Source organism: Micropterus salmoides, unplaced genomic scaffold (assembly GCF_014851395.1).
Source record: "Micropterus salmoides isolate LMB-PRFRI ecotype aquatic unplaced genomic scaffold, ASM1485139v1 Ms_hic_scaffold_13, whole genome shotgun sequence".
Lineage (NCBI taxonomy): Eukaryota > Metazoa > Chordata > Actinopteri > Centrarchiformes > Centrarchidae > Micropterus > Micropterus salmoides.
In genome coordinates, this window is record NW_024040374.1 from 3,054,167 (window position 1) to 3,342,524 (window position 288,358).

General features: G+C 40.5%; 5 protein-coding genes across 7 annotated transcripts; 3 read left to right on the forward strand and 2 right to left on the reverse strand.

The window, feature by feature from the left end:
- The first annotated feature begins 35,365 nt into the window (after positions 1-35,365).
- foxq1b (forkhead box Q1b) lies at positions 35,366-37,021 on the forward strand. The gene has a single exon (XM_038715075.1). The coding sequence runs from the start codon at positions 35,568-35,570 to the stop codon at positions 36,447-36,449; it is 882 nt and encodes a 293-aa protein (XP_038571003.1). The 5' UTR covers positions 35,366-35,567; the 3' UTR covers positions 36,450-37,021.
- A 4,386-nt stretch (positions 37,022-41,407) lies between these two features.
- foxf2b (forkhead box F2b) lies at positions 41,408-45,501 on the forward strand. The gene is made up of 2 exons (XM_038715076.1): positions 41,408-42,903; positions 44,793-45,501. The coding sequence occupies exons 1-2, from the start codon at positions 41,928-41,930 to the stop codon at positions 44,963-44,965; spliced, it is 1,149 nt and encodes a 382-aa protein (XP_038571004.1). The 5' UTR covers positions 41,408-41,927; the 3' UTR covers positions 44,966-45,501.
- Positions 45,502-51,953: 6,452 nt separating this feature from the next.
- Positions 51,954-60,584, forward strand: LOC119900281 (forkhead box C1-A-like). The gene is made up of 2 exons (XM_038715077.1): positions 51,954-52,031; positions 58,364-60,584. Exon 2 carries the CDS (start codon positions 58,712-58,714, stop codon positions 60,125-60,127), a length of 1,416 nt encoding a protein of 471 aa, XP_038571005.1. The 5' UTR covers positions 51,954-52,031; positions 58,364-58,711; the 3' UTR covers positions 60,128-60,584.
- A 5,268-nt stretch (positions 60,585-65,852) lies between these two features.
- gmds (GDP-mannose 4,6-dehydratase) lies at positions 65,853-238,340 on the reverse strand. The gene is made up of 11 exons (XM_038715078.1): positions 238,121-238,340; positions 225,538-225,582; positions 223,960-224,047; positions 223,183-223,292; positions 177,633-177,825; positions 176,433-176,537; positions 166,419-166,546; positions 104,758-104,876; positions 103,708-103,804; positions 67,332-67,400; positions 65,853-66,400 (listed from the first exon to the last, which is right to left on the reverse strand). The coding sequence occupies exons 1-11, from the start codon at positions 238,217-238,219 to the stop codon at positions 66,338-66,340; spliced, it is 1,116 nt and encodes a 371-aa protein (XP_038571006.1). The 5' UTR covers positions 238,220-238,340; the 3' UTR covers positions 65,853-66,337.
- A 4,588-nt stretch (positions 238,341-242,928) lies between these two features.
- Positions 242,929-281,519, reverse strand: mylk4b (myosin light chain kinase family, member 4b). 3 transcript variants are annotated; one of them, XM_038715080.1, is made up of 14 exons: positions 281,276-281,519; positions 272,789-273,041; positions 251,206-251,287; positions 250,367-250,772; positions 250,047-250,276; positions 249,380-249,485; positions 248,494-248,587; positions 247,177-247,286; positions 246,922-247,063; positions 246,516-246,586; positions 246,283-246,411; positions 245,971-246,202; positions 245,495-245,543; positions 242,929-244,397 (listed from the first exon to the last, which is right to left on the reverse strand). In XM_038715080.1, the coding sequence occupies exons 1-14, from the start codon at positions 281,338-281,340 to the stop codon at positions 244,387-244,389; spliced, it is 1,980 nt and encodes a 659-aa protein (XP_038571008.1). In that variant the 5' UTR covers positions 281,341-281,519; the 3' UTR covers positions 242,929-244,386. The 3 variants fall into 3 exon arrangements, with proteins under 3 accessions (XP_038571008.1, XP_038571007.1, XP_038571010.1); XM_038715079.1 differs by lacking the exons at positions 272,789-273,041; positions 281,276-281,519 and adding an exon at positions 252,644-253,376; XM_038715082.1 differs by lacking the exons at positions 272,789-273,041; positions 281,276-281,519 and adding an exon at positions 267,184-267,607 and having other exon boundaries at positions 242,930-244,397.
- Positions 281,520-288,358: the final 6,839 nt, after the last annotated feature.

Consider the following 288,358-nt stretch of genomic DNA (forward strand, 5'->3'; position numbering starts at 1 on the left):
AATGAAGGAAAATGTCACCCAGTGCAACAGTGTGGTTCATTTTTACGTTTGTAATAGTTTCCAGACAAAAGACAATACTTGTTAGTAGAATCAGTTCATGGTTGGTTTAGGTCTTTTTGTGGGATTTGTTGACAGTAAGAAAAATATCCAATGTTGTCAGCCTTATCCTTGGTATTACTGTAGAGTATTAGAAATACACCAACATGTAACATTTACTGTATACTGCCTAAACATGTTTACAGACAATTCTAGCCCACATTTACCAAATTGAATAAAACTATGCACAAAAGTCTAAGCCGGGTCATGCATTAGGGGTGGGCAACATGGCCAAAATCATCTCTCAAGGTATATGTAATTTTATATCACATGATCACTGATTTGCACCAGTGCTTGAAACCACTATTTGAAGAGAAAAAGAAGACATACTTTATTAATCCCTCAAGGGGAAATTCAATATTTTTTCACTCTGTTGTTAATGTTAGTATATTATACACACACAGGTCTGAAATACACGCACATGGAGAGATGTCAGAACGAGGGGGCTGGCACTCCCCGAGTGGTTGGGGGTTCGGGGGCTTGCTCAGGCTACCTTCGGCAGTGCCCAGGAGGAGCACTGCCAGCTACCAGTCCACACTTTGTATCTGTCGTCCGAGCTGGACTTTTCAGTGACCTTTCAGTTCCCAGCCAAGTCCTTACGGACTGAGCTCCTACTACCCTACATACTGGCTTTTAATGGCATGACAGGATGCAAGTAAACAACATAAATAGTCCTTGTTCAGCCATCTGAACTTGGTAAAATCCTAATTTTATGTGTAAAATTAAATGTGGAGTTAAGTGAAGGCAAGTATGAACAATATGTCAAGTCCGTGACTCAAATAAGCTCAACACAAACTCACACTGGTAATGTGTAACCTGTGTTGCACAGGTGTGCTGTACAAACATCACAGTGGTTTAATCCTCCCACACGCTGTGACGGGGAGATGGAGGGAGAGATTTCTGAAGATAAATGAACGGACAATCTACAGCGCAGGCACTTATCAGATATAATCAGATGGAAGCAGTGTGTAATAGTCTCTAATGAATCGAACTAAATCAAATTAACCGCAGGGCTCTTACAGATCAGCCCTCGCAACAATGAAACCGGTTTGTTTAAGTGTAATGTGGGAGGTGATAACTCCAGGGCTGCTGCCTTGGAAACAAAATAATTTAAACTCTGTGTTGTGCAATGCTTTGATTCTGCATCGGGATCTATGATTCAAACTGAAGGTTAAACTATGCCAAAATCATCAAACAATTTTATGACTAAAAATGGAGCTGGGATGAGGAGAGAACCTGCTTATGCACACAGAAACTCTGCATCTTGTACAAATACACCTGGAACACGCCCAGTATACATGGCAACTGGGCCCAACAACCACTTAAAACACAACCACAGAAAAGATTTGCAAGCTGCTGGGATTCACTACACCCGGGTCAAGTCTGTCGACAATAACTGAACAGCAAAACATGAACCCACAATGTTAGTCTGTTTGATGTTCCCCGACTCTTTTTTCTCCTTCTTTTTTTCAATCTTTCCTTCAATAGAGCGGAGTCTGAAAGGCAGAGTAGAGATGTTTAAGAACACGGTTTGCGGCGGTAAAACCCACCGATAACAATAAGCGTTTTACACTGAACAGGAATTCAAAGAACTTGAGGAGAGAAACACAGAGACAATACTTGGCTGTGAAAGAGTGACGATCACTCTAACATGCTAAATCTCTGCCTTTGTGCCCCGATGCTTTGATCCCAAACTTCCAGCGAGCCTCTTGTTGAGTCTGTTTGCTCTTATTCAGATACATTAAGACTTTCTATTATGTGCAGACTTCAGAAACAGCCTGCGGTATTTGCTCAAAGATTAGTTTACTTAAAAGCCAAAAAAAAGGTCCTAAAATCAGAGGGGATAACCTTCCATTGACAGAGATGAGAGGTAATCTGTGCACGGGTGAGTCATTTCGAGGCTCTCACAGTGTGTGTATACAGATTGTCTGCGTGCGTGTGTGTGTTTTTGTGTGTTTCTCAGTGTCTTTTGCTGTTAGATAAATATGTATTGAAAGTGTTGGGCTTAAAAGAACAAGCGACAGGAGCATAAACTTCTTCTTTCATATTCTCAGTTCAAAACACTGTTTACTGAGACACAGAGGTTGGAGCCAAACAACCTTTGAGGAGCTGACGCAGACCTGTCAAGCTTTTGTGTGTGTGTGTGTGTGTCTGTATTTGTGTGTGGGCGTGTGTGTCTGTATTTGTGTGTGGGTGTGTGCACTTTTAAGGGCATGTGTCTGAGAGCTTGTTCGGGTGATTTGTGTGTCTGAATGTTGCCTACCGCTGGTGCCGTTCATCCACTGAGCAGTCTTAGTTTATTTGGGTCACTCTGGGTCCCTGAGGAAACTGACTGTGCCTGCGGCGGGTCAGGCCAAAGAACATCACTGACCTTTGACCTTTACCCTTGTCACATGGCTGACCCCGCCAGATGATTGACTATAGCCTGGAAGGTATCGGAGGCACCCATGAGCTTCAACAATGTCAACAGATAGCCTCAAAAATATCAGAGCATTCACACCGAGCTTGGAGGAGGACACAACAGGAATTACGTTTACATCAGACGATTCAGTTTAAAGACTTATGTCCAAAGCCAATGTTCAGTGGCGATGAAAGAAGAAGTATATAAAAGTTACTGATGTGTAGGTCAGGGTATTGGATGGGCGTGTAACTTGTGAGTTTCATGCTGGTAACTGGGATTTGGACATCTGCTAAGACCATAATTACATACTGTCGCTTCTTAAACCATGACCATGATCTTTCCCTAACCCATGTGTCAATGTTTTGGATTAATTAAATGACTTTTAGAAACTATTTTTAATGGAAAAGGTGTCACTCTCAGTGACCCACAGAGAATTACAGTATCACCAAGCTTCTTTAACTAACTTGTTTTAATTTTACGGCACATTTATTGTATGATTCAGTCTTAACGCGCTTATCAACCACATTTCCAGCAGCTGTTTTCAGCAAAGAAACTTTGATGAACCCACTGTTGACTACCAGGCCAGCAACAAATGGCTAACAGACAAAGTTAGTGACTAGCTGGTGAATAAAGTGGAGCAGTTAGCTACTAAGAATTTCTCAGGAGTTGTTGAAGACCAAACCACAGCTAAAAGGAGAGTTAATATTTTAGTTATATTCATCAGGTGAACAGAAATATCCCTCCAAATGAACGCTAATTTTGCTCCCTGCCTTCTGAATGTGTGAATGCACAAATGTTTGCCAACACATTAGTTAACAACATAATACAATGATAATTTGTCAGGCTTTGTATTTGTCAGCTTGTTTTGGAGTTCAAAAAAGCGTTCAATGCAGTTTTAAAGCTGTTAAAATGTTCTCAGTGTCTGTCATGTGCATGGTTAAGTGTTGTTAGAAACTTGGACTTGCTGCTTGAATCAATATTAAGGCATATTCCTGTGGGTGGCAGCTAGCTACTTTTCTGGCTGATGTCATTCAAAGAAAATAAAATAAATCCAGAGCTGTAGTACACACAGTAATGCAAAATGTAAGTGAAAGTTGCCATCATAAGGTAACTACACCATCTACACAATCCCATGCTACTTAAGTGCGCAATTTCATCACTTTATAAATTGACCAAACAATGAAAAAAAATTATTTACAATATTAACTAATCAGTAGAGTACATTCAAATTTAGCAAAACACATGGTGAGACAATATAACAAGTGCTATTCTAGATACTCTGCTATTTATATTATAATTCAAACCTCATTTCAGTCACTTCTCACCAAAAAATGTGCAGAAGATTATGGGTTCAAGCTTTAACCATCATACTGTAGATGCCATGCTCAGTTATTGTAGAAATAAGTAATTTTCAAATAACATTGCAGTTCACATACACTCAAACATGCGCACACACATAAACATACACATATTCTCAAATCAGACACAGCCTGAGTCATGTGTTAATTCCAAACTAACGCGCCTGTGTGCATTTGAGGAGCTGATTGAGCAACATAAGTGTGAATGTTTGTGTTTGATGGTTTGCATATGGACAGACACATACATATACCACAGCCATACTCACCTGTGTCATTAACCCCCTCCCATCAGAGGCCCCTTTGGAAGGAATGCAAGGCAATCAGTGACGTCTGTCTCTCAGGACCCGACAGACTGTAAATACAGCAGGCAGGTTGGAGGGTTTCTGGCTATCATAGGAATGTAAGTTCAAACGCACTTTTTTTCTTAGCTTTGTTTTGCTCTTCACCAACTCCTTCATGGAAATATCTAGCTCTCTTGCTGCTCAATGCTCCACTTAGCGAGCTAGTTGCTAACTTTGTCTGTCTACCTTTTATATTTATATATATATATATATATATATATATATATATATATATATATATATATATATATATATATATATATATATATATATATATTCTTCAAATACAAGATTTTAAACTGCTTTTACTTCTAATTGGATTTTAAGAAGGGGACTAACATTAGGCAACAACTACATCTAGATTATGAACGTTTACTTAGGCTGTTAAAGTTTGGTTTACATAAGTGATGCTTGTATAAAGAGCTAACATATTCAATTGTCAAATGAGAAACTCTGAGTTCCCATCAATAACTAAAACTCTTCAGTATGTAAATAGAATAAATTATGTTATTTCTCAGACATTTTTGGGTAACAGGGCACTCAGCGGTTACTTTCTCTACCAGCAATCATTGTCAGCTTTAAAGGTCCCAGTGATGCTAATCTCCTCTCTCTCGCTATTACCATGTCAGTAACATTGCTTTTCTAACTGCTATCAGATTGACTGCTGACCTCTGACCTGAAGATGACCTGTGATGACCCCTGACTCTTGTGCCTTTTTGCTCTCTATTGCCCTGATCATTCTGTTAAACAGTCAAGACAAGCAGGAGGGGAAAGAGAAAACCAAGAAGGGCAGGAAATAATAAGAAAAAGAGTGATAGACAATGTGTATGTTTATGTTATATGTTTAGGCTTTGGGTGAAGAATGGAGAATGCTTTGTGGCTTTTATGTCTTTAAATAGAGTCCTACATTTTAATATTCTAAACAACACAACTTAACATTTTAAATAGCTTTGTTGTTGCTGCTGACCACTTGAGGATGCTTTTTTTCATTTGGAAGCATGTGCCTTTAATGCCTGCTTCCTTTTTTCTCAAATTTTTTTAGCCCTTCCTTTTCTTTTGCAGAATGTGAACACACATTCTCTCTGGGCTTAGCAGGTGCACCAGAGACTTGTAACTTCTGGTTTAGCCCAATGCTTTCTTAAATTTAGGATAAAATAATTCAATTGCTCTGCTCTTCTAGAAATTCCAAATGTTGTCGGAGCAATAAAATCTAATTTTGATTCGACGTTCAAAACTATTTATTAACTATTAACTATAATTATTAAAATTAGAAGAAAAATGTATATGTAACTGGTGTGCATTAACAGGCACATAATGGGCCAGATGCATACTTTATCATCCAATAAAGTTGTTTCTGATATGTTACAAATTTGTACCAATTTTGCTTAAAATAAAGGTACAGTTAAGGATGTGGTAAGAAAAAAACACTGCAGAGACCAGATCCAGCAGAGTGCTTCAAATTTGATCCTAATGAACACAATAAGCAGTGTTTGGTGGGAAGTGAGGGATCATCTCCAAGTTTGAATTTATAAGGAGTAACATGCTGAATTTGAAACCCACAGAGCATAATCCTAAATTACATACCGGTATTTACCTCCTACATGTGGTGCCCCTGTTGTCTGACGAGTGTACACATGACTTCCCAGATGTTGTAGTGGTAACAGGATTGCAAAGCAACTTCACTTAATTGATAATTTTGCGTATGGTGGAGATTATTAGTTCCTAAACATGTTTTAACTATGGCACCCCTTCACAGTGATTGTTTTCATGTACACCAGGGATGAGAAAGCCCACTCAGACAGACATTATGGAAATGGTATTATTAGTGTGTCGCAGCACCATCCATGGGAACCATTGGTGCAGAGCCCAAAATAATAAGGTAATAGTGCATTTTCCTTGTACTCCCTGGTGGAGTACAAGGAAAAGTGATGTCAAACCTCATGTTGAGCTTGTATTAGACTCTTAATGGGAATTTAAATGGGAACGGGTCATTATGGATGAAATATTTCATTTTCTTTCATGTTCAAACTATTGTTTTGATTTTAAATAAAAAGTGACAGCCCTGTTTTTTTCTGATGACACAATTAACAGGATTAAGGACTGCCGTGCAGGTGCACAGGTAAAAAGAATTTATTGAAAACTTGATTTTCTAAATATTTTGTAATTTAGTATATTCCATCTAGAGGTACATTTTTGTCACCTGGAGTATAAACCTTATATTGAACAAAAATCCAAAAATAGAAATAAAAGAAAGAATATTTTGATGTAGTTGTACTGTTTAATTTCTTTCAATAGTTCAATAGGGTCTGAATCATTTTGGGTATGTGTACAAGTCCACGGGCACGGGAGTGTCCGTGTGTGCAAAGTGCAAATGAGAAGATAAGCCATCCAGTTGGACACCGAGCCAGGGCTTCATCCTGTGATGTAACAGCTAATGACAGTAAATGAGTTGAGTTCTATGCTCGGGCAGATCAGTGGCTCCCAGAGGAAAAGAGCCCGCGGTTCACTCTAAGTGCTCTGTTGTTATTTCTGAAGTGAATGGAGTTTGTTATCACAGCTTGGCCCCCCTCGCTCCCCCCTCCGTCACTCTGCAGAGCGAGAGCGACAGAGCAAAACCCCTGCTGAGTTTCTCATGCTAAACACCACATGCCTGCGGACACGCACACACATTTATACACTTATGTGAATGTGTACATACAGTACATGCATATTTCAGTAGATAATGGAGGCATGAAGAAGAGTAACTTAAGGTAAAGGAGATGTGTCTGAGTTTAGAGGAGCTCATGGCGTGCGACTCGCCTGCTACCGCTATGACTCTGCTTACATGTTACTTATCTTATCTGCTTATCACGTTGGCAACAAAACACACATATGTGCACACACACTCTTTTTGGTATGTACCAAAGTAACCAGTATTTTGGCAGGTGTTCCCTAGTTTTTTTAATCAGGATTAGATAATCTTCCCTTTGAGTACACACACACATGACCAGAGGCAAAAAGTATGTAAATGCAATTTTGAATGTACTTACAAACAGGCCTAGGTACTTTACTTGAATATTTCCATTATATTTATCCTGCAAAAAACAGCTGTAGTTACATGTCACTGTGCAGATAATGATTTTATATTTAAAAATTTATAATATATTTTGTTATCAGACCCATAATGTTTCTATGTTTACACATCTCAGTCATTCAACAGTTTGAAAGAGACCATTCCTCATGAACACTTTTACTTTCAATGCTTACAGACGCTGGCTGAAGCATGTCCAACCCTCCTTACTTGGCTGGCTGTGAAACATGTTCTGCCCTAAAAGAAAACAATAACATCAACCAGCGGAGCAGGTGAGTGTCTGTGTCATGCGTCACTCTGCAGCTCTGCTTCGCTGCAGCGTCAGACGCGGGCCGTCAGTCGACAGGACAGAGGAATGTCTGGCTCTGCATACCAGGCTGAACCATGTATACGTCAGGAGGAAACTGGCTGGAGCAACTGTTGGTGTTAATGATGTGCATGTGTGTGTGGGACACAACTGTGGGGTATATGGTCTGTTATCTGGCCAGTGGCATGAAACACCAGATTAGACTATCAGAGGGAACATCATAATGACTACTGCAAAGTGAACGTATGATGTGATTGATCGAAGCAGAGCTGTGTGAGACAGGTTCTAACACATCTCATTCATGTAGTTACTAGATGTCTTACTCATTAAATATGTTGGCACCTCTACTATAAAACTGTGATGAGTCATCATATAATTTATTAAGTTGGACTTTTATATTAATTCAATACGCACATATTTTTAAATCTCCGGAACTCAGAAAAGCTTTCTTCATGTGTAGCCTTCAGATGAAAATGTATCTGACACACTTTGAAAGGTCAGAGGTGAACAGGGTTAAAGTTTGAACTTTAACTGCAGCAGTGTAGGTTTAAGAAAAATAAGTTTTTAATAGTCTTTACTAAAGGTGGATAACAGAAGTATTTACAAGGCAAAAGTATTTAAAAAACAACAGAAGTACAAAGACATTAATACACGAATAAACAAAACAAAACAAATGTGTTAAGCAAGCATTTTATGGGGTTTTACTGTTATTTGGACCTGTAATTTTGAGGAAATATTTCAGTGAATGAAGCGGTGGACAGAGTAATTAGCTCTGGATGAACTGCAGGAAAGGAGACAATGTCTTTTGGAATGGGATTAGATTGTCCTTTGGAGTTACTGGAGTTTACTGATCATTTTGTCCTGTTTTTTCAGCTGGTGGATTTCTTGGCCACAGTTAATGGAATTAAGCTGAAAGTTTGGAGATGGTGTGGTATCGTACGTGAAGAGAGATCACCTAAAAGAGAGATGACACTGAGGCTTTCAGACAGCTTTCCCGTGACCGCAACTCATGTGCCACATCACATGGCAGTGTTTGCCTTTTGTGAGTTGTGAAGTGCACTCTCTGCAGGACAGGGATGTATTCAGCCTGGGACTTTGAGACGGAGAGACCTTGTTAATGCGAGTGCCCTATAGAAAGATGTTTTACATTCATTAATTTATCATCCAATGATGATAAATAGGGGTTAAGTGTCTAGCTCAGGGACATATTGGTGGATGTGTCATAGTAGGGAATTGAACCTGGGTCCCTCACACCAAAGGAATGTGTCTTATCCATTGCGCGACTGCCACCTGTTTTGCAGTTGCTTTAACACTAATAGTGTTTTTGTGGTATTAAAATAATCAGCTTATGCTGAAGAGCCAGTGGAGTGTATGAGGAGTGCCCTCACATCCTGTCTGGACTGGTCCCACAGATTTCTTTCACAGTTTCTTGCTCGATTGCATGAGTTTAATTTTGTGCACATGCATATGAACGCATTTCCACGCGCTACACGGTCATCTTTCCAAGCTACAGTTTGTTTATAAACTGGCCCGTCTGCGTTGTTCAAATGTAATAAATAGTTGTATTTCACTCAACATTGTTCAGTCACAGTCTGTCAAGCAACCATGACACGGCAGGCAATAGCTGCGCTGGTTAGCAGGACAGACAGACAGAGAGATTCACTGCAGCTGCACTTTAGGCATAAGTATGATCTGTTGACATCAGACCTTGAGAGGAGAGAACACAAGTTAAACTGACTGCTGAGAGAACAGAAGTTTAACCAACTGCTGTACCCGCACTTCACTGTCATTGTGCTTTTCTCTTCTCGTGCCTAGGATAGTCCCTCTTTATCCTCTCATCAAAATTTCAGCTGGGTGAAGCTGAGTCGCAGCAAGTCGGCTTTATAAGTTTTACATTTGTTTTTCAGTGCTGCTCCACTCAAGTGCGCTGCATAGGCTACTAATACCAATGTACGAGGTCTGGTGCAGAATGTATCAGAGTAAGAAGTCGATATTTGGCTTTGAGATGTAGCGAAGTGAAAGTAAACTAAAGCAACTTAAAATACTCAAGTAAAGTACAGATATCAAAATAAAACTACTTAAGTAGAGTACAAATACTTCGTGTCTGTGTGCATAAAAATCAAAGCCCTCACATTCAACTCTCCCTGGCTCAGCTTCCCTGTGCTGGGCTGGACCCTGCTTCTGTTGAACTGATAGTGCAGCTACATTTGCATGAGAAGAACATCAGAAATACATATGACAAACAATAATCCATTTTCTAATTCTATCTATGCATAATGATTGTCTAATCAGCGTTGCACAATACACCTGTACCTGTCACTGTTTTTTTTCTGGTTCCCTACTCCTTCTGCTCCTCCTCCTGCCGCTTCTCTTCCTCCTCCTTCTCCTGCTGCTCTTCCTGTTCCTCTCCTCATCGTTTTCTCTCTCCTCAGCATATATATATATATATATATATATATATATATATATATATATATATATATCCCTACATATAAATGCATAGGTCTATATAAATCATTTCCGTGTATAATAAATGCATTACTAAGCGTGCACCTGTCAGGTCCCATGACACGGGTCCTGCCTCATTTGCGCCTGCCACTGCAGAAATGAACAAATGTCAGTTAATTTGGCGCATTTAGCTTTTTTCCTTCTTCCTTCTTATTTTTTCAGCCCGGTCACGGATCATAAAGTAAGACATTGGAAATGGAAAAAACAATAAACAGTTAGTTGAGTTTTTGAGTTGTATGACATGGAGAGTGTATAATTGCATTTTACTTGCCAAATGACTGATTGGTTTATATTCAAGTCTGATGAGCATTTGTCTGAGGGTATAGAAACGGTATTGTTTGTAAATCTTTCATAGTAAGTTTTGGGCTAAAAAACTAAGTGAATGAAAAGTGAAGTTGTGAAAGTTATGGATATTTTCCATGCAGGGAAGTTGATGGGTTCCTTATTGATTTAAAACATGGGATTATGCCACATAGGAGTGCGAGTAGAAGGAGTTAGTTTGAGATTTAGTATGTCATCATAAATACAACTCTCACTGTCAGGCTGTGAGAGTGGTATTTATGGTGTTAAATGTGAAACAGTTGTAGGTCTTGACTGATTGATCCATGCATGTGATATGCTGAATGGGGAGACCTTTACAATTCCAAGCCAGACAGAAGTGGAGTTGTTTGTCCAGTGCTGGATATACTGAAGCTGGTGGGAGAGAAAGTAATAAAGATTGCAGCTGACCCCTCCGACCCCAGACACAAAATGTTTCAGACTCTCCCCTCTGGCAGGAGGCTGCGGTCCATCAGGACCAAAACCTCTCGCCACAAAAACAGTTTCTTCCCGTCTGCAGCTAGCCTCTTTAACAAGGCCCGGGTCCCCCACTGACAACTCCCCCCTTGCAAATGATACAAATGTCTCTGCACATGTAAATACTGTTTCATCTCATGTCGGGCACAGACTTGGCATGTCGCACATATTTGTTGTTGATTATTGATCTTTGTTGTTGTATATTTTTATGTTGTCAGTTTATATATTATATATTATATATATATATATATATATTCCGGTGCGTTACTTCTGCATGGCACAGACCCAGAATAATGCACATGTATATATCTGCAACGTTGTTCTTCCATTCCATATTTATATATTTCTACATTTATTTATGTTGACTGTATGTTTGTCTACGTGTAGCACCTTATCACCACAGCAAATTCCTCGTATGTGTAAAACACTACTTGGCAATAAAGTTCCTTCTGATTCTGATTCTGAAATTTTGGTGCATTGACGCCACCATAATGTTTGGGTTTTTGACTGCTGAATTTAAGGAAGAGCAGCACAGCGGGTAAATTAACTCATGGTCATGGCAAACAGATTTATTTATTTCAGGAGGATTTTCATTTTGTCAGTGGAAATGCAGCCAATTAAATAGAGTGGCATTTGATTTCATCTATCCAAGTCTTCTTTAACACTATGGAATGGGGTAACATTGAATTTGAAATATATCTTTTGGGTTTCTTGGGGTAAGGAGTCTGAGTTTTTTAACGGATTGAGTTGTGTAGTTATATGGCAGATACCCAACCTCAGCATGCCAGTCAAAAGCTTAGAGGCAGAATCTTGGACCAGAAATCTTGCCAAAGCTGTTAATCAGATTATGGACTGACGAGAGGGAGGCTGAGAGGTTTGTAATTTATTACAAGATGTCATCAGCATCTAGATTTTATATGCATAGATTTGATGATGGTGCGAGTTGGTAATAATTAATGCAATGGTGTCTTATAGCTGAGGTGAGTAGTTCTATGAAAAGTGCAAAAAATAATGGTGATAATGGGCATTCTTGTCTAATACCCATGTTTATGTTGAATGATTTAGATTTTTGTGTCCATTTGCGATTACAGATGCAGAATCTTAATCTATTTGATGAAGTAGGAGTGAAGAATTCAACGCAAAAGGTAGCGCTGTTGGCATCATCATTCTCTTTATCAGAAAACAACTGAAACTGACGCAAAATGATACGCTATGTGCTCATGTGTAAACAGTCTGTCTCTGCGGATCTACACAAAGAAGGGTTTTATGGGTAACCATTTCAGAATGTTTCAGAAAGTGTCCGCCTCTCGAAACATGACAGGACTAACCAGATTCCTGCACAAATATTGAGAAAGTTCCACTTGATCTTGATTGAAAATCCTTGGCACAAACTAGATGAGCGGTGTTGAAAGCAAGTCAAATGCCTACATTTAGACGTTATCACACAGCAAATTAGACATTCATGACGTGTTGTTTTTGCCCTAGAAATATTTAAGGTTCCACGTGCAGCCAGAATATTCAATCTTCATCAGAGATCTTGAGTGAAAAGCTCAAGGATATTTGCCCTTTAGGGATTAGCACATGCTCTGTGAGCTCTGACGCAAAGACACACGGTACAATGATGTCGGGTATGCACCTAAGTGTGTGATCACACCTGGGAGAGTCTCAGGTGAGTTTGGAGAGCCTGTCAATCACAGGCCTGGTCACCCCGCGGCAGTCTGCCAGTTAAAATTTACTGCCCTGTTTGCGTTTAAACCTAAGCTCCTGTTCTCAGATCTGTCCTATATAAACATGCAACCGCACATTCTACACACATCTATGGGACACACAAGAACGCAGAAACACATGGATGTTTACACAGAATGATCGAGCGCAGATCTGATAAGACTTATCTGATTCAAGGGCACAGTAAATCAAGTGTAAGAAATTCTCACGCACCTGTGTGCTGCGGAGAGAATGTGTGTGTCTTTAACTACAGCCAGAAAATAACTGTAACATATTTATGTCTTTGTTTTGTGAATGTTTTTTTTTGCTCTTTCAACAGCACATTCCTCCACCCGGGTGCACAGAGTGCACGGAAACAATTACAAAAATAAAGTTGAACTGTTTTATAGTGACAAAGGATGATAAGATAGCGGTGGTATGCTTTGAGGTCTCAGCTCAGCACAGACACAAGATGAAAAGAAAGAAACTGGAGGAAAAGAACATAATTAAAGTTCCTTTGAAATCAGACACACTCTGTACACACAATTCCTACGAAGCTAGGAAGCTAACAGCTATAGCTATTATCTGTACAGTTGACTCACGGATGTTTGTGGTGAATAAACAGATCCTAAAAAGACTGCAGAAATCTTAAAGATACCACACAAACTTAGCAAACAAAAAATCACAACTTTTCCTCTTTCATAATCAGTTTGTGACCAATGGTCCCCATGTGTCACTGATTGTTGCCATGTTTCCTTTGAGTGAGCCTTAACGTACGGTGGCAAACCTTTAAGGCTCAATTTATTTATAGATTGACACATATTACTATGTAGGTGTCTAAATAAATACATCCAGGTGTTGCCCGTTACCCACACTGCACCATGGGGTCTGTGGGTACATCTTTATGTTGTTCTCATTTTGAGTGCGGTTTGTTGTCATTCTAGAAAGGCATACCACATCAAAATGCACCTTAACAGCAGTACCACTCTTGCTGCAGTTGTTAGTTCAAAAGATAAAACATGAAAAGGCAACCAAAGAGCACAATCTTCACTTGATGTTTTTGTCATGTAAAACTTAATTTGAAGATCAAAAGAACAAAAATCTTGTTCTTCTTTTCTTTGAAGTGTTAAGACCTCTCGGGGAGTTTGATGTACTCTTAAAAGACACATATTGGCGATGTAGAAAACAGCTTAGTGACACTATCTGATTGATTGTTTTGTGGGCGGCGTTGTCATGCTATGCAGTGTACTGTAGTCACTTCAGATCAGATCTACAGCCCGCCTCTGGGACGTCACACACCTCGCTGAGCGTGCCAACACTCTGACCGGACAGAAAACGCCCGCATACGTTGGCACGTTATTGTAGCATGCGTGATAATCTGGCTACAGCAGAAACAGAGCAGTGATGACGGGAATGATATGAAGCAGCAGAAGAGGTGAGAAGGAGAAATGTGATAAGATCGTTGTTGCATCTATGTCTCTGACTGCTGGTGAAGCACATGGCGTCAAAAACATTCGAGCCACAGTAACATTAAACAAATTGCTTTTTTTCTTTTCAAATTCAATTTTCAACTCGATACCACTTTCAATAATCTCAGATTAAAAGGGAGACATACTGTAAATATATCACATGGAACTACGGATTGATAAATATTGTGACGCCCAGTGGGGTCATGAGTGGGTGTGGCCTGTCTCTCTCTTTCTGCAAGGAGGCTGCTGTCTAGGCCAGGTCAGACCTCCCTGCGGGCCGGCTCTCTAGTTTTCTTTAGTTTGGTTTTCTTTGGTTGGACTATTGCGTTGTGGTATTTATCTTGTTTTCACACATACATTCATGCAACCATCATCCTGCACAGACACTGCTGAAACCAGACCACATACCTCATACTTTAATGTTAGTTTGAAATACTTCTTGATTTTGGTTTATTAAACATATTTTGTTAAACTTTTACCGTGGTGTGTCTCCCTTTTGTTGTGGCCTTTTGAGCCAGGTCATAACAATATGAAAACATTTTTTGCACCTCAGCTTCCCTCCAAACTAGGGCTGAATACCAGAAATTTGCACCCAAATCTACTCCATTTTCTGAGGAAAAATAGCTAGAAATTGGGATTTTTAGTGTGTACATGTGCTCCTGTATCTCTGTGTTCCCAAACTCCCAATCTCATGAACACTACACACAATTTTCCAAGCTGCAACAGAAAATGGAAAAGCTGAGTTTAAATACGTTAAGAGTTGGGCTGAAAAGTTCAGAGACAAAAGGTCTTTGCTAAAATGCAAGTAGGCTAAATTTAAAAAAGTTACAACTTGTTCTGTAGTAATAGTAGCATAATAGTACCCGGGCCACAGACGCTAAGACGGGGAAGAGAAGGATGCCACAGCCCCGTTCATGGGTGAATAACTAGACAGAGAGCACAGCAAAGCCAGATCTAGTACAGCTGAACGGTATGCGTCTAAATGTGTTAACACAATGTGTCATCAGAATCTATCAGTGAAAAGCAAATGCTGTTGTTCAGCTACTGTTTTGTAAATGTACCAGAAAGAAAGAACTGAGTAAAGAGTTGGCTACAGTAACTGTGTGTTCAAACAGGCTAGTGGAAAAACTAAAATCTGACGTTAGTGACGTTAGTACAGCTCTGAATGTACATTTTTCTGTCCTGTGGGGATTTTGTGGGAAATAAATCACTTCAGTATAATTAATATTAATTTTGCTAAAATAAGCATTTTCATTTGATTCTGATTGTTTTTGTCTTGTCATTCTACATAAATGTTTTAGACGATTAGCCTACAAATGTTAATTAGCAAATTTTATTTAATGTCTGTTTTATTGTGTTGCCATTCATTAACTTGATATGAAATAGTGGTGTGGCTGCTGTGTTTTTGTAGTTTTTCAAAAATTGTGCCTTTATTACTTAATTTATATATTTTATTTGTATCCAGGTTGATGATCGATGCTGCTCTCTTAGGTTACGTTCTATGTCTGGAGAAGTGTTCAACAATTTTTTTAATATGTGTACTCCCATGACTTAAAGCCAGCCATCTGACCCTGAGCAGCAGTTAGACAGTTCTCTGTCTCAGTGAGGATTGTGGATACACTTCATGTGGTGTGAGAGAGTTCAATCATGACAATTTCAGTGTGTTTTCTGCAGCCTTTTCAAAGTAGTGCTGCCATAATGATCAATGGCTGTGATGCTGCTAGGTGGTTGTATGAGAGGCTAGACCTGTGGTGGAGTATATGGTGGACCGTTGTGGTAGGGTGGTCTGGATCAAAGTCCAGGGCCATTTTTTACTCCCAGTCCGTCCCTGCAAAGCTAAATACTAAAGTCTGACCCTAAAATGCCATAATTACAATAAAATAAACTGATCAACTTCCCGCTACATGCTACATGTTACATGTTACAATCCAGCTGTGTGACTAAATATTTCTAGGATAAGTAAGCAAAATCAAACACTATGCAGCAAGTTAACGTGTAGCTCGATCAGGCATCTAGGCCTCCATCCCCAAATCAGAGAACAGAATGGCGTTCAGGTGAAGCACTGAGTGCAAAGTACATCTCAAACTTCTTGTTCTACTAAAAATATTTTGACACAAATGTATATGAAAGAATAACATCATTAACTGTTCTGTGTTTGAAATCAAACTTCAGTTTTTCTGGAGGAAAACGGGGATATAGTCCTGAGAAGTGACACTGAAGTCAAGTGGAAAACCCCAATCTAAGCTTGAAAATGCTCACTTGAGTGAATAAAACCCCACTTACACGTCTGTAAACCCCCAGAATACATTCAATGACATTTTTAAACATTCAATCCCAATGTTTTGTTAATCATTTATATGTCGTATTTCTGTGCACTGCAAAACTACAGTACAGTAAAGGTTAGGCAACTAAAGATCTGGGTAAATGTTAGAGAAGCCCAGTGGTTATTGTTAAAATAAATCCAACAATGGTGATTGTTAGTCTGACGCAAGCTAAATTTTGTGATGTGAAAAGTCAGATGCAGCGCATGTCTATATCTACCATCCTGCCCTCCGTCTGTTACCACTGTCTACCAAGTCACTGTCAGATACGGTCAACCATAACAAAACAAAACAAAACATTGCCAGATGATGAATCCTACATGACTTTTCCTCTAATGCAAGGTTGACATTTATGGATGAAATAGTTCAAATGGCCAGTAGTCAAATGTCAGGGCAACTCATGTTGGCCATGCAGCGGAAATCAGAGACTGTTGTGCCCACATCTTTACAGAGACCTGCCCCATCAACATCCCGGATCAAGCACTCAGAGGGCGGTCTGTGTTCCGAGCTGTCAATGCAAGAGGAGGTGTGTTTTACATCAATGACACTTAGTGCTCAAACACAGTCAAGACTGACACTGTTTCCCAAATGTCAGACTTTTTCATCTGAAGATGAAACCATTTCATCATCTTGTTTCTGCTGTTTACATTGTCCCCAAACACAAATTCCAAAAATGCCCTACAGAATGACGTGGGTATGTACGTGTCTGTATATACACTATATGGCCAAAAGTTTTGGGTCACCTGCTTTTACATGCACGTGGGGTTAGTGACATCCCATTCTTAATCCGTAGGGTTTAATATAGAGATGGCCCACCCTTTTCAGCTATAACAGCTTCAACTCTTCTGGGAAGGCAAGGTTTAGGAGTGTGTTCATGGGAATTTTTCACCATAGAAGTGCATTTGTGAGGTCAGGCACAGATGTTGGACAAGAAAGCCGGTCTCGCAGTCTCCACTCTAATTCATCTCAAAGGTGTTCTATCGGGTTGGGGTCAGGACTCCGTGCAGGCCAGTCAAGTTCTCCACACCAAACTCATTCATCCATGTCTTTATGGACCTTGCCTTCTGCACTGGTGCACAGTCATGTTGGAATAGGAAGGGGCCATCTCCAAACAACCCCACATCATAATACCCCTTCCACCAAACTTTACACTTCGCACAAATGCAGTCAGGCAAGTATTGCTCTCCTGACAACCGTCAAACCCAGACTCAGCCATCAGATTGCCAGACAGAGAAGCGTGATTTATCACTACAGAGAAAACGTCCACTGCTCTAGTGTCCAGTGGCGGCGTGCTTTACACCACTGCATCCAAGGCTTTGCATTGCACTTGGTGATGTAAGGCTTGGATGCAGCTGCTCGGCCATGGAAACCCATTCCATGAAACTCTCTGTTCTTGAGCTTATCCAAAGGCCACACGACATTTAGAGCTCTGTAGCTATTGACTGCAGAAAGTTGGCTACTTCTGTGCACTGTGTGCCTCAGCATGCGCTGACCCCGCTCTGTGATTTTATGTGGCCTACCACTTCATGGCTGAGTTTCTGTTGTTTCCGATTGCTTCCACTTTGTTATAATACCACTAACACTTGACCGTGGAATATTTAGTAGTGAGGAAATTTCACGAAAGGACTTGCACAGGTGGCAAACCTATCACGGCAACCTACCAAGCTTTAATTCACTGAGCTCCTGAGAGCGACTCATTTGTTGTATTATTTACTTTCAACATGGCTTGAGGCACTCAGGAGTGGATTGTGATAGGTGACAATTGATCCTCAGTGCCACACCTCCCATGCCGACAGTAATACTACAAATAAACTCATCATTGTTATTGAGGGCTAGAACTTCAGGCTATCAGGGCAAGATTCCATAGAAGTGTAAAGCAGTTGGGTTTGTTACGCGATCAAATCGATTCTTTCTGACATTACAGGCTGCATTCCTGCGCAAAATCTACCTTAAACCACCTGGCAAACACACACAGACTCACATACACCATAAATCAGTACAGGTGCTAAGTAGCATAATAGGAGGAGGGAGTTAAGGAGGAGGGGGGCTTTAGGTTAACACCATAATTATGGGTTTGTGTTATTTTTAGAGCTGCAGTCAGAGAGCTAGCATGTAGAACAAAAACAATAACAGAAACTTCTGGTGCACTTAAGCTGCAGACAGACATATACTCCTTACCTTCTATCCAAACCCATATGAGTAATGTTAGACTTGATTCATCAGCCTGGCATTACAGGCTAAGCCTAGAAACCAAACCCAAGACTAAATAAAAGCCAGGAAATAAAAATTAGCTTTGTTTGTAACTGTGGAGGGAACCCCCTGTACCTGGTGATCCCTGTGCTATTGATATCTGTCAAAACAACATTTCAGAAGAACCAGTTTTGTTAATAGTACCTACATACACACACAGCGACCTACACACACAGAGATACAGGCCTATCCTCAACAGTTCAACACACACGCGATGGCATTCTCTCAACAATGACTCACCGCTATTACCTGACACTATTAAGCATTGTGAAACACAAGCTGGGTTACCCTCAGAGTCACATACTGTCAGTCACTGTTTCCTCATATTTCATTATAATCCTTTTTTCAGACAAACACGGGCAAGCAGCTAATAGTACGTTAAGTTATGTTTGGACATGTTGAGTGAATGACCTGGCTGCATGTGACGGGTGATCTGTCACGCTCACTGTACATAATTCATCAATGTGCACACAAACCCCTCATAATAACTCGAGTCAAAATGATAAGATACAAGATAAGGGCTGTGTTACACCAGATGACAGCAGAGCCCCAGGTCAACGTCATTCACAAAACACGCTTGACCCGCAATGAGAGAGGCCACACAAACATGGGAGTTATCTCAAATGCTATCTAAACATTACACAAAGCAGAGAGGCGTCTGGTTTTGTTGTTGTGATCCCTCACCTGTCTTGACAATGAGGAATACAATTGTCACGTGACGTGTGTGAAGGGGTACGGTATGTAGTTTTCCATCTAGTAAATCTTGAGCCGTCATGGTGTGGCCCTTGCACTCACAGGCGTGCGTCAACCTGGAGCAGCTCACAATATAAACGACAAAGTTTAAACAAGCATAAGACCTACAGTTACAGTCAGGTCCAGTGTAATGGTATTGTAACCGAGCAATCTGGCATCGCCTGACTGTATAAATTAAATGAGGAAACAAAAAACTGGACAATTAGTCCAAACTTTTGAATTAAAACATTGTTACTTATTTTAAACATTCTGTTACTTATTTAGAACATTTTAATGTTTATTTGGAACATGTTGTTGTAACACATCACAAAAATAAAACCCTCTCCCCTTCCAAACAAAGAAGAGCTGAATCTTACTCACTTGTCCCTCCTTGCTCCCTTACAGTCAAGATGGAGAAAATAACAAAAACAGGGATTTATTCATCTCGAATCATGCCTAACTTTGTGGTAGAACATAACTAATCAGGTATGGAATTAATCTGCAGAAGCTCCGGCTTTACAATAGTCTCAGTCAACTACTGCAACCACAAGAGGTCCTTGAGCATATAGTCATGAATGTGCACATAAAATATGAGGCTGATGGGTCCAGTAGTACGGTACTTAAATTTGTGACATAGACATTTACATTTTACAACGGGGTGCAAAAATGTGGGTTATAAACAGCAGGAGTCTACAGCACTAAAGAGATTTTAAGTGTGATTATTTTCTATTTATTCCAGGCCTGTATTTGTGGTCTATATAGTTTCAAACAAGATATATTTGCACTCAGCATAATTAAAAATGCATCTTGTTTCTGCATCATTTCAATCTGATAAAAAAAAGTGGCTCATTGTTGATGTCCTCCCAGGGGTCAGACCAGTCAATCAGAGAACAGTAAACTTCTTAGCAGACTGAAATTTATTAGGCTACTACATTAGCGGTATGCAAAAACTTATCTGCAGTCAAATAGTAAAAGAAAACACTTTTCCTTGACCTCATCAAATGTCATAAGGTCAAGGAAAGAAGGACTTCAAACCAACTTCAATTCAAAAAAGGTTTCATGTCCAAAACAGAATCACAAAACAGATCTCCTAGGTAAATATGTATTCAATTTATACACATGGTACATTTAATCTTGAATTAATCTCTCTAGGAAGTAACAACAACAGATATTGTTAGATAGATAACACGATTGACATTTTGAAATAAAATAATAACATGAAAGGAATTTAGAAGAGAAAGTTAAACCATTGAATTAATAATTAAATAAAACTAAGGGGTTGAGGAGTTAGAGTAAATTATATTCAGACTTATGGCTGAATTTACTGTATGTAGCCTGAGAGCAGAAAGAGAAAAACAGGATGCTGGAATAATAACAATAACAATGTGACACTTTTTTTTTTTTTTTTTTTACTGCAAGTTAAATTCTTATGATCCTCCATGTTTGGTCATTGTGGGTCTTCTGGCCTTAAATACAATCCATAAGTCCAACTTGAAATCTGCAGATCTGTCAGCTACAATTTGTGTTCTGCTAAAATCATGTGCTGGGTCCCAAAAAATAAACTCAGCCATCTTGAATTCCTTCGTGCAACAAGAATCATTTTGTACCCACAGCTGTAAATACTATAAATGAAATTGCCATGGCATCAGCAGAAGTTCAAACTTTTGCAAAAGACAGAAGGAGCTCCTGAAATGAGAAGATCCAGGTTTGTGATTGCAACAGCAGGCCTCCCAACAAGCTCTCCATTCCCTCTCTCACACATGGACCACCTGGGTGATCTGTTTATGGAAGCCATCCCAGCTTCTGGCCCTGAGCACATTCAGGCTATTCATGCCTCTTTTGTTTAAAGAAAGTCAATTTATAAAGTCTACTGCACAAGCAGTATGCAGATTAGAAACAGAGTGACTTGTCCAATCAGTCCAATGCTTTCAATCTGGATATAAGCAGCTCGGCCATATAACATAACCACCAGGACATTACAGTCTTATTTCACTGTTTTGGATTAACATTATTCCTTTGGTGGATTACATAGAAGAGAAATCTCCTCAATCCAATTTTTCCATGCTCTCAGAGATACATTATGTAAACTTTGATTTATAAAAAGGAAGAGCAGGTATTATCTGTGTGTGTGTCGTGCGAGGCCAAAGTGTTTCCACAGGTTAATTTGAAGGGAGCAGCTCCCGCTGTTATCACGCACCGCAGAACACTTTGTTTTGCTCCTGCCGTGAAAAGTGTTTTTGAGCTAACCCAAACACAGTGTATAGTAACAGTGATATTATCTACCTTAACACGCGGGGCCCACCTGCGGGGCTCTGACACAGTGAGGAAGATGTTTTACCTCGTCTGCACGAATGGGCCCGGAGCAGGGAGGGAGGCAGGGGGGCGTGTGGGAGAAAACACACGGAGATTGGGGGAGGGGGGTGGGACAGAGAATTTTACAAGCTAACACGCATGTTGCTGTTTGGGCAGGTTGAGCCTGCAGACTTGCTGACTTTTCATCAGCTAGTTTTTCTTCACTTTAACGGCCACACTATAATTAATCAGATGTCTGGGTTGGATAGGCACGCAAGGGCTGGGTTCAAGACCTTTTGTTTGGATAGATGCCTGGTCAGGTGTGTAGCTGTATAAATAGTTACCGCCTGTTTTCTCACAACGCCTTTCAGAGAAAGTTCAATTAGAGTGGTGTGGCAGCGACACATCTCCTGACATGAAGGAGCCTAACAGTGCAGCAATTATGGTTTTCTTCTTTTTTAGCATACCTGGAGATCATAGCAGAAGCATACAGGACTCAGTGACATATGATTCACTTTATAAATCCTCTAACCCCTCAGTGACTTATTAATGCTCTCATCTCAGCACTGAAATTGTTTCTCCCAACAAGATATTGAATGTGGCACAGCTGAAGGTCATCTGACTAAAAGGATTTGGGATACAATCACACTTCTGCTAATCCTGTGTTTCCACCATCTTTGTGGCACTTACCCATAACCGCCCATCCCAGTCAACAAGCAGGTGTCTAAACGTTTTTTTCTCCCCTCCATCCACCTGGCTGTCCCAATGGCCAAACCTGTTTCTCTGGCATGCAGGGGGAGTAAACAAATCTTAAGAGTATGCACATTTAAAGGCCAGATCTATTTCCCAATTAAACTGGAGAGTTGGGGGTCACACAGAAATCACACCAAAAAATGTGGGCTCAAACAGCTAAACATCAGCAGCTGACATATGGCATATTCATCTCCTCTGATGATAAGGTTTTATTGGAAGGATAAAACCGATGTTATTTTATATTCTTATTTTCATCAACAAAGAAAGTAATATTTTTTTTAGTATTGTCTGTTAATGCACAGCTATTCCTCTGTTCCATAAAACTCCACTGTCATCCAAAATTACATCATACATAAAACATAAAATAGGGATACTTTTGCATTGGGTAACAACAAATTGAGTTGGCATCCGTGATTCCATTTACTTCTATGGCTTGGATCTGCACACAATTCTCCCCAATATATCATCAAACAAAACATGAACTACTACAGAAAATATCTGGCTCTTTGATAAAAAGGAGAAAGTACAAGCCTGTTTATGTAGAACCTTTGACTCTTGAGATGCATTTTGGCAAGAAACATACAATCACAGAGCTTAAAATTCTGTTACGTGAGCTGGTAACATTGAGAAACATTGCAGAGAAATTAAAAGTGAAACTAAAAGTGAAATTAAAAGTTAACTTTTAATAAAAGTGAAAATAAAAATTTACTTTTGATTTCTTTTTTGTGCAGTTAGAAATGTAAAGCATCATACTTGATGGTTTTGGCCTTTTAGTGGACATGTAAATACTAATAAAAAGATCAAATAACACCAGTTTAATTGTTTAGTATGTCATAAAATAATGCATTAATGTTAGTGTCTTAGGAGCCAAACAGTTCCAGTTTGCAGTTTGCCATGATTATCACATACGTAATGTTTGAGACTGTCTATAATGTGACACTGTCAGACATGTTCTACTGTCCAACATTTTATATTATCTTATATGCTTTACACCAGATGGGTGCTGGGGTTTGCTGTGCAGCCAGGCAGCTGCTGTTTGCTCCAGTGGATCAATGCAGGAGCGGAGGCAGGACACATTACAACCCCAACGTGTGCTGGAGGAGATTAGGCCTTTTTTTCCCCAATCAAACTTCCGATCCTTAATGACATTCATTTGCGAATTATCACCAGATCAATATCTAATAGCACTTACTGCAAACAGTAACATCTGCCCAGGAGTCCAGGCTTCTAATTACCTCTGCAGTGAGCCATATAAAGTCTAGAGAGATTAGAAATAAGTGTTATTACTGATTAAAAGTACATTTAACTCTACATTTAATATTTGAGTTGGGGAAAAAAAGGTTTGTCTAGAGTTTCTCTGCTTTGGGTTCATGCAGATTTAGCTGTTTTCAGACTGGCATACTGATATTTAATATATGTGAAGTTATGATTTGGTTTGGAGTCTGTTACGCATTAACAGTAAATTTTGAGCGGACTCTCTGCACGTAGAAGTACCAAACTAAATTTCATCAAATTCACATGGCAATTTGACAACTGTCTGACTGATGTTACAAGACTTTGTCAAACTCCACACTGGGGTTGTAGACGCAGTGTATATGCAATATATAAGCAAACACTGGAGCCACACTAAAGGAAAGCACCACTAACTTGAATACTTCATAAAATATTGGCTTTAAACCGATCTCAGACTATTTCCCTGGCTCAATTTCTGTGTCTGTGCTTACCAGTGGTGGTGGCCTTAAGAAGTAAAAACTGACATAATTACATATTGGCTCAACAAATCAAATGTTGTTTTTTTGTTTGTTTCTGTGACATGATGTACAGCATGACTTTAAATACAAATCTCCTAGTTTTAGAAAACATTTGTGTACATTAAACATATTTATTTATAGCTGAGACCTTATAGGGATAGTTAAGGATTTTTTAATTGGGGCTGTATGAGGTACTTATCCATAATCAGCTTTTTACCTGCAGTAGATGGTGATCAGAGTGTCCCCAGTATGGGGAAGCAGAGAGTTGTACTGGCACGGAAGCTAAGCTATGTACTGCTGTGGACAGGGTCAGCAGCAAAACATATTTTAGCCACCTAAAAGAAGGCCCATAGAAAAGAATCAATATCAGTTGTACGCTATGTGTTTAATATATTTAGCTCCTTACCTTGCCGTCAGACAGCTATTTCCGTATTCCTATTGTAGGAAGATCATAGTTGTGCATAAGCGCTACTTGGCTGTGTAATATATAACACCACCGGAGATCAGCTGTTTGGGTCAGACTTTCAATGGTTTATGGAAGAGACAACAAATAAAAGAAAATTTAAATGAGTGACTATACAGCGATATCTGAAATGCTGTGGAGATGCCTTTTAGAACCAGAGTATACAGAAGTAGAACTTAAGGAAATCTTTGCTGGTTGTATTGTAAGTTGATTAATTTATTTGTAGGTATTTAGAGCTATCTTACCAGATGGTTGGGTACAGGAGGCTTATTTGGCCATTGTCTCAATGCTGCCCATAGAGTGGTTTATGTTCACATTCAGAGCAACTAGCCACAGCTTTCTAAGCCCAATTTCATTCAAAGGAACACGATGAACTTTATATGGTGACTAAATGGTGCCTTAAAAAATTTAAGCATGCACCATCTTTTAAAAAGAAAAGTCAAGTTTGATTTTAGACTGACTTTACAACAACACATTCTGACTCAAACAGCTTATCTCTGGCGATACATAGTAAGCAAACAAGTTGCATGGAAGTTCTATGGTTGAGAAAAATGGTTGAAAATGTAGTTCAAAAGGAAATGGCTGATGGCATGTTGGAGCGTTAAATATAATAAGCACACAGGGTACACTTTAAAGGTTCAGTGTGTAATATTTCTGAGGATTCATTGACAGAAATAAAATATTATATCTGTAACTATGTTTTCAGTGGTGTTTAAAGACCTTGCATAATGAACCATTATGTTTGTATTACCTTAGAATGAGCCATTTTTATTTACATAACTGCGGGCACCTCCTTCTATGGACATCTATGGACAAACAGCGCTACAGAGTGCGTTTCGTCATCACGCCGTTCTTCTTCTTCTGCTTGTATAATTCCGGCAGTGTAAACGCCGTCACTACATTACATGCATCCATAGAAGAAGAAGAGGAAATAATAATAATAACAATAAACAGTCTCTGAGTAGTCATCTGGTTTATTAGAAGTAAGAAGAGAAGTGACATTTGGACAAATGTACGAGTTATTTAGCACAAGAGCCGACAGCCTGTGGATCTTTATACCATGAAGCCAGAGGAGTCCGACAGATGAAGATAACTGAAGGCAAAAATTCATTGATATAATCAGTTTGGATTTTCCCAGATAGAAGGCTTTGATGTGGGACAGATGTTTTCAAAGCAGAGCTGAAGTTGTCTGTTTTCTGCTGGACAGGTAATTAACTTAGTCGGACTTAGACTTTTTTTAGCGATGCAAATGAAAGCTGTTGTTTGATAGCTTTAGCTAGCTGGCCATAATCACAGAGAGCTGTGGTGTGTTTCCCCTGTCAGTGTCTTATCTTGATGGATTATTTTCATGTAGCCTTGTTATTCTACAGCGCTGTGGTTTGGCTTGTCCGGGTTACGTTAGCGAGACAATCAGCTGATCAGTAATTGGCAATAAAATGTTAGCTTAGAGCTTGGAAGCGATCAGCCAACTAAACTTTTGAACTAAACTACTGCTCTGGTAGAAAAAACATGTAGTTGGATTAATTTCATGTAGTTATTCTCCAGTGCTATGCTTTGGCTTGCTGTGTAAAATAAGTAGTTGGATTAATTTCATGTAGTGACTCTCCAGCGCTGTTTTGCCTTTGTCTGTTACTTTGTTAGACAATCAGCTGATCACTAATTGGCAAAAAAACTCAGCCAGCTAAACTTTTACTGTACTACTACTGGTAGAAAAGATATGTAGTTGGATTGTAATTTAATATAGTTATTCTACCGTTACCTTCCTGAGATAAACTGCTGACGAATATTATTGGCAATAAAAGGTAACAACATGGAAGCTCAGATCAGCAGCTAAACTTCTGTTGAATACTGCCCTGGTGGAAAACATGTATTTATTTTACTGCTAATAGTGACACATAACATGACCGTGTGCCTGTCAAGTGACCAATAATGAATACTTTCCGAATTTGCATTTTAAAAAAGGTTTTTTTATAGTGCCTGGCCACTGTGCACACAATTGTGCAATTTGTACTTTTACATGCTAAATGCCCATTAAAAACGTTGCACCGTTGAAATTATGCCTGTCAGTACAACTTTGTGTTTCATTTTGGTAAGATTTGCAGATTGCTTATCTAATAAAAAGTGAGAGGAGCCTTGATCCTCACCTGACAATGCCTTTGGAAATTTCATGTATTATGTGGTTTATAATGGACTGCGGCGCAGAAACATTGAGGCTTACATTTTCCTGTTATCTGTCAGTGGCCATACTTGATGCACTAGATGTGACAGTGTTTATGAGATGTGAGATGTCATTTTCTTTGGTATGTTAGTCCAGATGAGCAGTTCTAAAAGACTGTATGATGTATGAGACATCTTGTAGCACTTCATTTCTTGATGTGGCTGTTGTTTATTCATGAACAAACAACAATAATATTCATAAAACATGTGTTTTTACTGAATAATTAAGTAAATATAATTTCTTAATATATGTAAAGAAACCTGATTTCCTGACTGGCAACTCTCTGCTTTCTCACATCTTTTGTCCTGTCTCAGGCACTGTAGCTATACAACTCCCTTGGATGGGGGGGGGGGGGGGGGTTCGCAACTCTCACCACTTGATGCCACTAAAACTTACACACTGACTTTTTTCTTTTATTGAAGTTTTTCTGCTGACATTAATTAGCTTTGGTGCCGGTACAACTCTGTGCTTCTCAAACTGGGGACACGCTGACCGCCATCTATTGCAGGTAATACACTGACAATGGATATGCATCTCATACAGCCCCACCTCAAAAATCCCAAATGATCCCTTCAACCTTTCATTTGCTGCTGGTTACAATATTATAACCTAAAAGGGTGACAACCAACCCTAGGCTCCCCCACACAGGAAACAACATAAATAACAATTTACAACAATTTAGTATGTTTTACACTATAGCAGACAGCACACTTGATGACCAACACACTGTGTCAATGCAGTTACAGCAACTCCACAGTCAAAAACGGGAACTAATGCCTGAAAACTGCAAGGAGATGAAGAGACAGAGGCAGCAGGTGGACAAGAGAGATGTGACACACGCCCAGTTCATCATAGTTTATAATAGTGCAGTCAGTGCAGCGAGGATACTGTTGAGATGAGGGAGGGCGGGGCCCGTTTTAATTGAAACTGATAAAACAAAGCTAAGGATGCCAGTGGTGCTTCCTACAAGCTTAGATAGATACATATATAGACACCTTGCAGCTGGAGAGCTGCTAAGTGGTGGTCTGATTAAGTGCTAATCAAAGCCTTGCTAAGGCTCCGGCAGTCTAATAAATTAATAAATGAATTATATGTTAGAAAAGCTTTATTTAGATTAAATAAGTTATTGGTCCTATGGCAAAAACTACACAAATGTAGAGCTTCATGCTACATTTATAGTCATTTGCTCCAGGATCAGGATGTAAGCCTGTTATGATCTTTTGTAAAACTGTTAATTGTGGTAATACATACTGGTGAGAAAAGGGGGATATACTGTAAATGTAACCCGCAGACTAATGTTATCAATCAGTGAGGTGTTTGTTGGGGCTGTCTGTGGTATGATTCCTTGGTAACAGCTCAAAATCAGTGCTATGTCTTCAGTTAAAGCCCCTGAGCTAGATGTTCCACCTCTCAATCAAATAAATAAGAGGGGCGGTTAAGGTTCAGATGGTGCAAAAATAGCGCTGCGGAGCCCCGCGGTAGGTTGAGAGGCAGGCAAAGCATCTCGTGCAAACCACTATGCGTGAGTAGAGTGTTTGGATCCTATTTCAAGTTTAGACAGAAAAGAGTTGAATGACTGCCAGGTAAACAGTGCAGCGCAGGTACTGATTTGGCCCTGTGTTTATGCTTACACAAAAACAGCCTACAGCACTGCTGAATGGAGGTAGGTCCTATCAGCTGCAGCGATAAAGCGAGGTGTCTATGGCTAAGATCAATCATTGCTTCTTTTTCTTCTTTATCCACCCTCCCACCCCCTAATCTCCCTCCACGCCTCCTAGCTCGGCATGCGAGGGGACTCTAGCGTGTGAAGGGTTGAAATGGACGAGAGCGGCAGGCTGGAGGTTCATTGACAGACACGCGCTAACAGTAACATTTTACAGGCAGGCTCAAGCGGTGTACTACCTTGATGGGGTTATGTTTTGAGTTCCTGTAGACTGCAGACCACTATCTGATCTCAGGTCTTGGAAAACCTGTTGTAAGGCACCAGAGGTGTTCAGGTGATGGTGCAGACTTTGTGCTGTGCAATGTCAAGGATAAATGTAGGGGTAAATATATGCACATAAAATATGCACACTCAGATATACATGCAGAGTTTGCTTAGAAGAAGCAATCAGAAGCAGCCCTCAGGGTTAGGATTCATTTTTGCCCTGAGGTCATGTATTAGGGGGGAGGTCTTTTATTTATTTGCCAACCCATGGGTCAACTAGAGCTGCACTTCAGCTAACTAGAAGGGCACTTTGGGACAAGAGGAAAACTTGGTCACTTGTATCTAAATGGGAACCTCCAGGTCGGAAAAGTGAAGCAGATGTGGAAGTCCCTCAAAATATGCGTTCTTTCAAATGGTCAGCAGGGGGCGACTCCACTGGTTGCAAAAAGAAGTCCGGTGTAACACCAAAATCTGTGACCTCAGATTCTGATTCAGATCAGATTCTATGACTACACCCAAACGACGATGTTTTCCTAACCATAACCAAGTACTTTTGGTACCTAAACCCAACCAAACTGCAACCGCTTCATGTCGTCAACAAAGCCTCTGGCGCTTAACTTGCTATTTGGGTCACAGAATCTGATAGGTCAGATTTGTTTTTGGTGTCACACTGGTTCCATTAGAAAAATGGCAAAATGACCCAGCTTCCCACTTGATTTTTTATACCTCAGTAAACACTTTCAGAATGAGTTTATGGTCACAGTTGCTAGTTTCAAGTCTTCTTCAAAACAGCATGTTAGAGTCCCATTTAGAGGAAAATAGACAAAAAAGCAGTTTTAGGGCAGGACTACCTTATGATTGACGAGTCGCTACCATGGCGACCTGCCAATCAGGCTCAAGTGAATCATATCCGCTGAACTGTGTGCATTTAACCAGGGCCATTAAAAACGCTTATTAGGAGTTGGCTGTTCATTTTCTCTGGTGAATACATTTTGTTTTAAGCCTGTTTTTCGCTAGCCAAAATTAGCAACTCAGATGATGTCACAGTTAACGTGGATTACAGATGCACCTTGCTAACCAAGCAAGCTAGCTCCACAGTCTCGTCCAAATATGGTCACGTCCGGTGCCACTGATATGACGCATAAAAATCATGGCGATGGCCAAAATGCCAAACTCAAGTTTCAAAAGGGCAGTCCACAAACCAATGGTTGATGTCCACATCTTTTATACAGTCTATACTTGGATCAACCAAACAGAACTTCGGGTCAAGAGGGTCACTCGGGAACCAGAGAAGCTCTTTTGCAGAAATACAGGGGAGCTACTGGGTGCTTGGCTCCTCCTACCACCCACCCATGCTCTCCCAAAAGCCATGGTGTAATTCAAACCCTGGTCCAGACATATCCCAGTTAAAAGTTAAAACTTTTTCAGGTTAAAAACATTTAACCAGAAGCCCACTCTTTGCACACTACTGGTTAGAAAAGTAAAATAAAAATATTACATGTATTAAGGCAATAAGACACTGAGGGGACCTGGAATTACATCACTACCTTTGCATGTGTATGAGGTCCTAGCAGTGCCAGGCTGCCTTTCACCCGTGCTTCACCTGTACTTCACCTCTTTCCTTAATTACTTTAATTACACCCTTACTGGCTCCGTTTATTTATATGTATCTATTTTTTTCTCACTCTATTGGTCTGGCAGGGTGTGAGCACCTCAGGTAAGAATGCCGGTGAACCCAAAATAGCAACATGTGGCTGCCAACTGACTGCATGAGATGCTGCTTTATTATTATCAGATTTCATTTATTAATCGCTGACACAGAAGCAGCAGAGATTTATGCTCTTCAAACCACACTTGTGAGTCACTGCATGTACTGTATTCGTGTGTGTTTTGGGGGGGAGTGGGGGTGTGTATGTGTGTATCAGATATCCACCAAAACATTTTAATGCTACACTATAAGTGCATTCGATATGGAAATTTCTTGCGTTATGTACCAAAGCAGCTTCATGGGAACTTTTTGTTTGTCACTTTTAAGTGTTCAGGTGTGCCTCTGATTATACGGACTGGATGCCCCCCACCATTTATCTTTCAAAACACAAAGGTATGAGTCTCTAGAAGCGCAACAAAGCAGGCAGCAAACATTTAGAGGGCTGCATTGTTGGGTAATTACAGTAATCACTGTTCGAGGAATAAACTAGATGGAATGTATGCATCTTACTCTTCTATTTTGCCAAAGCACATGTGCAATCCCACACACTTTCACACCCACACCTGAGCAGACGCACAGCTGCAGACAAACATACGCTCCCGTACACAAACTATGCCGGTACCTACTGTGTTGAATTGAATGAGTAGAATTGATGTGGAATATCTGACTTTTAGGTTGGCTGTGATGTAGACACATTGCTGTACCTACCTGTGCGCCCAACTGAAGCATGACTATCAGTGGCCTCTGTCAGAGACTAAATGTGCTGCAGGGAATCTTGGGAATCTCAGTTACGCAGCGTCTCTTGTTGCCGTTCCTCCCTGCCCTGCTCACCTACAGCCCGTACTTTGTTGATCCAAAGACATGGGGGCTGGACACCCTTCACTCACAGAGAAGAAAGAAAACAAAGATGAGAAACAGGTAAGAAGTCATCCAGAGACATGCAGACAAGGGTTAGCGTGTGAGCGCAGACCGTCGCAGAGGTGGGGCTATTTTTGGAACTGTGAAGGATTCACCCAATGAATTTACATTGCTGAAATTCCACTCATGTCAGCACTTAAAAGAGATTTCTTCTCCTGCTCAAAGGAGTTATTTTAAATGTCTAAAGGTGAGCTAAAATAACAAAGTGCCAATTTTAGGAGCGACAGGTTATATAAGCATGATGTGTTTCTCCAGTCTTACCGCGAGGCAGAGTTTACTCTTCTAACCTCAATGACCTAGCAATTAAAGCAATTTCACTGCATTATTCAGTATGTATTATTTTCCATTACAACCTAAAGGTTAAATATCATCCTGACCTTCTCAAATGATGCAATATTCTGAAATAAGCCATAATCTAGATCTCAGGAGAGAAATGATAATGTGATACTTCATTGATCCCTGTGGGGAAATTGTCTTTACACTTCTGATTTCAAATTGCCATGTGGAGAATGAAAACTGAAAACAGGTGTGCTGCCTTTCACACCAATCACTTCAGCACAGGTGTGTGTAGCCGTCTTGGCAAAGTACCTGAAATCAAATACGGGCTCATCACACTTTTGCAAAGAAAAAAAATACATGCAGGCACACCTACCACCAGCCTGGTGGTGTAAAATTTTCTTTGTGTCTTGTAAGTGTGTTGCATAGAGGCGGTGATAATGATGGCACACATGCCGCTGCTTTCCTCAGCTCTGGTTTTAGGCTCACAGCGGTGGGCTCCTGAGTTTCAACAAAAACATTTTGGTTTCAACTCTCCAGCTGCTGCAGCAATGTCCTAGTGAGAGAAGGAAGCTGTTCCCATAATATAAATTTGATTAGAAGATATCTGACGACATTTGGTTTCTCTAACATCCTTTCTCTCATCACAGCTGACACTACAGAGTTTCTAATACGGACTTGACTCCAGACTTTTATGATGTACTGGTGTACCAGTGAAGGCAAAACATGTGCAAGACCCACCCTGGTTCACTTTCAATTTACAGGGATAATCTTTCCCTACAGCTAAATGGGAGTTGCCTGAATTCGGAAAAGCAATGGTGGACTGTATTTGTCCTCACAATGGGGGCACTAAATCAGGACCATAGCTACCATTGAACACACTGAAGTCATGTCCTCAGTATTTTGTCATGTCCTCAGTATTTTGTCAGGGTATATACATACTATTAGAGAAGACTCTGAAACACCCTTTAGACTTTTATGTTCGAAAAAAAGATGGAGTGTGTTTATTGGAGATCTTGATCAGTTGCATTTATGATTTCCTTATAGCTCTTTTACAACAACTTTAAACGTAAATGTGTAAGATATGACCATAATTTAAGTTTAAAAATTTACAAAAACCAACAGAATGTGAAGAAGTAACCATTCTAACGTTATGCCAAGGATGCCTATGTTTCGTTCTACTGAAGCTATCATGCTTACCAGCTAGCCCTGGCCCAACCTGTCTCGTTATACCACTTTGTACCTCGAGGGGGGATAGTCCAATTGTGAAGCTCAGGCCTTCCCATGTTTTAGCAGGGAGATGTGTGTGAGCAGCGAGTTCACTATGTTACACAAGCTCTCTTTAGTCTAATGAATAAACAAAATAAACTGACAAAATGTAAAGAAAGGGAAAATCTTACAGCTGTTTTCCTTATCAAACTGAAAAATGCAGCCGTACACCTTCTGAATTCAAGTTTCTCTCTTTCACCAAATTAAACGCCTTGTTAACTCATCATAAAACAGTTTCTTCAAACTCAACAAAATCATCTTGGTTAGTCTTTCCACTGTTCCAACAATCGTCAACTCAGGGGTGTTCGAAGTAAACCCTTAATTCACAGAGTTAGATGTGAAAATATTTTGGCTCTAGACGCTGTCGCTGCCTCTCTGATGCCCGTCCTCCATCCCGCTCCCCTCCCGCTGACTGTCCTGGACCCACCGACATCCCCTGGGTCAGAGTCCTGTTAATCACCTCGGTACTGTATCCCCTATTATCAAACTGGCCTCCATCGGTTTCTGAGTCTCACACACACACAGGCGCGCACACACGCACAGCTCTGGGTACCATGAGATCTTTAATCATGCCTGTCATGTTCACCCAAGGTACAATTAGGTGATAAACTTTGAACATGTAGACACACAAACCGCTCAGCATGCCAAACATAAATTTCCATATGTCAGTGCTTTCAGGTCGGTAGGCAGCAGTTAGTTTATAGTGACCTATCCTGTCGTATCAATATGAAGCACTGTATAGATCCACATACATGAATAATACAGTTAAACGTACAGTAAGTTGTTCAGGTGCCAGCAAAGTCCGAGCTGCTGACATAGGAGGAGTGATGGAGAAGACAGTTTAATGGTTATAACAGGCCTGGGGCCAAGCTCATAACTCATGTTAACTCTCAAGCCTCGCTCTGCACCGTCATCAGGCTGAAAGGTGTTGACAGGAGAATAGTTATTGGGACAAACAGACATTTGGTTTACAGGTGTCAGGGACTTCAGTTTTCTTAAAACCTGCTAGGGTAGCTATGTTCCCTAAATTGGTGCTATATCTTGACTAAATGTCTGCATGTGAAGTGGAATTTATTTATGGCTCATAAACGAATTGGTCATCAGGGTCAAAATGGTTACATTATGAAACCTGTGTTGCAATGATGCACAAAGTTTAAAAAGACTGACAGTCTGCAGCCTCAACAGGGAAATAACCATCAGCCTCTACTCCAATGTTGAGGAATTCTGCTTAGGACCACAAAATCTCTTGTTCCGGCCATGGCTCTCATTTTAAACCCATGGTAAACAAGTGTGTATGCTAGCCTGGTTGACCCTGGAGTACTTATTTGTTCAAAAAATGTCAACCACAACTTTTGATAGCAAAAAAAACAACTAAATCCAAAATATCCCAACTGCAGTTAGGTAGTAGTGTTGTTGTTTGGGTCGTCGGGATTTACATTCAGCAGTTTGAAGATCCTGCCTCCCTTGCACTGCTTATTTGCATCACCGGTTCAAACACAGAGTGGATCGCCTGTTCTCCACCCAGGCTTCTGTCGCTCGCTGTTTCTTTGCCTGCAGGTGCAATGGTCCTCTGAACTTTACATGACCTCTAATGCAATCTTTCTGACTTTTTTATTCTCTCAGCGCTCTTGTTTAGCCTGAGAGCTTACATATTATATATTGTGCGTTACGTGGAACTCATCCAAACCCATCTATTTTAATTCAGTTTTGCGTCCTCGTTACTTCCCCGTTCCACCGGAGCGCCGGCGGAGGAACAGGTTGAAGTGCACAGCAGGGACTGCCGTGTCTAATTTTCCATTTATTCTGTTCTCTTCTTTCTGCCCATCCACAGTCTTTCTGATTAATTTACCGCAGCACTGAACTTTTCAGCACCCTCCGAATGTTTTTGCTGGTCTATTGTGAGCGATAAAGTGCATCACCCACCCACGAAACAACCTAAAGTTTAATCGGCTGGGTATAGAGGAGAAATGTTAAAACGGGACAGAGACTAATGAGTAGGCTACAATTGGGGAAAATGATTTTTAAGAATGTTCAATTTAAATAAAAATAGTGATCAATCATCTGGCAGAAAAGTTTAGTTAATGAGTTTCAGGCGCTAAATGTGGTTCAGGAAAAGTTTTCTGTTAAAAAGCTGTGTAGGCAAACAGTTGATAGTGCTGTTGTCTCTCTCAGCGTCTGTATGATAAACGACTCCAGGACTTTTAATGGATAGATGTGCGTATTTCTGGTTAGCCTACATTTTAGACTAACCTATTTTTCATACCTGCCCTCTCTTGCCTCACTTCCTCCCTGTTTTTGTTCTTCAGTGGCGTGGCACAGTAGCGTCCAATTGTAAACATACATATATTATATCACTCAATCGCTTCAATGGATTCGGGCTGGAAACCCCGCCCGTGGGCCGTCCCTTGTCGAGGCATTATATTATAGCAAGACAAGCGTGTCTCCGGAGACAGATCAGTATTCTGCTGCTCCAGACTGAGGCTCAGGGTGCCTCCAGCGCTACAGACGAGCCTTTACAACACATAAACACACAGAGACATTGCTGCTGTCAGGACTGCTACACCTGCTCTGCTGCTCAGTTAAGACAGGACTGTAACGTAGGAGACACTTCAGGAAGAGGATCATCCTTCGCTTTAAAAAATGAAACTTGAAGTTTTCTCTGCGCACCACTTTGCTCAGAAGCCGCTGGAGCTGTGCATGGAAGCAGAGGGAGGAGTTCCGTCTCCTCTATCCGGGGACGAGCTGGGGTCGGACGGGGACTGCGTGGCCAACAGCCCGGCACCTGTCACCCAGAGCGGTGACGCCAGCAAGGGTAAACCCTACACCCGCAGACCCAAACCCCCTTACTCCTACATCGCCCTCATCGCCATGGCCATCCGGGAGTCCAGCAGCGGCCGCCTCACTCTGGCAGAGATCAACGACTACCTGATGAAGAAGTTCCCGTTTTTCCGCGGCAGCTACACCGGCTGGAGGAACTCGGTGCGCCATAACCTGTCACTAAACGACTGCTTCCTCAAAGTGTTGCGGGACCCATCCAGACCCTGGGGCAAGGACAACTACTGGATGCTCAACCCGCAAAGCGAGTACACCTTCGCTGACGGGGTGTTCCGCCGCAGGAGGAAGCGCATCGCCAAGAGGTCGTCAAAGGAGCAGGAGAGCCTGGACACCCTCAGCGAGGACACCCGCCTCCCTGCCCCGGAGGAGAGGGTGGGGGCCAAGTTCTCTAGCTCGTTCGCCATCGACAGCATCCTCAGCACACCCTTCAAACGGAGGGAGGACAGCTTCGTTGATGCAGAAACCCACGCCTCCCGGATCTACTGGTCCCAAGGGCCTCACGTACTGCCTTACACTATGAGCTATCCGGCACAGCACACGTACCTGTCAGAGGGGGCGTACAGCAGCACAGAGCCCAGCAGGGATGCACTCGCATACCTCCAGCAAACAGCACCGGAGGCCGCTCTCCATGCGCTCAGGATGCCCAACAAGGCGCGAGGTTTCCATATAGACTCTTTGCTCTCATAAAACACCAGGACTGTTGTCAGGCTTGTATGTTTTGACCCATGATGTGCACTTTTGTGGGCGCTCTTAGCTTTCAGTGCTTTAGCTGTTTAACTTTTTTAGTTTGTTTGTCTCACCATGATTACTGTAAGTCATTTTGCAGTGAAAAACAAACATGACGCGTTGTCAATATAGATCCAACTGTGGTGACTCAGCAAATAGTTGCTGTCATCACAGGACATTCCACTGTCTGCCTGTGTGTGTGTGTGTGTGTGTGTGTGTGTGTGAGAGAGAGAGAGAGGGAGAGAGAGAGGGAGAGAGAGTGTGTGTGTGTTTGTATTCACGTATCCATGGTTCATTGGTCATTTCTACTGTATGACGGCAACCAAGTGCCACGTTGAAACTCTTCATCTATTTATATTTTCTTGTTTTGTATGAACTGCTGTATAAAATATTGTTGTATATATAAAAATATTGACTGAGCTGCGATGAGAAATCACGTGGCTGCACTACCGCATGGAAATGCCCAATGTTTTCCTAAGATTGATTCATGCATGCCTGGTATTTTTATGAATAAAAAACGTGAAACAATGGGACCCTGACTTTCAATGAGTTATTCATTACAGACATGAAAGGGTGTTTGTCAGATCAGAAGCAGGTGTACAGATCAGCGGGGGCGGGAGTGAACGGGCCTTGCACCTGTTCAACAGGAGAGATAGTCTACTGTAGATTATACCATAAAGGCAAGAAAGGAGGAAACTGTTGGTCTCATAATCTTTTCAAAATGAACTCCTAAATCAAAATCATCAAAGTCAAACTAATAGAGGTAAAGTACAGTAAATCCAGCATACTGCCTTTGGGCTCCTCTTACACTGATACCTACTGAAAATTCTATGAAAATACAGTATATGGCAAAAGGAAAGGTAGTCTATTGACATATGACAATCAAGGCAACAGCTTGAGTAAACAAATAAAACACGAGACCATAAAGATTAAACATCAAAACAATATTGTTATAATCACCACGGTATATTGTATTATTGTGTCATGCACATACACGTGCCTAGCCCACATAAGACACCAAAAACACCGCTGCAAAGGTTAAACATTTGTTAGACTAGAATACAACTTCTCACATTTAATATTTCATTTCAAACAAAGACTTTTGTCTCAGACTCTATTAATCTGCCACAAAAACGGTTTCCTGAAGAACTCATCAGAAATGAAGGACATTTGACAAAAACATGTATTACTGTTGTTGCCATCTTTATATTAGTGTCTATTTTATAGGCTATATTAGCAGTCCAATTATATTAATCTGTTCACTGCTATGCGTCAAAATAAAAATATTTAAATGATTTGGTGCAAGCAGTTGGTTCTACGTTGTGATCATAAACTGTGTTTAACAAAAACAATGCCAGAGATGCGGTGTGGTGGTCATCTATAACTAACAACAGCTATCATTTTTTATTGTTTATGCTCATTTTTACATGCACACACAATATTATCTTCAACAACAGGCGCCGCAGCGTCCTGCAGGCTGTTTACTGCTCGTGTCCGGAGGAGGCTGCAGTTGCTCTCCGCGGTCCTGAAACAGACCCCCGACTCATTGGCCGTTGACGAGCTATAGGCCTAGTTCGAGCTATAGTTCATGTGAAATCTCGAATTTCTGGGTTCTTATTCCTCTAACTTCAATATAAAGACGAGAATACACAGTTAGTTGCCCTAAAGGTAAAAGGGTAGGCCTATTTATGTTATTTCTCGAGGTCTGTGTATTTGGTTGGTGTGAACTGAGAGTTTTCTTCAAAGGTACGCCGGTGAAATCGTGAGATCATTTTGTTGCCTTATGTTATCACAAAACAAGAAGAATAACGCCACAAAAATGAGATGTCATTTTCAAAATTTCAAAATGCTCTCTGTCAGATTTTGTTTTTTGTTGCAATTTAATGGAAAGCGAGTGTAACCCTTTTATTATTATTATTTTGTTTAATCATTATTCAAAATGACAGATCCTTCATACAGATATTTTATAAGATATTAAAAGACAAAATTCAAGCAACTTTTTTAACCTGGTGCTGGAGTTTTGGATATAAAGTAATTCTGACGTAGGTGGATAGCCTAAGTCAAAACGAATATAAAAACTAATACATAGTCGGTATTTTTGTTACAGCAGTCATCTCAGCATTTGCCCATCTTTTTAACACCCTTAGAATGGCTGAGTAGGCCTGCACCTATTCTACACGTCATGTGCCCCTACTGATCGTTATGCACATAAATTATGTTCAGAGCGCACTGAGCAGTCTGACAGGTGACAGGTGAGACTCACTTCTGTTTTCAGGGACAATGCTGCAACCTGCAGGTGAAACGCCAGAACAGCATACCTGTCTGCGGAGCTGTCACGTGGCTCAAGAGAATCAGAAACAGCTTTATTGGCAAGTAGGTTTACACATATAAGGAATTCAGTTTGGTGTTTTAGTGCCTAGTAATAAACAATAAACACAGCAGGTAGAAACATATAAGAAAGCTATACGATAAAATAAGACACACGTTCTCTTAGTGTCCCTACATTGCTCACGTCCTTGGTGTCAGGACGCGCGCTCTTCATACTTGTAAACAGCATTTCTCAGCACTTACATTTCAGCCGGTGTCTGTTTCGACCCGGTCCACATCATACTGCCTGAGAAGGAACTCAGGCCTCTTCCAGGGCTGACTGCCTCCGAATAAGGCCCACAGTGTTATGAAACTAAACTTCAAGGCAGGCACAATGTTAGGAAGTCCAAACAGTCTGTCACTCCGGCAAACTGAACCGCGCCTGACCTCCCAGAGTCCCGGAGAGGCAGCTCCAAAGCTCCCGGCCCAGCCACAGGAAACACAGGCGGAGCGGCCAGGAGAAACCCCGAGCAGTCGAAAGAATATTGGATTACCGTTAAAAGGACCTGAACTAGTATTCGTTATTGTTTTACTTGACATACGTTGTTTATTATAGGCCTATTTACTATATAAGCACAGTAAAAAACTAAAAACTAAATAAATATGGGAGATTAAAGACAGCCCTGCTTATTATTATGTAGTTTATAAACATTTTGTTTGCAGATTATTTGTTTTTAAATATTTGTTGATGCTTATTTTTAGTAATATTATAGGGTTCTTAAGATTTAGTAATATACTTAACTTAAATATAGTATAATAGTAGGCCATGGCGATTTTATTTTTAAATGTCCTGAAACAGGTTACCTGAGGTCAGACACTTCACACAAATCTCATGGAGGTAATATTTTATGGGGGGTAAAAAATACATTTCAGCCTAAACATGAAAACAAACAGAAGGCCTTTTTGTCTCGGAAATAGGCTCATATGGGCCTCCAGCCGTAACTGTATTCCAAAGACAAACTCTTCTATATCAAAAACACCTCTGAACAGCTTTCGTGGTGGCCGCTGATCACTTGATATTTCCAAAAAGCTAAATTAGGAAATCACATAATCTCGGTGCGTAAAAGCAGTCGGAGCGCCGTCTTCAAAGCGCTCCCAGAACAAAGATTCCCTCTGCAAGCCAAAGCATCCTGATCTCGGCGGGGGTCATAAGTTTTGATGTCGCAGGAAATTTCTGGGGCCGTTAAGATCCTCCATACAGCGCTGTGTGTCACGGTGGAAAATGATTTTATCCGCACATCCTTTGTTGTGCAAAGTGCAAAGGTTATTGTTGCTGGTTATTGTTTGGAAAACCCTCCAGGCTATATCTAAACTTTAAAAGGTTGTGTCGGCAAAAGCGTGCACAGAAACAGATTCGAGTATGAAAAATGAAATGTGAAAAATATTTAACTGTTTTTTTTCCCCTGCAGTTTTCATTGTTGGTGTAGGGGGTTGTTTTATATAGGCTACGAGCCGCGGCGTGGGCCCGTGGAAAAGAAAGACACAATAAATATAACAATTACACTGAAATATTACCTATGCAAGACTGTAAACCAATAAGTATAGTAAAAAGAAATCGTGACAAACATGCACAACACAACCAACAAAGCTCTCAGTTTAGGGACAGCAGCAATATTTCATGTTTTTTTTTGTCTTCAAAGCCCAATGATCTCCCCTCGGTCGCAGCACGGATGTTGATATTACCTTTATGGGATATATAACTCCATCATGTTGGACAAATCGGTGTGTGATGTCTCCATAGGGGAGGAAACTGTCGACGCCCGCTCGCCTAATTTCGCTTTTCTCTCTCTAATGAACGTGGGGCCCAGGGGACCGGCTCTGGCCCGGGGCGGTAAGCTGACACTGGCGCGCTGTGTGTGGTATCCAGGGCCGGGCTTGATGGAAAAAGCCTGCTTCCACTCATGTCAAAGTCATTTACTCAGAGCAACCCCCCGCTTATGCACGCACGGTAAAGACCACCACCTCTCCATCTCTCACACTCCTCGCCCCAGCCCGGCACCGCGACAGTTTGTTTTTGTTATCCTCTGGACCAGTTTGGGAGGAAATTAGGAGCAAAATAATACAAATAATACAAGATTGAGCGTTTTTTATTGCTTCACAGCGATGCGTTTGGGTATTATCTGCCGCAGATATATGAATGTTTTGGGCTTTATGGTTTAAATTGTAAACTGGACCTTTTTCACATACTGTGGTGCTTATTCGTGACAGGAAAATATATGATCTGTGACACATCGGGCTGAAATCACAACTTCATACATGCAGGACCAGAGGGGGGAAAAGTCGTTTTTTAACTTGTGCGTCTGGCGTGTGGCGCTGTTGATTGGGATGTCTGGGGGAGGTTTGATAGATGGCTTAATTGCGTGTAGTCCGAACTTGGAGAGTGGGGGTGGGAGGGGAAAAAAGATGACGAGGAGAGGAGAGAATGAGGAGCTTTAACGCTGCTGAGAACGGTAAGTGGACTTGGGCCAGATTTGACAAAAAAAAAGGGGTGGGGGGGGGGGGGGGCTCTATTCGTCACTGATTTCAGGGAGATTTGCAGGCGCAGAGTGCGGATGAGGGGAAGAGGTAGGGGGGCTCTCGCAAAGGGAAGAAAGATTTATGAAATGATAGGTGGTCGAGCTTTGTTTGGCTGGACTGCTGTGCGCAATAAGTCGAGGGGTTTTCGTGTTTCCTCCACTTGAGGGATTATTAAGGCGGTCGATGGCCACCTGGCGCGTCACACAGCACCACTTAGCGCCGCTGTGACACCCAGTGGAGCCTCTGTGTCGAGCTAAACCCCTGGACACCCGCTCCCCCCACTCTCTCTTCCTCTTCCTCTCTCTGTCAGTGCGTACCCGCCGTGCGTTCTGCATGCGTCAAGGGAGCACCGTGCGTAACGGGAGAGTCGTGCGTAACTGGACACAGATTCCACTCCATTTTGCGCTCGGATTCTGAGGACCACTGGCTGTGTAACGCTCACTTGCAAGGACACTGACCGCTGGATCTCGATATATTTCTCTTCTGAAACCCCTCACTACTCGTCTTTTCTCCCTCCCTCTCTTCACTCTACGCCAGTCGTACGTCAGAGTTGACATGACGACCGAGACCCCTCAGCAGCAGCTGGACCCTCCGCCTCCTCTGAGATCTAGCCCGGCGTCCGGCGTCCTGCACCCCGCCATGCTGAGCCCACAAGCCGCTACAGAAAGTTCGTCCACCGCCATTAAAGGAAAGAAGACGAGCTCCGGTTTACGGCGACCGGAAAAGCCGCCTTACTCATACATCGCTCTCATCGTTATGGCAATACAAAGCTCCCCCACCAAACGACTGACACTCAGTGAGATCTACCAGTTCCTCCAGGCTCGCTTCCCATTCTTCAGGGGCTCATATCAGGGCTGGAAGAACTCGGTCCGGCATAATCTTTCGCTGAATGAGTGCTTCATCAAGCTGCCCAAAGGGCTGGGCAGGCCGGGGAAAGGCCACTACTGGACCATCGATCCGGGTAGTGAGTTCATGTTCGAGGAAGGCTCGTTTCGTCGGAGACCCAGGGGCTTCAGAAGAAAATGTCAAGCTCTGAAGCCCATGTATCGGATGATGAACGGCATAGGCTTCGGCACCTCCATTCTCCCGCAGAGTTTTGACTTTCAAGCTCCATCCGCCTCTCTCGCCTGTCACGGAAACAGCTACAACTTGGACATGATGAGCAATTCAATGGCCGGGGGGTACGACGGGCTGAGCGGCGGCCACCACGTACCCCACATGTCTCCAAGCCCGGGCTCCACATACATGGCGAGCTGTCCTGTGCCGCCCAATGGGGAGTACGGACCGGACAGCAGCAGCAGCCCAGTCCCGTCCTCTCCAGCCATGGCGAGCGCGCTGGACGGCCACTCCCCGTACGCCAGTACATCCGCACACTGGGCGTCCTCCGGCGGGTCCCCCTACATTAAACAGCAGCCTTTAGCCTCCAGCAGCCCCGCATCCTCTGGTTTACACTCCGGCATGTCGCCTTACTCCCTGGAGCAGAGCTATCTTCACCAGAACGGCAGGGACAGCCACACCAGCGACATATCAGGTACCACAAACTCACTTATGTCTCACACTGGAGAGGATGAATCCCGTCTAATATATTTGGAAGTTATAAAAATAACAAGTGTTATATGATAATAGCACACAGCATGTCCACCTCATCTGTAAGACAGACAGCAATATGCAACATTGAGTTTCTATCTGCAGCAGAGGCCTGTGACGGTTTCAAAATGTTTTTAAAGAGTAAAAACTTAATAATGAATTACAAATGATCTAAAATCAGGATTGTCGTGCTTATTATTGAAATAAATAATACCATTAAATAAATAACACAATAAATAAAAATGCCATAGAGGAGAAATAAAATGATTACACTTCATCATTTAAAAGCTACTATTCATTTCCACTGAGCGATATGAATTTATGTATGACTGTTTTCCCCTTATTATTTCCGTCTAAGCTTTACTAAGCTCAACAATTTGGGGTTACAAAAACCTCAACAATTACAACTTATTTTATTGAAAAAATAAATTTGCATTGCATGTTTATTGTATAATACAACCAACCGTAACACCTACCCAAGACCATGCACTAATTAGTTTGAAAAATTCGGTTGTAGTGTGTAATATTTGTATCTTTAATCCACAGTCTGCAGGATTGTCTAAATCACGTCTGGCCAAAAAACAGCTCATTTGTGATCGCGTTCTTAATTCACCTCCCCAGTTCATGCTCATTTACTTTAAACATAACACACTGAGGCTTTACTAAAGTCTGGGGATTTCACCGAGGCTTGTAACTCATGCTGGAGCCCGAAAGGGTCCCAGAGGTTAACTAAACAAAGACTGTGCAGGTCGGACCACACCGGCAGAGGATTTCAACCACCGCATATCCACAAGAGACAGACGGCCTTGTTAAACTTTACGCAGCGTCCTTATTGAGGCTGCACGCAGGATAAATGTGTTCGTCTGCACAGTACAGGGTCGGTAACTGTACTGTCAGTCAGAGAGGCTTGTGTGTTGTCTGTGAAAACGGGCGCAGGGCAGCGAGCTGTGGCCCGGAGGATAAAGCCTGCTGTCTTCCCCTGAAAAACACACTCACATCTGGAGTCCTTATGACCTCTTGGAAGCCACAGCCTCCCCATTTATTTTTCTGTTTCTGGAAATAGAGGCTCACTTACAGACACAAAATGACGGTCACTGAGTCTAATTTAAATATTGCTGCAAGTTTGGTGCTCTCCAGGGGAAAATGACTCATATAGACAACTATTATTGGTTATAAATCGAAATAAAAGCGTTAAAGTCATTTTAAAAATAGCGGTGCCTTTTAAAATACAAATGAACTCAGAAATGATTATGCCATCTCCTTGTGGGAGGTGTATAGAAGGCAAATGTCCCAACAAATCGTTTTAAGTAAATAAATAACCAATTTCAGTAACTGTACATTAAATTGTAAAGATGTGAGGCGGTTTGGGGAACATTATCATTTTTAATAATAATAATAATTTATATAATAATTTTAGTAAAACAAGACCTTATCCTACTCAGCAGCCAATTGTGTTCCTTTTAAAGCCATGTGACAGAATCAGGGCAACTTTTGTCGCAGTTTTAAAAAAGATTGTCAGATATTTCAGTGGTCAGTCATTCATCAATCCACATTTTACATCCGAACCAAAATAAATACAAATTTTGCGGTTTATGAAACATCTTTAGGCTATTTTCTGTTTTATTTTAAAGATACTTGACATATAAAACATCAATTTTGTGTCGCAACAAACGATAATTATCTTTCACACAGTTTTTGGTGCAGAAAAATGTCCTTAAACTCGGTTGAAGATGCTCAAAATCATATTAATAGGATGTTCATAAAGCATAGTGATATTACTGTACTCACTTCTTTATTTACATATATTTGAATTTTTCTCTGTCTCTTCTGCAGTGGGGATTCCACGCTATCAGAGCCATTCCTCGGTGTGCGACAGGAAAGATTTTGTGTTAAACTTTAACGGCATCTCCTCCTTCCACCCCTCGGCTGGCGGATCCTACTATCACCATCACCACCATCACCACCCCCAGAGCGTCTGTCAGGACATCAAACCCTGCGTCATGTGAGCTCACCTGTCTCTGTGGATTTCAAAAAAAAAAAAAGGCAGCGCAGCGACGATCACAGTGAAACTGCAGTTTCGTCACATGAGAACAAACAAGTGGACTTTTTCCCCCCCTTCTTTTTAATTTTTGGGAGGATTCATACCAGGATGTATCGCAGTGTCCGCTCTCACGTGTTTGCCTCCTATATGCAGCCAAAGTAGCTTTTTTTGGTTGAACTTGAGAAAACTATGCATTGAAGGAAATTAATGAAGAAACCCCAAAGGCCTTTAAACAAACCACTTTGCCTATATGAACCCTGACAAGCGTTTTCTTCTTCAAAAGAAATTTCTGAAACACGATTTTCAATGTGTTTGCTTTTGTAACACGTGCAAACAAATTATATTCTATGTAACTATGTTCTATCCTATTAGAGTAAATACACACATGACGCTTTATAGGCTAACATGAACTGCAACAAATCTTGCACTTATTGTATAACCCCTTTGCCAACTTTTTGTCCTGTAAAATGTTTCAATAAAGCTGATATATATTTTAGGCTACATTCCTAAATACTTCTGTCTTTCCATGCACATTCATGTAGGAAAGTTTAACTTGCATTAAAGGTGGGTGATATTGAGCTTGCATATCAGAAACACATTGAATATATTGCTTTCATGCCATTCACACATTTCCAGTATGGTCAACTGTGGCGGAAACCAAGTAGCTACATTAACTCAATTTGAGATGTGTACTTTAATTAAGTATTTCTATTGTTGGTTTCATTATATTTTGTATTCCTGTATTTGGTAGCTGGAGTTAATTTGCAGAATAACATTTAACACGCAAAACCTATAATCAGTTTATATTTATTATATATTAAGCTACTCAACAGTAGAGTAGTTATCTCCTTAACAAATCCTGCTTATCTGTTGACACATGTAGACCTAACTACAGTAAAATGATACAATAGAGCCCCTCAGCTGCACAATGAGTACTTTTTATTTTTGATACTTAAGAGATTGGATGTAGGACTTTTACTTATTATGAAGGATTTCCATATTTTGGTATTCTACATTTACTTTAGTAAAGTATCTGATTACTTCTTCCAGCACTGATGGTCAGGTTTTGAATTATTATTCTCTAAAACTAAGGACACTCAATAACAAAGGCTCATTTAAAAAATCACAGGCTTTTCCATTCTTTTATTATTCAATTAATCATTTTCATTTTCAGAGTGGTTTAAATGTAAAATTTCCATTTCAATGGTTTCTGTTTAGGTATGCAGGTGTAATTTTAATGGGGGTGTTGCAGTGGTGGAAGAAGTATTCAGAAGTAAATGTGGCAATGGCACTATATAAAAATAAAACTCCATTACTCTTTACTGTAACTCTTTTATAACTAAAAGTCCTACATTTTAAATTGTTCTTTATAAAAAGTACAGACACATCATCATGTACTAGTTTAATCTAACACAAGGAATCCTATTTCTCATCATAATCACCAAATTAACTACAGCCGTCAAATTAAAATAGTAAATTTAGCAAACTGTAAACTTTCCTCTGAAAGGTAGCAGGGTTGAATTATAAAAAACAGAAACACTCAAGTAAAGTACATGTATCTTAATTTGTACTTAAATTATCCAGTGCTTGAGTAAATTTAGTTAAGTTACTTTCCACCAACAGGATTACTTCTGCCTTGATGTCAGTAGCACAACCAAAGAAATACACAAGGCTAAGAACAGGCTGATCACTAAAGCAAGAACATTTACAGACTGGTGATATGAGGTGTGAGGCTCAAAAGATAAACGTCCTTTGAATGGTATATTATAGTGTAGAGGGATTTTGTAATGAAGAGGCCACTTCTTAGAAAATCTGATTATCCTTAGTTTGAATATTTCCACATTTTGCATGTTTTACAGCCACCTCCTGCCTGCGTTACACAGCTGAAAGTCTTTTGGATCCTAAGGCTGCTCCTTTCCATGTGGACATCCAGGGTTGCCAACATCTGAAGACACCATATAAACAAATGAAACGACAGGGCCCGCGTCTATGGAAATGCAACAAAGTGGTATTTTTAGAGTGCGGTAAACAGATCAGACTCGAAAAGAGCTGCCTCGTCACACAAACAGAAAGCAGACTTGGGCTGCTGCTACTCTAGTTTTTGTCTACATGGCTTTTGGTCATAAATCAAATGCTGCATCCCTCATGACTAACATATGCAGATGGGAATTGATGGTGGCCTCTCCTTATTAGGTCACTGACATAATCACAGTTTCTTAAAATGCTCTGTGGAGTCACTATTTGTGTCTAAAATGCAAAGTCTGAGACAATGTTTTTGCTGGGTGTTTAATCTGTTACCTCAGTGTTTATTTGTCGTGTTAAAGAGCACTATGGGTTTCAAACTTTTTCTCTGGGGCTCTGTACTTTCTAGATACCTTTTCACATGCAGAGTAAAAGTAATTGTGTAAGACGATAGAACACTATTTAACCAGTTTTCAAAATTTAGGTATTAAAAATGAAAACCAAATGTGAATTTCATGTGGATACATTCTCCTATAATGCAGAGAATAAGGAAAGATCTGGCAGCAAATTATACAGGGGTAATACAACTTTATTTGACAAAGATGATAATATAATCTGCTTGTAAACTAGCGTCAGATCCAGAATCATTGTCAGAAAAACACAGCAGGTGAGGGATGGACTGAATGCAGCTGGTCTTACTAAAGTGGCCTCCCTAAAGTGGTGTTTTGAACACTTTGGGGTACAACAAATGTCATATGGGATTGGTGATGGAGACTGTAAAGAACAGCATCTGCAGGCACTTGTTAAAAAGAACAACATCCTTGACTAGACAACAAAGTTCTTTCTAACCTGAATGCAAATGTCCAAGAAGAAAAGTCACACAAAGTGGCCCTGCAGTTGCTGGATTTTCCATGACAAGACTTGATAGGTGCTTTCAATATGGTGGAGTACATCGCCATCTAGTGGCTGACACCTTCACACACATATCATTTCTGCAGTAGGACAATATTATGAGGTATTCACAAAGCAGATAGTCAGATGCATTGGCTAATTTTACATGAAGACTACTCTGATAAAAGCAAAAAAATACTAAAAGCAACTTCTCACAGTAATAATAACAATGTGATCACTGTCTCAACCACTGATGAACTGCTTCCTACTCACTTTAATACATATATGTATAGATACATGCGATGCACGGTAAGGATACTGATCCAGATAAAACCATGATTTATGTAGCTGCATGATGAGTACTATGTTTCAATAGGTTTTAAAGCTAGGATAGGCAACTTATTTCAGTTTTTTTGTTATATTTATGGAAATTCTCTTTAAGTCCCCACATCAATGAAAGAAATCCGATATCTATGGCTTTTACAGGAATGTAATAAGCATGGACAATCATTTCATCACCGAATGAAATGATTGGAGGCCTGAAGGGAGGAGATGGGATTTTTTCGGTTGGATACTTTCAAAAACTAGCTGTCTCTTTCTAGCTTCTCCAGTGTTGCTAAACCCAGCTTTTAGGTGGGTGTAAACAGACAGTGGAGCCAGTGATTTACACCTACAGTATAGTTTTTTAGAATGAACACATTATTTAGAGCCATAGCCAGATTAACCAACTAGAGGGGAAAAGGGTAAAGTTACTGGTTGCCCCCCTTATAATCAAATAAATAATCCGTTATTTTATCCAAAGCGACTTACAATTGCTACATACAACAGAGTACGCACACTTGGAGAAACCAGGGGTTAAGTGTCTTGCTCAGGGACACATTGGTGGATGTGTCACATTAGGAATCAAACCCAGTTCTCCCACACCAAAGGTATGTTTCTTATCCACTGTTCCATTGTCACCCCTTCACCACTTGTTTAAGGCCTTTTCATTTGAGGTGACACAGTGCTTTAGTGGCGTACATTCCCAAAATATACACAAAACAACTGGTCCCTGAGAATCTAAAGCGGAAAGAGAGATGGAGGCTGTGACATCTTGCTGCCACAGTTTGTGGTGTGACCATGGCAATCACAGAAACACAATGTAGGACCTAATTTTATTGGTATCCGAGTTCCCTAAACAACACACTACAGTGGAAGTAATCAAACAAAAATAACAAAAATTGCCTTGGAGCAAAACCGCTGTGAAGTTCAATTATCCAGTCTGAGCTAATTATTAATGTGTACAAAATTAGTTTGCTAAATTGACTTATTTATTTGTTAGTTTATTTCTGTTTACCATTTTTATAGTTGTGTTTATATGGATACTGTCTGTTATGTAGCAGAATGGAGTTACAAACTCAATATCACTCTACAACCTGTTGTTTTGTGAGAAATAAATAAACCTTGAACCTTCTAAACTTGCTATTTTTGTACAGATGCAGTGGTAACCGCTCTCTTTCTGAAAGCACTTTAACGTTTTCCAAACTGAGCATTGCTACACCGACAATGCAATCAAGTGCAAATTAATGATAAAATATTATTTGTAAAATATTACCATTTTGATATCAGTTCATGTAGCAAATAAAAGTGTTGGCCTGACAGTGAAGCTAAAGGAAAGGCCAGAAGATCCTTACATACCTCTAGCGACCTTGAAAACGGGCAGTTTCATGGAAATCCCCAGATATTAGGTTCTAAGATACATGAGCTAACGTGTTGGACAGACAGATGAACCAACCAACATGGCCTCCTACCTAAACGATAGAGTAGGTTGTTTGTCATTGACTCCCAGAATAACATAGGCTACGGTATATGTTCCCCAGAACTACATGTATGATGGCACACTTTACCTCCTTTATGATAGCAGTAAATGTGTGGTTAATGTTGTGGAACGGTCAAAGTTTGGTTAAGTTTAGGAACCAAACTCTTAGTTAGGTTTAGATAAAGATCAGGTTTTGGGTTAAAAAAGGTATTTACGCTAGTGAGACACAAGTTAGTGAAGTGACACAACTTAACCAACATTTGTAAGTTGAAAGAAGTTGACACTGAGTATTTTTTCACCAGGAGTCTCACCCGGCCAGCTGGGTGAAAATCCTTTGTGTGACGCAGTAACAATAACATAAATATGGGTTGTAATTTATGAGCTCAGACTACCTATACAGCTGTATTTTGGGGGAGGGCAGTCTAATCCTACTTTTATTATTTTCCTCAAAAAGAAAATTCAAAAAATGACATTTTCTTTTTTTTCTTCCTTCAGACTGAGGATAGCTGCTTTCCCTCCAGTATTTTAACTGAACTAGTCCAAAGACGTCCTGCACCTCTTTCTGTAGTCTTCTGGACACACTGATGAAAGTGATGTCAATATTCTCATTTTAATTCTAGGTTAGAAAGCATTTCTAAAAAAGTGTTCCTTTAATATGAATGGCCCCACCACTAGTTGGGCGAAAGCCACACTGGTTGAGTCCACTTAGACACAATCATGTTCTTTGCAGATTGTGCTGGATTATCCATCCTCTTGTATTAACTGTATCACTGAACACAATGCCTCATGATGCTTTATGTGTGGAATAACTCACTATTCAAAAGGCTGACCATCTAAACAGATTTAAATTAGAGCCACTTCATGGGGGTGAAGGATGTTGAGCGAAGAGTTGCATGAATATGATTCATGTGGTGAAATAAACAAACATAAGTGCTCTGATGCTAGCAAGGTTATTTTGCTAACCTGAATCTTGTTTATTTTAATCGCCTGTATTGTTAATGATTGATAGAAATTACTTGCATGAACTTCTTTTGGCTTCTGACAGAAAAAGTTTGAGAACCACTGGGTTAAAGGGTACACCAGCCAACTTTAATCAAGCATTACCAGACCATACTGCAGCGTTTCTCAGAGAATGGTTGGTTTAATAGGCTGGAAATGGTTCTGAAGGTGAGGTGCGTGTGTGTGTGTTGCTTCACTTACAGAATTGATGATATCATCCACTCCTTTTTCTCTTCCTCCTACATCAGGTTTGGATCAAGAAGTTTAAAGACTCTTTCCCTGTAGGATATGAGGCTTCCTGGTCTTTTTCTGCAACATCTGTCACAGCTGGTCTCCAGATCGCAAAGTTCTGGACATCACACTGTCACCCATATCTTCCCCTTCAGAGCTAATTATTGCTCCTGCTGCCTGACGTGGCTCTAATACTGCTGCTCTGCCTGCATAGTGGAAGCAATGATCCAGATTTTCTCTCAGCACTGTCATCCTTCTGCTGAGCTGGCTGGGAGGTCAGTCTCTTCTCCAGAGCCACCTGATTGACTTTTTAAAAGCTTCCTCCAGCTGCTGTACTTTAAGGTCAACCTTTTCCCGTAGCTCCTTGTTGTAGGTTCAAGACTCTGACTCTCTGAAGCCTGTTGTGGCTCTTACGCTGACGCATCTCCCTTTTCAGCTCTCAGGCATTAAGATTAAATACCAGTGACTTTTCCTAAGAAGCAGTTTTACTGAGTTATCTGGATAATCTGGAAACTGGGGCTGGTGTAAAAAAGTTATTGATATGACTCAGCTAACCTTCTTCTGGAAAGTTTCTGAAACTGGAAACCTTCTATCTTCCTGGAGCTACAGTTCTGAAATAGTATTTTAGCAGATTGGGTCAATTGATGTACAAATGAAGTGGGAAGTGACATTGATAGTCTGCTACAGTAGCTGCATGTGGAAAGGGATGGTTGTGCTAGGGCTTGTTAGTTAAAACTCACCTAAACGGGGTGGGGTGGGGATCTGGTATAAGGGGCTGCTTCTTCAGCTGCTTCAGGGGAGCTACTCAGTGCACAACCAATATGGTCACCCACTTTTTGTTTATGTTTGTTACCAACCCTGAAGAGGAGGGTGTTAATCCACTGGGGTCAAGTTTATTAGCAAAGCACTCATGCTTAGTTTTCAGCCCGTCATCGCCAGAGAAATGGCGTAAAGGTCGAATACAGGCAGCTTATTTCAACCCATATTTCTGATTATTGTTAGGCTGCGACCTCTAGTGGCGGTTTGATGGTAGCAAAGGAGGATGTCATGTGATTTAATAAAGGACAAGAAAGTCTGAGCAGGCAGGCAGGTGGATGGTTGGGCCAAGAAAACTGAGGAGACAGAGGTGCGGGTTCTGTGTGAAAGAAAGGTAAAGTTTACTTGTTTGGTTTTAAGTTAAATAATGTTTTGTAGGTGACTTGAGTTAAATCAGGTCACCTGGTTTCCATCACGTTATGTCATGTACTTAAGGGCCGGTTTGCCTGTGCTGAACTGGTGACTACTTTCGGTGGTACGGTAAGACAAAGAGATGTTAGCAGGTTCCAGAGATTTCTGTAAGCCTTCAACTGACAATCTAGGATACTTCTTAACCTCGCTGAGTCTTCTGCGCTTTGCTCGTGCAGTCATTTTTGCAGGACGACCACTCCTAGGGAGCCTAACAACAGTGCTGAACTTTCTCCATTTATAGACAGTTTGTCTTACCGGGGATTGATGTGCATCATGGCTTTTAGTGATGCTTTTGTAACCCTTTCCAGCTTCATACAAGTCAACAATTCTTAAATCTGGCATGGTTCACATTATGCAGTGCTTCATGAGAATAGCAAAAATAAAATTGGTGTGTGTTTTTTATAGGGCAGTGCAGCTCTTAACCAACACCTCCAATCCTGGTCTCAGTGATTGGACTCCAGGTTGGCTGGCTCCTTCTGACTCCAATTAGCTTTTGGAGAAGTCATTAGGGGTTCACATACTTTTTTTCCACCCTGCACTGTGAATGTTTAGATGGTGTGTTCAATTAAAACATATAATTGTTTGTGTGACATTAGTTTAAGTAGATTGTGTGAGTTGTTGGGACGGGCTCACATACTTTTTCCTGCAACTGCATGTTTTTTTTTGGGACAAATAACAATTAATGTTTTTTGTTGTTTAGGTATGAGGATGTGTTGCAGCTTTTAGTAGTTTGTAGCTACTAATTTGACTAACAAACTGCATACAGCCTACTATAGCTTGTTTCTAACTAATACGGTATGTTTTTGTTAATCTCTGATAATCATCACACAAGCAGTTTTTTCTTTTATTTGAAAAATAGCCACATGAATAAAACCACAGGCAAACAAAACTGCTATCAACTTTTGCGTACTGATTGCAAATACCACCATAATTTTAGAGACATAGTCCATTATTTAATATCTCTGTTTCCACTTTATTTCAAAATGGAAAATGACTTGACTTGTAAGAACAAAATTTTTCAAGACTTTCTGACACAAATTGTTTAAGCAATTTTTTTTTACACTCAGGCCAGTAAAGCACAGTTCACTGTACAGATTTTTAAATGGTTTAATGATGGAACAGGGAACTTAATCCCACAATACTATTTAGGCTTTTTGTCTGTTGATGGACAAGTGTTTTTCAGACAGTCAATTGAACATAAACTGAGGCAAATAGCTCTAAACATTTCTTCTGCTCAGTTTCTATGCTAATCTTGATTTAATTTGAAATGGCATGCAAATAAAGCTAGATGAGACAGTTCATGTGTCGTCATATGAGTAAATGATGCCATTCATCGGGGCTACTAAATCAGAAACAGCTCAGTCTTAAGGAAAAGTTTTCTGCAGTCATTTCCCAGTCATTTGGATTTTCAGAGAAGCTCTGTTCGTTTGTCTATCCGGTCTTAAATATCGAGTTTTGGGGTAAAAAGGGGGGAAAACTGCCATTCTTTGAGGCGCTTCGTGGCCTTGAGAACAGCTTTACCATCTTCAAACCAGTCACAGCCGGAGCACCAAACGGAAGATTAATGTTTTGCACATGGATGATTGGCAGCTATTTATTTGAAAACCAATTCCAATGTGCTTTTTGGGTGCATGACTTTGAGGTCCTGGGATATTTTGGAAATATGTCTGTGATTAATTAGGCACTTAATATAAACACTGTTGATGACACAGTGATGTGCCTGCAAAAACATTACATTCCCTCAGGAGTGAAACTTCATAAGAAAAGCCCACAAACTAATGAGAGGTCATTTGTTGAAAAAACTAAACAAAAACAGAATTAAAATACTCTAATGAAACATTTAATGAAAATTAAAGTGGACACTTGTTATAGAATTGTGGCACTTGAACTAAATTGTGCTCATAAAATCAAGGTTTCTTTCTTTTACTTCCCTATTGGTGCTCCTTACGGTGCATATGCATCGATGTGGCAGCAGAGGGCGCTATGTTACCACTTAATGCCAGTTTGTATGGGATAAAATTACAAGTCGGTGAGACTGGTGGAAACGCACGAGTTCAATGGTGAAGACGGTGTTACTGATAACTGAAAATAGAAACCAGAAAATATAAAGCCTATGTTACATTGCTTACCTACAATAACTGTTTATTTATTTAGTCAACTACATATTTAACGTAAATATGTAATTGTTAAAGTATTTTCAGTCCTTAAATCTGTCTCAGCCACTAGACTGCAGGCAACGTTGCATTTCATGCCGAAATAAAATGAACATTTGGCTTTTGTTCTAAACAGATAAGATTTCATTAATGTGCACTTTAAATCAGCAATATGTAATCTAATTTTATAATATTACCCTATCCACATCTGGGGGAACTGTCACTGTACAGGTAAATGACATATTTAAAAAACAGAAGTCGTGTAGATAAACAACTGGTAACACATGAACGTCGAAAAAACGTCTCTGTGCCTGTGTGAAGCTTTAACCTTAATGCTGGGGTGAGCAGCGTTGGAGAAACTAGCAGGAGACCGATTGTGAAAGTATCCAAACGACAAAAATCCCACCCCGTCCATTCAAACCTCCCTCCAGAGTCACATCCCCAAAACACATTTTCCTGCGCAGTGAGGGCAGGGGCAGAGTGCCGCAGGTAGGAAGGCACATGCGCAAGCCTGCAAAATCTTTTAATTCGACTGGCCTTACTTATTGCAGTCCTGCCACAGACACCTTTTTATTGTTTTTATTTTTGTGCCAGAGCATTTGATTTATTGATTGCTGTCCGGATGCAAAGAGAATTCGCTTTAACGCTCTCGATGATTCGATCAATCAATCACTGTTTAATTTAAAGTGTAAAATCACCATGCAACATGGTCCCAAAACGCTTCACAATTAAAATAATACATAGGACAAACATGCAGCAATCAAATAGGCTCCAGATAATTTAGATAATGAGTTCAACAGTCACATTAAAACATCAGTTAAAAGGATGTTTGAATAAAATAATAGTTATAATAATAATAATAATAATAATAATAATACCGTTATTATTAATTAGTTATTTCTCTTAAAGATTAAAATAAAGATTAAAGAGTATAAAAGTCAGTGGTGGAAATTAACTAAGTAGCCTACATTTACTCAAGTACTATACTTACCTACTATATATATATATATATATATCTACTCTATACTTAAGTAAAGTACAAGCCTCTTTTACTTGAGTATTTCCATTTTCTGCTACTTCAGACAAATATTGTAATTTTGACTTATTACTTACTTATACTTATTAATTTATTTAATAACTTTAGTAGTTACTTTGCATATTAAGATTAAGGATATAAAATCTATTGACAAATATAACAAATATATTATGATTAGGCAAGGTAAGTTTAAGCTACCCAGCAGTAAACAAAGCCATTAAGATTAGTTCCACCTTTAGCAGCTGTGACATTAAAGAGAGATAAACATTAATGCATAAATAATTCTAATAATAAAAAAATTATATATGAATTGGGCAATTCTACATAATTAGTAGGCCTAAATTTACTTTTGGTACTTTAATTATGTTAAGATGCTTTTTTACTTTTGTTTTGTAAAATAGTGTTTCTCAATTATGGTATTGCTACTTTAACTTAAGTACTTCTTCCAGCACTGGTGAAAACTCCCAGACTACTAACGACGTGCATCCATTATGCACTTTTGCGTGCTGACCACTGGGGAGCAACAGTGTGTCATACATTAAGAGAAGAATTACTAGCCTACAATATTGCGTTGCCTCCAGCTTTAACTCGGTGGGAATTTCTGTTTCAGAGTTGTCCAGTAAAAATCGAATGAAATCTCTCAAACACAAGTTTATAAAAACAAACATCACTGTAATAGTCTTATAATATTTACATAAACGGACGTTGGGATTCAATGTGCTTTTTGAATCGGGTCCAAAACATTATCTCAGGATGTGATTTGGTTTTCGTTGGAACTGAGAAGCTGAGACAGATGGGGTGATTTGCGCTGCAGATATGAACCGGGTTATCCTGTTAGTAGCAAGTCTCAGAGTAATAAATGTCATGATTAATTAAAAGAATAAAGACTGCAGCCTATTTAACGTTGCACAACTATTTCTATCAACCAGTAGTCGCCTGTGGGTTGCTGGTTCAGTTCCCTGAATGTCAGGTTTCCCACCACAAACCGAGAGATGCTGCAGAGAGCGGGCGACCCTCAGCGTTGTCAGCAGGGGTCACTGGTCAGTCACGGCCGGGTACAGAGGTCCTCACAGGTGAAAGTCTGCGGCTCCCTCCTCGTGAGAGCCCTGACAACACATGCAAATGCACAGAACAAAGATGAGAACACACAAGTGAGAAATGAACTGCATCCATAGATTATCACTGTTTTATCAGAGGTTGATTGTTTTTATTTTCTCTTCTTTGTAACTTAAAAGGAAATTTTGAAAGCGTTGGTCTCTGAAAACGTGTCAAACAGGTCCATGTACACGATAAGATGAGATGATAAAGAAGCTGACTTGTGCGCCTACTACTTTTATTGTTGTGTTATTTTGTATTAACCCCATAGGCTTTTAAATGTAGTTTAATACCAATAACCTACATGTTTTTTTGTTTGATTGTTTTAAATATGAAGTTAAAAATGCACAGTCAAGCTTTTGTTGACTTACCAGCTTCTGGAGACTTTGTGTCTACCGTTCTCCAGTTCAGCGCAGTTCTGTGAATACAGAGAATTATAAAATGTTTGCGTTGTGGATGCATTTGCAAGGAATATTCAGGTGTAAAAATTTGCTTAGTTCCTAAAGTCTATAAGAATAATGTATTAAATCTTAGGAAGTGACACCAGATATAAGAGCCTACATGCTAAAACAGAACAACTCTGGCTTTAATTACCTAAATGTTTCAAATAAAGTCACTTCTTTGGGCATGCACGAGAGCTTCATCCCTTAAAAAAGGATTTAATTTACATGCTTTCAGCAACAGCTTCTCACGGGCCATTAAAACTGACATTTTCCTTTTCTGATACATTTTTAGGCACAAAAATTAATTTTTTAAACAAATGTGAAGACATATTTCGCTACATTTATTATTATGATAAAAAATAATGGGTTAATTAAATATAGGACCTATGTATGTTAAAATATAGAGCTGTGTGTAAAGCGGTAAAGGGCCTATTAATAACTTAACAATCAAACAAATTAACAAAAGAGAGATTTTAGGACCAAAATTGAATAGTGGCTGTTATTCTATCTTGTTGTTTTTTTTTTTTATCTTTTATCTTCTATTATCTTTGTTTGATAATAAACTGACAACGAACAGATTATATAATATTAATTAGCTAACATTCTCTGTCTGTGTTAAAAGGTGGATTTACAACATCCTTCTCGTAATCGTATGTTTTTAAACGATTATTTCCATCATGCTGAAAACACACATGTTGTTTGGGGGCTTTGCAATAAACACAACGAAGCATAACTTTCTAAAAGCCATGGGGAATTTTGATAGCTCTGTTAACACCCGCTCAGTGTGAATGACATTTGGAGGTCTTCATCTCAAAAATGCCACCTCAGTCTCAGCAGCCGCTCGCACCCAGGGGACCTTTTCTCACCCATCTCGACCAAATGATCTTCATTTAACCCTTTAATTAGTTTCTACACACCGCCCACCGGCGCTGTTGGGAAGCAGGAGGGAGGCATCCACACTCTTTCATGTCGGTCTGTTTATTCAGAGGCTCAACCGCATTTGATGAGAGTTTCTCACAGGCTGCGGCCTGATTAGTATTAGCTCATTTTGCATTCCTTATCGGTAACACCTTTGGTCTCAATGGAGGTATAAGCATCCAAAACATAACATGAATGTGAAGTGTTAATTTTGTAAAAGGCCTATAATTTTCGGGCCTAGGATATGACAGCGATATAACATAATACTTGTGGATGGCCTTTTTTTTTCTAAATTTCGGGCGCTCTCTTTTGGATAATCTCCACTTTGACGTTTTAATATTTTTAATATTTAGAAATGAAGAGGAGGTATAACAATTAGGTTTGAACCTTTAAAGCTCGTTACCTCACGATAAACAAAAATAGACTAATTAGAACTTTTTATGGCTAACAACATGTACAGTAATGAAAAATGATAAATGCCTCGTACTTTGGTTCATTAAGTACATTTTTACAGCATTTTAAAAACTCCGTGTCTGAGCTGAGGAGAGGGGAGGGGGAGATGAGAGAGGAGGGTGAGGTGGGGAGTGTAGTAACTTTTGTCACTGTGCAGCTTTTCCACAGGTTCATGTCGTCCTCCAATTGGATGATGGAGCACACATTCGGGGAGGAGCAGTCCGAGCAGCCAAAAGGGAGGAAAAAATGTGAAGGGTAAAAAAAAGTTTCTTGCTGTGTAGACTGCCGCTCCTCCAGCCTTCCTTTTAGCCTCCTCAGTCTCCCAAATGTTCACTGCAGCAGTGTGCGCTCTCTCCGGTTCACCGTGGCGAACTGTGGCTTAAAAAAAAAGACTTCCAGGCGATAAGAAGGACGAGGAAAAACAGTCACAGAAGCGGAGCGCACGCCGAAGTTTTGAGAGTTTCTGGGGGGAAGCAGTTTGGGGAGGTTTTACGCATTGCGCAGGATGCAGGCGCGCTACTCCGTCTCCAGTCCCAACTCTTTGGGAGTTGTACCTTACATTAGCAGCGACCAGAGCTACTACCGGGCCGGCGGTGGATACACCGGGATGCCTGCGCCCATGAGCATGTACTCCCATGCGGCCCATGACCAGTACCCGGCCAGCATGGCCAGGGCGTACGGACCGTACACCCCTCAGCACCAGCCGAAGGACATGGTCAAACCTCCTTACAGCTACATCGCTCTCATCACCATGGCTATCCAGAACTCACCGGAGAAAAAGATCACCCTGAACGGGATTTATCAGTTTATCATGGAGAGGTTCCCCTTCTACCGGGACAATAAGCAGGGCTGGCAGAACAGCATAAGGCACAATCTGTCTCTCAACGAATGCTTTGTCAAAGTGCCCCGGGACGATAAGAAGCCCGGTAAGGGCAGCTACTGGACCCTGGACCCGGACTCCTACAACATGTTTGAGAATGGCAGCTTCCTACGGCGCCGGAGGAGGTTCAAAAAGAAGGACGTGCAGAGGGAAAAGGATGAGCGGGACAGGCAGGGTAAAGACCCCTCTGCTCGCACCCCGGGCAGGGAGCAGGACCCGCCGGTGCAAGGCTCTCAGCCGGTGCGGATCCAGGATATAAAGACGGAGAACGGGACCTCAACTCCACCGCAGGCCGCGTCCCCGACCCTGAGCACCGTACCCAAGATCGAAAGCCCCGACAGCAGCAGCAGCATGTCAACAGGCAGCCCGCATAGCGTGCCTTCCACCCGGTCACTCAGCATGGATGGACCCGAGCACCACCACCACGGCCAGGCCCCGGCACAGGGCTTCAGCGTGGATAACATCATGACCACCCTGCGGGGGTCTCCGCAGGCCGAGATGTCCCCGCCACTCATCGCCTCCTCTCGGACAGGTATCACCCCTTCACTGTCGCTCAACTACTCCCCCAACCAGACACCCGTGTACAACTCCGCGACCTGCAACCAGAACGTCATCTCCACGAACTCCAACGCGACCTATCACTGCAACATGCAAGCCATGAGCCTGTACGCGGGGGACAGATCATCCGGCGGCCACATGGCGCCGTCCACCACGGTGGAGGAAGCTCTGCCCGACTATTGCATCACTACGACCACCGCGTCCCCGCTCGGACACAGCAACTTGAGCCAGGCGGGCCAGGACGGCCACCACGCGCACCAGGGACGGCTCGCGTCCTGGTACGGGGACCTAAGCCACTTGAGCCCGGGTTACCCGGCGCAACAGCAGAACTTCCACTCTGTGCGGGAGATGTTTGAGTCCCAGCGGATCGGGCTGAACGGCTCCCCGGTCAACGGGAATAATAGCTGTCAGATGGCTTTCCCCTCCGGCCAGTCCATCTACCGCACCTCAGGAGCTTTTGTTTATGACTGCAGCAAGTTCTGAAAGCCAAAGTGTGTCTTTTAAATTAATAACTCTAATATATGTCTTCTATATTTTTTGTACTTTTGGTCTTTTATTCACACTCCGAATGGACATAAGAGATTCAGAGACGTTTTGTCGAGGCGTGTGTTACACCAAAACACGTAAGTTTTCTTCCCTCTCACTTTGAGAATTGTTTTATAAAGATGGCTCAAACACCAGCTTTTATGACTGTAGACTGTAAATTATAGCCTAATATAGTAATTTATTTTTTAGGGAAAGAGAGTGGATGGATTATGAGGACCAAACACTTAAAAGTTTTTCCAATTTTCTTATGGCTTTATTTGTCCCAGTTCTTGTATAGAAATAGAGGGGGGCTTTGTAGTCTGTACTGACTTATTTTATTCATTTTGTCTTATTTGTTAAAATCTATTTTGAAGGCATTACATTTTGTTTGTTTAATAAAGTGGCGTCTATTTGATTTTAATTTGAGTGATTTATTAGCAGGTAATGCTAAAGGAGGGGGGTTTGTAAAGCAAGAGGTAGAGAGATACCCAGGAAGACGTCAAAATATATTTGGGGTGTAAAACATTTTACAATAATTTTCAACTTGCTTAATGCTAAAATGGTGGCCACTGAAAAAGTATTTTTAGGACATATGTAAGGAGTGTATCTATAGTTATAGTGGAGTTAAATCAACATGCATTTGAGTTTTTAAGTGCATACCCATCATTTGGATTTTCTAACTCAAAACTAATGAAACACAGTAAATATGGTTCGTAGGACCCGTTTGGTCCAAAAAGGAAGGTTATCAGGGGACATCATGGCCCTACTTTATACTGCATAGGCCAAATGCAACCGCGCAGTCGAGGTTAAAGTATCAAACTGAGAGATAGGAAACAGAATAATGTTCATTTTTACTTTCAGTAGGCCTATAAAGGCTTTAGGCCAACCTGCAGCTTCTATATTTTGGACATACAAGTGTAAATGTAGGCGGTAAATAAATCCACGTGTGGCAGCAGTTCAGCGGTGCGGTTTGAACTTACTAAAGGCCTTGTCAGCAAAACAAATCAGTCATTACAAACTGAGCAGGCTTCTGTATGACTGCTGTTTTTGAATGATGGGAGGTTTTGGATACAAAAAAGCTGCAGCTGCATTTATTTTGGATATCTTAAGAGCACATTTGCTGCACTAGAGGTCGGGGGCTGTGGTAGGAGGACAGTGCGGCCTCCTTTGCATTTTGTGTCCTGCAGGCTCAAGAATTACAGCAGCTCTGGCCGGTTTTCATCGACTGACACAATGCTGCTGTCAGATGTTTATTGATAATAGTACTCCCCCCCCCCCCCCCCGCCCCAAAAGAGCCACATTCTTACGAAGATCTAAACTTTTACTTAGACATTTTTTTATGTGTGCAGGCAGACCCGCAAGGCAGCGTGCATTTGTCCACTTGTTATCCATGTGTAATTATTATGATTATAGTGCTATAAAATCTATATTTTATAATATGTTTGGTTCAAATAATTAAAAAATAATTAGAAAAATATCATAAAAACAATCAACAAATTCAGCAGCTTGAACTTCTCAAGGTTTAGCCCACGCAATAAGAGATGCTATGTTTTTATATATATATATATATATCTGTTTATAGGAAAATTCTAATTAATACTATTCTTTAATAGTATTAATAACAATAGGGTAAAATAATGATAATACAATAATGATGATAATAATGGTAATAACAGCCTACTAAAAGGACAGTTGTTTCCGGGTTGGACAGTTTGGATGTTAATTAAGAATAACCAGATGTTTGTTTGTTTGTTTGAGCTGACAGAACGCCTGAACCTTCTAACCTCTGCTCTGATCTAGCAGCCTGCAGGCGTTGAGCAAGCTGATGAGACATTTTCACTCTCTAGCAGACAGTAACGCCTGTGGAAACGCAGCGGTGTGTGTGTGTGCGCAGGTGTGTGTTCTAGCCTAGCAGGCCATGTCAAATTTTAGGCCTGTGCGGATGAGATTTTTACGAGTAAGTGAAACTAAAATTTCCAGCGCACAAACGCTCCCCAGGGCTACCGGTGAAATGAAGCCCATAAAGTTAACATAAACAATGCGCTATTGGCTCCCCTGCTGCACCTTCCACTGGTGTTAATGTAAGGTTCAAATGCCAAATTACATTTAAAATAAATAGACTATTCTGCACAGAAAGCTGCCAAATAATAATAATAATAATGGTAAAACCGATATTATTGCTTCAAAACAAACGTCCTTGTGATTGATGCGGCAGTCGAGGGCCAGGAAGGAAAATCCAGTCACGGCTGCGAATCATTTTTCATTATAAGGACAAGACAGGAGGAGGTGATGGAGGTCAGTGGAGAGGATGTCAACAATGCACTTTAGGAAAGGACGGCGAGAAGCCTGCAGTAAAGCCTGTCACTACCTTATCTAAACCACCTTCACTGAGACTGCTGCAGACCGCAGGCCGGTGGACTCGTGGATTGTTGTGGCAGTTTATAGGCCTGGGGCGTAAAAACGAAAAGACTCCCAAAGGAGTAGAGTAGGGCTCTTCAGACTGTAAGACGTTGCCAATACGCGTAACAAGAGGACGTAAAGGCATAATTAAGAACGTATTAGGCCATTGTGCCATATTGTGTTTGGGGCATTTTAATGTTCAGTATTAATTAACGCATCCCCTCAAGGGATCACAGCTGGGTAATGTGTTTTACGGCACCAGGTGTCTGCAGATGTCCTTTTTGGCGAATGCATTGTTCAAACTGAGGAGCATTACAAATACAAGTACGAGTGTCATAAGCAACCCGATAGCCCACCCCTCATGGATTAAATGTTTGGCAGACACCAAAGTATTTAGCGGAAACATATCAGGTTGAAGAGCACCTAAAAACGTTGGGGAGCCTCAGTGGATTCACACAGGAGCCATTTTTTATAGTGAGGAGGAACTATTTTCTTGCACAGTCACTCATTTGGATTTTAAAGAGATGTCTTTTTCCTAGAGGAAACCCCCGAAGCACCGCTGAATTTAACTTATTTTTAATTTGAGGTATAAAAGCACGATTATAATGTTTGACTTTAGCAGCTGGAGTCAAAACGTAATTATAAAAGATCACTGATCTTTCGCAGGATGTTTTATGTCCATAACCGGAGGAAAATCCCATAATATTTAAAATAATCTTATTTGTGATGCCCTATAAAGCTTATTTTAATTCGTAGAAACACGTATTACGTAAAACCTTTCAAGTAAGACATTCAAACAGTATAAACTCGATATTGGATTTCAGACTGAGGACGATACAGGACATTTGTGGCCGCTTAAAACAAATATGTAGGCCTAAATGTAAGACTCTCTCCTACTTCTTCCACACACCCTCTTTAGCTCTTCTGTGTGTGTGTGTGTAGCTGAGCTCTGTCTGTTGTGTCTCAACGGATCAGAGTAAAATCTCTTCAAGCAGAAGCTAGCTCGGGCTTTAATCCTGCAGGATTCTGACACCAAATATTTGAATCTTTTCTGCTTCATTTGCTGGTTTTTGACTATTCATGTCATGCAAACATGCTCGAAGTCCTGCTGAACTATACATCATTGATCTAGTTTACATATCAAACCAATTGAAGGGTAAATTCAAAGGGTAAATATGTCTTCTGATGAATTTCACGGTGATGCTTTGTTTTATGCGTCACTGACAGCTGCTATTGGGATGGCTTTTTTTTTTTTTTTTTTTAAAGTTTACTTGTTCCCAGTGTGACTTCCCAAGGCGGTTTAATCCGTTCGCTGTTTTTTGTGTCTCAATTAAACGTGACCTCCAGCGTCCTCTGAAAAAAATGAATAAAAATACTAATACTAATAATACGTTATTTTTAATTAAGCATGATACTAAGTGATTGAGGCCTATTATATAAAATGATGAAAACATCAGTAAGTGTTGCTATCCGGTAAAGCATTATTATATATAGCACTATTCAAAATAGGAATACCGAATTTAGTTTCATTAGAATTTATTTTTATGAAAATCAAATTATGTTTTACAGAAAGACAGATTGTCAAATGTTCTCACAAACCAGTCTTAAAATAGCTGCTTTGGACGAAAGGCGCAGCTTTTCTTCTCCCTCCTGCAGGTTTAATTTGAGAGAATATTTCCCCCGAAAGTGCTCACTGTCCATTAGATTGACAGAAAAACAGAGTAATATTCTTATGTTACAAGGGCAGATGGAATCTGTGGCCACCACATGAGTTTAAATTGACCGTTCCAGCCGTTTAATCTGCTCTAAATGTTTGTTTAGCTGCATGAAGGTTTTTATTTATTTACGTTTGTGGTCCAAATCCAGATTAGCTTTACTTTCTTTGAGTGCCAACAGTAGACCTGATCACACGACTTCCCTAATTGTTGTTGAGGGGTATGCGGTGCACCTGCGAGAGGCTTCAGGCTCAGTGTGTGTTTTCTGCTCTCAGCGCGGTTTCAGGGGCCCAAACAACCCCCGAGCCACATCTGTTTCCAATTCAGAGTCCGCACAGACGCAGAGCTGTCCAGAGCGATCACAGAGAGACTTTTAAATGTCCTGTAGGTGTTGTCACAAAAACAGACAGAGGCGATCCCGCCCTCCAGACCGCTCACTGAGACCTTCGGGGCTCCGTACAAGTTGAATGTCAAACCGCTGGACCCCGAAATAATGCCAGTGGTGGGAAGCAGGCCTAACCAAGCACTGCAGTTAGGACTACACTTTTAGGCTCCTTAAGAAAATCTAGTTTCTGCTCCTTTATACTTTACCTCCACCACATTACAGGTGGAAATACTGTCATTTTTACTGCACAGTTTATTTGACAGCATTTATTACTTGAAGATTTTAAATCAATAACTCATAACTCAAAAGTGCATGCATTGCTTTAGATATAATTATTCAACAATATAATTCAGACTAGCCAGTATAATATCTATATGTGCATTATATTCATTAGCCTAATTCATTCCTTTATAGGACGTAAGAAAAGTTTAAGAGAAAACCTTTAAAGATTCACGTGCTGCAAACCCTAATGCTAGGAACACATGGTATCCTCTCTGTTTTTCAGTAAACAGTTTAAAGAGTTTCTTCTCTAATTAAGTGTGAATTCACTGCAGACACGTGGAGGCAAATCGTTTGCTTGTTTAAAAGAAAGAGACATTAGTCAGTAAGTTTAAATAAACTTTTGTAAAATGGGAAGTGTTTTCACTGTATCAGTGTAAAATCCTGAAGACTATCATCAGGACCAGAGCAGGTATGGATCCAGGTTCTACACGCTCACTCTGCCCTCGACATTTGCAGCCAGTCTGGACAAACAAGAGGCGTTTGAGAGCGGGACTTTCGGACTCCGGTCCCGGGGAAAAAAGCACTTCCTGCCGAATAAAAGAGCGCAGTGTGCTCGCAAAGAAAAACCACAGAAAGCAGGATCGAGCAAAAGGGAGAGAAACGACAGGAGCTGCGCCAGTCGACCTCTACACACCCTGGCCGCATGCACGCACGCGCGCAAACACACACTTCCTTTCACTTAAACAGACATACCTGCATTTAAAACCTGGAGGAAGACTTGCAGTTTGCTGCCTTAATTCCTCACACTTTTATTCAGGCCTAAAAGGATAAAACAAAGATAAATAAGACCATTTAACTCCTGGAAACCAACATCTTAGTATTTGTGTTGATTTAATTGTACCTCATCTTTATCAGTGTTGTGATGCATCAGTAAACAAATCAAAAACATAAGGACACAATGTAAAAAGATCTGTTTTTATTGTACCAAATGGCTTTTATTCATTTTGTCAGACCTTTGATAAACCTGCAGATTGCTATTAAAATCTTCATTCGCCATTTTATCCCCTGAAGCAAAGAATATTAATTTTGACATCTAAAAAAATCAATTCATTCACAATCAAAAAAACAACAACAAAGACATATAAATAAAGCCTTAAAACGTGCCATCTATATAAATTATGACATGATCAGTGTTGAAATATAAAAGGCATCTCTGCTATGTGATAATAAACCAAAATTTAAATGACTTGGTACTGCAAGTAGACACAAAACAAAAAGGCAACAAATGATTCTGTGTAACCTCATTAACAAAGAAGAAAGGACACAATTTATTTGGAAAAAGTCATAAAGGTAAAAATACAACATGTTCCTTCCACTGTTGGTCTCAATGGCAGAACAGAGGAGTGTTGAAATGTTTCCGTTCCGGGGGGACTGACTGATTTGGTCTTAAGCGTTTGGGTTTTTCTTCATTAGCTCGATGTCTGCGTCCACCATCTCCTTCACCAGATCCTGCAGACGGACACAATGGTCACAAGTGAACAATTCAAGAAGGCGAAGTACACAAAAGTTGACAATTGATCTTTTACTTAAATACAAATTAAAAACACTGTAAAGACACTGAGATGTCAGGTCGGATCTGAAGTCTTGATTGCCTATTATTGGATCAGTTAGTTGCCAGTTTAATTCAAACTTTTGCCAATTTTATTCCGTATCAAAGGTCCTGTTTGGCTATTTGTGTTTAGACCACTTAAACTTTTGATAAATTTGGCTTTTTTGGCAAATGAAAAACAGTTTCATAGAAAACTGTTTATATTTCTCAAAAGAAATATCACTTTGGTATCATGCATCGTATTAACAGTAACACAAACATTAATAATAAATAGATGTAATTGAAAACCAAAAATAGTTATTTGAGTTTGTGCTTTACAAGTGTGAAGACTCTTGTTTGAGGTAATGTATAAAAGTTAACACCATTAAACAGGTAAATGTTTCTTATATCTGGCTTTGCATACCTTTGCCATATCTTGGAAACATTCACTTCTTGTGTTATTATGTTTTATTAAATTCCATGCATTCCACCATGAGGTTTTGCTTAAAAACGTCTCCACTAAAAGGAAGCAATTTCATATTCCTTCCCATAAGACATACAGTAGGTTCATATGAGCCTGACATAAGACATAATAGAAGGCCTGTACATGTCTGTACTATCTTTGTATGTCCCTATTTGTCACGTTGAACTTTGGAAGAAAACTGGTCACAAAAAGTAGGCTACACTCACTCATATACAAGAAATATCACATTCTTCATCTCATATGGACATCGTCCTTTCGGTAGCTAAATTATATTTTATCAAATCATTCCATGTCTGTACTCGTGTGGCAAAATATTCCCATTGATATCATGATACTAATTTCAGCGCTACCAGGTGTCTGACACGCACCTCAAAAGTCACCTTCGGCTTCCAACTCAACTTCTGATATGCTTTGGTGCTGTCGCCTTGTAGGTAGTCCTGTTGAAAAGAAAGAAAGCAAAGAGGGAGAGAGAAAGGGAGAGGGGGGAAAAGAGAGAGGGAGGAAAGAAAAACAAATCATCTGTCATGTCTGATCTGATGGAGGAGGAGCATCCCGCAGCCAGCTGATGTGTCGTCCTCATATAAAGATATACGGATTCAACTCAATGTCCAAACTTGACATCGAATGGAGGGTGATGATTACTCTCTCTCTCTCTCTCCCTCACACACACGCACACACAGACACACACTCTCTCTCTCTCTATCAGTATCTCCTCTCTCGGGGAAAAAGGGAGGTCACAGAGTCTCACTGGCCATCAATCCCCACCACCAATCTGTCCAGACAGCCCCCGTCTGTGCCAGAGGATGATGAATTGTGGGACTCTCGTGGTGTAACCCCCAGCCCAGGACCCTCAACTCACCCCCCCCCCCCCCAACCCCTTACTCATTTCCCCCCCTGTTGTTTTGCATAAGGTTCAAGATCCAGCGAGACCCTGCTTGAGACCACCAAAGTGACAGAAAAAAACACTTTTCCCTGTATGTCCTCTGTTTGTAAAGCTACTTTTCTTTCTCTCCATGGCTCTCTCTTTCTGAAACTTCTATTTCCATCTCAGTTTTTCGGGGGATTTTTTTCATCGCCAGTGTAAGTACAACGTGTATGTTTTCATATCAGGAACACACACTTTTGCCTCAAGAAGCCTAATAAAACTTTGTGGTGAAACCTGATAGTGAAGAAGCTCCTTTTTTTTTTTTTCAAATAACTGATACGGTGTGTTACTTAATCCTGCAGCTAATTCCAAAATGAATGACTAATTTAAGAAAATCATTGTTTTTTTATCTTTAACCGTCATGCCTTTGGTGCTTCCTTAAGAAGCATGTGCTGGTCTTCCCCTGTCTTTCTTTGTTGTTTTCTCTTTGCAGGCAGGTTAAAATTCTACATGCACTATTTGGCCAAAAGTATGTGGACACCCAAACATTTCACTCACTGATCATCTCATTCCAAAACCATGGTCAGTAATTGCTGTTATATTAGATTTTGGAATCTGGGCGAAGAGATTTGTCTCAGTTAAGCCACACGAGCATTACAGTTCATTTACAGTTGTGGGTTAAGGGTATAAAGTGTATCTACTGAGCCTAAATATATGTAAGTAACTATATGTTGGGGCAATATTATCTACTGGGGAGTGGTGATGACGCAGTGGACAAGACACATGCCTTTGGTGTGAGAGACCCAGGTTCGAATCCAGGTACCTAAGCAAAACACTTTAGAGGCGAGCGACCTCTGACATATGTAATAATAATAATAATCTTTATTTGTAGAGCACTTTTCAAAAACAAGTTAAAAAGTGCTTTAACAAGTGTAAAGACAATAAAAGAGAGTAAAATACTCGTTTAAAGTAAATATAAAACAGAATAAATTATAATAAAATCGGGAAAGGCTATGTATGTTTTAATAAGGGACTTATATATAGAGTTCACTGACTCACCCGACGGAGCCAATATAGCCGAAATTAATAAATGTAAATGGAATGTGTAACTGTGATTGGTCAGCTTGGGGTCCTTTTTGGAGTCCTTTTTCTGTTTTCTCCCACAGGTATCTGATGCCGGAAGACAACATGAGGCAGGTAAAAAAAAAAAAAAACACAGTTATCCTTTCAGTAATGCACATCTAGCAAAGCCAACTCAACTGCAAATGTTCTGCTCACCACGATTGTCAGTGTTGGATGGAGCTGAGGTGAGGTGAGGACTCTGTGCAGGACAGTTGAATTCTTCCGCACCAAAGCAGTAAAAAACATTTCTTTATAGACCTGGTTTTGTGCACGGGGGCATTATCGTGTTGAAACAAGAAGGAGGGTCTTCCCCAAACTATTGCCACAAAGTGGAAGCACATTATTGGATGCTATACATTTCCATTCATTGAAACTAAGATGCTTCGTCCAAACCACAAGAAACAGCCTGAAGTACACAGGTGGCCATATAGTGTAAAAAGAGCGGAGTGTTTTTGTCTGACGTTGAACCTCTTGAATATGTCTTTTCTGGGCGATCTTATTACTCACAGCAGCTCTGACATAGTTCAGCCTTATAGAGAGCAGGGACTCCCATCTCAGAGGCTCCACGAAGCTTAATCACACTCTTCTGATTACACGCAAAGGCAAGAACACTGAACACACACATAGTGAACAAGTACAGGCCGATTCAGCTCAGTTTGAAAACGTAGTTCAATTCTGGGTGAGCAGTCGCTTTATTTTTAACTTCACATGGTGTACATAGAACCCAGCAGATGAAAGCTAGAGCCCATTTTCTCCTCCGTCTGTAACAGCAGGACAAACAGCTCTTTCTCATGTGAGCAGCTCTGTACATTACTCACATCCATTTTTGGCTCTGAAGCCATAACTGGAAACATTTTCAGACTAATTACCTGCAGCAATGAGACATAATTTATCATGGGGCTGAATGTAATTATTATAGGGTGACTTACTCCACAATTACATTAAATAATCCACTTGCTTCATAATTATATTGATTAGGGTTCGTAATGGAAAACAATTTGTAGCTGGCATAAAAGAAACACCAACTGGTCTCGTCACGAACACTGAAGCTGGTCTATGGTCAAGTGTAACAGATAATAAATGTTCTGTAAAAAACTAAACCTTCAAATTTGTGTGACCCATGGTGTTTTATCCCTTGTTGATTGGTTGCTAAATGCCAAGAGGGCGGGTCTTATCTGATATGAACCTGTCAGGGGCTCACATCAGAATGGGAAGGAAAAGCAAAGTTTGGCGTGCTGCAGAGTAATGAAAAAACAACAACCCTGAAGTAGCCTTTTGTTTAGTTTCTGACTGCATATATATGTTAATCAAATGAACTGAAATAAAGTCCAAGCTGTGACGTATTCCTCCAACATATGCCACAGGAGAAGACTCCAGCAAACTGACTTTGACGGCAAGAACAACGGATTGTACTTGCAGTGAAATATGCTGTGACCTGTAACCATGCCACCTGCCATCCATCCTTTATTCACTTCAACCGAAGCCAGAGTGACTTCAGTGTTTCCTGTTTCTTGTTGAGTTGAGGCTTCAGCTGTCTCGCAGGTAAAAGTTCACCTTTGGCCAACTTTAACCTGCAAATTTGCATAGGCAGCCAAAACAAACACTGTTGTCAAGAAACATCTTGTGTTTGGAGATGGATAAATCATTATTCTATCCGTGTACCATCACCCTGTTTTGTGTAAGACAACTGCCAGACTACAAACAGCTGCATTGTTCAAGTCTACAGTCTGTGATCACAGTGCTCAGTATTTATTTATTACAAACGTTGGACCCATGACATCACACACTTAGGGCCAGTTTCGTTTGACTGAAGGTAACTGTAACAGGGCAGATACAGTCCAGAATTAACAAATGTGTTTACATGTTTGTCTGCATGTACAGTTGAGTACAAGGACAGTCCACACAGACCCTCATGAACACGGGCAGATGACGAAATTTACGTAACACCAACACTCATTGCCACGCAGACGTGGGAGCTATAAATTGGCTTACTGGCAGAGGGTTTATTAATTTCTCCAGAAATAAAAATCATCATTCCAGAAGAACATGTGCCAAAGCAGACACAGAAAATCAATATTGATAATTAATGCAGCAAACTTTCACTGCATGAAAGACGGTTATTTTTTTAAACTGTAGATGATTACATGTTTTTGTGACTTCACCACTGGTAAAAACACAGCTTACTGCTCTCTTTGCTGATCAGCTATCAAATCCTTCAGTGACCTGAACACAGGAAGTAGACCATAACATCGAACCTCAATGAGTGTTAACCAAAATGTTTTTAGTTATATAAGTATTATATAAGTAATTTTAGTTATTCAGTTCTTGTAATACGTCTTGTGTTAATGACATTAAACACTAAGAAACCGAAAAGTCTTGTATAATTTGTTAAATAAAAAAGGGATTTTGTTGAAAAAACATGTTCAAACTAAGATATTCCAAAACAATGAGAAAAAAAAAATTGCCACGGCTAACAGGAAGAAAGAAAAGTTGAGCCTTGTATTATCATCATCATCTTAGTCATCATCATCGTCATGCCTGGCCTCTGAAATGTCCATCTGAGCTTGGCAGGAGCACATCTGTTGAAATCGGACTCTTGTCTGCTAAATCTGCCGTCTTTGCAGACAACCACACAGTTCAGCATCCAGGAAGTTAATCCAGCGCCTGGTCTTTCTCAACAAGGATTTCTGCAGGTGACAGACGATCTCACCCTCGCAGATCCGTCTGCAGGGTGCGGAATAAAAGCTGCTTCCAAACTGCTAACAAGAGCGTTCTGCGGCCAAGTGAACTCACCCCAAACAGTGCATGTAGCAAATAATTTAACATGAACTACTAACAGATGGGGGCACAATATAATCTTCATATGGATCCGATTTGGAACCAAACCCAACGTTTTGGTACATCCTGTTTAAAGCAGCGCTCTGCCCATGTCTGAAAATATGCAGCAGTGATAATAACAACAAGTGGTAGAAGAATTCTGAAAATTAGCCATGACGAAATGTGTCCCACCCTGGGAGTATTTTAGAGATTAAATGACAATATGAACTACACCCACTCACCATCTGAGGCCACGGTACAGGCATCACAGTCTCTGAGGGCTGATGTGTATCGACAACAGAAATTAAGATGGGGAGAACATAAATGCAAATGGTTTCATAGGTGAACAAAAGTTTGGAAAAATTGAGACCAGAGTTTTATTTGTAATGATGTCTCTGATGGATTTAAAACAGGAAGAGTAGCAGGAATACAGAACCATCACAACTGTTACTGTTTACCTTTGTCATCATTGTCACCATGATGCCCATCACCACCATCAACTACACATACAGTAGTACAAGTAGTACATCTGAAAAATCTATTTTGTTTTGTCAATTTTATGTGTTGAATGGCACTCGATACTACTCTATCCATTAGCCTCAGTGGTTGCTGCTATAGGAGACACCTGAACCATGCTCTAGCATATTCAAAACGTTTGTTAGAACAACAAACTGCACCACAGTTGCTAGAATAATCCAAAAATTGTTACAAAATCCAAAAATGAAATGATTCAAGTTGCTAAATTAACTGAACGATAAAGTGCAAAGTTCACCTAACTATAAGCTGCACAGCAAAACAATTAAACAAGTAACTCTCAGGTAACTGAATTATCTCCTACTGTAGTACAGAATTACAGAAGTACAGAATTGTGTACTTTTTTCCAATTAACAAAAATCACTTGCTAATTGGTTGAACTGACAGGATACGTTTATGGCTATTCAAGTAGCGGTAATGATCCAGTGTAGTCGTGTTTCCTGTCCTGGCCACTGTTCCACCATAACTCAATGTGTTTTTCTTGTGTTGGTTTATTTCTGTTGGTGATGTTGGAAAGATGAAACTTGTTCTCTGCATTTTTAGTCCTTATTTTAAGATATGAATACCTCATCACTTTGTTCAAAATAAATCAATAATTTTTTTGAGACTATCTTCACAGGAAATACGACAGCTCTGGTCATTTGTTCAAATGCTAAATATTACCTATGTTTGTACTAACCTGAAAAGAACCTCTAGTTGCTATGCAAAATATGACGTAGTGATATTTTAGCACGGCCTTGTACTGCAAAATGTCTTAAAGAGTAGGACCATTCCTTTCCTTAAACCTCACCAAGCAGTTTCAGCTCTAGTAAAATATCTTCACTTCAATATCTTCTCACCAACTACATAGCATACCATTCCCCATACTCTCCCTCCTTGCCTTTTTCCTGACGCTCTCAACAATAAAAACGAGAAGCCGTAAAAATAATCCTTCGAAATGTAAAAGCAAGAGACACACAGAGTGTGATCATGGTCCATAAAGCACACAGGCAGTAAAAAGCACTCGGAGCAGGCATTTAACGCAAAGGAATTCTGGTATCACTGCAAGGCCTTTCAATAAATCACACGGCACACCGGCGATGACCCCCAAAACACATAAGTGCACGCGTACAAACATGTAGCAGCCTGTGAACGCACACACAAGCACCTACAACACTTTTATGTAAGAATAGGTAGAAGGCTAAATGTCCTTACATTTCTTATTTTTCTTCCTACTAGATACGCACCCACTTACGGGAGACAGATCAAACATTCTCAAGAAAACAACTCTCTTCTCTGTCTTCTCCCCCTCCCAAGTTTCTCTCTCACTCTGAGGGTTGCATGCTGGGAGACTATGATGTGGTTTTGGAAGTCCAGTAGCGCCTCTGGTATTTGTACAGTAGTGGACATGAGGCTGCGAATATAGAGACTTCAAAGAAAATCAGATAAAGCGGCCGAGAATGTTGTGAGAGTCTGAAGCCCACGGCCTCCATGTCCCCAGCAGACCCAGATGTTCCAACCAGACCCAGATGTTCTGACCTTTGACCTTGCTGGGGTTTTGATGGAAGAACTCAACCCTGATCCTTTGCTTTTTATACACAGGATGAATTGCTATTACGACAGCGATGGGGACATGAGGAAGGGCACGAAAAGGAAAAAAAAATCTCTTCTCCCTCTGGAGACCTGATGCTGCTGCCTGTATGTTGGAACATGGAGGCTGCTGCTTTCACCGTGTGACCAGGTGCGCAAGCTGGTATAAGTGTGTGCAGGTGTGGACACACTACCTACAGAAAAAGATAGAGAGCTTCATCATTCCTAGTTGTTCAGAACCAGAGTCACAAATCTGTCACTGGTCAATTTCTAACGCACCTCCGCCAGCATCAAGTCAACTTATCACTTCCTTTAAAGCTTTAACAAAAGGCCCTCAGTTTTAGCTGGAGGGAGGGAGGGAGAGATGCAGGGAGGGAGGAAATCAGAGACTTATGTGGTACTCTGCATACCATTGTTTTTTCTTTAAAATTCTGAATTATTATGCTTACACTTCAAACCTTGTACCATGTGCCATGTCAATAAAATGAATTTGACTGACTGTATTTGTCCAATCAGAATGGATAAACATCACATAAACATAACATTAGAATAGTGTTTCTCAACCTGGGGAACCAGACAATATAGAAAATGTTGTTAAAGAGAGTTCACGAGAAGACATTTCTTGGCCTTAACGTAACCAGTATAAGAGATAACATACAAAAGATAGATATACCTTCATTTTGTTTAATTTTCCCTTTAAATAATTGTCTGATATATTATTATAACCGATTATAATATAGTCTCCATTTTCTCCCTTTATGCTTTTGCAGCACAAATTTATTCCACGTTTATTACCAATAAAGCAAAATTCTGAATTGAAAAACAAAGAACCGATTTATTGATTTAAAGTGAAATATATTTTAGTAATGCATCATATTGCATTGTATTCATATTTTTGGATTACTTTGGCAATATATATGTACATCACAGTAATTGTATAATAAATTTAGTATATATACTGTATATGATGTTACAATTTGTTTTTTGATTTTACATTTTTAAAGCACTTAAATCCAGTTTTCCCTCTTCATTGAAACTATATGATGCTCACACTGAGTGAAATACAAAAACGTGTTACTTCATGTTTTCTTTGGCTGCACTGTTCCATCAAATAGAAAATGTCTAAATTTATTCTGATCTTTAGAAATCCTGGGATCGTACTAAGTACTATACTAAGAAGTTCTCTGGGTTTGATTTAGATTTGGGGTGATCAGAATTGAAAAGTTTAACTGTTTTGGTCCCTGTCTAACAGTGATTTTACGTTTGTTTTTTCATCAAGCTAATAAAGCATCACTGAAATAAATGTAAAAGATTTGCGAGATGCAGTGTCTTTTGGAATCCAAGACAGTTATAAGCCACTCCCAGCTAGAGGTCAAAGGTCAGGTCCAGTGAGTGTGTGTGTTGTGAAAAAGAGAGAGCTGTGTGAGTTACAGCTCAGGTTTCCTTCCCTGACTCCCCATGCAGCTTGGCCTGCGCACAATGTGTTAAGTGACCTCTAAAGGGTGGCCCTGTCACCCTGACGAGTATGTACACTACACTCTACACACACACACACACACACACACACGGGAAAACACTGATATATATGGCGGCCTCAAATCTTAAGATTTGAGACTCTCGATTTACAGACGGACAAATGCAGGGCACCACACGCACACACAAAAAACTCCAACAGGAAACAATTAGCAGAAAAGCAGGAACGTCTGAATCTCCACAGGAAAACTGTAAAAGCCACGTGTGATATTTAAAAATTAAATCATCACAAACTGTCACTTCACTTCATCTTCTTGCCTCTCTCTCCATCCCTCTCTCCTCTGGGCTCTGCTGTGTTGATTGCTCTCCATCAGTGCTCATTAAAATTCCTGGGGGAGCCGTGTGATAAATATTTACGTGGCTGAGGACACACTCCAAACACACTCTAGCGGCTGGATCTAACTTCCGATAGTGTTAAGTGCCCAAAGGCTCTGGCAAGTGCTTGCGAGAGATCCGCAGCCCACCGCCTGGTTGTATCCGCGAGGCGTTTACTGTCAAGATAACTGGAGGGGGGCGCCGATTTATGGCCGTTAATCAAGGTTAAATTTGTTTGTGTGTGTCCATGTCCAAGGGTAATCTTTTAATGTGTGAAGTTTATGGAAATGAAGAGGAAAATATCGCACATCTGCACATCTGGATATAAACACATTTGCAGACACACACAGAGTGTAACCACAGAGGAGCTGGACTCCTCACTACTGTTCCACTAAGCTGTTGCCGACCCCCCCCCCCCCCCCCCCCCCCCACCCCTTCTCCTGTATTCTATTATTCCTGCGGACGGGAAACAGATCATAATTCCTGTAGTCAGCAGAAAGCTGCAGACTGAGAGTGAGAGATTGAGGGAGGGAGGGAGATAGAGAAAGTGCAGGGAAAAAGAGAGTGGGGGGGGGCTCAGGTGACTGTTCACTTCCACTGAGGTCAAACTGAAACTGTGCAGTTAAGTCATTTCCAGTGAAAAGTAAAATGTGTGTTTAGTCTGTTTGCACATTTGTATAATGTAGTTTGGTTGAAGTAGTGCTTTGTGCAATACAGCCAAAGAGAAACAGAGAGAGAGAGACAGTGTGTGTGTGTGTGTGTGTGTGTGTGGTGAGTGTTTAGCATTTCTATCAGCCTCTGGGTGTTTCATATTTCAGGAAACATCAAAGGCGAACATAATTTCCCTTCTTTAAACAATCTTTAAACAACATTCTTTACAATCATACTACAAAGAGAGAGAGAGAGAGAGAGAGAGAGAGAGAGAGAGAGAGAGAGAGAGAGAGAGAGAGAGAGTGAGAATGAGTAAGAAAGGGTGGTGGAGAGAGAGGAAGAGGAAAATATCACCCAAGCTTTATCTTAATTGTTGTGTAATCTCTGTATATCACTGAGAGGTCTGACTTTGACACCCAGCCTCAGTGTTTAGGTAGATAATGAATGTTGAACGGCCTTTTGTACTCTCAGTTTCTTTGGAAAAAGAGATCTGGGTCCATTTTGATGAGAATTATATCTCACAAGAAACAATGCTAGCTTTAGAAGAGGGTGTACAGGACATTGCAAAACAGGCAAACCACTCAATGGGAAATGAAAATTAGGTTTAATGTCGCTTATTTTTTATTTGAACATTTTTTTTATTGTTTTGTAAACGGACACCAAAGTGCCATTTATGGTTACTCAATGTATTGCTTAACTGTGTGCATTCTTCTCGATGATAAAACTAGCCTTTACCAACTCTGGTCTTCACGTGGCAGTAATTCACACTATAGTATATTGTACTTCTCTTCATTTGGCCGTTTTCTTTAAAGACACAGCAAATATATTCAGGAGACAAGAATTTTGCAGACCTTGTGTCTTTGAGCCACAGACCCTTAGAGTCCCCTGGCTTCAATCCTGAAACCCTGTTTGATTACTCAGGTTGCAGTGCATCCTTGTAAAACTGTGCCTGGTGGGTAAAATGTTATTATAATCCATGGGATTGCTGAACTACATAAACTTCAATAAACTACAAAAATATGCCAAAATGACAGTTTTCCTCTAAGACGCAGCGAGTCTGGATCTGCACATTTCAATTTCATCTACTGTCCACACACTGCTCTGTATTTGTTAGTATGAATACAAAATAAGGACAAATATTGTGCAGTGGTGTCCAACCTGGGCGGTGGGCACTTCCCAAAGGTACAGCAAAATCACAAGATGATTAACAGGAAAGCATATAATGATCTTACTTTTCTGTAAACTCTCAGACTCTTTTCTGCTGAATTACAAGATAATTTCTCAGATTTTCAGGCACAATCTATGGGCCTCCTGTATGCAACTATCACTTCGGCCATCATGTCTATCAGTTATGATACATCTGTATTCACCCTGTTCATTTCTGAGGTCTGCAAAGACAACAACATCACTTCAACAAAGTGCAACTGGCCAAGAAACACAAGCAATCAGGCGACCAGATTTTAAGCGTGACAACAGTGAAGTACTTTAGATAAGGGGCCACAACCAAAATATCTAAAATAGCTCCTGTCCTATAGCCTTGGCCTCTATCACACAAATACATTCAGTCACCCGTCAGCCCCTAAAATACACAAACACACCAATGCAAACATACATACTACATACAGTCCCCCCTCCAAAAGTATTGGAACAGTAAGGCAAATTCCTTTGTTTTTGTTGTTCACTGAAGACATTTGGGTTTAAGATCAAAAGATGAGTCTGAGACAAGAGTTCAGAATTTCAGCTCTTATTTCGTGGTATTCACATCTAGATGTGTTAAACAACTCAGGGCATATCAACCTTTGTTTGAACCCACCCATTTTTGAAGTGAGCAAAACAATTGGAACATGTGACTGACAGATGTTTCTTGTTGCCCAGGTGTTGCCTTTTAGGTTGATTGTCCAAACATTAAATAGCTCTGCATTACTAGTCCAAGTTTTCATCCTTGGTTCAAACCTATAAAGACTGCATTTCCTGTTAAGGAGGATAAAGCAACATGAAGACCAGAAAGCTGTCTATGGGAGAAAAGCAAGCCACTGTCAAGCTGAGCAAAGAAGGAAAATCGAACAGAGCCATTGGACAAACATTGGACGTAACAAGCACAACAATTTGGAATGTCCTGAAAAGGAAAGAAACTACTGGTGTACTGAGCAACAGACGCCCAACAGGTCGGCCAAGGAAAACAACAGTAGTTGATGACAGAAATACAGTGAGAGCTGTGAAGAAAACCCCCAAAACATCAGGAAGTGACATCACCAACGACCTCCACAGTGCAGGGTGAAGGTATCACAATCCACTGTTGGAAGAAGAAGACTCAGAAACATAGAGACCACACCACAAGATGCAAACCACTCATCAGCAGGAAGAAATTTTACAAAGAAGTACAGAGATGAGCCACAAAAGTTGTGGAACACAATCTTATGGACTGATAAGACCAAGATTATTCTCTAGCAAAGTGATTGAAAGGCCAAAGTGTGGAGAAAGAAAGGAACTGCTTATGATCCGAAGCACACAAGCTCATCTGTGAAGCATGGTGGAGGTAATGTCATGGCTTAGGTGTGAATGGCTGCTTCTGGAACAGGCTCATTAATATTTATTGATGATGAAACTGATGATGGTAGCAGCTGAATGAATTCAGAAGTGGACAGAAACATTTTGTCAGCCAATTTACGGAGAAATGCATTGAAACTAATAGGGAGGAAGTTTATCATGCAGCAGGACAATGACCCCAAAGCACACTGCCAACAAAACAAAGGACTTCATCAGGGAAAGAAGTGGAAGGTTTTAGACTGGCCAATTCTATCAGCTGACCTTAATAGAGCTGCATTTCACCTCCTTAAGAGGAGACTGAAGGGAGAAACACCCCGAAACAAAACAAGAACTGAAAGAAGCTGTGGTAAAAGCCTGGAATAGCATCACAAATGAAGAATGCAACAGTTTGGTGATGTCGATGGGTCGCAGGCTTGAGGCGGTTATTGCAAGCAAGGCTTATGCCACCAAATATTAAATGTTATTTACTTTAAGATTATTTGTTCCAATAGTTTTGCTCACCTAAGAATGCTGTGGTCTGATACAAACAGCGATAAGTCCTAAGTTGTCTACATATGAATATCACAAAATGAGAGCTGAAATTCTGAACTCTTGTCTCATACTAATCTTTTGATCTTAAACCCAAATGTCTTCAGTGAACAACAAAAACAAAGGGATTTGCCTTACTGTGCCAATTCTTTTTGAGGGGGGACTGTAGGTTACATACCAAACTCCATTTTTTTGGTAAAGGTGATATAGATGTTTGATGTGAAGAAGAGAGATAAAGAGGGGGGTTATGGCTGAATGACATAGTGTAAAACACACAGGGTAGCATTCACATATATCACATCCGCAGTGGATGTGATATATGATCTAATTCAGGCCTGGGCTGAGCTCTTGGTGCTGGGGTTAGGCGAGGTGGTTCCACACAAAATCTGCTGTCTGCAACCCTCAGCTCCTCACACACTGTTTATTAGTGTCTCGCTCTTTGTTTCTCTCTCTTTTTCGCCCCAGCTGCTCTCTGAACACGCTAATGTACAACCTTCTCCCCCCCTTTTTCACTCTCCCAACTATCGCTCATCCTTTGCATCTACTTGGGTTTGCCATGAGTTCACAGTAATGCTTTGTTTAATGCTCTAAACAAACACACAATTTGGCTCAAGCGGGTAAAAATGTGATCAAATATTCAGACTTCAACATATTCAATTTTTTAAATTTCTGAGTAGGTTTGGGTTCAGATGCATGTTTTTGGATTTGGTTCCAAGTTGGTAAAATACCCCAAATTGTCAAGGTCCAAATCTAACAAATCGCTTTGCAAATCTTTTCTATCAACTATTTTGGTGCTGATGTTTTAAAAAAGGCATTCATTAGGTCAGTGGTCACAAGATAAACCTAAGTCTAAGGTCTATGTCTAAGTCAAAGCATTTGTCTCAAAATGGCTGCAATGTTCAGTCTTTAAAATCCCAGAAGAGTACTGTGAACAAACTGATTTATAATGAAAATAGGGTGAACAACACAAAGATTTTGTTTTTAAGACTCAACGTGGTGAAAAACAACATAATTTAACAAATACAGCTCTCTGGCTATCCTGGATAATCTACACACTTCTCTCTAAACAATTTTCCTAGGGACTATTTCTTTGGTAGAAAGTCGTTCCAGTATAAACTGCTCATCTAACTAACTAACACCTCATTATTGAACAGACATGAAGTAAAAACAGCAGGAAGAGCAGGAGGGCAAGCAGGAGAGAGGGAGGCTTGAATGGGCATGTCCATCAGTCCTGGGTCACTGGATTTCAATCCCTGCTCTCTTCCCTTCTTCCTCCCATCTATCCAGCCAAACCGGTGTGGAGGGAGACAGGAGAGGAAAAGACCTGTGTTAGTGTCTGGGTGGGGGGGTGGATGACATATGGGGAGGAGGAGGGAACAGTCTTCTATAGGCTACATCTCCTCCAGAACGGCGTTTCCTCTCTGAGCAGCATTCCTCATCTTATCAGCCCCAATAATCTGCCATTCTCATCGTGTCCAAACAGGGAGAGCCAGAACCTGAGAGAGCGTCAGTGTGCAGGAGAGAGAGAGACAGAGAGAGAAGTCACTCCTTCTCCCACTCTCTCTCGCATTAACTCTCTCTTTCTATGTCTGTTGGCTGGTGATAGAGTAATAAACCCTGGAGAAAAACAGCGGGCTGTCTGTTGCTCAGAGGAAGTAGGCTTCATCCCACAGGCAGAGCATGTTCCAAAATCTAATAAGTCGCAAAGAAGGAAGGGGAGAGGGCAGCCTCCAGCAGTAGCAGAAAGTAACTAAATACATTTTCTAAAGTACAGTGCTTTAGTACAATAAAAAACATTTTATGGTATTTTACTTTTGACTCCACTACCTTTGTTTGACAGCTGTAATTATCATTTACTTTGCAGATAAAGACTTCACCCCTAAAGGATATATCATAAAAAAATGAGTTATATGTTATTGCATCAGTAATAATAATCCCAAAAAAATCACTGCAGCATCATTTGTGTTATTTTAAAATGTTCAATAAATGCTATGATTTTAACATGATCAACAGAATGTGAAGAAGTAACTGCTCTGTCAAAGATGTCTATGTTTTGTGTTGCAGAGATATGTATGGAAAATAGCCTGCTAACCTGCTAGGCCGGCTTGCCCTGTGTTGGAAAACCACTTGTGCCTTAAGAGACAAAAGTGAGTCACTGTAGCATCCAGCCTGCCCTCAGTCCACATGAAAGCACGGAAAATAAGAGCCGCCCCGAGGGCTTGTCAAGATGAATGCTGTGGAGATAGGTCTGACTATGCGAGACTAAGTTGAAGGTTACGTACAGGCCTCGGTTAGTGTCACAGAAGCGCAAAGATGGCAAAGAAAAGAAGCGATATAAAAAGGAGGAAAAAAAATAAATATTGGCGTGCCTTTCATCGCGGGAGAGACAGCTCTTGGCGAAGAACTGCTGAACTCACAGTGTTTCTTTTAGACAGGTAAATAACATCTAATGTTGGGTATTTAGTGAAACGTATCTTTAATGCAACTAATGACAGCACCAACCCTACTGAAAGACTTTCCAAATGGTGTTGATATATGGTTTGATGTGGGTGCTTTCAGCCCTGCTGTAGCTGACTTTGTTTTACCTAATGAGATTGTATGGACCCAGTAGTAGACCGATTTAAACAATGTCTTATTGGTTCACACTATCGTAACCACTTGGCATTATGTTTATGAGATGAGGCAAGATTGGAAGTTTGGAAAGTTCACTATACATTGCAAGGTTTATTACATGTGTCTAATTGCATACAGTCTGGCATCGCTGCAATTAGTAAGTCATATAATTCTTGAACTATACTGCCTCTAACTTCTTAGGAGCATGTGACCAGGAATTACACTTAGTACCTTTAATGGTCTCAGTGAATCTGCAGTTAGGCAGGGAGTACTGTTGTGTGGGCCCACCCATTGAGAATGCAACAATTAGTTTGTTGTTGTTCTGATGGTATATATGCATGTTGCTACCAAACAGCTGCTCATGGTGAAATCAGCGCTACATTGATTCCTTCCTACCTGTGACTCTTAGCTTGCTTTAACACAACAATTTTGCCATTAAGTTGTTACATAAATTGTTTGTTGTAGACATCAATCACAGGTTACAAACTGATTTACCAGTTGAACCACCTTAATTACCAATGTACACACAGTTTTATTGCGCAATACGGAATTATTAACGACTCTGCAGCAATGTTCACTTTCGGTGTTAAATACAATGCTTTAGATCATCTGGCTAGACTGTAGTTTTCCTTTATATACATTTTAATGCAACACTTTTACTTGGAATGGAGTATTTTGAAATGTTGGTGCTGCTTCTTTTGCGGAAGCAGAAGATCTTAATATTTCTTCCATTACTCTGGTTGAGCAAAGCAGTGAGGAGGGAGGTAGCAGGGACCCCGATATGACGGACGAGCGAGCTCTGAGAATGATTGAGTGAGAAAGAGAAATAAATTGAGCAAGAGTGAGAGAGTGTGAGAGAAAGGGAGGAAAGAGTAGAGAGAGAGGACAAGTAATGTGACGGAGCAGCCTTAGGGTTACAGGAATGTGGGGGCTCCCGAGTTCAGGAGGGTTCGAAAGTGTGTGTTTGTGTGTGTGTGTGTGAAAGACAGACATGTGAATAGTGGGGCGACTGAAGAGAGCAGCCCCAGTATTAATTACCCAATCAAGATAACAAGCCAAGGAAAGACATTAGAGAGGTCACACTACAATTAACCTCTTAGTCTAAACCTCACACACACACACAAAATGAAAAAGTCATAGAGGATGAGGGTTCACTGCAGAAAGCACAGCGAATGAAAGTCACAGTTTGATATCACCTTCCAGGACTGACTTTTGCTGTCCAATTGACCCAATGTGCTTTTATTTTGAAGCATTTCCTGTATTCTGTTATTCTTGGGGGGTGTAGTGACTCTACCTGTCCCATTGCCTGGCAGAGCTGAGTTGTTTACAGTGGGATATTGAATGAGTCGGGGGCTCGAGTGGAGTGGAGTCGGATGTGGTTCACACATTCCACCAGAGACTCAGATTACACTGCAGGAAACATCGGCCCTGCAAGACACACACTGCCTGACTCTCTGATTTATAAACATACTGCTCTATGGGTCGCATACACTCTCACAGAGAGACATTAAAATCTCAGCTACTCGCTCTAAGCCGGTGCTACACCTCTATCCCTTTCTCACTTTCCTTCCTTCCTGCCATTCTCAAACTCTCGACTCGTAGCTCCGCTTATGTTTTCTGCTTCTGTCACTGATCACAGTGAAGACAAGAGACACAAGAAGGATGTTCATGCAGATTGTGACATCATTTCAAGTAGATATCATTTCATGTATTTAGGATGTGTTTTCTTAAACTGACAAATATAACAGTTTCCTGCATCCCAAAAAAGTAATAATGTTGCATTGTTGCATTATTCATTATGCACATCAGCTGTTAACATGGAGCCTTTTATTGATTTACTAGTAATCACAACCCTGACAAACAACCTATTTTGTCTTTTAGTGGTGGGGATTCTGTAAGATTCTAAAACATCAGCCACAGATGACACAATTCAGTAACTGCAGGACAAATATATTCTTACAGAACCTTTGCTTCAGTAAAAAGCACAGCAGTAAATCAGTAATGATTTCATGAATTAAATCCAGAACTTTATTTTTCTAAACTCTGCACGTGGCAGAACGTTGGATTTAGTATCCTTCTCATGTTTATACTCTTCGTTGTGGTTAACTACTTTGAAGAATGTAAACAGGACACCTTGCCCAATCATTTCATTTTGTGCTCAAGGAATATTTCCCATCAATCAGAAGAAAATTTAAAAAGCGGGGGTGGGGGGTCTAATATTTGTGACCGCACTCGATTGTTAAATTGTTTTGCAATAAGAGATTGGTTTACACCACAGGGTTGGGCAATGATGGTCATTGAGCAGGACTGCTTTCTGGTAGTTTTTGGAGTTACTGGAGTTTTGGAACAACGTGACACACAACCATGAACTATTTACTTCAAATAATTTGTCATAAATGGACATTCCCACTTGCTTATTTTATCTATAAATATACACTCAATTGTAATCCACTGGATATCCATATTAGAAAATGTTCTATTGCCCAATCTTAGTAGAAATGATATATCCAGGGGACAAAGGGAAGCAGGTAATAACATTGTAATTGAGGTAGGAAGCAGCAGGGTTTATTCTTATAATGCTCACATTACAACCCAACATTCAAAAAAGAAAACAGCATTATTATTATTTTTTTTTTAAATGTCACAGTGTAGGCGAGCACTAGTCCCAGTTGAGCCCAGATTCTCCTCTACCTCTCCCCCTCTGACAGTCCGGCAGCCATGTTCCCCCAAAGTTGCTCAATGGAGAATTCTGGGTAATTAAACCCAGCTGGGACTAGGGGGCAAAGACACAGGTTGACATAACTCACCCTTCTCTCCCTCACCCTGTCAACAAGGCTCTCTCCCTCTCTCCCCCTTCTCTTTCCACCTAGTCTGGCAGGTTTCTCTCGTCAGGCCCAGCAGCGAGTAAGGCTGGTTGATAGCGCAGGAATCCTGGCCCACAATCCTCGGTGCTACCTCGCTATCTCTGAGGCAGACAACGGCCAACGAATTACTGTAATATGCTGAAGACACACCTATCCATCACACAGCAGACATCACAGGACAAATAATGGAGAAGTATGCAAATAAGGGCAACACAGACAAATACGACTCCCACACCTTTGGATAACTGCCTACAGCCTGAAGCAGAACTGAAGACACTTCCTTGGCTTGGCGAGACCACGCATTTCTGCCTTAATAACAACATACTGCACTGTTTGTCACCATCTTTATCAATGCTCCTCTATATTCGTACACCTTCATATCCAATGTGGCTCCACACTGCTGCCATGTCTCTCTGGGAGCAGTACCGGGTCAGTCTGTGGGTTGAACTGCTGAGGGGCCCAGGGTGGTTCCGCTCTGACGGTAGGAGGAAACTCCTTCAGGAAATACCAAACTGCCAGACACACACACAGTCCACAATCTCTCTTTCTCCTACAAGCAGACTAAATCTCCTGCACAAGCCCAGCACTCCTCTTTCAGCTAGTTTCAGCACCGTTAGACTGAGCTTCAAACTGAGAAGCCACAGCTCTGTTTGGAGTAGTCAAATATTCTCAGGTATGATAGTTTGCATGCACAACCTTTAGTGTTACACAACCCAGAGTTTGGCTGGCGGCCAGGCTTTTTATGGCATCAATTACAGCTAACTTTAACGAGTCGGCTCAATTAAACAATAAATCAGTGCAGTTTCAGACCCTGAGAACTAAACCTCTCCACCCAGGCTAGTACAACAATTTGAGTTGTTTCTTACCTGAAGAGTAGGAAAATGAGGTATATTAGCATGCAAGACAACGGATACCTTCAGACAAGGTTTTTCAAAAATGAACAAAAGCTACTGGGCTGCAGTCTGGTAGTATTTATTATTATTATATCACTGGTGAAGAGATCCATCTTTTTTTAAAAGATTGTATTCATTTTAAGACAATTTTCACTGCAGTCACAACTGCAACAGGACTGTGGCAGTGGGGGATACGATATGGCGTTGAAGCGAAAGGCGGAACAAATGTGCCTCAACTCTTCGGACCCTTTAGGACATTATAAGAATGCTTTTATAGGCTAACGTTACGTGTTATTGAACTTTGTATTATTCACTTCACTGAACAACATTTATTTTGGGATAGTCTGACGATGTTATATATGACCACGTAGTTGATCACTTCCATGTTACTGTTTGGAAGCTAGATCTAGACAGGATGTCACCTTTTTCAAGCTCGAATCAGTTTAACACATTGCTCGCCTCAACGTTACATCTACTTGACTCGAAATGTAAAATTAATGGATTGTAGACAATATTTTATCCTTGAAATCCATGTTTCAATTGCCTTTGGATATTGCTGGAAATTGTTCTCAGTCCCTCTCCTTAAAGGGTAAATTATTATCGTAACAATTTAATAATGCATTGCATAACATTAGCCTACTGGTCCTACCAGGCTGGACATACAAAAATGTATCCCCCTCCTTAATGCACAGATGATTGCCTATCATCAAGTATTTACATTTGTCTATACTTCACATCAGGACTAATAACAGGGGTGAATATGGAGACATTTGTTTGTTTCCTAGCAAAAGTTATAGTGGGATTCAAAATACATACTGGGATCCAGAGAATGTCTAGTACACTAGAGCTTATCCTGTTCATTAAGCCGTACAAAGAAGTGTTCCATCAAAGAATGTACTGTAACTTGAGCTTAAGTTAACAGGAATGTTTTTGGTTTTTGTTGAATAATGTAATTATTAAAAGATCCTGTTACTGAAACATACTAAAATATTACATTATATACTAAACAAGACATGGATCGAATGTGCCTCTCTGACAAAACAACTGGCTCCAGCCTGGCCCCCTTAATAAAATTGGTCTAGAACCGCCACTGCAAGAGGAATAAGTAAACCTGTGTCTCCTCCATTCAAGAGGATTGTTGATTTTTTTGCACAGTAGGGGAAGACGGAAAAGGGAAATGTGTGCATCCAAAAAAAATAAATCATGTCCTCCTCCTGTGACATTATTCAAATCCTAATAGGTTAGTGATGACGCAGCATCCCTGGGCTGTTTTGCATGCTTTTTCACCGTTGATATCAGTGACGCTCAGATGTTCTTTAGAATCAGTGTTCTCTGTAGATAAGCTGCCTCTCATTTTCATACTTTCTTGAAATCTTAATGGATAAAACAATAAAGGTCAAGAGAGAGAATAAACTATTTATATGTAGATGAAATCATTGAAGTGGTGGCTGGTTAGAAAACAAATTCACAGTAATTTCCATCATGGAATTTCCCACATTTAACTGGTAGAACTAAACTTGATGACACAACTCACCCGCATGGTATGACTGCAATGCAAAAAAGAAAGAAATTTTTCAATACTTGTGGTGAGATGTGTCATAAATTAGTTGAAATGATGTTATGTTAATTACTAACATAACACCTTAAAAGGACACCATAAAGTGCAGTGTACTCGTCAGCAATTGCATGGCTGTCCCACTCATTTCTAAACCATCCATGAAGAGAAAACGTGATGGCTTAAAGGCACCATGTTCACTGCAAAAACAAAATAGCTAAGTAAGTGGTTTAATATTGCAATCTAGTTGGACTACTAGTATAAGATAAACGTCACTTGATTATAGAAAAGTCTTAAAACAAGTTGATTGAGCCTTATTTTTACGCACTGTTTTATTTTTACTGCCAAATCCATGAGGGGCCACAGCAGAAACTCAGGTTTACTTCCAGCTGTGCCAATCGCTGCACTGGTGACTCCAAATGCATGGAGGTGTGAACCTCTTTTTGATTTACGACTTCCTGGTAAAGCTCCTTAGCATCAGGTGTAAAGCAAAAATGATGTCCTGCTTTTTAACTCTGAAAGAGACAAAAACTAGATTCAAGAACCTTTATCTTAAAGTTCCATTGCTTATACCAAGTGTGTTAGTAGTTTTAAGGTCAGAGTGTTCATGGTGGCGTGGTTGTTTTTACATATCAAGCCATTCTGGCTCTGCCTTTTTGTTAGATATTTGCAAATTTCTCCAGATTACACAACATTTGGAATGCTAGTAGAAGGGGGATTTTGCAGTCCAGCCCTGCCTAACATGAGACATGATGTGATTCTGGCTGAAGTGTAAAATAGCTTTTTTTTTTTAAGTGCAAGTTTGGTTTTACACATATTTCAATGCACTGTTTGAATGTATACTGTATGAATATTTGCGTGTTTCCAAGCTGCAGCACTGGAAGACCAGTGATGACCGCAGGATCAATTCTAATCAGCAGTTCGGTTTAGCTGCTACCTTCCCATTCCCCTGGTGACCTCCTCCCCACCTCTCTCCCTCCACAATAGAGATACCAAGATCACATTACCGACTCTGAGGGTTAAGGGTCAATCCCATTTTTCAGCCTTCCCAGTTCCTTTTTCCCCTCACAGATCCTTTCCCAGGGGTTAAAACCTCCTGTCACCTAAATTCACATCAGTTCACGCGTGGTAAGGGAGTGGTATCCGTCGGAAACCCTCCGTCTTCTCTCCCACTCTCCCCCCTCCTCCCACACACACACAAACACACACCCGTTTTAGTGTCCCCTTGACAGACAGTTCTCTGATCCCAGGGACCACTCACATAAAGAAATGGACATGGTTAAAAACATGTTTAAAACACTGCTGACCTCTTTGTGTCATTGTGCTGGTGTGTCTCTGTTACAACATGGTTAAAGTCTGTATTTTAGTGCAGCAGAGTATCTGGTTACTTGATGGTGACGCTGAGCCTGTGATGACCTCCTGCAAAGAAAACCAATTTACAATAATATTGTGAAGTAGCAGAAGCTAATATGGGCATCCAAAGATTCATTATGAATAGACAATTAGTCCTTTTCCACTGCAGGAACTTTAACCTGAACTTTAAAGATCCTTGAGAGAATTTGGTACACAGATGTTACCGGCGTTTCTGTCAACAGAAAAAGTGGTGCTGATATTGGAAATGATAAAAATAAGATATCATATGCCTTAAAATAATCCAGAGCACTGCTGAGGCTGGCACAAATCAGTTAGTGGCACAAAACAGTCCAGCATGTTCAGCTACTTTGTCATTTTTTGGTTTGTTGTACTGCACACTTTGTCACATTACATTTTTCTATAAACTTGCTACATCTTTTTAATTTTGTCCCTGCACTGGTTGGCTGCATGTTGTATCCCCCTTTTCTGCCAGTGTCTGCAGTTGGACAATCGACAGAACTTTTCGGCAACCCTTGAAAGCACCTGGAACCTGCATTTGGTACATCCTTATGAGCAGGGACAACACTTAGGACATGTAACTTTCCTGATTGTATTATCAGTACAAAAGATGAGCAAGTGTGTTAGAAAATATCTGGTTCTTTTATAAAAGTCAAAGGTGGAGGAGCATTTCAGTGGAAAACATGCAATCACTGAGCATTTCATCAACAATGGCTTGGTTTACAACTGCAACAACAAAGTGTTCTGAATCCACTACAGCTCTTATTCAAGCCTTTGATAGGATCACTTAGCATTTAGAGTGACTTTGAAAAAAAAAAAACAATTTCTCAGAGACCAAGCAGAAATAATTAAAACATACTATATAAACCTATAACAATGACAAGGGTCCTGTGTTTCTATATTTGGGATATCATTAAAATAAATCCTTGAAATGCGAATTACCAGTGGTGAAAAATACTTCTATAACGAGCGGCTCCTTTCACTTTGCAACTCAATACATGCGGCCAATCAGGAGAAAAATAATAAGAGTCAAACTAGCCACTTAGTATGATATACACTTGGCTGACAGCAGTGCAGTGCCTTAAATCATAGCTTCTATACTAAAGAAAACCGCACCCAAACATGTGCATGAGTGTTCTCTCCCTGAACACAAATCTGCTTTTGATCATGTTGTGGTTCCTCAAGTACATAATCTCTTTTAATTCCGTTTTGACTCTCAATCAAACACGGGAGCAGCAGCTTAATGTCACCGAAACTGACAGATGATAATTTCTCACATGCTTCCTCCCATGCATAAAAACATACATACACACACGCACATACAACCTCTACATGTTTAAATGCTTACTTATAACTTACTTAGTGAGATTTATAGCTCACTTGCTTCTTTGTTTGTGCTATTTTAATTTTTATCATTTGATACACAGGACATCACCTCTTTTGTAATGTAATAATCGTACTTCTGTAGTTTTTGTTAATGTACTTACTGTATACTTTAAGCTTTGATGTTGTGTTTTATAAAGCACCGCTGAATAAAACTGAATAGAGAGGGAGGAAAAGAGAGAACGGCTTCATGAAGAGTAAGTTATAGTTGGTGACCAGAAAGGAAGTTAGAGACCTGATTGGCCATCATCAGATAAGCAGGCCTATGGAAATGTGAGTACAGACGAACGTACTGCCAAACAGAAAAGGGAAGCAGTTGTTACCATGATGGCACACCAAACCCTACACTGTTACTCTAAGCCACTCATGGCTTGATGGCTGAATGGATATAAAACACAATATAAATTGAGTTAAACGTTGATTTTATTTGGAGAGCAAGCACAATATTCATTCATACAGTCGAGAGTTTATCCACGTGTGAACTAAGCTAAGAATGTCTTAAGGTGACCTACCAAATCATATCAAGGGCGTATGAAGTTATTGATTGTTATCAGCTATATAAAGCCCATTCCATTTTCATCTTTCTTCATTGTTAACTAGAGAAGTCTGCAAAAACACAATCTACACTGAACAAAATTATAAATGCAACACTTTTGTTTTTGCCCCCATTCATCATGAGCTGAACTCAAAGATCTAAGACTTTCTCGATGTACACAAAAGCCCTATCTCTCTCAAATATTGTTCACTAATCTGTCCAAATCTGTGTTTTGAGCACTTCTCCTTTGCCGAGATAATCCATTCACCTCACAGGTGTAGCATATCAGGATGCTGATCAGACAGCATGGGGATTGCACAGGTGTGCCTTAGGCTGGCCACAATAAAAGGCCACTGTAACTATAGGTTGCGGAGGCTTGCAGAGAAGCCAATATTGTGAGTAACTGAACCATCAAGCAGCACAAACAAATCATTAACAATGAGGAGTTTCAATTAATGATATCAAAAATGCCAGCTAATGCCATGTGCCTAGCAAAAACAAGAGAAGCGGATTTGAAATAATAAAACGGATGCTTTACCTCTATTTCAGTCATATTCCCTGGTGCACCACACCTGTGAAAGGACTGCTGTTGATTTAGAATTGCATTTGAAACTTACATGCTTCATTCAGAAAAACACTCCTGTATAAAAAACCCTACTAATCTAGCCTAGGTCGATCCAGACTACTTGTCTACTTATATAAGTCTGACATCATTTTGAAGTTTCTGTGTCTTGATTAATTAAAATTTCTATTCAAATATCTATGGAAACTGGTTAAAAAAGATATAATGGAGACTGACAAATTTCAATTATGGGTGAAAATGTGCAATCGCTTCTGCAACCTTGTCTTTTATCTATCATTTTCTATACACTGCTGCAGAGAATGTGGCTGTCAGCGAGCTTTCCAGACAGCAGAATTCCAGGTAACTTCACTGTGAACCATCTTGGAAAAGGACAACCAATTCCTCCCTAATATATGGAAACCTTTTATAATAATGCTAATATTTCATGCTTCCTCTGTGTGAAAGTATCATGGACCTCTGCCAAACATCCAACCTCTGCGCTGATAGCCGTTTCGTGTGTCAAGTGCCATAAATTCAGCTGGCGGAGTTCGACGAAGCTTGTTCAATGGATAAATCTTGCTGCTTATAAAAGCCATTTGCTTCTTTATGTCTGTCTGGTGTTCAAACATTCACCTCAATCCATCAAAGTGGAAAACTGCTGTCAGAACACTAAGGCCTCTCCTTACCTCGCATTTCCCCTTATCACTGGCTTCTACCAAGAGGAATCTGAGGAATCTCGGCGCTCAGTCTGTTCGCCAACACCCAATACGACACAAAGACACATGCTTCTTTTAAAACACAGACTAATTTGTGACACATAAATTGCACAAATTGATCACAGATGCTGGTGCTAACTACTGCTGCTGAGAAACAAGTGTGGAATAAAACAAAATAATTGACAATGATGTGTGAATCTGGGCTTGGGGACGATGTTTGGATGATGATAAAGTCATACGCTGGCTCACAGCCGGGAGCCACCTCTTCTTGTTTTAAGACTATAGCACAGTATAGGAACTCCACCCAGTGAAATGGGCTAAGTTTGCTGCCTCAGCACTTCTCCATCCAACCGGCTGTGGTTCAGTTAGAGGTCTTGCTGCCTCGTCCCTGAGATGAAGCACCTCAGAGAGCCAGCAGTCCTAACCAGCCCCCTGGTTTCCACCGCCAGCCTCTGACTGACACCACTACACTGCCAGAGACGTGAACCGGGATAATAATAGCTGCTCATTCCTCCCTATCCCTCCCGACCTGACAGGCCCACATTGTCCAAAACCATAGTTAAGTGAATGATAACTGACATATAAGGTGAATACCCCAGTCTACAGCCAGACTGAAATCAGATATATGAATCCAGGTCGACATATTTAGCAGGTCACTATCTTGGCAGGTCATTGACTCTGACTCGATGAATTTTGTGACAGCGTTCTAACATAACCGAAAGAGTGCCTTAAAAGGAAAATTCTATTTTATTCATGACCATGATTTTATTTTTGTGGTCATCTTTCCTTGTGATTATTATAATAATGCAGTTACTTATTGGATTGCTAGAAACAGCTTTAGGAGTGAGTCCATAGGGCAGCAGTAAACACAGTAAACATGCAATTTTGCAGTTGAAAAATAAAGACAAATATATCCAAAACATCCATTTTTTATTGTCTATTGTTTTGAAAAACTGTCAACAATGGAAGGGAGCAATAGAATCACCACATGAGAAATCAGGCATGATTTAATCAAGTATTCATTTAAAAACACTTACCTACAAATCATCAGCAGGCCAGGATTTTGCAAGCAAATCCTCTACTTTTTTGGATTTCTGTTTTTTTGATTTAGTACCCAGCTATATACAGTGAGGCTGGGCAGGTTGATTCATAATTAAACTCAATTACTCAGATCCTATACTGTAACAGAACAGTCTGCTGCATATTAACACTATGTGCATGCACCAGCAGATGAAGTGCAAATTAAGAAGGTCAAAGTTGTACCGTTAAAAATCTGTGCAAAACAGTGGAGTTTCAAGAGGGACAGAGTGGGATAACTTCCACCTTTACTTTTACATCAGGTAAAAACTGCTAAATAAAGGGTTTAAATTCGAGCCTGATCACTCACTTTTTGCCTGCACAACAGTTTGCATTTTCTGAATCTGATTCAGCAGTTTGGACTGATGCTGATGATAAAAAGTTTGCGTCCCAACCATAGTTCAATATCACAGTTCCTCTTCTCCATGGCTCTTGACAACTTTGTCAGGCAAAGTAGCAGTCACACTAGACAACACTACAGGAAGCAGTACATGAGTGGTGACACGGTTTGGGAGTTACATGTAAAGCTGAAGGAAAGAACAGAAATTAGAGTGAAAAATGAGGAGCTCAGCGAGCAGTTACAATCCTTTTTACACATTTCCCGTCGCTCTCCTCCCTATTTTTATTACAGTGAGGTTGACAGAAATGTGACTAGATAGGTCTTTATACATGTATTGCCTGTGTTGTTCTCTAGGCAAATAGTGCTTCATCTGCCAACATGAGATTCAAATTGGAGGCTTGCCTAATTGTGTTGACACAGCGTTGTACCTCTATAATTAACCTGGAGGTTAAAATGCTTAAACCCAAATAAACAATAGGAAGATCTACATTGTAAAATAACTGAATTGTTCTTGAAGAAGTGAAATATAAAAAAGCGCAAAAGAGCATATTGTGCTTTGAAAAAACTCTCAGTTGGACGGTTAAAGAGAATTCCAACCTAATACTGGGAAACTCTGAAATAGCCACCATATTTCAGGCTTCATTAAGTAGCAGATATTACGCAACAAAACAGGCCAACTGTTAAATCTTCTCTGGGGCAGAAGTGTATAAGTTACTGCCTGCAAAGAGCCACTATGTCAGCGCCACACACATGTATGTGGGGCCATACGTTTTTTCTCATTGTTAGGATAAAGAATTTGCTCTATAGTGGGATCTGACAATGTGGTTGCTGCAATCATGCTGTTTTTCACTGCATCTGTGTTATTGTATACTAAAAAGTTCAGAAAGTCAGTAATTGCTGTGGATTTAAGATGGGGTCAAGAGGAAGAGTTTTACAATACAGTATCTTCTTAAAAACTAAGACACTTGACAGCAAATCAAACCGAGCATGTCTCGTCCTCTTCCAATCAGCGAAACTGCAATACTCATTCAGTGTGTGGAGACAGCACTACAAGGATCCTGGGAGTGGATTTATGAGGTCTGGACCGCCTGCATGGAGTCAAATGAAACCCAACACCAGCTCTGTTTCTTCAACAAGGCCTGAGAACCAAGCACATCATGTCTACTGCTACAAAAGACCCTATACTGACTCTAAAAGTGTCAGTATTCCTCAGTCAAAGTGCTTGTTGCATGGTCAAACAGCAGCTGCAATTCCTCCCTAAAAACCTTTTCAGCACTGGAACAGTTTTTGTTACTTTCTGAAACCAACAATCTAAGAGTGTGCAGAGGTGAGAAAGTAGAAAGGGTTTGAGCTTCTCTCCTAGGCTCTCTCTTTTTATACTCATTTGAATGGCTCCGACGGCAGGCTTTTCACTTCACCTTAAACTGTGGCCATCGGAACAGTTACAAAAACCTTTGTTTTCCAACGTAGTTGGACGACACCTTGTTAAAACTTGCTCAACTTGAGCATACCCTTATGTTAGGGTCCCTATTGTCGATTGTTGATCAATTTATGGCCACGTTGGTGAGACTACAAAGTAAACATATATGGATTCAGTTTCTTAATCAAGAATTATGGCTTGTGATTAAATAAAACCTGAGACATTTGAAGGACTGTATGGTCGCTATATGTGCTAAAGTAAATTTAAGGCATAATTGAGCTTTTCCACTACTACTTCTACTACTATTGCTCCTGCTACTACAACGTGAATTCACTCACTGTGATCATATTTGCTTTCCTTCACTTAATCTTTCATTTGGTCTAGTTTAATGTCTTGAGGTCTTTTATTTAACCATCTGTTTTTCTATTTGCTTTTCAATGCCGTTGGTCTTGATAGAAGCACTTTGCAACTAGGTCTTTCAAAAGTGCTGTACGAATTAACATTTATATTACTATGTTATTCATCCCATTACTTCTGTGTCAACCTGTAGTGGTTCCACCTTTGTTTGTAGTAAGATTGAGATGCAGTAATAAAACCAGTCAAATGTTTTAGATGCTGTTCCTCTGCTGCCTTGGTGTTCCGACTCTATTGAGTAACGGACTGCAGAATCAACTGCAATGTCACATATGAGGTTTCTCTTCTTCTTTGAAGTTTTTTTTACAGAAAGTAGGTAAGATTAAATAATACTAAGTTATAATATCATTATAATAATACTGGCCATTTGTTCAACCTGGTACTGCTTAGCAGACTTAACTAAATATATCATCTAGCTTTAAACTCCTGAACCCCAATTTCCCACCTTAAATTTATTTCTTAAGCAGCCTCGAGTTCTTTTTTCACATTGTGTGACTACATCACATATATATTATGTCTCTGCTTGTTGTTGCAACACTTCATTGAAACTATATGATGCTTACACTGAAAGAATGATCTAAACCATTGTTTTTATGGCTGCACCATAGCATCAGTTGGACATTTCCAAGCTGCCATGGGATTTTATACTCAGTTTCATCTGAAACATTTTATATCTCTCGAGTCCTCAATACCTTGAGTAAAGAGTAAACCCCAGGAAATATTTTGGATCTGTGTCTATCTAAAGAAGGAATTTGCAAAAGCAGACACTATTCTAAAGATGTGTAAACCAATAAACAATAGTTTGCTATTACCTTGAGTACACAATAAAAAAGCATCCATGGTTGTATGAGCGATGTGCAGGTGGAGCGACCACAGAAAGTGAGTTAAGCTCGCTGGGGTTCAGGTATAAGGCCTACAACCTTTCTTGTTGTTGGTAACCAATGCATTTCTTCTACTGTAATGCTGCCATACAAACATCTGACAACGACAGCAGATTGGCTTAAAAGTAGCTTTTACTTTTTTTTTGTTATTTTCTGAGCAATTGATGAGCTCAGAGAATGTGCATAAGGCTGCTGACGGTATTCATAGTGCCATTTTAGATGTGCATATTTCTGTTTTAGGAGTGTGTGATAAAGTTTTAGGAGCTGTACGGTAAGCACACAGTATGTATGTGCATTTTCTTGATTTTCTAACTTTACTGTCTGATATCATGCAGTTACACTTCAGTGTGAACTAGACTAATTAACTGCATAGCAATGTGTTTTTTGTGCATGCATGCCAGGGCTCAGGGCCTGGTACCCGGTCTATGATGGCTCTAATTGAGGATTTCAATAACCCACTCTTTGCAAGCTAGTGTTCTAGCTAGCTAGCAGGTTTTGGTCCTACCTTTGTTCAGTTCAGGCCCCAGTCTGTGGGAGCAATCAAAAGACGCTCTGTTAGACTCATGAGATCACTAACTGAAGTATTGAAGGCAGGTCACAACACTTCATCACAAAGCCATGAGGAATGCATTCAACATCATACACTGATGGTATCTAACTGTGTCAGAGTATCCAAGGGTGGAATTGTCCTTTAAACTCAATAAAGCTTGACAATGCAAAACATTATTTAGTAACCAGATCAGTCAGGTGTGTCTTTGTTAAGTTGATGACCTCAACAGGTAGGTTGACTCTGCTTGCCAACAGTCATAAAAGGTTACCACAACACCCGCCATATTTATTTCCTTGATCACTCTAACCATTGTCTGTGTTCCTCATCCAATGAAGACAGATGACGTATAAGAAAATGCAGCAGAGTGTGTTTCTGGTGAATTCGTTACCCACATCTCACTGCTGGAATGAAAGCCATCCGAAGGAAGAAGGAAGTTTAGAATCGAGGCTATTGGATACACGTACTCACGGACAGACAGTTGACAGATGCCGAGGTGTGGTGCGTCAACAGGGCTATTTTTAGAGGTTGAAGTGGAAGCTTTTGATTCTTACCTGCTGTCTGGATAAAAACAAAACAGGCAAGGCAACTACTCTGTCAAAGGTGCGAATGCAAACTATATTTTGCCATGAGTTATTTGATGTTTCTGCCATGCTGTAAGTACTCAAAGATTTGATTCAAAGTTTGCATTTAAATTTCACTTATTGCTCTTATCCAGACTTGTGAAATTTAGCATTCAGAGGAATCTTACTGCCAATAAATAATGAACAATGGCACCACTAACCAGCTAGAATACGGCTTGATACAGCGCCAGGATGTTGCCCATGGTCAGAGCAAAGATAAGAGCTGGATTTATTTGATCAGTGTCTTTCCTCTCTTTGCATGAACACAAAGATAAATCTTAGCCTGGAATGACAAACTGCGTATTTTAGTGTGTATGTGTATGCAGCACACACTTGACGAGTCACACAGGCCCGTGCAACTGCAGTGGTATGTAGCAGTCCTGCACACTTGATTGTACTGCACAAGAATAAACCTGCATGTCTAAGACAAAAACAAAAGAATGATCAGTCCTGTATTGACAATGATTTCAATTCGAGGGAATGCTTGTACGTGACTCAAAGCAAAGCCTAATTTGCATTTGTAGTTCTTGATACATGGGAATTTCTGATAGTGATGTCTCTCGGTCAATCAAAACACACCACAGAGATAATTAGCCTCCCACTCATGCCACTGTGAAATGCTGTGTTGTCATAATCATGCAGGGATCTTGTGCTGAAAGTACGACTTGATTAATTGACAGGCAAAAAATTAAACAACAACAATTTTGACAATTGATTAATCTTGGTCATTTATCAAGTCAAAACAAAAAACATTCATTCAAGCTTCTCGTTTGAAGATGTAATTTTAGGTACTGTGAACTTATTAAGTGCATTTCCAAATATTTTCATACATGTTCAAACTCTAAAATTATCTGATTAATGAAAAAAAGATTATCGATGGAATAGGATTAAAAAATAAATAAACAGCTCCACCTTGGAACTCAAGCAGAGGTGCCTCTGGCTAGCCTGCTTTACAGCTGCCGAGAGATGCTCATAGATCGAAATCTCTCCAATCTGTCAATATATACGAAGATCACTTCTAGATTTTATCGCAGGGGAGCTACTATGCACCATGCTGTAACTAAAAACGTCACATCGGCACATGCTACGCAAAAAAAATCCTTAGACTAGACAATCTGGTCCCTCTATGAGGTCAAGTTTTTGTGAATTTACTTGGGTGTTGTTGATTCTAGTATTTACAGCAGACTGAGTAGGTGGAAGATGAAGACAGGTCAACTGTCTGCTGCTTTTTCTTACAGAGGGATAATCTCGCCTGGAAGGACATTCCTGAGTAGCCAACCAATGCTTGTTGCATCCCTGTGACTGAGACACAGACATAAGTGCAAAAAGGCAGGGGTAGGAGGTGTTGCGAAAATGACAGGGCAAGAGTAATGCAAACACTGATGGGACAGAGACAGATAAAGACAGATTGAAAGACAACTTCCCATTTATCACCACTTCTTCTCCTCCTCCGCTGCATGAGAGGTTGGACAAAAACCGCAGAGCTGTCACTCAACTCGCAGCAGTTTATACCCTCCGGTGACACATGAACTTGGAAGTATGACAGTCGGGCTGCCTTAGCACGGACAAGTGTGTGCATGCACATAGACATACACCAATGCAAGTGCGTGCACATACTAACTTTGTCTACATGAAAAATCAATGCTTCCACTGCTAAAACTAAGAGAAATTGGAATATATGCAATAAATATTTCAGGTTAAGTGAAAAGAGAGATACTGCAATTAAAAGGTAAACCAAATTATATTATTATATTGGATACCCTTGAAGGCAAACTGGAGTGACATTTAAAAGAAATTTCAACTAAAATTAGAAGTATTAACATAAAAAATTTATTGTAATTCTAGATATTTTTTTTTCAATTACAGCATCCATTAAATGTTTTCTAAACTGGTCGTGTTAACTGCACTTATGAGAAGAGTTTAATAAAACGATCCAGTCATGGGGTTTTTATGACTTCTCTGGAAATTAGCTTAAATTCCAGAGTTCATAAGTTGCAAACTTACGCTGTTGTAAACAGCAGCAGCAGCAGAGACACATCAGATCATGGAGGAAATTACAGTACTTAAATTAGCTAAATGAAGGGATTTTGTATTCCAATGCAGCATAAAACTACAGTAGTTAAACCAAAAAAATAGCATAAAAATATGATGAACAGTACGTCAAACTCAAGAGCTTCCTCATGGCCTCACAATGAATTGTAAGGACGTGCTAGCACTTACGTAGGATGAAGTATTTTTGGTATTTGACCCTCACCAGGAAGAGAAAATAGGCATATCGTGGCCTCTTTTGCAACAGTTGCGCTCCTTCTTTTTTTAAAATCTGGATCTCCACCAGCTATATGATGCAATACTAAATTACTGCAGTGCCCCTATAATTGCTTTTCTAGTCTGCACTTTTCTTCTCTCTGGCATATTCTGTACTTGACTTCCCATGTTGAAAATGCAATGTGCTATTTGAAGGCGGTAAAGGACACGCACACAACCCTAAGCACAAGATTACTCTACATAATTCATCTACTATACTGTACTAATTAACACAATTATTGACAGTTTTAGCATCTCTGTAGCCCTTCATGAATCATGTGGATTAAATAAAGAAGGATCAAATACACATTCACTGATCATTTCCAGCTTTGTGAATCTCTCAACAAGGTCTAAACACAGTTGCGAGAATCAGACAGAAGAAGTCATCATCCCACTAGAATTATCCACTGCCACAGCCCTGTAGCCCTGGCAACCAAGACTTATCATGACTATTAGAGCATAATACACCGTGACACACCTTTGCAAAGACTCGGGCAGAGGCCGCTCACCTGAGCCAAACCTCAGTGCTGGCAGAAACCCACAGGCTGACAAATGTGATTGACACCTCTGCAAAGCCAATACAAATGAAAAAAACTGCAGCCATGACAGTTGGAGCAGTCTGAAATGTACCTGTAGCTTTATTCAAAACAACCCTGACAGCTTCAAACCACACGTCTTTCACTGTCACAAGAGGAAAATGGAAGCTTGACTTTTTTCTTCTGAACCAGCATGTTTCACATCCAGCAAACAGCGACCATGACCACAGACAAACCTCTGCAGCCTCGGGGCAGTGTATCCCAAATAAACACAGACAAGTGCACGGTTATGCACAAAGAAACACACACTTGCACCACATTTGAAGCACATCTGCATATCTAACCCCCTCACAACCCGCCCTGGTTGCTCGACCCTGTCCGAATAGGCTGGGGAGATAAAGGAGCTCATGTCAGACACACACTGACAGGGATAATAATGAATTACATATATAAGCACACAGCCCGAGGACTCACTCCTCCTACATACAGCCACACACACACAGACACACACACAGATCTGCACAAAGTCCCCACATGGATCAATGTTTTCTTGCACCTAAACGGCAAAAACCAAAGAGTCTGAGTCAGCTGAATTCTTAATGCACGCACGCACACGCGCGCACACACACACACACACACACACTTGATGACAGGTATTTCCACTTCAGGAGAGCCACAATGCTGAGCTGTGAGCCCGGTGTCAGTCACTTCCTGTCTGAAGGGGTCAGAGGTTAAACACTCTTCAGTCTCTTTAATCCCTACCGTAGAAATAAAGAGACAGTGAGACAGAGCAGAGAAATCGCCCTCTGTAAATGAACCGTTTTCTTCTTCTTGAAATTCAACTTCTTTCAATGAAAAACTTTTTTTGACTCAAAATGACCAGTACATACTCTGACAAAAACAATTGAGTCAGTTTTTAAAAAATATTTAACGTTTAATAAAGAAAACTTTTGCTGGTTTCAGATTCTCAAGTGTAGAGTTTCTGCTTTTCTCTGTTTTCATCACTGTAAATTGAATATCTTTGTTGGACTGCTGGTTGGACAAAACAATAGATTACTCAATAATAAAAATAATTGTTAGCTGAAGTCTTTTCCTGCATACATGAAAAACTACAGATCCAAGCCTAACCTACAAGCAGTGCTGTGTTGTAAAGTCTGCAGCCAGTACAGTGACAATACAAATATTAACACATTTACAATAAGTGTTATAATGTAATAGCATGCATTTGCTCTACAATACACGTTTATACTACTACTACAATTATTTACTCATCTGAAGGAGCTATGTCTGACAAAGGTCCATGACAGCAAGGCTGTATCTCTATTAAACTAGTTGCTGACTGTGCAGGAATTTCACTTTTTCTTTTCAATGATTTTGTTTTTCCCCTGCACACCTGGCTACCAGGTGTGCAGGGGATAATGCTTAGTTTGATCATTTGGAGGAGCACATTTTTAGAATAACCTTATCCTATGAGGAAATCCAATACAAAAGCAACACCACAAATTCAAGCAGCCTCCCATATATAACCTCCAAAATAACATTAAATTAATCAATACCTCCATTACGGCACATTTATTACAGGGCTGTGATTAAATGGGAAATTTGTCTAAAATACACAAATCTGTACTTGATCAAAAGTTCAGCTAGCTTTAGCTTTATTGATGGACTAGGTTGTCTGATAGTTTCATGCACAGCTTCCCATCACGTGTCAACACATTAAGTAGGCATCGACACTACAGGGTACATTGTCCATTTGTTGATGTATCACAAAAACTCTTGTGAAAGACACTGACCTGTTTCTTTGCTGATTTGACCAGAGTCTGCGGTAGTTTTCAGTGCGGATTCAGGGTTAAGGCTTTGAATGAATGAGCTGACATGCACAAAGAATAAAGGCCCAGGTGCGTGAACGCTGCTTCCATAGCCTCAGCAGTCAGTCAGCAAGGCCTCCTTGCTAATCCTGCGCCATCACTCAACTGGATCTCAGCTCTAATCTCGCCAGGGCCAAAGCTCAGCAGAGGGGCGCTCCTGACTTTAAACTGAGAACCTGACAGCTAATCTCAGCCACAACACCCCTGGGTAACCCTACACCCTCCCTGGGGAGCAGCCACAAAAACCCTGGGCCACAGCGATGAGAGAAAGACCTCACGACTATCAGAGACACTTCACACCTAGAGAGAGACGGAGGGATAATATGATGGCTAATTTTTTTGGCTTGGATGCTAACAACTTCGGTAGGAACACTTGTCCATGCACAAGATAATAAATTAAAAGACCGATTTTTTCCAGTGCTATTAGAGCAACTGAGAGAGTCAATCCAAAACATGGCCTCACTATTAAGGAAAGTTTTTTAAAGTTGTTTGCTGCACCCATTCACCAACTGGCAGGATGCAGCCTACATTACTCTTAAAGAGGTGGACTGGCTTGTTTCCAGCTGTTTAAAAGCATACAATAAGCAGCCTGAGGCTGTCAACTGCACCCCTTACGGCTGATAAGTGTACAGTCCCAAACACAATGACCGGCAATCAGATACATGCAGAGAAAACATATGACATTCATGTTAAGGTCAGGTAAATGGAACAGGAAATATGTGCTGTGCTGTGTCATGAAATAAACAGAACTATATGAATTACATATTATTATAGTAGATCAACTTCATTCTGCAGCAGTGACTGCAGTTGGCTGATATGGTCTGCATTACTTTCCGATAGACTGCACAGCAAACATGAAAGGAGAATAATCTGTAACAAATGCTGAAAAAAATAATGGTTGGCAATAATAATGTATAACCAATTTGTGGTTAATTGGATGAAAACATGGAAAACTACCAGCACTGTCCTCTAATAGCCTTTTTCCACTGCATGGTACAAGCTCGGATCGCTTCAACTCTACTTGGCTTTTTTGGTTTTCCTTTGGGGAAAAGTAGTACCAGTACAGCCTACTTGGTACTTTTTTTTGTATAACTTTTAATATTTTGCCAGTGTATTCGTTTGGCTGTTGAGGTTAAATATCAACAATCCTTCTGTAAAATAATATGTTACTCTCCCTTTGAGAGGAAACAGGCTTTTAATTTATAACAAATCTCTAAAATCAAAATGTATAAATGATGTGTGAAGATCCGATCATGGTGGTCTGTCTGTTAACAACATTATATATATATATATATATATATATATATATATATATATATATATATATATATATATAAAAAGTAAACATTTTCATGCCATTTTTGCCTGCATATCACTCAACTACCAGGAAACCCTAAGAACAACTTTTTTATAGCTATTGTAAATTCATTTTATGTTATATTAACATGAAGGAGCATATTTGACAAATTAATCTTGATCCACTTATTATCTTATTCAAAGCTAGTGAATGGATAATGTGCAGGCTAATGTGGACATGCATTTAATTCCTTCAAAGACAGTTAAATGCAGAGCCATTAACGCTTATATGACTATATCGACTATATACAGTATGTGTCTTTGTAGCAAATTTGAAAAACATTATCACAAGATATTAATGCTTAAAATGGTCATCAACAAAGAACAATGAACAAATTCAAGCCAGTACATGATTTAAACAAAGATAAACACCACATACTATGTGGAGGGAGAAACCTGACTTACCACTTCAGTAGGACGGAAGTATTTTGGGTCCACCTTCACACGTATAACCCCGGTTTCCTGACAACGGCCAACTTCCTTCTCATCCTTTCCATCCCACCTGGAAAGACACAAATCTTAGCAGGAAGGAACATTTTCCCACAGCTGCTGGAAGGTCTCCCTGATTATTTCTTTTGTTAGTTTGTTTCTTTAACGCCTCGTGCAGACAAAACATGTCACCTGTCTTTTTCCAAAAAAATCAACACAGCAAGGCTTTGAGAACAGTCACACACCTTCACCAACATGTCAGCATCATCTAGGACTCATGAGGGAGGTGAATGAGAGGTGAGACAGAGCAGGGGACTGAAATGTGGCATTGAATCGTAGCCTCTTTCAGACACCGAACCTGTTACAACGCTGGCTTCATCTGTCCACAAATGTTCTGTGATGGGTCTATTTAAACATGACAGAACCATGAAATGTTCGTGTGATGTTTAGCATCTGGTATACGAGGGGGAGCAGTGGCAGTACTGGAATACAGCATGGAGTTGGTACATAATAACATGAAGGAGGAAGAGTGTTCTCAGTCTTCTCAAAGGATGCATCAGTGATGAATTTTTTTTAACGTTAGCCGTTCCCCATGTTTTACTGGGTAACCACAAGTTAAGACATTTCTCAATTAATAATATAATTATTTTATTTTTATAGCCCTGTCTCATGTGATGCCATCTTCCCTACAGTTTGTGGCTGGTTGGATGTATTTTATTTTCTATTGAATAAGAAATGTTAATTGAATTGCAGATTTATTACAGAGCTCTGGAGAAAAGTAGGTAAAGAGTACTGTATCTCTATGAGTACACACTGCACGTCACCAATGTGACGACATTTAATTCAGTCTGGAACCGTGTTAGAAGTGTTGGTATGTTGGTCGGTAGGTCTGTCCTATGATTGATTAGACTTTTACAGAAAAGTGACTTATGGGCTTATTCCAGCAGGATAAAGATGTATGCCAAAACATTTATTGAATTTATGTCTGAAATAGGATTGTGTATGTGCATCTGTGTTTGCACTCACACAATTGTCTTCCCCACATGCTTGAAGGCCTTCTCCACAAAGTCCCTTACACTGTGCACCTCCCCAGTCGCTATGACAAAATCCTCAGGCTCCTCCTGTTGCAGCATCAGCCACATAGCCTGAAAGAGACAGAGAGACAGAGAGGTTAAACCACTGAGATCATAGAGACAGTTCAGCGTTCCACACTGGACCCTGCCCAACTTGGTCCTGACAGACAGGAAGTGAACCTGCGACCTCTGAGCGGGGCAGTCGCCCATACCTCTGTCCTGACGTCACCGCAGGGGCTCATGGGACAAATAGCGTGGGAAAGGAGGACAGAGCACTCCCACAGGCCCACTCTACTGCCACACACAAAAACGCACACGTGGCCATACACACAATTAACATGGTCCAGCATCTTAAAACGAGATCATACGACAGATGAAAAGGTAACAGCAAACTTAAGGAGATGATAAACTTCCAAAAATAAAAGTCCAGCATCCAGTTCTGACTTGTGTTTCACTATTTCCAACTACACTACGCAGGCAGTATTATTATTAGCCTATATACCACAGTGAAAGCTGATAGTCTGGGTCCCTTAATGGACCCAGCACTATATTAAACAGCCAGCGAGGGCGTCTGTGCGTGGTTCCATAATATTTATGGTGAACCAGAGCCAGCAGGTCAGAGCTGCTGACCTCTGGCACGTCTAGCCTGATTAGAAGAGGCTCGCCGGGGACACAAAGACAGAGAGACGGACAAATGCTCACATCTGCACATGCGCTGACAAATTAAATCATGACACAAGGATAGACATGACAAGTGCTATATACAGCAAGGGTAGTATGATTTAGATTTTATCCTGATTCTGCTTATTGATTTCAGTTCTTATGTATTTGAAAATACTGACATTTTTGTGCACTTTATAAAATCAATGGTTCAAATGTTAAAAGAAGAAATAGAGATAAATGCAACAGGTGCTTACAGAAAACCTCATGAAGTTAAGTGACACCTTTTACTTACCTTTTCTGTTGTATTGAAACTACTTGTGCGATGAAGTTTTCGCCACACTGTTAACCACTAGTTCTGTTCTGGCCTATTGTTAATGTGTCTAGCCCACACAGTTGCTGTCTTTTCTCCACAGCAGAAAGATAGAGTTGGTTTCCACTCTGTCTCTTCTGAGGTGACTTAAACACTTTGCCTGTCTCGCTCTCTGAGGAGCACATCAGCGCAGTTTATGTGCTCTACTTGGATTTGTATTCAATGGTGTGTGTGGTATTTTTTCGTCTGTGTGTAATATGTGTTCCATCCAGCCACATCAGGATGTTTTATGTGATACAGTTGGATTGAGCAGAAACTGGCTGTCTCCCTCTGCAGATTTAGCAGATTCTGTGTTCCCTCTGCAGTACAACTCATACGAGTATCTTTTGCAGACACACAAAGAAAAACCTCCCAGTAGAAGCCCCTAGAAATATAATTATATGACGGAAACACCGCCTTAATGATTTTTCTATAAAAAATATATTAATGCATTCCATGTGTTTCATAGCAATCTGCCGATTACATTTAGATGTTTCATTTGCATAATTAGACATTGTTGCCTTAGTGGTGCTAGAGGAAATGTCAGGGTGTCACCAAAATGTTAGGATAAATGCTATATCCACATCTGTAAATCTGACCATTTGTTTTTTCATGAACCAAAGTGTTGGTAAAGGGGAAACGTCTGACCTGACAGTGGGATCAGATAGAGGGTCAAGAAAATCAAAATAACCATGACTATTTATTTACATTTGACGTGTTGGTGATGTTAAAAGAAAGCTTACAAGTGACCAAAATGGGAAAAGTTCATCCTCTGGGGAGTAGGAATGCCTTCATTATACTTAATGGCAATCTTCTCGTAATATATTCAGATTTCTTTTGTATAAGTAAAACATTCTGACCTGTGACAACTACAAAGAGTTAATCAGAAAGACTGACGAATTAAGCAACTGGTGTTTTGTACTGCTGCAAAAAAGACTATATTAGAACACTAATCAGCCCATCTCACCTTAAAAAAGTATGTTATGATAATCTTACGTAGTAATGCATGTGCCAATTGTGGTACAGGCACATGCATGCTCTGAAACACACACACACACACACACACACACACACACACACACGCTCACCAGGAGTGATGGAATGCTCCTCCTCTGGGAGGCAATGCCGTCCTATCTCAGGATCGTTCAGGGTCACCTTACTGCTCAACGCTGATGACTCCCCTGAGCCTGACCTCTCACCCTGCGGCCCCTGATGAACACACCAGATTCTCACACTGCTACATAAGCCAGTAATAGAACCTCAGTGTATAACTGATAGCACAACAAACTAATTGAAGCTCGTTCATTTTAGAGAATAAAATTATCTTACAATAACAAATTTGTCTTTCAAATATGTATTGCTTAAAGGAAGCCTGTGGAGTTTTCTTGTAGACTAACAAAAGTGTGTATTCTTGAGGTTTAACAAACCTGTCGAGTGCATTTTCTTCCTCATAAAACGCCAGCAAAGCTGATTTCTAAGTATTTTAAATCCGCTTGCTAGCTGCCTTTTTCTTTAGAGATCAAACAATTAATCTAAAATGAAAAACAACATTAGTTGCAGCCTGACATATAACACTATAATATTTAAGAAAGAACAAACAATATAGACCATAGATCTGGCCTGAGAATTCAATCAGATGTGAAGTGACATTCTGCCATCTTTCCCTTCTCGATGTGAACAGGATTAATTCTCGCTGGGAACGGTGAAATATCAAACACTGTAATACTGTTTTGATCATCTGACTGGCTGATTATTTGAACTTGTAATGCAGCAGGTTCTTTCCCTTTTCCTGCGGACCATGCTGATGAATGTGAGGCCTGTAGTAAACTGGATGGCTGTGATGATGGGAGTTGGGAACGCAGCTCGGCTTCTATTGCAGCCAGAGAAAATGTTTACGACAGCAGCTGAGTGATATGGCCTCTGCTGATTTTCAACCAGGAAATGTGATAAATAATATGATATGTACTCTTCAGGCTCATTTTAGTGGGAATTAAGTTTAGCGAGATCATGTGAAACTGTGGTTCATTTCTCTTAGCCTGTTCAGTGATAACAGCTCAGGGGAGAATACTGGCTTCACTGGGGCTGTTCCCACATTTAACTCTCATCTTTTTCTCAAACTCTTCATTTTTCCCTTCCTCCTTTTACCTTTTGCCCCTTTTCTCTTCTCTGTTCCCTTCTGCTGCCCCTCCTGCCCTCCCTCAGGACTGCTCTGCTTCATTAGCTATCTGATAAACAGCTCAGAGGTTCAGTCCTTTACACTGAGCCCGCACCTTCCTGTTCACATGGCCACAGGATGACCCCGCCATCACACACTCCACACTCTCAACCCCAGCTAAGAGACATATACTGACCCCTGCAACCACCCACAGCCCCTTCACCTGAATTATAATTTGACGCACACAAGGGGAAACCTGGTGACCAAAGTTCAAATACTGTGTTTACACAAATGTTTTAAGCTTTGTTACTAAATCTAGCAAATTTCTTATTATTGAAGTAGGGGAATATATAGGCAATAAATGCTGTTAGATATATGTCCTACTGTTTATATTGCAAATCAATGAGCAGGAATTTTTATATTGAAATTGAAGGATTTTCATATCACTGTGATGAAGTATATTGATCAGATATTTAAATCAGTCCAAAATACATTTGCACCAGCTTATTAATTCAACATTTTGTCAGTTGAACTTCTGTACAATATCTATCAAAATGATGACACAAAATCATACACACCATGCTAGATTTTATCCCTACCTTGACTACATTCAGGTAATCATTTAACTCATCATTTATCTTGTGAAACCTGAGTTTACTTCTAAGAAATGAAATCTTTTTTTCTTCTTCTAACTCATGTATATCAATCTATCAGTTTTACTTTGCTTTTGTTCCTTTTTTAAACTAGATTTATTTATTGACCAGCAAAACACACCAATCAAAGGGACAAGATGATATAAGTCTCACTACTTATTTCCAACTTATTCCCAAGATGCCGAGACAGCCATAAAACATCTAACAAAAATTGAATCTTCAAAACAAAATTTGTCAAAAACACACAAAATAAGTTTCAATTAGGATTATAAATGTGATAAAGTGCCGACCAACACCATCCCTAGCTGAAAGTCAAAAGCTAACACTCCAGACAATCAAAGAAACCTGCCGTAACATACTTCTGTAAGTCTTTAAGCTTTTATATCTCCTTAATGGTACTGTCATTTTAAAATAAAACATGTCTTTTAATAGTTGTCAAGTATATCAAATAGGAAAAAGCGGCAGTTCTTCAGATATCTCCAAATTTCAGGATGCACATTTCTGGAGAAAACAGAAACGGTCACTTTAATACAGTAGGAGCTTTCATGGCTTCAGCATTCAGCTGTGGTGGCTGCCACCTCTCTTTTTCTGAAAGTGTATTATATTTAATCCCTTCCATATGCCTCTGTCAGATAGAGGACAGATAGAGCACAACCAAAGCTGCTAGACTGCGGGAAAATCCCTGGTACAAACCAAAGGCAGCCTGCTGACTCAGAATGCTCTTGTATAGGTCACACAGTACACACTCTCACCACTGTGATACCAATGAGTGCATTAAAGAGTTCAGGCCCTGAACTCTTTAATGCTTATGCTTAAAATCTGCTAATGTGAAGGTAAAACAATGTAACACATTATCAATCCCTGTTGATTAATCTGTCCTCAATGCCATTACAGAACAGCATCTCCAAACAGATCAAATAAATGAATGTGTTCTGGCACAAAACACAAAAAGAAGTAAACCACACTTGAAACCACAGCTGAAGTGATGACTTTTCTGAAACTCCTTCCTCTGCAGCCAGCTGACCCCTCCATCCTCCCCTTTCCCCCTCTTTGTCTGGCCTCCCTCCCAGTGTCCCAGGCTGTTACAGCCCCTCGGTCCTCCGTCTCTGGCTGCTTGACTACAGCTGACATGTGGAATGGCTCACAGTAAACACTTAATGGAGCTGCTATTATGGCTGCAGAAAGCCATCAGCCCCAATCACTGCCTGCTAATGCCATTAACCCCAGGGTTTCACACACCCATACACAGATGCATGTGGCCACAGGTACCCACATGTGTGCAAATGCATAAAACACACACACACACACACACACACACACACACACACACACACACACACTTGATGAAGCTGCTTTCACATGAAACCACAAATGTATTTATGCAGTGACTCATTCAAATTCCTGCAAAAATAGAAACATAATTATAAACAACATAATTTTCAAACAGACTACATATAAAGCAAATGGATTGGCCGTCTTTAATTTCTAATCATTTAAAAAGACCCAAGTCTGTCTGAATCATTGTAGCTTTGTCAGTGTATTCTCACAGAATTTAACATGGGCCGTGATGGTAGCGATGAGAGTTTTGGAGAAGCTACAGGTTCATGTCTTCCCTACTACACAGCTCGACCAGAGCTGGCTTTTCCAGATCATTACCAACTTAAGAGGTTCTCAGCTCTGTTCCACAACATGCTTGCACAGCTGCCAGACAAGAATGTTAAAGCCTGAAAAATAAGAAGAAAAGTGCTCTTATTTTGGCGCAGGCCAGAGGGAAGCCTTGAATTGGAGCAGACACAGCTCTAGCCTGCCAGCCCCACCTCATACCACTGATAATGAGATTAATGACCTGCACTCAGAGCTATGATAAAAGACATCCATGTGGATATGCATGTGCACAGACACGAGTGCAACGTCACATTTGGGCTCAAACATAGTCTTGCTCATGTACGTCATACATTGGTGTTATCAGCTGGTCTTTTTGGAACCACATCCATCGAGGCCCCCACTTCCCTGATACACTGGCAATCATCTGCCGCCATTATGTACTCAGATTAGTCAAATAGTATTGAAATTACGACTCCAGAATGATCTAGGCCCTACGACTGAGGACAGATAACCTCCTACTTCTGTAGATGTTTACATATGAGTATATTTGACTTTAAATACATCACATTTCTAATTATAGACAGTTTTATTTACATCACAATAATCACAGAATGACAAACACCACTTCCTCTACATTCTCATACACAAATCTCAACCTTGACTCCTGTTTTAGTTCTTGGCCAATGGTTGAATGCCAATTCCTGTCCTCTTACAATTATGGACAAATACTTTGTACTTGTTTCTTCCAGACAACAGTGTACAGCATAACGCAAGCTGCCGTGAAAGGATGCGGCAATGGACCTAGACATGAAAACACACAAAACCAGCTTTTTCAAACCCAAAAACACAGCCTTGGAATAATGTGGGTCAAAATGGATATCCATAAAAACATCAGTCTTGCATGATAGTGTGGATGAGACAAAATACAGGCACCCAAAATTATGACATACTGCATGCCTTCACACATACATGTACTTTGCGGCATTAATCTTAAGAAAGCCAACATACTGTCTTCTTGCATTCATGTTTATGACGACTCATTTTTCAGATTTCAGATTTTTGGCTGATACATGCGTTGCACTCTCAAGTGCCACTGCCATTACCGGGATGGCATAGAACAACTGAATGCATTTCATGATGTTTGTGCTGCCGGTTAGCACACCAGTAGCCCACTCGGCCCACTGTCAGCGAGGTGCTCTGAATGCAAAGGTGAGGATTTGATTTCGGGGATGCTTGTGTACTTTGCTTTCTGTTTTTTTTACATAGTTGAAGTTTATTTTTGTAGCAGCTGATGTACAACCCAGCCCAGAAAAAAAGTCTAGCTTTTAAGTTTACAAAATAAAATATCACGAAGGGCAAGTTATGATGCACAATTTGAACTGTGCAAAGACAATTTCAGGCATTGTTGCTTTCGAAAATGTCTCCCCTAACATCCTTAATGCATCGCCAGGAGAAAACAACAGAGTGGCACTGTCTTTCAATTTCATTTTGTTCTTTCACCATTATTCACATCTTTTAACAAAGAGTTGATCAGCATCAGCCTTGTTTATTTATTTGTGAATGTAACCTTGACTTATAAGTTGAAAACATACATTCATTCTATGTGTTTAAAGGGCACTGTCATTTGCGTTTGCCTACTTATGTAGAATATGTTTGTAACTTAAGCCAAGCAGGCTGTGAGGTCTTGGAAAGAAGAGGCAGGACGAACACTGTCACGGAACACAGCCATTTGACAGGTGGTTATGATTGTCACCTTGATGGAACAGAAAGTGTATGAAGTTATATAAGAGTGACTGAAAACACACTGTGTGTCTGTCTGTGTTAAACAGCATTCCATAACAGAGCAGGATAATCCCAAACACCGGATTAGAGAAGAATGGACACGTCTGACAGCTTCTTCTGAAACTCTGCACTCAAAGGATCCTTTTGTTCTTTGAACATCTTTGCTGTATTACACATAACACACCTTTTCATACACCAACTCCACACCTCCCCTCTGGGCTCTGACAAGGTTCTTGTAACTACCAATATGCACAGCGGCATCTGATAAACCAGCTAATTTGAGTCATCTCTGCCTCTCTAAACTGCATATCAAATAACAACGCTACACCACTGCAAACACAAAACTGACACACAATCCATCTCAGTACTAATTTGACACAGCAGAGTGGTTGGAAAGAGTAGGATGCCCTACCAAGTGCAACAGCATCTGTATTCAATACGTTTGAAAGGAAGGTGCAAACCGCTAAGTGTTGTGCAGACATGGCTGCTGTTATCATTGCAAGAAGGAGACACAGCCATAATAAAAAAAGTTAATTAAAAATTAATAATATTAGATAATATTATTCCATATCCAATATATAGCCTAGAAATTAAATTATTTTATTTTATTTATTTGATGAACTGTATGACTTGAATTGGGGTGGGGTTTGTATTTTCCTTAAAGCTTTGGTAATACTGTTGATGCCATTCATGCCAATAAAGCATGTAAATGTAAATGCTCAGTATTTGTATAGCGCCTTTCTAGTCTTTGCGACCACTCAAAGCGCTTTTTTACACTACATTTGCATTCACCAATCACACACATTCATACATTGAGCCTAAGCGCTCAAACAGAAACTAACATTCACACAGGGTTCAGTAGCGACACAACCCATTGCAGGTATTGAAGAGGGAATGGGGCGTTGGGGCCGAAAGGGACAGGAGATCGCGGAGTGAACGAGCACGGTGCGGACGGTCGGTGATTGTTTCCTCTTGCTGGATGAGGCACGGTCTGCTGGCATTTCCTCGTGTCTGGGTTATTCCAGCATACTGCATCTGTTTCTGCTGGGGTTCCCCAAAGCAGTTTTTCACGTGTGCTGTCCCAAGTACTTGGTGCCATCTTATGCAGGATGGCCAGGTACATACGATTTCCACGTACTCGGGACGCACTGAATGAAAAAAACGTTTTTTTACACAGTGGCTGCTTTTCCTTCCAACTCTCCGTGGTGGAAACTAGGGCTGAAACGATTCATCGATTAAATCGATTAATACAATGCTTCGAAACAAATTCTTTGCATCGATGCTTCATTTAATCCATTTAACTATACAGCCCAGTGTTTCGCAGGGACATTTATTACTGTCGCACATCGCGTTTATGATGTGAACACGACGTGAATATGATGCCACTGTTTGCAAAGTGGAGTTAGAGAGAGAAAATAGCAAGGGACAAAGAAGAAAGTGTCCAAAGTCTGGGATTATTTCAAGCTAAAGAAAACAACAACTCTGTAATGTTACCGTCCGTCCACCATAAAACGAAACTTGTGTCGCCTCGGCAACAGCACGACGGCAGCTTATCAGAAAGCAGCCGGTGTTCTGCCAGCTGACCACAGACAAGGTAACAGTAACAGCAACTTTAGCATTTAACTGAAATCATGATTGACTGTTGAGTTGATGCCAAAGTAAGCCGCAGTCCTCAGCTGAAAATGTGCACATGTGCATTTGTTGTTCTCCTTTTTGGCCGGTGAGTTTTAATCTCACAGTCAAGAGTTAACTCGGTGTCGGGAGCTGCACCTTTTAACTCCCCTGCAGCAGTCTCTGTAGCTCAGACGTTTCCTGCTACCTGCGTGTACTAATCCATCCTTTGTTATAATAACAAAACGTGGTTTGGTGACCAGCGTCGGTTGACACAGCCGTCAGTTCTTGTGTGTGTCCCTGTCACCAATCAGTCACGTAGTGTGAACGCAACAACGACTTCAAGACAGCCATCATAAGACGGAAAGTTGTGGGAACGGCATGGCCAACGGCCAACACTGAAAGTTGTGTAGTCTGCACGATAACTATATAACTTGTATAGCACTTGGGTGATGTTTGTGTTTGTAAAGCAGCTGTCTGGTTGTTGGTCTGATGTTTGCTGTATGACACACAATGAATTTCCGAAAGGACTTATAAATATCTATCACCTATAAATGTGCACAGCTGATCCCGTTACCGCTGCCAAGCAAAAATACTTCCTAAACGATGCATCGATGAATCGTTGAAATAATCTATCGAAGCTTCGCATACTAAAATCATCGTTAGCTGCAGCCCTAGCAGAAAGCATTAAAAAACAAAAAACCCTTGTTTAAATTCTGCCACCTCCATTGTGTTTGCACCAGTTGTCATCTGCGCAATAGTTCTTAGTTGATCACCCATAACAAGTACTACAATTGCACATGCAATATTTAGAATTAAAGCTTGGTACCGTGATAGGTTGCCACCTGTGCAATAAGTCCATTCGTGAAATTTCCTCGCTACTAAATATTCCACGGTCAGCTGTTGGTATTATAAAAAAGTGGAAGCGATTGGGAACAACAGAAACAAAGTGGTAGGCCACATAAAATCACAGAGCGGGGTCAGCGCATGCTGAGGCGCACAATGCGCAGAAGTCTCCAACTTTATGCAGAGTCAATAGCAACAGATCAGCTCAAGAACAGTGCCCGGAGAGCTTCATGGAATGGGTTTCCATGGCCGAGCAGCTGCATCCAAGCCTTACATCACCAAGTGCAATGCAAAGCGTCGATGCAGTGGTGTAAAGCACGCCACCACTTGACACTAGAGCAGTGGAGACGTGTTCTCTGGAGTGATAAATCACGCTTCTCTGTCTGGCAATCTGATGGACGAATCTGGGTTTGGCGGTTGCCAGGAGAACAGTACTTGCCTGACTGCATTTGTGCCAAGTGTAAAGTTTGGTGGAGGGGGGATTATGGTGTGGGGTAGTTTTTCAGAGGCTGGGCTTAGCCCCTTAGTTCCAGTAAAAGTAACTGTTAATGCTTCAGTAAACCAAGGCATTTTGGACAATTTCATGCTCCCAACTTTGTGGAAACAGTTTGGGGATGGCCCCTTCCTGTTCCAAGATGACTGTGCACCAGTGCACAAAGCAGGTCCATAAAGACATGGATGAACAAGTTTGGTGTGGAGAACTTGACTGGTCTGCACAGAGTCCTGACCCCAACCCGACAGAACACCTTTGGGATGAATTAGAGTGGAGACTGTGAGACCGGCTTTCTTGTCCAACATCTGTGCCTGACCTCACAAATGTGCTTCTAGAAGAATGGTCAAAAATTCCCATGAACACACTCCTAAACCTTGTGGACAGCCGTCCCAGAAGAGTTGAGGGTGGGCCATCTCCATATCAAACCCTACGGATTAAGAATGGGATGTCATTATCCTTTATGTGCGTGTAAAGGCAGACGACCCAAAACTTTGGGCAATATAGTGTTTGTCATAGAACGATAAAGTTAAATACACAGGATCACACAAACCATATATAGAACTAACCATACAACACAGTAGGTCTTCATAAAATGATGCATGTTGCATTAAACAGTATTTCCCATGTCATTACTCACATGCAGCTCTGCTCATAAATGGTTTAGTTTGCTCACCCATAACATCATAACAACTCAGAACTCTGATATGTTTCTCAAATTGGGCCTGCTGAGACATTCAGTCTGAGGCTCAGTGACTAAGTCCTGCCACACGTTATAAACCAGTACAGATAAATCAGCTGCTAAAAATAACATTTAAATGATTCTCATTTTAGCACAGTGAAGGCTTACACCCTTCGAACAGGCAGGCAGAGGGTCCAGATATCAAGTTGGAAAGATGATTAAAAGCACTGAAATGGAGACTGGTGGGCTAACATTCCAGGAGTTCCTGAGTAGAGAAAAGTTTCATCGAATGACTTTTCCTTTCCAGCATATTTTATGTGACATTACTCAGTGATGTTTGACTACAATCTCTCTTCTCATATAAGGACTAGGCTTCTTTATTTCTGTCTGCCCGCATCCCACAATCCCTGATGCTCTTGCAGTGAGTCAGTTAAGGGCAGGGGTGGATTTGGCAGAACAACGAAACAGGGCAGACCGAACCAGACCATACCAGGACAAACCAAATCAAACTGGGCTAGAGCAGGCCAGACCTAACAATTCAGGGGAGGCCAGGCCGTATCAGCCCAAAGTAGAATGTATTTCCAATCCCAAGTACAGTCATTCAATGTAGGTCAACATTTACACATTGATACACACTCATAGTGACATGCTAGTACGCACAGCTAACTTTCCCAGGCTCCACCTCAGGGAGCACACATCATCCAAATGGCTGCTATGGAGCTGTGATTTTTAGCAGAACAGCTATTTTTTTCTTCTTGTACCGAGACCCCTATTTTTAGAGATGGCTGAAATTATTAACCCCCCACCCCACCCCAAAAACACACACACACTCTTAATTCTGCTCCTCCTCTCCCTTCCCCTCCTCCTTCCCTCTCTTCTCTCCTGTTGTGTTTTGACCAAAAAAGTCAGAGACTGCAGTGTTCTTCTTCGTCAGACACAGGCTGTCTGGACGTTCAGTCGAAGACAGACGAGACTATATTTACAGTCTGACTTCACCCTGAACGCACATACGCACACAGAGACACATGCACACGCTGCTGTAACATGGTCAGTGATGACGCTGAGACGACCGCACCTCGGCATTGTCTGTTTCACTCTGACCATGTTCTGTTGGCCGAGCTTCATCACAGCAGTGGTCAGCCTCAGAGGATGCTCTTTAAGGACAACAGATTGTTTCTCTGAAGAGGTCACAAAGTCTGACAGATGAGGGAGATTTCAGTCGATCAGAGCGAGTCCAAAACATTTTATTCACACACTGCTGCTTCTGGTTGGTCCCCAAAGTATTTTAAATCAAGACTGTGTCCAAGGCAAAGACAATTTAAGGGAACATTTTTGAGTGTTTTTTACTCAGTAGATGACAAAATCACTCCTGTCAGCCTAACTTAGCAGAGAATATAGTGACCAGAATTTAAAGCTGTAGTAGGTAGGTTGGAGAACTAGCAAGAGACCGCTAGATTTTGTATCTAACAGAAAAACATCACACCCTCTCCCTTCAAGCTTCCCTCCAAAGCCATTCCCCTAAAACACATTATCATGAGCAGTGAGTGCACAGGCAGGGGGCGCACAGGTAGACAGACAGATAGGTAGACAGGCAGGTAGGTAGGTAGGTAGACATATAGGTCAGCCAATTCCACATGCAGAATCCGTCTAATCAAGTTCAAAACAAGAAATTGTTATGCTTCAACATTTAGGGAAAAAGTACATTTACTTGCTCTCTGTACAAGAGTAAGATCAGAAGACAACTAATAGCTTAGCTTAGGATAAAGACTGGTGGGGGGGGGGGGTTCTCCAAAGGTCAAATACGCACCTACTAAAGGCTCTAAAGCTCATGATGCATCTCTTATTTAATCTGTAAACAACCACACACATTTAAAATGATCAACGATGATTCAATGATTACTCTTTTTTAAAATGCATAACAAAGACTGAGTATTTTTGTTGCTGTCAATTTCCAACCTGAGGATAAATAACTGAAATTAGCTGTGTGGGTGCACAGAGCTAGCTGAAGCCTCATCATCTCAGCTGCGCATTTATTATGTACTTCGTGCCGGTTTGAAAATCCTGAGTTCCAGATTTATTTGGAGGGGGGGAAATTAAGCATTTGTTAGTACAATGATGTTTGAGGTGGCTATTATGCTTTGTTTTATATTTGGTCAAAGCAAACCACTCACTTTAATTACAAATTCAGCAAATATTGCCACACATGCAGTGTTAATGGTCCCCTCCACTCAAAAATATATTTTTCTTATGTTAATGTCCCCTAAAATGTCAGACCTCGACTTTACTGACTTGTATCTGTGCAAAGGTTTTCACTGAAGACGTGTTTTTGCATTTCTACATTGAAGGGGGAGATATGTCCGTATATTTAACTAACTCCACGGGCAAGCAAGATTTGGTACATGAAAAATATACAAGGCAATTGCTGTCTAGAAATTTCCACAGCAAAGAAACCTGAAACATCCAGCACAGAGCAAGTGTGTGCACTAGTGTAGTGAAAGTTGACTATCTTCTACATAATAACAACGTGACAATGTGAATACACTAACATCATCAACATCTGCTAGTCACTCATTTTGGTGCACAACACACTTCTCATCAGCGTCTGATTGAGGCTGAAACATGTATGCTATGGATGAATCTCCATAATGTTTCCTCTAACACTAGCTATCTTCTTTCACAGGTCAACCTAGTGCATGCAGCAATGGTGGCAATTAGGGATCCACAAAAAATTCTCAATGAGGGAGAAAGAATGGATATGCACCAGCTCCTTTTCAAAGTTGTTTTGATATATGTGGGAAAACCATCTTAAACAAAAAATTAAATCATAGCAGAGTATTTTTACATAATGTAAAACATGTCTTGAGGGGAATTATTTGCGTATACGCCCCGTGATTCGTGGGTTCTTTCTTGGCCCATGCTACACCCTTGCATCATATTTCATGAAAATCAGGCCTGTGGTTCTTCTGTAATCCCGCTGGCAGACAGATAAACAAACAAACAACACAGCAAATATCATCTCCTTGGCAGGGGTAATATGCTGTCACTATGTCATCTTGTTGGATTTTCTGCGGATGATTTATCACATTAATCAGACATCAATCAACACAGCTCTTCTTCCGTTCTTCTCCAAACAAACCACTGTGGCTGCTGATGAAAACAATTACAGAATGTATTTTCAGCTAAGACTTAAATATGACAGCACCAGGCATAAGAGTTTACATCAACACCCTGCTTTAGTTAATACCTCAACAATATGTTACAGATCATATCCACATGTAGACTCTATATTCTAATGAAGCTAAAAACGGTTGTAATAATTCTTTCACCCACCTCAAACTAATGTTCGTACCATCAATCAAGCCTGCACCCATTTCTTTGATATTATCAGTGTATTTGTACATCTAAACATAGCCACATGCATTGGGAAGTCTACTGACTGTGACCTTCGGATCTATGAACAGTGCGTCCTCAGTAAACAATCTTTCCATGTTTCGCCAGAGGAAGGGAAGGAGTCCCATAAAGACGGTCACTATTTAACTCTAAAACACACGCTGCAAACTAAATCGCCCATGCATTCCACATACACACATAAACCTCATAAAGCACCAGCACACACACAGGTTGGGCCCAGCTCCATGTAATGTGGACAGAGCTGCTGATTCTTGGAGCTCGGCGATAGCGTCATTTATACACCGTGAGAACATGAGAAACGCATTTCTCAAAGGAGCCCTCTCATGTGCTGTGGGTGTGTTACCATTTTGGGGGGAAAGGGGGGGCAGGAACACACACACACACACACAGTGGAGTTAGTTAAATATAGTAGCGACATGGTAATCTCTTATAGCTGGGTTATGAATAGGCAGCGTACAGGGGCTAAAGAGGATGTGAAGGGTGTTTAAAATAGTCGCTTCAGATATTCTGGACTTTATTTAATGTACTGTAACCAAGTATCACACATACACACATACAGACACACAGGCATATGTACGTCCTCGGCTGTCAGAGAGACGGTATCAATAGCAAAAGAACGAATGATGCTGGGCCAGAAAAGCACTTTATTTATTTTGCCCTCTTTGAAAAGGCAGGAAGAAAAACAAACACCAGCAGGAGGAGGAGATCAACGTGAATGTCGCCTCTCAACTTAACTGAGCCACTTTCTGTTTAGATTTACATATATATCTCTCACCACAAACTGCCTGCAGAATGTAATATCATAGCACTCACTTCCTAGAGAGGGAAAAATCTGCAGAGTGATGGAGTAAGTGAACAGTCGATAAGGGAAGAAAATTTCCAAAGGGGAACGGTGGACCCAGACAGGATGGGACGGGGTACAGGGCATCAACTTGGAAATTCTATTAGTGATTTAACAATTGGCTGCTTAATCGATTAGTCAAGAGTCGACAATTTTGTCAATAATAATTGCTAATGTTATTTATCAAAAAAAATTTAAAACGTGGTTCCGCCCCTCCAAAGTGAGGTTTTACGGTCTGAATGCAGTATCTTTAGGTTTTGGACTTCAAATCAGTTGTTTACCTTAGTGTGTTTCACATGGAAAACTACCAATTTCTGCTTCAGTTCAATCTTTCAGTATTAGTTAAACCACAAACTATATCAGATGATAACCTCTCCCTTGCTACCTACAATCAGTGCAAGTCACGCCTATAAGTGAGACAATCAAACTGACTGCTCTCAAAGCTTTGTGGTAATTGCTATTATCTCTCTTATTCATTAAAAACGTGGTGAAGGTACTGGAGGACAGGCAGAGCCACGTGAATGTGACCTAAGGGAGTGCCACTGCCCATAAGAGCTGCACATAAGACACAAATGAGTGCTCCCTTTCTGCTCTCCTCATCCATCCATTCCACTGTACCACCATGCCACCTCCAGCTAACCGCCAAGATTTAAATATAAAGCAGTGAACCTAATGCAAAGGGGACGGAAGAGGGGGTACGTTTTGTAATTTTTTCCAACAGGGAAATCAAGCCCAGAGTATGTGTGAAGTGCAGATAACACCATACAGTACACAACACAGGAAGCAAATTGCACGACTGTTTTGTTATCAGTGATAGCGTAATGTGATTGGCTGCAACAGCATGTCTGATAGCAGGAGATAGATGTAGTTTGAACTGTGGGAGTTTTAATATTTTTAGTCTTTCCATAAAGTCAGCCATGGGAAACTGGAATCAGACAGATCAGATGAACAGATGTTTGTTCGTAGAATAAAAGGGAAGAAAGGAAAAAGTAAGGACAGTCAATGGAAGTAAAAAAAGAAGTGAGGGGAGTCACACTTTTTCCTTACTAGAAGGTTTAAGTAAGAAACCAGAAGCAGGGAAGACAGTAAGGGGTGCGGCAAGTAAAATGTATAGGTCTCAATTGAAGCTATCTTTGTGAATTGAATTTTCAGACTTCCTTGATGAGTAAAGTTTGAACATTCACCCAGAAGCACGTGACCTCTGACCTTGAGGCTTAACTCAGGAGCCGCACTGCTACAAGAAGACTCTATTTACGGTAAATGCTCATAAAGGCTCCACTGCTTTTCATCTTTCATTCAGAACAATGCCTGCTTTCCTCTTCACAACTGTATATGTGTGTGTGTGTGTGTGTGTGTGTTTGTGTGAACACGTGTATGTCCACGCTGAGCTCAGTGTTGCTCTGCTTAGAATACAGTTTCAGCCTCAATGACCTCATATGAGATGCTATCAGCCTGTTTACCGTTTCTCTGTTTCCCTGCAGTCACTACACCGCGTACAAATTGGACAATCAAGAGCAGGTGGGTGTATGAGATTCAAGTGTGTGTTTGCGTGTGTGTGAGTGTGAATGACCCAGTTTTAGTCTCCCTCTCACTGAATCCTTCACTACAGGTGGAAGAATGACTCTTCCCCTGGTGAAAGCAGGGTGCACCGCCTGTAAACTTTAATGGTGTTTTGTCACATATTTAAGAAAGCTGTTAGTGTATTTATGGAAGTGCAGGGGCCACAGGCCATCTGTGGCCTGCCATCAAAACGAGAGCCATATTGGATTGATTAGGCAGTTTGGGAGGGACTACATGACAGTAATTATTTGACACCAACAGTTGGAGGGCAGTTACACGGCAATCAATGGATGAAAAAAGATACAAAGGCATTTTCTTTACATGTGGGCATCTTTTTCTTTTTTGATAGTCAACAGTGGAGGGCAGTCACACAAATTTTGGTTAGAGAAAGAGGGATAGAAGATGGCTCAGGGTGGCTTCATGGGTCCAGTTGGTTCTGATAAACAGAGACAGAATCCGGGTCCTGAGACACACTGGGTCCAAACAATACTCAGTTTTTTCAGGTCAGATAGTGTGTTGTTTTTCTGTCAATACGCAGGTCTGTGAGTCAAAATGCTCAAGTGGATCAGAAAGCATCATCTCTGATCAAGTGGTCCGTAATTATCAGTGAGAGAGAATGGTTAACCTTATCATCATATGCTGAGACAACACTGATAAGTACTGGGTGACAGAGACAGAGAGAAACAGAGAGAAGTGAGGGTCGTGAGGTGGTTGTGGTCTTTGGGGACAGCTAGGAAACTGCGCATTCATCATTTTCACAAAACATGAAATGGGCACATCATAATATTTTAAAAACAGATAAAATCCTCTTCCATCCTCGGTCCTCTCTATCTCTCTTTTGAGTGACTATTGATTCATTAACGTTATCTGACCACCGCAGCAGGAGCAAAGGGAGCCATGAAACACACACACACAAACACACTCACCATTTCCTGGAACACATGGGCACACACAGAGTTTCCTGTGGGAATTTATTTTCACATCAATTATCTGAAATCACCTGCTATAGACTGCTGCTGCTGCTGCTGCTGCTGCCAGCCTCATCCTCATCCTCATCCTCCAGCTGCTATAACGTCATTAAAACATCACTGTCTAACACAGTCATCATAAAGATACTGAGTGCTACAAGGATAAACGGACGGAAAATTGGATGAAAAACATCCACCACGTGGAAGGTTACAAAGAAGAACAAGGCAATAAACTGACGGCAGAAAGTTGTGGCACAAGGAAGAAGCAGAGAAGAAGCAGAATTTATGAACAGCAGATAAACAGGCAGATGGAGAAAACACAGGATGTTGGCAAATGTCAAGTTGAGTGAGCAACACCTGGGGCATCAGTAATTTAATACTGAATCCTTGATACCAGGAAGTAATAAAACTTTAAAGAAACTGAAACACACACCTGAAATGTTTCAGTTATGTTGTGACACCACATTTGAATATTATTATAACTGTTACTGACAATAACTGAAAGTCAACATGTATGTTGATTTTGGCAGGGACTAAGTAATTTACTTTTTTAATTTCCCTTCTCCTAGATTTTATTCAAGAAACACAAAACTGACAGTTTTTGTCATATTTACTACTATTAGGTACTTACTTTGATCGTACAATTCAATTACCTAATTTTTCACATGTATTTAGTCTTTTCTTGAGTCTTCATTTTTTCAGATTTTCTTGTAAAATGTAACATTCAATCAGTAGTGAGATTATCCCGTATCTCAATCATATCAGTGATTTTATGTTAAAAGTAATTCATTTAAAGTTCAGTAAGACTGACATTACAGTTAAAATGTGCATGTTTAACTTACAGTCACATATAATAATATATAAATATCAGTCAGTAGATGCCTTTGTAGTTGATTGAATTAGGCCACTTATTTTTTTATCTGCATGGCTTCTACCTTGGATGCATATAGCACTATTGTGACAAGGTGACAGGAAAGTGTGCCCATTTATTGTTTTTACTTTTTCTACCTACTGCTGTGGCTGAAGAAATCTGCATTGATACCACACTGACTGAGAACATTTTTGTGTTGATTTTACATTTTCTGCTATTCTGCAAACTTGCAAGGTTAACATTAAGTAATCCCATAATAACACTGAACTGTAATATTTCAATAGAAAGTTTAACTGGATAATCCTGTCATTGGATGAGCAGTATTTTGATTGGATGACAGCTCACTTACAAATATGTGTCAATATATGTAAATTTGTCTAAACTGCCTTACAGTTATATCTTTGTTAGAATGCTTTATAGATTTTCCCTTGTATTTTTTCATCTTCTAATTTTGTCAATGTGGTCTTAAAACAAACAGAACTGTTTTATTTATCATCACTTTATAATTATGCTGCAATAATATTTCTTGTCAACAAAAATGTACAATTCAATGACAAAATGCAGCAAAACACACAAACACACATAAGGCAGTTACACTCACTGCAACACCGCCACAATCACAGAGCTCAGTAAATCCACTACCTACTACAGTATCCTGTCCATCCACACAAACACACACACACACGCCCGCTAGTGTTATCAGCAGGGAGACCAGATCCGATCAGAGCGCCATCCCTGTTTATACTGAGGCGATAACATCAGAACATTAACACAAAAACTCAGGGCCAAATGACACTGAAAGGGACAAGCAATTACCAGTCAGTGTCATCAAAACATTTCCCATGGTAGCTCCATGGTCACACACACACACACACGATCTCTCAGCCCATCAGAGGTGTGTGTTTTTGAAACTTTCCTGTGTCCAATGTGTAAGATAAGACAGGAGTAGTGTAAACAGTAGTGTGTGTGTACGTATTGAATGCAGTGCCTCCACATGTTGAGCATAGGAAACAGATGCCTCACCCCTGGCTATGAGAGAGAGAGAGAGATTGGGTTTGTATTGGAGCTTTTCTGCAGGGACTTTGCAGCACATTGTTCCATGGCCAGACACCCAGTGGGGTACACGGATAATAAAGCAGCAGTGAGGTTTGGCCATTTTCAGTCATGATGACCTTTTTAAATTCTTCACATATGGCAATCTGTGCGTGAAAGGTTCTCAAGAGAGGTTCGTATGGTTTGCACTTTAACCCTATGAAATACACACAGAAAATTTAAATGGTACAGTAGCTGTGTAGAGCTAACAGCTGCAGCTGACCCATGAGCCAATTCAAGCCCAACTTTAAAGACTGTTTTTGGCTGCCCCCACCCACCCACTGTTAGTTTTAACTGGTGACACTTTTGTCTCAACCACAGGAACAAGCAGCTCAACAGGGTATGCCTAGAAAGGGTGGGAACCGTTGGGAACTAAACATAAGAATCTGAATCCTGTTGTCACAACTTAATTCAAAACCAATTCTTGATCCAATAAATAGAAAAGAGGGCACAAGTTTAAGGCTTATGGAGCTTTCAGACCAAAAGTGAAGTGAGCGTTGGGGGAAATACAAAGTCAATGCAAAGACACGGACAGCCGCGATTTTCTGTTAGGCAGTGCGGAGGGGGCGCTGCTGGCGAGAAAGTCGCATGACGCTGAGTTGCAATAGCCTATCAGCGTTGAGATTATCTGGACGTCACAGATGGCTTCAGAGCGTTGTGTGGAGAGGACCAGGCAGAGCGGAGAAGTAAAACGCATCAGGCTGGCAGAGAGCTGCTAAGCCGACGAGGAGCTTGGAGTAAACTGCTTCTGTTAAATTAGCTTTTTACTTTAGTTTTTGGGATTACAACATTGATTTATCTTCACTGGAGCTTCTCGGCAGCAGCCTTCCGTGCACATCCGGTTCCACTGTTGTTGTTAGCGTCGGTTGGCACCCAGAGCAGTGTTGGACTACTACGTCATATTTATATAAAATAATTGACAAAACTGGCCATTGCTTGGAGAAAAGCATTCGGGAAGTTGAACTACCTGGTGAGTTTAGAAAATATGTGCCTGTAACTTCATTCCAGCTATTGTTGCTCTTTACTGTGAACACGTTAGCATAGCATAGCCATGATCGATCCGAACTCCATTCAGAATACAAACATTTAAAAAGACAGACCTGACAAAGCATGAATTCATAAGTCTAACAAATCGGCATCATATTGTAGTTATTTCGTCATCAGTTTGATCGGTTTATTGCTATTAAATCACAGCAAAATGTTTACTTTGGGTTCATACAGCTGTAGTAATCGCAAGCCGTGTTTATTCGCTCTCAAGTTATGTGCGAACACTTGGCAGTTGTCCAGCTGTAAAACCCACGTGAGGAAAGCGTTGCGAGGATTAAATTTGCGTTTGGTCTGAATGCAGCATTATACTGCTGTGTCCAAACTCGTCATTCATGTCCTTGGTTCACTGCATTGGTGTAGAAATTATAATAATAAACAAAATAATAATAAACTGACAGTTCAACTAACGTGTTTGATGAGGGTCAATGTTTGTTTAGTATCCAACAGTACTGGTTAAATGTCTTTTAAGAAGCAAGGCTACACCTGTATCCTTTCGGGTGAATTGATGTAAATAACATTGTCCTTAAATAAGTCCCTGACATCAATTCTATAGATACGTTTGGGATGAACTTGAGTGCAGTATCCACAGAAAGGAGAAGCATGAAGCACTGTTGTTTGTATGGCCATCTCTAACACTCGGGATGCTACAGGTCCCTTGTTGAGTCACTATCATGATGTTATCAGGGCCAAAGGTGGTCTACCACGGTACTGAGAAGGATCTTGATTTCCTGGTCACTAGGAATATACATAAAAATACGGCCATCCATCTTTTCCCTCCCTCCTTTTCACGTCCTCTCTTTCCCTCATTCATCTCTTACACGTTCTCCTTCTCAGTTTTGTTCACTAAATCTTTCTACATATCCCCTCCCGACATCTCTGCCCTCCCCCGCCAAACTAAATGGATCCATCCCAGTGATGGTGCCTGAGGGTGCACTTACTCTGCCCTTACACTTCTGCTCCAGCCCTTCCTGTGGAGCTGCAGTGGGAGTCACTAAAGGAAGTCTTCATCTCAAAGGACAGCCCACTTCCTCCTGAGAAAGCAGGATGAAGTTGAGGGTTGAGAGTGAAAAAATGATTGTTAGACTGGTAAGTACTGAGGTGTTTAACGCTAAACAAAGTGAACAGAAAGAGAAAGCAAGTTTAATCGGTCTTTGTGGATCGTGAGCGTGTGGTTCAACTTTCAAGTTCCATTTAAATCAGCAGAGTAACCTTGGTAACTTGTTTGTAATTTCTTTGCAGATTTTCTTTTCTTTATCCTTTTTAGCAAAGTAAACATTTTATTTCCATGTCCTTGTTAGACCTATCAACATGTTATGCTGTAAGTATTTTGGAAGCCTGAATAAACCAAAAATAGCGTAAACCACTGTTACAATCCATTTGAATCCATCCACTGGATCTGCTGCAATATTGAATGTTTGTTCACATTTATGTAAAATAAAACTGACTGGGTGTAAAGTTAGCATTTGTTTTACAAACATTTTCCAAGACAGTGTGTTGATATTAGATGATCCTGCAAAACCCCAGATTATATTCAATTGTGTTTTGAGTGTTCAATGCAATAACCTTTTAAATGATTATTTAGTTATTTCTACAATTGGTACATGGAAACAACGGTATGTTAAGGTTAGGCAACTAAAACACACATTTTGGGAAAGATCGTGGAAAGTATTTTTGCTTTTAAAATACAAATTAATTATTGGTCTGCAAGGGGACAAGAATGTCTATCTCCAGCCTGCATAAAATTCATATACATTACATGCCCATCCACTACTATGACCACCACACCTTTATGCCTTGCCTCACATTTAAAGGCAAACTATTTCCTGTCCTGGCATTGAACTTTGGCACTGGGCGTACATCATGCACTGCAGAATCTTTCAACATGATCATAACTCATAGTGATACTGGGCTGGTGTTTTAATGAAAAAGAATAATTATGTAGCCAGAGGTTAGAAACAGCTGGTAAGTTCTGTTCTAAGGGCAGCTCCTGCTGAGACATGGTTATGGTTAGGGAACAGGCTCAAACCTTTAAAAAGCCTGATTTTAAATTCAGTGTAGCACAGCCAAAAGAAAAGTGAGCGACTGGGCAGTAAACACGTGGGTGGTCATGTGTTCAGTGCATGTGGGTATGTGTATACTAGTAAATTTTATCCAGGAACCTCATTGTTTCCTCATCACGCTCGAGTACAACTTCTGTCAAACTCTCAGTTTTGCTGCATAAATCAGTGGAACCACTTCATATTTCATCTGCTGCTGCTGGCCAAAGACCCTGGCATCTACAGCCATGACTTTCCAGCATTTCAGCAGTATGAGCATGCATAAACATTCTGAGTAATGAAAACATGCACCTGCACACACACACACACGCATACACTCTCTACATCATAAACATGCACACACATTTAAAAATAATGACCCAACTATGAAGTCAATCCAGCACAGTTTAGTGAGACAAGGTTAAACAATTCATCTCTTCAACCAGCTTCTGAACAATAGAGCCAGTGTGGTCTGAGGTATGTATTCTGAAAAAAAAAAATCTGTCATTCTCATTCCCTTTCCCTTTCCCAAACATAAAATGCAAAATCTTTCTATCTCTGCACCACACGTTATTGTGCAAAACAGCTATGGATGAAAACATGCACAAAAATTCACAAGAAACAAAAGCACTTTCTGTATGCTAGCGACAGTTGGCAGGGAGCGCCATACAGAACAAACGACAGGAGTGTTTTGAATTTCCCCCAGGCACACACGCTGAGTCTTAGTGGGAAATATTTTCCTTCCTATCACACACACAATTGGCCTAAGGGTGTTTCCCTGAATCTAGATATTCAAAGAATCCTTTGTTTTGATAAGATAACAGTTTAGAGGGAGGCAGTAGCTTGAGTGAGGTGCTTATGCAACAACAATTCCTCTTTATGTATCAGTAAACTGTGATGAAAAGACTCTCTCATCATCTGTATGTTTTGTACTGAGTTTATTATACACAAAGGCATGCAAAAACACCAACGCTGAGATTTACTCTAAATTTCTCAGTTGTGTTTTGTTTTGTATTTTTCTTTTTTAACTTTTTAAATGACCCTTGACTAAGATTTTTCCATTACAAACCATAACTCGCACTTGCAGTCTCCATTACCTTGCAATCAGGATCATGATGTCTCTCCCAAACCCTGACTGATATAGGGAAGTAAATCAAAGCTGCTGGCACATTTCTGCTAATCCTCATCAATGGATGCTGATGATACTTTTCGAACAGTTTGAGATTATTCTGATATTTAAAGAATAATGGGGGGCTACAATATTATAACTGAAATGAAAATAGCATTTTATGACATTACTTTTATGACATTACTTGTTACCGATAAAACACAACTGCACATCTCACTGAAAGAGACACATAAAAACTTGTTGTTGTTGTACCTTATGTCTTACTAAATATGAACAGCTATTCAGTCTTTATGCAAATGCCAAGACCCTAAGTGATATTTGGTGGTTGAACTAAAGGGGTACTCCCAAGGGTGAGAAGACAAAAATGTTCCTTCATTCATGTGAAAGTCTTTTATGTATTTTGTTGTTTGTTTTTTATGTTGTTGAATTGTTATGATGGAAGAAATCTTACTTTTATATAAATGTACCTTGTGTAGTTTTTGACCAATAGTAGCAGTGTTTTTTGAGTGGCTTCAAATTTTGTTTGTATTGTGAACACACGCGGTTACTTTCTTCACCATTTTCCCTAGCTATGTGCCAACATTGGCTATGAAGAAGACTGCAAGCTAGTAGCCACGGAAATAAATGATGCACATATATACAATATTTGTTTCTTTTATAGCTAATAGAAATACAGAATGTAAACAGGACTTTATGTTGTTGAATTGTTATGATGGAAGAAATCTTACTTTTATATAAATGTGAACAAACATCCAATATTGCAGCAGATCCAGTGAGTTTAAATGGATTGTAACAGTGGTTTATGCTATTTTCAGTTTATTCAGGCTTCCAAAATACTTACAGCATAACATGTTGATAGGCCTAACAAGGACATGGAAATAAAATGTTTACTTTGCTAAAAAGGATAAAGAAAAGAAAATCTGCAAAGAAATTACAAACAAGTTACCAAGGTTACTCTGCAGATTTAAATAGAACTTGAAAGTTGAACCACACGCTTATGATCCACAAAGACCGATGTAGAAAGGATGCTTTCTCTTTCTGTTCACTTTGTTTAGCGTTATACACCTCAGTACTAACCAGTCTAACTCTAATTCTTTCACTCTCTATAGTTGTATGGCTTGCCACATTACATAACCAGCTGATGCGATCCATATTACTATCTTGTGTACCGGTATTATTGTCAACATCAGAAAAGCTTTTGAGTCATGGAGAGACCTCCGCTTTGTTTTGGATATGAAAACCGACCCAGAGTTGGCTTTAATCCTATTGGACAGGTAAGCTAACATTACTCCAAAGAATGTGAAATATATTGTAATTTTGTGTTTTAGGTGGCTCAAATTAGATAACATTAGCTCGCCGGCTAACGCCGAGCAGTTGCTAACATTATCCGTTGCAAAATACTATGGTTGTATGGCTTGCCACATTACATAACCAGCTGATGAGATCCATATTACTATCTTGTGTACTGGTATTATGTCAGTGTTAATTTTAGCCTGCAAGAATGATACACGGTAACGGTACAAAACAAATGTGGAACAATTTGTTTATACTAGTGTAAAGTGATATAAGGCTGCGGCAGCCAGCTACATTAGCATGCATCTGACAGTCTTGTAAAGATCAATTTCAATTTATTGTCATTTTACTGATTCTCGGTTTTCACCGGTTTCAGTTGCCATAATTCAGGATAAAGCAAAAGTGAAAGACCCATTCAGTACATTAAAATTACTTACTATGGTCTAACTGTTATACTAAAGTGTTGCAACAATCTCATCTATAATATTCAGTCTTGCTCACTTATTGTTTTTGTTATCATCCAATAAATTTTAGCTATGCTGACATTGCTGAGCCTCTCTGTTAAAAGATACACAACGCAGACATATCATGTCAGCTAAATAAAGTCAATGTAGTGTTATCATGTAACAAGCATGGATTAGTTCAACAACAAGTTGATAAAAATAATACTGTAACGTTGCAATCAGAGTTTTCCTGAGGTTCCAGTATTTGTGTGAAGCCGTCTCTTGTTGTCGGTCTCTACTTTGACCGATGCTTAGTGCTCGCTCATTAGTTTGAGCACACACAGGAGCACACACTTGGAAACGTAGTTGTTGCAACGGAAGTGTTAGTAGGAGACGCTCTGGGGCGTCTCGTAAAGACCGGAAATGCTATCTAGCTACCTAGCTACGTTCGCGTTAAAGGTGTTGACAGCCCCCTGAAGCCCCTACCCTTACCACAACTATCAGAAATGTTGGTACATAAAGTGACATAAAGTCACTGAATTTATGCATGTCAACCGGCTAACCGTACAGCTGCGGTAGGGTTAGCCTCCTTTGTGTAAAACAAGTGGCAAACAGGGGTGTTTCATTCGGACGCTGAAGGGTGCCTTTAGTGTAAATCCTTACGAGTCAGTTATGATGCACTGAGATGAGAATGCATTGAGAGGCCATGTTGTTAATAGTCTTGCATCATATGCTATAAGATGATCATATGTTTGGTATGTAAAATCTTGATCTGCAAAATAAATAGTAACTTTAGATGCAAGACAAAAAGTAGCAGAAAAAGAGTAAAAAGTACAAATTTCCCTTTAAAATGAAATACTTCCGTAAGCACAATCACTGTTTTGTTACGTTACAGACCTTATACAATCAGCTATGCCAAGACTGTATTCAACTGTCATCATGCCATTAGAGAAAGTTAAAGCGGGAGGCGGATGGAGGGAGAACAGGGGAGCAAAGATGCAGATATGGTTGGGGTTAACCTTGAGTGGACCTTGCGGGTGGGTGGTATAGAACCAGACCGGCTTCTTAACATACTTGAGTTAAAACCTTGTTAAAAGCCAATTAAGCAAAATAATAATCCACGCCAAATTAAACAGAAACTCACAATCAGCAGCTCTGCCTTCTACCAAAATAAAAATGAAAGGAGATCATTTTGAACAAAGGAAATATGATCTCCAGTACATTTTTTTCCTCAGTGTGTATACGTGTGTGTGTCTGAGCTGGAGAGGCAGGTTCCCAGGCTTGTGGACCACCGGAGTGAGCAGGTCGAGCTTAGAGGCAGTAAAAGCCCCAGGAGCTGTAAAGGACACAAGCTGAGAGTACAGATCTGGACCAGCTCGTCTTTCAGTGAGACAGTTTATGTGACGAACAAGAGGGGCCATGTGTAAAATTTAAGGGAGGCTAATTGCTGGGATTCCAGCGGCCTCAACAAATAAAGCAAGTGGCCATAAAAGCACATGGTAGTGATTAGGCCACATCGATAAGCATCTACAGTATGTTCCTCTGTCTTTCTCTTGCTCAAGTGCAAACCCAAAGAGCTATTTAAAAAAATGATGCAAAACAGGTAATATCTACAGATAAGCATCTGATAAACACACACAAAAGAAACACAAACACCTGTGGTAATGACATCAGACAGGTGTGGTGACAGCTAACAGCAAAATGCGTGGTTGTCTTCATACTAAAACGTCTCCGATAAATAATTTTCCTGAATCAACACTGTTGGTTTTGTTAAGAATGTGTAACCGCACAAAGACCCTCCGGCTGAAACAATTATCTGTCTGACAATGTCAGCAACAAATTATTGAATAATATCTCTGTTGTTGATTCTACAGTTAATTTGTAGGAGTGCACTTGGCAGAGGATCGTGGTGACTTATTGTAAACATACACAGTATTAGCTTTCATACTCAAAGTTGGGATCACTTCATGTTACAACACACCCTTGACATGTGGTGCTATAGTGGCATCTGAAGCTGGTGTTTGTCTAAATGCAGAAGCAAAAGTGATGACTCCTCCTTTTTTTTTTTATCTTGAAACAGTGGGATTTGGATGCATTTCTTCTGCACCTGCTCATCAGCACACAAGTAATTGTTTTGGGTGTGTTCAAATATTTTAGAAGCAAATAAAATATGAACAGAAGTATAGAATTTCGACTGCTGACTCAAAACAGATGCATTGATGTTGATAACTTTAAAGATTGGTATTATCGCTTCACTGTGGTAAGGTGTCATTATGAGTATGAAGTATAACATTGTACCATAAAATATTTGTGTATTGTATTTCCTTCTAGAGATATAAATTTCTAGGAGAACTAGGAAAACCAACAATTAAAATGTTATATTCTATCTGTGTATTGTATTATTATAAGTTATTTCTGGTTATAAAACCTAAACAAGACAAACAAGTTCAGTGTTTCCACTGCCATTGTTCAAACATGGCACACTGCAGAGCAAGGGAAGTTATTTACATACCAAAATAGTGTCCAAGTATTACATTGTACCATAAAATATTAGTGTACGGTATTTTCTTCAAGAGATATAAAATGTACCTAAGAGAATTAGGAAAACCAACAATTAAAATGTTATATTCTATCTGTGTATTGTATTATTATAAGTTATTTCTGGTTATAAAACCTAAACAAGACAAACAAGTTCAGTCATTCCACTGCCATTGTTCAAACATGGCCAGGGCAGTTATTTACATACCAAAAATATTGTCCAAATATCGGTTTGTCATTCATGCGAATTTGACCGCTGGACTGTGTGTGCAATCCACAGTGATTCACCCCAAACAGCCATGGTACTAACTGTACAGGTGACAGCTGTAGGTTAGCTAGCAACAGATGTACCGACCGTGTGTGAGTGAGTGTGCCTGTTTGTGTTTGCGTTAGTGATGCATCGATCCTACTTTTTCAGTCCCAATACCAATATCTGGGCTTTAGTTATCGATTGATGCAGAGTACCGATCCGATACCAGTGTTAAAGTTAATAACAGGAAATCATTCTTTTATGTGTAAGGCAACATCAGACCTGACATAAACAGGGCTTCCTATATTTGTAAAAAAAAATACTATGTTAGCTCTCCTAGCCAAATGTTCAGGTCTACCGGTACACTGCATCATGGAGCACACGCGTAATGGAATTCAACAGATCGGCCCCATTGTCACAGATACCCGATACGCTCTGTATATTTATGAAACAGATTCAAAAAGCCCTTGGATGAGCATGAATTTTTCACTCTAGTGAAAACATTTCGAGCTTTGCATTATTCATGGTGCCCAGGGTGAATTCACATCTTATCACACAGTGAGATAGGATGACATGATGTAACTGTACTGGGAAGTGTGGTGGAACATCTACTGTGGTTTTGTATCTGTTGAAAAACTCATACTAATCTACGATGCACAGTGCTCTGCTGCTGCTGTATTTGAGGTGCACAAACACACATTCTTGCCCACAATTCCTGTCCTCAAATCCAGATGTAGACCCTAAAACCACCTCAAGCAACATAACGCTGCCCCTGTGACATACACAGACACACAAAGTTACACAAGTAAAAACACCACAACCTGCTTGTTCATTAAAGACTCTATCAGCACTAACACGCTAAATCAGTACCATGTGGTATGCAGGGAGCCTCCCTGCCCTCTGCTCCTCAATATAGTGGGATGAACATCAGAAAGGATGGGCTGACGAGATACATATGTTTAACACTACATTACCACATGTGGGTGTACAGCAGTGTCTCTTTAGGTCAAGGGTTTCAAATTTTTCAGCTTGAGATCCAAATTATGTCTAAACAGTGATCCCCTGGAAGTAAGATTTATTCAAACATACAGTTAGTCCAACAGAATTAGACATTTAGGTTTCTAAGAAGATATGAAATGCTGCATTAAATAACTTCAAAATTTGTTTATTTGGTAAAGAAATCTTAACTGTTACATTATACACCAAAACCTTAAACTCAGCGAGATTCACAGGTACTCTAGTCTACGTGGCTAGAATTTTAAGCAGACATTATTGCTGTGTAGGCACTTGAGCTGTTCCTCCTTGGAATGTCTTTGTCTGTTTTCCAGAGGGAAACCGTATCCCTGGTATTCCTGCCTCCGTTAGGCCATCGAGGAACGCCAGAGAGAAGCAAGCCCAGCCCGCCCAGCGCATACCTCCGGCCTCCCTCTTATTGGAAAACTGGGATAGCGCATGGAGGAAATGCCTGGCATATTACCAGAACAAAAAGAGCGATCTAGACATCGAGGGCAAAGAGGAAAATATATTAAGTTAAAATTAAAGACATTTTTGTCATATTCAATACGCAAAGTCCAAAATCAGAATCAGATGAGGTTAACCAGGCGGCAGAAACAAGAGGAGCTGGGTGATTCTCGCAGCCTGGTTTGGATACAGCTCTAAGCAGTTCAGACACATTTGTGAGTGTGTGTGTGTGTGTGAGTCTGAAGTGTGTTGTGACTTGTGAGTGGTGTAGACATTAAGTGGCTGACATTAGATCTAGTCTTTGCGGGCTGGTCCACTCGCGTGCTCCCTGATATATGCGCGAGTGTGTGTTTGTGCACGCGTACATCAGTGCTTTCCAGAGCGTGCACCTGTGTCATATAAATCCGCCATGAGCTTGCTCCCGTAGCAGTGCTACATTTCCAATAACAGTCACAGAGAGGGCTCGAGGCGAGGGGTGGAGAGATGGCTACTGTACGTTGCTGTAATAGAGCACAGCTGTGTACGCATGAGTGCATGTGTGTGCTGTACGGACATGTGTTTAGACCGAGGTTCCACAGACGAGCGTGTTTCTGTGGGAGGGAGAAGGTTGGCGAGCTGCTTGTAAATTTAAGAAATTGGATTTTGATTGCATTTGGCTGCAGCTGAAACAAAGCAAATCACTTGTTGATGAGAAACCAAAATAACAAAAGATGCCTACTAAACATCTGTCTTTATCTGTCATGAAGCGCAGTCGCTTCTCTATTTTTCCAAGTAACCCTTCAACCTCCTATAAAATATGACTACTAACAATTACCAAATGGGGTTAGGGTTAGAAAACTTAATAACTGCCCAGAATATTCAGTGTTCTTTCCAACCGAGTAAGTGTGACATGCTTATCCTATACAGAAGTCAAAAAGACGATGTGTTTTGTGGATGTGTTAATTTAGGGAGTGATTGAGGTTTTGGTTGAAAAAATATTGCAAAAGTCATTGCAACATATCAAGTCAGTATTGACTATTTCAATATTTAAGCAGGACCAAAATATTTTACCAAACACTGTCTTTACATTACCAGGAAAACAAGGGCTGGATATAATTTGAAAATGTTTTGATACTAGAAACAACACTCTACCTGAGCTTTGGTACATTGTTTTTTTTATACCAACTTTGAGGAATACAAAAGAAACCAAAGCTCTCAATTATTAAATATTGTTACGCATCACAAAATAGATTGTTTTAATAGTGATTTAATTCAGAAATGTTCTAGTAAAAGATTACACTTAACAAAGGAGAGCATGGATCTGGGCGATGCCAGCTTTCAGTCCTTGACAATTCTTAAAACTGTGTAATGGACACGTTTTACACTAAACAAAGCATTGAGGTTCATTACCCAGCTGTTATATTACAACTAAAACCTGTCGATATTGTAGGGAAAAACTGAATACACTGACATAGAGTACAGCAGTTCTGTGTAAGAATTAGTATAACCAATGAAGAGTTTGCAGATTGTTCAATATAAAGCTGCTGCATTATGTTGTTAAAAATATAACGTAGGCAGCATTATGTTTAACATTTGTTAATGCATAGTTGTGCATGAACTTAATTTTTAGACAGTGTTGGTCCTAGTTGTCCATCTGTTCTATGTGTGTGTGTGTGTGTGTGTGTGTGTGTTGGTTTGCCTATGAAAATAAGAAAAGTACAAATACATGGATCAAGACAAGGAGCAAAGAAACAGGAGCAAAAAAAGGGACTGAATAAGTATGAGAGAGTAGAGAAACTCCTCGCCATCACAACCGGTTGTGTGAGGGCCCAGGATGCCTCTCTCTGTTTTAACTCTGTGGTTTCACTTCAGAGTTCTTCTTCTCTCCTGGGAAATAAAAACATTCTTGTTTTCCCTCCAAATGAGCGTTCTGGGGGCAGCCAGATGTGCAGGAGGGGAGGAGGAGGAGGCTCCTCTTCTCCTCAAACTAAACTGAGGGGCTGGGCGAGGGGTCCTCCAACACCAGCTCCTCTACTCCAGGAGAGGCAGCCCGCAACCTCACCTTTCACCTCTGACCCCTCACCCCTGACCTGAGGGATGGGGAATGGGAGGGGGGCTGTGTAGAGCTCAGAGAATGTAAACAGCCAATCACCACATACAGAGTGACTGTATCTAGCGATTTTTTGGCCTTTTTGGAATGAAGCCCAGCAGATGATGCAGATAGTGCTCTTCTTCGAGTTGATTTGCACTAATGCATACATACAGTATACTGTATATATATGTGTGTGCATGTGGGGGTGGCCCTCCTTTCTTCATGTTTTGGCCTTCCACCCTCCCTGAGGTAATTAAGAGAATTGCGTCAGCCATCTATTCTGGCCTGTTGGATGATCAGAAGGAGAATACAATCAATCCTCTGAGACCTCGCGAGAGACCACCAGCTAACACGGAGGAGCTGTCGGGGAGGAGGAGGAGGAGGACACGGGTTCAAGCCCTGAACCATGGGTGGAGAGACAGAGAGATGGAAGGAGGGAAACATGTAGGCAGATAAGAAAGTGTGGGAGTGCAATGGTAGGAAGGAGGGGAGGGAGATGGGAAGGGGGAGGAAGTGAGGTGTTAGAGAGGATGATACAAGAGCAAATGAGTTGAGAGAGGAGTATGAGGTAAAGAGAGCAGGGAGGGGAAAAAGGAGGAAAGGAAGGATGGAGGAGGTCTCAAGGGAATAAACTTAGTACAGGACGTCCTAATGTAGCAGAATGTTACTTCACTTTCTTCATCTCTCCCTCTGCAACCCATGTTACTGAATGTGAAAACTAACGCGGCCAAATGAACTGAACAACTGGAAGAGTCGGATCTTTATTTAACCAAGTTCTGCACAGAGCCTACAGCACACAGCTGCACAGAAAAAGCCTATATACCAATAAGTACACCACAAGAAGATGTCACTGCTTTTACAAAATCATAGACTCAATGGTCACATGAAGTTGAGTGCCTAGCGCTATCCAACAAGGGGGCTCATCAAATACATTTTTAGTTAGATAGGCAAATATTCATTCAGGTAGGAAAATAATTGGCCTGCTTAGGTATGTGAGGATGCTCAGCTGACGGTTTGATGTTAATATTCCCAGTGTTAAGGCTTCAGCATGTCTCATAGCACATTTTAGACTTTTGCGGCCCAGCTTCCCAGCAGACCTGAAGATAAGCCTTTCAGACATGACACGGTATATATTCTGAAATTAACAAATGCCCTTTCTTTTCTACCTCATGGTGCAGGTCGACGAGAAAGCAGCCCACAGGGCAACAGTCCAAGTTTACTTTCAAACCTCTCACACTAACAGTTGTGAGATTGTTGAGAGTCAGATAGCTTGCATGGCATTCTTCTCAACAGGAAGCAACTCTTTTCTCTGCACTCCCAGACCTGGCCTGCTAGGAAATCAATGCACTGCCCTCATAAAAGCCCTCACTTCCTGTCTATACAGGAAACAGTCACTCACTCGCTCCTGATATCCTGCAGGTCTCAGTGTGTCTGTAAGACTGTTTTGCCAATCAAAACATGTTTATCAATGATAACAAGGGCAAGAATGTGACCTTATCAGTACGTCATTTGTTGTCTGACGGCGAGCGCTGAGATTGAATCATGTTATGTGATGAATGTAAAGTACGGCAATAAAAGCCAATGAGACAAACTGTTTAATCACAAACATGTGAGTCCTCAGGGAGCTGGCTGGTTGCAAAATGTGGCTGCATATACATAGAGTTAAAATCAGACATTTGTTCTCTCCCACACAGTTTGACTGTCTTCACAGCTTTCCTTCCTTTTTTCTGCAGTCTTTTCCACAGCATAGACCTATTTTTTCCCTGCTGTTTCTTTTCTTTTGATATTTCTTTTCAGTAACTCAACCTCATCTGTAGGTTTTCCCAGCAAGACTGAGTCTAATGTTACCTGTAGCAACAAAAAACCTATTAGCCACATTAAATGATATGGAGTGCTATCAATAATCTCTACCCCTGCCTTCTGCAAACAATAAGCACCTGTTGCTCCATTTTGTGAGGCCGCGTGAAACCGAAAAATGACATGTTTAACACAAAAAGACACAATCCCCAGCTGCATCTCTTGTGGGATTCATTTTTTTCTTCGTAACATCACCAATTATTCCATATTACTGCGTCTCACTAACTCCCACACCATAGGTGCTAATCCAAAAATGGTTATAAACTCACAGGATGGTTGTCAACTCTGCTTCCGCTTCAGGTGAAATATGCACCTCCCTTCAAATCAATTACCCCCTCCTCCCTCACAGCTGCAGAGCTCTTCTTTATGAACTGAACCTAGAGCCTGGGATTATAGCAACGTTTGACCTCCCACCTTTGACCTTCAAAGACGACCCAGCACGCCATTAAACTGCCTCTCTCTTGCTATTACCCAATCTGATGACTCACTTAAGGGGGATTCCAGGTAATATGAGAACAAGATGGCAGATCTACCTACTATAATGGCAGCTGGGGAAAATGGTTGCCAATTAGAGTCGAGAGGGGCGTCAATAAACTAAAACTTCTGAGCTCATCCACAGCTCGTGGATGCAAACAGAGCTATCATTTTTCATCACTGTGGTTTGTCACCCAGTGGTATTCTCAAGGAAATCTGGCAAAACTAATTGGCATTTTATGTCCAATTTTCACTTTCTTTTACTGAAAGCATTTTTTTGAGCTTCAAACATCATATGAGGATCGTATTTACTATGAGATGCAATCAGTGTATTCTTGCTGCACGGGGTTGAGATTTTTCAGTTTTGACAAAGTCTATCAAGCAAAAAAATCAAATAACGTAAGGACAAGTAAGTATAGTTTGGACAATTGGGATCCCACTCAGATCTGAAATAGAGTTATCATTAAAGAACAGCAATGAATGAAATGAGTTGGAAAAAGAGAAACCAGAAGCACCTGAGACAGCGAAGTCAGAGCCACAGCCAGCATCCCACCTGGCCTTGCCATGTTTATTATTCCCATTATCCAGTGGTAATGGGGAAAAGTTGAAACAAACACTGGTGCACCTGTTAATTCCACCACCAGGGAAATGGGCCCACAAACTCTCCAGCTATTTCCTGTGGCCTTGGGGAGGGTAAAGGGATGGGCAAGCAGAACCAGATGATGGGGTGTTTGGGGGTTGTGGAGGTTACAGCTCAGTGTGTAGTGGCCATCAGGGAGGTAGAGTCAGGGGGTAAAGGGCAGGGTGTGTGTGTGCGTGTGTGTGTGTGTGTGTGTGTGTGTGTGTGTGTGTGTGCGTGCGTGTGCGTGCGTGTGCGTGTGTGTGTGTGTGTTTGGGGGGGGGCGCACCCATAATGAACAGGAGGAGGCTGGGAGGGGGGAGAGTGGAAGATGACTTGAGCCCTTCATGTGAATCTGTTCCAGACCCAGACCTAAACGAAGGTATATTGGATCCAGACACGAGCATGAGGCGTTGTGTGTGTCTGCATGTATGGTGTGTGTGAATCGGTGTGACACATTCTGACTGATATTATATATGAGCATGAAAAGGTATTTGGGTGTCACAACTGATCAAACCAAGTTGGACAGAGTCTGTGCTACTGTGGGTGCCGAGAAATAAAATTATACAATGAGTGGTGTAAACTGGTTGTCATGGATGGATGTTTGTCACATTGGTACTGTAACAAAGGAGAATTTGGATAGAGGCACTATACAAATGAAACTATTTTCCATTTAATCCATCACTGCACATAAGAATTTGCATGCACAACTATGTACAGTAGATAAAAGAGGAATATTCTATAAACAGGGATGGATTTTTACAATGGACAGTTTAGGTTTATCATTTGCCTTCTTTTTCTCTTTCAAATAAGCCTGTAACCTGGCTGATAGTCTGGCTGCTTTTGTTTCTTGACCTGTCATTGTAGCAATGTCGGGGTGCTCTCAGATTTCACTAACTAACTTGGTGGGTATAATGTTATTTTTAGCGTTAGGAATAACCATTAAGACCCAGGTTGTATAAAACCAGAAGTATCCCTTAAGGTCTATTCTTTACATTATATTGTCATCATCTTCCCTTTAGGCATCATTCCCTCTGGGCCTTCAGGCTTAGAGCAGAGATAAAACCATTGACGTACATGTATATATACAGAAACGCTCCCTGAGCCCACCCGTCTGCTTCCCTTCGGTGTGAAAACATGATTCCTTCACCCTCATCATCCTCATCATCCTCCACCCCCTTTTGGTTCTCCTCTTTTCTCTCTTCCCCCCTGCTGTCCTGAGCCGAGGGGAATTAGAAAGCATAACAACCACGAGGTCCACTCTCATGGAACACCCAGGTCGCTCTCTTCTCCCCTCCCCTTCCCTCTGCTCCACCTCCTTTGAGCTTCCTGCTTACACAGCAGGTCTTTTCTTCTCCCAGGCCCATGTTTCAGGAGGAGCCACTTCACCAGCGCACCATGCCAGTGAAGCAAAACTATAAAGGAGGGCTCTGAGCTGTGGGGATGGACCAGTCAGTGAAACTGAGCATGGCAAACACTAAATCCATCACAGAGTGGGAAAAGGGGGATGCGCATAAATATAGTCTAAAGAAGACAGGGAGAGTTTGGAAAGAGGCAAAAAAATAAGGGTGGTGGGCGAGGAAGGCAATAGGAAGAGAAAAAAAGAGTAGGGGAATTGAGCGTAGGACTTCAGTTCAGTTCATTTCTGGGTCAGGGTGTTGCATAGGATCTATAGCTTGCAAGAGTTTATTTGCACTTCCTGAAACCTTGCAAGTACACGAAATGGCTACAGAGATAGAGTGACCACAAGAACAGTAATAGGTCAGCTTGGGCTGCTTGTGCTAAATGTTTCCAATGTCAGCAGAAATTGCTCACAGCGAAGACAAAATGGAGCAAATGAAACACTGATTGTTGTGATCTGGCTAGCAAAACCCTTTCAAGAACAAGCCTTCTTGTTGTCACTCCATTTTTGAAAGCGAATGGAAGATTGACCATTCAAAGACACTGACAATCCAATTCATGTAGTAGTGTTGTGGCGTCCGGCACCAAAGGCTTTCTACAGCAGGACCACTGGAGCACCTTGAAAAGAAGCAAGAATCCGCCTCGGGTCTCAGTGGGTGAGTGTGTAAGGAGGCTCATTAAGTCATTTATCACCTCATCAGTGTTGGAGCTGGGGCCACTGTGTGCCACTGCACTCTGTGACAGAGCCGCTGTCATGGTCTCTCTGTCTGTCAGTGAGTGTGGGGCCTCAGCATCAACAGAAGTCTGGGTGAGGAGGGTGCACTGACAGACGAGATGAGAAAAAAACCAACCCACATAGAGTAAGACTAGAGTAAGTATTAGAATGGAGAGACAATAAGAAGAAGAGAAGGGGTGAGCAAAAGAGGGACGTCAGAGAAAGCGGAAGACAAATTGACAAGAGAGAGAATGGTATGTTGTTTCATTTTAGGGAGGAGAGTTGGAGATGATTTACAAGAGCTGTGAGAATCCCTCCAAACACGATCTGACCAGACATGAGCACAAATCATTGCTCAGTGGACGGTTGCCATCACCGCCATGAACTAATCCTCCTTTTTCAAACCCATGGCATGTGCCGAGGATGATACTTCAAAAGAGCAGTTGCAATATATATTACCAAACCATTGTGCCTCATCTCTGCTGGACCTCCCACCCATTAATCCTCAAACTTGTTAAAAAGGAGTGAATTCAAAAAGGCCGCTATCTCTTTTCTCTCCCACCTGTGCAAGGAACTCCCTCTCTGCCCCTATCTCATATAACATGTCGTATTAGATACCATGTTCCTGCATGGTCTGCAATGTGTATCTGTGGGTGTGGGTGTGTGTGTGTGTGTGTGTGTGTGTGTGTGTGTGTGTGTGCGGGGGGGTGTGTGTGCACACGTCTTGTGTGCAAATGTAGGCAGGTTAGTCCATGGCCAGTACAGGGAAACATTACTCTTCAGGGTTGATACCAGCCTCGCGACCCTGGAGCCAACTTCACCGCTATGGAGATTACCTACTCTGATTTATGACCCCGACCCCTGGCCGGAGATCCTGCTGGTAACATCAGTCACACACGCCGACAGACACACACACCTGTCCCTGACCAGCTGTGAAAAATCCCTTTCCAAATGGTGTCATTCTCTCTCTGGTCTGCCTGCATGTTTTTGGCCACATTGTGTAGCTGCTTTGCCAGACTCTTCTTTCAGTTTGGCCCTGTTACAATGAGTTGCCAAGCAGTATTGCACATGCAAAATTAATAGAACCGCCAAACCATTTGATGTGGGAGACTGACCATCGGAACTTATGCTAGCAGTGGGAGGATAAGGTATGATAGCTGGAGGATGAATGATTCCTGTTAATTTCATTCTTGTACCATCTCATGAATACCAGGTGCCAGGACTGCCAGCCAATAAGTTCTGAACTACAACATCCTAAATTGTCTTTTTGGTTAAATCTCAAGCAATGCAGATATGTATGCATGTAGATCTCACATAATTACAAATAAAATTATTTATTTAATTTTATTATAAACAAGCTACTGTCATAGTCAAAGGTTTTTGCACCTCCTGTATCTCAAAACATGTAGAATCAGAATCAGCTTTATTGCCAAATAGGTTTACACATTCAAGGAATTTGCTTTGGTCCTTAACAATAAACATAGCAGCTAGAAAAATATAAGAAATATAAAGACAGAGCAACTAGTTAAATATCAGGCAATGTGCTCATTGCAAAAAGCCAAAAATGTATTTAAGGAACGAAGCCAAATGTATGTGCGTAAGATACACCGCTGTTTATCAAAGAGACTAGATAATGAGCATGACAGATTCTCTTCACATGCTTAGTCCGAGGTCACAAAGAGGCTAGGGCCTATCCCAAGCATGAGATGACACATTTGAACTAGTGTAAGATATGGGTGTAACAATATATCGTGACACAGTATACAATGATACAAAATTGGACTGCAGTGTTAACAAAATCTGATTACAACTCCCAAAAGGCACATATATTCATTCTGCATACTTTAAATACCAGAGGGGAAAATTAAATGTCATCCATTAACAATGTGAGCTATCACTGGTCACAAGTGCTTTATGAAGATGTTGTGGCCAACTGAAGTTTTAAGAGGATGTTCCAAGTTTAGATATTTGTTTTTTATCTTAAAGAAGACATTCTTAATCTTATGTTTTGTTTCATTTATATATAGATCTTCTTGTAACATGTGTTGTTTTAGTTTTTCATGTGTTTCAATTATTTGCTATTTGCACTAAAACCAATGAAAAAAAGCATTTTAATGTTAAAAGATGTACATTTTAGACTAAAAGAAGAAACAAGTAAGTCATTTAAGTAAGTCAGTTTTTCCCCTTAAAATATTTTAAGTTAATTAACTGTCAATCCAGTATCTCGTATCAGGCAATGTTATGGGCTGACTAGTCCTGTTTGTTACACTGTAGTCTAAAATAAATGTGAAGCACATAACAAATGTTCCTTCAATCTGACATGGACGGAGAGATTCAACCAAACAAATTACTGTCCCTTTAAAATGTGAGTGTGACCTCTGACCTTGGATGTGGCTCAGGGTGCAGTGTCACAATAACCCTAACGCTCCTGCAGGAGACCGAATTTCACGGTGAGGGTAAAGCCAGCACATGCAACAACAAATGGCAGACGTCAGCCATGCTGGTCTCTGATACTAATGCACAAGTCTGTACCACAGACAGAAGACTCCGGAGGAGTGAAGAGACAGAGAGAAGAGGGTCTGGAGAGAGTAACAGAGAGACGACAGATGGTGGTTTGTGTTACATACACATGCTAACACACACATTCTCAGGCCCTGACACTCCAAAACCCTTCACACAGGAATGATTCATGATCTCTGGAGTCACAGGGGAGCAACAAACACACCGGACACACTTCATACGTGTGTCACGCTGAAGGCTGGTAGCCACAAAGATCCTTTTATACACGCCATATTCGCTGTAAAAAATATTGTCCATACAGTCAGTCCTTATAGTCCATCATATACTTTACTATAACACTTTAAGTTGCCATAACAAATAATTTCTTCAGCGGTGTTTCTTGTCTCCACTGCTTTCTAATATGTACACAGAAAAATGTGTCGCAATCACCAAATAGATATTCAGTAATAATAAGCAGGTGACATAGTATTATATATAAATAGCATCCACCTGCTAATAACATTAAGATATCATCTGTCGTCAAGGCAGCACATCAAAACCAATAGGTGATAATATTAAATAGTCTGGAGAAGGTCACAAATGCGGGACTAGTGCTTCCCATCCTGGAGGTTGGAACCCCTACAAGAGGGGTCATGGGTAGAGAGAGGTCTACCCAGGCAGAAAAAAAAAACTCTTTGCTCCTTGTGAAAATTTGAGTTTTAGCCATTTGGGCCTCTAAAAGGTATTTAAATTAAGCAATCAGAGAGGGGAATATAACTTTTCAATAGACCACAGAACTTACAGACATGCAACCTATGATTTTGGGGGGGTTTCAAGCACAGCAACTGAGAACCAGTGATGTACAGTACTTGCTACGGCATTTAAGAAAAGCAAAACGCAATTAAACACAACCTATTCGTGACTCAGATGTCTCAACCAAAGCAAGTTTCTTCTGAATGTATTCTATAAATTGTAATGCAGCTACAGGTATACCTGATAAAGCTAATTATTTTCATTGAGTCAACTTCAGAGGTTTGCAGTTGGACTTTTCAGGGTGCCTTGTACAAAAAAATGACAGACGTGTACATCAACACCAGGCAGGCAAGCATCAGTGTCAAGTATTTGACAGACATGCTGTTTACTGCTTGTCACTGTGATGTGATGTGTAATGCTTGAATGCTGAAGAACCAAATTATGGATGTTATACTGCAGCCCTAAAGCCAATTTTGCATTTAAATGTATTTTTTACATTCTCCTACAGAGATTAGATACCATTTAGCATACCTTTTGGATTGGTGATTTTCACTTTCATAGACTTGACAAAACTGATAAAAACAGTTACAAAATATCATAAATGTAAACAGCAGACAATAAACATTAACAAAAAACAAAGACTGAAATGTATACAGGGTACAGTATATTTGAAGCTATGAAACAAAGATAGTCAGACGTTTGTTCGCTCTCAGGTAATTGTTGAATGTGTTTTGACATGCTTTGCTGCAGGCGACTTGTCATCAGTTCTGTCTGTAGCAAAGTGGAGTGTAGCAGAGTCAACAGAGAGGTGCTAGTACTCAGACAGACAGACACAAGACTCTCAGTTAAAGATGAGCTGCAAACCCGTCACAATTCACTGGTCAGCTTTCAGCACTCTGGATTCTGCTGGAGGCTTCTACACGCCACTCAACACAGCACTAAACGCAATACACACGCACTCAGTGACAAGTATTTCTATTGTGCACAAGGTCAGAAACAGTGGTTCTTTCTGTCTCTCTCTCTCACACACACACACACACCTGTCTTCACTTAGCCAGCATGTAAAAGACTATTGTACCTGGGATACCAGCAGACAGGAGACGGAAATAGGGAAAAAGTAGCTAGCATTTTTAAGTAAAATTCTATTTATTGCCTACAAGAAAGCCAGGGAGTATCTGATATCAGGCAGGAGCAATAAAGTGCTCATCGCCCCCCACCCCCCACAAATATGACTGAAGTTTTAAGATCTATGTTTTGAGTATAAATGGGGTTAAAAAGGCTCAGTTTACCAAACTGAGAGAACAATGTCTTTGTATGTTAGTATGTTATAATATTATAATACGACATAATTATCTTGCCCCGCGACCCTGTACGCAGGATAAGCGGTTGACGATGGATGGATAATTATCTTGTAGATAACTGTTAACAGTTTCACTTCAATAAAGATGTCACTGAGAACCCCAGTGAGAAACTCAACCCACAAGCCCAATACAACGCAAGTGAACAGAATTAAAATTTGCATTGCATCTAAAAGTTGGGTTTCATTCCATAAACTACATTCACTTGCCAGTTGAGGGACACCTAGGGGTCAAGGGGGCTCTCCAACAATTGTACACATGAAGTTCACTTTGCATGCACTGAGAAGTACTACTCAGCTCAGCAAAAAAAAAACAAAAAAAACAACTTACAATGTTGTCTGTGGCTCAGGAGGATGGACAGTTTTCATTGAGACTATTGGTTTGGTAAAAAGGAAGTAATAATCTGAAACCTTTGTATGGCTCTACACCACTACTAGTAAGTAAGATTAATTATTATTTATCTATTAATTTTTGTGAACCGACCAAATAGTTTTTCATTTCCAGTTCATTATAAAATACAACTTTATGCAAGTAGAACATGTTTCACTCATTGTTCATTAACATGAACAAGGTTGGGTTTTTAAAACCCAAACCAAACGCTCGAATAATCCAATTTAGTTACAAGTCTGTTGCTCTTCCCCTGCTCTCTCTACTGTAAAAGGAGCTGAGCAGAGGAATGAAAACAGACAGTGGGATCAGGATGAAGTAAGTATAGGTCACATGGTAAGACGAGATGTTCAATGTCAGACAAAAATAATCATCCCTAACTCTATTAGATATCATTTTGTTTTGTATTTTTGTGAGGACCTGACTGGAGAGTATCACAGCAGACACTTCGGTCATTATGATGTCAGTAGTCAAACAGCTTGCATGCAGAGACAATCACACATTGTTTTGCCACAAATGTCCACTCTCCTGCTCAAACAACACATCAATAATCACTGTCCGTTCAGTCTCAAGCAGGCTGGTTCCACCTCATTGGCCGTGATTAATTGTCTACGATGTTTTCCCATGATTCTCAGCGTGGCCGGCAGAGACTGACTCCAGCTCGGCATTCTGGGAGTGGACTCTGGCATCGCTTCTCACCGGAGCCATGACCTCTCCTTCCCTCCCTCATCGCCCGACCCTTTGACCTTTCCACTCTACCCTTCGTGGGTTCAGGATGGACTGGCAGCGGTCGGGTCAGGAATCCGTGTTGGTGAGTTATGGCCTGAGCCAGGACATGGTCAACACGCCAGGATTTGTCATGCAGACTGAGAAGCATGGCAATTACAATTTTAGCCAATAATTAAAGTATAATGAAGATGGATGGGGTCAGCAGCGAATGCGGCGAGGTCGGATCACGGGCTAATTCGCAACATTTATTTCAGAGCGTAGCGAGCTAATAGCTGGGATACAACAGGTGAACGTGGCTAAACAGAGGACGACCATCACCCCACCCACAATGTTAAACATGCAAACACTCAGCAACTGCCATCAGTGCATTCACAAGCGAAAAAAAAACATTAAAAACCAGCTGAACAGATTTAGACTGCTGATGGCAAGGGAGAAGAGATGCAAATTAAATAATTTTGCTGAAATCTGGAAAATGAAGTTTCCAGATACATCAGATTTGTTACATTTTCATGTAAAAATCAAACCTTAGATCTTTTTTGGAATCTGGCTGTTGATTTACGAACTTTCTACCAAGGCCGTTACAGTGAAGGTGGTTAATAGTTGTGTACTTTCACAACCTGAATCAGGAAACTCAATTGGCCATATCTGGCTATATTTAAACATCTAGAGAGCACTGACTATCCAGTACATTATACAGATTACTGTCAATTATAATTTTAATCCATCATGGAGGGTTGTTTAGCCACTCACTGGTGGTACTACCTTAAAAGTGACACCAAGGTTTTTGGCGAACTATGGACCAAGTTACAAAAACAGCACCAAAATTCCCCTCATGCTTGGAAAAAGGATCTCGAAAGCAGCGGCAGTGAAAATAGACAAGAGTGAGACATGGATAACTTGTTAATAAGTTCTAGTCTGTTCACAGCGAGCTGTATGAAACACAATAGGTCAGGTTTTTGTCCGTAATCTATGCTCAGTCGGCCATAATCTCTTTATAACTCGGAGTAATGCCCAGTAGGGATGAGTCTTGGAGTCTTTTCTCCGTGGGTAAATATACAACAACCTGGGAGCCGTGGTTCTCATATCTGACCCATCTGAACACACTAACAATCTAACACAGGACCATCTGTGGATCTTTGGAAGGACCTTTTTTTTGCTTCTTGTGAGTGAGTGTGTTAGCTACAGTAATCCTCAGCCATACCCTGTCCAGAGGAAAGCGGGGAGTGGGCGGGCTGGGGATTCAACAGCGTCAAGAGGATCTGGTTCTGCCTGAAACCACTGGTGGTCTCCACAACAAGCTCCTTATACAAGATTCTTTAATCAATTTTGGTGAGATACAAGATAAAATGTTCTAATATGTCAGTAAACAAGGTGCACACACATGCAGAGGCACACACTGCACGAACTGGACCTGAACTCAGCTCAGTGCCTGTTTAAACTAAACGATCCAAGTTAATGCGAACAAATATCCAGTGAGCTATTCAGAGGTTTTCTCATATCCTGCCCTAGCCCACACACACACACACAATATGGTGGCATACACACACGCATACACAATATTCCCAACCCCAAAAAGAGGCCCCCTGGCTAATGTAACGGTGTTAAACTATTCCTGTAGCAGTCGTGAGAGTCAGATCAGTCAACAATGCCCTTTGTTTCTGTGTCCAGGATGTATTTTTTTTTAAAATGGCGTCTGGACTAGTTTGTCAAAATTGATATTTTTGCTGCTCTAAAACTCCCCAGCTTTCCCCTGCTCGCAAAGACTCTGGGCGTACCTCAGTGTGACTTTGCCAAACTTGTACAACTGCTTGGTAAAATAGTACAAATGCAGTCTGAATAACTTGCCAGCGCGCTTTGGCAGAAGCTGCCAGCATGTTTCTCCGACAGTGACCCACTGTGTTTAATATGGCGCGGCCTGCCAAGGGTCACTTTCCATTTGGCTTCAGCACTCTGAGACTCAAACTCAGAGAGACGTGGAGAGAGTGAGTGAGAGAAGACGCAGACAGATGGAGCAGCCGACCAGGAATCTGCTGCTGTTTAAGCAGGAAACACCCTTCCTCAGTGACAAATAGAGGAACGCACCCACCTCACACTTTTCCCCTAATCAATAATTCAACAGTGACCTCATATGAATATAAACAAGCTTTGAAAATTTAATAAGTCCAGCTTTGTCCAGGGCAGCTAACAGATGTCATGTGTCTACAGTCTGCACTCATAATATTCAAATCCTATTATAAATCTTGTGCTGTTAATTCAAACTTTGTGTCTCTGAAGATGTGGGAATGTAACACCCTGGGGTGTCAGTAGCCTGACACTGACTGCTCTAAGTGTTTACAAAAGCTAATTCTCATGTCAAACTGAGCTCACAGCTCCTGTCTACATGTCTGCCTGGAAGAGCTAATGCTTCTCTGTCGCTTTCTGTCTCCGTCCACATCTGTCTTCCACTGGCAGCAATAGTTGTTTGGACACAGCAGGAGGTCAATACTTGTCCTCTGAGGTTTCAATCTGCCTGAGCATCGGACTGACGTCTGAGAACAAAAGTGAAGGAGGGAGAAGCTGGTCTGTGGTCTGAAAATGTCAGGACACACGACGAGGGCGTCAGAAGAAAACGGTAGACTGGAAACTACTCATTTTGGGCTTTTTGGAGAGTGGGACAATACCCACTGAGGCTGAGAGAGAGACACATGCACAGGAAGGGAGAGAGACGTCTGAGAGAGCTGGGGTATGATAGATAGCTTTCCATACGCAGACCATCCATTTTCGAGAGGCTAAAAACAGACATGGCAACAAATCTGACTAGCTTTCAATATTTGAATATGAAGGGTGCTTTGTTTAAGCTCTTAAACTGAACACAACATTAAAGGATAATTCTGGTATATTGCATGTTAGATGTTTTTTCCTTGGTTTTGGCCATTTTCTATTGGTTGTGATAACACCAAAGTAATTACGGAGATCTGGGAAGACAGGAAAGTCCAACAGGGCAAAAATCGCAACAGTCAGATGATCAGACAGGTTGAAAAAAGCAAGCAGTAGCAATATCATCTAAACCTTTAATAAACTGAAACCACACTCAAAATTAAGATAAAATAATGTTATCGTTTTTCTGTCAAATGAATCTGAGTAATCTGGGGGGTTGTCTGTCTGATAGTATTCTAATACAAACACTAATGTCAATTTAGTGATGTTGCCATGTTTCCAGAGTAATTCTCTCTAGGTAAATCAAATGCAAGCGTTTTCTTTAGCTTTCATCTACACATAACAGCCTTTATCAGAGGCAAGAGTTTGCTCAGTTGTCATCATGTAAGCACTGAATGACAATAGCGAGTTTATTCCTCCACCACATATAACTTCTGTTATCAAATGACTGATGTTCCATGCTTAGGTCGTTCTATGAAAACTTTTCCATGACAACTGAGCATACTCCATCAGCTGATGAAGGCTGTGTCATGCGGCTGATAGCTTTGGAAAAAGACAGGCTGTAAAAACTGTAACTATCCTGTAAATTGTAACTATTTTTTATTTTATTTTTAACAGTTCTTTCTACAAATCTCCTGCACTCCTGAAAGTCTGTTAGACAGGTACGATCAATAACTGAATGTGAAAGAATTTGAAGCAATGTGTGGAATTATTTGGTTCTCTTAAACGATTCAGAACCAGACCAAAAATCTGGGCAATTAAACAGAAAACCCTTCAACTACTCCACAACCCCACCTTTGTCCCTAACCTACTACGGCTAAATGGAGACAGACCCCCCAATAGTAGCACCACCCACCCTATTTTACTTCTGTTGCCAACTGGAGATATAAGGGGCAAAAACGAGAGTCGAAGGATGAGAAACTGTGTTTAAGTGTGTGTCTGGGATATGAATAATGTATGAGTGGCAGGTCTGACTGATGTGGGGTATAGGGTTTCCAGCCAGCCAGTGGAGGGGCTGTGTGTCCGTGCCCAAACCCCAACACACCGCACTGCTGACTTCAAAGGGTGTGGTCTGGACTCACTCATATACAAACACAATCTCTCTCGCTCTCGCTCTCTCACTCTCACACACACAGATATGGACAAACTCACTTACTCGTTCAGTCACACTCGGACACACACTCTGTGAACCACTCACGTAGATGAGGACACACATGTGCACACTTTCTTTCCACACTTGCACACACCGATATGCTCGACTTCCTGTGCTCCCAAACAGGAACACACAGGCTGCTGTGTGCTGGATGGTGGGTCTGGGGATTTGGGCGGAGGGAGGCCTGGCTTTCCACACCTGTGTTTGCAGCAGTAATTAGGGGTGCATTCTATTTTGGGGCGGCGAGCGTCCGTGCGCTCACACACACACTGAAGCACACAGAGAGAGCTCTCAGTGGCTGAGGTGTACGGTACACGTAAGCTGTTTGCTGTGTAGCAGCTTGTGTTTTCTCTGGTTAGAGAGTGTGAAGGCCAGTGGAAAGCTCTAAATGGCCTGTAAATACAAACAGTCATATTTCCAGTTCCAGGCCATTTAAGAGCTCATCACGGTCTGGCTACGCACGCCTTTCTGACATGACAGACAGCAGCCATTGAGGATATTAGCTCAATTAAGATGTTAAATCACAAACCTGACGTAATCACATGTCACGTGAACACATGTCTCAAACGTTAATAGTTAATACTGGCATTATTTCACCTTTTCATTATCAAAAAACATATGGGAACCATCAACCATCACTACATTTATCCTACTCATAATTATCGTCTATGTGGCAGGTCCAAAGTCCAAAGTCCCATTAATTAATATATTTTACAGAAATGACATAATAACAGCATATATTGTAAAGAGAATGAATCATAGTAACATACTGACAGAATAGTCCTTCAACCCTACAATGCTAAATTTAAGCCTCATTTATCTCATTGGTTTTACAGTACATTTACTCTGGTTAAGTATCAACGCTCTCATCAGCCTCGTTTCCAGCAAGAGCAGGCAGCTGTTTTCAGCAAAAAAGCTCTATAAACCCAATGTACACTCTCTGTTCAGCTCCAAATGGCAGAAAGACACCGTTAAAGACTAGCTGGTGGATAAACGGATGCATTTAGCAGCTAAAGAGCCAGATATGTTTCTGAGGAGTTGGTGCAGACCAAAACAGGAACTAAACGGAAAGTGAATATTGGAATATTGTTATGTTACGGTGTGTTTCCGTGACACATAGAGGAACCATTTATTTGCATTGGGTAACATATTTCCAATGTGTAGTTTATTTTGAAGCAGATCCACAATTGCATTTTGATCTCTGGAGATTATTCCATGTCACACTGAGCCACTGAGCATTCATGGGGATGCAGTTCAGTGTTTATACCTCTAGACCAAAAAGCTCAGAGGAATAAACTACTAGTTGCCAAGGTTATTTAAAGATGTAATTTATTTAAAATGACAATACATGACAAAGTTTTCTGTTAACATATCGTTTCTATGACTCTGAGTCATAAGCTATTTCTGGTTTTGGTCTTTAAATTAGATTTACTGATAATATTAAAAAGATTAAACAACACAAGCTTTGTCATATAATTACTAAACACAGTATAATATAAGGTTAAAAAGATCTACTATAAAAGTTGTCATATGAGCACTGGTCACAGGTCACATGGATGGAAAAGCTTGGTGACACTAATCTTTGCCCGCCTCTTCAGAAGATAATAACACACCTTTCTTACAATGGCATCTATTCTGTTCTGAATTTCTAAATATGTATCTGGTATATTTTTGAATCCTTCCAGCAACGTGGCCAGCACATTAGAGACTTAGGTCACCCACCTTGCGGCATGTTACACCAGTCGGCAGCTCAAGATCTCAAGGAATAAAACAAGCATGACAGGCTGTGACAGTCACCAATCTGCAAGGTCTATACTTTGAGGTTGCGCTGGTTTGGAGAGCAACGAGGCAAGCTATTGCGCTGTGAAAAACGTAAGATTTGAGAAGATGGGGAGTAAACACAGGGAGGGTGAAACGTGCTTATTCGTTCGCTTTCCTCCCCGCTCCCTCGCAATCTTGTAAACACACACGCATGGTAATTACATCTCATTAGAGCACTCACAGCCTTTCATGTAGCTGCTGAACATGGCCACTGAATCTCCCCTCTGGCCCACAGACATAAACAAACACTTCAGCTGGCCTGCCCGCTGGAGCCCTGGAGCCTCCGCTCCACAATGGAGAGACAGGGATTCCCCTTCGCCATGGCGCATGTCCATACTCCTCACTCCACAGCACCACCCACATCTTCATCTTTTACTCTCATTCTGTCTCATGGTTTTCTTCTGTTCTTTCCTGATCTCTAAACAGACAGATGCAGCAACAGCAAGAAAGAAAGAGTTGAAAAGAGAGAACGAAAGAGGGAGACAGAAGTCAGAGAGCTGCTTGCCTGTTGTGGGTCGGTAATGATATAATGAGAGGACTGCAGTGTTTAGTGGGCGGCTCTTTTTATAGCAACTGTCAAGGCAAATGTGCAATCATTCACTTTGATTGAGCAAATGAGTGTGCTCGCTTGTGTGCATGCATGTACTTGTGCATGGCGACTCAGTGCACGTGTGACGGGGACCAGAGAGACCTAGAGAGTGAGGGAAAGGCAAGACATAGGGATGGGGAACTGGAAGAAAAGGACATGACCGGAGGAAAAAGAAAAAGGTAAACAGAGAGGTGTCACTGAAAGAAAAAAAAAAAAAAGCCTGGTCCTGGCATTGAGCAGAGGGTCAGTGAGAGGTGACGGCTGGGTCAAGCTGAGGTCAAATAAGGTGCAAAACCAGTAACTCTGGGGCAAGTTTAGAATGAAAACAAACCACCTCTATCACTGCAGCTCATAGACAGGGCCTCCCCTTAGGTTACACACACACACACACACTCATATTGTTGGGGCCACTTAATTAAAAAAAGAGATCCCTGGCACTCCCTTAGAAAGTCCCACCTTCTAAAAGAAAATACACAGCTCTCTATCGCGGCTGTTTTAACAAGGATAGAGTTCAAATACAAGCAGCGTCGAGTGAAAGCCTCATTGTGGTGGAGAGAGAGCTCTGAACGCCATGTAGGTTCACTCCTCATCCATCAGACCAACACTTCGGCCCAGCATTTCCTCACCAATTATGCAAAGGTCTCCAATCTCACTGTACATATGCCCAAGTGCACACACGCCTGTTGTTTCATTCAAAGTCTATGGTCGTTTATATGCAGCATGCATGTGTGTCTGAATAGGTGTACAACAACGTTAACACAAGCACAATGTATCATTTAATACAGTGACCTTGTTCTTTAAATTGCCCAGATATTGCAAACGTGTGTTTGTGCATGCTGGCATGTTTGTGAGTATAAAGTATCTGTGTATGTGTGTGTCTGTGTGTGAGGTTTGTGTGTCATACAGGGATGTATGCCCAGTTTAATATTATAAGCCTGTGTGAACACAGATCTACTATAAGTCTAATATAAAACAGACAACATGAGGAAGCCATTTGGCGTTGTGAGATGAAGGAAGACAAGTTTTCAGTGCTGTGACCCAACAAATGTTTCCATTCCATTTAAGCCATCAGGCCTGTGTGAAGTGGACTGGTTGGGATGCCGTCTCTGCCACGCTCAATAGACTAGAGGCAGCTCTCAGCTCTCAGTGGGCCTGGCGGGAAAATGCTGCCTGGATCTGACTCACTCCTTTGCTGTACCTGGAGGCAAGTTCAGCTCATTAAAAAACACAAAATTAGTTTGTTAAATGAGGCATTTCTGCATAGGTAGTGGCCTCTGAGTGAAGAGCAACAAAGGCAATGTTTGTGATCTGGACATGGACCCAAGTTAACTTAATTATGGAGTATTTAGCTATTAGAACTTGATTATTTTATTTAAAGTTTATTTACTCACAAGTGAAAATATTTCTTCCACGGGGTGCTTGCAGATGTCAAGACAAAGCACTGTTGTAGAAGTTTAAGGATAACAATTACAAAATCATAAATAATTTAAAATACCTTGTATCTAAAGCAGGATTACGGAGTCCTTGACAAAAAGCACCATTAAAAAAAAAGGTGACAACGACAGCATTCACAGTCAAGTGACAAAAATAAAAATACAGTAAATAAAGAAGAATACAGGTGTAAATGAATAACTTACTCAAAAACGTTTACAATACATTGACTGTAAATGTAAAAATATACACATTTACCAAATACAACAAAATGTGTATACTCCTTAAATTATACTGCATAATACAGTTTATAGTAAACAGACATGAAGCTAGGGGGATTTTAAAATAGCATTAGCTGTTTAGTCATTTAAATTCACGTACAGCCTAAAATACCACTTTAGGTGGTCTACCAATGAATCAGATCCCTTAAAAACAGACATGAATTTTTAAGTGGAGTTTTTATGCATTGCTTTTACTGAATTCCGTCAGCTCTTCTCAGTTTCTGTGGGTGTAATGGCAGAATTAGAAAGTGTTTTAGCAAACCTAATGGATAAGAACCCATTAATACCATCACACAATCCTAACTCAGAGCCTGCACATAAAAGAGCTTTGGTGCACTTGGTCAAATCGATACAACATTACATAATAGAATTTAAATTATTTACATATATTTCTATGTTAAAACTGACAGTGCACCACAGATGGCCTTATTTAGGGGAAACACAGGAAAACACAGAAAAGAAGGACGTAAGCAGCAGGAGTACAACAGTATAAAACTTTAAGTAAAAGCAATATATCATACTAACAAGCAAGCACATGCAAACAAATACTTTTCAGATGTGCACAACTGGAGCTATTTATTCTTATAGACAAAGTGATATTGATATTCCCATGTGCACACACATACGCAGTGTGTCTACACGTGCATGTGCACACACACACGCGGTGGGACTACACGTGCATGTGCACACACTCAGATGTGCACAGATAGCTGAGTATCAAAGAGGTCAATGAGTCAGACAAAAAATGTAATCGCAAAAAAAAGGAGGAGGGAGAGGGAGGGAGCAGTAAGAGAGTGAAAAGAGCAGAGACTGTGACTGAGACTCTTGTGATATTTGGCTCGATTTCGACACTCTGCAGTCTGGACGGAGAATCTTCCCACGAGCCGCTCAACCGTCTGACAGAGCGAGAGACACAGAGAGCGAGCGAGAGAGTGTGAAGGAGGAGAGAGGAGGTCACACACATTCCAGTCCCAAAGACTCGTCCAGACTCCTTAGACAATTAAAACAAGATGACCCCCCCCAACCCCCTCTACTCCATCAGTCTTGTCTGCTAGACCACTGCAGGCTTCACTTCACCAGCTGACTCACACTGATACTCCCTAAAATGTCACTACATGAGACTCATTCTTTTCTGTAGGACAAGACACAAGTACACACAAACACACACAAAGGACTGGGAGGGATTATTGCATTAGCGTGCCTCTCACACTTGTGCTTCCCAATCAGGGAGTGTCTCAGCTCAGTGTCCCAGCTGTGGGATCCCTACCTACTGCTGCCCTCTCTCTCTCTCGGTTCACTGCAATTTAATTAATTCAGTAAGGTTAAATTATCAAATGATTGAAACCTCCTAGGATAACTATGACCTGGATAACTGAAAATCTTCACTGATATTCTGTAAGACTTTTTGGCATCACTAGTGTTTATATATAATAACATACATAATTGGACAAACTTCCTATTGTGACTGCTAAAACATTTAGCATTTGAGAAATCTGGATTCTTTTGTTAAATGAAAAAAGGGTTTTGTAGGAGAACATGCTAATATTTAAGGTATTAGTGGTATTATAACAAAACTGAGATATGTCGTATCATCAGTGCTACCACACAGATTTTAAGACCAAAGCAGCATGTTGCCATAGAAAATATATAAACAAAGTGACTGCAACTAACTTAACAAATACATTTACTACATACACAAAGAATGTATGATATATACAGGACACGAATGAAGCAAGTTGTTACTGGTACCAAATATGGATAAAGCTGCAAATACTCACAAAATACAAAAATTTAGCATACAGCAAATTCCATCCATCCATTCATCCATCGTCAACCGTTTATCCTGATCCTGCGTACAGGGTCGCGGGGGACTGGAGCCAATCCCAGCTGACATCAGGCGAAAGGCGGGGTACACAGCAGCATAACACAGCATAACACCGCAGCTACCTGGCTATACATGAGGCCATGAAGCAGTTTAGTATACAGCCATGTGGTCTCAGATTAATCAAACCGGTGTAAAACCAATTACCAGTTAAGTTGTTCTTAACACTACAGTACTGCCGGAACTTTGGTAATTTACAAATATAAGTCCTTGGACTCCCTTCTGTCTAAAATTATTTTCTCTCACACCACTACTCATCACGCCAGCTGACACTCTCCCTCCTGCCCCGACCTGTTAAACTCCCAGCAGGGTACTGAGCCTTCTTATTACTTGATAGCACAAAACAGGAATCAATGTGCATGAGGAGAAACATACAATATTTAAGATACTAGCTTCAAAGTTTAAACTTTATGTCAATTTGTCAGAGTGTATTTTCATGATTGGCTCAATTTCCTTTTCTTGGTTTTAAAAACAAATACACACAAAGCAACAGTTGGTTGTATTACGTTTTTTTTTTTTTTTCTTTTTGGGTCGTTTTGTTTATAACTTTCAAAATTGAATTAGGGGCTGTTTAAAAAGTTTCCACAGTGCTGGAGTAGAGTATTACAGCTGACTTTGGCTTTGTTGTTTCCTTCCTTTTATGAATAACGTGCATATTGTCGTATAACTGTGAGTCTGTATTGTCTTCATATATGTCTGTTTGTGTAGCTAACTGTCAGCCTGTCTATGTTCGTATGTGTGCCTTTGCTTTCTACAGGACTCCGGGGTGCAAACTATCCTGCAGGCTTCATATGAAAGCTGAGGATTCTGGTTACACAAGGCGGCGAGGAGAAAGGAGAGAAAAACAGATCGGCAGAAGAAGAAGGACAGCATCTGCTTTCATCCTCAACCCAGCAGGGGAGGGCTTAGGCCTGTCACTCTGAGAGAGAGAGACAGCCAGCTGCTGCAGCACACACACACACACGCACACGCACACGATAAAAACTTGGGAAAAGAAAATTCTAGAGTACCATTAAAACTCAATGGCAAGATCATTTCTCTTCTTTTGACTATTATAAAAAAAAGTATTCCTTATATTCAAGCTGTAAAAAATACATGGAAAGCTCCTACTGCAAAGTGAGTCCAAAAAGTTCTTTCCAACATGAAGGACTTTCAACTTCTCGTCTTTAAAAAAAAAAGACCTACAGAAAGACAATCCTCATACCAGAGCTGTCAGAGTCGTCCAGCTGGACAGACCATCTCTAGTTTGTGCTAAAATGCAATGGCAAGTACCACTTGGGTGTTTTCGACTCCTTCAAGCAGAAAAAGTCTCAGGCGTGCCTAGTTTTAAGTTTATTATGAATCTTTGGTTCCAATAATTGAAAAATGATGTGCACTCACAATCAATACCGCACTAAAATCTTATTAAATCTGAAATAAATTTGCATTACAACTTCCAAAAGTTGTTCTTTAACTGGAGGAGGATGATTATTTTGGTGCAGTATTTTTGTAGGTTCTTGACTTCCAGTGTTTTATTGAGTATAACAGTCTTGAAACAGGAAAATAAAGTCTTTATTAGTGTCAAATATAATCATCTTCACTGCCTGCTCCTGAAAAAAGGAGAACCATGAGAACCAAAACCAATAGTGACTGGTTGACAAAAACACAACACATTTCATATTACTCACAAGGAAAAGATATGACTTGTAGTAGCTGTTCTGGAGACTTCACTTGTGTCACACAATCTCCCTTACCAGATGGAGTTTGCGGTTGTAATGACATCGTTGATTATTTTTTTCCAGAGCACTTCAAAGAATCCAAAAGCTGAGATCTAAAGTAAATGCTGAACTTGAAGAATTAGGTTCCAAAGACAAATCATAGACTTACAGTATATGTACAGTATATAAAAAAAGCAAATGTAATAATATATTTGTGGATTTTTAATTGTTTACCTGTCAACAAAATCGACTTTGTCCATGGCTCCAGGATTAATCAACTAATAAAGGTCCTCTTTTTTTAGAAGATTATTTAAAGCCCCTTATGTGTCATGAAACAAGTAACAGATGAGGAGATGGTCTTTCTTAAAAAATAAACAAATTACTCTCAAGCAACTCACAGTAGAATAGTATGGATGAGGAGGGTTTGTTCTCCTAAAACGAATGAACAAAAACCATCTCCAATCAAATTATTTCCAAGAGCAAACCATTATATTAAAAAAATAAATAGTTGCAAAATTAACTTCTGTACATTTGAAATCAATGTCAAATCATCAACATGATTCAGGCTCAAATATGAATTAAAGGTGCTGCAATCATAAACTTGATAACCACTGAGGTACAAATAAGACAAAAGTGTATAAATACACAGCAGGTGAACCAAAAAAATGCCTACATATCACAACTAATCACAGGATGTAGTTTACCAATTGCAGGAAACAGCACAATATGGAGCACTGAATAAGAATAACAGAAAACTGTCAAGTTCTAACTGAAGGACTGTTCACACTGCAGCAATCAAATCCCAATAAAACAAGTTTTGGGTTACCTCTGCCATGTTGCCGGTAGGAACAGAGTAATGTTGATTTTATTTGTAGAAATCTCTCAAATTAACACAACCTCCAGTAACCCTTCACCGTCATTCCCTTCACCAGCTGTAATCCAGCCAATCACAGATTCGATCCAACTCTTCCCGCCAATCACCCAGAGGTGTACTGCCAAATACTTACTGGGGATTAAACTGAGGGGTAAGAAAAAAATGAACAGAACAGGAACAGAGAGGAAAAAAAAGACAGACGTTCCCTGAAAACCCCTGAAAGCTCCTGGGTCAGGTTTCTGATTGTAAAGCTGCAGATGCTCCTGATGAAATTTTGGCCCCGTACACATGCATACAGGAACACACAAAACCCCAGATACTCAGTGTAACCCTACTCACAAAATCTCTACAGTCATAGATCTGTCTGTTATCTGCTCTTCTATTGTTAAAGCAGCAAGAGGGAGTCAGTTTTACAAAATCTTTCTCCATTTATCTTCCCTCAGCTCTAAATTATCTGGACTGTAAAAATCCTCAGTATTGCGGCTCTCTGACTCCCTCTGAACCTCTTCTCTGTAACGCTGGTATGATGCCACAGTAAATACTCACCCCATGTTTGATGATGATTTAGGATTTGGACCCAGATGGGTCAAGAGCGCCTCCCTGGAGATCTATTTTAAGACTCTCATCCAATTCATTACTCTTATCATCAAATCTCACCTCCTGTGCCTCTTCTCTCTCTGTTTGAGTGAAACTCTCTTCTGTCATGTTTTAATCAAAAACAGCACAACTAAGTTTCAATGCAAAGCCTCAGCCCACACGTGTATTGATCGCTTACATTCAAATATGCACAAGGAATAATTAATGCAGAAATAAAGAGGTGATTTGTTTAATCACCTACTTGACAAAACAGTGAAGAAGCACAGCACAATAAGTCTATCCAGTTGTATAAAACAAAAAAAGGTATGGGTATTTCTATGAACATTTTTAAAATAGAATTTGCAAAACATTTCTATTGCAAAGATAATAAAATATTGAAACGTGCTAATGCCAAACAAAAAAAAACAAAACTGCAATAATAATATTTATAATTCTGTGCACCTTAAGGATTTCACTTGATAAATATAAAATCAGAGAGATTATAAGCATTAACTATTAATTAAAATCCAAGAAGTACTCTCGAGAACCACTGAAATGTATATCTGTTCCAAATATAATTTTATGGCTCTGAGAACCAAACCAGGGATCAGATATCCTTTATCTGTGCTTAAAAAAGACATTAAATATTTTTGTTATGTGAAGCCATCATGCCCTGTAAATGTACATGTTGGTGAAATAAGCCCAGTGTGTGTGTGTGTGTGTGTGTGTGAGTGAATGAGGTTGCTGGAGGTTCAGTGAGGTTTTATTGCTCCGAGCCACAGGGGGGCAAACCCCAGTTTATTGAGCTGCTGCAAGGCCATGGGTCGAATTTCACCTGCAATTAACACTATAAACCCTTCACACACACACACACAGCTGCTGTCGTTTATTCATCCAGCTTGTGTGGGATGCCAAATCAACATGACAGTAGCTTCTGTCAGTCTCTCTCACACTAAATGATCTACACTCGGTCTAACCCCCTGCAGAGCACACACACAAAACATAAACGTGCACACACACACACACACACACACACACACAAATCTCAAGAGATGACATTATTAAGGTGAGGGGTCAGAGAGTTGTAGTTGTAGTCAGGAGGTTTTGGTGATGAAACCTAACGCTCCCTCTCCTCTGCCCCATTAGCTCCCATTTTAGCTCTTTACCACTCCAGCTGTGTTTATTAAAACCTTACAGAGCAGGCAAAGGTATTTATCAGCTCCCTGAATCACTGCTGTAAAGATCCAGGTCAGGAACACATTTAACATAGTAATCTATACCACAGAGTACACGTACAGTATAGCAAGGGGACAGCGCCCTCTGCAACAGGGCAACGTAAACTAGTGAGCCTTTATAAGTTTCACTGCACACATTTGAATCCTACAGCAGCCAGTAAATATGCAGCACAGGGCTGAAAGTGTCAAAATCATGTGTTGTATCTGTACTGTGTACTGTAATGTGATATTAGCCAATGTGATGCTTTACAAATGCAACAATTATTCAATGTATAAGTAAATGTCAATTAATCAATCAATCAAACTACAGAAAATTGATAATGTATTATCATTCTGACTCATTTTATAAGCCAAAATGCCAAGAATCTCTGGTTTCAGCTTCTCCAATGTGAATATTTGTTATTTTTCTATGATTATACGCTAAATATTTTGGGGTTTTGTTGGTCTGACAAAACAAGACATTATAAAAGACATCACCATGGACTCAAGGAAGCTGAGATAGATAATCAACGCAGTCATTGATAATGAAAATAATCTGCCGTTGCAGCCAAAGTTGGAACTGTGCTGTCAGTACCAACAATTATATCAGCTTGGCTTTGTGGCCAACTGAAATGAATTAAACATTAGCTGTATAAAGTGGTAGAATACTTGGATTTGTTAAGTCGTGATGAACCCCAAATTTTTATCTTAAGGTACAAAACATCAAACCTGTCGGGCTTAAACACGCTCCCAAAAATAAGACATCTTATGTCTGACCTCCACAACATTCAATGTCCTTCAACGATCAAGTCCTGTCAAAATGTCTTTTGGAAAGATAATGAGGCCCTTTTGCAAACTGAGTCGCTCTGGATAAGCGCCTCAGCAAAATGTTCAAAATGTAGATGTAAATGTCTTGCTTACTGTACCCTGTTCCTGAGCCTGCCCTGCTGTCACCTCCAAGGCCAAAAACATGTGATGAATGGCCCCAAGCTCTCATCAATCATCTGTGATTGGCCCTGATCTGCGCTGTGATTGGCTAATTAGCCTCATCTGTAACCATTACTGCACAGAGAGGCAGCTGCGGCAGCAAAAAAAAGGATAAGAAAAATAAAGGAGGTGAAAAATGACACCATCAGGGCTGTCCTGTCACCTTGCTGCCTCCACACAATGCCAGGAATCAGACAGCTACCGCCACACAGGGGCAACCACACACACACTGTAAGACCGCAAAAAACACCTTTCAAAGACCAGAATTTCACAGGTAATTATATTATGAAAATAAATATGCGAATAAGACAAGAGCAGGGAGGAGGGGTTGTCTGGACTGTGTGTCAGCAGGTCAGCCACATCTCATCTGGCAATAGTTTCTGCCCTGCTACAGCAGCGAGAACAGCAACGCCAGCTCCAGTCAGGGGAAAAATAAGAGCCAATTTTTGGATGTCAAAGGGAAATAGCTGGTAACTGGGTGGATGAGAGCCGGACAAGAGGGAGCAACAGTTTGGTGTGGCACTGATCTAGTGACGCAGCTTTTCAAGAGCACAAAACACCAGAAAGGTTAAAGTAAAAGAGGCGGGAGGGACATAAAGAATAAAAAAATAAAAAAAACACAAGGCAGGAGAGGAAACAGACAAAAAGACAAAGTGAGGCAGGATTGAGCCGGAGGGGAGAGAAAGGGCCAAAACCACTAGGCTAACTTCTGCTCCTGCTCCCTCCCAGCCAGTCCTCTTCTCTGCACAGGAAATGGCTCACTGCAGCCAGAAGGGGAGGAGGTGAAGGGGGGGCTCGAAACAGCTGTACCCAACATGGGCCAACTCAAGGTGGGGGCACAGGCTGGGAGGAGGGGAAGGAGCAGGGAGGAAAGTAAAGATGGCAAACTCAAACATAATTTATCTGCTCAGATAAAGTCTTTAGTAAGTGATTGCTGTGGGTTTCCTTTTCTCCTTTGCGTGCTCAAATTCAGAAATGTGTTGTCTCTCGCAAAATCCCAGAAAACCGCACTCAAAAAAAGGGCAGCCAAATGTTTCAAACACCATTACAAACTGAAGAAGTCCAAAGCTTAACCCCTTTGAGGAAAAAGAGATCAGGAAGATTTAAACTATTTTATCTGTCGATTTTATACTAAAGCATTCAGCTTCCAGCATCTTTTCCATAATACCATAATAATAATAAAGACTCCATTGAGAGTAGCTGGGTAGCTCCAGGTCTGTCTGCCTGCCTGGGACAGACATCCGATACCCGGATGAGATGATGCCCAGCCAGCCGCACGCCTTCAGACGTCGTTAGAGCAGACACACAGCACGCCCCTCCTGCCACCCGCAATCCATCTACAGCCAATTACAAGCAATTTCCCTGTCCTGGGTGGGGTGCAGAGAGGGAGAGAGAGAGGGAGTTGTCAGCCTAAAGCAGACACACATGGTTCTGTTTACAAATTGCCAGTTGTTTGGCTTTGCCATGGTAACACAGTGCTGACGCTGGCTGGATGGATATTTTAAAGTGTTCAGAGAGAGGCAGAGAGTGGGTCGTGGTGACAGTCACGGCCTTTGATGGTCTGCAGGGCGGGGTGAACTTTCAGCAGGAGAGATGTTTTATTTATGCATAATGTACAAACGTCTCACAAACACATGTCTGTTTTCCTCCTGCCTTCATCTTCTCCCCCTTCCTCCTCGTCCTCCACCTCCGTCAGTTCCCCTCAGCACCTCGAGCTTCTGTTTGGCTTCCCGAAAATCCGCCTTTCCGAAACTGGAGAAGCACAGCGAGGAGGTGCCCGATTCCCCAGAACTGGAATGTCAACCGTTCCCACAGGAAACCTGGAGCGTCTCAAGCCCGGGTGCCCTGGACAGGCGAATGCAGCAACACAGGCTTGCACGTACTACATATTAGGTACAAAAGTGGTCAGTCAGACATAACAGGATGAAGAAACCTGCTGAATGTGACCCAACAACCCGAATTTTATTTGAGATTGAGAACCAGTCTTGTTGTTTCACATAGTAGCAAAGTGGGCAGAGCCACAGGTTCTGGAAGCAGTTTTTCCTCATTGTAAATTTAATGTAAAAAAAAATAATAATAATAATAATCAATACTTCTCTAAATAGCATCATTAAAGTCACTTGGATGCATAAATAATAAAATAGTTTATTTTATGGCCATTGGGTTAAAATATAAAAAATTTGATTGTCAGTTTTCCATGCTAAATACCAACAAAATACTAAACATTCTCTGATTATTTGCACTCATAATTCACTAAAGAGAGTTCAATGCAAAACAAACTCACTTTCACTCATATTTTGACTTTATTCACACCAAAGTGACTGCTTCTCACAACTTAAATTTTCTCCAGTTTTGTACCTTTATCCTCTCGTTTCTGTACGTTCAAGACGTAGGGTCAAACGTAAACTGTTTACTCAAGTTGAAACATCGTCAAAGCACTTTTTATCTGTCTGAGAAAAATTTAGTGGACTTTTACATCACTTTTTAGATTTTTAGATCGCATTGAGGCATTTTATACAGGTACACCGTCCTTTATTTTTTCACATGTGAAATCCATCCGTTTTTTTCAAAAACAACAAACGTTTTGTGCTTCCATTTTAGTAATCCCAATTCAACTCCGACTTCCTACCACAGGAGGCAAAAATTATTTAGTGTGGTTAAAATATGGATATGACTGAAAGAAGTCTTTTTGTGTCAGGTAGTGACTGATGCTTCACTGACGCCATCGACGCATCCGCGCCCCGCCTTAACAGCGTGAGCGGCTGCTTCACTCCCATTTTGCTCTGACAAAGTGACCCCACACTATGATCTACAGTTAAACCGAGGATCCCCGGTGTAACCTCCTCACCCCCACTCCCATCTCAAAGAGCGCCCCCCACCACCCTCACCTCCTAATAATAACACGGCCAGCAGTGAGGGGTCTGCTGTCAGACATGGCAACCCGTCGAGTCTTTCATCTCAACAGCCACACACACGTGTTCCGACCTTAACCTATCACACACTGTGACACATACATAGGAATGTGCGCTTCCTTACACACACATGCACAGGGGGAAAAACACAGACATTCAGAAACACTGAGTCTGCTCCTGGACGACCCCACTCTTCGTTTCATCTCCCCACTCCTTTCTCTGCTTGCTGCTGGCACCATTACGTTAACACAAACACCATATTTCTGTCATCGTCCCCAGGACGCAGCGTTCTCTTAATATCTCTCTTTCTTCTGCGGGCGTTTGGGGAATGGTGATGGGGGCCTGAAGGGATCTGGGACATGGGTGAGTTGTGGGAAACCAGAGTGCAGTCTGTGGCCTCACAGCATGAGGCCCTCTCTCTCTCCTCCTGCCACCCCCCTTTCTCTATCTCTGTTTCTCTTTTGGCAAAGAATCATAGAAGGCTTCATGCAGATCGCATATTGCGGCCTCAAATGATCTGGGAAAACATGCCCTGTTAATGCTATGTGCACATCTGAACCCTGTTCAACTCTGAAGCAGTGCACACACAGTTTGTGTCTATTTCTTTAGGCTTGTGTGTGGTTATGGTTGTGTGTGCTTTACCTCCACATAGTCTTTGGCATGGCCCCAGTCCCTCTTGGAGTCCAGGTTGCCCAGGCTGAAACTCTCCAGTTGGCCAAGGTGAATCTTTGCCACAGAACGGCTGATCTTACGCGTCACAAAGTTTGAACCTAAAACACACATTAAAAATGCTTTGTTGGCATCTTCTGAATTCAATTACAGCTCACACAGGATATAAATATTACAGAGGTTTAGCTAGGTCCAACACATACAAACATAGACAGTCAGAAATGCAGAAAAAAAAGAGCAGATAAGTGAAATCTAGGCCTCCACGTTGAGGACGGAGTTTAGAGATCCCCACAAAATGTCTACATAACACTGTATCACCACACACACATACACAGCCTTCCAAACCTCTACTAATGCTCCAAGTCCTCTTTAGCCAAAGCAAAAACTCAAGCAAAAAGCCACCCCAAGTAAAATCAATTCATTACAACCTCACATTACAGCCACGAGATCCTTTTAGATTCTCCTCTCTCATTTTCCTGTCTAATTCACTGTTTCAGTGTCACATTGGCAAGATGCCAAGACAAATCTCAGCCCATCACTCTGTCAACACCAAATAAGGAACAGGCAAGTTCCACAGAAAAATGACAACCAAACAGGACCACCCTGGCTCTGCTGGTGCAATGTCCAGTCCAGAATCACCACATCCAACAGCAAATTCATCTGCCAGATCACCCAGCGGTGCTCCTCATTCCGAGCCGAAACACGTGGCGATATTATCGGTGGGAAAACTAATGGGCTACTAATGACTATTTCTGTGCCGCTATGAAGGGTTAGAGATGTTTTTGGGTGTTTTGGCGGGACACTGAGGGCTGGTGTCAATTTCTCTGAAAAGATGCCTGTGAAGAGAGCCTGCAAATAAATGCACCAGACCTCCAACCCAAACACAGCATTATAATGATGGAAATCAACGCTAAATTTTAGGGTGTCATGTCTGATTATGCCACCATCTTAGTTGAAACAGCTTATTAGAGCTTGTAGGTTTAGCTCTGGCTAAAGTCTTGCGTCTTATGTACAAAAGCCAATACGGCAGATATGTGGGGATATTTGAAAATATAATTTCAAAGGAAAGCTTGAAGCTTGCATCAAAGACTTGGCTATTTTTAGCCCACACAACATCTCTACCATGCTTAAATCTCCCACAACCTTGCGTGAACCTCTTGGAGACCTCTTAAGAGCTCCTACATGCTGTTTTTTAAACTCATCATGTCTGGGATGAATGTTGCCTTTTAGCTCTGAGCCTGTCCTGGTCAAAATACAGCAGCTCTGTCTCGACACTGTATCCTTGTTGCCCTGACATGGAGCAGAGCCTCCATTTAGACACAGGAAAATCCCATGAACCCAATCATGCGAATGCACCAAATTTGTAGTAATTATTTCATAGGAAAGCGACAGCCCTGGGCAGGCTGAGCAAAAACAGACCAGAGAAGGTTAGACACGCTTATTTGAGAAAATATAGCATGTTGTGTGTTGGTAGCAGGTCACATGGCCCCCATGTCAACGCTGCTTTGTCGCCATGTTGAGCTGGAGTTTAATCAAGTTTAAATGGGGCTCTATACAGTCTTCAGACTTTCTCTGGATCACACCACAAGCACCGATTTAAAAAAAATATTTATGAAATCCGATCTCAAAATCAATCTATTATTCTGAATTTTGTGAATCAATATAAATCACAAGTTTATTAAGAAATAGCATGTGTCTACAAAGCGTAGATAAATTGTGGTGGAAACCCCCTCCGATGTCAGACCCCGTCCTGACTTGTTTCATTGTCTCATATGGCCCCGGGGCTGTTCTCTAACCTGGCAGGTCATCTGTTCTGGCAGGTACCACTGCTCCTGCTAACTGTAGTCAAATGTTAATTATTCATCAGACACATCCATGGCTGTCAGCTTCACTCTCATCCACATCAGTTAGAAAGGCTCATCCAAGGATGTGGGTTATTTACCATGCAGCTACATACAACCGTCCTATGTCATATATCCAGCACTCAAATGATTAAGCAATTGGTCAGTGGACAGACACATGAATCGGCAACTATTTTAAAGGGGAACTCCATAGATTTTACACACGATCATTTGATTAGTCATGGAGAATGTGGCTCCAAAGAAACTTCTGAGAAAGTCTGAGAAAACAGCTCCTTGTGACGTCATCAAAGTTATCTCTGCTTGAGCTTTTTAACTGAGAGCCTGTGTAACAGTCTAATGAAAAGATGCTATCAAGTTGGATTATCAAAGGTAAAGAAATCTTGACCCATACTAGAGGCTAAAAGTATTTTCTTAGCTTCTGCAGCTTCGATTTTGACTGTTCTTATTTTAAACCGGTTTCCCTTAGTCTCACAACTTAATAATCGATTCAAGTATTTGGGCCAATAAGAGTCAAACATGTGATGCGTTACCCTCTCTAATGTCAGTATTTGCTGCTTTAAACATTGCAACACGATTTAAAGCCTTCTTTTCTTGTTTTATGTCTTTGAGTTTACATTGGGCACACAACTTGAGCACATTTGTGCGCACATTCCACTTTTTGCTATATTCAGCTTTTGTTCTATTTTGTTTCTCTATTTAATAACACTGTAAATTAAATATTTTGAAGGTTCTGATTGTTTGTCTGATAAGCCCACAATTTTATCTTGGGCTCTGGAAAATTTTGAAGTATAATTCCCACTATTGGTTATTACATTTCTAGATTTAATTGTTCATCAAAAAATAATCCATGTATTACATGATACATTTTCATTAGTTGCAGCTCACTATATTATAATGTTACAACCCAGTGAAGCAAGGCTATGCAACACTAGCCCAGATTGGTAACTACGGTAAATTGGAAGGCAGGGGTTTGATTTCATCCAACATCCAAGGGAAACTCAAGTTTGCAGGTTAAACACAGGTTGTCAAAACTCTGCAGAGCCGAGTTGGCTCTTAAAAAAGTGGCAGAGGGATCCAGTGTAGCACTGTACACCCAATCAGTAATAAAGTGCATTATTTCCCCCCAAGCACACCTGTAGTCTCCTTGTAAAGCTCACACCTCTGTTTGGAGTGGCTCTGCTCCCTGTCTGCTCTAATTGCTGCGGTGTGGACTAGAGCATGGGCCTAATGGACCGGTCTGCCTGGCTGTGGACAAAGCCTGCTCTGTTGCTGGCCAGGGTGTTAATGTGTTTCCTTTACTGGCAGCGGCACCGCAGGACAGCCAGGAGGAGGGAGTGGAGGCAGGCGAGGGGAGCCAGGGGGACTAACAGGAGGTTTCGAGCCCAAACAGGGCAGTGGTGGCCGTTTAACCTTGCCCGGCGGAAAGTCTAATAAAACCATGGGCCGTGAAAACTGAGCAGACAGCAAAACCCATGCCAGAAACGGACACTCAATCTCTTTCTCTCTCTCTCTCTCTCATTCTCACTTAACCGTTTCTTTTCTTTTTTTTTTTTTTTTTTTTTTCATCATTCCTTTTAATTTTTTGGCCAGAGAAGTGACAGGAAACACGTAACACACGGGCTTCGTTGGCACAGCTGGGCTTAAGTATGGGGAGAAAAAGGAGGAGGAGGAGGGTGAGGAGAAATGTGCAGAGATGTCTCCCATCCAGAGCCAGGCCATGTGGGCCCAGACAGGATGGGGACGGGAGCTGTCAGCTGGGGGCTCGGGTGTGGGAGAGTCAGGGAGGAGACTGTGGGTTTGAGGGGATTTTGGCTTGACTGGCCTTGGTTACTCAACAGATTCTGTTGTTAGAACCATGCTGCTAAAGAAAGGTGACTTATGAAGTCTGTCTTCAAACTGTGTGACGGCCCAGCCCTTACACACTCAGACCTCAAGATGTCTGACTAACACTCGCTTATATTCCTGTCTGTGGGCGTATTTATGAGCATTTACTAATTGAGATTCAACCGCAGTGTGATTTATTCAAATCACTCTTCTGTAACATTTATTCTGAAGTCATAATGTGCAGTCACGGCTCAGCCAAATGGCTCATTCGCTCTGGAAAAAGCGGAGTGAATTCAAGTCTTGCATCATATCAGACATTTATCAAACTGATATTTTATGTTACATTTACACAGGTAGAACACCCACTTCCTTCCTAAGCCAAGTCTCCTCTTTCAACTTCAGACTTGCCGTATGTTTTGCATTGCCACGTAAACCAGTTCCAAGGTGATTTGCAGGATGTTACTAAGTTCTTCCTTTTCTTAATAAAAATCTGAAAATACTTGGTAACGCAGATTGTTTTAATGAGACACATTCCAAAAATAGGACAGATTGCCAACTTCTCTTTAAAACGTTGAACACAGAGACTCATTCTACCTAATTTCCAGATATTTTACAGCTGAGTCATTTCTATCCCGAGCTTGTCTGAACTGGCTACATTCTAAAGCTAAAGAAAAAAGAAAAAATAGCCAAGACTTAATTTTGATTGCCACAGTTGTAATAGAAACCCTTAGGTTACCTCAACACAGGGTTTACACACCTGTTTTGGAGTTCAACCAGAACTGCAAATCCCATAATCCAACTCTGTCTTTGAGCAATGGCCTAGGGGAGTGAAAGGCTTTGCGGTAGATTTGAAGTGAAAAATGCAACCTCCACTCCCACACGTTTCACAATTTAGATCGACCCTGTAGCACTGTTTACGTCAAAATGAGTGCATCCTCATCTCATTCCCATCTTCTTTATCTGTACTGAGTTATGAACAAAATTAACCTGACTTGCAGCGATACTGAGTGATTCTGCAGGAGGAATCTTCCCCAGGTCGGGGGTTGGCCAAATTCCACCCTGGCCAAAGACCTGTCAGAGTCTGCCATCACTGTTATTGCACAATTCACATTCTGACTGATCTATGGAGTCTCGATGAAGGGAGAATATTTGCATTACATCCAAAAGAGGTCATGCGCTCAGCTCCGCCAGCACAGCGTCTATTCACACCTGACAGACTGCTGCCCTCGTACTGGGCTGACAGGGAGGGTGCAGAGAGAAAGAAATGTGATGCGAGGAGGGTCGGAATGAAGCTGGGGGGTTGCGAAGACAAAAACAAAGAACAAAAAAGTCATTTTTTTAAAATTGGGTGTGATGCAACAAAATGGATGGATGGGACAGGGTGTGCAAAGGTGTGGGGAAAGAAAAAGAGGGTGTGAAGAAAGAATGGGGAGTAGATGATACATGTTTTCCTTGAGCTTGAACACTGACAGCACCACCTCCACATTGCAGAACTGAGAGCAAACCCTAGTATCGAAAACAAAGACGTAATTGTCTGGCAGCATCCAGTATTGCGACTAAATCAAATGACCGTAGAGTGAAATTTTGAGGTCTCAATTGTCCTCCTTAAGGGTCCATAGAAGATCTGGCAAAGGTTGAGAAAGGCGATGGGGTGCCCTCAACTCGTGGTGCAATTAGTACCGCTCAAACCCAGCACTCTGTCAACAAGATTCTTGGTTACCATGGTGATCTGGGACAACAAACACAGATTTGAGGGCGGCAACGGGGATGAGTGAAGGTAGAAACCTCAACAAGCACGTGATGTCTGGGAGAGAAGAGGACTCTGTCATCAGCTCTGTTTTGAGGCATCAGACTGCGCTCTTCACCTGGCCACAGTTCAGCTGATGTTGAGATTCTTCTCACTCAGCCCTTTCTCATCAACACTCGACGAAAGGCCGAAAAATAAAAAGTGCCCGCTCCACGCCAAGTTCAGTCTTACGAGATACTGCCAAATCCCATTGATGCCCCCCTGAGCGAGTCATTCCTATCTGAAGATTTCCTTCAAAAATAACTTCTCCAATAAATGGAAAACATATTCTCTTACAAATCTATCACGGGATCTCACCTTTTGGGATCAACCTCAATGAAAGCAGAAAGGCACGTAGAGGCTAAGTGGCTGTATATGTGAGTATTTGAGGGGGCAGCATTGACTTTGGCAGTGCTATTCTAACTTCCCCAATGCTAACTGGTCTTCTCTCCTAACATAACAGTTTATTATTCTATACTGCCAAGCATGAACCACAGAGCGCTCAGGGTGGAGAGATGGATGAGACTTCCCCAAATAAACCAGGGGATTAGCCTCCAACTGGAGCCGGTCAGTAGTAGCAACAGCGGATACACACAAAACATATTACTGCACTGATTTACTGCAAAGCCCTAGATCAACACTCAGCTAATAACTATAAATTAAATTGGGATGTGTCTTTTATTGTCAATATTAGATTTTTGGGGTGTTTGAGGTCCTGTATGTTTCTTGAATATTTTGACCAAATAAATATATGAACTGGTTATTTGCACAGGTTTCACCGCTGATCACTCTTGCCAATAGGCTGTGGAGTACTGCACTGTCTCATGTGTCACAGCAATATGGAGTCTATTTAGCACCCCTGCTAACGCTAATCCCCCTCTTCAGAGTCAGTGTGAGAGCTGTTTGTTATGGCTAACAACTAAGCTAACCAGAAACGAGCTAGCCGCGGTGTGAACCAGCCGACAGATGCAGGCTTCTGTTTGCTTTTCTTCACGCTGGATTTCCACTGGGATATTTTTCCTTCCCGACTGTCCGATTCCGACCTTTCGCTGCAGAACAATAGAGATCGGCTGTTTATTGGTTGAGTGGTCAGGTGTTTACGAGAACTGTAAGAGAAACCAGAAGTGCATTCCTGCAGGGATTAAGTCATCCTAGGCGCTGTAAGAGACAGAGCTCCTTGTTGAATCCTACAGAGGGACAGTAAGGCTGGGGGTACTGGAGTTAAGCTTCCCTTCTCCCTCTCCAGTCATTTCCAGCAGCCACCAGATCATCCTATGTGACACACCCCAACACGCCACACTGCGCAATGGAGATAATTGACCACTGGTAGGTCACTTTGGCAGACGCCATTACAGCAAGTTGTTAAAAGGGAAAAACTCCCTCATAAAAGGCAAACATCTATTTCTTTCTCAAACACAGACACATAGCTACTGGCACCCTGGGATAATGACATCACAGCTTTTCCTGTGTGTGGGAGGGGGGTGCAGGAGAGTGGTGATGACAGAGCCACTGAAACTGACATCATGGACTTCCTCCCTTATTAGTGACTAATTATCCAGAGGTACAAGCAGCACGTAAACGACAGGTAATGAATAAGCCTTTCTCATAATCTCTCTCACCACAAGGGCGTGAACAAACGAAGGGATGGTGTTCCAAATTTCCCCAAATCACTTCTGCCACTTTCTTGTGTAGTTTTAACTGTTAAGAAGGTTTTGAGTTAGGAGAAAGTTTTATCTTTACCTTGGTAGCCATTGTCATTGCATTTCCTTGTTATAACTGCTAAGTTCACCCAGCTTGTGTGTGATGAACACTTCAATCGAGTTTACAACTCAGAGAACTATCAACAATTGACGGTAAATATGCTTAATGGGTTTAAAATGAGTATACAGCAAGCAGCTCTGTTTAATATCTGATGTTAACAACGCCAAGATGTATGTGAGAACATACGCACAACCGTACACTCCAACAAGGAATGGAGGGTGGGGGTGGGGGTGCAGCTTGAAAGCACCACCTCCTCTGTCTAAAGCCCTCCTGTGGGTGACAGAGTGCATGGCCAAACGCCCCCTCAGTGAAGCAGCAGCAGGGTCACGGCGAGCCCCGGGGGCCTGGGTAAACACTGGCCAATCCAGCCAACACAAGCACCACACTGGATTGTGCAAGGCAGCCGTGGGACATCTGGCCACATCACAGCGCAGCGTTCCTGCTTTATGAACAACAACAGCCGTAACTCTGAGAATAGAAGCGGCAGGATTAAACCCAGTGGCCTGCCGGAGAAATGCTGACTGTGGAGAAAGGAGCAGTAAGAAATGGACAATGAAGCAATACAGAGGAAGAAAAAGGAAAGCAGTATGTGTGGCAAAAATGGAAATATAGAGGCAGAGTCAGAGACAGACATGAAAAAAAGGCTGACCAAGGACCAAAAGGCTAAGGACGTGTTATCGAGTTGGCAGCAAGCTTTGCCCTTATAAGGTCATTGTGTGTACTTGTGGAAAAGAACACAAGCATCTCTGATTTCACAGTTTCACAGGGCTTTCAAACTGCCCATTTGTTTATCTCTAGGGCTGTAAACTTAAATTTTTTGATTAACTGATTAATTGTAAAGTTTATACAATGTCAGAAAAACATTTCCAGAGCCCAAGATGACGTCTTGAAAATGCTTTTTATTTGTCTGACCAACTGTCCAAAAAAGGCAATGATATTCAATTAACAAAGACAGCAAATACAAAAATTTAAGACTCTTGAACCAGAAAATGTTTGGCATTTTAGCCCGATAAATAACCCAACCGATTAACCAATTATTTTAATTGTTTTAGATTTATTTTCTGTTGATCAACAAACTGCTTCAGCACTACTCATCTCCATCACTCCTCCTTTCATCCAACCCGTTCTACTTGTTTAGCGGAATCACACATCATTCCCAGATAAGCAAATTCTTTATAACAAGACCTCGATGGCGACTACGCCATCTTTGCTGAATTTGCTGCAAACTATACCAGTTCCCATACCTACCTATCTGTGGTAACCCATTAGGATTTACTGGCTGACCCCTGGCCTTGGCTGGGGTCGTGGCCAGGGCCTTCATTAGGAGATAAATCATAAACACCTGAGCGGCTGACCTGTGTGCAACACTGGCGCTGAAGTCATGTGGTATTCATTTTGGGTCGTGGTGGCGTGTAAATCGGGTTAAACCAGCGCCTGCGACCCTTGGGGCTCAGAGCACATATTAAAAATGTGACCACAACCCACTCAATATGTCAGAATCTGTGTGTGTGTGTGTGTGTGTGTGTGTGTGTGTGTGTGTGTGTGTCTCAAGTAGTTATGAGAAACCTGGCTCCCATAATGAATGAATATTACTCTATATAGAGCATGTAATTGAATACTTTTACACAATCCAACAAGTGTTTATTCTGTTTTACTGCTTTATTGTGGTTTGAGATGTCAAGTTTCTTTCACAACGTAACCTGAACTTCACAAAAACCTATGATGTATGATATGATAAAGTCATTCCTTACTGGCAAAACAGTTCACAAACATGCCATCTGATAAAAACCACAGCAGTTTTGGGAATTATTTACTTTTAATATTATATAATAGCTATTGTATGATCACTTTCGCCATGGTACAATATTAAATTACCTTATATATATATATATATATATATATATATATATATATATTATATATATATATTCACAATGTTTGGATTTATAATAGATTGTTAAACACTGCTTTAAACTGTGTTTTTAGTTGTATACCAATATTTGAATTTTGTACACAGAAAATACACCTTGACATGTCTGTTGTAGCCTCAGAGTATGATTTAATTCTCAGATTTTATGTGCTTTTGTATTTCTTTAACAAAAAGGTGTCATTGTAAGTCAGTACCTTTCCCCCACACCCACAGTCAGTTAACAATTGAAGTTTTTATAAAGAAACTATACCAATAGTATTATTAATAGCTTTATTTGTTACGTATTTGTAAGTGTAATTATAAAGTTCAAGTTATATTAAATAAAGTAATGTGACTTTCTTCCAACTCCTGCCTGATCACACCAGATCTCTAATCTTCTCCTCTTTCAGTGTGTGGTTTCCAGCTGCACAGCAGCAGCGAGGAAAAAGCTTCAGAGAGTCGTTCACCACTGCCCTGAAGATCACTGGCTGCCCTCCACCACCTTCTGATCTGCTGGCCACTGAGCAGCTCCACTGGAGCAGTCGTGGTTAATGGCATTGCTCAAGGGCACCTCAGTGTTGGTAAATGAGGGAGGGCAAGCGCTGCAAGTTCACTTTCCACACCCAGATTTTCCTGCCGGTCCAGGGATTGAACCGGTGAGGACACTTCTCTAACCTTTAGGCAACCACTGCATGAGTGACGGTTTTAGATTTTGTTGTACATGTTCAATGACAATAAATATCTATTACTATCAGGTGCTGCAACAACCTAATTTCCTCAACCAAAATAACTACGACTTTGTGGTGACATGAAAACGCAGAATGCATTACATGCTGTGCGCTCACCTCTCCTTGGGCTCTCGTGGTTAAAGAGGATCCCGTTGACAGCGAACATGTTGTAGGCCTCTCGAAAGTTCACCACGATCCAGTAGGCATACAGCTTCGCAGCACCTGAGAGGAGAGGTGGAAAAACACGGGGACAGAGGAAACAAAGTGACAAAAGCATAGCAAGTACCAATTTTATATCACTTCACACAAAACCCAACAGTCTCTAAAGATCCACAATCGTTCCTTTGTGGACTTGACCAGTGCACAAGCAGACCTTTCACTCAGATGATGTTTTTATTGACTTAATCAACAAAGAAAACTTTCATGCAGCTTTTAATATGGTTCAATATTAGAGTGTCAATTTAAGCAGAGAACCAGTGATCCTTTCTTTTCAATTCTGCAGAAAGACCATATCAGACAGAAAGATCCGTTGTTATAACTACACTACATGTCAGAGTTGAACACGGATCATATTTCCCCGTCAGGAACGTGAACCGCAGACTCCCGCTGATTGACCAAAAGCAGGCTTGTACAAAAAGTTCTCCGCTCGTTTCCTCACACCATCTTCCTCCTCCTCCTCCTCCTCCTCCCCTCTCCTGTGATGAGGGGAATACCAGAGAAAGCGAAGGGAGGCGCCCGTTGATTAAGCCGCAGGTCACGATGTACACTGGAGGTGAAGGGAGGTCCCCTGGGTTACTCCCGCATCCCCCTTCCCATGTCTAATTAATAGATGAGCAGCCCTCCTCATGATGGTATTCACCTCCCATGCAGCCTCAGATTGAGCGCTGACAGATGGGGAAAGTGTCAGTGAGGAAAGCATTTAGACAATAGAGAACATGAAACCTGATCGTGTACAGTCAGCGTGTATGTGTGTGTGTGTGTGACTGTATGCTGAAAGTGAGCGCTGAGTGCTGTGGATATAAAGGTGTCTTTGTTAAAGTGAGAGCCACTCCAGTCTTCAATCAGACATTTGGCCTCAGGGTATGTGGAGAGCTCAAACGCTGCCTGAGCACTGAAGCCCTCCTCTATTCACCAACTCTCTCTTTCTAACACACACACAAGAAAAAAGTGCTGCAGACGTATCCGGCAATCTTTGTTTTTATTCCCTTACATGGCCATACGCAATGCCTTGAGGAGTGGTGCAAGGTAGAAAATGTTAGGTAATCGGTACGTGTGTTTCCACATGTATCTATCGTACATTACGTATGTGTGTGTTACCATAAGGTGAGCGAGGGTAGAAAGGCGTGGTTTCCTTCTGAGGGATCTCCTGAACTTTGCCGTACAGCTCGCTGGTGGAGGCCTGGTAGAATTTTACGCTGTTGGTCAGACCACATGTCTTTATGGCGTCCAAGAGACGAAGCGTCCCCACACCATCCACATTAGCGGTGTACTCGGCCAATTCAAAGGAGATCTAAGAAAGAGGAAGAGAGAAAAAGAGATTGAGAAATTATTAAGGGATCTTAATAGGAAATGTCCTCTATTTATTCACACAAAAGCATTCATAATATTTAATTTAATGACTATAGAAAAGAGCTGCAAACTTAAGATTTAAACTCTGGACTAGTCTTTTAGTATCTAAGTAACAAAAAGAGGACTTGAATTAAGACTGCTCAAAACTTAAAACAAATTCAAGACAACATTCAAGTTATCAAATTGCAGAAAAATAAATAATACCACAACAGTTAGGCCTTGCATTGCAACACAGTGTGTATAGTAACTTGTGTAAAAGTAGTAAGCTAAGTAAAATGTTTAAATTATAATTTTTTTCTTATTTCAATGATCAGAATTCAGACGGAGAAAGAGCAAATTGTGACTTCAGATCTGCAGTGCATTTGCCTCAAAAGATGTAAAACTAGCTATGTACAATATTATAATTTTTATTTTTCATGCGTTTTAATGGCTAACTTAAAACTTTTATTTTATAAACCAATATATTTTCAATACCACTAACCAACTTTTAATATGCAACTTTTGATATAAATTATATTCAAAACATTAAAATTGGACTTTGATGGTTCAATTGATTAAAATGTACTAAAATCTTTTAAATCAGTCTTGAACTGGAAAGCTGCCACCAGCTGCCATATTTAAATTTAGAGGTGCTGGAATTGTCATGTCAGCCAATCAGGATTCAGCGTTGCAAATGGATCTCAAGTTTTGATAATAATTCAAGAGATACCCTTTTAAATCCCCCATAAATAAATAATGAAGGGTATTGCCCAAGTATACATGAAATTAAATAACCCAAAGTCAATAACTTGACAAGGTCACTGCCTGAGTTAAATAACAAATTGTGTAGGGGAGAGCGGGGTATGTTGTCACACTTTTCACACCATCTAATATTTACTGAGCACCGTACATCACAATGGTACAAATGTCAAACCAAATGAAAGAATGAAGTCTTGGGCAGAAGTTTTGTATTCATTACATCTTCATATCTTATCTCATTATGGAGCTGTAGACTGTTGAATAGAAAGTGTGCATCATCAGCAGGTAAGTTGTCACACTGCATTGGGTAAGTTGTCACATTGGATTATCAAACAGTTAGAACACTTAATTGTGAATATTGATTTCAATTTCAAATTGTAACCAGAACTAAAAGTAAAAATCAATCAACAATCAAGCCTAGGGAATTTGGAAAATACATAATTTAATTCAAAACAAAAATGTTGGCAGAGCACACACTAAGTGGACAACGTCTTTCTTTGAACTTTAAAGTCAAACGTTCTCTGGAGTGCAAATAGATCTATGGTAATTGAATGTAATGCTGCAGATAACTTCTTAACTAAACAGATGTGGTGTTTAAACACACTAATGCAACAATGTGAATTTTGCGTACAACATCTGACTAATCAGACATGTCTTTAGTGTCACAGTTCTGCCACATATAAATTGCCTGGCCTGACGTGCAAACATCGCAGGCCCAATTGTTGCATTTCACACACTTAAACAACGTCTTCTTTCTTTCTTAGCTGTACTTCTGATTGATTTGTTCTTGAACTTCACCTGCCTGACTGCCTTTAACATTACGTCAGGTGGTGTACTGTCATTCTCTTCTGTTGATAATTTTCTTCCTTCCTTCAAAAATACATTCCTCCTTGCAATTACAAATTAATTTATTTAATTAGCTTATTTGTCTGCTACCCTTGTTGCCTAACTAAATTAATAACTGGATCATGTAGTGTGTGTGTGTGTGTGTGTGTGTGTGTGTTTGTATCTACTAACATACTACATGCCTACGGTATAAGACTGTATATACTCATGAATTCAGTCTTGTCCAGGCATGAGGCTGCTGCTGTAAACTACAGTGTGTAAGATTCTATTTACAGTATAATTTAATACTTGTGTCAGAGGTAATTACACAATTTCACATAGTTTTTTGAGCATGTTGTATGTGTTTATTTGTACTGGGGCAAGTAATCACGTGTGACGACTTGCCCCAAAGTCATTGAGACAACTTGCCCCAAACTGACATGTGTGCTAATGTTGGCTAAATCTCAAGGTTAGCTTAACATAGCGCTTCAGCTGAAGTATCAAAAGATACGTTATTGTCTCCTCTACTTTGTGCAAAGTTATCATTTTGAACATTCATACCTAATAAGGTTGGAATACATAAAATGTAAAGTGCAAATGTTTTACTTTTGAAGCAAAAAAATAATAAAATTGTGCTCACCTCAGATTAGAGTGACCTTGGCCACATGTGAACAGGAAGTTGAACATAGAAAAAGAAGCCACACAAAATGGCTATTTGATTTCTGACATAGAGCCTCTAGTGTTGGAGTTATGAGCAGTGTGACAACTTACACACGAGACAACTTACCCCGCTCTCCCCTACAATTACAGATCACCTTTCACACAAGGTCACCAAAATCTTTCCTAAAAGGAGGTGGGGGTCAAAAATGATGGAGAACGTGGTAGGGGAATGTGTTGCTTCTGGAGTCCATCAGAGCCAACAGGGAAGCTTATACCTCAAACTAAGAACTCAAACTCCCAGAATGCCTGTTTCCACTGTTGAGGGCCAAAAGTGGAGGAACTTAATGAACACTTGGAGAGAAATTAAGTTTAAATTAGAAATATATGTGTGTGTGTGTGTGTGTGTCCATGACTGAGTGTATGACACCGTGTACCTGGACTGCATGTGCTTATGTGAGTGCCAGGACAGCCTCAGGCTCCAAATCAGGCGTGACGGTTAAAAGCCGTGCTGGTTAGTGGTCACCACACCTGGAGCAAGCAGCATGAGCCACGTCTGTACGAAGGAAACGCTTTGGCCCTTTAGTGCTTCCACACCAGCGCTGCACACATGGCCAGATAAAGACCCCTTATTTAAAGCTGGGACCAAAGAACACTGGGCCTCTATTCCAGTCAAAGTCCATACACATGCCCTAACACACATTCACACAGAGTGCGCAGGTTTGATCAGGTTCAATTACACTCAACAGCTCAGTGTTATTACCGTAGACGCTCCACTCACGCTTTTACTTTGCATTCTGGCATTTTCATTTACATCATTTACAAGAGAAAGTGAGGGGACACTTTATATACCAGCCTATACTGTATATTATGATGTTTTTTGAGTTGGACACAGTAATGTAAGCTGTGCAAAAGAATCCAATTCAAAATCTCAACAAATCAAATTTGACCAGTTGAATAAACAACTGAGTATAATGAGTTTCACAAATACACTATTTTTACTGAAGAGATATTGTCTGATGTTCATCAAGATGTTAGGTCACATTTGTAATCTTGTTTACTTATTCTTTGATTCTTGGACTTTGACTTGTGTTTAGACAAAATTTGACAATCTCGGCTTCTTTTGTTAAATAAAAAAAAATATATATATATATATATATATATATTTCCTATAGAAAGTAAGGTGTAAAAAATGTTGTTTAGGGATAGTATTAAAAAAAGTAAAATAAAGCATGGGCAGTATTTTCCCTAAAATGTCGACTGGAAATTTTGAACAACATATAAATGAACAACAAATGAAAATGCATCGTGTTGGGCTTGTTCAGGTCAGGACTGATGCAGCCAGCGTTCTGGCTCCTGATGAAGCCTAAACCTGAAACAGACAATACCTGCCTTCATGTTCAGTGAAGGGGAGGGAACAGTCACACACTGTCACACACACACAAGACCGATTTCCTCTCCAATGACAGATGTAATATAATCCCAGCTCTCTCAGGTCCACATTCAGCTCTTTCTCCGTCACTGTGGAGCTCCGCCCATCCTCAACCTCTTCCTTCTTCACACATTTCTCCCCCTGCTTTGTCACTGCTCCCTCTCCCTGGACTTCACCAACCTTATTTTATGCTACTACAGTACCTCCCTCACCAAGACCCCCTGTCTGTCCTGCTGTCTGTGTGTGAGTCTCTCCATTCCTCTTGTTTTTACAACACTGAAGAGGTCTGTGACACACACAACCATACGTACACACACACAGACTCAGGGTATCAAAACCAGCTGAGAGGGGCAGGGTCCAGGACGCCTTGACAGCTTAAATCAAACAAATTGCCTTAATGCCTCCATTCTCTGTCATTATGTAAGGCAGGGCCCGAGCGCTGACGGTTTAAAGGCCAGACTTTTGTGTACACTACTGTGTGTATGTGTGTGTGTGTGTGTGTGTCTGGGGGGTGGCTGCTGGGCCCCTCGGTCGACCTGGCAGATATTGTTCTGTTCTGGGAAGTCAGCCAGGCTCCGTCAGCATTGGGGGTCTGCCGCCGAAAAAAAAAAGTGATCCGTTTAAAAGGTTCTAAATGTACAGGATATACGTGCCGCGTTTAGTGGTTTCATTTCTTCCCTGCTCACACAAGGCCTGTTGAAATGCCTGCTTGAAACTGGGGAATGTTACTCTGTGTCTGTGTGCGTGTGTGCTCGCTCGCTCATGTATACCAGAGTGTTGGTGTGTCTTGAAAGATGTATAAATATGAGCTACATTTATTCAGCCGTGGCCTCCCTCTGCATGCCTGCATGGCGTTTCATAGAAAAAAAAAAAAAAAAAAAGCCAATAAGTCGTATATACAGTGCCTTGCGAAAGTATTCGGCCCCCTTGAACTTTTCGACCTTTTGCCACATTGCAGGCTTCAAACATAAAGATAAAACTGTAATTTTTTGTGAAGAACCAACAACAAGTGGGACACAATCATGAAGTGGAATGAAATTTATTGGATATTTCAAACTTTAACAAATAAAAAACGGAAAAATTGGGCGTGCAAAATTATTCAGCCCCCTTAAGTTAATACTTTGTAGCGCCACCTTTTGCTGCGATTACAGCTGTAAGTCGCTTGGGGTACGTCTCTATCAGTTTTGCACATCGAGAGACTGAAATTTTTGCCCATTCCTCCTTGCAAAACAGCTCGAGCTCAGTGAGGTTGGATGGAGAGCGTTTGTGAACAGCAGTTTTCAGTTCTTTCCACAGATTCTCGATTGGATTCAGGTCTGGACTTTGACTTGGCCATTCTAACACCTGGATAGGTTTATTTGTGAACCATTCCAGTGTAGATTTTGGATCATTGTCTTGTTGGAAGACAAATCTCCGTCCCAGTCTCAGGTCTTTTGCAGACTCCATCAGGTTTTCTTCCAGAATGGTCCTGTATTTGGCTCCATCCATCTTCCCATCAATTTTAACCATCTTCCCTGTCCCTGCTGAAGAAAAGCAGGCCCAAACCATGATGCTGCCACCATGTTTGACAGTGGGGATGGTGTGTTCAGGGTGATGAGCTGTGTTGCCTTTACGCCAAACATAACGTTTTGCATTGTTGCCAAAAAGTTCGAGTTTGGTTTCATCTGACCAGAGCACCTTCTTCCACATGTTTGGTGTGTCTCCCAGGTGGCTTGTGGCAAACTTTAAATGAGACTTTTTATGGATATCTTTAAGAAAATCTCCCACCTCAGCTGTAGATCTCTACAGTACATCCAGAGTGATCATGGGCCTCTTGGCTGCATCTCTGATCAGTCTTCTCCTTGTATGAGCTGAAAGTTTAGAGGGACGGACGGGTCTTGGTAGATTTGCAGTGGTCTGATACTCCTTCCATTTCAATATTATCGCTTGCACAGTGCTCCTTGGGATGTTTAAAGCTTGGGAAATCTTTTTGTATCCAAATCCGGCTTTAAACTTCTCCACAACAGTATCTCGGACCTGCCTGGTGTGTTCCTTGTTCTTCATGATGCTGTCTGCGCTTTAAACGGACCTCTGAGACTATCACAGAGCAGGTGCATTTATACGGAGACTTGATTTCACACAAGTGGATTCTATTTATCATCATTAGTCATTTAGGTCAACATTGGATCATTCAGAGATCCTCACTGAACTTCTGGAGAGAATTTGCTGCACTGAAAGTAAAGGGGCTGAATAATTTTGCATGCCAAATTTTTCAGTTTTTTATTTGTTAAAAAGGTTTGAAATATCCAATAAATTTCGTTCCACTTCATAATTGTGTCCCACTTGTTGTTGATTCTTCACAAAAAATTACAGTTTTATATCTTTATGTTTGAAGCCTGAAATGTGGCAAAAGGTCGAAAAGTTCAAGGGAGCCGAATACTTTCGCAAGGCACTGTATACACACACACACACACACACACACACACACACACACACACACACACACAGTGGTACATGAATGTAGAGTTCTATTGTGCATTCAAATAAAATAAAAAAGACCAGTCAATCTCTAAAGACCACAGAGACAAAAATGGCTATAGTGATTTGAATTGAGGAGATTCACTGATAATCATGTAGGTTACATTATAAATATTATCTTTATGTTATTAAAGCATTATCATGTTTTTCTCTGTTTAATACTTTTATGGAATGAAAACTTAAGTTTAGATTAGATTAGATTCTTTATTGTCCGTTCCAGGAAATTTGTTTCCACAATCTATATGTACATTGCCTCACATATACACAACATGAACATACATAACAACATGCAGTACATTTTATACACAAATTGACTCCTAAATGAAAACATACCTTTTACTTATCAAGTACTCTTGTTGAGTAATGTTATGGGAAACGGGATAAAACTCCTGCTATAGCGAGCCCGTTTCCAGGCCAGGGAACTATATCTCTGTCCTGATGGTAGCAGAGTGAAAAATGTGTTGAGAGGATGATGTCGTGTGCTTTTATGTGTGCTTTCCCTAAAATGGCTTGGGGGTGGGGAGACCAATTATTTAGGAGGCCTTATTTGTGATGCGAGTAAATTTGTTCTTATTGGTCACAGTGAGTATGGTGAAAAATAACAGATTGAACAATAAAGAAGGATGGGTTGAATTATGCTTTTGTAGAGCAGCAGTAGAAGGTGGGGAGCAACCGAAAGAGATTTAAGTTTACGGATGGCAGAGAGTCTTTGTTTGAAAGTGTTAGTGGTATGTTGATCAAATTTCAGTTTATTGTCCAGAGTGAGTCCAAGGTATCTGAAGCACTCCACCCTTTCTACAGCTACATTATTGATGCATGTAGGGTTGGGGGTGACAATATGGCTGTGCTGTCGGAGTTGGGTGTGTTAATTAACATTTCTTTTGTTTTTGCAACGTTCACCTGGAGATGATTATTTTAACACCACTGCTTGAGGTGAGATATGGAGTCTTGATAGCTTAAAACAGAGTTTTAGGAGATTAACAATAACAGGGTCGTCAGAGTACTTGATATATGTGGTAACAGGTGAGGGGCTGGTGCAAAAAAATAATATTTCATTCAAAATATTCTCTATCTATAATGGATATTACATATTGTCCTTATCCTGTGTTGTTTTCCAGACTAAAATAATAAATAATTCCCTGAAAACTGTACAATCCCGTCAAAAGATGGCGTCCTCTCCGCAAGGACCCTGTGTATTACTATAAATTGCAGTTAAGTTTCGGGTGCATGGGATCATAAAACCTACCCAAAAATTGTTAAATTATGAGCAGTGAGTATGAGTGATGGGAAGGTATGAGCACATCCTTTGATGTCCTGTAAGGTACAAGTTTCATCGCTCAACGATTGGTCCACTGCTGTTTGTTTAGAGGCATGACTACAGTAAAACACTGATGTGGCAGATTAATGAACTCTGTGGTAAACCGTAATCACAACTGAGAATCCACTGAAATTACTGAAGAAACTAGTGAAAGCAGCTGGACTGCCCCTCCGTAAGCATCACTTTCTCGTTATTGTGGACTATGTTGTCAAACACTGAAACACCGGCACAGTCTTGCCAACCGCAAACACCCAAATAAAGACATCACTAAGACGCCCTGGAGGTGGAGACGACAGAGAAGGAAAAAGAGAGGCAGGTATGGAAGAGAAGAAAAATAGAGACAGACAGACAGAGGAGAGAGAGAAAGTGTGTGTGTTAGTATAGGAGTGTGTGTGTGTGTGTGTGTGTGTGCATGTGTGTACATGAGCATGGGTGGGAGTTTGTGGAGAAAAACCACAGTCAATTACACCTTTACTCATCACATTACAGGCCAACTGAAATTAGAGCAGTCGTGTGTTAACAGGGCAAAGACAAACAGACTGAATTCCCTCCAGGAGAGAGAGGTTTAGACCCGACCTGGCAACCCACGCACCACCAGACAGATCAATTACCACGCTTTCATCAACTCAACTGAAGTGTCACTCATCTATATTATGAAGCCAAAATATAGACCCACTTTCCCTTGCAAACATGAAAGCCTTAGTGCAGTGCTGCTCCTCTCAGTGTTTGGAGATTGAAGTTTTTCTTTACATCAGTAAACAGAAGGTGGGAATAATGGTTAGTAAACCTTTTATTTAGCAATGGTAATGGATTGAAGATGAAAGATGAAGGTGTAACAAAAACTAGAAGCCTGGAGAATTAATGCTTGGATAGCACGTTAAAAAGAGTTTTAATCGTTCACTCACAGAACAAAGAAATATGACCACATTACTCCTATTTTAGCTTCATTACACTGGCTCCCAGTATGTTTTAGAATTGAATTTAAAATTGTATTGATTACTTTTAAAGCTCTTCATGGCCTCTCGCCTTGTTATATTTCTGACCTTTTGTCCCATACACACCAGCACGTACCTTGAGATCCTCGGGCAGAGGTCTGTTGTCTGTTCCAGAGTCTCGACTGAACACTAAAGGGGACAGAGCGTTTGCTGTCAGGGCCCCGAGGCTCTGGAACAGCCTGCCCGAGGAAATCAGGTCAGCTGAGTCAGTGAACTCTTTTAAGTCCCTTCTTAAAACATACATACATACATAGGAGAGCCTTTCCCGATTATTATTTATTATTATTATTTGACTTTATTTTATCCCTTTTATTTTATTCTATTTTACTTATTTTATATTTATCTAAAACTTGTATTTTAGTCTTTTCAATGTTTTCTTGCTTTTATCTTGTATTGTTTTTGTATTATTGCCTTTTATTGTCTTTACACTTGTTAAAGCACTTTGTAACTTGTTTTTGAAACGTGCTCTACAAATAAAGATTATTATTATTATTATTATTATTAGTTGATTTACTGGGAACTGTAGTGTTTTAGATGTTACCTATTGCCTAGGTGTAAAACCCCAGTACACATTGATACTGATCATCAGATTCCTCTCCTACTGATGCATTTGGTTGTTTAGTTTAGGCAACTACTCAGGTAAGGTTCAGGAAAGATCATCTTCATGGTTGAAACCAATATTGACTATTGGTGGGAGACAGAACTCTTTGTACACCCAGCATCCCAATCCAACCTCCTCCCAACCCAAATATATTTAGATGACAATGGTATGAAACACAATCACATTGGAGAAGCTGGAACCACAGAATTCTGGTAATTTTTGCTTAAAATATTTGACTGATTAATCGCTTGTCAAAATAGTTGCCATTTCTTTTTCTGTCGATAAAACAATTGATTAATCAACTAATTGTTGCATCTCTAATCCAGACAAAATAATGTCACTGTGCTGAAAACATAAGATCCTTTAATGGTGTACACCCCAAGAAAACTTAAACCAGGAGAAGCTATCACAAAAAATTTTAACTACTTAACCATCTGGGCACAATTTTAATAATTACTGTTGTATGTCAAAAAAAATAGACTAAAGCAAATGTCAATAAAAATATAAATTATCTCGTGAACCATGTTAAAATCAAAAGTTAAAATAAATCATAAAGATTTGTAATTCAGAGATCAGTAACAACAACGGTTCTAGTGCAACATGATTTTTAATTACTCCACAATTTTTCCATGTTTTCACAAGCTACCTGGTGTAGCCTAAGCTACTGTTGCTGTATGTAGGCCCAAGGTGGAATCTCACCACCTCCAGTTCTGTCTTGTTGGTATTGTGTCACTCAAGCTCATCTGGTGTAAACACGCACACACACACCTGTTAGAAAAACAAAGCGCTATTTTTCCTTTCAGTGTGCCAATTTGCTTTTCCCTGAGACACAATACAATTTATAACAGAGTAAGACGTGTACACAGTGAACAGTGAGTGACAGGCAGAGCAAGACTAATGCGTGGATGTATGACATTACATCACCCAGCTGGAACGTGCTTTGGCTCTTTGATCGAGGGTTTTCTCGCTGGGAACCAACCATTCCCTGGCGTGAGAATTCATCAGTAAAAGCCCTGCAGACAGTGATTCCGAACATTTTAAGCATGTCAGAAATTCTCAAATAATGCAATACATACAAGACAAGCACACACATACAGTACATACCCACTCTTAAGGCCAAGAATCCACTCTTAACCAATGCACTTTGTGTGACAGGTGACATTTGAAGGCTGAAGCCGGAAACAATACATGTCTCTAAAGAGCTTTAATTACAGAGTGCACCTGAAGGAGTTTTAATAGATGCACGTGTGACTACATCCGCCTTTGCAGACACCTGTTTCAATAAAAAACATAACTGTGTACGAGTCTACTGTCCGTAACAATATCCATTTTGGAATACATTGAACCCTTTCACCAGATAAGAACATCTATTTTGAAAGTTCATGAAATATAGACTGTTTTATGTTTAAAGCAGGGTTAAGGTTACAAAGCTAAAGCACTTGGTTTGTTTGGGAAAGAACACTGTTATGATTAATAAAACCATAATATGTGTGAAGGCCTACATGTTATTTGTAGATCTGTGACGGGGACACAGTTCTGTATGAAAGTTCCACTAACTCGACCGCCACACCTTTACTTTCTGCGTTGCCAAATAAAGGGCGCCCTACTTCTGCCGCTGCACATTGGCGTGCAGTCAAAGTTGTCTTGCGAGACTCATTTTTAATATGCTTTCAAGCCACACATTAACATTTCACACAGTGAAAAACAAACGGATAACTGATAACGTAGACTTGCGGAGCTAATCAACTCCTCTCAGCTAATGTGACACCGGCGTAAGTCATGATAGTAATCAAGTGAACCCTCTCTCGCGAGGTGAGTCCAGACAGTTTATTAAGAATGGTAACAAAGCTGGTAGAGATTTGCAATATGAACACCTAAAAACTGAGGCGCAAACTGGCTTTGTTTGGGACTGTGAGCTACACTTTATTAGAGGTGCCGAAGTTAACGTGCGTGGATTTGTGGAGAAATTTCTGCCCGATCACAAGTGTTTCAGTTCGGTTTCACATGCATCATCCAGGCCCAAACTGTGTCAAATGGTCTGAAGTGGATATTACCAGCAGAGCAATAAGGTACATAAAGCACAGCAGAGTGCTGGGCAGGTAGAATTTTATAAAATGAAGGCGTTAGTCTCATAATATTACGAATGTTTATTTAGACATGTCAGAGAACACAGTTATGTGGGAGAAATTTTGAATGTGCAGAAAGTTTTTGAACATGAACAGAAAACCTGCTGAAACACAGGAGCTATTAAAGTCCTAACTGAATTAAAATAAATTAATTTATCATTGAGGTGAAAAGGTGCCACAATAACATTTAAAGAGGTTACTTTCCCAAAGACACAAAAGAAGAGGGAAGACTAAATCATGCCTGTGTGAATTTTGTGTTTCCCTTTACATAAATACTAGTGCTGGGCAACATTTCAAATTTTTAATCGTGATTAATCGCATGCTTTTCTGCAATTAAATGCGATTAATCGCATTGTTATGCACAAAACTGAATAATGAATTCTAAAGTAGTGTATTGCGCACTTTTAATATACATGTACTGCTATACATGTACTACACAAAAGTGCAATAACATGTAGTTTGCAAACACTTAAAACTTGCTTTTGACCAGCAGTATTCCCTTTACACAGTAGAATAAAAATAAAATAAAGCACAAATGATTGGAAGAGGGACTGATCTTTGCTGTTTGTGAGTCTTCAGAATCTATTACTGTTTAAAGGACATAAAACTAGATGAAGGCCTATCAGGTAAAGTTATGTAACGTTAGCCTATAATTTTTAATAGGTTATACAACCTACAACCGACATCTTCCCCAATACTAATCATCAGTGCAGTGTGTAGCTATCCACTTCACTATGGCATTTGATCGCTTGTCTTGATTTTGTTTATCCACTTCTCCCACATGCTGCATCCAGCGTAGTCTGCCTCTAATGCTTGTTTGGGTGGGTGATTTGCGGGCTGATCAACATCCCACCCCTCCCTGTGACCCATGGTTTGACTGTAGGCCTATATGTACTCAGAGGCAGAGAGAAACAGACTTTCAAAATAATAGTAATAAAAACAGCGTTAACGTGCGAAAAAATAATTGTCGGCGTTAATAAGGTTCATTAACGCGATAACGTGCCCAGCCCAAATATTTCCACCATAAAATTGGTGCAGAATTCACCAACGCAGGAAATTAACTGTTTAATGCTCAATTTTTCATGTATTTTAGCATTGAAGATTTATTATAAATAGTGTTAAAAATCAGATCTCATCTTGATCTCTTGAACCTCATCTCGTGTCTCGTCTTGTCTCGTGGCACTCCAAAGACCGGAAAATACAGATTAGCTGTCTCCAACAATAGTAGTAGCATCAATCATTTCTTTGCTTTAGCAATAGTAGTTTTGTCAATCTCATTAAACACTCACTCTCTTTATCTGGCTCTTCCGAATCATTAACAAGTCAAATTTCATTTAGCTTTGTTGTTAGCTTTGTAACATCATTAAAACATTATAATTAAAGTCCACACTAGTCCTTTAATTGATTTAAACTCATTAGTGGCTACCAGCATTTGTTTATGTGTGAATGAAGCAGTTACACACGTTGATCAGCGAATGACATTCCACATTTCACCAAACTCCACCTTGATAGTAACTGCACCATCACAGAGCTGCAGGGACTTGTTTCGGGCCAGAAACAGGCTACATTTAGCCTCTGGTTCCTCCACTTGAAAGCACAGGTAAGCAGAAGCTGATAAAGTTCCTGTTGTGGAAACAAGCTAAAGGACTTGCCCAAAAAGACAATTTCCAACTGAGAACGAATTGTTGAAAGTGACAAGATGTGTTCATCTTCATCCAGATGTGTTCGATCCCAATTAAAAACTTAACTTCCAGGTTACTTAAATTCCCTCCTGAAATTAAGTTCAGTGAATAATCACTGAAATGGCTTTGTGTTTTTGGCAAACACCTTTCATCCAGGGAATGAAATGTACCAGCTTGCTTTCAAAACAGATTTTCTCCCTCATTTACTCAGGTGTTTCTTTTATTGTGGCTATTCACTGTATATACAGGATGGACACTGAAATGTTGATATGCTTAGAAGATGGCTTAAAAGATAGGATTAAAAAAACATACTTAAGTAGCCTACCTTAAACATAAAGTCAAATTCAAGGTGAACAACATTATTTTTTCAAATCAGGGATCTGTACATGGCATGACATGCATTCACCCACTAATCCCCACCACTGATGTTCACTCATCATTACGATCATATCTCGATCTCTGCGTTTTTGTGTTTAATTACAGGTGTGTTCTGTTAGTGTGGAGGCTACTGCAGCTATGGCAATGAACAAATACAAGTCAAACAGATCCGGTGGTTCTGAGAGACAGATGGAGACGTGGGAGGGTAGTTAGCACATGTGTGGAGAAATATGTACTGCTAGAGCGTATGTCAGGGCAGGTAGACTGAGGGTTGGAGATTAGCTGTCAAACTCAGGATTTATGCAGTCGAGTCTGGAAAGTCCCTGTCTGCCTCCCGGCACCCCACTCTACCTCTTTCACTCCTCCTTTCTTTTTCTCTGCATCGTTTTGTCTTGATGGCATTGATGTGAGCAGGTGGTGGCCAATCTCTCCAACGATGCTGCCCAGCGCCATCACTCAGGGCACCAAAACGAAGGAAAATGTGAAGGGAACCTGAGCCAATGAAATCAGTTTGTCATCCAAAACTCCATTTCATTCTGATAGTGTTCCCAGTACCAATGCCAGACACACATCCTTACAAATGAATTATGTTACAATGCGCTTTAATGTAAGTAACATAACATTATTAAAGCAGTACTCTACCAAAGGGGAAGGTTGTCATGGCAGGAACATAAACCAAAAGGTCCACAGAAACTATTCAAACCTGTGCAAACAGTTAGAGCATGTGGTGAAATATGTGAAAACATATATACGTTTCTTTGTATTGATATCCCCCTTGATGATGACCCAAAATCTCTGTAAAAGCTGCAACTTTGACAGTATTCTGACAAAATAATATTGTTTGGGACATACGGATGATGGTTTGACACTGAAGAAGCTGCTGAGACATTTCTGTTGGTGTTCGAAAACCTTTTACCAACGCAACCATCACAATTTAAAATGGCCCCAACCACTGTTATCCAATGATGAATGAGATAACTATGGCTTCAATTTTGTATTACTTTTTTCTCTTGATTAATATATCAATTGATTTCTTTCATATAGTTAATGCTACAGTCCCAACAGCACAAGTTGACATCTTTTCTTTTGTCCAACCAACAGTCTAAAACCCGAAGACAATTGCTGTTTCTCAATCTGTGTTCTTGTCTATACTTGTGTATAGTCCGCATCTAGCCAAGTACAGTCAAATACCCGGATGTGTTCTCTGGGTTTCTGCTGAAATGTTGGAGGAGAAGACTCACAACTGTAAGTTATAACACTGCTGTTATTGTATCACGGAGTGCAGTTTTATTCGTTTTTATGCAGGAATATAGTTGCTTTCCAAATGTGTGATCGATTTCTCAAGACAAAGCTGATTTGAAAATTTGCTACGACGTTTTCGGAGATGTGAGGTCCCACCAGCTTACGGGTGCAGCCGTCATCAAGTCTGCTGCTGTTCCAATTGCTGAATGAACACTGCACACCCATTCCTGGGAGGTGAACTTGCCTAGTCCCAGCTTAACAGTACAGAAGTCCGAACTTGGTGAACTCGGTATTGTGAAACAGTCAACAATCTGTTTGTAATGTTATGCAACAGAGAAAAGCAGGAAATGCTAGAATTTGTGAAGATGGAACTAGAGAATGTTTGACATGTCTTACTATTAAATGAATTAAAGAGTCTTAAAATCAATATTTTTATAATAATGTAATGGACGACAATAAAAAAACATTGTGACAATGTGTAATTGATAGCTTGGTTAGCAGTAACAAAAATCTACTAGTGTAAATTACAACACAACAATCACAAAAGATGGTACTGCAAAAATATGGCTGTCAAGTTTTGCTTGGTTACAGATGTGACAAAAGCCTGGTGGTAACATTAGGCGTGTTCATTTCTTTATTATTGGATGAGGTCACCTGGAATGGTAATTCCCTGGAGAGTCAATCAAGAAAAGAAGAAGCCCTTCATTCCTGTCTTCCCTCGATCGCATGATCTACCCCGCAGACATTTACCACCAATCACTCACTCCTACCTCGCAAATATAAACACGTGTGTGAGCACGGCAACAGGTCTTTCTGCAGTGGGCTGCAGTCACGCCCTGGGGGCTGTGTGGAGCAATCACACGTACACACGCTGACACATGAACACACAGGCAGAAAGCATTTTGTCATTAGTGAGACACTGTAAGGCTATGTCCACACTACAGCTACAGATAGTGAATGGAAATCAGTATTTGAAGGTCACAAAGTCATCCTCCAGCTTGAACAAAAACGCCACAACCAGCACTTTGTGATCAGCTATACTCTCATCTAGTACAAAATTAGAGATCGCAGAGAGAGTTGGAGACAACAGAAAACTGGCTAAAAACAAAATCCACATACCAAGTATGTGCACGCTACACCATTGTTTTAGAAAAGCCATGTAATTCCTGTCCAAAAGACCAGCGTTTTCGTCTTCATGAAAATTTCGTTTTGGGGGGGGTAAAAACTTAGATAATTACTTTTGTGTGCCTTACTCAAGGGCACCTCGACTGCATCACCCTCCAGTTCCCAATCCAATTTCCTAAGGATTGAGCCGTTATCTCCCCCTCTATGAAAAGATTTGGAGCAACACTTCTATACATCTCAAATAATATTCAAAACAGAGACAAATTGGAAACAATCTTGCAACGGGATCACGCTACTCGCAATTCCAGACCAGTGAGTTGGCAGAACAGGTGAACTGTGCCAACTGTGAGTTGATAGAAATTTGTCATGAAGGGTGAAATTAGTTATAGAGACCAAAACCGTTTTTTTGTATCGGCTGTAAACATGTTGATTTCTGCTATAAAGTTGGCCATTGACTCACTTTTGGAGCCAGCCTCAAGTGGCCATTTGATGAACTTTGTTTTGGCTTAATTTTTCAGCCCTGGAGCTTAGCGTTTGTGTTTAAACTATGTTAGTTTAGATGTGTCATAACAATACACACAAATAACGTGCAGCAGGATACCGAAGACATCCCAGAACATTGAGTATCCAAAGAACAGAACATTGTACTAGAAAGTCTCCCACAGTACTGACTCATATGCAAGTACCTGAGCCAGAGGGGTGTCATACTGTAAACTACAATGGAGTTATTCAAGGCACTGGAACATGAGTTTCTTTGGCTCAACTGACTTAATTTCACTTAGTCATCTTTGATATAGCAGTGAAATGCAGTTCATCATCCACTGCTGCTAGAGCTATCTACTCTATTGAGCCATTGGCTTGAGCTAATGGTTTTTAAAATGTCTTCAGACTAAAATCATATCAGAAAATGAATTGTTAGGATTCTGTTCAGCTATAAATATGACAATATCACATCAAAGGTCCAAACAGTTTGTACAAATAAAGTTGCATTAAACATAAATTATTCACTTTACACCAACAAAAACTTTAAACTGACAGTCATTTCATTTAAAACCAGTTCACCATGTAAATTATCATTATCTTTTTGATTTGGCAGCACTCTCCAACTGCATGGAGAATGACCCTTCTTCTCACTGTAATACTTTGTTTTCAATATGGAGCAAAGCCGCACCCTGAAGTGCACTCATCCACTGTGCATGTCTGTGTAATGATAGATTTTGTTTTAAATGAGTGTTTCTATTTTCTATTGGAAAAGTGAAATCATTTTAAACTTAAGGAAGCTTTGTTTGTTTTTTTCGGTGGTTTGTTTTGGAGCGGTGGGATAATTTCACTGGATCGAATTAAAGTATTTGTTTTGTTGAATCATAAAATTGAATTATAGAACTGAGTTTTGGAACTTTGAGATTTTATATTTTTTTAATATAGTTTAAAGAATTGATGGCTGGGTTGGATGTTGCACATTTATACAAACACATTACCTTTTACCCCGAATCTATTATCTCAATACATAAACTCTTATAACCTTACTAGTGTGTCATTGTTTTATTTTATTTATTTTGTCTTTTTCTTTTGGGAGTTCACGACCCTCAAAACTACAACTTAAAACTGTCAAGTCATCGCAAAGTACTGTCATACTGTCGACCAAACACTGCAACCTTCTTCACAAGACGCAGGAAGCATCCAAAACACAGCATCCACAATCAGAGATTACATCTCCCTTTCTCCCTTACTTTTCCTTTTTATCAGCTGACCAGGACCAGATTACTTCAAAGTGAGTGCTCAGAGGAGAGGAAGGACCTCCCACATCTGAGACCCCCTGCCAGGGCCAAATTGATCCCCTTTACACCTCCACCCTCCACCTTTCCTTGTTCACCTTACACCCCCCAGCCTGCAAACTCCAGCTGCTGCCCCATTTGGCTATAATCAGCACCCAGCATCATCTCTGATTAGAGACGGTGTGGGTGGTGGGGGGTAAGACTTGACAAATTGGCACATTCTTCTCCACCCATTCCAGCTCTTCCCCATCCCCCTCAATCCTCCTTTCCTCTCACACACCCACAGACCCCACTTAAATCTGGCAGCACCCCTGTCAACCCCTCCAACCCACCCACCCCACCCATCACTACCTGATGGATGAATGCTGTCCTTGTGAGCAGAGGAAGCCACCAACACACCACCCACCCCCCGCACACATACACACACACACACACACACACATACATACACACACACACACGCCTCCTCTGCTCTGGCGTTGCTTGCATAAGCCTTAAATAGAAGTGAAGGGAGACCACTGCTCCTGCAGGTGCTACCTCTCTTTGGTTACACACACACACACGTATATAAGGACTCACATACACGCAAACATCACCACAAGAACACACTCACATAAATACACACAAAGACCACAGTCAGCCACAATAACGCATTCCACACTCTGGCTGCCCTGGTAGCTGTCACAGAGCCATGTGACCAAAACGGAGCCCAGATTCTGATCCAACATTATGCTTGATTTACACAACCTCCCGTTTCTCTGCACTGCTGCCACACCTCAAACCCCAGTAAGTCTATCTCGGCCCACCCAGGACCCCCTGGACAGAAGCAGCACAGCAGCTGTGTGTCTGTGTGTGTGTGTGTGTGTGTGTGCATCGTAGAGAAAGGAGACCGGGCAGGATCCAGGTTACAGCCAAGCAGTTACATGGTGCCTGTTCAGTTATAAATACCTTTGCGTCTGTCTTGCAGAGTCACTGAAAGTGTCTCTTTAGAGATATTTATGAGGCATGTGTCCTGGCTGCAAGCCTCTAAGGTTGACAGAGAAGAGAAAGGAAAACAGGACTGTTCTGGAAATGAGCACTATGGTGGAGCAGGAGACAGACCAGAGGAAAGTTGGAAACAATTAGTGCGTTTACAGGCGTCTAAGTAAATGGTTTATTGTGGACTTCTAATCGGATCTCTTCAACATTACGTAAACATTAAACCTGTTTTCTGTTCAGGGTTGGGAATTCCAAAAGTCGATTCAACATCACTCAAGGTCAGCTACCTTTTTCCGGAGCTTTAAACCACATCTGACAGTATCTTATATCTTCCATAAAGCTTTTTATACATGCACATAAGGCTGACAAATACTTCAGACAGTGAAAGTATTGCTGTGACACAGAATGTAAGGAAAGATCATTACACCTTTGCATCTTCGTTTTCAAGATAATTTGATTTAAAGTTCTAAATATCTGAAACTGATGCTTTGCACCTCTGTAAGTGTAAAAAAGTTGGTCTCCACAGCTGAACGGTTGAGTATTTCTTAAAGTCTTAAAAAATAAAGACACCTTTGTGCTGTTAAGAAAAAAATGTTTAATTTGAGAGCATCCTGTACAATTAAAGGAAAAGTCTGGTGATATTCTATGTTTTTCTTTTTGGCAACGAATCCCATTAAAAGACGAAAACCCACAATGACTTGATCCTACTAACAAATATGTATATTTTCAAAGCCTGACAGATTTTATTCCTCTGTGCCATTGAGATCCACTGTTGTCCAAAAAATATTAAAAACACATAAAAGAGCCAGACTTCTGCACTGGGTGACATTTTCATCTATCACACACACTGTACTTTATTTTGACTCAATCCCACATACACCATTCTGCTACCTTAAATACTCACTAGAGCACCAAATGGTGATTTTTATTAGTGATTTACATTTTCAGTAAGAACCATTGGTCTTGGGGCTCTTGAGTGCCACAGAGTAAGGAATTGAGAAAGCATTGAGAGTCAAGATAACACATTGATGGTTTTGATCACTTCATGGGATTTGTGGATAATAATAAGAATATATAATATTGTCTGTCTTATCCTTTAAAATAGGTAAACCATGGCTTCAAAATAAGTTCAGTGGTAGGGGAGAAGTGTTCTTACTGACCTGCAGCAAAACAACAGCGGCTAAATGAAAGGTAACGTTATTGCTCACAGCGGTGTATCTAACACTACCAAATTAATGAGTGGTAGATCATTGAAAAATAAGTCAGTTTCCATTTCTAAACAGTTAAGATGCATGTAAAGGCTGGATAAAGTAACCAGGTTACTGATGTAACTGCCATGACTTGTTTTCTTTTATTAATTTTGTTTGGCTGAAAGATGACACCAACGCTAAGTGCCAAAAACTGCAGTTTATCGAATGGTCACTTGAGGCTGGCTCTAGAAAGTCAATCCCCAAATCACCGCCTGTTAAAATGCCCGACTTTACATTAGAAATAAACATGTTTAAAGCCTGGAACAAAAGGTTTTGGTCTCTATAGCTAATTTTCCCAATTATGACAACTGTTCATTTCTATAAAAAAAATTTATTAAAGCTTAAATTTATGCATAGTTAAGGGTATGTTTGCTTTGAGTGACACGTGGGTGCCATCACAGTTGGCTAGCCGAAGCAACCAGGCTTCATTTGGCCTGCTTCAGTTCTACCAGTGCGCAACCTCTTTGCCCATTTTTGGATTAGCTGAGAGTTAGTCAAGTCAGAAACTACCGCCCACATTAAGCTTCACAATCACTCTAATGGGGGACGTCACAGAGACTGCATCTGTGTTTTATACAATCTTTACTCATATGTACATGTAGTGTGAAGTGATGAAGATCAAACATAATCCTGCATAGCCACCCAGCACTAGAACACTCCTAAAATAAATGAAGCTGCCAAACCACCTTCACATAGTCAGATAGGTGCATGTTTGTGACTACGTGTGTGTTGCTCTCTCCAATTCTGCGGTGATGGCTTGTCTGACAACACGAGGAGGCCGAGTCATAAAAGATGGTGTGATGTAGGAGTGGCCAACCTTTCCCATCCTTTCCCAACCCCATCACACCAACAGCTTTCATCTGGAGTGGATTAGAAACATTAGCACTTTCTTATCTCTATGCCTTCCTCCGCGTCTCTCACCATCTCCCCCCTTCCTGTCTCTGGCCTCCCACACAACATCCACCCCATTTATTTCTCCTTTGGCGTACACATGCATTCTTAAAATACGCTAAAAGGTGCTAATGAAAAGAAGAAAATTAGGTTTTGTAGAATTAAGTTGTTGACAAAGATTAAGTGGACAACCTGGACAACAAACTAGACTGTTAAGAGTCTGCTGTTAAACTATTGTACTTGTGTAAATAACTATCTGGCTCTCATTCAAGTACATAAATCAGCGCAGGGGCTCATATTTTCATTTGAGCACCAGCCAAGTCCACTCTGCTCTGTTTGAACACACAAAGTATGCAGCTCAGTTAAGGGAAGAGAGGTTGATCAATCACAATCCCGACACCGGGTGTGCAAATACACATGCAGATAATGTGCATTATATTCACAACTGACCCTACTATAATATCTAAACCAAGCTGTTTTTGTGTGTGTTGTCAATGGAATGTGCAAGAGGATTATGGATATTACAGGAGCGCTTGCACAGGGGCTAAAATTAACCGAGCACTTATAAACAAACACACACACATAGCCGGTAATCCACAATAATACCAGTCATCAATCTTGAGACGATTGCACGTTGGGCTGCCCTTATTGGGAAGAGAGAACGTGCTTAATACGGCAGTACGTGTTGCAGAGCCTGGGCCGTAATGGGAATTCAATCTCTGTCATCTATCTCTATTAAAATGGCTCCAGATAGCCGATAGGTTTGACACTGGTTGGACAAGGCTATGGTGTTGCTGGTTCCAAACATAACACTACATGGACAATACGTTGAAACAATAAGCACATTCTGTCAACTTAACAGACATACTGTGGATTAAACTGTGACCACCCTGCTTGATAACGACAGCATCCTACTGAATATTTGTTGAATTTAAGCCAAGAGTAAACACGTAATCCTTCTGGTCCAATCAGGCTAACTCTTTGGGCTATTAAGTGAAAAATTGTTGAAAAAGGGAACAAAGGGACAGGACTGTGAAAAAATGATTAACATAATTAGGTAATTATACCATTGATACCGTATGCATTAAAAGCCCTTATTAATATTATTGCTGCTCTAACTAGTATCTATTGTTACTCATAGGTGTCTTACTTTAGTGATGCTTGTATGTTTCTTATGTTGTAAGAAAATGATTACTCAATGCTGAAGCTCATTGTTTTGGTTTTACAATACACGTACAAACATTTTTAAGAGCAAACAAGCTCTGTTCAAGCCACAGTACGCTACCTGTCCAACACACGTTAGCCAAATTGACTTTAAAAGTGATATGTCAGGGATGTATGTAAGTTTTTAATGCAACCTAGTGGCCTAACATGAATCGAGATTAATATTTTTAAATTACCGGTCTGATAAGCTAATAACAAAATACTAGTAGTAGTAGAAGAAGCAGTAGAAGAAGAAGAAGAAGAAGAAGAAGATTCATTTGCCATCACTCATCTGAGCTGAACATAATCTTTTCCAAAGCCGCTGCCCTAAATATTATTGATCTCTCATCACAACCGTCTCCCCGTGTGGCCCTCAGTGTTTAGATCATCACTGCACAGCCCTTACTGTCTGTGTCACATGAACTTAAATACCAGCAAGATGTCATCAGCAGAAACTCATGATTCACACTTTTACAGACCCACGTGGACACACACAAACACAAATACACACTCTCACACACAGAAAGGTTAGCAGAAAACAATCGCTTGGGTTCAAGTCCAGCCCGTCTCCACCCGCCTCTCTCACCAGGGCGGGAACATCGGAGCAGGGGTCGGCATGCCGGGTCGGACCATTGCGGAGTGGCCGGTCTTTGAAGGAGGCCTGTGGCGGGGAAGGGTTTTCGGGAAGGGGAAGTGCTCTGCTGGAAGTTTTGGATAGCAATGGAAAGGCATTCTCTCTGCCGCGCAGGGCAGCAGAGTGACTTTCCTTTATCTTCCACTACTTATCCCACCACAACGGAAAGACAGTGTCAAAGAAACATGTTACAGGAATATTTCCAGGAAGGGACAGCCTAAACAACTACAATCCAATCCCTGACGAGGAAGATGCTTGTGGAATATGTTTGAAACTAAGTAGTGACACATTGTGTATGAAGTTAAAACTACAGTAAAATAAGTTCTCTGACTTAAATCTGACAGTGGTAAGTCAGAGATGATGGACATATGATGATCAGCCCACAGGAGAACATGTAGGAAAAAAACGTCTGCTGACCCAAACTATCCCACGATCTCACAGCAACCTGGCTAAACCACAAGCACAACCTCTGGCTATCCAGCTGTTTGGTCCAGTAAATATCATTATATTCACACAAACTCACAGAAACGTGCTCACACACACCAGCATTAGTTTGAAACTTATTCTCAAGTTACAATAGGGCCTTGTTCACCATGTCAAAAAAGAAAAATTGTACACGAGACCATGAACCACAACGTCCCCGGTTTGAGTCTGCCTGCATGTTTCCTGTTATCTCTCTACGGTCATCACTAATAAAAGGCACAAAAATGTCCAAAATAAATCTTGCAACACATCAGGGGGCACTTTCCTTATGGGAAAAGGTGTAATGGATTTCAGTGACTCTGTGGTGCAGAATTCGGCCGCACCGTACATCGACACCACAAAACTATGTGTCGTTTTTCTTTTAAATCTGTCCCTCGAGTGTTTAGATATTTTATCAGGCAGCAATGTTTATCTTGCATGAGAAAAAATAGCAATTAAATGACACAATTTTATCCTTAATTTTGCACAGATCAATAAGTGGTACCGACCTGAAATTAATACAAACCACCAAGTGCACAACTACCAGTTTATGCAGACACAAGACCACATTCAAATCTAGTGTCCCCCTTTTTGATCTTTTCACCGAGTTCTCTGCCCTCACTTCTACTCCACTCCTCCACCACAGCAGCAGGAGCAACTGAGCTCTCTCCTCTCAAGACCTCCGCCTTCCGGGCGAGGCTGACCACAACCCGTTCTGCCCGTGTCGCCTTACCCATTTACTGCGTGGGAGCGGATAACATCATGGGCTCACAGAGACCCGTTCAAAGCCTTGAATATGAAATCTCTTCCTCTGCAGTGATACCTTACACTTCATCTGCATATTCACATATTCAGAACCCGGTGTTCACTTCCCGTCTGAGCGAGATAGAGGCAAAACTGGGCACAGACAAAGTTGCTGTGTTTTTATTAGTTTTGAAAGGGTTTTTGTCATTCAGTCTTGGAAATCAACCAAGAGGCAGCAGAATGTATCACATTAAACTCTTCAGACTAGACGGGAAACAGTGATGGAGGCTTAAATATCTTGGTAGGAAGCAAAACTATATGAATAATGATGATTGGAACTCTCTCAAAACAATTAGATTTATATTTCCAAGCGAAGATATTAATCCAGATAATTCATGTCTATTCCTCTCAGACAGATTTTCTGTGGAAAGCAATAAGAAAACAAAATCCATTACAACCATAACTGCCATTTGAGGAATTCTGCTGAGACCTGCCTCAATCCGACAGCAAGTGTCAACACTCAAAAATGAGAGCTGTTATTGTGTGACCAATCTCCAAATGCAGTTACACTTGTAAGCAAACAACAACATACCACAATGACACTCCTGGTGCTCTGCCAAGTCAGCCCTGGCAGACGCTCCTCTCAGCTAATCACTGGCTAGTTGAAGTTGATGGTTTTTGTAGCAGTTGTCTGTGTGGAAAATGTCTGCAATAGTTAAAATACAGATCAATCCGGTTCGAACAGTCAATATGTACCGTCGCTGATGCCGTCAACTCTTTTATTCATGTTTTCCATCTTCTTTGATAAAAGAACTCCTTCATCAATGTTGTGCATTCTTTAAATATCTTATCTTATCTTATGAGGGAAATACAGATGCCTAGGACTTGTTTCCCAGACAGAAATTAAGTCTAGATCATGAGTAAAGTGGGCTTTTGAACTTAAAGAACCCTCATCCTCAAACTCAGACAGGTTTAAAGAAGTCCTGCCTTGAGCCTTAAACTGACTGATCAAACTTCCTGAAGCAAGATTAGATTTACTCGAGGATTAAACAAAGGCTTAAAGTTGTTACATGGCTACAAGCTAAGATGAGCAACATATTCATAATTTTGAAGAAATCAGTTTCCGAGACCCACGCACAAAAATGAAATGCAGTGGAGATCATTTCACCGCTGGAGCCTAGACTTCCATTATTCTGAGAAAGAGAAATGCCTGTATTTTCTTCTCTCCAAATACTGGTCAGTTTAAGATTTTTGGTTTTGTGTGTGTGAATGTGTTCTTTTCCCACTCCCATTGTTTTGTCAGTTTTTATTTCTTCAATTCCATTAAATTAGGGGCTTTTTGAGGTTCTTAAATATGAAGAAGAAGATACTTTATTGTCACATACATGTTGCGAAATTCATTATCTGCATTTAACCCTCAAAGGAGCAGTGGGCGCTGCACAACAGCTGCCCGGGGACCAACTCCAGATGTTTATCAGTATCTGGTCAAACGGCACTGACTGGATAACCTAACATGTTTTTGATGGTGGGGGAAACCAGAGCACCCAGAGGAAACCCACGCATACACTGGGAGAACATGCAAACTCCAGACAGAAAGGCCAGGACGACCGGGGTTTGGACCCGCAACCTTCTTGCTATGAGGCCACAGTGCTATCCACTGGACCACCGTATTTTTCAATATTTGGCTACTCTTAATGTTATTATACAGGCATTTGCTCAGTCTGCAGAGACTTTGCTTAGAAACCGGCAGGTCACCGGATCAAGTACAGCACAAACCAAATGCCAAAGGTGTCCCCTGAGCAAGGCCCTGAACCACAAACTGCTTCCCAGGCGCCGTGCGATGGCAGCCCACTGCTTCTAATTAGGATGGGTTAAATGCAGAGAACACAGTCTGTAAGGACTTGGCTTGGAAACCGGAGGGTAGCCAGTTCAAGTCCAACTCTGACTAGAGATACGGAGTGTGGACTGGTGGCTGGAGAGGTGCCAATTCACCTCCCGGGCACTACTGAAGGTGCTCCTAAACCCACAACTGCTCGGGTCACCGCACAGAGCGGCAGACCTCTCGTCCTGACATCTCTCTAATTGTAGTTGTATGTACATGTGTGTGTATTTCAGACCGTGTGTGTATACAAATAACAATAATAACAGAGTGAAAAAACCTTGCGGGAAGAATAAAATCTTATTCTTATTTATACGTGTGACTGCACATAAAAAACAAACCTTCCCAGAATCAAAAATGTCCATTAATCATTTTTAAAAAAGGGTTGGTTACCTTCCAAAAGCACTGTTTTGTGTTTTAGTACTGTGAATGGTCAGCTGATGTTTCTGCATGTTGCCTTTGTTTAAAGAGTCACATCAATTTACCAGTATGTCTAAGCATGACGTGACAGAATCAGTGTCACCCTTATTCATTTGAGAATAACCAGGCTTTCACACAGAGAACTCTTTAAATTACAACAGTACAGTAATATCCACAGTGTGATCCATAAATCTGCAGAAATAAGGAACAGTAGCATTGACTTCACATGCGGTTATGATGGGCCATATTTTCTTACTCAACCCACAAGTCAAAGTCAATAAATGAGGAAAGAACCAACTCTGACCATAAAACAGGCCTGCAACAATACAGCAACCCATGGCTAACTATGTACCTGTGTGTGTGTGTGTGTGTGTGTGTGTGTGTGGCTGCGTCCCTCCCCGGGGCAGTGAGGTGCTGACTTACACTCTGGTAATTCCTTTGTGTCTTTCAAACCTAACCAGGGTCCACGCACACTGAATGACACGTCACAGAGAGCAGAGAGAGACACGTCTGGCTCCGAGACGTTCACTCGTTCGCTCTCTGAGTTCCCGGCTGCCAAAACGATGCAAGTTAGGACACAGTCCAGAGAAACAAAAGACGCTGCAACACACTCCGAAACTATTCTGCAACAGCAGGTATCACCAGCTGTGCAGGCACACACTGTGTTACACACAATATCTGGACATTCAGTAATGTTGTTTGTTTTTACGTTAGTAGATTACTATCCAGAATTATGCTGCTCACTGTCACATGCAGCATACAAGGGTGGAAAACACAACAGGAACTGGATAATTCGATGCAACTCAATGCAACAGCACTGAGACACTGTGTTTAATTTTCTTTAAAGTGTTGTAATGATTGAATGTTGGTTCATGTCTACAGTAATTTTAAGGCCTGTGCCCCTGGCAGATATTGAAGTAATGTTTTATTTCTTCAGCAGTAACAGACAAAAGCTAAAGTTACTGTTCTGAAAACTGTTGGAAAGTTTATGTTTTTAATCAGAATGTTTTTTTAACTAAATTAATGTTGTAACTGCAGTTTGTTTAAGTAGGTTATGTTTTTAATTTTTTTACATGGTGTTAAATAACTTTAAACACTTTCTCATTTCTCACTTTTGTCTAGTACTTATCAATATAAGAATGTAGACTGAGATCCTTTTGGTTAAGATATTCACACTATGAAAGTTTCAGAATTTCATTGTATCATAGATTAAAGGGGTTGAGTATTCAACCTCGATACTTTCATCGTACCAAACAAAGTATCTGTACAGCTTCAAGATATTTCCCACCACAGTTTCTCCACATGCCAAAATGGCTGTGTATCAAGTACAGAGACAGTATCACACCTGTGTACGACAGCAGTGGAGGTCCTGGCGAGCACGAGTGTGTTTTTGTTCAAGTTCCACAGTTTACAGCGTCGCTGCCTGAGGCACGACAGTTTAATTTGACTATAATATGATCAGCACGACAGATTGGTTTCACTGCACCGGGCGAGACGCTTGACTTTTATTACAACAGGCATCACTTGGAGACTATTATTGTAAACGTTTAGCTGTGGTGGTGGCCTGCGCTGGCCACACATGTATAAATACTCCAAGCTTAGATTACTGAGCCCGCTCTTCACCAGAGCAGATATTACCATACTAGTGGCACGGAGACGTAGGAAAGATTTTGCATGGGAAGATCAAACCCCCAGGTGTCTGTCTGTCTGTGTGTCTGTCTGTGTGTCTGTCTGTGTGTGTGTGCGCATTGGTGCTCACTGTCAAAATGACTGGCCAGTCAGGGGAAAGTGTGAATACTGCCCTGGCCAGTGTTTGTGTATCTATGGCTTTTTTTCCCGTCATTATGTGCATAATTTGAGGAAGGAATGCTAGGGGGAATGGTTAGAACGTCACGGGACCCTCAAGCTTTGCCGCTAAGCTATGGCTACACCCTGACCCCCCGATCATGACGAGTTCACCTACAGCAGAGAGAAAAAGAGAAAAACCCTAACACGATAGAGAAAACGCATATGTACGCAGACACACATGTGGTGCACACTCCAAAAAAAAAAAATGCAACACCCACACTTCCTTGTGTCATTTCTTGCTTAACTCTCTGTAATCGTTTTGTGTGTGTGTGTGAGGGTCTGGAAAGCAGAGAGAAGTAAAGAAAACAGCAGAGTGTTTTCTTTGGAGTTTGCCCACAGTGCACACACAGACATAGGAGAGCAGAGATTATCTCCTGACTAATCGTGTTCTGCTCTGTGAGATGGCACTTATCAACGCCCACTAACCCACCCCTCCTCCTTCGTCGTCATCTTCATCATCACCATCACACACCGTCCAATCACACAAGCACACACGTAAAGGCGCCCCAAACGGCTGCACATAGACGCTGATGTGTGCACGCACCCCTCGACACATTTAGCGAAACACACACACGCACAAATTTCTCTCATATCTCAGGGTCACTTACTGCAGCTTAAGCATGTCTGCAATGCACCATCCACTAAGAGGGCACTTTCAAAAGTGATTTACACGCCTGAGAGGTGGCCTGCCACGGTTTCATCCTAAAGAAAACAGCTCCGAGATGTTCCTTGGTTTACTTTAGAAAACAGATCTAGAGCAGAAAAGATTAGTTGATTTATCAACGTAGAAAATTTACAGAAAATGTGTTCAACACATTTCAACAACAATCCATTCATTAATATAATCATTTATAAAAGCAACTGTGCCGACAATTCATTGGTTTCATCCTATCAAATGTGTTGCTTAGCAGTTTTTCTGTGTTTGTTATTATTGTAAATCGAATATCTTTTGGTCTGTTTGTGAATAAAACAAGCAAGTTGTTAAAAGAAAATAACAAACAAAATCAAATATATTGTTTTCTGATTTTAAACTCAAATTTCAAACTAAATATCAATATGGTATTGGTCTCAAAAATCTAGTCTTGGTGGGGCAAGAGATAATTTTAAGAATAATCAGCCCTACATATTAATTATGTTAAATGATTACACCACAGTAGGCTGATTTATGTGATTATGATGATGAAACCAGGTTGGACTCAAAGAAAAACAAATACAGGGATCTGTCTGCAGGATGAGCTCAGGGAGGCCGAGAGGCTACAAGCGCTAAGTCAACAGTTTGAAGTTGGCGGCCTCTTGACAGTTCAGTGCTCGTCTGCCACACATGTCCGTCAGCCTCACCCCGTCTGTCCGTCTGCCTAACCTGCCCAACCAGACGCCTGCGTTGGTGATTGATGGTACTGTGCAAAGCTGAAAACCATTCTTCTCAGTGACAGAATCAACATTCGCAAATAACAGAGTCGGGGCCATTTATCACACTTTGCTACCAGTTTCTCACACTGACGGAGACATTTCTCAACACTGCTGTTAATACGTGCGATGATGATAACAAGGTGGAGTAATTATGATCCTAACTACAATCCTACCACAGCCTGCAGGTAAGGAGTGACACTCTTATTGCCAATTTTTAGGCCTCTGAAAGATCCTGAAACACTAAAAACATCCATTTAAATAAAGAATATCCAAATTTTTCCTCTGTAGCTAAGATGGAAAAAGTGAGAGGCAAAACACCAAAAATAGGGCAGCTGAGAGGAACAATAAGTCATTCCTGTTGGTTTGATTTATGATCCTTTTTTTCTATTTGCCACTCATACATCTGGCAGCACCAAACTGCTGGACAGAAGGTCAGGGGCCATGTGTGTGACCACACACTCATGAGCCCACAGTCAAAGACATTGGTCAACAACGATGCTTTAAAGAGGTTCACAATGTCTAATTGTTATATGTTAATATTCATATTGTATTCTCTAACCTATAAGCAATATATTGCCAAAAGTATGTGTACATCCTTAGCTATATAGCCCAGTTATGTGTACTTTTGGTCTGGGGCTTTTTTTCATGGTGTCGCCTAGGACCGTCAGTTCCAAGTAAGAAAAATCTTAATACCACAGCATTTAATAATATTTTAGACAATAGTGTTCTTCCAACATTAGGGCAACAGTTTGTTTTTTTCACATTCCTGTTTCAACAATGACACCCAGCCAGGTCCATAAAGAAATGGTTTCCCCATTTGGTGTGGAATAACTTTATTGGTCTGCACAGAGCCCCGACCTCAACCACATCCAACATCTTTGGGCTTAATGTGAACGCCGAAGGTGAGTCGAGCCATATGTCAAATCTGAGTTATTGAAATTATAATTTTTCAACTTATAAATAGCTTTCACATCAACATCAAAGTCGTTCAAAAAAACTATTTGAGATGATTTAAGCTTTGTGACATTGTGCATTATCCTGCTGGAAGCAGCCATCAGAAGATGGGTACACTGTGGTCATAAAGGGATGGACATGGTCAGCAACAATACTCTGGTAGGCTGTCGCGTTTAAACTATGCTCAGATGGTACTAAGGAGCCCAAAGTGTGCCAAGAATATATCCCCCACACATTACACATCCACCACCAGCCTGAACCGTTGATACAAGGCAGGATAGATCCATGCTTTCATGTTGTTTACAGCAAATTCTGACCCTACCATCTGAATGTCGCAGCTGAAATAGAAACTCATCAGACCAGGCAACTTTTTCCAATATTCTTAGGTCCAATTTGGTGAGTCTGTGCGAATTGTAGCTTCACTTTCTTGTTCTTAGCTGAGTGGCACCCAGTGTTGTCTTCTGCTGCTGTAGCTCATCTGCTTCAAGGTTCGACGTATTGTGCACCCAGAGATGGAATTCTGCATTATACAATGTAATTAAATCCAAACTTAATGGATATAGTGTTACATCGCCGACGGACAGAACACTACAACTGTGTGATGATGTAGATGCTTGCAAGTTCTTAACATGGGAATTGTTCCCATCTCTACCATTCATCCCATATGATGTGAACGAGCCATACACCAACACCAGTGTCTCACTTCACTAATGCTAATGTGGCTGAAAGGGAGCAAGTCCCCGCTGCTAAGGGTTCAAAATTTTGTGTTCCAATGTTTTCAGAGAAAAAAAAAGTAAAGGGTTTTGATAAGATATCCGAACACGCAGCCTAACTCAAGGGAAAATATCTGTAGTGGCTATTTAGTTTAAGTAGTGGGGTTTTTTTTATAATTTCAAAGCAAATTTCTAAAATTTCTGCCTGAAAAGCTACCACAGGATACCAAAAAATACCCTTACAGATAAAACACATCGATGCAACGCGAGTACATCTCTTACACTGCTCCCTGTTGATGAATAGTTTGCTGAGCAACTGTGCTCACTGTTTATTGTACCTGATGATCCCGACCTCTCTGAGAATAAAGGTCTGTTTGTTTTGATGACAAGAGACAAGGTAAGAGGGGCCCAACCCTTCATACAAATATGACAGCCTGATTTAAAGCTTCAATTAAAAACACACAGGCAAAGGCAGCAACCTACAAACACACAGATAAAATAAAATTCCATGCTGTAGAATAACACCTTCATTAAGTCAACAAAAGACTAAAACAATTACACTCATCTAGATTAGGATCTAATGTCACAACTCGTCCAATTCTCGCCCACTTCTCATTTCATCTCTGCTTTTGATTCAACTCCTCTTCTTGTTTTTGTTCCCCCGATCATCATTCCATGATGTGATCCAAACAACTGACATCATAGCTCATTACAGAAGGCTTTTGTAAATAGATTGCAATCCTCAAATTACCCAACAGATACACGTTCTTAAGCTGAGAACATGGAGTACACCCACACGCGTTCCTAATCAAAATAATAAAGGGAATGGTGCCTTTTGGAACAATTACACATTGTGACACTCTTAAAAAGGGAATTTAAAGATTGTGAAATGAGAATTATACTGCCATTTTTTGGGCCCTGCCTTTCATCCCTAATTTGAGTTTAACATCATAATTTTCTTTTCAAAACGGTTAGGAACAATAGCTTCTGAGCTGTGTACAAGTGGGATCCGACTGCTCTGAAGAAAAACAACCGGCTGAATTACACAAACATGCCATTAGCAGTGGAAGTGTAGGTGTGTGTGTGTGTGTGTGTGTGTGTGTGTGTGTGTGTGTGTGTGTGTGTTGGATCTATGAGAATGTGAACACACAGCAGAGAGTGGGCAACAGCAGTTAGGACTTGTGTTCACAGATTAGCAACAATGTTTACTGTGAGTAATGAGCTTATGTCACTTATGGAAGGATTGAGTGTGACTGCATCTTTTCACTGTGTGTCACAGCCAGTGTGGGTGTTTGGGAATATAGTGTAATTAAGAGGCTGCAATGGTGACAGAAGAATTATCTTCATTAAAATAATAATAAAGTCGAGGTGCAGTTTGGCACCTCTTGAGACAAACAAGTGAAAACAGACAAAATAAATGCACATGCATATTTACAAAGCCTTTCTTCTTGTGGGCATGTACATAGTCAGCTCACAAAACAATCCCTTTGTACACATGATATAATGTCTATGTAAACACCACCATGTATGCACACTAGAGAAAAATCCCAATACTGACAAATCTCAATGTCAACTGAGGTGTGATTTACCCTCCCGTTACTGGAAGCACTACCAGCTATGCTAACTGACAACTGATGCAAAATAAAATTAAAAAGCACACATCATGTGCATGAAGCTTATATGCAACACAAACTGGAGATTTGTTACATTTGGTTGCAGGTGCCTTGTATAGCTGCAGCTGAAGCGTAAGAAGCCATCACTGAAGCCACAATGTCAACACACCAAAACCAAACCCTACAGTGACTGTAAATGTTACGTTGCACAGAAATCATCCAAACTACAAAAATAAACTGAAATATCATGGCAAACATTTTTAAACTATGACAGATGTGCTCATTTTAAAATCAAAGACAACGAGATGGGCAGAATTAACGGTGGAAAATATCTGAAAAGCTACCACAAACCCCAAAAGTGGGTGTTGCGTGTCACCTACTTTGTTAAATGATTTGTTATACATTTATTTTCAATTTATTAACCAATTATATTGACAATGCGTGTATTTATACACAGTAGGCAAGTGTACATTACAAAGACACACATAATCAGAGTCAATGTCAGAATGGCAAATAAAAATAGAAACAAATCAACAAACATAACAAAGAAAGAAAGGAGTTAAGGAATTCAAATTAAAATGAAGAAATTCCAGTTCTTAGTTTAGATGTTTAATTTGTGCATCAACTAGAAGAAAAGTCTTTCCTAAGAGGATGACGTACTTTGATCTGGCTCCACACACACACAAAAGGAGGTTTTTACTCTTTACTCCACAGTCTCAGCTGACCGTATCACAGTGGACAACATTAGGTCATTATGTTTTGTGGACATAAAAATATGAGTGCGCAGTTTCCCTTAAAATCGTGTGATAACTAAACATGTTAAATATGCTGTTTACTTTGTTTATTAGTTGTTATCAGGTAAAGCGGAGTCAACTTCAGAGAACTGAACCAGGATCAGTGCTGACAGCGGAATTAGCTACTGTATCATTGATTGAACTAGACCTGTTAACGAGAACATTTCATTGAGTTAATGATAAAAAAAATCAGTTCATTTAATTGAATTAATTTTACAGTCCAAACGTTTTCCAGTTTGCTGTTTATAGTGTCCCATTCACAGGTTCAAACATCGCTTTTGGCCTTCGACATACATAATTATTTAGATATGTCTACATCAGGATATTTATAGAAATAATGATGAGCTAAATGCCACGTAGACTCTAATTGTAGGTTAGGTCTAACAGGCAAGAAAAACAAACCTTTTCAAGCAGCTCTTTTACACGAACTATATATAACTTGGAATTAGCTGATGAAGAATCTTTTAAGCCATGGCATGCCTTGTTCACTGATCACACAACCAGCAGAACTCCAGATAAATCATTACAGAACATCCAGTATAAAGCCATGAAGCTGATAAGCATTGCCAAATGTCTTCCTGGAGGACATAGCAACAGGAAGATTGATGAGTTTGATAAATATTTAGTGTAATCCCTGGATACCATCTTCTGGCCTCAGCTCTTACTAACTACACCAAACTAATTAAGCACACAACCCCAGTTTTGAGTGTTTACTGTGGTGAGCATTGTACCGACAAACACGCTACAGGCTACTGTCAATCACAGAGGTAAAAATGAAGTGAGATGCAAAAAGAGGGAGAAAGAAAGTTAGAGGTGGAGGTGATATAGCAGGTGAGGAAAACAATAAAAGCTAAAATCCAACAGTTTCTTACATTTGTTTCCTCAGCAGCAGCATTTTGCCATTTTTCCATGATTGATTTCAACCATTTATTAATTTGACAGTTAAAGCTGAAAAGTAGGCACTAACTAAATATGTGCAACTCCAAACCATGCCTACCTGTCATCCCTGCACCTAGAGAGAAGCTGTAATGTGATAGAGTGACCTGCAGAGGGCCTCATCCAGAGCTGGCACTGAAACAAATGCTTCTATCATTAAAACAAAGCTGAAACCGCTGAGACACTAAACCACTGCAGATTTTAAACTAAATCTTAGTTTGTGTTTTATTTGCACCTTCAAGAGATCAAGATCAAGCTACACTTTGTTCTATTGTTACGATTATTTTAAATATAAATAACAAGGAAAAGTAGCAAATCTACACATTTGAGAAGCTGAAAATTAAAAAAATCAAAGTCAACTAATCGATTAATCAATTTATTATTTCAACTATAGTTTAAATATTAAGTAGTATTATTTTCATTAACAATGAACCAGTCCGTTACTTTTTAAAGGAATCAACTATTCATTTTGTCTAAAGAAAACAATTAAATGTTCATCACAAGTTCCCAGAGCCCAAGGGGACATTTTTAAATTGCTTGTTTCGTCAAAGATATTCAGTGAACCGTCAGATACAACAGAGAAAAGCTGCAAATCCTCACACTTTAAGCAGTTTAAGCCCAATTTATATTGTCTCTCTTGTTCAAAATCAATCAAAAATTATACTAACAAATGAGTTCAAAACAAGAAAAAGTTGATTACTTTCGTTAAAGCTGCATCCTCAAGATTTAAATTTACATTGATATGAAACAGAGAAAAGCAGCAAATCCTTACATTTGAGAAGCTGGAACCCCATTTTGGGACTTAATTTATCAACAATTAACTGTTGTTAATTTGACTAATCTATTAATCTTTAAATCTCTCCAATTTAAATGCCTGGATTACTTGTGTCCTTTTTCGTAAATATTATGTTGTTGTTTTTTGATAATAAGAAAAACTTTCAAAAATTTATAAAAAAAATATTAATTATAATAAAGCTGGATCCTATAAAAACCCATATGTGTACGTTTTATCCTGTTTATAGACCTGACTGGGACCCACTGCTGTTTAATAGCTGACTAAGGTCCTGACTGAAACTACCAAGGGAGTCGTCCACAGTGGCTCACTGCTGCCATCTATAAATCACAGGTGAAACTACATCTACACAGATTATCTTGGCTTCTGTATCTCACGCGAACAGGGCAGCTGATGTGGAATATTTGGGGTTTGATTTAAGATTCAGACTTAGATGTAATCATATTTAGCTTTGTGATACTATTTATTGACTCAGTGTATTTACTCAACAAACCTCAAAAAGCCCCCCCACCCCACCCCTTTCCCAAACTGCATGTTTCCATGTGTTACAACCTTGCTGGAAAACAGAAAAAGAACTGACTCATGAGTGGAGCAACAAATCTGACCCACAAAGCACAACCACAAAACATTCCCTGACTCTGAACGAGGAAAGTGCAGACTTGTTTCTCTTGGCACATAAGAGGCTATTCTTAAGCTAAAGTTCACTTTCGACCCAGGCCAGGCAAGCTGCCCTGCATCAAGGCCTAACCTTTCAAAATGGGAAACAGCCTGCTCAGGGAGCTATTCTGACCGCTGACAGCCAGGCCACCAGCACGACGCAGTCCTGTTTCTGCTCATTCAATAGGCGGGACGCATGAGAAAATGTAGGCACAGAGATTATAATGCATCTCCACTTGGCCACAACCACCAGGATTTTGATTCTGAAAGCCAATTTTAAAACAATGGAAAACATGGCACCTTAAATACACACAAACCGCACACATGCAGCTAATGAGTCCTAAGAGACAGAAAACACATACTTCAGTGAGGAATGCACTAATTTGGTTCCAGGCGAGCCTTTATCCCAATGAGATACACACACCACTGCAAGCGTGCCACTGAGGGCTGATTGGACGGGAATAACGTAAACACCAATCAGTTGGTGAGTAAACCCGGCCAATGGGCTGTTACAGAGACAAGACCGCTCATCATTCACTGACAGGTTTACAAAATGCTTGGCGCTGTCCTGTGAAAACCAGGTTTCTCCTAACATTTTCCTGAAATAAAAAGGAAAACTCTTTTTTCTATCATTGAACTAATCTCCAAATTCCTTTCACAAATTTTTGAGATCATCTAGCTGATTTGTAAAAGGGTTTTAAAGCCTAAAAAGGAGGGGAAGTAGAATTTACAAAATTATTATCATTGTACTGTGCAAGCCACATTTTGCTACAATGGAAACTAAAAAAAAACTGTTTTCAGTTTCAGTTTGAGTGTTACAATGGACTTGTGATCTAATGTGTTTTTAAAAGGTTTTATTTGTCTTAAAAATATACACAAATATGTCCTGTGAAAACTATATTTACCAAGAGCTACCAAAACAGTCATGTTTTAAGCTTTGTGGTAAAACATTTTGAGGTAATCCAATGGCTTTTAAAAAGGTGTTATTAGCCTATAAGAGGAGTATTTGCATTTTCAATAAAATTACAGCTTTTAATGACCGAAGGAGAACGAGCTTAGGTGTCTGATTCTTTACATAGTCCAGTTAGTTTTAAAACTGTTTTATTGGCCTTAAAACAGAAAAGTCTTGGGATGTTTCTTGGAAAATATTTTGAGCCTCATGACAACACATTTGTGACATAATCCAATAGGTTTTTAGAGTTTTATTAGCCTCAGATGGATAATCTCAACCCATAAAAGAGCATTTAATGCTTCAGTTTATCAGAATACAAAAAACACCAAATTTGGCAACGCATGTTTTTCACTGGAAAGCAAAGTTAAGCTTTTTTGGAGCAGAATTGGCAAGTGTTGTGTAAAAAAAATGCATCCTCAACAGTTCGAGGGCTAATAAGGCAGGAAATTGCTGGTCTAAACACACAAGTAGATCCTCTATCCACACATCACACGCTACTGGATGACACACAGGGAGTCAAAACAACTGAATCACATTACTAACGAGGTACAAGAATTGCATAATATGCCCACAAACTTTGGTAAGTAGTGGTATTACCGCCTGTATGTATGAGTAAATTGCTGGCAAGCAGCACAATAGCCGCTTTAGACCTATAAATGCATCAACACACAGAGCAAACAGTGCAGAGCTTTGTGGGGAAACAGGCGTGTTAAATCCTGTGTGTGTGTCTCTGGCGTGGGAGCTTCAGCAAACCCGGATGGGGGAGAGACCAAAGGGTAGTAGAGAGAGAAAGCTGTAAGAAGATAATAGGAGGATGATAAGTCCTTCTGAGGAATTCGGATATGGATAATGAAGGATATAGATATAGGAAGTCTGTCTCCTGAATGCAATCTGCACTTTTGTCTTTAAAAGCCATCCAAAAACAATGAAGTGGAAACCTAGTGCTGCTTCAATACATATAGCCTCTCACCTCTCTGAATTCTTTCCACCATCTCTGTCTGTCCCCCCCCCCCCATGTCATTTTCCCTGTCATGGGCAAGGTGTGTTAATAATTCAGCCCGTCTCCCTGTGTGTCTGCTGTGACAGCTGCAGGTGGGAGAACTCGCATGGAGAGAGCGACGTTGAGGGGTTTTGTTCGAGGGTTTCCTGCGAATCGCTTCAGTGGGAGAACACAATGGGGTCGTGTTGAACCCTCAGATGCAGAACAGATTACTGTGAGCAGCCTGTAAGCACTTCCCCATTTAGGTTCGTTGGTCATACATTTTTTACGAGTGCAGTTTCCAAAATATTCAGTTCTTGTTATTGTCAGAAAGATGCATAAACCATGAATTATTCCTACAGTGTTGTTGTTTGGCTTTTTGGGGGATTAGTCTCGCTTTTTCTTTTTGGACAGTTAACCTGTTTAATAGTAAGAACAAAGGCATCAAATTCATCCATATTTTTGTGGTGTTTCTTATTTTTAGCACTTCCTGCCACAAGCTTAGAATATACTAACAAAACACATTGCATTTTTCAATTTTGGACACCCTCACAATATTACGGTTTTGGCCAGTCTAGACTCTTTTGGTCGTTGAATCCTGCAAACTACACACATTACTTATGCTACTACATGCTAATGAGTCCCATCTGACCGCAAAACTGTCACTCAAACTTGCATTCCTGAAAGTTTCTGACCAGAAAAAGCAATGAGACACAGGAGACATTCTGGATGAAGCGGCGGCTGCATAAACAGGCTGGTTTGTAGTTTTGCTGAGCAAACTGGAACTGACAAACTTTGCAGTTTTATATTATTGAACCTTGGTGCATCCTACCATGCTATGTAGTAGTGCTAAACAAAATTAATTCGAATTAGATCAGAAATGGCTCAGCGAGAAGCTTAGTTGGAATGACACATAGTCTGTGGCAAGCGGTGCCTGAGAGGCCAGGTTCTTGGAAGACAAAGTTCTCCACACTGCATATATAAGTAAGTTTGAATGTAATGATCGTGGCTAAATTTTTAGCAATGCTAGCAGCGTGGCTCAATAGTTTCCAATGTCAGTAGGTTGACTGTCAGAACATGAACTTTGGAAAAGACGGATTGGATGGATTGCCATGAAATTTTGTTGCACAATCATGGTCCCCAGAAGATGAAGCCCTGAATTTTACCTCAAGGGCCACCAGGAGGTTGAAAGTTTTGGTTTTCATTGAAATGTCTCAACAACATTCAGACGGATTTCCATGGAATTGGGAGACAGATAGATATCCATGTTGCCCGAAGGAAAAATGCAAATGACTTTAGTGATCCAGTGGATCACATTCCCATCAGCCTCTGTTGTACTTTGCATTAATAACTAATTAGCAAATGAGAGCATACTAAAATAAAATAGTGAACACTGTAAACATTATCTGCCACATACTAGCATGCTAACAAGTAACAGAGTATGTTGTCATACTGACGTTAGCATTTAGCTCTAAATGCCCCACTCTTCCTCAGTACAGTTGATGCTGTGGCTATAGACTCTTAATCTTGTTACTCTGACTTTGGTCCATAAACGTAGTTGTGAAATTTATTATTTTGTGCTGAAACTATAGCAATTAGCAAGCAAAATTACAAATTCTAGGAGGAACAAATGTATTCAACTGTATCTCCTATAATCAATTTAACATCCATCTTCAGATCCATTGCAAACAGTGAAGTAGTCCCCTGTTTGAACAATTAATCTTCAGGGCTTTTAAATCGCTTTTCGGATTACGCTAATCGGCTACAATCCATCCACAGGGATTGGATTAGTTGAGTTCGTGCAGATCACTCCAATTAACAATCCACCAGAGACTCATAAGTAAAATACTGTTGAAATATATTTAGAATATTTCTTTAGAATATCATACTGATCAACGATTTACAGTCACATATAAATGAAATAATATCCCTTCTGTTTCCTTTGTGTGCTGATCTTTTGATACTGCAGCTGGCTGCCTTCCTGGCCCGTTAGTGTGCGTCCACTATTCCCCGTCCACCTCCGCCCCTGCAGCTTTACAAAATAATCTTCACTCTGTTCTCAGAGATGACTCTCTACAGCGGAAACCAGCACCCACACACACACAACCAATATCAAACCAGTACTACAACTCACGCTCCCCAGGTGAGTCTGATGAACAAGCTGGCCTCAGAAGGGATTCCCTGTAAACGGCGGCAACGGAGAGAGGGCTGGTGGGAAGGAAGAGAGAGATGCTGAGTAGCCATTATGAGTGATCTTTTTCCTCTGTGGTGGGAGAGACTGGAAATTGCTCCACACCACTGCTGCCAGTAATCCAGTGGGCTCAGCTGTTCAGAGCGGGCAGCATGTGGTGAGGAGCTACCAGAGACGGGTTTATTGGTGTGGAAACAAATAAGCACAAGAGAGCCTCGAACAGGTACAGGGATTTTCTGTCACTCTGAGTGTGTGTGGCCGAGGATGATCTTCCATGTGGGAGGTGGGAGCATAGTCACGGCCTCTGACCACAAAGGATGTGGAGAGGGGAGTTATTCTCCAACTCTCTTCTTTTTCCGTCTGTCTGTCTTTCTTCATTATTTATTTTCGGTCTTTCCCCTTTTTTAGTTCTTAATCCCACTTTTTGCAGATATGCTATTAGAGCATCAGCAAACAGTTAATAAGGTCCGTGGACAAGCTTAAGAGATCTTCAAGGTGTGTTCTACGACGTAAAACACGTCAGTGAATTGTCAAGAGCATTAAACGTCATAACGCCAAACAACCCAAAATCATATTACAAATTAGAATCTTAATGGAGGAGATATTACAGCCTAACGTTAGTTATTTACTTCAGGCGATTGCATTTCTGTATCAAAAATCATACTAGTTGTGTTAACTTGCTGAACAAAACATGTAGTATCATAAACGTTTGTTTGCCAAATAACTTCTTTTCTGCAATCAAATGGGAAAATCCCATTGGCTTTTTGTTGAGGGAACCAGGGCAATGCTAATTTCCCAGGTTTGCCTACAAAAATATGCCATCCCTGCAGCACTCCATGACAAATGCTCTTTGTAAAGACTGAGAACAAAGTGGTTGTAAACTTAACATTGAATAAACACTGGCATTTTTTATACCAACACTGCATCAAATGAATCTTTTTAGCATTCACTATGAGCTTTCAACTTGGACTGCAGCTAAGGAATATTTTATCGATTACTATAGTATTTTCTTAATGAATTATCGGGTTAAATAAAATAAATAAACAGTTCTTTTGTCCAACCAACAGTACAAAACCCAAAGATATTCCGTTTATAATGCAAAAAGCAGAGAAAGGCTGTAAATCCTCACACTGGAAAAGCTGGAACCACAGACTTTGGGCCATTTTTTGCTTTTTTTAAACGATTTATTTCAATATATACTTGCCCATGCACCAAAAAAGACAAAGTTAGCGGCTAGTTGTTGAAGAAACGGGATCAACTAGCAGCTAAAAAGCCAGATATTTTTCTCGGGAGTTGGTTGTGACTAAAACAGAGCTTAAGCAAAAATGGAAATTGGACGTTCATCAGGTGGACATGATGATTACTCCAACTGAATGATAATGTTGCTTTGTTTTAAATGTTTACGGTGCACCCCAGAGACAAGCTGGGTGGCCTAGCTCTTGTCCTAGCTCTTCCAGTTTTACTTTAAAAACTGAAATCTGACAAATGATAATATAATGTCTCAACCTAATGTGGTTGGATTCAATGAAGAAACTACTACTATTGAAAAGCAGTGTCTCATGTTCACATTACAAATGGCCTGATTATCTATGATCTGACTAAGCTCTTGGCTTCATATCCCACCCAAACCGCTATGGTGACGGAGGATCGGTGCTGCCTAGAGACTCTGTGTCAGATCCAAGTGTGGAGGGGCAGGACGAGGGGAAGGGGGGGCGGCGCCGAGGGATCTCCTGGGATCACTGCGGAGCTCTCAGACAAAAGGGACATTGTGACACAGACTGACCCATCCAAGAAAACATTACTTCCTGTCCCATCAGCTCCAGCATCCTCCGCACGAGCCGCTCACTTCCCAGAACTGAAAGTCCCTTTTTGCCATCATCTGCTGTTAACAGCAGCAGTCTGACCATATGCAGACACTGGCATTCAAACACAGTTTACTATATTTGGGGAGGCAAAGTTTTAAACTGACTTGACAAATAATGACTTTAAAAGGCGAGAATGTTTTTACATCTACTTGATGTAACAGTGAAAACGAAGTCAGGCAAAAAGTTCATGTTAAAGACTTAAAGCAGTGTGCTGAAGGCACCACATGTATGTTTAAGCCCCTTAATTACAAGTCTTGCATACCTTAAATTACTGCTGACAAAGTATAACACTAGCTTTTGGAAAAGTTTGCTTTCCCTGCAGTTGCTGCTTACAACCCATGTTAGTTCCATCCATCCATCCATCCATCCATCCCAGCTGACATCAGGCGAAACGCGGGGTACACCCTGGACAGGCCGCCAATCCATCGCAGGGCCACACTTAGACAAACAACCAGTCACACTCACACCTAAGGACAATTTAGGTTCACCAACCTAGTCCGCATGTCTCCGGAGCACCCAGAGAGAACCCACGCAAACACAGGGAGAACATGCAAACTCCACACAGAAAGGCCGGGGCAACCGAGGTTTGAACCCACGACTTTCTTGCTGTGAGGCGACAATGCTAACCACAACAGCACCGCGCTGCCCCCTATGTTAGTTATGATATGAAAATAAACTTGAAAAGACATTAAAGATGCTTGACATACTAGTTAATCCTTGTTGATGTTCTATTAATCAATTTTATATCATCAAAGGGGAACTTTCTACATAAAAGTCTAAAAGATGAAGGATGGGCGTTAGAAAGAAGTGAGTTTACTAGACCTCTGTAGCCAGCTCCTCATCTCTGCATGAGGATGGCGGCCCAAGGCCACATTAGCTGCATCTGTTGGTACCAAGTCCGTGCTGCCTGCCAGATTCCTATCTGCACATGCGCAAAAGTGGTCTTGTCTGTCAAAGAAGGTTACCACAAATGTGCCTATTCATAATTACTTGTGTGTTGTTGTCTGTTCTCATCTCTGGGCATCAAATACTGACGCTTTCAGAAAGGCTGACAAAGCAATATTTGACAGCTAGCAGCAAGGGTTAGCCTCCTTTGTGTTGCTACATTGTTAGATTGTTGTCATTATTAGAAATTAAAAATGTACTGTTGAATAAGGTTTTTCATATCTTAAGTATATTCCTATCACATGATAGTGAACAGTTTCATCTCCAGTAATTAAAAAACATTTTGTTTTCTTGATTTGAAAGATTTAGTTGGATCATTTTGTATAGGCAAATTTGCGGTGACCTTCTTTGACTGACAGAACCACTTTTGCGCATGTGCAGAACAGATCCAGCAGACGGTACAGATTTGACACTGACATCTCCAACGGAACTGTCTGGAGTCGGGTTGCATTGTGGGTAATATAGGCACAGGGTTTTGACAAGAAAAAAGAATGCATCAAATGCATGGAATAAAAAATATCTTTGTTTCTGCTGCATCGGGATTCTAACAATGTTAAAGGAGTCCAATGCTAAATAGATAGATTACTATTTTAACTTTTTTAAAAAACTGTTTGCCTGAAATAACGGAAAAACATAACTGTATAAAAATTTAGAGACTACTCTGCATTATGGCTGCTGCTGGCTGCCCTTCAGTAAGTATTAATTGTACTGTCCCCTTAGAGATTCTGCCAGTCATGCTAATCCAGCTGTGTGAATCCCCGTCAAGTATTGGTCCCTCTGGAGATGAGACCGCCTACTTCGTGGTTGCTGTTCACTGGCGTCTGTGATTGGTGTGGCTATGGTCGGACTGAACCTACCAATCAGAAGTCAATAAACCCCAGCTGCATGCGGTATAGTGTACCAAGTGTTGGACACGCCTTAGTTTGCAGAATAACTGCTAGTTGTTTTCTTTATTTGTATTTTGTAAGCTTATGGGTGCTGACCTCTTATTGTTATTTTGTTCTTTAGAGCAACAACTGTATTTTAAGCCAAGAGCTATTTAACTGTATCTGTAAGACCCTCTTTTGTTCTATTTTCTTTAACAGCTGCTTGTCAGCACCTGTATAGTCCTTCTTTTGTTGTATTTCTTGTGCAAGCACTCCCTTGGTTAATTAAACACATAACATTAACCAGAACCATTCCAGTTGTCATGTTCCACCTCATTTTCAATCCCAATCTTATGTTACTGCTCTCCATAACAAGCCGGGTCGTAACAATGGTGAAAAAAAAGTAGAACATCCATCTAGCAGCTAAAGAGCTGCTAGATGAGCTGAGAATATTTTTCACAGGAGTCAGCAGAGACCAAATCAGAGCCAAAAGTAAAGTGAATATTGTTCCTAACTGAACAAAGACACAATTCCAGTGGGAATGTTGCTGAAACTGCAAACAGACAATTGTTTGTCTTTATAAGGCAATAATGTGTCAGCACTGGCTGTCAGCGCTGGCTGTCTTTACTGGCGGTTATCCCCTCGCCAAGTGGCCAAAAATTGATTCATGCAGCTTTACAGAACAATGAGTTAACTTTTTTCTTTTTACATTTCAAAAAATGACTAATATTTTTGTCATACTGCACATTGCTGCAGCTCCTCTTTTCACCTTGTGTGATGAACGCTCCGTTTTAGCTTTGGAGTGATACATCTTGTCTCTAAATGATCTTTGTTGGGAGTTGCACATTCGCAGTCCTAATAAAGGACTACTAGCCAATCAGAAGCAGAGTAGAGCGGGTCGTGAGAAGCCGGTAAATACGACTTTGGTTCAGCTGTAGCCTATTAAGCCCCTTACCAGCTTGGCAACATGGACTGGAGCAAGAGTTTCAGAGTGGTGGAGTTATTAATTTGTAACAAAAGTATCTTTCATCCTTAAAGTTATAAGTGGGCTCTGTCTCTACATCACAGAAACAACTTTATGTCCATTGACTGCCTGGTAGGTAGCTAGTGTTTAGAAGGGAGAGGAGAGGCAGCAGGCGGACGTCTTGTCACTCTTTGCTGAAGCTAAGAGTGTTTTTCCACCAGTGTATTTGAGGGCGTGTCGGACTAGCCGCTAGACGAGCATCATGACTCGCATTTTGCTGTGACATCACAGGGATCAAAGGGAAAAGGCTGGACTTCAAACAAGCTGTTTTCAGGCAGTTTAGAGAAATGTTTTCTGTGGGAGATGGGAACTCCCTTTGGGCTGGACTCTGGGCTTTTTCATTTTGCAAACCTATTACATGCACAAAAAAAGACATATAACTCAATAAAGGAGAGGGGGAAAGCCAAAAAGCATAATATGACCTCTTTAAAGATTCTTCACTTTATCCAACTCATTTAAGAGTCTGCTGCTGGACAGCACTGTTCACAAGGTTTCTAGCCAGGAAACAAAATCCAGAAAACAAACAATAGGCCAATATGAAATCCAAGACAAGGCTAGTGTTAATATGGTATTTCCTGATTTAAAAAGCTGCTGTTAAATAACAACATTTCACATTTCACACTTGGATGGAGCAATAAGAATAGTCTAAACAAATTCCCTATGATTACCGTATGTTGTTGGAATGCATTCTCTGTTATCAAGATAGTTATCAGCTCTTTTCCTTTGTCTGGCTCTCCAAAACAAACTCATGTGCAGTGATTCCAGGGAACAATGTTTATTGGAAAAGTCGAATCAGAAAGGGGGTCTTCATTTGGAGGACCGCAGTGTGTTGCGTAGAGTAAAGATCCATGAGAGTGCTGCAGATGTGTTTCTGGGATCACATTACCTTGACGTGACTTTGAGCGCCCAGGTTGTAGATCTCTGTAGGCTTCACCTGGTTGATGATCTTCACAAGACACGTGCTGTCAGTGAGATCGCCATAATGCAGCTTCATGTCTGACAAAGACAAACACACACTCACATGCAAAACAGGACTCACTTAAATACAAACAGACAGTCATTTCCATTTTTAAAAACAAAAGCTTGTTCCTACTGTAATTCACACCTATTGGCCCTTCACATATTCACTTACCGTGATTGTTTTGTTTGTTTTGGACTTATTATACATGTCAAAAATCGAGAAGAAAAATCAGCAACTGCCACTGCTGTTTTTTGTGTGTTAGCTTACAGCCAACAGATCCTGGTGATGATAACTTTTTTCTACCAGTTGACATTGTGTCACTGTGAAAGCTGTAATCTTGTGATTTATCTTGTAAATCTGTGCATGTGCATTAAGTACAGCATTACTGCAGTCTAGGGTGTTTTTCACCAAGGTACCAAGCTCTCATTCAAATTGTCGTACAGCTTAAATATAAATAACCTAAAGACAGACAGTTTTTAACACTGGTGCTCAGAGCTGCAGCTATTGGCAGCTCTGGCAACTGTGGTTTGTACCCGTATTAATAACTAAAGTAGAGACACATGATAAAACGGTATGTCTAAGTATTTGAATTATAAAATGTCTAATCAAGATTTCACAAAACAACAAACCAAAAGAAATTTTCTTTAATATTTGTAAGGTGATTTTCTGCAAATCAACTGATGGTGTAGACAGCATACTTACTGCCTTCTGTGTGTGTCTGTGGGTTCTGGTAAAGATGCTCAATGCGACCCGTGTTGAAGGAGCTGGAACGACGCAAAATACCATGAACCTGTGAGAAAAGAAGACCGAAGAAATAGACACAAGGAGATTTATTCATTTCAGGCTTTATAATACTTTTTGTTACAATAATTATTTAGACCACTTCAGTTTTAACATAAATATTACTACAACATTATCATGCTTAGTTAACTTTGTTGATGTTGTCTTCAGATTGTCTTGTTAGTGTGTACGCAAACGTTGTGCAGCTTCCTTACAGTAAAAGCCACCACTGAAGAAAACACTGCTGATCATAGATTTTACTGTGAAGCAACTGCAAGAGTTTAATTAGCTCCACATTTACACATATGGACCAGAAAAGAGATAACATGCCAGTAACTGCCAATCAAATCTCAATGCACATGGACAAAAAATTGACTAGCAGCATATAGAAAGATTTTAATGATTTACAGTACAGTAATTTTCTTTAAAAGAAAAAATGTCAAATATAGTATAATGGCCTACTTCAAATTTTTGATTTGAGTTTCTTTGACTAGAACAGTATTTTGTATTGCAAAAGTTGACATAACAATATTGTGTGTCATTGTGTGTTTTTAATGCTGCCTGTGATCTGTACTCTCTGTTCTGAGGAGGAGGTGTGAGGAAGCTCTGCTCAGGGAAGATAACAGAACCTGATCCAAGGGGAGTCCATTAGTGGGAGGACGCTGTGCCCTGACCTCACTTCCTTTATTCACTGTGTACTTCCTGCCAGCCTGTACGCTCCTCTTTAATGCCACCCCCCATACATGCAGCATCCCCAGCTTGGACCCAGTCCACTTCCTCTGTGCGGTCTCTGAACCAGGCAGCAGATGGTGAAGCTGACCAGGCATGCTGGGATGGAGGTATGTGTGTGTGTGTGTGTGTGTGTGTGTGTGTGTGTGTGTGTGTGTGTGTGTGTGTGTGTGTGTGCGCACTGCGACACATCTGAGGGGAAATGAAGTCATGCAGCTACTGTCAGGAAAACACAATGAGCGCTAGTGCAACATGAATGTTTTTGAAAGTGCGTTGTATGTAAAGTCACTTTTCATGGGTATGAAAGAAACACTGAAGCCTTGCATAGCTTCAGTCAGTCAGAAACAGCTTGTTAACCTTTGCATCCATCAACAGGCTGTTGACTTTTTGAGCTCCTGAAAACACATCATGCAGCAGGGTAAAGCCACTGACCTCACTTGTATGACCGTATAATAACAACCGTTTCCCTGTTAATGGTCTGACCCAGGAGTAAAAGGTGAGGGGTGAACAGGCTCAAAGCGACACAAAGGGTCTTATCATGGTAAAGTGTGATTCAGTCCGTGTTCGAAGCTGACTGTCAAGTTACGTCACAATCCCTCAGGAGCTCCCACACACTGCTGTGGCTGTATCCAGCTTATCGATGGAATTTGTGGCTTTGTGTTCGTTGGCATTCATGTATGTCTGCATTCATTTCTGTGTATGTGTGTGTCTGAGCTTTCAAAGGACCAATTCCTGGTACCGTTCAGTCTGCAGTCGGGATATCTCTCTTACCTCGTAGCCTTTAGCGAGCAGGAACTCAGCCAGGTAGGAACCATCCTGAAAAGACAGAAGAAAATCCTTACAACATGCAAAATTGCATCGCAAACACACAAGTGTGTAGTTCAGACATAATGATAAGAGTTTCTCGTACACAACCAAACACGATCAAACATTCATTGCCTAAGTTTGGTCAAACTGAATTCAAGATATCACCAAGTGTACATGATTCACACACTCTTAGGAGCCAAACTTTATTGTACTTGCATTGACTCCTTCCAACTGACCACGGAAGTCAACACTGATGCTCCATTGTTTAGTTACCAACAACAGACAGGAAGGTACCAAATGTTGATGTAATAACTGCTGTTTATGTTATCTAGTAGTAACCTTATATATGACCTACCAAAGTTGGGGGAACAGGGTTTCCAAAAATCCCAGAGAAGATCAACATAAAGTTTTATTAAAAAAACAAACATAATAAAACATCTGCTAAATAAGTATAAATGTAAAACGTTTAAACACAAATAATTGACAACATAATTAATAGATTATGTAAGATGGATTTTGATTTAATAGCAAGTTATTTCATTTTTAGACTGTGTTATTAATATACATTATTACTATATTATACCATTGGGTCAATATATGTTACAGCCTTTAAAAATGGTTAATAATGGGCTAATGTGATGTAGTAAGTTGTCAGATAATATAATCATATCAGTAGTTTTTCATTTTCATTACATTTTTCTTCGATGCAGAACACATCTGTCATGATTTCATTATCAAGGGAACATATTAAATATCAGTGTAACAATTAATCCGATATACTGTTTCATAACAGGGTCACCAAGTTATCTATTAGGCCGGTAAAAAAATCTATATTTAAAAAATTATACATTTCTAGGATGTCTAAAATAATGAGTATTCACAGAGGATCAAGACTAAAAATGTTTGTGGCTACTGTGACTACGTAAGTTACGTATGTGTTTAATACGTAAGAACAAGAACACAATGGGAAAATCTGTAAAATGAGGGCAAACATCTGTGTGGTTGTTTCAAGATGGAGAGCTCTTGAGATGGACAAAGAACATTTTAATAAAGCACAAGTTGCTTTACTGTACCTATTTAACGGAAAGCAACTTGTGCTTTATTAAAATGTTCTTTGTTTTTATCATTTCATTGTTTTACAGAGAACATTTGGAGGAAATCCCCTATAAAAAACCTCTAAATGGTGTTTTAATACAATTCTTCTTGGTGGTGCAGTGATTTATTGGAAAGTAAACCTGTATTTTGTTAATTCCATGACACATTAATGGACATGAGTGGTAAAAGAAAAAACTCTTTTATGGTGTTGGAATACAAGCTCTGAAGCTGAACACTGAGTCCTGGGATCATTAGGTGTAACATCCACATGAATCAGGGGATTTGGGCAGACATTTGGGCCAATGTGTGTGTGCATGTGTGTGTGTGTGTGTGTTAGTGTGTGTGAGAGAGCGAGCCCTGTCAATAAGGTCTTGTTCCCCTCACCCATGTTACTCCTCGCCTTTTTTCCCTGCTCAGACTTTCCGACCGCACATTCTGGAACATTCCGAACTAGTCATGGCATCCATCCCTCAATCCCCCTCACATATGTGCACACACATTTACACACACAGACGTATTCTCTCACTGCCAGCATGCCAGCCGCTTGCTTCCTCTCCAGGTCTGGGGGCAACAGTCGAGGTGTAGGGCAGGGAGTAGAGAAGGAAGGGTGTAGGGGGGCTAGAGGTTGGGGGACACCCAAGAACCTGCACTCAGTAACAGGCAGGATGGTCTAATTGATAAATTACAGCCTGCACCTACAGAGACTGTACAGGTGGGCCCACACAAGAGATTTGCTCGTGGAAGCTTTACACTCCCAGACAACTACAAGCTGGAAACATTCAGATATTTGTTTAGAAAAAAAAACAGCAGAGAATTTATCTCTCAGGTTAGTTCACAGTGAGTTGCATTCAAGTGGTATTAGTAGATTTATGGTCACTAGGGGGCAGAAGAAAACAAGCTGACAAACTCACAGCCCTGATAGATGGCTATAGGATACAGCGGGTTTATCAAAGCTTGTTTGCTAAAAACAGCTTTTCCTCGCTGCTGGAAATAGGGTTGATGAGAGTGTACCATTAAGTAAATGTGCCGTACAGCCAAAACAAAATATTACGTTTAATGAAGATGCTCACTTTTCTGTTTGTTGATTTGGCTGTTTTTTGTAAGAATTTGAGGCATTCAGGGAGCAATTTTTGTACTTTGGCTCATAAGAAACTGAGATTATGTGTGTTTATTAGGATTTGCTAGCTTCCTATTGTGTCACCGTTCTAATGGTTTTTAATGTGCACAGGGACCTGAGGCGGGAATTATCTACTCTGCCATCATCTAATTTTGAGGTATAGTTTTAAAAGAGGGGTTGATTTAAAATGTGCACTATCAAGCATTACAATTTTAACTTTGGAAATGAAGAAACAATGGCAGCGTAGCTGAATATCTGAAACTTGGCACAGAATGTTTATTAAGGGCTATTAATGTTTCCTCCTTCTCTTAAATCAAAATGTTTAAAATACGTACTAGCTTTTTCAAGAGCTATCAACCACATCTCACAGTGGGAGTTTTCATGGAGACCATGACAAGTTATTATGTCATGATTGTCATTTGTAATTTGTCATTTGCTCGATAGGCTTATTTCATAACAGACAAGAAATGCATGCGTTATTAAGGGCATTAACAAAGTGGCCCAGTAAGTCATGATAGTGACCCTGAAACTAAAGTAGCCAAGAGCAATTCAGCAATCATTAGTTTCCTTAATTAAACCTGTGCTTGTCCTACTGTGACATGTCAGAATTACTATGAAAAGAGGCCTACAACCATGACGTCATCCACTAATGAAGACTGTGAGATGCAGTTGAAAGCAGCAGGAAATCGGAAATAGGGATATTTTGCCCAACTACTGTCCCCGAGGTTGAAAATTAACTTTGATGCTCATATCTGATGATGTTTGTTTACCTTTGCAAGGGTTAATGTGGCCTGTTGATGGGTTACTATACAGAAACTTTCAATGAAATCTAAACAGGTGTTTTCTTGATTACATTGTTCTATATCATGATGCTGCTGTAACACCCTGAAGTAGGTGTAAGCCAAAACATGTGGCCCTACTAAATAACGGCTTTTGGATTTAGACACCTCTAACTTCAGTAAATTATTTTTGCCCTGAAACAAAATTAAATGGGCTTAAAAAAGGTAAACCGCTATCAATCTCTCAAGACTCACTATTCAAAAATGTTTTACAAAAAATTATTTATGCCTTAGTATTTCTCTAAATGTTTTTTAAGAGGATTTTCAGCTTTTGCAGGTTGTGCGGTCGGTTGGCACTGGCGCCCAACCTGTTTCTGCTTAACCCAGAGGGGGAGATGGGTACGAGCAATGGCAGCTCCTCGCCCGTCCCCACGGCGTTCAAAGCTGCGGCCGGTGTCATGTTTTCCGGCCCCTGTGCCAGGGTCAAAGCATTCCATGCCAGACCAATATGGAAAACAAGCCTGAAGAGCTGCAGCTCTGTTTCAAAACAAGAGGCTCCTTTGAGGCCGTATTAGCCCATAAACCCTGGCCTCACCTCGCTGTTTCCTGTTATGGGGAGCTGGGCGCTTGGTTTGAGCAGGGGGCTAGAGACACACACAAACACACCTCTACATGCTCACCTGCCAGGTCAATGTCACTCCACAAACTCCTCAAAGACTCATTTTGGCTTTTGACACAACATGATCTCTCTACTTTAGCTACACATAAGCCGACAGGTTGGTTCAGCAACAGCAGGGTGAAAGTCAATTGAGGTATAGGACAATGACTGTCTCATATTTGAACCCTGGCGTTGTGAGAGTGTTCAACGAATCCCTTCTGTGAAAGTTGAGGACTGTCTGCAGGGAGAGCAAAAGTGTGTCTTAAAAGAACTTTTCAGAAAAACAATTTAATTAAATAATGTCATTACACGTAAAAAAAAAATAAAATGTGTGTTAGTGCCCATGTGCATGTTCTTGGGGTCCACAAAGAAAGCACAATCAAACAGGATATATTTTTAATTTCTGCCAGTAATGTGCAGGTATATACTGTGTAACTACAGACACTAGTCATTCCAGTACTTTAAAAACAAAAGCTCAGACTTTTTAAGAAGTAAAGCTGTTAGGATGCACAGCGTTATGTTTTAATAAATTATAAATATTATTTTCTCTAAAAGTTCTCAGATGGAATTAAAGAAATAAAGAAACAGAGAAAAAAAAAAACAAGAAAGGGTGAAAGGAGAGAGGGAAAAAAAATACCTAAAGCTGATGTTGATGTTAAACTAAATCAGTCCATGTGTCGAAAAAATGTTAACAACGTTCACTCATCAGAACTGCCCCCCGAGTGCAATCATTAGATCCAATCAACATTCCCATCATCATCATCATTATCACCTCATCATCGTGTGGTTTCATTAAGAGGTATACGCATCGGTATCAGACGGTGGTACTGCTGTGTGTGTGTTTCTCACAGGAAAGCAATTCAGTTTTCGCTCTTTCACCTTAAAAACCAACATGTGAGTTTATCACTACAAACGCCTTAGACACTAGCTGTGTCTTTTTAAATTCTAGTACCAATACGATACCTGAGTTAATACAATACAAAAACAGTTCTAGGTTATGACCTTAGCAGCTATTCAAGGGCTTTGCCAACATAAAATACAAAAACTGGCAAAGATCACGGAAAATTGATCAAAATAAATGAGATTAGAAATCTGACCGGGCATTTATTGCCAAGCTTTGTTATTTCACAGTTTTCTATATTACATGTAACAAAAGACAGAGTGGTTAATGTTAAAACTACCCCAAGGATTAAGGTGCGATAACCAGTCCTTTCTTTGCCCAAAACTCTTATTAGGAACACCACTGATAGCATAGCAATAACATTTTTAAGATGTCTGAAACACAGACTCCTACAAAGGGGTAAATTTCTATATTAAAATGGTGAGAAAATATGATAGAGAAGCTTTTCTTACACTGAACATCCATTAAAATCTTTCCCGGGGAAATGTTCTAAACAATATAACAAACATCAAAGTTGGAGGAGCGGTGGCTGATTTGATGATTCTAATGAACATTTTTAACAATTGTACTTTATGATGAAATATTTTTAACTTTTGCAACATTTTTTAGAGACAAAGTTCTTCCTCTGGTGTCACAAGGTGTCATGTAGCGAATAGCGAAACATTACCATCACGATCACCAAGAGCCCAAAACCAAGATAGATACCAGTTTACTCTCATTGAAGTTGATTTCAAATATTCACATTTGAGGAGCAAGAGGCAGTAGAATATTTGGCATTTTAACATACAATGCAGTAAAGAGTCATAACCTCAAAGAGTCAACTATCACCCCTTCAGCCAAAGAGAAGATAAACCCTAGCACTATGAGTTTAGTACCCCCTGGTGGTAGAATAGTGAATTATTGGGGCCTTTCCTAATCGTATCACTAGGTGCTCTGTGACCTGTGACACCTCATTAGGGTAAGATCACCTGCCCAACATTAAGGCAAGAAACTAAGAACTAAAGAAGTCTGTGTGGCTGCAGGCATGTTCCATGTAGTGATTCATGGCTGTACATGCATTTATTTGTCATTGTGTATAAGATACAAATGAAGCACTTTAATGTGCTTTCATTAGACCGCAAGGAGAAACTGTGAAGCATGCCACTGGTCTGCAATTAGGCTTGATATGGTTTAATGAATCTGTAATCACAGCCCACAACACCCACAAGCACATGCACACGCATAAACATACACACACACACACACACACACACAGCAGTAAGTAGGAACAGTTGGTGTGCTGTGTGAAGGGCAGTCTGAGACTCTAGCCTCTACTTTAGGACCCACTCAGGCGTGTCTTTGAAATAAGCAGCACTTCCTGGTATCAATATTATTCAGAAATCAGAAGCCTAGAAGAGGATACATACAGGAAGTGCATAGCTTCACAACTTAGAGAGGAAACTCCACATACACAGTTACTGTACACACACATATTGCAGATACAGCTGATGTCTCAGTAAAAATATCTAAGCTATTATTTTAGACATCAGGCATGTTAGATTAGGTCAGGTTGTTTCCAGCAGCATATGGGGAGCAATTTCAGGGTCCATTTCAGGGAGCTGCAACATCCGGGAAAAGACACCATGAGACTAGGTTGACGTGTAATTTAAGAAACTGGCAGTTCACTGACACACCCACTGTGCAACTGTGCAGCAGAGGACTAGTGACTGGAAGGTTGCTAGTCCCCAAATCTGCAGGATGTGTGGGTAAAGTGAAAGGGCGGTGCTCGATTCTTCCCTCATTTACAACCACTAACAAACTGCTCCAGTGGAGCTGTTCAATTGCCATCAGATCAGACTATGGTTCTATTGGTCAGTGAAAAGTCCCTGGGTTAAAGAGGGTTTTTAATAAAAACATATCTTGAAGCATGTGTAGAACCACTCAAATGCCAATTGATACTAAGTAGCATAACTTGTCCAGAGAAAACCAATATAAAGCATCCGGGAACAAAAGGGTGAACAACACAATGGCCATACTAGATCTATCCAGTGAGTCAAACTGTCAAACCAGTTCATCTGAAAACAACTAGAGGCAAATCAGTAGTCACAGCAACAAATTGTATTTTATGAAGCTACTGAAAAATAAGTGATGAAATATATATTTATTTATAGTATTATCGGTTGACGATTCTGCATGTCTGGGCTGGACTTTCGGCTGACCACTTGGTTGAACTTCAGGATAGATGTTATTGGCTATTTCTGCTATTCTCCATTTCATTATATGGCATTCAGAGTAGATATATGGTCAATCTATTCATAGCTGTAATAAGTGTACATTTATGTAGTAAGAGATTCATATTATCCAGTCCTACTCTGGCCCCATAACGGCGACATTTTATTTATTCTTTAACTGTACTGTTCCTGGTAATTTAGAGTTTTGCAAGTTTATGACTGTGTGACGTTTTAATGAAAGTAGACATGTATGAGAGATGAAAACTTTCCTTGCTTTGTTTCCACAGGAATATATTATATCAATGATTCCTGTGGCAAATGATCTTATCATTTTATTTTAAGGCTTCTTCAGCTCCAAGTGGTATATCACTGAATCACCTGTACCACAACATCATTATATCCTGAGTTATTGTGTAAACTCCAGGACTGACATATGCAGTTCACTTGTTACCTAAATTAATTCATCTTTTTACTACAAACTGCAGCTGAATTTCCTGTCTAACTACAAGTTACCAGACTTCATTCAGAGGAAGAATCAGCCCTGAAGGAGCCATCAGCAGGAGCATTATGAGCAACAGAGGAGATGTGTGCACGGATTCTTAGCTTTATGATTATTATTGCTGGCACTCGCTCAGATTCTATCCTGTGCTGCTAACAGCGAATTCAGATGGAAGGAGGCGAGGAAGGAATGAGAGAAGTCCATGAAACGCCAACAAAGGATGAATAAAAGAGGCTTGTAGGATGAGCATCAAACAGCTCGAGGGGTCGTATAGCAGTGAAGCGTTGTTTTCCCAACCAGAAGGGCTGAAGAAAGAAGTGTGAACCTCAAAGCCAAAATAAAGTTTTACTGTCGAACACAGAGACCAAACCTGTCCTCTTCATAACCCCGGATCATAAAACAGCACTATCAGCCAGAGCCCCTGCCCGGCTCTTCAGCTCGGCCTTGGCACCGAGGTGGTCTCCCATAACTCACACCCTCTCGGCCCAATACTTCACACTGAGACAGCAGTCAAAGATATTCAGACTGAGCAGCATGCTGCCCTGAAATTTATGAACAGTAGTTAGCCAGGCGATTTATGGCATCACGTTGACCCTGACACCCTGGCTTGTGACTTCTGAGATGGTCTATCCAGATGCCTGCTTGCTTGCCTCCTGCACGGGCTCTCAGTATTCAACAGTATAGCCATGACCGACAGAATAAAAATGAATTAACACTGTTATTCTTTCTTTCCTTTTAGAGTAGGCGAGAAGAGAAGGAGCTTTGGAAAGTGCTGCTTGACAAGGGAATGCGAGGTTGAAAAAGACTTTCCAAGATATGCGATAGTTGTCTTTCCAGGGCTGCATTCTGGGAATGGACAACTTTCACCTCATACCATAAAACCTCCCCCAAGTCTCTGCTTGTTTGATTTGCTCATCTTACCACTGATTAAATGTCTTGAAAATCAAAGTGTAATCTAGGTGTACGTAAGATTAAGCTTTCTAAAGAACACAGAGCCGCTTCTTTACTATAGGAACAGATAAGTGGAAGGTTGGACCTAACATGACTGAAAACAGCAGCAATAGTGATACTGAATGTCTAATGATGCCATACATAAGTGGTAATTAAAAGAACAAACAATATGGATAAAATCTTCCATCATGGCTTATCAGTTTTATTCCAAGTTTTATTCCCGATATTTATATGGAACATTTTACAATATGCATTGAAAAAAAAGTGCAATATATGTAAAAATACAAATACCTGACAAAGCAATGTACTTGTACAAATATAAATATAAATCCAAATATTGCAACTTTGTTTGCAATGTACTAATACAAAACAGTACGTCAGAATCTCTACAAGTTTCCAAATCTGAGTTGTTTTACAGTAAAAAGTCTATATGGCTGCATGGAGGACTGACAGCCTTCATTTTTACAGCAGGAATTATAGCCCATAAGTCACTCCTAAGTTCTGACATAGTATTAGTATATCTTTGTCATATAAAACCATGAATTTTGTGTTCACTGAACAATACTGATTTAAACCAAGGATCTCTCAATTTGGGGTTTAATAAAGTTATGAAAATTATATACAAGACTAAGGCAGTACATTTTAGAGTTAATGATAAAGTGTGTAACTTTAATAACTAACTAAATACCAATCCATTGAATATAAAATAAAACTAAAAAAGGATCAAACATGCACAAAAAAAAAAAAAATTCTTTTTTCTGCAATTGTATAAGGATTTATTGAGTTAACAGTATGAAATACGCAAGTATCAGATGATATGGATTAAACTAAAAATGAACTCAAAACACTTATGAACCTCCGTAAAAAAAAACAATGTTTTATTCTCAGTCTCTAACCCCAACACTGCATGGATTTAACATATTTTTTCAATTTCAGCTCTGGCTTTTTTCGTGACAGAATGAATTATGGGTCCTTGCCCTTTCCTATTGTAACCATGGCGATGACACGGTTTCCAAACCTCCAGGCAAAGAAACTGCAACAACCAAAGCCATAAAGAGTAGCGTGATAGCTAATATCCTTGACAACATCATCACTTTAGTAATGTAATTTAACCACTGAGCCATGTTGATGTCATTCCCTTTATATATAATACCAGTAAGGCCAGTTCTGACAAGCTACCACGTCTCTCTGCCCATTCTCCAGATGTTTTGTTTATGCACATTTAGAGTGCTGCGTGTCAAACATGACAAATGTTTCACACTACAGCTGCTAACTAATATCATTGTGAAGTCAGCCTCCCCATAGATCTCATACAGTTAGATGCTTCTACAATGTTAATCTTAGTCAAAGTTAACAAACAAAATATATGTAGAGAAAAGCTATGTAATAATATTTCTCCACTAAAGGTGACACCAAACTAAACTAACCACATATCACCAGTAATAACTTCCATCAAATGGGTAACTCTTACACCCACATGTACATACGCTGTCAAACTGAAATACATTCAGTGGTTTTGGTCGTGGTCAGGAGGCAAAGTGTCTCTGAAAGGACTTCAGCCCGAGAACATCAGCATCCCCTCTGCCGCTGCATTCTCGTCTTAGGAGGTTTATCACACCTACACAACTCAAAACATACTTGTTGCTTTAGAGCGACTATAAACAATCTTTTTATATTAACAGATCAAATGACAATTCTGAGGTGTTTCTGCTGTCCCCAAGTGGCCAAAAAAATCTATTATTGCAGGTTTATCCACTGGGAAGAGAGACATTTGAACTGGTGGGACCAGACTAAAATCATGATTATGTATTGGTTTAATTAACTCAAAGAACATTCCACTTTTTAAAAAGTAAAAGTATGCAGACATGCAAAGTTAGGTACCAATAGAAGTATCTTCATTGGGTACAGAAACCGATAAACAGTAGCTGTAGGACACGAGCAATAAAATACAGTAAAGTATCGACTGAGGGAAAACTTTCAAATAAACTTCCATACGATAAGTCATCTACTGTATTGTTACTGTGTTGTTGGAGTGGAAGGAAGAAGGCAGGGCAGATCAGAGACTTCCCGTGATTCTGACTTCTCTCACTGAATGTACACTCCGCATAACAAAACTATAGAGTTCAAATCCATCTGTTGCCGCCTTTGTGAGAGGCATGTTGAGCAGTTAGTCTGAATTTAGTTTACTGTTCAGCAAGGCAGCAAACACATTTTCTACACCATCTCTTATCACATTATCTTTCTCTTTTCCAAAGTAATTAGGCTATTCTGAGCAAGTTGCAAGCTAACACATATGGCTATTTAAATGAGTTTGGCCTCATAAAATGTCATCTTATATGCGATTTAGCAAACAATCACCATACCAAGGTTATATTTTATAGTGTATAGCATTGTTATATGTAATATTCTACAACCTCTATCAGGATAACTTGACACTTTTCCAGTTAGAGCTGAAACTACTACTCGACTATTGTGATAACTGCGTCGTTTTCTGGTTTCATCAACTCAAATGAGGATTTGCTCCTTTTCTTCAGTCAATTGAATATCTTTGGGTTTTCACAAAGCAAAATAATGCAGTCTAACTTAACTAGTAGTCAATTTAGTTAAGAAGGATTAGTCTAGTTACAAGTGATGTATGGTCCTGTTAAGTTTTCTAGTGGACTAAAAAAGCAATAGATTTTATCATTCTAGTACCAAAAAGTTAAAAGTCCCATCTGCAACTTATATAATAAAATATCGATATTTGGAGTCCGTGTATCGATACAGTATTGCCATGGCAAATATCACGATACTATGATACTATACTAAAGACTTATTTCCATGGTGGTCCATAATGTAAAGATGGCAGAGAAGCAGGAGGGCGGGTGACAATCTGACATCTTAAAACCTACTGTACGTCATCATGATATAAATACACCTGCCAAAACGTCCAAACATCCAAAGTATGTGTGTGTGAGTGAGTGAGTGAGTGAGTGAGTGAGTGTGAGTATGTGTATGTGTGTGTGTGAGTATGTATGTATGTGTGTGTGTGTGAGTATGTATGTGTGTGTGTGAGTATGTATGTATGTGTGAGTATGTATGTGTGTGTGTGTGAGTATGTATGTGTGTGTGTGTGTGTGTGTGTGTGTGTGTGTGAGTATGTGTGTGTGAGTATGTGTGTGTGAGTATGTGTGTGTGTGTGTGAGTATGTATGTATGTATATGTATGTGTGTGTGTGAGTATGTATGTGTGTGTGTGTGTGTGTGAGTATGTGTGTGTGTGAGTATGTGTGTGTGAGTATGTATGTGTGTGTGTGTGAGTATGTATGTATGTATATGTGTGTGTGTGTGTGTGTGTATGTGTGTGTGTGAGTATGTATATGTGTGTGTGAGTATGTATATGTGTGTGTGTGAGTATATGTGTGTGTGAGTATGTATGTGTGTGTGTGTGAGTATGTATGTGTGTGTGTGAGTATGTATGTGTGTGTGTGTGAGTATGTATGTGTGTGTGTGTGAGTATGTATGTGTGTGTGTGTGTGTGTGTGTGTGTGTGTGTGTGTGTGTGTATGTGTGTGTGTGTGTGTGAGTATGTATATGTGTGTGAGTATGTATATGTGTGTGTGAGTGTGTATGTGTGTGTGTATGTGTGAGTATGTATATGTGTGTGTGTGAGTATATGTGTGTGTGTGTGTGAGTATGTGTGTGTGAGTATGTATGTGTGTGTGTGAGTATGTATGTGTGTGTGTGTGAGTATGTATGTGTGTGTGTGAGTATGTATGTGTGTGTGTGAGTATGTATGTATGTATATGTGTGTGTGTGTGTGTGTGTGTGTGTGTGTGTGTGTGTATGTATATGTGTGTGTGAGTATGTATGTGTGTGTGAGTGTGTATGTGTGTGTGTATGTGTGAGTATGTATATGTGTGTGTGTGTGAGTATATGTGTGTGTGTGTGAGTATATGTGTGTGTGTGTGTGTGAGTATGTGTGTGTGAGTATGTATGTGTGTGTGTGTGAGTATGTATGTGTGTGTGTGAGTATGTATGTGTGTGTGTGTGTGTGTGTGTATGTGTATGTGTGTGTGTGTAATGTAGCTAATTTAAGTCAATATAATGGATTAACACACCTCAAACGCCAGAGGCAAAAGACAGAAAAGATAACGTTGTAGGGAGGGGGGTTAAATAGTGACAGGCTGGGATGTAGCACCTGGCACAAGTGTAAAATATAGACTGTAAACGCTTCCGGGAACTATAAACAAACGTCCCCCCCTTGCTAGAAAAGAAATCAGGAGCAATTGGACGTTTGCTTGCATTAAAAGCAGCTCGTAATCAGATGGTGTTTGAATGGGTGGCGTTAACAGTTACCTGCCCGGTGATGCCGGTGATAACAGCCACCTTCCTCTCCTTCTTCGGCTCTCCGTTCACCGCGGAGCTGACGGACGAAGGCTCGGAGCACTCGGCCATCTGTGACCGGCGGGATTCTTACAGTCCGTTGCCAAAACTGACCGACAAAAACCCGTCTGAGTGTTTTCAGTGTGAGTACCAAACGGCCCTCCTCAGCATCCGTAAACCAAAGTACACAACGCTGCGAATTGCGGTACGTAGCAGGAAGCGGCCGTGACACCAGCCAATGGGAAGAGAGCAGTGGAGGAGACTTCATTAAAGAGAGCAGAGTCTGGAGGTCGTTGGGCACAGCGCCGCCTAGAGGTTGGAGGGAGAAAGGCAGCTTTCTGTTTTACCTGACACAGTGTGTGGCTGTCTTACTTAAGTAGTACATCTCAAAGCAAATGCTTTCCATGTATGTATCCCTATGATCGCCTACAGTTAAAAGTATTTTTTTGTGGTTATTAAAAAAAACTGATGCAGATATAAATCTTCCATCCATCCATCCATCGTCAACCGCTTATCCTGCGTACTGGGTCGCAGGGGGGCTGTAGCCAATCCCTGCTTACATTGGGCGAAAGGCGGGGTACACCCTGGACAGGTCGCCAGTCCATCGCAGGGCCACACATACACATTCACACCTAAGGACAATTTCAGAGACACCAGTTCACGTAGCCTGCATGTCTTTGGACGGTGGGAGGATGCCGGAGCACCCACCACCATCATAAATCCCAATGTTTTTAGTTGTTTGAGTGCTTCTTGACCATTCATGATTACACTTTTGATATGAAATCAATTGGCCTTGGGTTAAGGCAGTGGGATTTTTTTTAAAGGTGCCATTGAATGAAAAACTTGTTCCTTAGCATAGATGAATAGAAAGAGTTCAGTACATGGAACTGACTGATACTGTGAGGGCCATTTTCATTTCAGCGCACCATCTTGAAGGTCATCTCAATTACTAAAATGTACCTCCAGGAGCGAGGAAGCACAAATTTAAATTAATCAGGTCGGGAGATGAAACTTCAACATCTCCAAGCAGCAGTGCAGCATCAACACATCAGACACACAGACAGGCAGAAGCCCCTCCCAGCCCCCTAATGAAAAAGACTAAAGCTACCTGTGCCACAAGTTTACAGCTAATTAGCCAAAAGCCAAAAAACAAATATAGTTAACTTGTGTCTTGCTGACATGCGTGATTCATGAACTATTGTAATAAGTTAGCTAAAGTTTAGCTAAGGCAATCATGGCCAACCAGGCTAATGTACTGTACCTCATGGAGACACTACAGGTGAATACAGTAAAATTTGTGTCTAATAATGTCAACACAGTTGCCACATTAATATACAAATTATTCGTTAACTAATTAAGATGCAATTACTGGCATACATTTGGCAAGGCTTTGCAGGTGAATTGAATAAACAAAATAACTGAACCTTATCACCACAGAACTTTCCCACTTAATGACTTACATCAAGAGTCTTCCCCCCATGAAATGTAATGTTTAAATATGCAGATTAACTTGTTTTGGTTAATTAAGAAGAAATCTACACGTGCAAACCAATGTACGGTAGAAGGCTTAAAACAAGCTTTCTTTCCATCAGAGTAAAAGAAGACATGAAAGCAAAATAGACACAAATCTAAAAATGAATGACTACATGACAAAAAGTGTCCTACCTTAAACAGTAACATCTTTATTTTTAATTGAAGGCTCCTCATCTGATAACTATCCATTCTACTAGTTTGTTTGTTCACCCCTCTGTTGAGAATAATAATTAGAGATATTTATTGTAAAGGGGAAGCAGGGAATGAAGATGGAGAGTGCTAAGATGTTTGTGGGGAAGGCAGAGGCCAGGGGGTAGTAAGCACTGGCTGAGGGAGAGCGTGGTCCTGAAGCACAAGTGAAGATGGGATTCAGGAGTAGAAACACACAACAAAATACTCACAAGCAAAACAAACACAAGAAGCGCTGAGAAGTATCTACCACAGTAGCTAACTGACCAATCTGAGGATAAGTGGGTGAAGAGGCAGTGTTGATGTACTGTAGACTGATGAGAACCAGGTGCTTGCAGACAGGGAGCCCAAAGAGGGAGCGTGGAGCTCGCCACTCCGACGTACAGACATAGAGAGAGAGAAACACACAAGGGAAGCAGGGGAAGGAAAATAAACCCAAATAAAAAAATGCACCATAAAATGTCATTACCCTGATAAACCTTCATGTAAATGTGGTTCAGTAAACATCCTGGTCAAACAACACAGAGTCTGATGGTTTCATATTATAAGGAAGTATGATACTTCCTCTCTTAGAGATGCATGTTAGTGGGCAGGCATTGTTCAAACCCACAGAACCATAGCTTTAATTTTAGTAAAGATCCCAAGATTTCTGAAAAACAAACAGACATGTCAACTTGAGAAATGGGAAAGGTTAGATAAAAAGGACAATGTGCCCATTTTCTGCCATGCTGAAGCACGGGTTTGATCATGCCCATCAAACAAACTGCAAGTATCATGGCTTTAAGTGTTCTAAAAATTAAATACAGAATATACTGCACATGATACTCTCATAAAAAGAGAAAAAAATGTATTTCAAGGGAATTTTAAGAGGAAAATCTGGGTTTCACTAGTAATTTTTGTTTTAGTATTGACCTGTGAATATACCAAAATAAACACAAGAACAGAACTGGATATATCGACCCTGACAGAGGAATTCATTTCACATCACTTGAGACACTATCTTAACACTCAGAGCAGCTCCTAATCTCTTATTATTCTTGAACATTTGAGTGTGTATCGCAACATCTGCTCCAGCTGAGAGTGTCAGTAGCACTGTGACTGCTCAACTTCCCAGAGTGCACAACATGATGGGAGGTGTGATTTCATTACAGTTTAAAGTAAACATCATCGTATAAAAAGTAAAAAAAAGCAAGTGCCTGGAGTCCTGAGAAGCACAGCAGTCTGCTCATCCAGCCTGCCTGATCAAAAGAGAACAACACACAGCTCTGTCAGAGCTCAGGGCACTTCTTCTTCTCTTCTCTTGTTTAAACGGCAGGTGTCTCGCTGTGTGTTTCGAGGTATTTGGCTCTCACTGTGTGTGCACTGCTGTGCGGAAACCTTCATCCATCACACATGGATAGTGTGTGGGAACACTAAAGAGTGCATGGTTAAGTTCAACTGAGAGAATAGGAGATGGATGAACAGCTGGCGATCAACCCAGGCATTACATTTGTGATCTTCAGGAAGATCCAAGTTGTTGTCCCCCTTGGCATTCACCCGCTCTTTCTGAAGTGTCCATGAGCCAGATTGAATCTACAAACAAACTGTGGAAAAGCAAGTTTCCCAAATGGGTCAGTAGCTAAATAAAGAAAAATGGCTCCTCTATTTCATGTCCCACAGCTCTGCTGATTTGACACTGACACACCCTGAGAAAGGAATGTTTGCCATCTTAAGCTCTGGTACAACCTGCTGGTTGAAACTATCTTGAACTCTGATTGCAGTGCCATTGAATTAATTGTATGTGTTCAAACATATGTTCACATGAGTGACAAATTAAAAGGAATGGAGAAACAATAAATGGAGATTCTATGCTATTATAGAGCTGATCAGTCCCAGTTGACCTTCATTTTGAATCAAGATAGCAAAAGTAAAATATTTTAGTAAGTTTATAAAAATAGTTCCATGAGAGTGGTTGGGCTGATGCTGATTGTCTGTGTTCACAGGTTGTCAGTGTCACATGCATATCCTCTATATAGGCTATACTGGGGAGGCTGACAAACCAAGACACAGGGCACCAGCAAACATTAAAAAGCACGAGAGAAGAAGAGGATCGATTACTCCTATCTGTCCTATCCTATATGCCCAAATGGTGAATGAAATGTGTCCCGTTATTTATGCTCCCGTTTCCATTACAACTAAACAAAAGGAACGTGTCTTAGTGTATTTTAACTGACTTCAGACCGAAATAAACAGATCTTGAGGTATTAAAATGAGATTGTGAAATGTTTTATTTTAATTAAATACATTTTGGTTGGGGCTGGATTTCATCTTCTCTTCCTGTTCCCAGAGCCCCTCACTAGCTTCAAAGGTCTGATTTACACTGATAATGTAAACCATGTAAACCTAGAAGTATAGCTCTTGGAAATTAAAAAAAATTCATTGTTGGGATGCTGATTAAAACTGTCTGCTGTTTCAGCATATCAAGTAAGGAGAGAAATGCCCTCATGTTTCTTTGTAAAAAGAACTTTTGTTCTCTTTCCTACACTTTCTTTGTCCCTCCCAAACCGGCAAAAATCCCTGCCTGTTTGCATTCACCATGCACAGAGAGTTTGTTTTTTAAGGCGAATGATAGTGAGGGGGACATAGTTGCAGCTGAAGTGATGATGAACCCACCAGCCGCTGCAGCTCCAGCAGTGTTGCAATAATCACTGGACATCCAACCATTCATACAGAGATTAAAACAGAACTTCTCAAGATGAGTCATCATCAATAATTAGATAGCTTCTGTCGATTCTTCTTGACAGATTTAATGTTAGTGTACAGGCAGGAATTGTGTCTAATACTGCTCTTCCGTTAATTACAGCTGTGATGATCGTCTATGATGATTATGCCTTCTTTTTTTTTAATGTTCTACTTTTATTCTTGAGGCAAGATGCCCATACAGAAAGTACTATTATTGCTATGGTACACAATTTCCAAATTAATTAATTGATTTACTGTTTATCTTTGGCAGGGATAGTGCACAATTAAAAGTAATTACACCACAGTTAGATATTAGCTGATTTATTATACATATAAATATTTGTTGTATTCTTCATTAGCCATTCATGTCATGCAGATTTCAACTTTTCTTCTTTTTTCAAAACGTATCTAAAATGCTGATATGAGAGTGTGGATGTGCATGGATATGAAACTTTCATACAAATTACCACATCATTTTTGTCCTGTGTTTTTATTTCCGAAGAAAGACATTCTTATAAACACTGCAAATGTTTTCTGTGTGCTTTATTTATTTGCTTGTTTATATTCTACATTTATTTATCTGTCTCAACATTACACAAGAAAACATGAAAAATGTATCATAAATTCAAATGAACAAGTATTCAAAATTACAAAGCTTTTCCATTTCCAAATGGAGCAGCCAACAACTGAGTGACGAATATTCATCCGACTTCCCATCTCTTAGAAAGAATGGGACAATAAAACACTGACTGATGTGCATAACTAAGTGAAATCCTGAAAAAAAATCCCATCTTGAATAAAAGCTTTGCACTTCAAGTACAGACTGGTGTTCAACCAGTAAATAAATGAACATAAGAATCCACTTTAGTCATAAATATGAATCATTCAAAGGTAGTATTCTGTTGTTCGTTATGCCTTCATGGAAGGTGAGAGGGCTACTCCAAACTGCCGAAGCGAAGGCGATCTAGTGGCATGAATGCATACAGAAGGCAATCCAGTCTACAGTGAAGGTGTACCAGAAATGTGGTCTGAATATGGCACTTTCTTTTCAGGTGAATGAGTGTATTCAGTGTTGTGTTATGTACAAAATAAATAAATAAAATTAATGTGTTGTGACGTCAACCTCAACTAAGTACAGCAAGTATTTTACTTTATGTTCAAGAAAGAATAACATTTTTATAAGACTTTAAAAGAAATTAAAAGAAAGAAAAAAATCTGTATTCACAAAAATATATTATTTAAATAACAACGTTCGGTTTATATTTTGTTTAAAGTTGTTTGCTAAATCTTGAAGAAATAGGCCAAAAAGTGCAACGCATGCAACAAACCAGGACAACATGACAATCTGGGCACTGTCAAAGGGAGAATAACAGCGATGGTAAACTGCTGATTTTCTTTACCTTTTCAGTGATACACATGGAAATTGTGTTGGAAGTGACAAGCAATTCAGGCTTTTAGTCTCTAATATTTTGGATACATCATTGCGGAACAGTTTGTTCTTTTACGCTACAATGACTGCACACCATTATAGAGCTAGAGAGGCCTCAGTGGTTCGGTCTGAGTTTTGTGCTGTGCAGGATAGTAACAATGCTAGTAAATGGTTTGTGCCTCGAAGGCACCATCTTTTTTTTTTCTACGGGCCTAACACTAGTCAGGTCAGAACTATAAGCTGCAGAGCTAAGCAAACATAAAGATGCGAGACAGAGAGTAGATATCCAGTAGCCATACAGGTACAGCAGCATTGGTCCAGTGTTGGGCTCCAGGGCCCTACATTGTCAAAAGGCATGCTGAGGGCCTCACAGTGTTTCTAGGAGGGAAACAGGAAAAAAAAATCAGGTTTTAAGTTCATAAGTTGTTAAGAATGTGGTTTTCTGTTCATGATTTTTATTGTTTTAGTCTGTTTCATGGGTTTGGTTTTGGGTTTTGTGTAAGTTTTATTGATCTTGTCATGTTTGGGGTTTTGTGTTTTGTAGCTTAGTTTAGTCTTTTGTTCATTCGCATGTTTAAATTAACTTAGTATCTGTCTTGTCTTTTATCTTAGTCCTGCGTTTTAGTTCTTTGTGTCAGTTCTTAGTCCTGTGCCTTAGTTCTTAGTCTTGTGCCTTAGTTCTTAGTCCTGTGCCTTAGTTCTTAGTCTTGTGCCTTAGTTCTTAGTCCTGTGCCTTAGTTCTTAGTCTTGTGCCTTAGTTCTTAGTCTTGTGCCTTAGTTCTTAGTCTTGTGCCTTAGTTCTTAGTCCTGTGCCTTAGTTCATGTTCTAGTAGTCTGTGTACTTCTGTGTTGGTTGTTATTTTGGTCTTGTCTGCTTTGTGTTCTGTTTATCCTAAATCTTAATCTGTTGTAGTTTATTTGTATTAAGTGTTGGTTTGTGTTCTCTATCTGGTGATTGTTTATTTGACAGTGTTTGGTTGTTATGTTTAGTTTGTCTTTTGGTGTTCAGTTATGTTTCTGCATTTTAGTCTGGTCCTGTCTGTTCCCCTCGTTTGGTTTCACCTGCCTGCCTGTGTCTGTGTCTAATTACCTGATGTGCCCCACCTGGTCTTGGTCCCGCCCTGCTTGTTACCTGATGTTTAAATGTTGGCTTGTTCTGTTCAGTCTTTGTGATGTCCTTGTCAATGTTGAGTGTTCTGCCTTGACCTGTAACTTGTTCCTAGTTTTTGGATTACCTTGGATATACTCTTTTGTTTGATTACCTTTGTTTGGACTTTTGCCCAGTGCTTTCATGTAAGCCTGTTTAGTTTGTTTTATTAAATCTTTATTTTTGAACTGCAAAATCCTTTGGGTCCACACCTAAGATTGCACTCAGCCTAACCATGACATAAATAATCAGATGGTGAAGAAACAATACTTTAGATTGACAAGTTAATCACCCATTAGGTTGGCTAATGGGAAAATATTAATCTTACCTTTCTGGCTCTCTTGAGAAGGAGCATGTGTGGAGTGGCATTTGTTTCTCTGCAGTGGGAGAGGATTCACTGAATTAGTGCATTGGAGCAAATATCAGTATGAAAACTGTATGTGTGCCCAGCTATTAGTACCTTTTTAAACTTATTTACAATTACTTTCACTGTGTTTTGTGACACACATTGTTCCAGAGGCCAAGGATGACCTTCCATGTTCACATCTGTAACTTTGCAACTGAACCATGTAAATTGAAATACACCTGAGACATGGTGTCTACACTAATACACCACTTTCAAATTCCAGTTCCTTTAAAAAAAGAAACTAAATTTCTAAAATGGTATTTAAATGTGAGGTTTTTTTTTAAGTAATTTGCAAATGTGTCATGTTCCATTGCATAATAACTTATCATGTTCTTAGCTCTGACCACAATAGCTTGAAAAGTGCATTATGGTGGTCTAAAATACAAAATGATCAGTACCTTCTGATTTAGTCGATAGTGCAGACTCTGGTCTGACAACCATGGGTGTCTGAGGGACTCTGCTGCACTCATCCTCCAGCTCTTGCTCTTCACCAGCAGAAGGGTGATGAAATCTTTGGCCTCGTCAGAAATGTCCGTAAACTCCTCCTCTTCAAAGTTCCACTGACAAGCCAGGATGTTGTTCAGTGTCTCGTTGTCGTCATCCCCCAGAAATGGAGACAAGCCACTGAGCCTGGACCAGGAAGAAAAACAGGTCAGGGGGTGCTTTTGAATCATTTTATATGTATGTGTGAATGAGCATCCACAACTCACAGCATGTAAGTGATGACGCCGAGGCTCCACATGTCCGTGGGGAATGAAACAAACTCATAGTTGATGACTTCAGGAGCTAAAAATTCAGGTGTTCCAAAGTTGACCCTCAGCTTCTCCCTCGGCTTATACCTGTCAGAGATGGAAACGTAAGAGATATGTCTCTGACTGAGATTGTCCCGTTATGAACGGTGAGGTGAACAAGCTGTTAATTGTAAATAGATGATAAATTTTACCTCCTGGCCAGACCAAAGTCAATGATTTTAATCTTGTTAGTAGCTCTGCTGACACAAAGAATGTTCTCTGGCTGGAAAAAAAAAACAAAAGAGAAGGATTACAATCACAATTCAGTTAAATTGCTGGTTTTGTATGTGGTTTCCTCCCTCTGGGATGAATATATCCAAGAGAAATAGTCATTAAAACAGGAGAGAAAACGTTTGCAAAAAAAGCGAGATTGAGCCATACACAAATACATTATAAGTAAGTGGGAAAACAACATTTTTGTAAGTTTTGGGTTGAAAAAGAGTAAATCTAAAAATGGGGGACATCTTTGCCAACAGTGCATGGCAAATATAACTCTGGTAATCCATTAATATGACAATGAGAGGCATCGCTGAGAATACAATATTAAAGCAGGTTTACCTTGAGGTCGAGATGTAGGATGTACATCTTATGCATGTACTGCAGCCCTTCACAGATCTGCCGTATGAACAGCACTGTGTCAAGCTCTGTCAGGTTGTAATTCTCATCGATGATGCGGTCAAACAGCTCCCCTCCCTCCACACTAAGGGCACAGAGGGAAGCACACACAATTGCAGCAAGAGCTGGTAACTTTGTTGTATTGACAAATGAGAACACATACTGTAAACCCACATGCATGCAGGTACACGGACTTACTATTCCATGACCAGGATGATGTCATGGCGCGACTCAAATGCGGCGTACAGCTGGATCAGGTTGGCGTGGTTCAGTTGGTTCATCACCTGGATCTCATTCCTCACCACCTCCTGAGAGACAGACAGACAGACCACGACAGAAACACGTAAGTCAATTAATACACATACAGTACAGAAGGGGTAAACACACAAATTGCTGGTAAACCATAGAAGTAGATTGCTGTATAGTGATTTCTTGTTTCTAAGTCATTTAGACTTTTATTAACGAGAAAACTGTTAACCAAGCACAAAACTGTAATCAGTCTGCAAGTCAAGATTTGAAAAAGTGCATGCAATTTGAAAACCAGAGATGAGTAGTGCTGGAAAAAAAATGTCGTGCGTTTAGACCCCGGCCTCAGAGTAACATCAGACTGGTCCCCAGTATGAGCCATTACCTTTTTTAAAATTTGTGGAAAAGCCGAAAGGATCTGAATCAAGCCCCCATAATATGGAGAATGGTGAAAATGTAATGATCTAAGACCTGGAATGAGCTTTACCGTCGTTTGCCATTTCTATGCAACTCCTGTTTAAAATAAAAGTCACTGTTGTTTGGAGTTTTCTTAAACTTCACGTTCATGTTTTCACTTTTATAAGAGGAGATGACCGTCTCCAGTAATGAAGGCAATTATTGTGTGAGCTACTGTTACTACAAACGGATTTCTCGAAGCTTTTTCAAAGTTAATGCTTTCCACAGACAAGCTACTGAAAAGAATGAGTGAATTATGAGGTGTTGTAGTTGCAGAAGTACCAGCTTCATTACTCTGGATTCAGACATTTTTAGCACTTTTTAGTAAAAAAATCAGCGTGTTGCAGGGGGATGACTTGAAAAAAGAGGATGCTGCCACTGGATAAATGAAGATCTGCTGGCACCAGGTGCTTGTTGCAGGCATACAGGCAGTCAGTCATTTTTGTCTGGGACGAACACAGACAGTAACATGAGCCAGCCAAGGATTTGGCTGTGTGTTTGGTGGGCTTTTGGTCGGCTCTGAGCTTTTTGAAACTCTCAGATGGTAATGTAACCACAGAGCTATACTCGGAAGTCTGACCTCTCTAACATCACTTTCGGATGATCCAAAGCAAGAAAGACACAATGAGGTAGACAACTTGCCAGATGCCCTGTGCTGCTGAGCTGTATTTATCTTTAAAATGTAATCCTTTATGGTGCTTGGCAATGATAAAAGTAACTATCCATTAGACTGGCTGGGGAAATAGGCATCCCAATGCCATTGCAGTACATGTATTGTGTTTCGTATTCAGCATTAGGCTTTCATTACTGCACCTTCTCTTTCTGGCTCCTCGCTTTGATGATCTTGGCAGCCAACATCAAACCAGACGAGTTCTCCATGCACTTGTGGACTTGTCCAAAACGTCCCCTAATGAAAGAAGAGCAAACACATAGATGAGCCAAACACATACATAGATTCTGGAGTAGAAGAAGTACCTTGCTTGAAATTTAATATTGTATCTATAAAATATGACTTATTCTAGCGCAAATTATCAACAATTAATTAATTAAATTTATTTTGGGTAATCATCATGATTTATCATGGTCAGATTTAATATAATGGCTGGTCCCAACATCTAAAACATATAAGTTTCTGCTTTTCTTTGCTTTATATCATTGTAAATGGAATATCTTTGGCTTGTCATACAAAATTTTAAGATGTAATTTTGGGCTCTGAAAACCTATTATTTTTACACTAAACAATAATCAATTGTTTTGTAAAATAAATATCTAAATAATAACAAATTAAGATTAATTGATAATGAAAATAATATTTAATTGCAGCTCTTACTTATATACATACTGTACATCATCATAATAAGCACCCTCAGTCACACAGTAATAAGGGCTGTGCCATTATGTCAGTAATTAGAAAAATGTGCTAGCGTGTTGAGGGATAATCTCCAGTTCGAGAGGCAGGATTTAGCACTAGTCTATTACATCAGAGAGGCCATCTACTTCACAAGTTCCCCGCCGAGGCTCACAATCATCTGCCCTTTAGGGGACAATAAAAAGGTATTGGAAAAAACTATTAGGCGTCTCTTCACAGGATGTTGGATCCTCTGTTATTTCATCAGAGAGGACTGATATGTTGAAGTGGCTGTCACTGAGTGAAATGAAAATAAACTTTTGAGAGCTGGGTGGTTCTCTTTTTACTTACCCTCCCAGGACCTCGTCCCTGTTGATGGTGTAATAGTTTGCTATCTGATGGGGTTTGGGAGTCACGATGCGGTGGTCAAAAGGTGCTAATGGAGGGGGGCTTGAGTCTGAAAAAACCATTAAGAAATATAGAAAAAATAAATAGAAATAAGAATTTGCTGTTGTTGAAAACAGAGAGTATGAAACAGAGGCAGAGGAAGAGGTCTCTACCCCCAGAAGCAAAACAAATCAAAATAGCAGCATGCCAATGTCTCATTATCTACTCTGCCAGCTGACATGTTAGTGACACTTGAACAGGCATGGTGTTATGACATTGGATCTGCTTCAAAGTCTGAGGAACGAAGAGTTAAATGTCACCAACCAACAAGTTGGGTCTCCATGGAGAGCCTGCTGCACATTAATATGGCACAAAGTGGATTCATGCCAAACAGAACCATAAACTGAATTTTTAAGGATTTGAATAACTCTAAATTTCTTAACTTCAAAATGAAAGTTGATGTAGTCTCTAATCAACTAATGATAATTTCCACACCCGATTCCCACCAAAATTGAAAGTCGACATATGATAACAAGTTACAAAAACCTCAATGTCCTTAATGGTAGCTACAGACCAGTTTTCTTGATATGTTCCTAATGCATTCATGCACTGTAAAAATATAACGTCTCACCAATGATAAACTTCTTCACATCAGACTCTCCCTCCTTCCCCTCTTCTTCCACTTCTGTCTTTCCTTCGTCAGATTTGGAGGCCTGTGGCTCTGCCCCCTCCACCACCTGCTCATCAGCATGTTCCACTTTACTGTCTTCTACTCTGCTTTTTTTGAGGTCGTCCTTCAACAGGTCTTCTTCTGTGACACGACGTTTGCTGCAAGTGGCCACATCGCCGACCTCCTCAGAGCTACACATGTTAAAAAAAGAACAATAAATACAGTACTGACAAACTTTGTGTGCAACAATAGCATGAGGCTGAATTGTGATTGGCCAGTACCTTTCCTGTGGTAGGACATCTGCGATGACCATTGGAGCCTTTTCAGATTTTGACGACTCTTCTGCCTCTCCTATATGCTTTTTCTTCCCATCATCCTGCACTTTTACAGCCTGTTCTGGACTAACATCTTCTCCCTTTTCTTCCCCTTCCTCGGACTCTGAATGCTCAAAAACATCCTCCTCTTCCTCTTTCTCCGTAGTTGCCTTCTTCCTCTCCTCTGACTGGGCAGCGGAGGCGTGTGGTCCATCCAGGATCAGCTCTGCAGGCTTCTGTCTTCTTCCTCCACTTCCCCTCTCCTCTCCCCTTTCATTGTCAGCCTCTGCTTTTCCATGGGAATGCTCAGTGTTCTGCCTGTTGAGCTTTTCCACCTGTTCCTGCAGCACTGGCTCATTTAGCGAGGACGTATCTGATGTGGGAAAAACAAAGCAAACAACCATGTAATCATGTAATATTTCTAACCATACGAACCAAGGATGACAGTGAATGTCCATATTACAGCAGACCGCTAAAATGGCCACGGGAAAGTATCGCCTAATACCGGTATTAGCTTATGTATTTTATATGTCAGCTGATGCCAAATGCCAAATTAAGTTTTCCAAAACAAACAAATCTAAGGTATGTGTATAAGGATTGTGTGTTTATGTTAGAAAAAATACTATTGGCTGATATATCATTAGATTAAAAGCAACAAATATTTATATTAGCTTTGAGATTCCAGTATTGGTCGTGCTATGGTGCATATCTATTCCAGCAGATCATCAAAGAACAAAGATACTGTGCACATCACTGCATAAACTCAGGTGACTGGAGATAAAGTGTTATTTCCGGTTTCACCCTACCTGACGTGTCAAGAGGTTTCCTCTTCTTCTGGGCCTTCAAGCCCTTCGGGGTAAGTTTGGCTTTATCCTTGTCATTATTTGCCTTATTGTAAAAAGGAGAAACAAAGATCAGTGGAACCACAAAGTGACAGGCATGGATAAAACTTGAACCAGGTTTAAAAGTCCAAACTCTGACAAGAGTTCTTATATTTTCAGCACTTCTTTTTCACTTGTCAAGTCGGTCAGAATCTGTGGTTACTGAGCAGGAAGTGTGATTTCTGATAGGAACAGCTTAGACATGTATGTGTTTCCATTTGAATAATAGTCAGACAGCAAGCCAAAGTCTTAGTTAGTGTGGGTTGCCCCTGTCACTAAAGTATTGATGTTCTCGGGGACAGAGGCCTCCAGGAAAGGTCACATATCATCTGTAGCAGAGAATGTACCACACAACACAGGAAATAGTTTTATTCACAATGATTAAAGGACATGATATAAGGCCAATATCAATAAAAGAAGTAAAGATATAGGAAAGAGGTTTAAGTGATCCCTGCTACCGTTTCTGCCATTTAATATGTCTGACAGAGGCTGTCTGGTGCAATAAATCTGTTTGCTTAACCACAAACCCATTCCTAATAACAGTTTTTGAATGAGCAGAATTCAAGTATATAAGATATTCAATCTCACACAGAAACATACACTGATATTCTGCAAAGACAGGGAAGTAAAAACTCTGCAACAGTCCCCAGTACATTCTTGATACCGCTTCAAGCATCAAGAATAATAAACATGCGCAATGTAACTCAGACTTTGTATGGCTTCATACAAGGATGCCAGCCCATGTGGTCAATTAATGCAGTAATGTCACCTAGTGCTAAACTGATCTTATGCAGCTGCAGTCCAACCCAACATTGATAAAGACATGGTTTGGATAAGATAACCATATTATCTCTAATCATTCACACCTCAGAGGCAAATGGCAGTCACTGCACAAAGGAACATTACTTAACATAACAGAGGCCAACATGTTAAAGGACAGCAGAGCTTATAATAGGTTTACAAGGAGCCATGTCAGAGCGAAGGGCAATGAACAGCAGTTTTACATGCTACATGTACTGTATGTATTTTACCTACAATATCTTAAGGTTTTAGAACTAGAGCTGGAGCTATTTATATTATTATTTATACAATTCCATCAAGAGGATGCCATTTGCAACCTTTCGCACAACACTTAATACATGTGCCACAATGTTCACAATGCAATTAGACCTCTTACTATGTTGCCGTTAATGACACAGCACCCAGTAATAGAACCACTGTGGGAACTATGCACTGCACTTTCCGATGCACGATGAGAACAGAAAAGAGGTGACAGTAAACTAGAAAACACATTTGAATTTGAAGATGTTGTGAGCCACTTCTTGCAGGAAAGCCTTGTTTGTAATGTTGTTAAACCTCTCACCTTCTTGTTAGCCTTGTTTCCAGACTCTTTAAACAGCAGCTCCACCAGCCTGGAGTTCTTCACCACCTCCCCAATGAAGCTGATCACCTGGTGGGTGCCCTCAACCAGCTTCTCCACCCCTTCCAACCTGCGTCCGTGACTCTCCATCCGCTCGCTGGTCCTCTCCACCGCCCCAAACAGTTCCCTGCACACCTCGAGCCCTGACCCACGTCTCCCCGCATAGCCCTCATCACGCATAGATGCCAGATCCTGGCCCATACCCCTGACATCCTGGGACAAGCCATCCAGCCGGGTCAAGACAGTCTGCTGCATGTTGAGCAAGCGCTCCATCTGAGAGCTCAGGGAGTCAATTCGGCTCTCCACATTGTGCAGGGTGGCATCATGAGGCGAGGAAGATGGTGATGAAGATGAAAAAGCTTGGGACTTCTCTGATCCATTAAGAGAGAGTTTCCTTCCACCAGGCTTCTGACCATGAAGAGGGTTTCGATCATAGACTTTGGCTAAAGAGTTGACAAGGCTGGAGCTCATGACTGATTTCAAGCAGACGTCTTCACAAACAGGAAAAACTTTTCACTCACAATTAAGTCCATTCACTTTCAAGCAGGTTCAATGGAAAAAACGACAAAAACCATATTACCAAGACAACGCTAAAGGCAGAAGAAAAGACTTGGAGGGAGAACAGAGAGCTCTCCCTCAACACTGCACCACAGAGTTGAGTTTTAAGAATAGCAAATGGCCGTCCTCCAAATTAAAGTGCAGCCCCCTGTGGATGTCAGGGACTGAGTGGCCAGTGATAAGAGCGGCGGGGTCGGGTGTTCAGTTGGGGATTGATGCGGGTTAGGGGGAGATTCTGCAGAGAATCGCTATGTGACATCTGAGACACTTCAAAAGCCCTTCAGTCAGGTGTTAGAATCCCAAGAATCCGGGACTGAAATATGACACCGTAAAAAGTAAGACAAACAAAAAAGATGTACAGCCAATAAAAGGAACAGAACAACACCAAATCTGATAATTAAGAACTGATTTCAGTAGATGTAGTAGTATGACTACACAATATATATAGCGCAACATGGATCCTATTTTAAGATTCTACGTGGAACTATATGGTTTTCACATTGTTCCACAATAGGAAGTGGGGTGACAGGTGCAAGCATGTGCAAGGCCTCAAAAATGTATTGACGACTTGGACCCCTGTTAATGACACAAGCATTGTGGGTATTTCTAAACCTCGTCAAATGCCACTCTGTTCTCAAAGTGTTTTACCTTGAGGATGCGTCAACATTGCATAATTGCCACAAAATCACAGGGCCTGGACTTTCTCACAAAATATATACAATTTGTATACTTACACAAATGTAAAGAACCAAACCCCACCCACTTTGTCTAACATTTTTGTAAATTAATTTTTATTATACCAGACCTCCCATAATTGGGGATACATTTTACCCCAAGCTTAAAAACTTTTTTTTTAACTAATCACATTTTAACAATCCCTAAATTGCAATTTTATTTTATTTCCTCTCTCAAGGAGGTTGTGTTTTTGGTGTGGTTTGTTTTTTTGTTTCTTTGTCAGGATTAAAATAAACTACTGGCCCCATTTTCATTATATTGTGGAAAGGTGTAACATGGGCCAAGGAAGAACCCATTAAATTTCAAAGCAGATCTGAATCACAGGGCAGATACAGTTTCGTTGACATAGCAAGATAAGTAAATTGTGAGCTGAGACGATGAGGCTTCAGCCAGGCACAACCATATTGTTACGTTCTGTAATTCTAACACTTTGTGTATATATAATATATCCAGACATATATAGTGGTTCATTTTATTATAGTTTATTTAATAAGGAACAAGTGCAAAACATGGACCAATGCTATATACCACATCAGTTGTAGCCTAAGCTAGTATCCAAGTTATATATATACCTATAGTTTTTGGTTAAATTTGTTTAAGGTTAGGCATGTAAATGAATGTGTAAATGAACATATGTAATTGTGAATTGTGTTTCAATGTTGGTAATTATGTTTTGGTTTTCTTGCTAATATTGCTGCTCATTTAAAATTCTGATAGAACCACATGTTTTTTAGATCCTGATTTCTTGTATTTCCAAAAACTGTGTTTTCCATGCAAAATGTACATAAAGCTCACTAAAGCATAAGGTTTTCCTTTTTTCACATTTTGAAAAAATGAACATGTTAAGGGGAAAAAAGGTTGGTTCACTTTGAGTCAGAAAGAGCCTGCAACGCTCCCAATATAGGCTCACAGACCATGCATCGTGAAGGACAAGACAACAGAAGAAAACAGGAAACAGGTGATACCACGGGCACCTTAGAACTGTTTATACAGAGAAGAAGAGGATTGTGCAAGAGGAAACTCGCTGCACATGTGTTGCTGAGAATTGAAGAGGATGAACTGACCCAGATGTATACATGGATACGACACATAAGTTGATAGTCATGTACAGACACAAACATTTGACACTTATTGAGACACGTCTGACTGTGCACATTGACCTAAAACTTTTCCAGTGGTATCTGGAGTAAGCAGGGTGACAAAGCGCTGGCGCCTATATACTGGCTCCCATCTGTCAACACCGGAAAAACCTGACCTATACTCTGTCCCTTGCACTGTTCCCAGTACAGACAGCTCCTCAGCTGTCAGGTTTAACACTCATATCTCCAGTGCCAATTTACCAGCTAAGGTGAGAATGAAAGGGGACACTGTGGAAGTCTAGAGTACAGTATATACTGTGGAAATGCATGTTTCTTCATGGAACAGACAGAAAAGATCAGAGCGAGAGACGGATGCAAGCCACAAACAGCTTTTTCTGCGCGTGATCCACAGACATCATTGTGAATAGGTTTACTGAAAAACCATTTTGACTGCCATTAGCCAGCTGACTGTTTCTCTCTTTATGACAAAGGAGGAAACGTCTCACATTGTGGTCTGTGGATCACTGCAAACAAACATATCAGTCTATGTAGAAAATACATTTGAAGGTAGTGGAATAAGCAATAAACACAAAATATTATCATATATAAAGTTGTTATGGAAAACATGTTAGTTAGAAGTTTCCTATTTACATATCTAGCAAGACACTTTGTTTGTTCAGGGCAGGTCTGTTTTAAGAGGTTTAGCCTGGAGCTGCTAAACTAGACTGATGCGAGCAGTGAGACTGAATCAAAACGAAAGGAAAGTTGTGGGCTGTAAAACCAAAACAACGAGCTGTATAGACACTGTATTCCTTTATCTCTGCAGTTCGTATCCATGGTACAAAAGTCATAAAAAGATCACGGGTGCCCCATATAGATTACAATGGAGAGGGACAAAGGAAACGCCTTCACTTCAACCTTATATCCATTGTTTTCTCACATCAGACTAGATTAGGTGTCTGATGACGTGTGATAGATGGCTGATAAAACTGATAAAACAATCCAGCAAAATAGAGGCTACAAAGAGGGATGAGGAGAAGAGCAATGTGGTGGTTGAGGAGTCTGAGACTGGTGTTGAGGCCAGTGGGAGGTTTAACTGTACCCTGTTGGACAATCTTTGAAATCCACAGTCAGAAAAGGTTACATGGTAACATGAGAGCCACTGTGGTAAAGAAGCACTGTTTAGGAATGAGAGTGACGCAGCCTCGCCACTCTCACCACATATAGAGTTACTCAGCAGGAAGACACGGACAATACACAATGCTTATTCTAGTGACAGACTGTCCAGTAATCCAGTATCAATCCAGTGCAATGACCTGAACAACATGAATGCAACAAGCTTCAGCCCAGAGCCCCAATAATAGACTGTGTGACATGCAACAAATGTGTGCCCTAGGGCTAATTAATGGCTGCTGTTGTGGTGAACTGAATCCACATTCAACAATAGTGTAGCTTGGCAAGCAAAAGTTGAAACGAAGGCAGAAGTGGAAAGTAACTAAATACGTTTACTCAAGTAATGTACACATTTTTAGAAAAGGATTGTGCTTCCGTTATCTGTCTGTCTTTTATAGAAATTATTTTGTATGCAGTCGATTGAAATCTTTAATTATGTAGATTCACCCTTAGAGCATTGATACCCAACCCTAAATGTGATACATTTTAGGGGACTGTTAACTCATGAGCAGAGGTGGAAGGTAACGAATCACAATTACTCACCTTACTGTAATTGAGTAGTTTATTTGTGTACTTGTACTTTTTGAAGTAGTTTTTTAAATCTGTAATTTTACTTTTACTTAAGTATGTTTTATTTAAAGTATTGTACTTTGCTACATTTTCAATCACATCGTTCCTGAGTAAAAAAAGTGCAAGGAAAAACTCGTGACCACTTTGGCTTCAAGAGAACAACAGCTTTATCATGCAGTGTAAGCTGTGAAAAAAATGTTGTATTAAGTTCCTGTTAATGCAAACTGAACATTTCCTGCTGCTGCAGCTTCACATTAAAAGCATTTAACTGGCGAAACGCAAGTTGACTGTTGTTTTGTTTTTGTTTTTGTTTATTTTATTTTGAAGTAGTTACAGGAAATGCAATCTGTTTGTAAGTGAGACCGCTCATTCACAAAAAATGCGTCTACTCATCAACCGTTGTTTTCAACATTTTTCTGACAGCGGACCAGTTGGAAATATTGCAGTGAGTAACGCAACAGTCAGGAGCAGACACAGAGAGCTGTTAGATAAAGAGCTGCATGCGGGAGGCTGCACACCTCCACACAACTCACACTTGCTGTTCACAGACTCATGCTGTGTGCAGCATAAATATGGAAAATACCAATAACTGCCGACAATAGTTTGTTTAGCTGGCCCAGACTTCTGTGCCCTGTGGTATTAAAAGGCATCTGTGCTGCACGCAGCTGCATAGCGTCAAAACCGGGTGATTAATATATCATGTCAATCAGAGTCACATTTAGGCTAAAATTACCGATTTTAACCATCACTACTCAGTGAACTGAGGAGTTTGCTAGTAACTAATTATTTACAACACTTATGATATCCCATTAAAATGACCACCTGTTTTAATTTAAATAGCCTGATGGTATGACTTCATAAACAGCCCAGTGTTTCCCATTTTCCCAGTCCAGTGCTGCCCGCCATAGGCTAATAATAATAATGAAGTGAAAACATTCTCAAAACTTCTCATTTTAACATAAAAGGTCTCAAACTTTGTTTTGCGCCGTTGATTTGGCGAAGTATCCGTCAAACAAACTAAAATCGAAAGCACTATATGGCTTTGTTCCCTTATCAAATCGCAAAAGAAGACAAAAAACAAGTAGGCCTATAATAAGATATTAAATCAATATAAATAGGCTATGTTGTTTTTGGAGGTTAAAAAGTTAACTGAGTAAATTTTAAATGAGCTACTTTTTACTTTTACTTGAGTACATTTTTATACAAGTAAATTTACCTGTACTCAAGTAAAACGTCATCAAAGTAACAGTACTTTTACTTAAGTAGAATATTTTGTACTCTTTCCACCTCTGCTCATGAGCTGAACCTGCACCTACACCTCAAAAAAGAGGCAGAGAACCAGGGCTGCCTAGTAATAGACTAGAAATTTTGGGCTGCCTGACAACAACTCAGTGACAGCTCTCTGATCTCTGGCATGTTCCAGGGCCCAGGTCCAGCTCTGGGGCCCCTGAATCATCCAGGGTTTCCCCTCATCTGGCATCCCTGCCCACAAAGCATTTACCATTCCATCATCATGGCTCACCCCAAACAGCCTCACTAAGACCATAAAGAATTGCAGTCGAATAACTGCATTCAAAGGGGGTTTTGTCAACTTATAAAGCCTGTCATTCCCCAAGTTCACCACCAGAGGGTTTCACCTGAATGGCCAACAAACTGCATAATGCTCAGTGGTGAACTCAGGTATGAGTTATGATGCACTTTAATGTGATGGACGACTGGAATGCTTGTGACAGCTGACTAGTGATGTCTGACCAAATATTCAAACCCAAGATGCCATGTTTTTATAGCTGCACTATTATATGAAATGGAAATATTCAACATGTGTGGCACATTTTATTTATGCACATTTTCCCATAATTCACCGTGACAGATTTATCATCTTTGGAAACCTTGGCATAATGCCTAGAAAAGTTATGTGGGTTTGAACAGTGCTTGATACTGCAACATGCAATGTTACTGATTGACTCACTGGGAGATTTTGCAGGGTTGAAGAGGTCGTGTCAAATATCTGTTTTTATGGCATATAATTCCTAGGGTGTTTTTTCCACTATTGTTAGAGGACGGATGTCTGGCGAGTATATGACAATGGAAAGAAGGTTACACATTATCTGCGCAGCTCCACCTGCTGCTTTTCTATCTGACAACCCTCCATGTTTCACCACTGGCTGATGACAGTCTGTACTTTCACAGTTCAGCTGCTGCGATAGCGTTCGTTCAGCTCTCAGACAGACACCAAAAACATTCCTTTCGCGGTGCAGTATGACGTCCGCAAAGTGTGTGTGTATACATGTGTGTTTGTGCTGGGGAGGGCGATTTGGCCCAGCCTGTAAACATGTTACATAAGTTACAGAATTATGTAGCACAGATCCCTAAATACATGCACACACACCAACTTCCCTCAGTTATAGTGAGTTGCTGCTCTTTGTCAGCGTTACATAACATGAAGACAACTTGGTGTGATGGTGTTTGAAAGAGGATTCGGGATAAATGGTGACCTCTGACCTCTGAGACTAACTGTCAATCCCACCGCTGCACTAATAAAACATACACACAAAACCCAGCAAAGCTTAGTGGAGATTTCCAACAGAGGATCTCATATCTCCCTCCGCCTCTCAGTGTCACAGTGCCAGCACAAACTGGTGTAAAACTGCAGCTTGATAAAATAATTTAATCTAACATTTAACATTTTCCAACTAGGCCCCAAAATGAATTGATATAAAAGCTATTAACTTTAATAATTTGGTAGTTAGAGACAGTCCTTGAACCAGAGGACCAAGTTCAGTTCCTCAAGCAAGGAACTAACTCACTGTGACGCCCTGTGGGGTCATGTGTGGGTGTGGCCAATCTCTATCCCTTGCAAGTGAAGAGCTGAGACTGATTGCAGTGACTCTGGGCACCTGGGCTAATTGCCCTGTAGAGTATTTGTAACACCTTATTCTCATTCTTGGAGAGGTCGCTGCTGGGCTGAGGATGGTCCTCTCTGCTAACTTGTAACCATCTGTTTCCCTCCACAGGTTCCACCTTTGCCTTGGTTTCTGGACATGTTGTTTTAGTTGATAGTTATTATTTCTTGCACATTACAACACCCTCACACACATTTTCCATGCATACATCATCCTGCCCTAAACCACTGATGTTCATACCCCATACTCGTTCACCTTTACTTTGGCACCAGCCCTAATTAGGTTAATTTTGGTTTAAATAAACATATTTTGTTAAACCTCTGCCATGATTTGTCTCCCTTTTGTTGTGGCCTTTTGATTCGGGTCATAACACTGACCGTTCAGCCTGACCTCCCTGGAGGAAAGGACGCAAAAAGATCTTACTGTCTTAAATCACTGTATCATGTTAACAAGTAAATACACTCTGCATTATGTAGAGTACAACTGGTGTTTAAAGAAAAATTGTTAACATGAATTTTTTCTGTATAAGGAAGTTTATTATTATGTGCTATTACTTTAAGATAGGTCACATGATTGCCTTGTTGTGCTGCCTCCCACATGGAAAACCAAAACTAAAATAGACAAAAGATACATGATGAAATAATTGCATACATGAATGTATAAATAAAATTTACTGAAAATCAATCAAAATAAGTAATTTGATAAACAAGTCGAGAAACTGATCAATTAAACAAGAATACATTATCATGCATTGACGTCGCTCTCTAAATCTTATTTACTCTGTTCAAAATTGTACTGTTATTCTACATTTCAAAATTTTCCTTTTCACTTTTCACACACATGCATATTTGTGTTGTATGTTTTGTAGATTTATTCAGACTTTAAAAAAAAAATGAATATGAGTATGTGCAACACTATCATTGCATGAGGGGAATTGTCTCTGTAAATAATATCACAAAGTTTCTAGACCTGCTCTATATGAAAAGTGCAATGATATAACTTTTGTTGTGAATTAGTACTATATAAATAAAATTTAACTGAATTATAATTACTGTACAGCACACAGTAATAAACCTTTGACAGCAATAAGGGCAACACTGGACCAGCCAAGTCCAGTTGCAAAACATTAAATCACATTTTACAATAACGTCAGTAGCAACATGAAGCGTATAATAGTAGGAGTAAATCATCTAATACAAATCATTAGTAGGGCTATATGATGTAGTGAATCTAAGGAAGGTGTATTTGTGTTCCACTACCACTGGATGGCAGCAGACAACCACAGACCGATGACTCCCTTTTAAACACAGACCCTAATGATGATCTCTTTAGAGCTATAGGAGCTCTGGTTACCCTGAACCCTGACCTAATAACCTCCTACACACACCCACACACACACAAACACACACACACTCACACAGATCTGGCAAGTCAGTGTTTGCCATGTAAGATTTAGAGGTGGCCTAGATGGTGACACATCATACACGCCCAACTGCATGTGACTTTATGTTGGCAAAATTTAACTACCTAAATAACACTTCCCCATTGCCAGTGATTGCTTGCCATTCATTTCTATATGAAAATCAACTTGTATAGATATGAAATAGCTTGAGTTGAACGGTGTGTCTGCTGATATTGTTATTTTGGAATGACTCCTCTTTGTTAACTCCAGCTACTCTACATCAACTCCAGACATATTCTAATCTACACACTGGAACATGTATCCAATGCACCCTTTAGAAAGGGCAGTCTAATTCAGCTGACTGCTCTCCCCACTGTTTGCTCTGCCAGTGCTGCTGCTGCTGCTAACACCAATTCAGTCTAACAGCCCTGCAATAATGTTGAGTTTTTGGTAACTATCACTGTCTATATCAATATCACTTACTACACTTGAGATCTGTTCTACGTGCTCTGTTTCTACTCCCATGTTTGATTTGCTAAAATGATTTGACAAAGCTGATATGTTTAAAAGAGATTTGGCCAGGCACAATGATAAAGGTATTAGCAGAAATGTTTGGGCTACCTACTCTTCTGTATCACAAGCAAATACATATAAAGAAATATGAACTTGAAAAGTCTATTTTATATACTGTGAACCTAGTTCTAGTTCCTACATTAAAACTGGCACCTGAGTGTAATGTTATATAACCATTGTTTGAACAACACTTAAATTAAGAACAGGGACACCACACAACATAACACAGTAGCTACACTAGACAAGACAAAAAAGAGCAGAGCAACTTCTGTAAGGCGGAGTGAACATGGTGTACCTGGAGTATTATAAAGTTATTACATTACACTACATTTATTTGACAGCTTTAGTCATATCTTTCATCTTTCATAAGATATATAAAGCATACAATTAAAAAATTAATAAGGATGTATTATTAATATAGATTAAACTATCCATCAGTTTTAAAGTAGTTAAAACTAGCTCCACCTTTACCAGCTGCAACTTTAAAGTCATGCTTACACATTAATCAATGCATTTCCTACATGTTTTATTGTTATTTTTACTTGAGCAAAATATCTGAGTAGTATCTCTGCCACCACTGAGTGCTGGTGTATAGTTTTTTAGCAGTTTAAACATGTCACCTCAGATGGTATTTTCGAGGTTCCTTCCAATCCGACTGCGGGCATTTTGGACTCGTTCGTGGGCCATTTATTATCAGCTTTGGTCCCTTCTTCAAGACATAAGACAAAGACCATGTTAATCTGTTCTGCCTTTGGTGGCTGGCGCTGTTTAGCTTTTCACCAGGGGAAAACTGCTTCACTTTCTCATCTAATTATCTCTGACACTGCTAACTGTTTTTCTCAGTTGCATTTCAGTTTTGTGGTAATGTTTTGTGGTTTTTATTATGAATGTATTATTATTGCTATTTTTATACATTCATCATGGTTTTATTACTGTTCAGTTAGCTAGCCTTGTCATGGCGTCCACTGGTGGTTCTATGCTGAGGGTGAAATCACTCCCTTCTTCACTGAACAAAAAATACTGTAGTTTACTTCATAGTGACACACTGTATGAATCATCATAACACTGACAGGTGTATTGTTGCATCCCAACTGATTGGGCACACACTGGACAGGTTGTCAGTGTATTACAGGGCTGACACATAGAAACAAACAGCCGTTCACACCCACATTTACACGTAAGGGCAACTTAGAGTCACCGATCGACCTACCAACAAACTGGAGCATCCTCTAGTAGAGGATACTGCTGCCATTAGTGATTTAAACATGACTGTTACCCATTCACTTAACTTTGATGTAATAGTAGCTTTAAGGAAAAGTCAGCATGGCCATTGACACATATAGGATTCACATTTTCACAAACTCAAAAGAACTGAGTTTTAACATTATACAGTACATTTAACCTACTTATAAACACTTAATGTGTCTCTACCTAATTGTCACGAGCATTTAGATGAGGGAAGACCCTCAGAGGCAGGTTTAGCAGTCCTAGCCATATGAAAATAATCAATAAAACACATTTACATTTACTCATTTGGCAGACGCTTTTATACAAAGCAACTTACATTTACTGAACAACAAACAAGCTAATTGCATGTATGGCATAAATGGGGTAAATACCTATGGAAAGAAGTAGAAGTTAACAAAATAGAGCAATCAATACAAGAGAATTGTAAGGGCATATAAGGAGAAGAGCACAGGAAGTGCATGTTAGAGGTGTTATAAGAGAAAGTGTTCTAGGAAGAGCTTCTTGAAGTTAGAGAGGGACGCCCCTGCTCTGATGGCATGTAGTAGCCCGTTCCACCATCGTGTTGTCACAGAGAACAGCTGGGACTGAGATTGCTTTGTGTGCAGGGATGGCAGAGCCAAGTGGCGTTCGTTGGAGGAATGCAGTGGCCGAGAATGAACGTAAGCTTGTATTATGGAGTTTAGGATAGATGGGTGCTGCAGACCCAGTAGTCATTATGTCTGCAAGCATTAGTGATTTGAATTTTATTCCGGCGGCCACGAGTAGCCAGCGAAGGTCACTGAGTAATGGAGTGACATATGTCCTTTTAGGTTGATCAAAAACAAGACGCGCTGCTGCGTTCTGAACCATTTGTAGTGGTTTCACCACACAAGCTGATGAATTTCTGCAACTAGCCACACAGAAAAAGACATGGCAATGGCCAGCAGACACTTGTGCTTGTGTGTACTGAGCGTGTGTGTTTTTGTTTGGCTGTGTGGATTAGGCCACACCACCATGTATCTGCACTGTGCTGGTAATGAGTTATGCAAATGAATGAAAGTGGACACCAACCCTCCCTCATCCCTCAGTCCTCATACCAGAGACAAACAGAGAAAGAAACAGGGAGCCAGGTGAGCTGAGGATTAAAAATCTAAGTGAAATGTATGTTCAATTGAAACTGAATCACTGATCTGAACATGTTTTTTTTGTCAAGTCAAATTTTCACAGTATTTATAATATACATACATTTATATTGAGGGTCTGTCGCAAAAAAGCATTGGCAACAGTCAACTGTGTAAAAATACGGTACATATATTCTGAGCAGAAATGGTTTAACTATGTCAAAACTTCGTCTGTTAACGCTGTCACTGCTGAATACAGAAATGTTACTTTAGCCCTTACTTTGGCTTTTCTCCCCCAACTTTGATCAAATTCTACTTAACAATTTATGCAAATATAGTGAGAATTTACTTATGTTGAATTTTCAGCTTAGAACAAGGTATCTTTAAGGTTCACATCATCATGCACCAATAGGTAACTAAAATTTTAATAAATGAAAAATATTTATATCAACAAACGTGGGGAATATGTGACTTTGTCCAGTGTATAATAAAAGTAAAACTCATTGGGATCTCTTATTTGCAGGGAATCATTTTAAAGATCTTTAATTGCACATTAACATGAAAAAGATCTGCTTTTTCTACACTTTTTGTATGCAAGCATCAATAAAATCACTCTTGGTAAACCACGAGATTCCAATCTTTCTGTTTTTAATCATAAACTGGAAATTGAGATGTCTCCAGTTAAATGACTCCTCTTTACTTTATGTCATGCCCAAAACACGATGTGTATTTCAGTTGCAAGATCTATAAAACAAACACAAACAACACAACAAAAACTGAATTTCCTTTGTCTTTTTAAATCTTGAATATGAAGCTATCGCTGGCTCTGTTCTTCCATCCCTCCTGTAGTTGTTTGTGTGCTAATTTTGTCTGAGCTATGTGAGTGTGAGAATCTGAGGCAGTAGAAACACTTCTCACATTAGTCATGCTCACACGCGTTAGCACAAGCTACAGTTTATTCTTTAGAAGGCTCCCACAGATCCATTTGTTTGTATACTGTATGTCCCTGCATAGAACTTCCCTACTTTTCTTGATTTTGATGATAAAGTAATAATTATCTGTTTAGTTTTAAGATAAAAAAAACAAACATTATGGTATTATATGTATGATATGGCTGTCAGGAAATATAGATCAGGATAAAGATGATGCAGGATGGTTGGTAAATGCTACATCCCGGTAGTGAATTGGTTAATAATCTGTTAATAATAAATTATTATTATTATTAAATGGAATCATCAACTTATTTGCTGCATGAATAAACACAACAAGAATAAAGAGGAGCTCAGTCTGATCTCATTCTCGTGAACCCCCAGAGATTCTCACAAACACACACGTGAGCTTTTTTGCCTGGTTAACGTTTTACTGACAGGCCTTGTAACTTTGTTTTTCTTTTCACACAAATATATTACTCACAGTATGCAAAAGGCTGGCTTTTAATGCAAACCTGGAGTTGATGAAGAAATCACTCCCAGTTCAACTGAAGATGCTCCTCTGTGTATTCAGGTTAGTGGGCTTTAGCATGAATGAGACATGGTTACAGAAATAGAGTATAAGGTAAGGAAGGTTAATTAGAGGTCAGCTGAGAAACACGATTGTTTCAGAACCTTGGAAAGATCTCACTTAAACAGGACTAACCTGTTTTACACCCAGTTTTCAAAATGCTTTAATACGAAACTTAAACTCTGAATCTTCTCACATCAGTCTGATCTGTTATTCATCCTATAAACCTGCGCTGACAACATGTTGACCTATTTGGCCTTAACTATCCAGAGTAGTAGAAACGATAAATAGAGCTATAAATCTAGCAGTAATAAGGCAAGTGTCAGCTGAGACTAGAAGACTGAGACTAATAAAAATATTGACCTCACACTGGCAAGCTTTAACTGCTCAAAGCACCACAGCTCTCGCGCTTTATGAGGAGTCAATTACATTTACGTCCTGCTGGATTATGTTAACATGATAAACAGTTTCATACCGGACACGGTATGCGTAGTTTAGAGAGCACAGGCTCTTCTGGATGGAGTAGTGGAGTTAAGTGCTTTTGGACAGAATTTAGATGTCACTGCTGGTGATAAGTGTGTGTGTCACATGAAAGATGACGTATTTTCCACTGACTGTCTTGTGCTCACACACTGGCAACAGATGGAAGAAATACTGCTTCACTTGCCAAAAACTATTGTTGTTGTATTGTGTTGTCAAAGCACTTCAGAAGTTCATCACAACAGCAGAAATGGTACAGATGTTAGAGATACCTCAGCTGCCAGCTTTACTGCCAGTATAGAGAAATTCCTGGGTGCTCTGTACACAAAGACCCGATTAATCAATGATGTTCTACTTTATCCAGTGGGAGACCAGCTCTGAAATCATGTTGGCCTTTTCACATCACCAGAAACACAACTCATCTTCTCGGAGTGAAAGGAGACACTAGACCACCAGCAGATAACACCAGCATTGCTGAGCTCAGATATTCCAAGGTCTTCTTTACAAAATTCAGTGATATGATACTCAAACCGCTTACATGCCTCCAACTACTGCTCTGCTCCGCTAGCCAGAGCTTTGTCATGAAGCATGAGTGTCTTAATGCAGGAAAAAATTATATTTTCACTGTAAATCATTATAATTTAGAAGTCAGATAATGCATTTTCAATTTCGATTTCAATGCTGCACACCCTCTAAATCTGGGAATTTATTATTGAGAGAAATTTTTTAAACATTATTTATTCCATCTTAGTCTTAGTCTTTTTTAAATTCCAGAAAAAAGGAGTTAAAATTTGACAAAGCCTGAGCTGACAATGTTGACACATTTGTGTCCAGGGTGCTCATGATATACTATATATATATGCATCAAAATACATGTTGTGATAGCTAACCACCATTATTCAAATAAGTGTAAAAAAATAGTCAAAATGTTCAACTGTGGCCATAGTTAATGTAATAACATCCATTACTTCATTTCCGGTTCATGCAGGCCTCTTGCTGGCCTCTGCCATGATCCACAACATGACAGCTGAGCACCATAACCTAAGATTTGTAGATTTCTTACATTATTTACAACAATTCTGCTATCTATTCATTCAGTTTAAATGAACTTTGGGCATGTTTTCACATGTAGCACAGGTGCACTCCTCTTTTGGTGTATTACCTGTACGTCTGCAAATGTTGTGGTCCTTCCCCTCTTCTTGCCAGAGAATAATTTCCACAGCCTTCGCCACAGGAAAGTGGCCACCAGACATACACTCCCTAATATCCAAATATCTTTATCCCTTAGGACGTTCTCCATGATGGAAACCTTCCTCTTCCTGTCCCTGTTGTCCGCCTGCAAAGGCTGTCTGTCTTTATTTCAGCCTCTCTGCCACCCGTAGCAAAGGAGTCTCAGGTGGTGGGCAACAACTTGTTGACATGGGGTGAGACGGCAGGTGTGATTATGAAATAGCTGGCTTTCTGTAGCTGTGCATTGAATGCTCAATCTCCTGCCTACTACAGACTTGGACAAGAACAGGGGGTCTGTGCGGTCAAGCCACCTGCCCACCCAGCCAACCATTCACCCTCCACTCGGCGTCCTTCCTGCTTCCCACCCCAGGACCTAAAAGGAGAGAACATGCTGTCTCTGAGACGAGAACGAGACAGGTGGTGTCGGGTTCAGGGTGTCGTTGCAGTACGCAGAATCAGATGCCTGCTGCTGCTGCTGGTATGTTAGCGAGACCCCTGCGGTATCCTTTAACTTCAGACACAGCACTTCATGCATGCATGCATACTCCTAAGTATATCTGTCCAGTAGTCACTTTGCCTCTCTGTACCTCACAAATGGACACAATCATGTGCAGACATCATTGCAGATGCAAACAATGGCAATCACGTGGGCAATCACACACACATGTAAACAAACAACTGCATATGTGTGGTGCTAAATTTATCCTTTCTGTGGCCACATGCGGCACAGGTGAAAAGTGTTGAAAAGTTATGTTTTTCAGGGAACCACTACGGCCACACTATGTGAGAGAGAGACAGAAATTGGCCATAAATGTATATATCTATAGGCAAACAAAGCTAAATGTTTTAGTAATACAATCATTACTCATTTAGCTTATGCTTTTATACAAAGCAACTTACAATTGCTATATATATGTCAGAGGTCGCACGCCTCTGGAGCAACTAAGGGTTAAGTGTCTTGCTCAGGGATACATTGGTGGAAGTGTCACAGTGGGGAATTGAACCCAGGCCTCCCATACCAAAGCCATGTGTCTTATGCACTGCACCATCATCACCCAAGTATGTAGACATAATAAATTACACCGTGATTAAGAAACAAGAGAGAACTAGAAAGAAATACCAAAATCCTGATATTAAACATAAACACACGCAAAACACTAAGACACTCCTGTAGGGCTGTACTGAAGGTAATTTACATTTGAGCCTTCTATTGAGGTTTTCGAATGAAGCGCCATATTCAGTCATATTTTATGACCTCATCACCCTAAAAAAAAAAAACTCAGACAAAATCCTTAATTTTCATTCATTAGATTAAATTAGTTAGCCTTCTTTTGTTAAGTACAGGCAGATTCAGTAGGATTTGTCGGTTGCTGTTTGTAATCATACAAACATTCCTGTTTTTCCAGGTTTCTCCCGAATTTCAAGGCCATCTCCGGGCACTTCCCATTTTGTTGTCACTTCTGGAAAACTCCCGTAATTTGCGTTGCCAATTTTATTATGAATAATTCCCATACACGGATCCAAGTTTTGGATGTTTGTCTGTCGCCAGATCGTCTATGAAACACAGTCTACACACACAATCCATACACAACACACAATTTCAACCCTTCTGTCAATACCACCTGAAAACCAACAATCCGATCCAAGAGGCTCAGCTGCTCTCTGCACAGGCAGACGGGCCAGCTAACTTAATGTCAGCATTAAATACACCTGCAGGAAGGAGCCACATTGCCTGATGTTGTGTGAATGTGTGCAGCCAAAGCCATCGTTCATCCCATCCACTGTGTTTGTGTGTGTGTGTGTGTGTGTGTGTAGCTCAGCCCCGCCCTCAGTCAAACAGACACACACACCTCACAGAGAGAAGAGGAGAGGGACGGAGACAGCAATGTGTCCTGGTCGCTACCCTACTCTCTGCAGAGCGAATATGAAAAAAAAGCTGCACAGTATTCAAATGTTTAGAATTCAAATGTCAATGTTATGAAAGAAGCTTTTAACTGTTTGGTGCTGCCCTACATTCCGGTTCTCCTACATATGCCGTACCCATAGTGCATCCTGGTGCGATGTGTTCTCCAAGTAAGTGCACACGTACCCGGCCATCCTTATGTTTTAAAAGAAAAAATGAGAACAGGCCACATTCTTTCATTGCTCTGTGGTCGAGCTCTGATGCTCACATGCCCACCCATTGTAGGTGCTTCCAGCAGTGGACAGGTGTCAGCATGGGCACCCTGACTAGTCTGCATCTACTCAGCATCATACGCAACAAACTGTGATTCACTGTGTGTTCGGATACCTTTCTATGAGAACTAACATGAACTTTTTCCGCAGCTCGTCTTTTGGATCGGACCACACGGGCCAGCCTTTGCTCCCCACGTGCATCAGTGAGTCATGGCCGCCCATGACCCTGTCACCGGTTCACCGCTTTTCCTTCCTTGGACCACATTTGATAGGTACTGCTGACTGCAGACCAGGAACACATTTCAAGAGCTGTAGTTTTAGAGATGCTTTGACCCAGTTATCTAGGCATCACAATTCAGTTATTGTCAAAGTTGCTCAAATCCTTACGCTTGCACATTTTTCCTGCTTCTAGCACATCAACTGTGAGGAAAACTTGCTGCCTACACTGTAAAAACTAAAAACTCAGTAAGATTAATTATCTTAATTCAAGGCAAAATATACTTGTTTTTTGTCTGACAAGATTTTTCTTCTTACCAGGCGGCTTTTATGTTTTTTTGTCCTTCAGTAGCAAATGAAATATTCTTGTTCTGTTGGCAGATAATTTTGCTTATTTTAAGTAATATTTAACCCATTGTAATGCTTTTTTCTCTTGTTTTTGAGAGCTCACTTTTTGCAGTGTAATATATCCCACCTACTGACAGGTGCCATGGTAAGGAGATAATCAATGTTCACTTCACCTGTCATAATGTTATGGCTGATCGGTGTATATTCAGTACACACCACCTATAGACAAAGATGAACAGATCGACTCTGTGTTGTCAGCAGAATGCTGCAGAGTTTACTTTTTGGACTGACTCTGTGTGCCACAGTCTAGATGTCTGGATCTGTCTGGATGCAACTGATGATTTTATACTGGATGGTGGAGTGTGACCACAGCAGTCAAAGACATCAAATGCCTTCTCGTGCCCTGTTAAACTTGTAGGTTTACAGTATGAAGGACTTTGAACATTGGTGCCTTTACATATTTCAGGATGATACATTTTTTGTGTTTTTAAATTATTTATATCAATTAACAACCTTGGGAAAAACAAAGATTTGTTTAAATTCAAGGGCGTCCCTTTGTGTTTAAAAGCGGTGGGGACATTTAACGGCTCAGATTAGAGTTGTGACAAAACACTTTGCCCATGAGACATAACAATACTTGGTTCACGAGTAATAAGACTAGAATATATTTCAATCATAGTGAAAATAAATATTCATTGATGAAATATACGCTTGGCGGCCATTAAACACTTAATTTCCTGCATTCTAGAGACATTTTCTGCACCAATTTGTAGTGCAAAGGTCTTTATCTATGGGGAACACATTACATTTGTTGTTTAACATTTCTTGTTGCAAGCTATTTTTGAGAACATTTTTAACAAATGCTTTCAAAAAGTGGTGGGGACAACATCAGCTATTTCAGAAAGTGGTTGGGACATGTCCCCAGTGTAAATTACACCCATGTTGAAATTTAAGACTCTTAAGATTTTTTACTCCCACAAAATAAATAAATAAATAATGGCCACTGAAATGTGATTTTTACTTAACTATCTCTACACTGTACAGAGTGGCAGTTGTTATTGGTCATTGGCACTTTGATTTATTAACAAAAAAGCATAATTCCACTGACATGTCTATATTTCATATATAAAATAAAAAGACAAGGGGTTTTCAGGCTGCCTGTTGTAGCATGTTGTTGGAATCTATTTAGAAAGTTTTAAGATTTTTAAGATTTTTGAAAGCACTTTTTTTCCCCACAGCACAGCAGTCCAAAGTAAGTTTGATTTAACAAGCAGCAACAGCTGGTGCGTGGCGGGGGTTCAAGGGTCTGACAGTGTTACAGAGCAGGACTCCTGGGAGGTAAATATTCCCTGAGGAGAACCTCTGCGGAGAGCACGGCTAGAGTGACAGCGTCTGTTAATGAAGCTGGTGGATCTGGTGGCTGGCCTGCATGTTTCTGATAACTGTGGAACAGTTTGTAGTAGTTAGACTATATAGAATGCAAGCGGCAGGTGGGTGGATGATGGAAAACAGAGAAATGTAGAGAATAGAAAGACATGTGGTGGAGCAAAGGTGCAACTGAGGTCAGACTTAAGAGATAAAGGGTAAGGTGAGAGCATTGTTCACTAGGCACTATGTTTGGCTGAGGAACTTCAATGTATATGGTGCCTCCCCTGTAAGAGAACATGTCCTTGAGCGCTACCTGGTGGTCACTTGGAAAGCACCAAGGACAGTAAATAAGCCAAATTCCCAGCATAATGTAGAAATGGTCATGATGTATACACTTCCTGCAACTTTTCTACACTCGAGTACGCTGGAAGTGGAAATTATGATAATGACCAGCTGAAGTTACTTTTCATAGAAGGAAATGCCTTGTTTAAGGCGACTTTTATATAGTTAATCTGAGCAGACATCCCCTGGATGTTTTATTGTACTTGTGCATTTTTTGTGGAGTAGCTGATATATCATGAGTATCTGAAATTAACATTCAAGATCTTCTCTTTATAGTAACTGACTACCAGTAACTCATATTAGAAGTCAAGTCCCTATTCATTTTCTAAATGAGCAAAGCAAACTGGCCCAGGGCCGCCATCTTGTGGCAGCTAGATTTGTTTGTGTTGAACAAGCACCAGACATTAATTTCAGTCTGTGGTTGACTGTGTGTGTGTGTGTGTGTGTGTGTGTGTGAGTGTGAGTGAGTGAGTGAGTGAGTGAGTGAGTGAGTGAGAACGAGAGAGAGAGAGAGAGAGAGAGAGAGAGAGAGAGAAAGACCAGTGAGAGTTGAGGAGGTCCAAATGGACAATAATAACATTAAACCATCTGCAGCTCCTTGTAGTGAGCTTGTTCTATTCCACCTGTCAGGGCAAGTTGTGGTGCAGAGAACCGGAATAGTGTTTGCTCTAGGCTATTTCAGTTCCCTTCTTCCTCCCCTCTGAACAGGCTGCTGATGTGGGGCTCGGGTTAAACGTTAGGCAGTATTGCCATCAGGAGGTGGAACATTGTTAGAGAGTCTTATTCTTATACAGTCTCACTCCCATTAATATTGGCTGTAGGATGGACTTAAAAAGTCCAGCAAATGATTAAATGATTAATTGAGTTAAAATGGTTAGCAGTCAAACATAGCAGGGTGGTTCACTGATTAACCCAGAGAAGGGTATCAGTTTAAATAAATAAAATTAAAGGAGAAGGGAGTATGGAGTAACAGAAAAGAGCATTTTCGTATGCAGGAATCAATGATTTATCTAATCAACATCAGTTGTGAGTGTGATGGTTCTGTGTGGACGATAAGAGTGAGGAGGATATAAGGCAGTGCATGTTACCTGCTGGTTTCCTCCCTCCAGCTCCACATGTTTGAGCTCCCAGAAGCAGCGCATGGTCTCCACCTTCTCCAGGTGCCGGTAGAAGGCCAGTCGGCCCAGACGAAGGCTGTTACTGCGGTTACGGATTGCCTTCAGCCCCTCCATCTTTTCAACGATGGGGGACATGGGTATCGGCGGTGGTACAGCAGATGATGGGAGTTTTTCATTCTTCTTGCCAGAAACAGACTCATTACACAGAGTCTTCTTGTCTGACCTGAAAGTACAACAAGCTTTTTATTAATTGTCCTTTAAAATAAAAAATTCCATCAACACCACAGTTTTGCGGAATGGATAAAATGTACTGTTGAAATGATTAGTCAAAGCAAGTCATTAATCTACAGATTTTGACAATCGATCATACTTTTATGTATTTTGGGACCCAAAACTTCCCAAAAAAATAGTGGTTCCCACTTCTCTCTGTAAATTTTATATATTTGAGTCTTGAATGGTTGATCAGGCAAAACAAACAATTTGAAGGCATCACCTTGCACCTTGGTGTTCTGGGAAATTGGGACATTTTGTAATATTTCAATTATTTATTATTATTTATTTGCAAATTGCAACTGCTATCACAACTAGAGATTGACGAAGTACAACAAATATGCTACGGCAAGGGGGAGCCAGGACGACAGGTCAGCGGGGAGATGTCATCATCATCCTCCCCAGACTCAGAGATTGGGTCCCAAGCCCCAATAACAATGAGGGCGACTGACCTACGACTGAAGATCATAACCAAACTGGACCCCCAAGTACAACGACCAAGATTGCCAAGGCTAAGTGATAAAGTACCCTCTGAAAGTCTGCTAGAAGATGTGAATACTGCTACTTAATATTATAATAATACATAATAATATCCCTACTAAAGCCATAACCGAGACCAATGAGCTGATATACGCCACAGCAACAGTGAACACCACAAGCCACAAAGAGCATTACCCCCCATGGAGGAGAAGGCTAGGGGCCAAGATCAAGGCAACACGAAGAAAGGTTAGTCAGCTCTCAGAGCTACAGAAAGGTGCAAGGAAGGGGCTACCTAAGAAATACAACAAGCTGTCGATACCTGAGGCTCTGGAGACTGCCAAACAAAGACTTACCGCTCTGGCTAACCGCCTAAAGAGATACAAGGGAGAAGCAGAAGTCAGGAGAATAAACACAAGATCTGATCCACCCAGGGCTAAGACTGAACAGTACTGGAAGAACATATGGGAGAAAGAGGCATCACACAACACCAATGCTCAGTGGCTAGTGGATCTAAGAACAGATCACAGCAATCTCCCAGAACAAGAACCAGTAACCATTACAACGGCAGACATCCAAGAAAGAGCAGCAGGTATGAAGAGCTGGACAGCACCAGGCCCTGACACGATCCACACCTACTGGCTGAAGAAACTAACTGCACTCCATGAACGCCTGGCAGCACAAATGAACCAATTGCTGATGGATGGGACCCACCCAGAATGGTTAACCCAAGGACGGACAGTCCTGATCATGAAGGATCCCCAGAAGGGAACAATCCCATCCAACTACCGGCCAATAACCTGCCTCTGCACAACATGTAAGCTCCTGTCAGGCATCATAGCGGCTAAGATGAGTAGGTATATTTCTCAATACATGGACAGGGCCCAGAAGGGAATGGACAGTAATACCAGGGGAGCCAAGCACCAGCTACTGGTCGATAGAGCAGTCACTCGAGACTGCAAGACCAGGCAGACCAATCTGTGCACCGCCTGGATTGACTATAAAAAAGCCCACGACTCAATGCCACATACATGATACTGGAATGCTTGGAAATGTACAAGATCAACAGGACACTAATGGCCTTCATCAAGAACGCAATGGGGCTGTGGAAGACAAGTCTGGAAGCCAACTCAAAGCCAATTGCACAAGTCACCATCAAGTGCGGCATATACCAAGGTGATGCACTATCCCAGCGGCTGTTCTGCATAGGCCTGAACCACCCCAGCCAGATCATCACAAAGACTGGCTACGGATACCGGTTCCAAAGTGGAATAACCATCAGTCATCTCCTCTACATGGATGACATCAAGCTGTATGCCAGAAATGAGCGAGATATCGACTCACTGATCCACACTGGGCTAGTGAGTGTCAAGACCACTGTCCAGGATGAAACGACAAAGATCCAGGAGTGCATCAGGAAGATGGCCCCCAAAGATGAAGGGCTTAGTGAATACCTCAGGCAGCAGAAACCCGAGGGTGAGGACAAGGAAGATGAAGAACCTTCATGGATAGACAAGCAACTGCACGGCATGTACCACAGACAAATAGAAGAAGTGGTTGATATCAAGAAATCCTACCAGTTGCTGGAAAAGTCTGGACTAAAGGACAGCACAGAAGCACTAATCATGGCTGCACAAGAACAGGCACTCAATATAAGTTCAATAGAGGCTGAGCTCTACCACACCAGGCAGGACCCCAGGCGCAGACTGTGCAAGTACAGCAACAGCAGGGTGTAAAATGCAGGCAGGAAGTGCGTACATGGAACGCCAAAACCAGATACAGGAACATCTGCCATGAGTATGGGCTGGAAGTCCCAAGGTCAAAATGGAAGACACCTCCTAAGGTAGTTGACCAAGCTAAGATCCTGTGGGACTTCAAGATCCAGACTGACAAACTGGTAATAGCTAACCAACCAGACATCGTGTTGATCAACAAACAGCAGAAGAAGGCTGCAGTGATAGATGTGGCAATCCCAAGTGACAGCAACATCAAGAAGAAGGAACACGAGAAGCTTGAGAAATACCAAGGGCTGAAAGTGGAGCTAGAAAAGGGACTAAGGATGTTCTCTAGAAAAGATGTGGAAAGTAAGAGCAACAATGGTGCCAGTGGTGATCGGAGCACTGGGGGCTGTGACCCCCAAACAGTGGCTACAGCAGATTGCAGGTAAAACATCAGAGGTCTCTGTCCAGAAGAGTGCAGACCTGGGAACAGCTAAGATACTGCACCCTCAAACTCCCAGGACCTGAGCTTGAGGATGACATCCTCAAGGTATATATATATATATATATGTTATTTTTTTGTGTGCAATTGGAGCTGAAATGAAGTTGGCCCTTTTTCCAAGCAAAAGCGTTGCATAGTTCCAGACCCTTTTGCTTTTCATTTTCTTATGTGATTGTAAACTTAATACCTTTGTGTTTGGACAAAAAGAGCTATTTGAATACCTAATCTTAAACTGGCATATGCGTTTCTTTAATATTTTCTGACATTTTATAACCAAACAATTAATCTCAACTCTAAACTGTTGAAATAGCGGGGCACTCCGTATGCTTTAATCCAGCTCTCCAGTAGTCAGTCCCTCAGATCCAAGTGGGATGAGTAATGATGGAGAAATCCACCCTGACGCCTGCCGGCGACAGCTGGCTTTCTGCTGCACTCTACCTGTTGAGCCTCTGGGGGAGTCATAGAAGATCACTGGGGATATTTATACCTCCAGACTGTAAATGTCCTGCCTTTGCTTGACAATTACAGAGGTCAGAGTGTGGCTGTAGTTTCAGCACGATCCTGAGCCATTGATGCAGACTGTATGTAGCAGCCAGGGCTGTTCTTCAGCATCAGGGTAGGATTTCAACTCCAGTGCTAAAACCAAAGAGTGGCCAGGGATGCACCTGTTACTGTTCCTTATGTTGGCCTTTTTACGTTGGGTGATTTATGACAGTTGTCACAAATTCAAATTCTATAATTGTTTTTTACTATCTTTATTTATTTATTTTCCTATGGATAGGAAGGAATGGATTTAGGCTGCAGATGCACTAATTGTGCAGATACAGTTACACAACTCATTCATTTATATGACAATATTAAAAGAGAGATAACATAATGCATGGCACAAGGTAGGAGATGATTTAAATTATTGCATTCATGACAGGATATTTGTGTAAATTCATTTCTGGACAGAGTCATTACCAATGAGAGGCCAAATGTACCCTGCAGACCCCACTACACATCATAACAAAGTTCCACATTTTTCTTAATTTGCTGAGATTTAAGGAGTCACTAGACTCCTTACAAAACTGAAACATGTGAATAGTAGTTCAAAAATTTGCTGCATCAGACACAGAACATAACATTACTGCTCTTTGGACTCAAGAAACTGATCAACGATATACTGTATAATTAGTACATTTGCAGGCGCCATTATCCAAGCCTACATGGCATTAAGTGTTATTCAAGTGTACACCTGTAAGTTCAGTCTGTTTTTGAAGCACAAGAGCATAAACAAAGTGTGCTGCTTCAGTACAGTTTTGAGTAGCTGGTACTTTAAGTTTGAGACTTTATATTAATACTTCAATACATTGTAACAGTAATTACTGTACTTTATACTTCGCTACATTTTTCTGATGATGGAAGTAGGCTTTTACAGATTCAGATTAATTTTACAGATTCAGATTTTACTCTCAATATAAGACACAGTGATCCACAAAATATCGCTGTTGTTCAAATGTCAATTATTCAGAGACCATGAAAGCTTGAGCCAGTGTACCTGACATGAATTTTCTCTACCTGTTGATGAGCAATCTTCCAAATAATTTGAATGCATAGAACTGTTTCATTACTGATGGATGCATGTTCCAGGCACACGTTAATGCAACAATAATTTAACACTTCTGCACAATGACTATGATGTAAATGTACATTTTAATGGAAGTGCATGTGATGTTCAAAGATTTCTAAAAAATATATATATATATTTGTGGTATTCTTACATTGCTTTACTTAGTTAAGTAGTACTCCTTCCGCCACTCACTGTGAGACACAACAGTTGTCCGACCTGACCGTCACCCGGCCTGTTTCTTTAAATTTGGTGCTTTGAAGAGGCGCTTTCAAGAACTCTCAAGCCTGTTTTGATGGTGTCAGCTGGAGCTGAGATGCCTCACGGCCCTGAAGGCCCATGATGCTCTTGGCAGGCTGGCTGACCCTGGGTCATTTACTTTAAGGGCTTTATTTTGGGTGCACCATAGTACAGGGTGGGGGTCAAGGGGCACACTATCAGCAGAAATGGAAAACGACCATCAATGAAAAACCGTTAGGAGGCCAGGGCTGTTACAGGGCTTATCACCAGGCAGACAGGAATTAAAGGTGAAGAGATTGCTTTCCATTGTGGTCCCTTTGACTCATTGCAGTTGTTGCCATAACCCGTTACATAAGGGTATTGAGTATAGTATGCGGCTGTGTTTTATGTGTCACTGTCGAAGCAATGCTGTAGTTTGTGTATGTTTACTTTGCTTGGCAGCCCTTAGTAATCCCCCTCTATAAAATAGCAAGGGGGTTCCTATCTCTCTTCTCCATCATAATCCTCTCATGTAACTGATAGGAAGAACCTCATGTGTTTCATAACACTTAAAGTAGCCATGAATCATGAAGACCCCGGGGACTGTGTGAGTCCTCAAATGTATGAGTAAAGAACAGCTGAATAAAAGGAGGGAGGGTTAGCATCGTTAAGATCGCCCTAAAATGACAAATGTGCCACAAGAACAAAGTGATGAGAGGAAACATCAGTGTTAAAGCCTTCCCACAGGCATTAAATATCCCGAAAATCTATTTATGCTGCCTGTCTATGGGGGTTAAAGGAATAAGAAAAACTGTACACATGATAAGTGTTGATTGTGACAATAATGCTAATTGGAGGGGACACCATCAGGATATTTTTAGTATTGTACTATTATTTTCTCATGTTCAGGACTGAGGCCAAATGCTGTATCAAAGTCTGTACATAGCTGTGGGTTTATTGTAACAGGCTAATTGTACAAGGTACAAGCTGGGGACAATGGACAGCTTTAAAAAGAGAGACGCTATGAAAGACGAAAGCAACAGGTGACAATGCAACACTCATCTGTGTCACTCCACTTTATGTCTTGTAAAAGACACAAAATAGTACAGGGATCGTAAAGAGTGTAATGAGAAACTGCTGCAATAAAAAATATACTGGTACTAATCAGGCCCACAAGAAAAATGTGTGCTCCGGAAAAAAACATATTCTGCGCATATTAAGATTTGGGTAAGGATGAAGTTTGTTTTTGGCCCAGCTTAGCTCAAAGACTGGAAGCAGGAATAAACGGTTAGCCTTGCATTATGAAATATGCCTTTGAACAACTCTTATGCTTGTGTATTTAACACGTAGAAAATGTGATTTAATGAGCAGTTAGCTTACACAATTGCGCTATTTATTGATTAACCGAGAAGTGACTGGTTTACACTCTTTTGTAACTCTTGTTTGTGTTTGTAACTATCTTTATAGCTGACAAGGTAAAACATGCAAATAAGAGAGGAAGGTTTGACTTTTGACAAAGATTAGCAATGACTGGCTTTTGACCTTTGAGATAAACTAGGGTGAACACATCTCTGAGTGTCTTTACCCTAAAAGTAATTGGGACCCTACCCAGATGTTGAGGTAGCAATTTTGTTGTTATTTGAAAACCTAGAGCAACAGTAAAAATTGTAATGTCTCTATATGTAGTATATTATTTTATCACATGCGGTTTTTGAAGGGTGAGCTAGTTCTGCCCGGTAATAATTTCACACAGCACAGAAAAGAAAAACAATCTCAGTTTTTGCTTTGTGTCTCCGCTGATAGGCGAGCAGACATCGCAGTTGCTCTCAGCTAAGATAACAATAAGTGGCGAGGGGAGACACAGAGTCTGCGGCATGCGTGTTTGCTTGTGTGTGCATGCATTATGTATATAGTACATACTTATTTAAAAGTGTGTAGCTAATCCAAGGCCTAACTCTGCTAGGGTTTGTTTGTTACATGTGAGCATGGTACAGAAACAGCAACAGGGCAGATTAGAGGACTTTTTTTAAGTATCAGGCCAGGACAGACCGTCTGTGTAGGAAGGGATGGCCTCAATTGGACAGTCTTCACTCCAGGGTGCTATCTCTCTCGCAGGGGCCTCTGTTTTCCCGGTTTAGCAGTTGCATGGAAACAGCCATCAAAGCCTATAAACCATAGGAATGTGGGGGAGGTGTCTCTGAGTGTGTGTGTGTGTGTGTGCGCGTGTGTGTTTAGAAGAGAATATAACAGTACAAAACATTACTGCCCAACCAAATTTGTTTTTGGTCTCAACTCAGGCAAAGTAAGCCAAGATCAGGGTTAAAATATCAAAAACAAAAGTCAGAAAATACAGTACACATGAGGTCAAAAGACTTTTAAAGAGGCCTCAAGTGTGTTTCTCCAAATTCCCTGCTAAAGTACACACTGTTCAACTGCAACCTTGTTCACCAGAAAAAAAGATAAATACTGACCATATTTCCCAGTCAACCCTCCTTCATTAGAGAGGATACCCAAGTGACCGCAGCCACTTTTCAAGTTAATAGGCATCATATTAAATATGTTGACTGCCCGACACACTAATATCAAGTGATCAACAGGTTTATTTTTCTCCGTCTAAACTTGACATTCCCTCCTTTCCAGCCTGCCAGCTCCCTGCAGCTTTCATCGCGGCCAAAGCCAAGTCCTGATCAACATTTCATCGCCATTACTCTCAGGAGTGTCCAATGCAAATAGTTGGACTAAGGATGTTCTCTTAGGACAGAGCCAAATTGTTAACGAACCCGGGCGACCCTGAAATTCTGCTGTAACTGCCATATACACATAGACACATAAATAAACACATGCACAGGGAACACATGGGTACAGTAACTCCCTACAGGCTTCTCTGATACATATACAGATACGTACGTACACACACAGGCGATACAGTATGCATAGATATATACACTTATTTGTACCCTAACAGACATATTCAGTGGCCACAGCCGATCCAGTTCGTCACACTGACAACAACTTAGCAACCTCTGCAGAAGAGTGTAACTGTAGAACTCCCATGTACTTTTCCATTTCCCCAACAACAAACAGCTTTCTTATTTTAGTAATTTTTAGTAATTAGTATTAGTATTTTAGTAACCAAAAATAAATTTAATAAAATTATTCTCTCACTTATTTTTCTTTCGGAAAAATAGATCAGTGTTTTTGGCCAGTTTGTTGAGCTATTGCACATAAATCTACAAAATGACACAACCCTGACAGTATGATGTAGGAGGTCTTTTTTTAATGACTTTTACAATTATGTCTTGAGAAGAATTTTTTTTTGTAATATATTATTTCAAACTAAGCCTACTGATTTATTTTTCCTAAGGAGAAAAATAAATCAGTGTTCAGAGTAACTTGACAAGCGGCACCTTGCACTCGGTGTAACTGATACCACAGGAAAAGAGGTGTTAGAATTCAAAACATGGTCATTATGCAAGTTTAAGATTGCTTTACATTTCTGAAGAATAACACAAGTAATGAGTGTAGGCAAGTCAAAATGTCTCTTCAACTATTCCAACTAGGGATAGTGAAAATATGCTAGAGTTGCAACAATATTTCATATGTGCATAAGACTTCTGTGCTTAACTCTCTGCATGGTAAAATTAAAACCCCAGAAGACTCACCCCTGGTAGTTGGGCACATTTGCAATGACCAAAACCTTCTTCTCCTTTCCTCCCATGTCTCTCATGGGTGTGATGGAGTCCGTCTCTCCAGGTTTCCTATCTTCCTCCAATCGTTTATCTTTTTAGCTTCTGCTGCTGGATGCTCTCTTCCTCCTACACAGACCAGGCGGCTATGACAAATTGATCCAGTGTGACTGACAGACAGACAGATCAGGAGAGACAGCTCAATGGGAAGCTGTGGCTGCTTGTGGCTCTCTGCAGTGGGAGCCACAGACGCCCAGGGATAAGCACCCGGGGTTGGGGGGTGGAGGTGGTGGGGGTGGTGTGAGAGGTGGCGGGGGGGGGATTTGCTCTGGGACTCAGGGACCACAAGCAGGAACAGAGCAGAAGTGTTCCAGGGAATGTGGCTGGTTAAAATGGAATGAGTGGCATGCCAGAGTGCCATGTGTCTCTGCAAGAGGAGGGATGATAGACAGAGAGGGAGAGAGATACAGCGTGGGGGAGGCAGCGGGCTGAAATGAAGGAGCAAAGGCGCATTTTCAACAACTCTCACTTGACAGACTCCAGCTTTGCATCAAGTCCAATATTCACTCTCATTTTAACTCTGTTTTGGTCACCAACTCCTGGGGGAAATATCTGTCTCTTTAGCTGCTAAATGCTCCACTGTGTTCGCCAGCGTGTCACTAATTTTGTCTTCCTGCTGTTTGGTGCTCGGCAGTTGGTGTGCTGTCAGTTTTTTGAACTATTATATATAACACTGCCTGCTGTGGCTACTATTAACTACACTGTTGAGAGTTAGAGTGAACCAAAACAGTGAAGTTGAAGGCCAGAAAACAGATAAATGAGCTGAAAGACGCTAAAAAACTCTGTAAAGCTGAAGGGAATTGCAGAGTGAGGTGATAATTATCTGTGGGTTCATCACTATGAGCAACAGCTTTCACGTTTCATCATGTGAACAACTGATTTGAACAACTGATTATAGCAGCTAATCTGTCTGTTTAACCAGGATTATTATTATTGTCATATTTGGGATCAACACATGAAACTAATGCACAACATTTACAAAACAAATATTCTTAGAAAGAAGAGGAAACGTCCATTGCACAGGTATACTAATAAAAGAGAACAGCATATCCATGTCATGTTAGTTGAACCAAAGGATCATTGCACAGCACAGACATGCGCACACACAAATAGACTCGGCCATACTAGACAGTTTAACAACTTAGTTTCTGCCAAACTCACTTTGGGTTATTATTATTATTGTCATTAAATAACTTAACTAAATCTCTGAAATCATGATTAGAATAATTATTTTCAGTTTATGGATTAGTGGCTAGAGTCAACATTCGCCAACAATAAACAACAATTTTACAGTGAGAAGCACGTTTCTCGAGCACCAGCCTTTCCCAGGATTGTCTCATTATCATCTGTTGTATTCATCATCAGCATATGCTGTTGTCCTGACCTTCCCATTAGTGAGCTCAGTCTTTAGTCATCAGTGCTGACACTGAATTCTCCCTCACTCCTCTGTCGCCCTCCTGTCCCTCTACCTTCTCTCTACGTGCTAATTGGTTACACCGGTGCATGTTGCTGTAGGGTTTAACAGTGCTTTATGTCAGCCAGAGTGTTGCCCTGGGCCAAATGTTTGTATTCCGCTTGTGTTAAATTTAGCTCACACTCAATTAGATTATCACGGGACAATAGTAGTGTATGGCACAGGAAATGTGACAACCCATTGTAACACACTCTGTATGCCCTGCGTACAGTATGTCACAGGGAATGTGTTTATTTCAAAGCATTTTACACCAATTAAAGCTTTTTTGTGGGTAAAAAATGCCAACAAGGTGAGTTGCAGCTACAACAACATTCAAATGTACAGTTTCCACAAACAGCACTATAACTCATTTTGAGATGTGTATTTATAAAGAAAAGTGTATTTTTCTTTACATCCAATACAATTTAGTTCTCTTTTTGCAATAAAGATTTAAGGAAGAAAAAAAGATTCTGATTACTCCGGCAGCACATGAATTCACCATCAGTCACCTCTCCCCCCTGCCTTTCCCTTTGCGCAGGAGAAGCTAAGGTGGCCAACATGGTCTGTTGGCTCTTGTGCGCCATTTGTCCAAATTTCACTTCTCTTCTTTCTTCAAAACAAACAACAACTACTTTTACTACTACGTTACTTGTTGTTCTTCTTATTTGTTGGCTCTTAGACACAAAAACTAATTATTTCTAATAGATTGCAATGTCTGGCTGTGCAGGAAAAGAGTGTTGTCAAAAACCTGAGTGTCCTTATTGACTCTGAGTTGGATTTTAAATCACATTTTACAAACAGTGTTACAAAGGTCGCATTTTTTCATTTAAGAAACATTGCCAAGAGTTAGACTCTACTTCGCCTTGGAAGATGCCAAAAAGTTATAACATGCTTTTTAGGTTTTTTAACAACTGGACTATTGTAATGCACTATTTACTGGTGTACCCAAAAAATATATTAATAGGCTACAACTAACTCAAAATGCGGCAGCAAGAGTTCTAACTAAAACCGGAATGTTTTATGCGTCAATGGCTTGGAACAAACTCCCATTACAAGTAAGAGAAGCTACTTCTTTTGAAAGTTTTAAAAAACAGCTCAAGACCTACTTTCATGCTTTTGCTTTTAACTGATTACACACATTTTTCTTTATGTATTTATTTCATATTATAGCCCTGCCTGCTACCTTTTTCCAGTTTTAATACCTGTGTTTTGAGCTTGTGGCTTATATGCTGCTGTATTGTATGTTTATTTATTTACTTATATTTTACTTGTTTAAGTGCTTGTGATGTAAAGCACTATACAAATAAAGATAATTATTATGTAAGAGGAGTGTATGCCGATAGAAATGGCTCATTCTAAGGTAATGAAAATAAAACAGTTCATTGTCTCTACCGTCTTTATACACCACTGAAAACATAGTTATGTGTATTACATTGCATTTCTGTCAATAGATCCTCCTAAATATTACACACTGAACCTTTAAGTTGAAAACTAGGTGTATTCAAGATAAACTGTCCATAATAAGAAAGATCTCATGAAATAAACCAATTTTGCAATCATTCATTGTTCAACAGAGCCATGTGACACAGTTTCCCAGTAATGAAGCATTACACGATGAGGTCAATTTTAACAGCTGCGTTTACTGTGAGGTATTTTCAGCCTAATATGCTGCGTAAACTGTCTGGTATGGTTGCGGCAGAGTTTTAAAGATGTATCATATCACGATTTTGCGAGGGCCACTGACATTGTGTAAATCTTTCAGGCACTGACTGCACGCGAGACTGCAAAACAAAAGACGCACACTTTGGAGGCCGGCGGTTGACACACTGTACACTTGACACACATTTTCCAGGGGCCGCACTTAATCTTACGTGGGATCTCAATCAGGAAGGCAGATTCCTTTGTGATCCCTGAGAAGGTCACAGCTGTGTGGGCACACAATGATGCTGGCATGCCAGTTGACCACGGCAGTCGACTGTAGAGGCTACTTCCCTCAGCTGACAGGATTGAGGGCACCCGTATTTGCCTTGACCTGAAGTGCATTCATGGTCAGTACAGTACACTGTAAAACTGCTTAGCTTAAGTCAAGTGATGATGAAGTGGTAAATATATAGACTGGTAAACCAGGAACTCAAGTTGGTGATCAATGCCTTTTACAGAGTTTCTAAACCTCTGGGTCAAGACTCTACGTGGGATTGGGATATATATCAAAGCAAAGTGATATATTAATGTTTATACATGTTTTGCTCTGAACCATAGCAAAATACTTTCAATAATTTCAGATTGGCTTCAAGTGTTCATAAAAATGTTGGGAAAGGAACTTGACCATGGGTTAAACTGATCACAGACAAACTTTTTACAAACGAAGTGGCTGATTATTATATGTAAATGATCTTTACCCCCACTTCATTTTTTACTTTCTTATAATGGGACACTTAGGTGTGCATTACTGCTTACAATATAGTCAAATTCACAAGACATCGTACTAATAACTTTCTACTTGCTGAGGTCTGCTATAACATATCGCATACTTTCATTATACACTGTGTCTCCAGCCAAACAGAACAAACAAAGCAGCAAACCTGTGTGAAAAGTAAAGCCAATGCGGGAGTGCCATACAACTGCATTCTTTCTAATGGCCAACAGGGGGCGAAATAGAAGTCTATGCCAAAATGACCCTACTTCTCACTTGATTTATTACTCAGTAAACACTTTGCTAATGAGTTCATGGTCCCAATGGCTAGTTTCAAGTTTTCTACAATACAGAAGAATATTTTTTTTTTTGTAAATTATGGTCCTAGTTAGAGGAAAATAGAGGATAAAGCAGGGTATACTTCAGGGTGTGGCTACCCTGTGAGTGACACGTTGGTACCACTGTGACCTGTTAATCAGGGTAGAGGCAAATCGTATCCACTTCACTGAGTACATTTAACTAGCCATTTAACTTGTTTTTGGGTGCTGTCAGTTTTTTTGTCTATGAACTTTGACCCTTCCCAATCCCAATTAATATCCCAGTTAACGTAAATTCCAGGAGCACCTTTGCTAACCAAGCTAGCTAGCTCCACCCTCTTGTCTAAATATATGGTCTCTTCTGGTTCCAGAAAAAACAATATGGCCAAAATGCCAAACTCGAGGCTCCAAAACGGTACAAACCAATAGGTGACGTTACTGTTGCTACATCCACTTCTTTTATACAGTCTATTGGCTAAACTTTGCAAACCACTGTCTCAGCAGTTTATAGACACATACTGCACACATGTTATTTGACCAATCTATACTTTGCTGAATGATTGCTGTATGATATTACATACAGTAACCATAGCATGTTGGCACTGATTGCAGATGGCACAAGTTACCATCTGAGGTTCTGTAGCAGCAATATCAGATGTAATTCTGCAAATAAGAGCATTACAAACAAGCTCTTTGACGGACATGTAAGCGCTAAGCTATATAGCCATAGAAATCTGAGCAAACACAGAAATGGCTGGCACACAGTGTTCGCCGTCTGTTGGTTCAAACTGGGCAGCTGAATCGCTACAGAATCAGTATCAAGTACATAACACTTTATTCAATTGCGTCTAAGGGGATATTAACTCAAACAACTCATGCATGCAAAATGAGGTCAGTTTGTGAACATGAAGCTTAGTATCTGGTGATATGTCATGAACTAATTACCCTGATATTGTGTGTTATAGATATAGACACACTCGTATATATATATATATATATAAATATATATATGCATTTATCAGGTTGACACAACACAACTCCAAATGCATTTATTTTGTGACCAAAAATAATTTAAAGAAACATTTTGGAAAAGGCCGTACTTGATTTCTTTCCTATAGAGACAGGTGATAAGATCAACTCCTTCTGTCTGTGTGTGAAGTACACAGATGGAGTCTGGATATGGTAAGCCTAGCTTAGCATAACAACTTTATTAAGCTTGCTAATTTACACAAATTCAGTTTGTTTAATTGTTACAGAACTGTAAACAACAGTCTTTATTCTAAGCCAGGTCAAACATGTCCTGATTCCAGCGCTGTACCTAAACCTTCAATAATGTTTGTTGGCCACTTCAAGTGCAGAAACATCACCAATCACCTTTTAAGTTTATATGGTGAACTACTTTTTGGCTAATCTACACATCCAGCAGTTACACACATTATCATTCATTTGGAGTACTGTCCACCTGATGAATATAAGCCTGATATTCACTCTTAACTCAGTAGGCTACTCAGTCTTAGCTAAGCTCTGTTTTGGGTCTCTTCCAGCTCCTGAGGGAACTATGTGGCTCTTTAGCTGCCAAACGCTCCACTATGTTCACCAGCTAATCGCTTACTGTGTCTGTCTGCTGTTTTGTGCTGAGCAGGTTGTGTACAGTGTCTTTTAAAAGCTTTTTATCTTAAAACAGTGGTCTGCTGCTGCCGAAAAAGATGCTATTAGAGCAGAGAGAGTGAACCATAACCGTAAAACCAATCCAACAATAAACTGAAACTTCCTACAAAGCTCTGTACAGCCAAGGGGACTGGAACTCCTTTTATTTAGCTTTAAAAGGCAAAGTAAGGCCACCGTAAGTGACCTGTCAAACTGTAACCTCTGGCTTCGTCCAAGAACTTCCGGGGACAGCTCAGGCTTTGGATCAAGTTATATTTGATGTCCCAGAAATTCATGTTCAGTACAGGTAAGCTGTTGGCCCTCGGCTTTACACCGACGTCCACCATTGTTGTGGAACAAACAACTCATCACATCTGTTTACTCTCTCTCTTAGATTTTTTTCCACAACATCACTTAATCAGACTCCTGTTTTTCCAGCTGAGGCCTCCTGTGTCGCGGCTGCCGCAGCTCGGCATGCAGGCTTTAAGGGATACAGGCCTTTATTTGTTTTGTAATTGTATGCTGTGGTCTCTGAGAGTTTATAACTGTTTGACTGTGAGTCTGGGGCATTAGAGTGTCCTTCATGTGCTTGCTGAAGGACAAAGGTAAAGTAAGTTAAACAGTGTGAAATACACACACTCATCCCTGCCTCCACCCCCTGCTGCTGGTGGCAAGCCGGTACGCTTTTATCTGACACTCGTAAGTAAATCAGAATAACAATGCTGAGATTTATGAAAGGTCAGATACTCTGCCAACATCTCCTTCCTCTCAAGTGTAACATGTTGAACATATTGAATAGAGAAGTGTGCCACCATCGGATTCTAGGTCAGTTCAGGAGTACTACATAGCTTGTAAAAACAGCTTACTCATGAAACTCACTACAGAGCTCTGTTAAGCTGCGGGGAGCTGCAGATTCAGGTAATAATTCTCTGTAGGTTCATCAGTATGAGCTACCTCTTTCTCAGTGTCACATCATTTTCACATTATGATTTGATGCATTGCTAATCTAAAAATACTGATTATAGCCACTTTAAGCGGAATGGAGGTGAGTGGAAAAAAAACTATACTATTTCTTATTTATAACAACAAAATTTGGGCGATCATCACAAGCTGCTGCATGAACTTTAATGAAGTGCAGAACTAAACCTATGTGAATATACCTCAAAGTT

Coding starts and splice junctions, on each gene's coding strand:
- foxq1b (XM_038715075.1), top strand. CDS start 35,568: ATGAAACTTGAAGTTTTCTCTGCGCACCACTTTGCTCAGAAGCCGCTG.
- foxf2b (XM_038715076.1), top strand. CDS start 41,928: ATGACGACCGAGACCCCTCAGCAGCAGCTGGACCCTCCGCCTCCTCTG. Junction 42,904..44,792: donor CCACACCAGCGACATATCAG/GTACCACAAACT, acceptor TCTCTTCTGCAG/TGGGGATTCCACGCTATCAG.
- LOC119900281 (XM_038715077.1), top strand. CDS start 58,712: ATGCAGGCGCGCTACTCCGTCTCCAGTCCCAACTCTTTGGGAGTTGTA.
- gmds (XM_038715078.1), bottom strand. CDS start 238,219: ATGGCCGAGTGCTCCGAGCCTTCGTCCGTCAGCTCCGCGGTGAACGGA. Junction 224,048..225,537: donor TGCTCGCTAAAGGCTACGAG/GTAAGAGAGATA, acceptor CTTTTCTCACAG/GTTCATGGTATTTTGCGTCG. Junction 176,538..177,632: donor CTACCCTCGCTCACCTTATG/GTAACACACACA, acceptor CTCTCCTCTCAG/GTGCTGCGAAGCTGTATGCC.
- mylk4b (XM_038715079.1), bottom strand. CDS start 253,171: ATGAGCTCCAGCCTTGTCAACTCTTTAGCCAAAGTCTATGATCGAAAC. Junction 247,287..248,493: donor CGAGGAGCCAGAAAGAGAAG/GTGCAGTAATGA, acceptor TCTGTCTCTCAG/GAGGTGGTGAGGAATGAGAT. Junction 246,587..246,921: donor TCCTACATCTCGACCTCAAG/GTAAACCTGCTT, acceptor TTTTTTTTCCAG/CCAGAGAACATTCTTTGTGT.